Genomic DNA, 288358 nt, shown 5'->3' on the forward strand with positions numbered 1-288358 from the left:
GAATAATCTAAAATGCCAGTCCCCAACACAGAAACTATTGCTGGGACCAAACCATATGGATATCTCAGTTACATTCCCAACAATAAAGCGAGATGTCCCCCAGATTGCTGCTTTGGAGGGTGACAATGGTCACTTCAGGCTTCAATAGAAATCAGATCAGAAGCCTCTGAGGACCACAGCATGTAGTACCACCACTGTGTGTAGCTGGAGGACTGTCCCTGTAGCTGGCAGGTTGAACAGGCTCAGATATTTCTGCACACTGAGCCCAGAACGGGAGGTGTAAGGTGACCTGAACAGTCGGTTACACAAACTCTTTGGAAATGCAAACCCCTGTCTGACAGACATAAGGTCACAGCCGTCCCCCTCCCCAGGCCCTGGAATCACAGCTGAAATAGCATTGTAATGTGCTTATAATTTATTCATCAGCTGAATGAGAGCAGCAGCAGGCATTTTGATGGCACTCTTTTATCAAACCCCTGTGATGGACTTCATCCATTTTAAGAGAGCAAACTAGAGTAGAAAGGCAAAAAAAAACCCAAAACACAACTTTATTCCATTCAAATTTAAACAAGCAGGAAAAAGGGCAAATCAAAATAAGGTTAAAAAAAACCACTAAAGGTCTTTTTTTTTCTCTTCATTTTTCTTCTGCTTTGTTCTGAATCTTCCAAACTTTGCATTTCTCTGCTAGTGGCTACTTTGATGCAGGAGGCTCCCGTTAACCCAGATGCTGCCGACTGATGCTCAAAAGCATCTTTTCATCCCTGTGATGAGTTCTGCCTGAGGATCGGCTTGCCCATTTTTAGGTGAAAGAGAGCCAAAAGATGAATTTCGGACAGACCTTTATCCTCAAAGATTCACAGTTGCTTTCCTTGAGTAGTCGGATGCTCTGCCCCCCAAAGCTATATAGGTGCCAATGTGAAGGCGAGGACTCTTGTACGCCCATTCTCTTTTTTGGGAGGTGAGGATCGGCCCGTGCAGTAACGCTGCATTGCTCACTTGGAAAGCAGAGCAGAGAATTGCATTTTGATTTCCCTCGTTAAATGCTCAGGTAGTTTATTGGGGGAAATCTTTCCTTGGCAACAGGGCATTAGTGCCTGGGCTGAGATCCATCACTGCGGTGCTTGTCTGCCCTCTGGTCTGGGACTGAGGTATCTAGTGTAAATAAAAGAAGCAATCCCAGATTCCTCTGTCACCAGTTCCTCCGGGGCTGAGAAACCAGCCTGCAAAGCCCCAAGTGGTGTTTTCCCTCGGCCCACGGGCAGTGTGTGCTGCTGCAGTGGGAATGATGCACTGCCAACACCAGTATGGCCTTGGCTGGAGATTTGCATCCAGTCTGGGCAATGGCACTCCAGGAAGGAGATGGAGGAAATAATCCTGGCCCCTCTCTCTATCTTCCATATCCCCACAGTGGTCTGGACAAGAAGAAACGGGATGAGATTTGGGGGGGGGGACCTAACAGCTCTCTAACAGGGAGGTGAGCTGAGCCCAGAGCAAGCGAATCTCCACTTTGGGCCATTTGAAGGACAAATATTAAAGAACTGGTTGGGCACATGTCTTGGGCTGCTGATACTGCCTTGGGGCAGGAGGGTGATGAGGTGGACCTCCAGATGTCCTGCTCTGCTTCAGTACAGCCCAAGGAATAGCTGTCGGTGGTTTGAGTTACAAGGGGCTCTGGGGGGGGCTGTAAGCAGTTCGTAGGGGAGATGAGCAGAGCTCCTACCCCCTGCCTGATCTTTTCCATTACAGGAGCATCTATCTGATGTGCTGGGGGTGAGACGGTGTTAAAGTCCAGCCCAGAGTCACTGGGATCCCTGCTGATGCCTCAACAGAGCAGAGGAGCAGGGAGGAGGCAGCAGGAGAGGAGATAGTGTCATCTTTTAGCCCAGGCAAGTCCAGTTTCCTAGAGGAAGGAGCAGATGGCTCATCCTTTGAGCCACTCAGGAAAGAAATTGGATAAAGCGCCAAAGAATATCGCGTGACGTGATCCTGCCCCAAGAACGGAGTCACATAGACGGGACCTGCCCCATCTTTCCACCTCTTGTCCCCTCTCTCTGCCAGCTCACGGGGCAGTAACCCTCTAATGTGACACTGAGACAGCATTTGCATTTTCAAAGCTTCTGCTGTTGCTAAGCAGAGGAGTTAACTCTCAGTTTGTCATCCTTCATGAACGCAGCTTGCAGGAAGGAGGAAAGAGAAGAGGAAGAGAGATATTAAAAATAGATGATGAGAACAAAGCAGAAAGGACTTGAAGAGAAGTTTTCATCTCAGATTTACATAAGGCGCCGGTGGCATCTTGAGGTCCAGTTTACAGCGAAAAGTTCTGCTGCCGGGGGCTGGATTAATGGCACGTGTAGCCTTCTCCTCTCCTGGTGAGACTTCCCCTTCCTGGAGCCACGTGTTCCTACACCAGACCCTATTTCTTGTTCTCTGAGCCCAAAGAACAAACCGATTCCTTCAGGTGAAAAAAAAAATGGAGATGAAGAGAGAACAGCTCTACGGTTTGTGGCAGAGCACACCCCATGGAGAGCCCTGCTTGCAGGTGGGCAGTGACCATCTTCAGGAGAGCAGCTAAAGGAGGAGGAGGAGAAGGCTTCATCCTTTCATTGCGATATATCGGAGCTGATTATGGGGGAGAAATGCCATATGATAAGTCAAAAAGTTATGTCAGCCGCAGGGCGGCCTGGGCTAGGGGAAGGGGACACCAGGCAGAGCAGCTGAGCCTCCCCGGGAGCGCAGGTAGAAATGCAGGCAGGAGCCCTGGAGGGGGCTGCCCAGGCTTCAAAGTGCTCTGTTGCTTCAAGTTTCTATTTTCTGTGAGCAGTGGATGTTTTTGTAGGAGAGGGGAAAAAAAAAGTTGGGGGGAAAAAGACCAATCTTCTCTCTAAAAGCAGGCCTGAAGGAAAATTTTCAGCCTGCCCTATTGAATACACCAGGGCTTTCTTTACTTTCTGCCTTGCATGATTACCTCTTTCATTAACATTCGAGACAGGCAGCAGGTGGAGATAAGTCCTGAATAGCTCCAAACTTTGCTTCTCCCATCTCTCTCGGCGTTAGGCTGGTTCAGACAAAGCTTGCACTGGAGGTTGGCTGCAAGGAAAGGTGTTTCAATTACCATAGAAATAGGGGCAGCGCAATCCCCAAAGGGCTCGGCTCCCGCCCATTGAATCAACCCAACATTTTCCTCCGAGCCTGAGCAAAGCCATGTTTGACCGGTAAGCTGGGATGCTGCGTTAATGGAGCAGGTCCTTGCTGGCTGGCGTCAATTGGGGAAGGTCACAGCGTGGCCCTCTGGGTTGGATGCGTTATTAGACTCATTAGTAATGAAAATGGGGGATGTGGAGAGGCAGCTGGAAGTGGGTGCTGGGGTTGGGGCATTTGGGAACGATGGTGGCCGTGATGTTAAACTTGGGCATTTGGGAGATGGGGATGGAGGTGTGAATGGGGCTGATAGGGTTTGGGGAGCAGGGAGCAGTAATGAAGCATGGGCAGCTGGGACCAAGCTGTTGGGATTGGGAAGAATGGGGATGAAGCCAAAGACTCATTGCTAACCCTGTTGTGGGGCCGGGTGGGATGTGGCGGGCAGAGATGAAGCGCTTTTTCTCTCCTGGAGAGAGCACTGCTGAGAGCATCGTGTCTGCAGCCCTCCCAGATGTGGCCCAGATGAGATGGTTGGCCAAACCCAACGGTGATGGAAGTACCTGCTACCCAGGAAGCCTGGCACCAAAGTGAGAGCGCAGCTCCCAGCCCACGTGTCCTGCCAGTCAACCTGATCCCGTATTGACAAAACATTATGTCCATCAACCCAAGACAATTTAAGAAGGATGTTAACGTACTTGAATGCATCCAGAGGAGGGCAACAAAGGTGGTGAAAGGGCTGGAAGGCATGTCCTATGAGGAGCGGCTGAGGACTCTGGGTTTGTCTAGTTTGGAGAAAAGGAGGCTGAGGGGCGACTTCATTGCTCTCTACAGCTTCCTGAGGAGGGGAAGTGGAGAGGGAGGTGCTGAGCTCTTCTCCCAGGTATTCAGTGACAGGATGCATGGGAAGGGTTCAAAGCTGCGCCAGGGGAGGTTCAGACTTGACATTAGGAAGCATTTCTTTGCAGAGAGGGTAGACAGACATTGGAACAGGCTTCCTAGAGAGGTAGTCAATGCCCCAGTGTTTAAGAGGCATTTGGGCAACGGCCTTAATAACATGCTTGAACATGCTTCAGGTCAGCCCTGAAGTGGTCAGGCAGTTGGACTAGATGATCATTGTAGGTCCCTTCCAACTGAACTGTTCTGTTCTATTCTAAGACATAAATAAGAAGAACACGGGTCTGAGCTCCTACCAGAAAACACACCCAGCACGGTATAGCCCGGCTGCCGAGGAGCTCCTCCAACAAACAGCATTTCAGCCACGCAAGCGTTTGTGATCCAGCCCTCCAGCCCCCAGGCTGAGGATGTGAGAGCAGAATTAAGCAGCTTTCTGTAAATCTGAGCTCACTCCAGGGTGGTAAGGAGTGAGCGACGGCAGCTGACCTGTGCCTGCGGGGAGGCACACGTATGGGAACACGTGCTTTTTTGCAGCGTAGCCGGGCAAGCCAGGCATGGACAAGGGATGTTCCTCCAGATTACCCCCATGGCAGTGAATGAGAGCTCATCCCTGCTCATGAGAAAACCCATGCCAGTCCCCACAGGGACATTTTCCAGGGTGAGGTGGGATTTTGCAAGGGCCTGTGCCCCTGACACATCAAGCTGGAGTATTTTACAGCCTGAAGGCAGTCGCAAGCCCTGGACCGGGTACCAGTGCCGGTTCTGGAGCATCTTTGGAGGAGGTGATGGGGGCCTCCTTGGGGAGAACCCAAGAGGCAGGAGGAGGACAAGCAGAGCAGTCGCAGGGACGAGCAGGAGGATGCCATGCTCACCACCGGGCCAACAGCAAATTTGTCCTGGTAACAGCTGGTGCTTAGGGAAAACCGTCTGCCTCCTGCTCTCCCTGGGCAAAGGTCTGGAGAAGGAGCCATGGCTGCTAAGTATCAGGTAGAGACTTCAAGGTCCATCTGCAGTGCAGGCTGCCCCAGCCACATGATCCCCCACCAGTGCAGGGAGTCCTCTCTGTCAGTCCTGTGACTTCAGGAAAGTCTGTGGCTGTGGAAAAGGCAGAAGGCGGGTCTAATGGTCACCCATTCCCACAGGGCTGTCCTTGGGATGGGAAAACAGTGAGAGGTGATGGAGGCAAGGGAGAGGGTTAAAGCTACATAAGGATGTAGGGATGATGGGACACATCATCCAACCCATTTGTCCAAGGAGTAGGGGCCTCTGCGAGGTGGAATAAGCCCTGCCATGTGCAAAAGGATGAAAGAAATGCCAAGCAGAAATGGGTTAAGATATCTCAAACACCGGGTGTCCGATGAAACCCATTCCTTTCTACGTGGTAACTGTGGTACTCTTGTTACTGTCTAAATAAACGTCCTGCCTCTCTGAACGTCACTGAGTTGTTGGATGGAGTAAAATCCTGCAGCAGTGAGTCCCACAGTCTAATGAAATAAGTATTCCCCGTTATCAGTTCCTACTTTCTGGACAGTCCCTGTTGACTCTCCCCTTGTTCTTGCTGTCTTTGATCGCTTTGTTAATTTAATTAATCTCTAAAGTAAACACTCCTCAATCCCTCTCTATACAGCAGCATCTCAGGGTCTTTTACCATTTCATCCCTGGGCTCCATGTAATCCAATGCCACAGATTTATATTAAGGCATTATGCAATTTTCACTTTTATTCATCCCCAATTTTTATTTGGCTGCAAGTCCACAGACAGCAGAGATTTCCTTCAAATAACTCTGACATTTTGGGGGACATTACAATTAATTTAGAACTCATCACAGCTTATTAGTTATTTAAATTATTCCTGCTAGAACCACATTAATTCTTTATCAAGAAATAGGCATCAACTTTTCTCTGTCAGGGCTGTTACATCTTTATTACTTCTCCTGTCCTGGCTGAGATAAGATGTCCAGCTTGCAGCTACATCTCCATGCTGGATATTTCTCATGCAGCTGGGTGGTCTTGTGTGCTGACAGGCAGGTGCATGCATTAACATTTCCAGAAGTGAAACCCAGATTTGCACCATCTGGGGTTGTGCTATGCTATTTGTCCTCCTCCTGGGAGGAAGGATCGAAACTGCATTTGCTGCCTGTAGCACCTCGCACATCCGTGGAGCCACGCGAAAATAACACCCGTGTGCATGAGGAGTAACTGCCTGTTCCTCTCCTACTGCTGCTTGGGGGTTGCTGCAGGATTTTTAGGGGATGCTGGGTCAGGCAAGGTCGCTCCTCAAAAAACATCCTTTGTACAAAACCGGCTCGTTTTTGACCGTGGGTGTCTGCCAGTGCAGCAGCGTGGGCCGGCCGTGCCCCACCGTACCCACCCATGACACCCGCATGGCACCGCCCCCTCCGTCCCACTCCCACTCGCAGCCCAGCACGTAGCTTCTCCCACAGTCCCGGGCCTCGCCGGAGGGGAGATGCGGGCCTGGCCCATGAGGACTGAGGCAGCACCCACACACCCCACAAGCACTGTGGCTGGGAGTGCTGACCTCTTTAAGCGTGCCGGTAGGGGCGGGGCGTGCGGCGGGGTGTGGCTTGCCGTGCGGCGGGGCGCGGCGCGGCGCGCTGAGGTCAGCGGCGAGCGGGCGCCGTCACAAAAGGAAGTGGCGGCGGCGGCGGTGCCCGTCAGCGCGGGGAGGGGTGGGGGCCCGGGCCCGCGGGGCAGCGCGGCGGCGAGCAGCGGGAGTGCGGGGCGGCGGCCGCGCCGTGCCGTGCCGCGCCGCGCCGTGCCGTGCCGTGCCGTGCCGTGCCGCGCCGCGCCGCGCCACGCCACGCCATGGCCCAGCAGCAGATGAGCAGCTCGCAGAAGGCGCTGATGCTGGAGTTGAAGTCGTTGCAGGAGGAGCCGGTGGAGGGCTTCCGCATCACCCTGGTCGACGAGTCCGATCTCTACAACTGGGAGGTGGCGATCTTCGGGCCCCCCAACACCCTCTACGAGGGCGGGTACTTCAAGGTACGGCCTTCCCTCCCGCCCAGCCGACGGACCGGGCCTCCTGCCGCCGCGGTGGTCCTGGGGAGCTGCCGCCGAGGCCTGCACCTCGCCGCCTGCCGGGCCTCTTTGTCGGGCTCCGGTGGAACGGCCGGCCCACGGCCGCTGTCAGCCCCTTCGCCCCCCGCGGGAGGGGGTCGGGGCCTGAGGGAGAGCAGGGAGGCCCGGCGCCCGTAGGTGGTGTTCCGCGAGCTGCCCTTCCCTTCCCGCCGCCCGGCGGCGGGGGGACGGGGACGGTCTGCGGGGCAGGCTGGCTGGGGCCTGCGGGACCTCTCCTCCCCTCTCCCTCGGGATGCGCTCTGGGGAGAGGGGGCCGTGTCGCAGCCGTCTCTATTCTGTTATTCTCCTATCTTAACCCCAAAGAAAGGCAGGTGCCTCATGGCAGGGTGCAAATTCTTCCCTTCCACCCCCAAGTTGTCTGCTTGGCTCTGGTCTGTGTATATCTATTTCAAAGGGGCTTCCCAACCTTCCCTTGATCACTTTGCTAGTTGTGCAGGAGCATCCTGTGTAGGATGACTAATTCAGGAGAAAGGCTGTGTTTTCCTCAAAACTTCATGGGCTTCAGGACTGTTTTTCACGATTTCCCCCCCCCCCCCCCCCCCCCATTTTCCTTTTCTTTCTCCCCAAGCTTTTAGAGGGCAGCCTTCAAAGGGCTATGGCAACACTTAATTGGTGAAAGTAGATAAATGCTTTCAATTCCTCTCTCAATCTTCCTGTTAATCCAAAAAAACTTTTGTGGTTGTTATTTCCCCTCTTGTAAATACAGTAAGCAAGAAATCTGGCACTGCTGTCCCAGAAAGGGAGCAGACTTAAATTCTCAAAACAACTGGAGGAGGAATTGCACATTTTTCTTAAAAGAAGCAATTAAAAAACCTTGGTGCCTGCAGAAGATATGTTGCATTGGGCATACCCCTTTGCACTTGATGTCCCCTTGGTCTCTAGCAAAGTATTGTCCCCTTTAGCTTGCTTCTCCCAGGAGTTATCACTTTTAGTAGTGGCTCCTGTGTCTCCCATTTCATGCCCTTTGGTTTCTGTCAAACTGAAAAAATTTTTGGATGATCTCTTTGCTTGGCTAACGTGCATCTTTGGTGCCTCTTGGCCTCTCTGGGTCAAGATTTAAGAGCTTTGTTCCACAAAACCAAAATAACCTGTAGCTTGGGGAATAATAGATTTGAGTCACGTTCAGTTTGGCCTCATTGTTTTGAAGGAAGGGAAGGCTTTGGCACAAGGCTTGCCTTTTGTAATGAGTTGGCTGGCTTACTCATGTAGGTGTGATAGGTATATTCTTATTTAGTTCTTCTAAATTCTTCTGACTGATCCTGTGATACTTATTTTGAGAGTGGGAGACCAGGGTTTCATGATGCCTTCACCCCTCCACAGCAGAGGGATTCCCTTCAAGTGGCATGGCTGAAGCCTGTCATATGTTGTTTCTGCCTCATCTTTCTTTCTTGAGGAGCTGTGCATGGTGTTTTTTTGTTTTGGTAGCGTTTGATCTTTGGTTATGCATCCTAAGTTCTGAGCCACTGAAAAAGTGGTCTTAGACCCTCATTCTGCCCCTAGGGAGAAGGAGTCCTGTTGTCCTGAAGTGATGTTCTTGGCTTTCTTTGTATTGGGCCTTCAGGCAAACCTTTAGATGTATTAGACTTGGCTTCCTGAATTGTTTAGAGATAAGATTAATACTCTAAACTTTATTTGGTGGGGTGACTTCTATGATACATTCATAGTATATGCAAGGTGAGCACTAGTTCAGATCAGCATCTGATTTATTTTTCAGGTTTCTTGGCTTGATGAAATATCTAGCTTCATCTTGTTTTGTCTTTTTAGTTTCCTAAGATTAGGTAAGCAGGATTAGAAATATGCAGTTACAGGATGTAACTCTTTTAAACTTTGTGGTGATGAGAGTTTGGGAATTTTCTTCCACTTGAGGTGTGGTTTGAGGGTAGGAACTGGAAGGAAAGTACAAAGGCTTCTAGTTAAGCTCAAGTATAAATATTTTGAGGAAAACGTGTTTAATGTGACCTTAATAAAGAAAGTGTTAGTGATGGTTGATTGGGAATACAAATGCTTAATTTGTGCTCTTGGAGCTGGTAACATCAGCTTTTGGCACCTTGTTTATTCTTGGAGAAATACGACCTTTCTCTCTGGGCTGAATAAACTGAAATGAGGAAAGTGCTCTCTTTGCACCTTCTTGACAGGAGCTACTGCTGTTAAAAGCTGGTTCAACATTTCGAGGGATTCTGGTTTCAGTTGCTAATCCTGTAACTCTAACATTTGATAAATTGAAGCAGAAAACATGTCTCCCTGAATGTTTGTTTAAATGGTAGGTTATCAGTACCGTAGTGCTGGCTACAATAAAGTCAGGGACTTCTTAAATTCAAGCACAGCATCTAAGCATAGTTTATCAACTAATATAGCATGCTCAGATCTGCTGCAGTACTTGATAGGTTAGGACCTCCCAGCTAGATGGAAGGGCAGCAGCCTTCAGAAGCAACCACTTTGTGAAGAGCAGCTTGTATTGGTGAGGGATAGGAGCAGTCCTGAACTGCAAGCCCCCCTCCCCCCATGCAATCAGCTAAAGGTGCACATCTGCAGTGGAGGTTATCATGAGTCCAGGTATTTCTGCATGGCTGTCCTTATCCCTGTCAATCTTTGCCTTATCTAGTGACTTTATGTAGCTATGCAGCATGACCAGGAATAATGTTTTGGGCAACCCTTTGCTTAAGTTCCAGATTTACCACCTTCAAGGAAGGAGTTGAGCTATTTCATGCACTGGTTACCTCTCATTCCTTTCTGGCAAGGCAAAAGTAGCTCAGGGTCAGTGATGTTAAGTCCTCCAAAGAGGTCCAGTGATAAGAGCAAATGTCTGTCCCTCAGCTGCTGTCAGCAAGAAATTGCCAGTTTGACTAAAGTTTCTGGCAGAATCACTTGTGTTGGGCTACAGGTATTTGACTGCAATAGGTGAACTTGATTTTTGGTCCCTGGCTCATTCAGAGTTTGTTTAAGGGTGAAAGGTGGGTAGACCTTGTGTGTCTAAAATGTTGATTTGCTCACAGCTGATTCAGTTATTGAGGTTTTTTTGAGTGACAAAGGGAAGATTTTTCTCAGAATGAAATGCTTCATGTCCAGGTCATAGTGCCAGTTGCTTCTTTCTTAGGTCAGCTGGGAAGGACATGGTGTGATAAGACAGGTCTTTAGATCAGACTCCACTGGGCTATGTGGTAGTTGTGAATTGCTCTGGTTTTGCAGGCAGTGCCTGAGTAGTAGAGAACCAAATTGTGCTGTAATCTGCAGAACTGTGTGTGAGCAGTTCATCGATGCCACCTTTATGCCATAGGTATCTTCTGTTCAGCTGAGAGGGTTCTTTGCTACATGGCAGGAGAACTTCTTCACCTTTAATTTTGGCAGCTGATACTTAAATGGGGACCACCACAACAAAGGTTATTAAGCTGTAATCTGGTGATGATAGGTGCTAGTTGGGATAGATTTCAATGGCTGAGGGTTGTGCATGGTGAAACTTTAGCTATCTCAGTTGGCCGTTGATCGGTCTCTCTGTCTGCCTTGAAATCCAGTGTCTTTCTTTGATGCTTGGGCCTTCAGAGCCTGGAGGCTGATAAACCTCTACTCAGTGCTTTGATCAAGTGATGTTTTCAGGATACTTGCAGTACTATTAGAAGGTCCTTCCTGATGGCTTACTCAAAGCTCTGCGTGTTTGGTGCAATTGCACCTTAGTGTCACAGCTTTTGATTATTTTTAAAAAAGGGAATTCATTTTCATAGTTGAATGGTATTCTTGTGCTGGGAGCCAACCTTTTGGGGAAGGTGCAAGTGAGAAACTATACAAATAGAAACTTCATTATTAAACACATAGCGCTGCCCAGAAGCATGGTTTGACCAAGTATGCTGTGTCAAGAAGCATGTTTAATGTAGAGCAAGAGTCAGTATTAAAAGCTCCTTCAACTTAGGCTGGGTAGATGAAAATGAATACACCTAACATGAAAGGAAACAAGAAAAATTAACTGCATTGTTAGAGTTGCTATTTGATAGTTTTTAAGGCAATTTATTTCATAAGGTATTTTTGCTACTTGAAGGAGCAAGTCTTGATACAAATTGGAGGGGGGGGGAAAAAAACCCAGGCATTATGCTTAGTTTTCTCAAGTAATTTGGGGGCTAAATACTTGTCAAGGCATTGTTTTCCTTGCTTTTTGTAACTCATTAACTGTGTGCTGTTTAGAGTTCTGTATTGTTGGATCTCAGCTTCTTCCAAGTGATTTGTTTTGATTTCAAAGCAATTTGCAATATGTGGGAATAACTTTTTTCAGAGCAGGAAATCAATATGGAACTTGCTTATGGATAAACATGGTGCTCATTCCTGACATCAATTAAAAGTTTGGTATTGTAGGCTACTTCCCAGAAAGCTTAAAATTAAGCAAATAGAAGTTTCTTAAGCACTTAAATGTTCTACCAGTTACATAATTCTAACTCCACAAAAATATTTCTTGGTGCCAAGGAAAAAATGTGTGGTACTGTCAGCACAAAAGCTGCCTTCTGCAGGCCTCTGTGTTGCAAGGTGCTACAGAGCTTCTCTCTGTGTACTTAATCTTCTATTTTTGTTGCCTTTAGGTATCATTGGTGCTAATAAGCAGATGTTTGATGCAGCAAAAGGATATGGAACTGCAGGTGAATAGAGTCTGGAGTTGCTTGCTCCAGGTCTGAAGAGCTCCTGTTCAGAGCAGGCTATTTCCAAAGCAAAAGAGCTGCTAAGCTGTCTGCAGGCAGGGAGGCAAGAGACTTCTTCTGATGTTGGTTCACTGATCATAAGCACAGTTATGATCTCTAACTCAGGTCTGGGGAATACCTGATTGACCCTTACTCTGCTGTTGCATATAGTTTTTTTTGGATGGTTACGTCTGTGGGCCCCACAGAACCCCCCCAGACAACTCACCCAGCCTGTAGCCTGTTTTGGACAGCTGCCTAGCCTCAGGAGGCAATGGGCAAGGTAATGATGGTAGCCAGCTCCCAGGCCTTTCCCTAGGGCTCCTCTGATCCAGGTAGGGTTATTGTGTATGCGAAGAAGCACAGATAGTGATTTCAAGTTCTAATATTGCTTGAAAATACAAGATCATGTGCAATTAGGTCCTCTTGTATGGTAGGAGGAGAGCTATAGCACAGCCCACCTCTACCATTAGAATAAAAATGGAAAGCTTTCCATTTGGAAAAACTGAGCACTGTTGGTTTACATTTTTTTTTCCATTGTTTGGCTCTATTTCCATGAGTTTGCACAAGATGATCCTTGGATAAGGTAAAATACAACATGAATTTCTTTCTTGGATAACAATGCAAAGAACTATGCCTCTTGAAATTTCTTGCCAGTCTGTTCAAGAGATAGCTTTAGATCTGGTTTTTAGTTACTATCTGCATGCTCATATTATGGGAATTAGTGGAAGTTTTTGACTCTCTAGTGTTAGAAGGGTGTTCTTTTTAATTTTTTTGTTCACCTAGTAAATCCTTAAGATCTCCAGTATTGCAGTGATGTTATGCCAGTGTCTGAGTGTGGAACCACATCTGTAACTTCTCAAACTCAAACATGTTTTTACCTCGCTGTTTCTGAAGTCATGCTTCCACTGCCTGCTATTTTACATAGTGATATATTCACACTGAGTATCTTTTTTAATAGCACTTTAGGTCTACTGCATGATGCTCACTTTGCATCTAGAGGGTAGGAAATGCCAGAGGAAAAAAACGCTTGCAGAACCTTAACTCTGATCTTTGACATGCATTTTGGCTGTGTAGTTTATGGCCATCATTAGGTGTTCATAGTAATGAATAGTATGGACTAAATAGTGGAGATTTTATGTTGAACTTAAGTGTAACTGAGTTAAAGTTGGAAATGTAGCAGAGTTACAGATGGACTGCAGTGTGGATGGACTAGAGGTTATGTGACTCATAAGATAGCAGGTCCTCTTATAATTTGGGCTGCATGTGATCAGATGTGTGCATACACATATGCATGTACACAAAATTAGCTTGCTATTTCCAGAGTGCTACTTCATTTTTAAAGCCTTAGTGTTTTATCCAGCATTTTGAGTTAGAAGAATTGCAGTTAATCTTATTAAGCTTTTGTGGTAGTGACTTACTGAGAATGTCTCATCTCACCAGACCAGTTTAATAGTAAGACTTTGGCATTGTGTACCCTCCCCTGAAGCACTAGTAGCTAAGATGAGCCAAATTGATTGCCTATCTCCACATTTTCTGAAATATTTAAAATGCATAAATATTTGCCCAAAGTGGCCTACAAATAGGAGAAAAATGATAAAGTTACTGAATTGGGGTACATGTAGGGTACATGTAGGATATTTGGGAGTCTTGCTTGACTTGAAGAAATGTGACCTTAAGACTTCCTGGATGTTTGGTTTTTTTAATTGAGGCTATCACATGGAGAACAAGGGGAATGTAAAGGGGCTGTCTTAAGTGGGTGACACTTTCAGATATCATAGTATTTGTGATTAACAGAGAGGGCTGCCTGGCAGTCAGGCTGTGTCTTACTCCTTAAGGTTTTAGTATTAAAAGCATGACATGATGTGTTCCCATTGGTCTGTTTTGTTCTCTTAAAATTATACAAGTAATTTAGAAATGCAGGTAAAGGGCTTTTGCTTGGGAGATGAAGCTTAAGTTCATAGCAGTAGGGACATGTTTGCAATAGCTATGTGACTCTTCCCCAAGTTATGTATCCTGGCTAAAGTATTTAAAATGTGTTTTAATGTTCATTGTAGCAAAATATTTGGAGGGGTTAAGATGCAAAACCCTTTGTTAGGGTATTGGAACAGTATAAGGACCAATGTTTAGCCAGCTGTGTCACTTGAGTCAATTCTTGTGTGATAAACACTTGTCCATTGTGCAAAAATTCTTGTTTTTAAATTAATCCTTAGACTTCTTTGCAGCTAAAAATCTTTTACTGTCAGACCTAGGCAAAGGCTGAAATAATATTCTCTTTAGCCTTGTCAAAACAAAAGCCATGCAATGGAGTAGTTCTGACTTACAATACATTTTGTGAAGATGCGTTTGTTCTTGCATAAAGTCTACTCGTATAAGCCTCTAATTCATGGATGTAAACTATACTGGTGTGCAAGTGTTTGCTTATCTTGGCTAGAATAACTATCTCTAAAAGCACTCACCTTTATAAGAAGCCCATTCTTCTAATAATGTATTGAAGAAAACTGAATTTCATCTCGGTGCTTGCAGTTACTTCTCTTGCAGAATAGTAACTGTACCCACACTTAGTAGCTGAATGCCTTTCAGTGATGCATTAAGTAGTATAACTTGAGAGGTTAAGGTCTCCTTTGTACCTTTTAAGTGGCTTGCAGCTATTATCTAAATCCCTTCTACTTTGTCATTCATGTGGTAACAAAATGCCCATACCCAAATGTTTCAGATGGTGTGTGGCAATTTTCAGTTAAGGTGGAAAGAGAAGGTCTTGTTTGTTCTTAATGATATGCCACTTCAGTGGGATCTCTGCCTAACCTTTTTTGTTGTTGTGACCATAAGTTATTCAAAATGCTAAGCAAAAAAGACATTGAGGCTCAACTCTTGTTGAAAACTTAGTGTTCAAATTCAGTGGATGATAGTAATGTTTCTTCCCTTGTATAATTCTGTAAGTGTCAAGTGGCTGTTTCTTGAGACAACCAGAGTTATGTTTAAACAATTCTCTATAGAGGACCTGTTGTTCACTGGTCTTTCAAAAAAGTGACTTCTAAATGAAACTAGGCTTTTTATATTGCTGTATGATCTCCATTGGAGCATATAACAATGAAAGTTTTGAGACTAACATATGGAATGATTTCCATTTCTCAGTGTCTGCCAGAAACCTGAAGGCTTATGTGCTTTAAAACTTGACTAATATGCATTCTGTGAAATTTAACTGATTCCCCCCCTGTAGCAGTCTTTCATTTGCGTGGAAGAAGCTTGGCTGCCTTTTGGCCTGAAATACAGCAATTGCAGCACTACTAGGGGAAGCTGGATAGGTGGGGTAGGCTTTGCTGAGGCTGTGAACATTTGGGCTTTTACATTTTGGAATAGGCTGGATTATTTTTGAAAACTTTGTTAATACTGAAGTTTGTTTTGACCCACAGAAGATTATGGGCAGGCTCATCAGGAGCTAATGACCAGCCTCAGCAGGGTCATTGTGGCATGTCACTTTGGAGCTCTATTTTAAATGGCAATAATAGCACAGTTCACGGTCTTGAACCCGTATAATCTACGGCTATTCTCCAGTTGGAAAGAGATTGTAGTTGTATTGGCTGCTACTAAGGAGGGATGGGGTAAGGCGGCTGCTGGTCTTGGCTACTTTCTTCTGGATGTTATAGCACTAGAAGCCAGACTTATTCCATTAGAGGTGATACTCGGATTTCACTGATTTGAAGTAGCCTGCTTAATGTTCAACTTGGACAAATCATCATTAATTTTCATCCAAGTTGTAGGCTTATCCCATACTTGCTATATATTTAGTTCACTTTGGTTCATGTCTCTGGTGTGAGTGATATGCTTATGCTTGGGCTCTTCAACCAGGGACCATATTTTGCCTGCAAGGGACAATTAAGTAACATGCAGGCAATCAACAAAAGCTGTGAAAAGCCATGCTGCTTAATGGTAATGTCCATGGACACCACAGCTAGGCTGGCTGCTGTAGGTATGTGCTGCCTACCTTAGCCAGAGAGCTGCCTGCTGGGAGTTGTAGGCATGTTGCTAAGTGGTAGATCGGGTAAGGGTAGTGAGTAACCATCCCAAAGCATGGCATTGCCTGTTCCCATGCCTCATGGGGATATCTTCAGCAATCTTTGGCATGTGCACCATACTTGATATCTTGCCTGCTGTTCAAGTAGGTAATGCCACATACTGTGGGGTCATCTCTGCAATGGCAGAGGCATGGAGGATGGCTCTAGTATGCTTGGCCACAAAAGACCTGTCATCACGATGCTACCAGGCCTCTTCATCTGTCTTGGGGTCTCTGGGAATCCAAGCCCATCTCAGGTGTCTCCCTCTTCCTTCATCTCTCTTCCAATACTGGACTGACTGTACTTTGGGGCATGACTGAGGGCTGACATAAGGTCACCATGTGTAACCTGATTAGAGCTCCTGGTGTCTCAGCCTTGTTCTGTTTTATCTTCCCCTCTGCAGCTATCAGCTTTGAGCATGTGGATGACTTGCCTATTTCCAAGAGAATAGTGAAGTATTTTTGACCTGTCTACTCCTAACCAACACTTCTAATGGCTAGTTTCTGCTATTAAAACAAAAGTAAGCTTGCTGGTGATGCTAGGGAGAGCCTATGAGTAATACTTCAGCAAAGCTCTGGATGGAGGTTAGTGGACAGAAAGAAACTCGAGGTGCTGGAAGGCTGCATCAGTTCTGTATCTTTAACTCTTGTATGCACCAATTTATTTGTGATCTAGCTGTTTTGTTTAGCATGTATTAGTTCATAGCTGGGGGTATGAGTAAGTTTTGGGGTTTTTCTTCCCTTCTCTTAAGTATAGAGCAGTGACTTCTGTACTCTAGAAAGAAGAATAGATACAGTGTGTTTCCTGGAACAAACTCTGTATGAATAAGCGGGGTTGTTTTTTTTTTTTTGCACTGTTGTAATCTAAACTCTATTCTAAATCTTTTTATAAAAAAAAATATTATGAAGGTGTGTTATGGCAGAAGAACACGATGATGACACTGGGAAGGAGAGTCCCTATGCTCGGAAGGGACTTATGTATCACATAACAGTAGTCTAATGAAACAGAACTTGTGTGACTATAGTAATGCAGAAAAACTGAGGATGACAATTTAGGCTGAGCCTAAAGCCTAGTATTAACGCTTGGTTAGCGTGTTGAATTTGGATGTTAATTTGCAAATTAACAACTAGATGATGTCAACTTGAAATAAAAGGATTATGGGAAATCAGCTTCTTCCTTCCAAGAAAGGTTTGTGTCTGTTGCTAGATGCTCATATGGTCAACCAAATCTTGTCTTCTGTTAGGTGGCAGCCAACAAGCTTTGTTTGGTAAAGCTATTAAATATTGCTGTGTCACATTTACTCTGAATGTGAATTGCTATGATCTGATGTTAGACTGGGTGAAAGGGATGCACAATCCGGAATTCATCATCTGTTAGGCCCTTTGTGTGGGTGAAGCGTGGCACTTGTTTGTGTAGCATCCGCAGACTATTCTCAACAGGATGAGAGAGCCAATGCAATGCATTGTTCTAGATCTGTTGGTGACTGTAAGAGGTGCTTATCTGAAGGACACGGCTAGGATTGGAAGAGTCATGTAGAAGTATGGGGGCTTTGTACAGCTTTGAATGTAAGGTAGGGCCAAAATCTTCTTTGACAACAGTAAGAGGCAGTATAATTTAGTGAACAGGATAGGGACTAAGTCTTCTGTATGTAATGGATTCGTATGCATGACTCTGGATAAATTAAAATTTTATGTAAAATGGGTATATCTTATAATAGCATAGTTGATTAAATCTGTAGGTAGAAAGCAGTTTGCTTTTTATATATAGCACATGGGAAAGTTTTCTTCCAAAACAAATTCAATTTGTATGTTTACAATACAGTATTTAAATTTGGAATAGCTGAAGAAATTGTCAAGTGAATAGCTTTCAGGCTGCTTGAGCACAAAAGCAAAGAGATTTTTTTGGAATAAGAACTTCAGCTTTTTCCTGGTTTTTAAAAATAAGAAACCTGAGCAGTTTCCTGAAGCACCCCAGCACAGATTCTGATGTACTGACAAGTCATACTCCTCTGCACAGACTTTGTCTGCGAGGCAGCTGCAGCAATTCTTTAAGAGCAAAAAAGAAAGCTGGGGTTGTGTAACTTAACCTGGGGGAGGAGGGGGACATTCCTGGTGTTGAAGAGAAAGCCATCAAGTCAAGGCCTGGGTATGTAGGCTTGCTGGGGGAGATGTGAAGCCTGCATAGCATACAAATAATTCTCAGAAAGAGTATTGGGGAGAATCTGGGTAAACCTCTTGTTGGAGGAGGCGAAGCTATGCCTTGGCTGCCTAACCATTTGAAGTGTCAGAGGGATCTGCACTGATTTCGGAGTTACCCAGCTTTTTTACCTCCCACCTCTGGGATTTCTTTCTTGTACTGTTTTAATTGCTCCAGCTCCTGTGCTCTTCTATTACAGCCACCCCAGGTCTTCTCTCCTGTGCTTTGAAGATTATGTTCAAAATAAAGCCTCTCAGTGTAGTGAAACTGGCATATGGTAATTGATGTCAAATGTGGAAGTGTGAAATGGCTTGCAGCCCTTTGTGGAGCTGGTGCCTTCACAGAGTAAGATTTGGTTCTAGTAAGTTAAGATGAGGTTTAAAGTATATTGCTGACATGCTTCCAAGTTCTGTTGTGCTTGTCACCTGAAGTACAATTACCCAGGCTATGCCACAACACTGAGCTTAAAACACATGGGTAGAAAGCCAAATTCTACACTTAGCAAGCACTTTAAATAGAAAACTACAGCACAACTGACCTGCAGGTACCTTTCCTTTTATAAGGAAAGCTGGTGTTTCTAACTGCCAGAGGCTTCTTTGCTTTAATTATGAACGCATTGATAAATGCTGTTGTATAATGCTTATTTGCTAAAATAATGTTTGGTTGCAGCTTAATGTGATTGCCATATAGAGTTTGAGTTTCAGGCAGAATATAGTCTTTTCCTGCTCCAGTTTTGTTAACCTTGTATTAATACAGGTACAGTGAAAGAACTACTCGGGGCTTTCTCCACTGTCGACCATGGCAAACCACCAAGGTTCGCAGTACTAAACTGTTGAGATCATTTTATAGTGTTTAAGTATGTCTGCATTGCAGCAATGCTGCATTCAACCTGTCTCAAGCATAGTAGTGGTCTGGTAGTGACAGCATGATATTTAACGCTAGTTGTGAATTGACCAAGTTTACAAGTTGGTTTTGCAGCCCATGCTTAATCCCACATTGCTGTGGTTAGACCACTACCAGTATCTGTGCTAATGTATGCAAAGCTAGTACAGTTGTAGCTGTAAATCTTTGTGTAAGTCACAGCAGTAAGGGCCATGAAGACAAACTTGGGAAGCTGCTCTTGTATGGCTTCAAATGCTGATTGTACAAAGATGCTGGTAGCTGCTGTGGTGGTAGAACTTAACCAAACCTGGCTTAACTGTTTCTGTTGGCTTTTATCCCGTATTTTATAAGAGAGAAATTCTGATCAAAGCTCTGGTTGTGATTGAAGTTGTGATGCCTTCTCTTTTTGGGTCTAACATAGATGGATTGGGGGGAAGGGGAGTGCTATGCAGGGTCTTATTTCCCTACTTTTACTGCTGTGAAACTCCTAGAAACTGTATTGTATCTTCTGAGGACTTAGCTGCTTGCAGAACTCAGCTGAATTGGCCACCAGGTTCTTAGGACAGAAGATATCAAAGGCTACTAGAAGTTTGAAATCTGTTTTTCTTTTTTTAAAATGACTGTTTCTGGCAGCTGATTTCTTAGAAGTCATGGTGAACAGAAGGGAAGCCCAAGATAGACGAGCTGAGGTGCTGGTGTTGATGAAGCGGTTGTCTTGGCAACTGCAGTCACTTAAATATCTCTAGGAAAATAGCTAGTGAATGTTAAGATTGAGAAATGGTGATGGGTTGACAGAAGAACCTGGAGCAATGAGCAGCTTGAGGTTTATACAGGGAATTGATTTGACTGCAATAGGAAGTTGCTGTTTTCAGTGGTGGGATCCTTGAGTGATGCAACCCTGATAGTTCTCATCTTGTAATGATGGTGTGTCTGGCTGCCCTCTTCTTGCATGAAGCAAGATCCTTGGGGAGAAACATTGACCTCCCAGGGTATATTCATTCCCAAAAAAGTGGCAGATGAATGTGGTGTGAATTCTGGTACTACTGGAGTGCTTCGTTTTGCAGCCCCACTGTTTGATGTAGTCATACAAATATTGCAGCAAAACCCAGTGCAAAATAAACCCTGCATGCAAGCAGATATGTATGAGAATTGTATTCCATGTCAGAGCTAAATTGCAGAAACTGCAACTGTGTCAGGTCCTTGTAGTGCTTATTGTGGTGAGAAATTGAGACCATGTGTGTTTTGCTAATTGTGATTGCACATGCTGTTTTGTGGTTCTGGTAAGTTTTAATCTTTTCCTTTCCTTATGGAGCACTTAATTCTTTCACGTTGGCACAAAAAGCAAACTCAGAGAAAGCCTGACTGAATAAAACAAGCAGAGTTTGAGCCAATTGTTTCCTGCTGCCACAAGCATATTTGTAACTGCCAACTATGACAGGTATTTCTACAGGCACTGAATCTTAAGCAGAACACCAGGTGCTCAGAGGAGTTACAGAAGACTAAGTGTATACTTTCTGCCTCTCATCTAATAGCTGGTTTCTGAGCTTCTCTTTACGTAGTGACTTGTGAAAAGTCATGGTCAAAGGCTTTGTTCAAATGGAAGTGGAAAACTCATAAGTTACTACTTGCTGCAAAGGGCAGAAGTGGACAAAACTGGTGGTAGGATCAATTTCCTATCACTTTTTTTCTAGGAAAAATCTAGAAATAGGAACAGTACCTATATTTATCTCTTGCCTGCATGTTTAAAAGCTACCCGGCTCTATTAGTCTCAGTCAAGATACTAGGCAGGTTTGATGTTCCTGTAATGCAGATCCAGTTGGTGCTGTGGTTAATTCATTCAAAGCTTCTATCATTTGACCAGCTATTTCTACTTTGTCTGTGCTAAAAAATGTGGCTAAATCTCTTCTAACTTACTGGCTTACATTGCTAGCAGAGAGTTAGAATTAATAGTTGATTGGACTTCTGAAGCCTTGCCAAATTAGAGGGAAGTTTTCCTTGGTGAGTGACATCAGCTTCTGCAGTACTGAAATGTTAAACTAAAAGACCTCTAAGATTGAGTCCAACTGTCAACCCAACACCACCATGCCCACTAAACCATGTCCCTAAGGGCTGCATCTACACGTCTTTTCAATACTTCCAGGGATGGGGACTCAACCACTTCCCTGGGCAGCCTGTTCCAATGTTTAACCACTCTTTCAGTAAAGAAATTTTTCCTCACATCCAATCTAAACCTCCCCTGGCGCAACTTGAGGCCATTTCCTCTCGTCCTATCCCTAGTTACTTGGGAGAAGAGACTGACACCCACCTCGCTACAACCTCCTTTCAGGTAGTTGTAGAGAGCCATGAGGTCTCCCCTCAGCCTCCTTTTCTCCAGGCTAAACAACCCCAGTTCCCTCAGCCGCTCCTCATAAGACTTGTTCTCCAGACCCTTCACCAGCTTCGTTGCCCTTCTCTAGACATGCTCCAGCACCTCAACGTCCTTCTTGTAGTGAGGGGCCCAAAACTGAACACAGTATTCGAGGTGTGGCCTCACCAGTGCCGAGTACAGGGGCACGATCGCTTCCCTACTCCTGCTGGCCACACTATTTCTGATACAGGCCAGGATGCCATTGGCCTTCTTGGCCACCTGGGCACACTGCCAGCTCATGTTCAGCCAACTGTCAACCAGCACCCCCAGGTCCTTTTCCGACAGGCAGCTTTCCAGCCACTCTTCCCCAAGCCTGTAGCGCTGCATGGGGTTGTTGTGGCCGAAGTGCAGGACCCGGCGCTTGGCCTTGTTGAACCTCATACAATTGGTCTGGGCCCATCAATCCAGCCTGTCCAGGTCCCTCTGCAGACCCTTCCTACCCTCGAGCAGATCAACACTCCCGCCCAACTTGGTGTCGTCCGCACACTTCCTGAGGGTGCACTCGATCCCCTCGTCCAGATCATTGATAAAGATATTGAACAAGACCGGCCCCAAAACTGAGCCCTGGGGAACACCGCTCGTGACTGGCCGCCAACTGGATGTAACTCCATTCACCACAACTCTCTGGGCCCAACCGTCCAGCCAGCTTTTTACCCAGCGCAGAGTGCACCTGTCTAAGCCGTGAGCCGCCAGCTTCTCTAGGAGAATGCTGTGGGAGACGGTGTCAAAGGCCTTACTGAAGTCCAGGTAGACCACATCCACAGCCTTTCCCTCATCCACTAGGCGGGTCACCTGGTCATAGAAGGAGATCAGGTTGGTCAAGCAGGACCTGCCTTTCATGAACCCGTGCTGGCTGGGCCTGATCCCCTGGTTGTCCCGCTCATGCCTTGTGAGCGCCCTCAAGATGAACCGCTCCATAATCTTCCCCGGCACCGAGGTCAGGCTGACAGGCCTGTAGTTCCCCAGATCCTCCTTCCGGCCCTTCTTGTGGATGGGCGTCACATTGGCAAGCCTCCAGTCGTCCGGGACCTCCCCCGTTAACCAGGACTGCTGATAAATGATGGAGAGAGGTTTGGCGAGCACCTCCGCCAGCTCCCTCAGCACTCTCGGGTGGATCCCATCCGGCCCCATAGACTTGTGAGCATCCAGGTGGTGTAGCAGGTCGTTGACTGCTTCCTCTTGGATTATGGGGGGTTCATCCTGCTCGCCGTCCCTGTCTTCCAGCTCGGGGGGCCGAGTACCCTGAGGATAACTGGTCTGCCTGTTAAAGACTGAGGCAAAGAAGGCATTAAGTACCTCAGCCTTTTCCTCATCCTCGGTGACAATGTTCCCCCCTGCATCCAATAAGGGATGGAGATTCTCCTTGGCTCTCTTCTTGTCATTAATATATTTGTAAAAGCTTTTTTTGTTGTCTCTAACGACAGCGGCCAGATTGCGTTCTAGCTGGGCTTTTGCCTTTCTCATTTCCTCTCTGCACGACCAAATGAGATCCCTGTACTCTTCTTGAGTTGCCTGCCCCTTCTTCCACAAGTGGTAAACTCTCCTTTTTTTCCTGAGTCCCAGCAAGAGCTCCCTGTTCAGCCAGGCCGGTCGTCTTCCCCACCCATTCTTCTTATGGCACATGGGGACAGCCTGCTCCTGCGCCTTTAAGACTTCCTTCTTGGAGAATGTCCAGCCTTCCTGGACTAAAGAACTAAAATTGTGCAGAGGTGCCTGAAGTGTCAACAACTTCAGTACAGAAGAGTGATGTTAAGGGCCGCCCCACTTATTTTAAGTGCCCAGCTTTGTATTGGAACTTGGAGGGGTTCTGCCATCTCTTGTCTGGGGACAGCTGTGCTCTCCTCAGGGCTTCAGCTTGTGCAAGAAATTTAATATGTGGCGCTCAGCTAAAAGTACTGGCCAGCCTTGGCTTATTGCTTGGTGGTGAGTTCAGTTCTCTCTTAATCTTGAAGAGACTAAGCCCATATCTTCTGGTTTTTTTGGGGTAACATAGTTATCAGGCTGTGAGTTTATACTGGGGAATCCTTCCTTCCCCTTGTTGAAACTTTTGCCTCCTGGGCTCTTGGCTGCATAGTGGGGTAGGGCCAAAACCCAGCCAGCAGTGAGGGAATGTGGCTCTAGCCTAAGGTGCTCAGCTGGAAGGAGGGATTGCTCCTGTTTATCAGCTTACTTTCCAGTGTGAAATATTTATAATCCTGATACTTTTTTCAGGCTCTGTGCTCTGAGCAGTCAGGCTCCTTTTGTTTTCTGGCTTAGGCTTCTGTGTTCCTGTCTGGGTAGTGGCCTGATGCCAAGGGGAAAGCTGAAGAGAGCTGTGCTTAATGCCCTTTAGGGTAGGGCATCCACCCAGAAGGTGGAGGATGCAAGTTAAGGTGCCTTTGGGCCAAATGCCCCAGTGCCAGCTGACTAAGGTGTCCCAATTTAGCTTTTTTCTTTGAGGAAAATAGGACAATCATCTGAACCAAATGCATGGTAAAGGTGGTCATGTACAGGATTTCAGGCTCTGAGTCAGCCTCATACAGATACCTGCTTGTAAGCTTGAGTTCACTATTAAATTCAGAGTTCAGTGTTCAGGACATGTTAAGGCATTTCCTTCCTTGTCACTTCTGTTGGGCAGTTCACTAAGCATTATTGAGAAGGGATATATGGAGAATCCTGGGTTTAGACCTGGAGTTTCCCAGGGTGGGTCCGTAGTCAGCACTGGCTCCTGAGATGCACTTCACAAGCACCAGACTTGTAATGTTCACCCATGCAATGCTTATTGTGTCACTCCTGTTCGAGCAGTGTCCAGAAAACTAAAGGATGAGCTATTTGTAGATAACTATTAATTTTCTTCTGGAGAGTGCAGGATCCTTTTTACCTGGTTAAACTTCTGTGCTTATCTTTTTGGAGGACACTTCTGTTACATATGGGATAAGGAGGTAGCCTCAACCAATTCCTGTTCTGTGCTATATATGGGGGAAATATGGGAGAAAAACTTTCAGTGTAAAAGGATGATGACTTTAAAATCCATCCTTATAAACACTTTGTCATTGGCTGACTTTTTTGCATATTCTTTAGGTTTTTCTGGTGAAATTTTCTCAGTTTGCTGTAGTTGTCTCTTGGATGAAGCTGTGATTTTTAGACTTCACTTCACATTGGCAGCAACTTTAATGTCCTAGGATAACATGTACAAGAATGTCAGATCAGTGTTTAATTTGCAAATTAAAAATCTTGCTGTTGTGGCTTTTTGTGCTAAGCTACTCAACTGTAAGGATAATGAACTAGTGATGCTGACTTCCATGATTGTTAATCTGATATTGCACTAGCTGTGTTTAAAGCTAACTATTCACAGTAAAAAAGCAAATGAGCTATGTGTTATCTTAGATATAATTATGATATGCTGCCTTGTATGTTTGTTTTGGAGATTAGAGCAGAAGCATTAAAAAACAACCCTATGATATAGGCTGCAATGCCCAGCGCAGAAGTGATTTGTACAGTGGATGTAAGCTCTGCAGCACATATAGCTTAGTGCACAGTATGGGTTACCCTGCTTCAGATTTGCTTCGGAAAATTTTTTTTCCCTCCTGATAGGAGAATGACAGCATTTTAATCCTGATGGCTGCAGCCAGTAAAATGGCCCTACAGGAAATATGAAATCTGTTGTCCACAGACATAGTACCCTGAAAGGTTGGGCAGCACTGCAGCAAACATGAAGGAGCTTGTGCTGCATATGTCACTGCTTGGATACTCCTGAGGTCACTTCCCCAGCATCTGACTCCTCGGTTTTCCCCCTGAGGAAGATTGGGACTGTTGAGCCTGAAATGCTGTCCCACTTGCTGTTAATATGGGCTGTAAACAGCCACTATGTTCAACCTTTGTAACTCTGCAGGCTTTTTATCTTGAAAAGATGACATGACTTTGCTGAGCAACACTAAACGATAGTTAATTATGTAGATGTCTTCCAGACGTTTGTTTTGAGATAAACGCTTTGAAGCCATAAAATATACTAGATCTGCAGCAAAGCTGCCAGTATATTTGCTTTTAGCACAAGAGCCATCTTGCCAGCAGGAGAAAGTACTTTTTTCCTACGAACCCTAAATTGACTCAAAGGGTTTTGGTTGGTGTGTTTTGGTGGTGGTGGGGCTTTCTTGTTTGTGGTTTTTGTGTGGCTTTTTTTTAAAGCACCTGGAACTGACTTCAGTGCTCCTGTGTTAGTTTCGGCATCTGATTCTTTTTCTGTGATCACACATTGATACTTACTTTGAATGATGCCCTACTGGGAAGAGGCCAACTGAAAATATTGCAGAGTAACTTGAGCAGCAAACAATCTGGTACTCAAATAAGGCTAATCTCTGTATAATGAGAGTGAAGGAGCATATTTTGAAACTTGTCCCCTTTTGCAGGAGGCAGTCGGTGCTGTTGGTGTGTTTTAAGGGCAAGATATGTATTACTGCTTGCGTAATGTCACAGCCTCATCATACTGGACTTGCTAGGTGCTCACAAACCTGCAAAGTTAACCCAGCCCACAAATGCAATAAGGGGTTTGTGGCTACTAATGAGCTGCAAAAATGATGGTTACTGTATGTTGTGGTTTAACCCCAGCTGGCAACTAAGCACCACACAGCTGCTTGCTCACTCCCCCACAGTGGGATGGGGGAGAGAATCAGAAGGGTAAAAGTGAGAAAACTCGTGGGTTGAGATAAAGACAGCTTAATAGGTAAAGCAAAAGCTGTGCACACAAGCAAAGCAAAACAAGGAATTCATTCACTCCTTCCCACCAGCAGGCAGGTGTTCAGCCATCTCCAGGAAAGCAGGGCTCCATCATGCCTAATAGTTACTTGGGAAGACAAACACCATCACTCCGAACGTCCCCCCCTCCTCCTCCTTCCCCCAGCTTTATATGCTGAGCATGACGTCATATGGTATGGAATATCCCTTTGGCCGGTTTGGGTCAGCTGTCCCGACTGTGTCCCCTCCCAACTTCTTGTGCCTCCCCAGCCTACTTGCTGGTGGGGCAGTGTGAGAAGCAGAAAAGGCCTTGACTCTGTGTAAGCACTGCTCAGCAATAACAAAAACATCCCTGTATTATCAACACTGTTTTCAGCACAAATCCAAAATATAGTCCTATACTAGCTACTATGAAGAAAATTAACTCTATCCCAGCCAAAACTAGCATACTGTACAGCTTGCAGTATGCAAATATAAGTAAATTAGAGCTCTCTTGAAAGCCCAGCATATTCTGAAGGGTGGTGACGGTTGATTTTTCTGCTGTAACTAGGCTATGTAAGAGCTGGCTTCTAGCAAGTGCTTGCTTCTTCCACTCTCCCAAAAAGTTAAACACAGGATGTTAATGACATGCTCCATAGAGGTACATGTGCTGCTGAAGCTGTAATTTTAAAATCTACATTGTAAATCAGGTGATCACTAAGTCTGGTCAAAAATTTCTGGCTTGGCTATCTTTATCACTAAACAAGCAAGTAGGTCACTAATTTAACTTGCTTAGATTATTTTTCCCTGCTGCCATCCCCTTGTACTACAGCTGCCAAGATATTGCTCGGGTATTAGGATGGAAAAGGAAGGAAAACCTTGGCTATATTTTTTTTTTCTTCCCAGAGTAGAAAAGTACTGATAGAGTATATGTATGCATGCAGTTTTCAGATTATCAACAGATTATTAACACTTAAAACCACAATTGACAATACACAAAATTGTCCTGTCATGAGTTTTCTACTAGGAAAGGTATCAGGCATTTGTGCAGGATTTCAGTAGCAGCCAAAGGCTCCTGGTTGGGATTGCATACACAGGAAAAAAAATCCCACACTTATTGAAAGAACCAAGTAGCTGCTTGGTCTAAGTGTGTCCTGCCTAAACTGTTGACACTTAACTCCAGACATAAAGGTCTAAGTGGTCACTTCTTCCAAAATAAACCATTTAAGTTAAAAATTAGGGACTTTCTGTCTAGTTTGTTACCTGGCTGTACAAACAGTGGTGCCAGCTATGGTACCAGGAGGGGTAGGAGGAGGAACCTCTACTGTTGTCACCGAACATAAGGAATAAAACTCCTTAACACTGGGTGTATTAAAGAGCAGGCATTACTTTATTCGGCCAGGTGTGTGGGGGATATCTCCTCCTAGCATGCACACCGTAGGTTGCATCAACCATCCCTTATATGGCTCTTCAATATACATATTCATAATAATTTCTTGGAATAATCATACATATTCATTATATTTCTAAGAACTAATTATAATATCTGCATAGTCTTTCATGCATGTGTCTTGAGTCCTTAGGAGCATCTACAGGTGTCTCTGGTGGTCTTTGCAGGTGGTGAACTTTTCTTGAACCTTTGGGCCCTTCTCCTTATATGGTCACAAATTGGCTCATCACTGCTGTTTGCCATAGTTCTGGTTGTCCTTGTCTGGTTTCTGCTAGTATTTATCTCATGATGTGCCCGTTAGCTTTGGCCTTGTATGTTTGATGCATGCTTGATTAATCCAGCAGTTTATCTTAAAGCTATTTACAACAATTCCCCCTTTGAGGCTTCCAAGATCCTTTTCTTGGGAGTCTCATAACTCATGTTCATAGTAATACATGTTCTGTTCTGGAGCTGGTTTTATCTGAGTGAAATGTACCCATGAATTCATTTGGTCTACCTTTACTGCCGTATGGGTAGTCAGAAGAACTTGCAAAGGTCCTTTCCATTTCTCTTTGAGTGATTCATCGCCCCAGGTTCAGATGTATACCCAGTCTCCTGGATGATAGGGATGTACCTGGATGTCCAAGGTTATTGGAGAAGCTAAAACAATAAATCGATGTAAAGATGAAAGTATCCTCCCCAGAGATATTACATACTCCTTTAAATCATGATTTCCTTTTATTTGGCTTTCCCCAGGAATGATGGTAACTTGATAAGGTCTCCCATAGAGAATCTCATATGGGCTCACCTTTTCCTTGGAATTTGGCTGAATTCTGACTCTCAATAAATGGCCGCAGGCTCTTCCCCTGGCTTTAAGTGATGTTTCCTGACAAATTTTGCTCATTTGTCTTTTTAGACTCTGATTCATTCTTTCAACTTTCCCACTGGATTGTGGCCTCCATGGGGTATGTAAATCCCATCTGATCCCTAACATTTTAGACAAGTTCTGTACAATTTCTGCTATGAAATGTGGTCTTCTATCTGATGACATTCTGAAGGGAAACCCAAATTGGGGTATTATTTCTTAGTAACTTCCCTAGCTTTGTTGGTGTGACAGGGAAAGGCTTCAGGCCATCCAGAAAATGTATCAATTAGAACCAGCAAATACCAGTATCCTTCTTGTCGAGGTAACTCAGCAAAATCTATCTGCCAGTAGTCTCCAGGACTATTTCCTTTTTTTAATAATTCCTAAGGGGGGTCTTTTATAGTAATGTGGATTATTTTGTAAGCAAATTTCACACTTACCCACTATCTGAATGAGGTTTCTTTACTGGCAAAATAGGGGTATTATAGGCTGATTGACATTCTACTAGCAATCCATACTGTATGAAGTTATTAATCAGTTTTTCCAATCCCCTTCTTACTTCCAATTTTAAAGGATATTGTTTTTGTCTTACTGGTCTGGCGTTAGGTTTTAGTTGTATTCTTACTGGTTCTGCTGCTCGTGATTTCCCTGGGATTTCAGTGGCCCAAACCAGCGGAGTAACGGCACTCTCTACCTCTTCCGTGAATCCCTTCTTCCGCCTTGGGTTGCTGTAACATAAAAACCTGGGCTTCCAGGGCTTTACTTTCTGGAATATGGACTTGTACTCGCCCATTTTCAAAAGTTATTTGTGCATTCAGTTTACTCAGGATATCCCTTCCTAACAATGGCATTGGGCATTCAGGCATGTATAAGAACTGATGCGTCAGCCATCGCCTACCTATTTTAAATTTTAATGGCTGGAAAAACGGCCTGTTTTCCCCTTTCCCTGTGGCACCAACTACATTTACGGTATCTTGACTAAAACTCCCTTTACAAGTATTTAAAAAGGAATATGCTGCTCCAGTGTCTATTAAAAAATCTGTCCTCTCATTCCCCAGCGTCAGGGTAACCAGGGGCTCAGCTGGGGATGACTCCCCCGGTCCTCTTCATGCCTCATCTAGAGTCAACAGTTTTACAGCCTGATCAGAGGGGTAATCCTGTTAACTCTCCTCCCTCGCGGACACTCTCGTTTCCAATGTCCCTTTTCCCTACAAATAGCACATTGATCCCTATCCAGAGGTCGGTGCTGGAATCCGTTTCCTCCATCGCCTCCCCGATACCTTACTCCTCGCAATCCTTGTTCTGTTAGTGCAGCAATCAGCTTCCTTTCCCGATTCCTCTCAACGATCTCCCTGTTGTTATACACCTTCCAAGCAGCTTCTAACAATTTGTTAAGATTCCTGGAATCTTCTCCCTCTAATTTCTGAAGCTTCTTCCTGATATCTGGCGCAGACTGTCCTACAAACAAAGTTACCAATTGCAAAGCATCCCCTTCCTTTTCAGGATCTAAGTTTGTGTACTTCCGAGCTGCAGACATTAATCGCTCGTGAAAGTCAGAGGGAGATTCTTCCCTCCCTTGTATCACCTGGTACAATTTGGACAGATTAATAGCTTTTGGAATAGCGTGTTTTATACCAAACACTATCAATCTCTGGTATTTGGTCAATAATTTGCGTTGAGCTGGGTTGTTAGGATCCCATCCGGGATCCGCAGGTGGAAAATGGTCATTCACAGTTCCTGGTTGGGCACTCTGAGCATGTATTCTTTCTGCCTCTTCTTTAGCTTTAGCTAATACCATAGTTCTCTCATCTAGAGTTAACAAAATATCCAACGCCACCTGTATATCGATCCAATCTGGGTCCTGGGTTCGAACTATGGTCTCGAATATTTTTGTTACCTTCTCTGGATCTTCTCTATATTTCCCTGCCAATTCCTTCCAGGACCTTAAATCAATTACTGAAAATGGAACTTTAACAGTAACCAGCCCGTTATTCCCAACCGCTTGCTGGAGAGGTGCTTGAAGTGCCTCCCCCCTTCCTGCATCACGATGTTCCATTCCCCTCCTAGTTCTCCCGGCTATGGGGCTAAAATCCCCTTCATCTGTACTCGACTCATCTTCCTGCCTTGTCCCTGATCTGTCCTGCCTTTGCAACTCCCACCTCCTTTGCCCTGGGTCCATTAGTAAATCTATATCCTCTTCCTCCGAGTTTCTGGTAATTAACACAACGCTTTCCAATACTACAAGCAGAACAACATCTCCTTGGTTTCTTTCCCTGATCCTTCTCTAAGGCCAGAACCATAGGATTGTTTGGCACTAAGCAACAATCTTTCTGCCATTCCGGTTGATATTTGCAATGTAAAGAACAAATCAACGTCAGGCGCTTCATTCCATTTCCCTTCATGGTGGCAAAATAACATTAATTGTAATATAGTATTATACTCCAGAGTCCCATTCTTTGGCCATTTTTCTTGGTCTTCCAAAATATACAGTGGCCACCAATGATTACAATATTCAATCAATTGCTTCCTTGTGAGGGGGTCATTCCCAACATCCTTCCAGTGCTTTAATAAACATCCCAGAGGATGTTTACAACACTGACTTATGCTGGTTTGTTCTTTACTTCTTGCTTAGGGCTTATAGTGTTTGGATGCTAAGATATTTCTTAAGCTATAATACTGAGGATTTCAGACTCATAGTTGAGTATAAGAAGTAGGAAACAACAGTTTATGCACTTTTAGTTTTGGGGGGTTCAAATGCCAGTGACAATTAATGCTGCCCACACTATTATTCATCTGGTTCTTAGTAATCTATTTGACGTAGTAATTCTGATTGCTGCTTGTGTCCTAATGTGACAACACATTCACTGTGATGCTTGGTTGCTGGATTGGGACCCTGAGCTGTCCAGCTGGTTAGCTGCTCTTACAGTACCTGCTAGTCCTTACTTTTTTTTAAAGGCTATAAATCTAAACAAGCTCTGGGACTGTTTTGGCATTGAGCTTCTAGTGCTTTGCTGTTTCCCTTAGCAGTTTGTACACTGCAGCTGTTTGTGCAGAAGCAGAACTGTACTTGTGAGCATTGTAATAGCTGCTACTTCAAATGTTTGTAGTGGTGGAGAGAAGGCATGTCGGTAATGAGCAAGCTTGACACTGAGAAGATACTGGGGAAGGAGGGCATCTTCATTAATGGGAAAAATATAGACACAAGTTCAGGTTTCTAGAGATATTTTGAACTTAGTTCAGTAGAAATTTATCAGACGGTAGTGTGGAGACTTCCTATCATCATTTCTCCTGGACAACTATAACAATAAAGTTTACAAGGATGCTGCTTTCTCTTTGCAATACCTTCTTGGAATTGAAATCTCTCTCCTCAACTGAGAAGTCCAAGCCACATCTTTAATCTCCTTTTAAAACTAGTTTCTATCTGTGTTCACCATCTAGTACCCCTTGAGCTTCCTTAGTGCTTTAATGAGTTCACTGTAACACTAAAATGCCTCCTTGCTGTTGACAGGCTCTTTATGCTACAGCACAGTGAAGGTGACTGCATGGAAAATCAGCTTGAAAGAATCTCCAAATCTGGTTTTGGCACTAATGCAGTTATTTCCAAACAGTTGATATTTGAATCAAACTGTCATATTTTAATTTGTCCTTCCCAATACTGATTTATGCACTAAATCACAATTACTTATGTCTGCTCAGTCCACTGTTCTGTTCCTGATACTGCCTGGTATGTTTTAATAAAAAACTTACACAGTGCAAGTTCAGCTGCCTTATTTTGTTGCTTTCTTCCTCCCCACCAAAATAAAGGCTTTAAATATGGTTTGGTCACCCCTTGTAAATGATTGCAGGCATTTGTGTGAACAATTACTTTCAGCATCTCATCTGCACGTGCTGCTAATGTGGCAGCTTGTCCCCCAGAGATGGACACCAGAGGCTCACCTGGGGTCTCTGCAGAGTGTTTTGATTGGAGTAGCACAGTGCAACTTAGTACTCATGATCTTTCATGTTAGCAGGAAGATAATTCACTGAATTTCTCAGTTAACCTTGTAAATCTTAATTTCCCCCACAGCCTTTTTTATTTTGCATTATAACAGTTTGGTAAGTACCACTTGACCTGTGTAGCACACTGAAAAATAATATTGGACTAAATACGGCTTTCTGAAAGCATCCTCTGAGAAGAATCCAGGAGTCTAAATGCTGACTTCTGGAGTGTGGGTAGTTGGTTTGGTGTCTTCTCTGCATCTTTCCTGTACAGACAGATAAACGCTTCAAGGCTATGAAGTGGCAGACTAAAATGGCACACATAGTACCTGAAATAAATTTGAATTTTAGGCTATTCTAGAAGCTAATGACCTAATAGTTCAGTTGGAGGAGACCAGGGCTGTTAGGACACTGAAATTACAAACTAAATACTACCAGGTAGAAAACCTTCTACTATTCGCTTACATTTTGGGGAAGGGCTAAATGTGTTTAATGAAATTAAGGAAGCTTTCTTGAGTTAGATGACCAAGGGGGCACTGGAGTCAGTTCCAAGGAAGGGAACAGAGTGACCATCTAGCTTAGGATACCCTGGCATCATATGGTCCCTTACTTCATTATGCTACTCTGTACAAGTGAGCTAGGTCTTATACTGATGTCTCTGCGAATCTCATGTAGTAAGTGTCTGATGACCTAGCCAAAACATATCTGGGGAGTCAGGGCACTCCCATCTCAGAAATAACATGCTTTTGCATGTGCAGTTCAATGCTCCAGATTCTATAGAGGAGCTGCTGCTCTGCTTTATAAACACTATTTACCAGTTGAAGAAATGCTGGTTACTAGAGCTGGATTTCAGACATTTTTGCCATAGTGCACAACTTAAACCAAACAGCTGCAGCTGGTTTCCTGGAATACCAGAGCAGAAGCCATGAACAGATTAGATGTTCCCCTTTTGCTCTTGGACTTATTGACTAGGTTGTCAGTGTCTAATCAACTTACAGCACAGGTTTGTTTGAAGTATACAATATTTGGAAAGGATTAGCAAAATCAATATGATGTAACTTATTTTGTAGCACATGAAGCTGAAAACTGGTGATGCAGTCAAAGGCAGGCATCTTCATCATTTGCTCTGGTTTCTATAGTAGATGCAGGACATCTACTTGTGTAACTCCCAAGTATCCTGTTAGGAAGGTTAAGGATTCCTCACAACACTGTATATTAGTGTAAATGTTGTCTGTCTTAAAATGAGACACAGGGGATAACTTGTCAAGCACTCTGACTATTTTTTTTTTTGTTTGATACCCACATGAGTTGTATGCTGTTCTTTAATACTGATGTTGAAATTTAGCAAGCTTTGACCTGAGCACTTTAAATGTTGGGAATATCAAAAGGTCCCTTGAAGAAAAGGGATCTTTTTTTAGAGCTTCTTTTTTCACATAGTGAATACTGAAAAGTAACCTTCAGAACAAAGCTTGCATACTTTCTGTAACAGGAATTTGTAGGAAATCTCTTGCCATTTGTGGTGGTAATTGGGGGCTGGGATGGTGGAGGGGACAAGTTTTCCAAACTTCAAAGCATAGCATGCTAATTTGGAGCTGTGTTGAGTGTCTTGAATTGCAGACTGTTTAAGAGACAGATCCTTACCCTACTGCTAAAACCTAGTTTGGTTTGAATGTATATATATTTAATATTATGATCATAATAATGAACTAAAAGTTAATACACTTCAGCAGCAGTGTGGCCAAGAGATGAGGAGACTGAGCATCAAGAAATCTGTAGGGTACCCTGTTTGGGATGGGGAAATTCTTGTTGAGCAATGTTTTTTCACTTCCTCCGATTCTAAATCTGACTTGAAACAAAAGCCTATATAATTGATGTCTAGATACTATATGTAGTTTCCTATAAATAGATACTATATGTAGCTTCATGCTCTGCTATTTCCTGGGATAAGTAATGGCTTTGATTTTTTTTTTTTTTTTCCCTTCCTAAATTCACATGACAGTGGTAGGTGAGCTGTCTTACTCTCCAGCAGACTTCAGAAAGCACCAACTTCTGACCTAATTGATGCCAAAGGTGATAATTAAGCTTTCTAAAAAAGCTCTGAAGGCAGTCCCATTAGAGTAGGTATTCATGATTGTACTAATGGGTGGGTGCAAAGTGGGAGTTAAAAGGGATTCTCTTATCTTTGTGTGATTGCTTACTATTGCCATGCAGGGGAGGAGAGCTCCTCTGTTACTGCAAAGCATCTTTGTAGTAAGGAGATGTTCATATTAAAATACAATTTTAATTGCACCTGGGTGTGTTCAAGTGCACTAAAGTTTTAAAAAAAAAAAAGTGGGAGATTGTATTTTTTGTACTTCTGAGAAATTTGTCCATTTATAAGAGCAGTGTGAGGATTTTCTTTAAAATTAACAGGTTAAAGATGGTAGCACTTGTATAAACATTAAAATGAATGCTAGCAATGTTACTTGTCCATGGGTTTGGTGCATAGGAAAAAATGCTGCCATTTTGTTGAACCACTTTGTCCTTTAAAGTCTGATAGTTGTTGAGTTCAAGGTGTTTGGCATTAAAAAAAAGCAAGCTTGTTGGCCTTAAGCTTCAAGTAGCATAGTGTAAACTTCTGCTTCCAGTGGGACAGTTAAAGGCCAAGTAGTTTTGGACATCTGCAGGATAATTCTGTATTGCACCAGAACTAAAAATGTTGGATATAAATCAGTATAATGCTGAGCAGGCATGAGTAATTTTAAGGGTCAGATATGCAGAGGTCTTTAGAGGCAGTTGTGCTGCTTGGTTGAACTGTTCATGTGCCCAATGCAGAAAATGAGCGTGGTGGCATGGCTAAGGTCACTAGCTGTTGATCCTTCTTCGCAATGGGCATATAAGTATCTTGCACTAATCGCCCAAAATCCTGCCTTGGTGTACTTTTATAGGCATTGATGGGGTTGTTCCTAAGAGGTGATAACTTTTGTTTCACAGGGCCAGTTTAGGGTTGGGGGGGATGTGGAGGCAAATTGTACAGATCTGGGAAATGCAAACTCTCTTGGGTACAGCAAGGGAGGCTCTTAGTCTGGGAAGTTGAGTATCAGATCTGCCTTCAGTGCCAGTGAAGGTTACTGCTGTTGCAGTCTCTGATGGAGACCATTTTGCTTAGCTGAAAACACTTTTCCTTAGAGGCTATGAAAACTGGGACAAGGTGGGGTAGGAGGGACTGAGCAGTGGTTCTAGTGAATAATGCTGAATGTCCAAGAATGGGAACAAAGGGAATTTTGTGGGTTTTTTCTGGGAAGGTGCTTGGAATCAGTTCCTGCAGTTGTCCCCCATGCTACCACCCTTGCAGTACAGGTACTTCTTCCATGTGTTACTTGAAATTCTTTGCAATATGACAGGGTGCATAACCTGAGATGTTTTTTGTGAGCTGTTATGTTCCATTATTGCCCCTTGTATGGCTAGATACTTTTAAAACTGAAAACGTATAACATAAGGCTTTTCTTAGACTAAAATTTCTAGCATGTAGCTGCTCCTGTACAGAAACACAACTGAGAAATGCAGAATAAAGCAGCTAGAGGAAAACAGTTGACTCCTGCTGGTCACCTTGCAGTGTTCTCCCATCCTGGTCAATAGTGTGCTGATCTCCCCCAAAATCTGCCAAGACATACAGAGCTCTTAAATGCATGTTGTTGCATGCTTGCTCCACAACAGCATCTAGATAACTCTGTTGTGGTGTGGTTTGGTTTTTTTGGAAACGAATTTCATGCAGGAACATAATTGTAACTAGGTAAAACTAGCTTTGTAGGTTACATAGGGAGGGGAGAAATTGTATTTGACTTCCAGTCAATTTGCAGTGTAATTTTCATCCAGAGATCTAACACAGCAGCATGGTTTATTATATTTATAATTTAAATAATGTGATGATGCTTAGCTGCTTATATATTTATTAGGCAGAGAATACCTTGAGGGCTATACTTTATACCTTATTATATCCAGGTCTTCTAAAGCAAACCCTGACAAGTGGTAATTATTATAAATCTACTGATCATGTGTAGATGGCTGTTAAGTTAGTCTGTGAACAGCTGTATAATTTTTGGTAGTATTTGGAAAAAAATTCAACATAAATTCTGTTAATGATTTGATTTTTGGGAAATTTTACTCTGCATATCAGATGGAGTCATAAGGAAGATAGAGACCTATAGTTGTCAGACAAATCTTTCGGCTGCTAAAAAACAAACCTCAAGTACTTTGACAATGTCTAGTTTGCAATTGTAGTTGCAAAGTGCTGAAACAGCATTAACTTTTTCGGTGTCTGAACCTTTTAACTACCAACAAAAGTTGGCTGTTTCGTTCAGTACCTGATGCCAGATGAGCCTTTAAGTCCTCCAGTTCTTTAAGGGCTCTTACTGGAACTTAAATGGTATGTGAGTGGATGTAAGCAAATAACCAAATGTGTTTTTTCTTTTCTTTTGTGCTAGGCTAAAGAAAGCATTATATCATATTAATGCTTATCAAAAAGTGTAACATTTCAGGGCTTCCTGAAAGAGTGAAACTAGCTTTCCAGTTCTTACATGCCACATCAGCGTGGCTGCTTCATACACAGGTTGCAAGATTGGAGAAACTGCACAGTTAATGATACCTGCTCTGAGGCTTGCCAAATGGCATGCAAACAGAACTGCTTCCAGTTGATACTGTCAAACAAAGTTCATGCTCTGGAAAAGTCCTCTTCCAGCAGCAAAACATTCTCCAGTCTTGGTACCTATGGAAGATACTGCTCTAACATCTATGTAAAATTGCTCAAAGGATGTGTTTCTGCAGTGCAAATCTTAAACAGCCTTACTTTCTGTGTGCATAGACACAATTTATTTAAAAAGTGGTCTACCTGTGTCAGTATGTAACGGTGCATAAATCGGGTATGAACACTGCTCCCTGTTCTAGGAAGCTTTCAGAACTCTTTATTCTGTTTATGTACTAAATGTTATCTACAAGCTGAAGAGGACAAGAAGCAAGCTGGTTTGTTCTCTTATTTGAATCAAGGCAAGGTAAAACTTGTAGGTAGAGCACCATTTAAATCATCCTACTTGGTACTGTGTGTGTGGCTTTCAGATACTGATCGCTGGTAACCTGACTAGAAGTAATGCATCTGTAGGCTAGTGTGAATACCAGTAAGGCTGTTAGCTTATACTTGGGCATCTGTTAACTCATAATCACATCTACTTTATCACCACTAGAGGCTCCTCCAAGTCATGCTTTGGATGTGTTTCTGTGTCAGGAAGCAGCTCATGCTTTAAGTAGCATGCAGATGTCTGAATCTGTCAGAGTAACATCTCTTTACAAGCAATGATTTTTTTAATCAAAATAATCAGTCATCCTCTTGATGGTATGGCTGAACCTGAATCATCAATTTGAAATAGTTACTTATCACTAACCACTGATGAACTTTAAAGTTATGTTGAGTAGAAGCTTGTAGTGTTGCTTGCTAGTAACTGGAAAAAAAAGCATGAAAATATTTGTAATGTGTGGGTAAATAATTTTCTTTTAACATCAATGTATTTTATCCCAGCATAGATAAGGCTATAATTACCAACACAGATTATTTTAGGGTTCAGACACTTCCATGTGTGTCTGGGGTAGGTTTCCCATGACAGGGCTGTACTTACGCTTGTATTCTCAAAACACTGTCAACTTTTGCTGCAAACTGATTCTTACTGCATTGTAATTTGATAGGGTGTAAGCATCTTACATTAGGTGCAGTGTGTCTGAGATACAGGCTCTAATCAAACAGCCTAACAACATTAATTCTTGAAAACTTAGTCTTAATCTAATCTTATAAGACAAGAAAGAATATCATCATGGGATCGTGGCTAGCATACAAATAAGGATGAATTTTCTGTTCTCTGCCATTCCTGGGTTTTGGTAGCCTCAGCTTATTCCATATACAAGCAAGCAAGTCCTGTGCTCAGGTCTTAGGTTTTTGCAGATGTGTGGGTATCATTTTCCTCTGAATAGAGTAAGAGAATCCAATTCCCAAACTGACCATGTGGATGCTACAATTTGAGTGTGGCGGCATGCTGGAGCACTGTACTGAAGCTACTGGAGACACAGCATGCATTTTTGTAGATTAAGCATCAGTGATCTCTGTAGTCACAGATACTTACATGAGATGATCCTATTATTATTTAGAAAGTGGAGGAGCTTTTAGATGAGTCTTTGCAGGAAAGCAACATGACTTGTTTCTGTGGAGGCTTCAAAATAAGAAGGTGCTGTGTGGCTACTGGCATACACATGAGGACCTATTGGAAGGTTATTTTTTATTATCTGTTTCTCTAGCATTCAGTTAGTGTTAAACTTCAAGACCTTAAAAAGGAAGGGTGAAGCTTGAAAAATAAGTTTATCCAAAATTCACCAGAAGGTAGATACCAGAAGGGTCTAAGTAGAAAGTGATGTCTCGCAGTAGAAAAATTGCTCTGTTTTGAAGTTCTCTACTTTCTTTTTTTTCTTGAGGTATCTCCATCCACACTCCAGTTCTCACTAAAAGCAGACTGTTGATCTACCATAGATCTTGTCTTCTCTTCCCTGGTATGCCACTTATGGGCGGTTGCTTATCTGTCACAAATTTCTTCTAAAGTTAAGTCAGATCTGCCACTTCAAATCAAGAATAATATCTATGATGTGCTTAAGTACAGGAAGAAAAACTAAATGAGTTTTAATTTCCCCCCCAGTTCCTTTCTTGTTACTGGTAGGTAATACTGTATAGCGTTAGAGCTATTTAAGGGTTGCTTTTAGTTGCACAATTGTACAAGTTTCCTGTGACTTTCCTACAAGATCCAGCTTTCTCTGTCCAAATGATCAGATCCCTTGCCTGTATTCTCATCTTACATCTGTCTCATTAAATTTCTGTCTTGACCTTGAAATCCTTTTGACCTGTGGTACTCTGAAGTGGTTCTTCCTAACTGCTACCCTTACCCTGTATGCCTTCAAACTTAATGTAAATGTTACAATTAGACACAAGCTTGAATTTCAAGGATGTTCGTTCATGTACCAAGCTTAGTGTACATTAAATATCTATGCTGCACTGCAGATGAATCAACCTGCTTTGCACCCTTTTGCTGGCTCTTTCAGGGGAGATTTCAGCAAACTGAGGATTCTGGCTTTATCTAGATGTCATATTAGTCATTGATATGGCAACTAGTTGGAACATAGGTAGAAATATCAATACTGCTTTCACTTCAGTGTTGTACTTTCTTCTTGCATATCCATCGGGCCTGAAAGATGTCTTTTTAAGCATCTGTGTATTAACGATGATCAAGAACAATCATCTTGTATATGGTTCTTGTCTAGCCATGTGTAATTAGCTTTTTAAATGGAGCATGGTTGTTATAGCAGGGAGGTGACTTCCTGGTGATCTGCAGGAGATAAGGACTCTATGTGAAGGGACATGTTCTTCAGTACTGTTTCCTTAGGGCCACGTTGGGAGCATAAGGTCTATATGGTACCTAACACAAGGCAACTTGAGATGTGGTTCAAACAGTAGTACTTTGGAGCCACTGAAGGCCAAAGCAGTTGAATATCTTGTTCTTGTGACTACAGCAGTGGTGCTGTCTGATCTGCTTTTTTAAGCAGATGTTTAACATAAGAGCTAGTATTCTGCCTGGTGTAATGCAGCTGTTAAACATAATTTGCAGGAGCTGGTACTGTGGCAGATTTGGGCTGGCAGCTGCTACTTTTGCCCCCCAGCCCAGGCAAGAGTACTTTGTAGTGTGATAAGTAGCAGCTTAATACTCTGCAGGCCTCAGTGATCTGCCTCTGTTTTGATTTTTGACTTAAGGTGGGTGTCTGTGTTTTGAAGTCATTAAATGAATTCAACATATTTGAACTAGGCTCCCTTTCCTTAGCAGGCCAAAGCTCTAATTGAGACTCTAACAGTTCAATAATATTGTGCAATTTGGGTTTTTGCCTTGTTTTGAAAAAATAAATCTGAGATCTGAGCTAGGATTCAACTTTCTTTAATTCTCATCCCTTGCAGTGTAGTTTGGCAACCAAGTAATTGCTGCTCATGAGTAAAGCTACACTGATTGTAATGCTCTGAGCTCCAAATCATCTAAAGCACAAGGCAGGGGTGAAAAGAGGTAGAGAATGACAGAATGCTGAATGCCTCTTGAATTTGGCTCCTCACTAGCAAAAACCACCCAAAACCTGTTACTGTAGAACATAGCCTGAGGAGCAAGGATGGGTATGTATCAGCTAATGCGCTTATTTTAGCTTAAACTTGATCTGTTTGAAGCAGCCTATGATAATGGAGTTGACAGGTACATCATTATATAATGTGAAAATATGCTTTTGTGTCTCAAACATAAGCTTCTCGCTAGCGAATACCTTCTGACGGAGTGTTGGTTCCTGCAGTGAACTAGAGGATGCTGGGCAGGGAGGCAGCTTGCATAGGTGTATCAGACCTCACCGGCTCATACAGGACTATAGACACTTGCACACTGGGGCTATGCATAATACAGTTGTATCAGTAAGTGTTACCTGTGTCTCCCTAGATTTACTGCCTGTGACCAGCTCCAAACAGGAGGGTTCATGATTGGTAATGCAGTGGCTGAAAAATAAGTAGCAGGGCTGCATAGGTGCTTAGTTGGTTTGTGTGGCAGACAGCATAGATAAGTTTTCAACTTCAATTCCTAGGTGTTGCTATTCAGTTTCTAGAAACCTATATCCCTTGTTTAAATAAACGCTGGTATGCCAGCTTGAGAAGTCTTGTTAGAAGAACTGCTGCCTGCCATGCTGAGAAAGGCGAAGTTGTATAATACTGCAGCACAGTGCTATAGTTTACATGCTATAAATATTCCTTTCCCCTTGCTGCTTATGGAAGAGGTGACTGCATCAAGACCTGCCCAGTGTTTTTAGCAGAACATGTGACTGGCTGTCCCTTGAGGAGAGCTTTCCTCTTGCATCCAGCCTGGCTTGTATACAAAGAGAATCAAGGCAATTAGTCACTCACTGTCATGAATGGTACTTGTTTAAATAATTGTCTAAAAGTAGTTAAAACAGGCTGAAGGAAAGGGTGTTCATATATTGAGCTAGCTTGGACATCTCTTCACTCAGCAGATGCAAATGGTATGGCTTGCTCTATTGTTTGGTAAAGCAATCTGCTGTGTCTTGGCGAGTATGCAAATGGGGGAATGAATAGGTGAGTTCACTCTGTCAAACCTGATGCAAAATGCTGTGAAACTGGGATATGCTTTGGTTGTGATTACTTGAATTTGAGCAAACTAAACTAGAGAAATGACCAGGATAAGTCCGAAGTATATCATACTGTCTCATGTTCAACCATTCCATAGACATGCCTGTATATAAATCTGCTTCAAGAAAGTAAATTATTTACCCAGGTCATGAAAGTTCAAAATATAAGATTGAACAGGATGCTGAAGATGTCATAGGCTAATGCAGTTATTAATAAAAGAGACAATCTTCTGGACCCTGAAGCCTGGCAAGTGGAGGTAGGTGCCCAGGATATCAACCCCATACACATGTAACTAGAGGACTTCCACACATGCTGCCAGAGATGCCAGTAATGTAGCATGATACTTTGAATAAGCAGCCTCAAATATTCCTGCCACTGCTCCAGCAAAACTCTATTTTTGCAAATAAAAAGAGTTGGAAAATTGCTTTTTCTGAAGTGGACACAAACAGTTTCTAGAACAGCTGCACTAGTGTTAGAGCCTCACCAGTTCAGGTACCAGCATCCTCAGCTATACCTGCAGTAGGACTATTTCAAGTGTCAGCCTCTCCTCTAAAGCAGAGACCTAAGAGGAGATGTATGATTTGGAGTAAATTTTAGGTGCAGTATTGCCAAGTACCTTTGGCTCCTTCAGCAAGTATTAGACACTATAGGGAGACTTAAGTTTCACACATTTGGAGTTATTCTTCATATTTTGTCCAAATGGGGAAGTCTGTGTGTTTATACAGATATAAATAAGAACAGTCATCTGTTTCTGCCCAGAAAATAGTCATACAGACTAGCCTCTCTGCATAACACATACCCAGTGAGCCTGATTTCAAGCCATACAACTCATGTATAGTCTGCGGGCAACCAGAAGGCATCAGACCCAAGAGCACAGTCTCAACACAAGGTCTTCATAATGGCAGAAGTCTCCTTGCATCTGGCCTGCCACAATCTCTAATGTTACCGTAAGTCGGCAGATGAAAAACTCTAAGACTCAATTTGGAGTTTTAGAAAGCAGGCATTCTTTATTGCTGCGCCGGACGCACAGGGGATCACTCCACCTAATGTGCGCGCCGAGCTGCTTAACTATAGGAGTTAAGTACAGTCAAAATATACATATTCATTAGTTTTCCGAGGCATGATTAACATATTAATGTTAGTTCATTAACATATGTAAGTCTTTACACATGCGCTCTTATGTCCATTGGTGGTCTTTCAGGGTCCTCTGGTGGCCGTCAATAGTCTTCCTCACCATGACCGCTAGTTGAACTCAGTTCTTGCGCATGCACAGTTCGTTCTTTGGCTCGGTTTGCACACTTTTACCTTCACAAACTAGCTGTCTTCAGCATCACTTTATCTACAAAGTTTCAAGGTCTTCTGTCCTACTGAATGTTTAGCTTGTCTATTCAGAGAGTATACCCCTACTGCACAGAGTAAACCCCTACTGAATGTTTGGCTTATCTATTCAGAGAATATGTCAAGCTTGGCTACATTATGTCCAGTGAAGAGAACCAGATGTCTCTTCAATATTCCTTTGTACTCGGTATCACTAATATATTCAATCTTAATTTTTTCTTCTTAAAATCAGGCCTGATCCTGGAGTGAAGGTTGAATTGGGGGCAGTATCTAGTAATATTTCAGCATGGGAATTCTCAGGAAAATACAGAAACCTCAGTATGATGCTAGCTTTCTCGTGTGGGAATCTGAAATTGCTTTAGTGCTCGGCTCCTGTGGTCAAAGCTCAGCAAAGCTGTTGGGCTGGTAGCTTGCTGTATGGAAGAGGACCAAGTAGTTCTGTTTGGTGTTAGGTCTTATATAGCTGCTGGTAGTTGCCTTTTCTGTGATGAGGTTGTCACCGAACATTGGGAATAAAACTCCTTAACACTGGGTGTATTAAAGAGCAGGCATTACTTTATTCGGCCGGGTGCATGGGGGATCTCTCCTCCTAGCATGCACACCGTAGGTTGCATCAACCGTCTTTCATATGGTTCTGTGATATACGTATTCATAATAATATCTTGGGAAAATCATGCATATTCATTATATTTCTATGAACTAATTATAATATTTGCATAGTCTTTCATGCATGTGTTTTGAGTCCTTAGGAGCATCTACAGGTGTCTTAGGTGGTGTCTGGTCTCTGGTGGTCTTTGCAGGAGGTGAACTTTTCTTGAACCTTTGGGCCCTTCTCCTTATATGGTCACAAATTGGCTCATCACTGCCGTTTGCCACAGTTCTGGTTGTCCTTGTCTGGTTTCTGCTAGTACTTATCTGTCTCTCGTGATGTGCTCATTAGCTTTGGCCTTGTATGTTTGATGCATGCTTGATTAGTCCGGCATTTTATCTTACAACTATTTACAACAAGGTGGCAGATATGCAAAAACTGAGTGAAAATGGACAGGTTATAGAAGAAATAATTGGATGGCTCAGGATGCCACTGTTTCCAACTCAATATCTCTTGCTGGATGCTACATCTCCTGCAGCTGCTGCAATGATGGTGTTTTCTGTAGCATTGTGTGAAGTCAAACTGACAATAAAAGTAATGAAGTGAACCTGGCAGTTGTTAGCCTAATGTAGGTGAGTGCTCCTGTAATCTGCTTGTTTGCCTGAGCATTGAGGGCACTGACCTGCAGTTTTGGGAAAAAATTGTCAAAGTAACACAGCTGTGTCTTAAGGGTTTATACTAAGGAGTTCAGAAGCCTGGCCCTGTCTGGAAATGCTCTTGCTTTGCCATTATCAGCCTGGGATGTAGAACTGAGGCAGGAAAAATCTCTCTGTCAAATCATGGGTGCTGCAGTACTGACCTGTGCACAGCTGGAGGTGGGTACCTGCTGGCCCCATGCTGGTGGGGCTGTGCTCAGTTGTGCAACCAGGGAGGGGAACAGCTTCAGGAGTGTGCAGGTGGCCTCTGGCCAAGAGAAACAACTTCTTATTTGGCTTCCAGCCTGTCCCCAGCAAGCTCTCAACATGAGTGTTAACAGCTGCCCTGTCTGAAGCTGGATGCTCCCTGGCTCAAGAGCACTGACAATGAGTGTTTGTAGCCAGAGCCAAAGTGGTTGTCGCATGGTTCAGACTGAATGGCACAATTAGCTGGGCATTACCATGGGCTGTCCCTGCAGTAAAACCCACTGCAAGAAACAAATATCTTCTCTAACTGCTGAACTGCTTGAGATCCTAAACACACTGACTTGTGCAGGCTAACAGTCTAGATGAGTAGCAGCTGTCATGAGCAGTTATCATCATGAAGGCTAGAACCTCCAGACTGAACTTCTAGGTTATCAAAGGGAGACAATATTAAAAAAAAAAAAAAATCCTTTTGTTTCTTTTGAGTAATGTTAGAAGAAAATGGTTTGGTTTCCAGGTACTGCTTGTTCTAATGTCATTGTTCAGAGCGGTCTTATTTACTTGGTTCCCTTGAGAGATGGCCCAGGCAACAGGAATGTGAATGTCCAAGATCGCAGGAGCTTGGATGCAAACCAGCTTAACAGGGCTGTAGTGAATTCCCCCCATATCATTCAGCTCAACCCCAGTTTCATGTCTATTGTTAGTTCTGATTTCAGATCTAAGGAGCAAAAGACTAATATATGGATGAAAGCCCTTTTTTTAAAGGTATAATTGTAACTGACTTTCATATTGCAGGCTTGCTGCTTTGGTCCAGGTCGGGTGACTTAACAACAGTCCTAGCTTTATGAACATAGCTACATGGACAGAGAAATATTTAACAATTTACTGTTAAAAGAAGTTTTGGTACAAAGGAAGCCTAGTTTGTACCAGAGGAGTATTCCATTGGAAATAACAGCTTTTAGTAATGCCCCAGATAACTAAATTAGGAAGTGTATGCAAGATATGACTTAGTGTGAAACAAGAATGGGCTTCTGCCTGTCAAACCAGTCTCTGATTTAGTAAGTTAACCTCACTTCTTGACTCATCTTTGCCCTACTGACTTGTGGCTCTATTTCTTTCTTATTTAGAAGCTTCATGTCCTTTTTATGAGATCTAGTTCATTCTTCACATGCAGGTCTTTGATTTAAATTCCTTATGAAACAGCACAGGTAATACAGAATATAAGGGGTTTGCTGCTGTTAGTGTTCATATGGCCACTGCAGCAGCAAGGGAGTTTTTAGGACTCACAAGATTTAACTCACCTGGTCACTCGTCTTCTAACTTGGGTCAGAGATGTGGTCCTAATTCTAAAATTCTAAAAGCAATTCTAATTCTAAAAGCACAATGAATGTCAAATATTGTTATGGTGCTGCTGGGAATGAAATGAAGCCAGAACTGGGACTAAATTACCAGGCTAGTGCCCAGTTCTGACACAAGAAATGACTTTGGTCCTAAGTCATAATATCTGGAGCTGAAATAGCAATGTTGGTCCTATGTTCATTTTTTACCTTGTCAAATAGTTGACAACGCAGTGTGGCTAGCTTTAATGCTGCTTAACAGGTTCTGAAGCTGGATGATATCAAGGTGCTTTAAACATCTTTGATGTGCAAAATAGGCTACTAGTACTTACTGTTGACCTCTACTGAACATTTTTTTCCCCCGCACATAGTATTTAATACTGCATGCACTAATCCAGGCTTAATGTGGAAGAGGAGAATCCATTAGATGAATTGTATAAATGCTTGATGCGCTAGAAGCAGTAAAGGGCATTTTGTGGGATTAGATATTAACACTTAACCCAGTAGTGGTCTAATTCCTGTTCTTGTTGGCTTTCTTATATGTTAAATGTACAGTGTAGTTAGCAGCACACTGGCAGGAGGCATTCATTAGGCGTGCAGCTACAGGAAGTGATGATGTGCACAGTGAGGAGCCTGGTTATGCCTGTTACAAAGAAAAATGAGGAGGCCTTGTGCTGTCTGCAAGTGCTGTAACTCTTACTGGGGCAGGATGGGTGATCTGTAGGAGACCTTGGTGGTACCTGCACACGGAGTCGGTAGGAGCTGGTCTGTGGGCTGGCTGTAGTAGATAATTACAAAACAGTACAAAACTTAAACTCAAATGCTTCCTTTGTATCTGAACTTAAATACAGTTTTCAAAGGATGCTCAGATTCACTGATGCTGTGTTTTCATAGGGCTTGTGTTAAGCTTGTGATGTTTAAAAATAAAAATTATCTTAACTGGCACTTCCAGAAACACCGAGCAGCTGCAGTTTCTGTTGGCCACTGTAAAAGCTGCTGGTGCTCCTGATTTTTTCCCCAAATCAGGTCAGTTGTGATGCTGGTGGCTTTCCAGGAAATGTGTGCTCTTCCCCCCCATTACCTATCTGCAGTGGGCAGATAGGATGGATTCACCATTCCTACCCTTGCTGCCTAAAAATCAGGGATCTAGGTTTTCTCAGCTTGAGAGGAGTAGAAGAAATCAGTGTCAGACTATAGAAGTGTCATATACAGCTAGGCTGGAATAAATACTGAATTTCTAGACAGCTGAAGCTAGGAGGGAGTCCTGCCTGTGTTAGTGCTCCCTACTGAGAGGGAGATGACATTAATATGTAAGTGTCAAGTCAAGTGCATGGCAAGATCTCGGAAACAAAGTCACCGTAGTAGTTATTCATAGTGACTGAATCAGGACTTAATTCAGCAGTTGGTAGAAACATTAGGCTTGTATTTTCAGTCAAATACCATGTTATTTGACTGATACCATGTTATCTAGTAAGACTATTTTTCTGGCATACATAGACTTCACTATGGCTTTGCCCTATCCAAATAAAAGAAAAATAACAAACCTGAAGTGCAGTCATTAATGAGGATGCTAGGGAGCAAGGCAGTAAAACAGGAGACAAAGTGACCATGCTGGCAGCAATATTCTTAATGTGTCATGGTGTAACTTGGAGGTTGAAGTTCTTGTGCAGTAGCTGTAAATGCCTATAAAGGGCTGAATCTTCTGCCAGGCTGGTCTATTGAGTGTAATATCAGGGGAGTTTATTCTTTTTCTAGGAACTAAAGCATGACTAGTTATAAATTGGGGAAGGGGGGAATGGGTTGATGACTGTTGTCTTCCCATTCCTGGCTATTGAGTATGTTCAGTGGTGTCAAAGAGCCATGGTGAGCAGGTGGCTAAAATCAGGACACTGAAATAGGATTACTTCTGTTCAGTTTAATCTCAGCTAGAGGAGTCAAACACATGGTGAATGCAGTAACAGTTGGGTACTTGTAGGTGGGGGACTGAGTTGCATCTTTAGTCTGCCTAAATTAGTTTGGCTGTAACTGAGCTAACAACAAGCTGCTCTAAAACTCTGCCACTCTATAGCACCTAGCAGTGCCTGGCTGAATTTATCAGAAACAAGCTCAGATAGCTGATTTGCCTTACATCAGTGAAATTGTAGGGGGGAAACCTTTCTGTGAGTTACTGCTTTATTTAAAAAATAAGTTTACTGCCTAATTTGGTCTTTTTGTCTCAACATGTTTAGAATTGGGCTTTTAGTGAAAAAACTGATGTGTAATCATGGCTGTTGCATCTTTGCAAGCAGTTTTGCAGCTTGTCTTGGAAATTCTTGGCTTGCTTAACCCACTCAAACTCAAATAGCATTCAGTGAGAGCAGAGTGGGTTTATGTAACTTCTCATCTCTTCTGTAAGAGAAGTCATGAGGAGTAATTCTCTGGGGCCTGTTTGTAATGCCCTGGAAAAGCATTTGGTTTCACTTTTCAAATTCTGAATGATCTCAACATAGGGACCTGAAAGTGATGTTTTGGTTTTTTTGTTTGGAAAAAAAATTCCTGCCTGTAATGCAGGGTTTCCTAGTTCAGTGGCTTTTAGCTCTGAAATCAGGTTTGTAGAGAGGCTTCACTTGCTTTATGCTCCAGTACAGCATCTCAATGTGCTAAACACTTACAGGCTAGATAGAAATGGCTTATCAACAAGTAATGTGACTCTGATTTCTCTAAACATGCAACTAGTTACAGGCAAGCTTGGGTCTCAGCTGCCTCCACATGAGAAGAAAAGGCTTCTCTAATTTCTCTCCAGTTGCATTTTTCTGGCACCAGAGCTCAAGAAGCATCCTTCATGTAGCAAAACACTAGCTTTATTTAATTCCATAATGATTGTTATTGCAGGCAGGCAGATAGCCCTTTTCTGTTAGAGTTGTGGCTGCGAAACAGGATTTAGAAGTTTGAAATAGTCTTCCAGGATCTACAGCTTCTGCATGAGTCTGCATCACATATAGAGACCATAACTAGTGCTCTAGGCTCAGCTTTTGCAGTAGTCTTCTTGAGATGAAACCCTCAGAGTTAGACAATTTGAGAGCAGAGGGTTTTTACTGAGAGGAATGAGACCTGCTCCCTCAGCTCCTTGACCGTATATGTGGGATATAAACCTGGTAATGCTGGTACGCTATTGGCAGTATGCTTTTTTTGGTTGCCTAGAAACTATACCTGTGTAGAAGACATAGCTACAAGATTTCTTGGCAGAACCTAGCCCAACTGAGTTTTGTTGTCTCTTGCATTTTTTAATCTCAGTCCTTGGGCTGTTTTATGTCTTCAATCTTATGAAAATGCACGTAAGCACAGGAATGGGCTTTCTTGGGAAAACCCCAGTGGTCTGGAGGAGTCTGTGCAGCTACATGATGCAAGCACTTGAGCTGAAGTGAATCTGCTCTGTCCTGGGTAAATCTCTGCTCTGCTCCCAGTGCAGGGTGGCGTGTTGTAGAGCCAGGCATGACGTTGCTGCAGCAGACACTCTCTTCTGCGATGGTGTGGTGACGAGGCATTCGCTTGCTCTTCTTGGACCAATGCCATTTGTATAACTGACCTTAAACTGTGGGCTAGGATTGTTTAAGCAGATCATAAATCTTTTGGTTGTGAGTGTGCTGTGGCAAATGACTGAGGTGAGGACTTGGTGCTGCTGTAACATCCCCATATACAGTCAATATTACGAGAGGGCATGTGCAGAACATAAAGCCACGTGAGCTGCTGAATTTCTTTCATAAAGATGAACAGAAAACCTTCTTTTTCTGGCTACCTGGCACTCTGGTTTCATAAAACTTGGGTTACAAGGCAAAAGCATATGCCAATCTAAGTAAAACTGTAGCTAGGTACTTAATGGCTTGGTAATCCAATTTATTTGGTTGCCTGCTTATGTTTCTGGGAATAAAACTTTCCATAGCTTGTCCTGTTGAACAAGGTCAGCAGCCCACATCCAAGATGCTTAAGCGGAAGAGGGTGACCCAGGATTCTGCTCTTGCTGTATGTGACCTGCTTTTGGGGTCTCTTCTTGCATTCTCATTTGCATGTGAGCCTGGCTGTGGTGCAGGTGCCAGGAGATGCTTCTCTGGAGATGCTACACTAGACTGGTGGGACTTTCTTGGTGGGTTGAGCAGTGCCAAGGGAAGGGACTGTGCTCCACAGCACAGAAAGCGGTGTGCGAGTCCTCCTTTCAGAGGGGAGCGTTTCTGGTACTTAATCAGTCCAGATTCAGCCCTCTTTCCTACTGGTTGGCTTTTGACTGCTGTGAGTGGCAGGACAGCACAGAAAAGTTAATATTCAGTACTGGGATCTCTGCAGTCTTCCCACAACTGACTCAGCTCTGAGAGTCTTACCCCACAGCTGGCTGCTGACCTCAGAGGCACTGGAAGGTAATGTTTGCTGTCATTGCCCATCAATTTTTGGTTCATCAAGTTGCACTGATTTATTAAACAGACACAGATGGTATTCAGGCTTGGGAAATGCTTGTGGTGGCAAGAAATGTAGTATTAAGAACACAGGTAGATGGACCAGTTTAACACTCGCACAAGAAAGGCCAAAAAAAAAAAAAAACCCCTTTGGATCTCAGTTGAGCAAGTATTTAACAATTTTTTTTTTTTCCACACAGAAAGAATAATTAAAAACCTTTGCACTGGCAAATGTAAAACAGGTCTCTTCACCTTAGCAAATGTTCTTAGCCTGCATCTGACCTAGCAAGACAGCAATGATATCTTGAGTTCTAGATCTTCAAATCTATTTTACCCTGTTGAACAACAGCTGTTGGATAGTGCTGCTTGAATTAGGACTTGGTAAATGCCTTTTGGCCTGTTTTCTGAGTGTTACCAGCCCAGGTAAGGCCTGGTGTTTAGATATTTTTTTTTCTTGTTCAGTTAGTGTTTTGCTCATAAGAAATTGTGTAGAGTTATACTGTGGGTCCACATGGGCACTGATATATAAAATGAATTATTTAATGGACTTAATGGAAATTGTTTTTTCCAGGTTTTCACTGTAATGGTTGCTTGTTGATCTCAGTTCTGTTTTATAACTAAAATATTTTGCTTTTTTCCAGGCTCACATTAAATTTCCTATTGACTATCCATATTCACCACCTACCTTCAGATTCCTGACCAAAATGTGGCACCCCAACATTTATGAGGTAAGGTGTTTTTAAACTAATTTTTTTTTTTTTCTTGGGCACGTGAGGTTTTTCTATGTCCTTAAACTTCTGGAAGTATTGAAGGTACTAAATGTCTCTAGCGATAACTAAAGTGGTTAGCTGTTTGTTTAAATGTCAGCTTCATGGTTGCAGAGTTAAATCTAAATGTTGTAATCTAAATGCTGTTCCTGTAGGCAGGGATGGAGCCTTTCTCATATCTGCAAGTGCAGCAGGCAGCCCCAGCCAAAGTGCCATGCCATGAGTGTTGGCAATTTTAGGGGATTCTTGGATTAAGGCTGGTGTGTGGGGTCTTGCCCTACTGTGATACTTAAGTAACTAGTTGTTGTTTGTACACCTTTCAAGTACACTTTTAATTTGAGTATATCCTACAAAATTGTGTGCTGAGACAAGAAATAGTGGGAAACAGTCTTCTGCAGCAGTCAGCCTACGATGAAGGGGTTTGGGCTTGGGGTGCTCCGGCTGCAGAAAGAACCAGAGCTGGAGTCCAGCTTCAGGAGGAGTCACGCACAGCCTGGTCACCCTGGGACCAGAGTGAACAGATACCTTTGGGTTTAACGTCCACTAGCCAATTTGAAGTGGCCCCTTAGTTCAGTGCATGTATGGGTCACATTCAGAGCATAACACAGCTATCAAGTCCATGATTGGATCATGATACAACTATATAGCAGGTCCGGAAGGGGAATGATTTTATATAAATGCTTTTTTAGAAAGCAGCATTCCCTAGCTTGAATGCATTGTCTTCATGATGCTGAGCATAGGCTGCTTGGAGAGATTTAAGATAAAGTAGTCATGGACCAAAGCACTGGGGGAAGTGCTGTAATGAGGATATGTCTGGTGCATCTCAGCATGGCGTGGTGCTCTGCTGATGGACTAGCTCAGGGGCTGGTGGTGGCCCAGCTGTGTTAACGTGGCAGTGCTCAGGCTAACCTCTGCTGTTGCTGGGGCATAGTATACGTTGCCCTACATCTGGTATGAATGGACTATCCGGGGAACTACAGGCCTGTCAGTCTGGCCTCGGTGCCGGGGAAGATTATGGAGCGGTTCATCTTGAGGGCGCTCACAAGGCATGTGTGGGACAACCAGGGGATCAGGCCCAGCCAGCACGGGTTCATGAAAGGCAGGTCCTGCTTGACCATACTGATCTCCTTCTATGACCAGGTGACCCGCCTAGCGGATGAGGGAAAGGCTGTGGATGTGGTCTACCTGGACTTCAGTAAGGCCTTTGACGCCGTCTCCCACAGCATTCTCCTAGAGAAGCTGGCGGCTCACGGCTTAGACAGGTGTACTCTGCGCTGGGTAAAAAGCTGGCTGGACGGCCGGGCCCAGAGAGTTGTGGTGAATGGAGTTAAATCCAGTTGGCGGCCAGTCACGAGCGGTGTTCCCCAGGGCTCAGTTTTGGGGCCGGTCTTGTTCAATATCTTTATCAATGATCTGGACGAGGGGATCGAGTGCACCCTCAGGAAGTGTGCGGACGACACCAAGTTGGGTGGGAGTGTTGATCTGCTCGAGGGTAGGAAGGGTCTGCAGAGGTACCTGGACAGGCTGGATCGATGGGCCCAGGCCAACTGTATGAGATTCAACAAGGCCAAGTGCCGGGTCCTGCACTTCGGCCACAACAACCCCATGCAACGCTACAGGCTTGGGGAAGAGTGGCTGGAAAGCTGCCTGTCGGAAAAGGACCTGGGGGTGCTGGTTGACAGTTGGCTGAACATGAGCTGGCAGTGTGCCCAGGTGGCCAAGAAGGCCAATGGCATCCTGGCCTGTATCAGAAATAGTGTGGCCAGCAGGAGTAGGGAAGCGATCGTGCCCCTGTACTCGGCACTGGTGAGGCTGCACCTCGAATACTGTGTTCAGTTTTGGGCCCCTCACTACAAGAAGGACGTTGAGGTGCTGGAGCGTGTCCAGAGAAGGGCAACGAGGCTGGTGAGGGGTCTGGAGAACAAGTCTTCTGAGGAGCGGCTGAGGGAACTGGGGTTGTTTAGCCTGGAGAAGAGGAGGCTGAGGGGAGACCTCATGGCTCTCTACAACTACCTGAAAGGAGGTTGTAGCGAGGTGGGTGTCAGTCTCTTCTCCCAAGTAACTACCGATAGGACGAGAGGAAACAGCCTCAAGTTGCGCCAGGGGAGGTTTAGATTGGATGTGAGGAAAAATTTCTTTACTGAAAGAGTGGTGAAACATTGGAACAGGCTGCCCAGGGAAGTGGTTGAGTCCCCATCCCTGGAAGTATTGAAAAGACGTGTAGATGCAGCCCTTAAGGACATGGTTTAGTGGGCATGGTGGTGTTGGGTTGACGGTTGGACTCGATCTTAGAGGTCTTTTCCTGACTGACTCTGTGACTCGCAAGAGACCTTTAAGGCTTATCCTGGAGCCTGGTTGAGTTGAGCTGTTGTGTTAGAGCTCGTGGGAGCAGCAGCTTGAGACAGAGTTTAATAGTGCTGCTGTAAAGATTGTGAGAAGCAGCATTTCACTTCATACAATTGGTTCAAAACTACCAAATGAAACTGAATAAATCAGCAAAGGGTTTGAGGGTTTGTCGGGGGGGGGGGAGGGGGGAATCTTTCAGTGTAAGGAAGACGAAAGAAAGTAGCAGTTTACAGAATCTGCTGGTGGGACCAGATGGAGAGGTTGGGGCTGGCATTCCAGTTCTGAGCAATGAGACTTGAATAACTTGTGTGGTGAGGTTTTTTTCCCCCCATCTCCAGTTTACTTGGGTCGTCTAGTTGAATTTTGGTAAAACTGCGTTCAAGACTTGTTTTTTATTTTTGACGTAAGCGCTCAGTCCTAATAGAAGTATAGGCTACTTCCCACTGGCAGATGAATACCCCATTCTCCTTGTTAATATCTTTCAAAAATGTACATAAGGAAAGGCTCTGCCCTTGACTACACTGATCCCTAAAACCTTGTGCTGGTCTCATCAGGCCCCATGACAATTTTACCCTTCCAGACTCTGTAATGCATTGCTGCTCTGCTTGAATTCCCAAACATGTAACGCTGATTGTTGCAAGAGGGAAACTTCTCACATTCTTGCTTCCTTCTGTATTTTCATATTGCCAAATATCTACTTGTCTATATGCTGCTTACCTGATCACATGAGGAACTTCCCCTGAGTGCAGTGATGGCTTCTCCTGGCCACCAGCACTGCATTCTCCTAGGAGATGGTTAAAGGAGAAACTGGGTACACTCATGGAAATTATGAATAAAATCAGAATAGGCTGTGAACATAATCTAACATTAGTAAGGTTAACTTTACCTTAAAATGATATTAAATATTTTCTAGATTGCACAAGCCTGTTGGAGTCCTAAAAAGGAAACTGCCTTGTTATGGCAAACTGTTCCAGTAACATAAGTGGGTGCTTAGGTATTCAGCAGCTCCAGGTGCTACATTACTGGGTTTTTTTATTGTGTTCTTGACAAAAAAAACTGCTTCAAAATGACAAGGGCTTGCTAAATTAGCATACCTGGCAGGGTTAGTGAGCTGCTGAAATCTGGATACTGATCACAAGCCTCCAATGTTGAAGCAGAATCTTGTTTGGCTATAAAACAAATGTCATTATTAATCAAGGAGAGTTGAAGTGTTTGGGAGGCCCTTCAGGTGAGCTGTTGCTATCTGTAGCTGTGATCACTGGCTCAGGCATGGATGCTGTTGCTGTGAGCAGTGCTACTTTGTGCTTTGGCTCCTGTGCGTTGAGCAGTGTTGTAGGGTCCTTAAGATGTAGCTGAGACCAGGTGCATGGGGAACTGGCAGCCTGTGGTCTTGAACAGAACTGATCTGCAGCTTCTCTCTTGTTCCTATCATCAACCTTTACCTTGGATCAGGGTGACAAGGGACAGTGTGAGTGCTGCCTATCAGCTGAGGCTGTGCCACCTGAAGGTGTGGGGCTGCCTCTGGCAACTCATAAGTCATCCCAGCAGCTGGCTGCAAGAGGCAGCAAGCCAGCAGGGCCTGGAGAGGCCAACATCTGCTGGCCAGCCTCAGGCCCCATCTGCACCTTCACCCCATCCTGCAGTAAGGCATTGGGACCCCATGAGCCCCTGGAGTCAATTTCAGTGGAGAATATCAGCTGTGGTGAATACTGCTACAGCACTCCTACAAAGTAGTCATGTCAGAGTGCTGTTGCTGATGGAGAATTAGTTTTACAGGCTTCTTAAAGTGTTTATAAATGGTAGGCATTATGGAGCTTTAAATCTATATTCAGGCTATAACACTGGTGAGTAAAACACAGATTGAGGATTACATGGCTGTATGGCTTCCATATGCTGCCAAAATATTCCTCTTGCATGCTGGAAGGGACTTTCAGTGAAACCTTCAGAAAGCATCTCCTGCTTTTTCACCTGATATTTCAAACAGCTGTGTCCTAGGGGAGCAGTGTAAGCCTGCCCTGCACCATCTGTTCAACCTCCTTGTGTCCTGGGAGAAGCATTGTTTTGATACCTGAGCTAGTAGAGTGTGCTAAACCCTTCAATTCAAAAATTCCTGTAGCTCTCAGCTACCACTGGGAACAAAATTTTTTTTTTAACCCTACTTTGGGTCTCCTGTGACTAAAGCTCACTTCTATCACTGTGACAGTACTTGCTATCTGGAGACCAGTTTAGTTTTATATGACTATTTCTATTTTTGCTTGCTTTGCTACATTCTTAAACCTCTTGGCTTGAGATTGTTTTGTACCAATTTGCAGATTAATCCTGTTTAGCAAGGGAGACTTTTGAACATATACATACAGTAGATCCAGGAAGAATTGAGAAACGTTTCCAGTTCTTGCATGTATTTTTACTGGTACTTGGGGTGTCTGTACCAACAAGGTTAAACTGCTCAGAACATAGCCAGAGTGGTGGAGCTGAGTTGAGACCTCTACCTCTATTCTCAGCTTTTGTTTTTGTCTTGCAGAATGGAGATGTATGTATTTCAATTCTTCACCCACCTGTAGATGACCCACAAAGTGGAGAGCTGCCATCTGAGAGGTGGAACCCTACCCAAAATGTCAGGTAACAGTGTGAATCTGATGTACAGCGGTGACCTCAAAGGCCTGTTGTCTCTCTCCAAGACTAAGGCCTGTGTTGGGAAAGGTTTGGAAGGGAATTTAAGACTTTGGGGGCTTTAGGTCTTGAATTGGATGGGAACCAGACTTATCAAGCTGTCTGAAGTGCTGTGTGTCCTGATGCTGGGCTAACAATGTGGAGACTTCTGTCCTGTTCACAGGGTTTCATGCTCTTAAACCAAATTATCTCAAAAGTTCTAGCCTTTCCCAGTCCATGTTATCCTACGCTTAAGTTTTTCAGACTCTTCCAAGATACTAGTGGAAAAGAACACTTCTGAGTGTTCAGGCCCAGTAGGAGTAACTTTGTGCATAATCCTACCTACTGTTTTGCCTTCCAGTATTTGTCTGTCTCCTGTCCTGCAGCGTGGTATCTTGAGCAGTTAGCCAGGTAGTTTTCTTCCTGCCAAAAAAACCCAAAGAATCACTAAGTACCAGAGGCATTCCAAGGGGACCCTGTCCTTTTTTTTTTTTAACACTAGCTGAATTTCATTCTCATTACAAGACACTGCTAATAAAGAACTGATAAAACTCATCAAGTAGCAGCTCACTGACCTGTGCAGCTGGAGTAGTAAGTGATGTAGTAGAAAAACCTTGAAGTAAGGTACTTCCTGTTCTAACTTTTTAATCTGATTTATTATCCAAATAAGGTTAAAATAATTGCCTCTAGATTTTTAGCATATCCTATGAGAATTATGCTTGTTTTCAGAGTGATTTATTAGATGTTGGTTCTCCAACTTGAAATCTATTATTTATTGGTAAATCCAGCTAGGGATCTCAGCACACCTGAGGGAGTGCAGTGATTTGAAAAGGGTTGTCTGATAGTTTGACTCAGCTTTCATCTAACTTGGCTTCATGAAATTCATTTGAAAAGAGCCTTTGTCAAAGCAAAAATCTAGCAAGATCTATTAGATTCTTGATCCTTGGAATAGGATTGTAACACACATACGCTCTGCAAAGTGTTGAACTAGAGCTAATGTGGCAGGAGACCAGGAATTGTAGCAGTCAGCAAATTACAACAACTGATGTTCCTCCTAGAGCATGCTACTTCAAGGTTAAAAAGGTTCAAGAGAAATGGTGTGCCTTAGCTGTGAGAAGTCATGAAGGGTTGGGAATCTGACCTTCTGAGCTTGAGGTAAATGTTATCCAATCCATCTGTACCAATACAAGTGAGTATGAAGCAACCTCTCAAAGTTCTAGTTCAGATTTTTGAAAAATGAAAAAAGCTTAAATACTATTTTAAGCTATATATTGTTAAGTTATGTTCACCTGTCCCTCTGCTCACATGGCTATTAAACTGTTTTTTTATACATCTGATATGGTTAGGACTAGGTGACAAGCCTCAACTCAGGAAGCAGTTTTGGGTGTTAATTACTTATTGCACACACATTTTTGAGTATTTAATTATATACAACCCTAAAGATTGACATGAAACTTCTCATGGTGCTAGTTCTCTGATTTCTGCTCTCACTTACCATGGTGCAGCTTTTGGTGCTTACTCTCTTGGAACACATTGGGCTTAAGGATGACATTTGGGGAGAAAACATTTCTCAGCTGTATCAGCAAGTGGAAATAAAACTTGTCCTTAACTGCTAGCCTGCTGCCAGCATCACCTGTTGGGCTAAGTGCTGATAGAAATGTGTCCTTCTGGGGTCCCATCTGGCTTTGCAAGGCTCTAGTGTTAACAGGAGGCAGCAGGGCTGAAGGTATGGGAGGGGAGCATGCTTATTGTAATGAGCTGCATGTGTAACCTAGGGCTTCTCTTCAGCTGCTGAATTTTGTAAATCCTGCTGAGTATTGACTGTTTACTACAGATGACTGGTTGAAGTGTCTGGAGAGGGGAATGTCACTTTTCAACTTTGAGAGCACCTGTGCTTCCACTTCTAACAGTGTCAAGCATGCTCATTAATTTTTTTTAAACACAATCAGTATGGACTTTCCCATCACTCAGAGCTAGATGAGGCAGGCATAAGTAAATATGGCAAACATCCAGCAGGATGTAAAGGAATGCAGCTGTGATCTGTGTGGCAGAAAATACTGCTTTTCTTGTGTCCCATAAAGTTGAGGAAGTGGTGGCAGGGCTTAGGGGTTGAGGCTCTTTGATCATTTTAGTTGCACTTCTCTATCTCCCTTGGCCCCACTGTCCTTTGAGGTGCCAAAGGTATGCTGCCCCCAGGCTTATCTCTAGTGAGCCTGATTTTTCTCTCTTCCCCCTTCAAATCTAGTTTAAAGCTGAAAAATCAATAATGGATAATACTCTGAGGGCTGTACCAGGGTAGGAAGCTTTCTCTTCACATCTTTAACCTGGGCCCCAGGGAGGCAGCAGACTTCCCTAAGAAGTAGGTCTGGTCTGCATATTGGGCCTCCTGTTTCCCTCAGAAGGGAGTCTCCTATGACAATGACCTGTCTTTTTTTTTTCTTTATGGAAGTGGTTTTGACGCAGGGCATAGGCCGACTTAACCTCAGTGACACCTCCAAGCTAGATGAACCATCGTCCTCGTTATTGTTCAATTCTACTTGCAGAGCCTCGTACCTATTATGCAAGGGCACCTGGGAAGGTGGGGTAGAGTTGAGATGAAGTAGAAGATAGTCTCTCTTCTGCCCATCATTCCAGTCTGACCAGACAGTTTTTTCCAGAGCTGCTGTTCTTTCCTACTGAATTATATCATCTGGAAAGTAAATTGTATAAGACTCTCCTGATAGCTGTGCTGAACAGTCTGGCCAGACACAAGTGTTTAGTTTCAAAACCTTTCAAGAAACTCAGCATCCAAATGACCAAGCATTTCCTGGAATTGTGTCCCAGAGAGATGATCTAGTAGATGTGCTCAGGACATGCTGCTCTGAATGTGCCCCTAAATCAATGCAAGTACAGCTGGGACTGTAGTCTCCTTTAATCAAGTTCTGCAAAGCAGTTGCTATATACGGCTGTCTTTTAAGACTTATTCCTTGTCTCTTGTTCTTCCCTTCTATTTAAATCGGAAGCTGTTGCCAGCAGGACTATCTCAAACATGTGAAGCTATTGCGGTGGTAGCTACAGCCAGGTGGCTGGGTGTGTAGAGCTGCCTGATGTGACTTGCTGTTGAGTTTTCTGCTGGTTGTGGCACTGTGTGAGGAGTGAAGGGCTGAATCTCTGAAGTGCAAAGGGTTGTAGGAAATGCAGGAGAAGGGTCTGGGTGAGAGAGGTGGTGTTTGCCCCTGGTAAATGCCAGCAGAGCAGGACAGCTAGCAGCTCTGTGCTGCTGCTAGAAATCCAGGAAGGCTCTCTGTCTGCCAGGGGTTATGTGACTGGCTCATGCTGGCTTTGAGTACCAGCAGCTGAATCCTGCTGGGCCCTTGGTGGCTTGCCTGAATATTGAAAAACATCTGTGCTGTCTTCCCCTTGCTGTGCTCGAGTGCTGCTACAGCAGCCTCAGTGGTGCATGGGCTGAGAAGAGACCTGGCCACAGCTCCAACCTCTTAACATGCTGTGGGGCAGGGAAGGCAGTGCAGCCTTATCTGATGGCCTTGGGTCATAGTGGTCTTCCCTATGCAGGGTAGGCAAAGAGCCTGGCTTTCTGATGGGAGGCTGTCATGAGGAACAGGCTCACCAAGCAGGTTTCCAACCCTGCACCATCCATGGGTGGTGTGGACAAGCTGAATTCTGGTCTAATGCAAGCTTTGCTGCCCCATCACAAGCACATGCACAGATGTGATAGTCTGTCATCAGATTAGGTCCTTGAGGTTTGTATTGTGTTACTTTCCCTATGCCAATGGCCAGAGTCTGAAGTTCATAAATATCTGCTCTCATTCAACTATTATCCTTAGCTATCCTTAATTATCCTTAACTTAAGCTTTGACTTTAAACAAGTTTCTGATGCATCACGTAAAGAAGTCGTCAGCATCCAGGATCCATGAATGCGTTAGCTCTGACTCTGCTGTTGTGGTTACCTTTTTCAGGACTATCTTACTGAGTGTAATCTCTTTGCTTAATGAGCCCAACACATTCTCTCCTGCCAATGTGGATGCGTCAGTCATGTTCAGGAAATGGAGGGACAGTAAAGGAAAAGACAAGGAGTACGCTGAAATCATAAGGTAAGCTTTGCCATGTGTGATGCTGTGCTACCAGCCTCCTGCTTTGAATCCTATAAAACAGGCTGCTTGCAGAACTTGCTGAAACCAGCTTCTTGCTGTGGTTGTTCCTTTGGAAATGAATTTTATAGTCTTATTCCAAGTCCGTGCTTCTGGTCCCTCTAGGATTTTCAGCACACAGAAGTGGTGCAAACTTCTGGAGCAGGAGGACTGGGCTGATCTGTCTTTGAATTGGTTTTTTTTTTTTTTAGACTAATCTGGCATGATGCTCTGCAAAACCTATTGGCTGCTAGTAAATACCAGTCGAAGTCCCTGCTTGCCTTTGAGTGCTGCCTGCATTGCTTGGGATGTGATTCAAACTGACTGCATCCTACTAATTCTGTGCTTAACGCACTCATGAATCGTAATCTTGTCCCTCCAATTCAAAGGAATATCAGCAGGATTTGGCAAGCACTTGCAAAGCTGGGTTTGATTAGCTGGAAGCACTGTCCTTTGATAAGTTCATGGTTCATCAGGTGCTATAGGGAGATGATGTAAACTTGAGCCAGGATTGCTGTAGAGTGGCAGATGGGTAACCTGTACTGCAGTGGGACCGCTGTTGTGCTTACCTGGGGCAAGACCACATCTGCATTGACTCAGCTAGCTGGGCATACTGGCCTGAGCAGTGTTAAGAGTCTCACTGGGAGGTTATCTTAGTCCCCTCCAGCTCCCTTGGCTTCAGCGGAGCTGGATGTACTCCATAAGAGTGTGGCAGACTGACAAGCAGGTGGGTGGGGGTGAAGGGACAGGCTGCCATCTGCTCCTCTCCCTGCTGGGAGGCAGCACAGGCCAGCAACAGTTCACAGCCTGAGTGCTGCTGGGAGACAGCAGCCAGAGCCTGTCCTGGGGTGATGGGAAACACTTGTCTCCTGCCAGCCCCAGGCAGTGCCAGGGTTATGGCTGCATCTTGGGGTGCAGCCATGTGCTCAGACTGCTCTTACCCCCCAGTGGGAGCTCAGAGCTGCCAAATGCTTGTGGGAATCACAGTTTTGAGCATGCTGGGGTAGAGTCATCAGTGGTGGAAGGTGGCTGTGGATGGCATCCCTGAACCCACCTCAATAAGTCACCTTAGGAAATCCCTGACCATCTCTTCTGTAGCAAATGTAATGAAATTTTCTCTGAGCTCTGGCATGTCTCTAATGTGGAGTCCTGTAGAATAACTGATTTCATATGTCGCTGAGAGTATGCGTGCTGCAAACACTCTTGGAGTACTCCCAAGCCTGGGGCTGCGGTAACTAAATCTGTTTCTAGTGCTGCTTGTGGTGCTTCAGCCAAACATCAGCTCTCCTGACTCTGAGCTGCCAGGAGGGCTGGGCAGGGGCTGGGGCTGGCCGGGAGGTGGGGAGTTGAGCCATGCTGCCGCTGGCACACAGCCCTGCTCACGTTGCTGTGTCCTCCTCCCCACAGGAAACAGGTTTTGGCTACCAAAGCCGAGGCAGAGAAGGATGGCGTGAAGGTCCCCACTACGCTGGCAGAGTACTGCATCAAAACTAAAGTGCCTTCCAATGACAACAGTTCAGATTTGCTTTATGACGACTTGTATGATGACGACATTGATGATGAAGACGAGGAGGAGGAGGATGCCGACTGTTATGATGATGATGATTCTGGCAACGAGGAGTCGTGACCTGTTCCCTCTATGCCCCTGTACTGCCCTGCCGACTCAGGCCAGAAGGGAGCAGCAGTAACCTAGCAGCAGTCCAGCAAAAAAGTGTGTGTGGGGGGAGGGGAGATGAAAAAAACTGTCTCCTGCTGTCTCCTGTTGTATGGATCTGTTTGCTCCTTTTTTTATGGACCTCTTAGAGACCCTCCACAGAATGTCTGAATTCTTGCATTCTTAACCCTTTCATCACTGTATTATGATTTCTTTTTTAAAAAGAAACTCCCCTTCTCACTTCTACGAAAGGCTCACAGCAAAACAGGTTTGCTCATGTTTAGACTGTTGAATTAAATACAGTCTTGCATTGAGATGTTTAATGTATTTAAAGCTGGAGCAAACCCACTGGAAGCTGGGTTTTCAGGAGCTCCAAGTGCTGCATTTACTGGGAAGAAAAAATCCACACAAAGCAAATTGCCAAGGTTTAGCTGCTCCATTTACAATAATAGCGTGTGTATGTTCGTTTAGCCTTGTGGTGGTGGCTTTTCCTTTATAAGGTGTGGGGCGGAGAGTGTAAGCTATTGTGTGTTGAGTTTGATGGGATGTCACTGAAAGGTACAGTATTCCTTTTCGGCCTGTTCAAGTTAGGAAATAGCTGGCCCCTGGAGCCCCAGAGGGCACAATCAGCTTTGTCTCTGAAAAAGGCTTGTGATATGAACCCTAAAATAAACACTTAACACTTCATGTCTGTACAGCTGAGCCCTGGGTTGCTATTTTATTTTTTTCAGACTAGGTTGGGGTTGAAAAAGTTCAGTTTAGCTGTGCCACTGAGATTTGCTGCCAGCTGCCCCTCTCTGGAGGGAGGAGAACAGATGTGCATCCTGCTGCTGATGCGCATCCCGAACTTGTTTTTGGCAGTGGGAGAGACTGATAGCCTCCTGCCCTAGTGCTTGCTAGCAGCCCTTGCTTCCTGCAGCCCAAGTCTGGTGCTGGCCTGAGCCTTCTTTCTGTCGCTTATGTAGGTCATGCGTTGGTAAACGCAGCCCTGCTTGCAGCTCTGTGGGGTTGGCAGAAGTCAAAGCTGCCTTTGGTGTCTGCCTGGGGTGGCCAGGCTGTCTCTGTGGCTGCTGGGGCATGGGGCAGAGGGAATGCATGTGTGCTGGGCTCTCCCCTGCCTGGCTGGCTGGGGCATGGGTGAGTGTGTGCAGCCCCACAGGTGAGGGGGCTGCAGTGCTTTCAGGCTGGAAGAGAAGGCCAGGGGCAGGGTTTGACAGGCTATTTAGCAGCATGCTTCAGCTGGTGCACTGAGCTAGGCCTCCTGCATGTTTTTGGGAGCTCTTGGCAGAGCTTAGGGCCATCCCTTGTGGGTGGGGGAATCCTGCATGCTTGTCTCTGCAGAACCCTCTTCCTTGGTCCCTCAGCACCCTCACCCTGTTGCAGTGTGCTCTTGTTTGGCTGTGGTGCAGTGGCCTGAATTCACCTTTTGCATGATCCCTTGATCAGCAGCCAGCCTGCCCTCCTGTGCTGAGTCCTGGCACCTCCACCAGGAGCAGATCTGAGGTGCTGGCTCTGCTTGGGTGAGACCCTCCATTCCCACAGGTACAGAGGCAGTTACCCTGATAAGAGCTGCAGGCTTGGGCATTTGTTTATGCCTCCCTTTTGTATATCTCGGGGTTTTCAATGGTATGTCACCAGCTGTGGTCCCTCAAGGGGTACTTTGGTGGGAGTAAACTTTGTTCTGTGATCAGCTCAAGGAGCAAGATGAGAGTGAGCAAGCTCAAAGCATGCTGCCTGGAGGGAGAGGAGGGGAAGGCAGCCCTTGGGGAGGGGAGGAAAGCTGGTGGGGCTCTGTTTGAAGTGAGTAAGGCAAATATGTTTTCAAAATGTTGCTTGGCTGGGATTTGCTGCAGCAGGGACAGTCCCTGCTCTTCTGACCCAGGGTGTGCTGGTGGTGCATCCCTCTGCAGAATAAAGGCAGCCCAAGTGGTGATACCTTGTCCCCCAGTGCTCCCTGTGATGGCCTGCCCCCCTACTTGCATGTTACCTGGGGAGGCAGCTGGACCCCTCCTGAACTGCTTCAGCTTGTCCTTCCAGCAAGGAAGGACAAGGAAGCCCCTTCCAGCAAGGAAGGGGCCAAGACTTGGCCCCTGGTGGTTTTTTTGGAGCTGGCAGTAGGGCTCCCCTGCATCTAGTGATAGTGTGGGGCACCCCCCAGCTTCACTTGCAGCACTGGTGTTGGCAAATGGGCACCTGGCATTCCTGGCTGCAGGACCGGTCTCAGGGCTGGACAGGGACACCAACCTCCAGCTTTCAGGGGGCTGTTGGGGAATGAAGGAGCAGAGAGTATGGCAACGCTGGCTGTGCTGATGACTTGGTTTGAAATGAGGATACTGCATCTTTCAGGATTTCCCTTGTACTTCTGACCGTCTTCACTGTATACTCTCCAGTGACTTGTATTTTCAAGCTTGGTGTTGTAAGATGCATTATCATGACTCTTCTGTTACCCTTTTTTAAAGACAAAAAGCAACCTATTTTGAGAACTACATCAACCCAGACTAATTTTTCTTCCCCACCGTCCTGTGCAGTGTCATTGCTTGTTGACTTGCTGGTTTCCTTTTTTTGCGATACAAACTGCAGTATGAAGGTGTTTTGTGTGGTTTTTTTTTTTTTGAAACTATTTAAGAAATTGCAGAAAAATGTTTACCTGATCTGTGTATTCTGGTTTTTTTTTCTTAACCCTTTTCTCCTGTCTCAGCTAACATTAGCATTTACATTTGCAACTACAAGCCCCTTCAACTGCAGTTTTCAACCATTCTGAACCAGCAGGGTACACTAGATTTTCTTAGTAGTTTTCTTAGCTGAAATCCCAGATGTGTTCTGTTTTTGGGGTTTTTTTCTTCAGTATAACTTACCAGAAAGAATTAACTAAAACTGATGCATTTTTGTGTTGTCTTCCCCTTCAGTTATATTTTGTCTTTTCTGCACACCTGTCTACTAATAAAAATGTGAAATGAAAATATCCCTGTACTCTTACTTCCCTGTTAATTGAGCTGGTTTATTTGCGTGGGTTATTTAAAGCTTTGAATAACAGCTATTCACAAGTTCAGTGCCACTTCAGTATCAATGCCTATCCATAAATATCTACAAGGTATTGTAGATATTGACAGCTGCCTCCCTGAACCAAAGACTAAAGAATGAACTGATTTAGAGAAGTACTTGGCAAAAGGCCATGGGCTTTGCTGTTATATTTAGTCAGCAAAGGGGAGACCGGTGGGAAGATGGTTCATAGTCTCATATGGCTGCAGCAGGGACACAGGACTTCAGGCAAAGCTGCTGCTGCCAGGGGGCTGGTGGCAGGTTCCCTGGCAGGGCAGGAGCACAGTGCTCCCAAAATGGTGAGACAAGGCAGTGGGGGAGCTGTGCCCTTCAGGATGCCTGCCCTGCCTTGGCCCATTTTCTGCAAGCTCAAGAGTGGAGATGTTTTGTTTCTTGCAGTGCCTTGCTGCTGCAGTCAAGCTAAAATTAGCAGGACAAGTGTACAGAAGTTGTTTGCAGTGCAGCAACTGCTGACTCAAATGTGGTTGTGGCTTGAGTGCTTTGGTTTCACAGTTGTGCTGGAGGAATGGTGATGGCATTTCAGAGCTACATTCCCAGAGTCTCCATAGTGGGGAACGGGACTGAGAGGGATGCTGCTGTCTGGGCCTTCTGACTTGGATCAGGCTTGCTTGTATCTCCTGCCTGGCTCCTACAGCACTGGGCTGCCCAGAGCTGCCACTAGCTGCTTCATCCAGCAGAAGGTGTGATACCTCTCCTGCCTGCCCTGCACTGGGTAAACCCAGCTGCCATTTGCCCAGGTGTGTGGGGGTGTTTTGGGGGTTTTTTTTTTTCTTCTCCTTGATGGTCAAGTGCAGCTGAGCAACCTTGACTCTGACTCTACCATCAGACTGTGGAATAGGGGATTTGAGAAGAAACTGCTGCAAAAGAGCCCTGCTGGAACCAACAGCATAGGGAAATGGGAAAACATCCCGTTTAGTCTCACCTGGAGAGGAGGGGAGACTGTGTGGCTGACTGCACAGTGCTGCCTGCAGGCAGAACCCTAGAGCAATTGGGAAGGTGCTGACATTGCTTTTGCAGCTTTGGGTTGGGGAAGAGGAGCGTGCTGGAGGGCAACACAGCTCATTGCCTCCATGTGTGGAAGCACTGCCCTTATGTGCCCACAGCCATGGCTGAGGATGGAAGTTGTGCAGCTGGGGATGGCAGAGAAGCACTAGCTGAAGCCTTTGCAAGGGAGTTGCCCTTGCAGCTGCTCTGCAACAAACTGGTGCCATTGCACAGCCTTAATTCTCATGTGTTGCCTTTTGCCACTTCCAATTGAAGCAAGGACTGACCTATGCCTGTGGGGCAGCAGTGGCGTTCTATAAACAAGAAACTAAGTGTGTGAAGATGGATTTGGGGGAGTTTGTTTTTTCAAATAGCTCCTGTGATACAGCAGCTCTGACCGCAGGTAAATGTGCCATTGCTGTAAGCCTTGTGGGCTCAGATGCTAGTGCAGCCCCGGTACAGGCTGGCATAAGTTCCCCAGAAACATTTTGCTCTCCTTGAAATTCAGGCCCCAAAAGCTGGTGGCAGTGGGACAGCAGCTGCCAAGGGCTTGAAGTAGCTGCTGAAGTTTGACCATTATGAAAACTTGAGCTGGGGCAGAGCAGTTCATGTTGTGCTGCTCAGAGGTATGGGGAGGGCTGGGTGACACACTGACTTCTTCCAAGCCAACTGGGACCCACAGGACCTGAGAGGCAGTGAAAGTGTGACTCTAAGAAAGAAAAGTGGTTTGCATGGTAGAAAGATTTTTTTTTTTTTCTTTCTTGTCAGTCAGTCTTGAAACAGAATTGCTCAGGAGGAGGAGCCTGGGGCAGGAGCCATCCTTCAGGAGCCCCACCACTGACCTTCCTCCTGGTAGAGGCCATGAACCTCATTGGCAAAGCAAGGGAGGGCAGTGCTGCAGCTGTACTCCCTCCTTACCTATCCCAGCTGCTCTGCAGGGACTCATACAGAACACAATGCCAGAGGACACCAAAGGCAGAGACATGATGCTTATGGCAGGAGTCAAGGTGCTGCCTGCCCAGGATCCCATCCCTGCTGCAGGTGCCTGTGAGCTCTCAGCAGCAAGGTGCACCCACCTTGGTCATGGTAGACCCATCCACTGCTCTTACCCTCCCAGTTCAGCTTTTGTTGCAGGAGCAGGTGGAAAGGGACAGGCTGTAAAAGCAAAACTGCTCCTGGAGCCTTTGAAAATGCAGACAAACACCAGTGATACGTTGTTTAGATCTTTATTAGGTGGAGGAAGGGCTAAAAAGAAATGAAACTCCTAAAACATTCACCGCACTGGTGCAGGACAAGAAGGACCAGGAGTTGCCTCCAGGGTCTTTGTTTTAAAAAAAAAGTGGGGAGGGACAGGTGAAGTTTCCATCCAGTAGCTCTGGCTTTCCTGGGCAGGGTGGCTCAGGGCAAAAAGAGGTACAAGACACAGCTTATACTTTTATTTAAGAAACCGCTACATAGTTTTTGCCTCTAATGATGCAAAGGAGGTTCCAGGACACACTGAGCCATCTAAAGTCTCTTGCTAGAGAAACAAACAAAAAAATAATCCCACAAACAAAAAAGAAAACCCCGTCTTTTTTTTTTATTATTATTCAAAAATTGAAAAATAAAAAGGTGAGGCTGTAGCTCAGGGCCACAGTGACCAAACTGCCCACAAGAGTTCATCTTCCACAGCAAGAGGGAGGGGGGAGATGAAAGAAAGGGGAAGGCCCACAAAACATTTCTTTTCTTTCTTTTTTTTTTTTCCCTCTTTAAAGTAACAGCTATATTGGGGGCTGGGGGCAGAAATCAAACCAACAGGACACATTGATTTTTTTGGGGGGGGGGGCAGGCCTCCTTATTTGCCTGAATTTAGAACTGCATTAAATAAATGGGCTCCAGCTCCAAAAAAAATGGCGCAGTTTGTCTTTGACAGAGTTACAAAGCCCACAGAGCTCAAAAAAACCAAGGAAGGATGCCCTGGTGCAGATGGGAAATGAATAATTAGTTTTCCTACAAAGAAAATAAAACAGGCTGCAAGATGCAGAAAACCACATTTAGGCTCTATTACATTTACAAATACATACATAAATATATTACATATAACAGCAACTCAAAGAGGAAGCGGGCGAGTCACACAGAGAATGGCTGGCTGGCTGCAGTTCTCCCCGCACAGACATTTGGCTGAGCAGTTACTTCTCCTAATAATTCCAGGAATGGGCTTCGGCTTTTTTTGTTTTTCTCTTTTCTTCTGTTTTTTCTCCTCCTCTCCTTTCATTCTCTTCCCCCCTCCCCGGTTTCAGATTTAGTTTGTCCAGTATGGAGAAGTGCCATAGGCAGTTTTGGTTGCCTGAGACTTTTGCTGCATGGTGCTGGGTTGGTTGCGTTGGCCAGATCCACCCTAGAAATCGGAAAGGAAGACGACATGGGTATCAGCTGCCACAGCATCAGCACTCCCAGGAAGACAAGCCTGTCCATACATCAGCAGAAGAGCGGACAGCCCTGACACCTGCCAACGCAGCAATGCTCCCCCCAAATGGATCTGTTTCTGCTCTGCAACATCTCCGCATCTTGCAATCCAGGACGAATGGCCACAGAGACACCAAGCAGGAGCATGGGGACGCACCATCCCACCGCCCCCCACCCAAGACAGGTTCAAGCACAAGGAAGAAGAGGAGCAAGACTGGGGACAGCAAAGGAGCTCTCTCAAGGTGAACGGAGGTAGTGCACCAGCCAAGGATGTCACACATTCGGAGAGAGAAGACATTTCCTATTTCTGGACTCTAAGGCAGAACACTGTTTTTTCAGGGAACATTTATAGTGAGGAAAGGAAACACATGGGCTGGTGAAACCACATCAGAAATCAGAGCCAACATGCAACCTGCAAGGGGATGCTTGATTTTTCCCCCAGAGTTACAGTACAAGTGCTCTTGTCTTGCTCTCCTGTCGCAGCCAGAGGACAGCAGCACCTGCCTCGGCTTCACACCTCACAGCCCATCTCTCCACACCCCACATCAGGATGGCCTCTTCGCAGAATCACAGGCTGGTTGAGGCTGGCAGGGACCTCTTGAGGTATCTTGTCCGACCCCTCTGCTCAAGCAGGGTCACCTAGAGCCAGTTGCCCAGGATCATGTCCAGACAGCTCCAAGGATGGAGACTCCACAACCTCCCTGGGCAACCTGTGCCAGTGCTTGGTCACCATCCCAGTAAAAAAGTGTTTCCTGATGTTCAGACAGAACCTTCCTGTATTTCAGTTTGTGCCCGTTGCCTCTGGTCCTATCACTGGGCACCACTGACAAAAGCCTGGCTCCATCCCCTTTACACCCTCCCTTCAGGTATTTATAGACATTGATAAGATCCCCCTTTGAGCCTTCTCATCTCTAGGCTAAACAGTCCCAGCTCTCTCAGCCTTTCCTCATAGGAGAGATGATCCAGTCCCTTCATCATCCTTGTGGCCCTTTGTTGGACTCTCCAGTATGTCCATGTCTCTCTTGTACAGGGGAGCCCAGAACTGGACACAGGACTCCAGCTGTGGCCTCACCAGTGCTGAGCAGAGGGGAAGGATCACCTCCCTCGACGTGCTGGCAGTACTTTGCCTAATGCAGCCCAGGATACCGTTGGCCTTCTTTGCGGCAAGGGCACATTGCTGGCTCATGTTCAACTTGGTGTCCACCAGGACCCCCAGGGCCTTTTCTGCCAAGCTGCTTTGGCCCCCAGCATATACTGGTGCGTGGGGTTGTTCCTCCCCAGGGGCAGGACTTTGCACTTCCCCTTGCTGAACTTCATGAGGTTCCCTCCCCAAGCTGGTCAATGGCATCGAGTCTGTCAGTCTGCAATCATTGTCAAGGCCCTTTCCCAATGAGCAAAGCAAAAACCAGAAGGAAGCAAAAACCCCCAAGACCCTGCTGGGATGCGGGTGGGAGCAATCTGCCCTCAGGCACGCTATAGAGGCAGAAGGGGCCAACTCACCTGCCCATCTTGCTGAAGATGGTGATGCAGCATCTGGGAATGAGGCTGCTGATGCGCAGGCAGGATATGGAGAAATGGGGCTGGAGCATAACCCGGGGCAGCACCAGGGTTCAGGGGCCCAGTCGATCCGAGAGCAGAGGGCAGGCTGAAAGGAGGCGGCGTGCCAGCGTGGAATCCCTGCTTGTCAAACGTCTGCATGGGAGGCGAGGGAGACAGCATCAGAGACTGGTGTGAGAAGCCCCACAGTGACCAGACAAGAACAAGAGTGGCCCAAACACACATCACCTGTACCTTTCATCAACCCCGTGAGCAAGCCAAGCGACACCTGCAAGCACTTTAGCAGATGAGTGTCAGCTCCTGTTCTCACCCATACTTATGCACTAATGCCTCCAACATTTGATTTTATTTCCACAGCTACTGTGCTCCTTTTTTCCCCGACCTCTTTTTACTCAGTGGAACATGGGATGGCAGCAGCTGCCTGAAATCAGTCCTTCACACATTGCGGGGCCTCAGGCTGGAATTACTTGACCTACCCAGGGAGGCCCAACAAAAACACAAGAACAACTTGCAATAAGATTTTCCTCCCCCTGGCCAAAGCTTGACCCCTAACACTAAGCATGTAGCTGAGAGCTGGCTTCCTACCTGTAAGCATGGATCACAGCCAGACGACACCAATTCCCCCAGCTGAGGGTGCAAGGATGGGAAAACAAGAGCTGGACGTAAGCCCACTGCACACCACAGCTTGTCAAAGCGCTTTCTGCTTTCCCTGGGAAGCTGTACACTGAGCAATGGCCACAGGAGAGCATGGGACAGGGACCCTTGGGTGTTAGGGGTGAGCACTACTGACTGGTCTGTCTGGTGAAAAGCAAACGGCCTCTCGACTCACCTGCTTTGGGGGCTATTTTGACTAAAAACATTAATCCATCACACTTCATTTGCACCCAGGACACAGCATGTGTGGGGCAGCGTGCAGCAGCGTAGAGCACTGCGCCTATGCCAGCAGCTGCCGTCAGGAGCTGACATGGCAGAAGCGGTGGGACAGAGGGCAAGACTCCTCTCCAACAGCAAACAGAGCCAGCGTAAGAAATGCCATGGCCTGCTGACCCTGAGACCGACTGGCCTGGGAATGGCCCCAGCCACTAGTGCTCCACAGGGGGAGCCACTGACCTGGCCTCAGGCCTTGAGGGAGGAGGGTCCAGCATTGCTCACCTGAGTCTTGTTATAGACTGAGCCACTGATATCAGGCACACCTGTGTTACTTGAGGTCACAGAAACACCTGGAAAACAAAAAAAAAGCCACTGACAATGAGAAAGTCAACCACCACCCAGCATGAGCCCTGTGCTTTGCTCCCAGCACCTCTGGTGGCCTCGGTAGATGCACCTTTGTCTGCAGCCACTGCACCACATGCCCTGCTGCTGCTGCCAGCCAACCCAGTGGGGTTCTCCATGCTGTCAGACCCACAGCACCCCACATGGGAACAGAAGAAAGGTTTCGGTTCCTCGCTCCCACTGCAAAGCAGAAAACCAGCCCACATCCACGACCCAGCGGTTAACGCTTGGATTCAAATGCACTTCACCAGGCAGCAGCTGGCTGTACCGAACACTCATTTAAGTTCATGAAAAGCCAGCTTTCCCCTAGGATTAGGGACGCATTTGGCTCTACTGCAGCATTCAAGAGCTTTCCAGTAGTGCACTGAGTGATGAAACTCAGCATCTGCTACACATTTGAGCCCTTGTCCTTTTACATCCTGCAGAAGGGTGAGGTCTGCAATGCTCCTTTGCCCTGAGAGAATTAATATCGCTGATTCAGGCTGGCTTCCACCTGGACCAGCTGGTGCCACAACAGGCTCAGAAACACTCACTTACCAGCGAGGTGGCTCTCAAACCAGCCACTTATTCACAGTCTTATAAAGACTGGCTCTAATCATTTCACTTGGATCAGAATAAAACCAGCAGTTCCTTTGGCCAGTGAATCAGAGGACTGGACTCAGAGGGTGTGCACTGCTCTAAGGTTGTACCCTTCCTAGGACATTGCTCCTTTTTGGATTGCTCCTCCACAGAGGAGAGCGTGATCAGCTCTTGGCTGAAGACAGTCTAGTTGGTGTTTCAAATGCACAGCAAATGCTTGGTATTTGCTTAAGCCCAAGGATGAACTAGTTAGTGCTAAGCAGTTCAGTATACATTTCTCAGGCCTAACCAGCACGTGCAGAATAAAGCTTTCATATAAGCTGTAGAAATTCTTCAGCCTTTACAGTCACAAAGGAAACATTTCCAGGCATGAAACAACGTGATGAGTTACAGCCCAGAGATGTGTGAACTGCCCTGCTCACCCCTAACACATGGCTATCTCGGGTGCCTACCAAGAAACTCAAAATCTAGTCTTCATTTGGCAGAGGACCATTTCAGCAGCAGCATCCAACTGCTTAGGCTTCAAAAACACGGCACTGCTGCAGGACCACTATTCTTCAGCAAAGAAAACTTTGGCAGAGGAATCAGCTCACCATCTCTCCCATGTATAATTGTGGACAAAGCTGCGCATCAGCCACACAAATCCTTATGCAAAGTTCAGCCATGAGGTTTAGAAGGAACACTTGGGCCATTAAAAAAAGCATTTTGTATACAGGAGATGGAGAAACAGCTTGGATCGTGACCCTGTTTAGAGCTGGCTGCTGTGTTGACTGCACAGCACTAGCAATACTGGGAGTTTGCCCTACTAAATCCCACTCAAAAGCAACCTCAAGTCTCATGTGTTACCTTTCCCAGGTCCAGTGCCAGCAGATTTGTTTTGTGCTTGAGATGACCCACTGTAGCCTCCTTTGCTGTAATCTCCAGCTGCCGTTCCCTGCGTTAAGTCATCATAGCCTGCCGGTGTGTACAAGACAAGGTGTTACAGTGTGCAAGCAGCTCTGCAGACACTCACGTGAAAAGCGCAGTGGTAAGCATACCTGCTCCATAGCTGTGCTGCCCATAGCTACTCGCTTGCTGGAAAGGAGTCGACGCGGTGTTCAGATTGACCCCGTGCTGTTTAGCAGATGCTGGAGGTACCTGGACAAAGGAAGGGAACAAAAGGTGCTGTTAACTGGGCACACAAAACGCAAGCTCCCTCTGCCATCTAGTGGGGAAGGCACCTCCACCTCACGTGGGAAATTTAATCTGGAGCTGGGAGCACTGGGATGGCACGGGACATGGCACTCGCTTCCAGCAGTAACTCGCTGTAGTGGCTTTGTGCAAGCCCCAAGTTTTCTGCTAGAGCCGCCCCTCTGATTGCAGTGCAACCCTGTCTCAGAACAGGCTTGTATTTCTTTCATATACTGACTGTAAACAGCAAATTCTTACCCACAAACCCAAGAAAGAGCAACCACAGTGCTCTCCCTCCAGAATCAAATGAAACACCAACTCCTGTCTGAGGCTGTTTCATAAAACACAGTCCTACAGGGCCCTAAAATAGACTCATCTACCCTTCTGCCTGGAGCATCACCTCTTCCCAAATAACATTCTCCCTCCTGAGACTACCAGTGCTGCTCTCTGACTTAATGAGGTCTCCTCCATCCTTGAAAGGATTTCCTAGGCACTCTCGGCTCGCTGACTCAGCTTTGGGTCTCCCTTTGACTCTCCAGATGCTGCTATGGGCTTTCAGGAACACTGACTCCATGAGCTGTAGCTGTCTGCTATTTACAGTAACCTGCGCAGGAGTCCATGAGTTCTGGCCTTTTAAATTTCCTGTTTTCTTGGGGAAGAGACTGCAGCTATTTTCTCATGCTCGCACGTTTTTGGAGATCCCTTGAAGACTAGGGAAGATGAGACTACTCCACTGTCATGAGACCCCACCTGGAGTACCATATCCAGTTCTGGGGTCCCCAGCATAAGAAAGACATGGACCTGTTAGAGCAGGTCCAGAGGAGGGCCATGAAAATGATCAGAGGGCTGGAACACCTCTCCTATGAGGAAAGGCTGAGAGAGTTGGGGTTGTTCAGCCTGGAGAAGAGAAGGCTTCGGGGAGACCTTATTGCAGCCTATCAGTACTTAAAGGGGGCTTATAAGAAAGATGGAGAGAGACTTTTTACCAAGGCCTGTAGTGACAGGACAAGGAACAACAGTTTTAAACTGAAAGAGGGCAGATTTAGATTGGACATAAGGAAGAAATTCTTTACGATGAGGGTGGTGAGACACTGGAACAGGTTGCCCAGTGAAGTTGTGGACGCCCCATCATTGGAGGTGTTCAAGGTCAGGTTGCATGGGGCTCTGAGCAGCCTGATCTAGTGAAAGATGTCCCTGCCCATGACAGGGGGTTGGACTAGATGATCTTTCAAGGTCCCTTCCAACCCAAACCATCCTGTGATTCCAAGATGTAGAAGGTTTGGGCTGGAGAAAGCAAAACCAGAGAGGCACGAAGGGAGGGTTACAGTTTAGGCTGTCACACTTACAAACATGGTTGGCCCATACTGGAATGCACTGGGTACTCCGGGCACACCAGCATAATAAGGTAATCCAGTGTAGCTGTACCCCGGGGGCAGGGTCGGGTTGAGGAAGGGCTGCTGAGTTGTATGGTGAGTCTGCGTCTGGTTCTGCTGCGGCTGGGCGAGCGTGGTAGCAGGAGCAGGGGAGGCAGAATCCCCACGGCCAAATTTTGTTACGTCACCTGCGAAAGAAAGAACTGATCAGAAAAGCTATCAAAGCCACTCCAAGAGTGGAGAATTCAAAGGATTCAAATCCTCTGAATACAAATAGACAACTACAGAAGAGAGCACATCCTACACTTGAAAGGCTGCAGTTTTTCATGGGAAGAACTCTCCCGGTCTCTGTTCCTGACGGCCACAGGGACATTGCCTGTTCATGGCACAGAACTCTGTGCCACGGCTAATCCATTGATAAAATGGAGATACCAATACTTACCTATCTCACACGGTCTGAGCAGATTCATTACTATCAGATCACTGCAATAAAACATGCTAAAAGCAGAAGTATGGTAAATAGCCAAAGAGCAAATGGTTATTGGGTTAAAGTGTGACTCTCCTGGAGGTTAAACTGATTAGCTAAGCTTCATGAGCTGAAAGCAAGTTAGGATTTACAGGCAGCGATGGGCAAATTTTTGTCATTGTCTGTTTATTTGTCAGGCATGACTAGTTAGATGTCCGGTTCCTCACACCACCAAAGTTCTGGAGACAGTAGCTGAAGGCCAGGAAAGCAAGGCTTGCATCGCGGGCCACCTTATCGAAGAAGTAGGAAGGGAAATTCAGTTACTAACCCAAAAGCAGCCTCCCAAGAGAAGTGATTACGAAGCAGAAAACTCCCGAACACTTGCATTTACTGGCAGCCTACAGAGCAGCATGTTCACTTGTTTTTAGGGAGGTGACACACATCAATCACACCTCTCTCATTCCCAACTAGTATTCCTTTATGTTGGTTACCAAAAAGTATGACAATACTTAATACCAGCATTATAGGAATTATAACACCTATGGCTACAGTTTTAAGCTGTAATCAGATGGCAGTGGATGAAAACCACTGGCTGAAAATCCTTTATTAGGATTAATGTCATCTTTGCACAATGATAACTGAAGAGCAAGAGCAGGAATGAGGAAGGGCTTCTTAGACCACATGCTTTTGGGAATGAAGTCCATTAGATTTGGGGAGGGTGAGGGAGAGCCTGCTAGATGCAGCTCCTGCTGGGAACATACAAGTGCTAAAATAGCAGTAACAAAGTATGAGGAGCTACTGAGGGGGGTCTATTCCAGTGCCAAAAAAGGAAAGCAAGCCAGCTGAATTTTGAGAAGAATGATTAAGCTATGGAATATTTTTCAAGCACCTGTATGCACTTGGGAAGGGCACTAGATGACACTGCCATTTACATTTGTAACAATTTTGCGCTTATTCTCAAAGGCTATCCAACTTACTCCCAGAAGTAGTCACGTATGAATTGCTGACCAAAACCATGAAGAAAAAAAAAATTAAAAAAAAAAAAAAAAATTCGATGTCAGGGTTGAGAGGGAGATGCTTGCTTTTATTTGACTAGTTTGGACTGATGGGTTTAATTGCTTACAGAAGGGAAAAACAACTGCTCTTTCAGCAATGGCAGGATGACCTGCATTTAGAAACCAGCACATCTCACTTACCATCCTTGTCTTTAAATAGCACTCACCTGAGTACGGGTTGTTAGCAAGGCTCCCATCTCTGCCTGTCAAGGTTGCAGGAGCAGGGAATGTAATTCCGTAGTAATCCTTGGAAAGAGACAACATCGTTTATTAATAGTTGAAACCGTAACAGAGCTGGACAGCTCTTATGAACCCCATATGGTTAAAAGAAAATTTAAAAAGCAAGAACTAAAGGAAGCTTGGGCAGAAGCTGACCTTATCGCTTACAGCAGAGCTGAAGATTACCTGGATCCTCAACTTCAAAATAAACCTATTTTATAGACATTTTTAATATCATATACAAATACTTAATCTCTTAATGGTAAGTTAAAGGCAACGACTAAACGCTTTCCCGTCCCAACCCTCAGCTCTGAGCTGTCATATTCCAGAGAGACTGCGCCTGGAAGAGCAACAGACCATCAGGGGCCAAAGACCTGGGGTCAGGCCAGGACCGTAATCGCAACGTGGATGTAGTCTAAAGGTTTCACCCTTGTACCATGCTCTGTTTTCTAAAAGTAAAAACATCAGCTAGGAAAACAGCACAAACATTAAAAAAAAACTGGAGAAAAAGAGTTACCACCTGATGACTGGAAAATTTATTTAAACTACATTACAGGAGACCTCATATCAGTAGTCTCCAAAGTGGGGTGCATGAAGAAAATATTTTTGGTACCATTAATAAATAAAATTTTTAATTTTTTAAAAATAGTGTTTAACCTTTCTCTCATCCTTTTTTAATTTTTATTTTTGTGTATGTTTTATAACATACATATTAGTATAGTAGTATATGTATATAATTTATAAATAAAAATATATTGGGGGTGAGTGCTCACAAATTTTTTACTGATGGGGTGTGTGATCAAAAAAGGTGGAGACCACTGCCTTAGATCATTCTTCTAGGTCCTCTACAGGAATTTAAGACAGTCCTCACCCTAGAAAGCTCGCACTTCGAGATGACAGGACATGCCAGCAAAACCAAAGCAGCATTTTGTCTTCAGTTTGGGAGAAAAAGAGAAAAGTTTGCCCCACATGTGGAGTTCACCCAGAGAGGGAAGGGCTGGTACTCTATACTAAGCGGTTTTCCTCCTAATTCTCATGGTTTACTCCTCACTACCTCCAATCCATCAAGAGTTAATGTTTTAACCACTAACGTATCCATTTCCACACAGTCTTCAACACTGGAAAAGCATCCTCCCTTCTTCATATCTGCCTCTGCAAATTCCCCAGCATCTCAAATGCTTTCTCAGAGTTGACATCACCTTCCACCTTGCTGCATATTTCTGTGCATCACCCCTGTCTCCTACACCCAATCCTCCATCACTGAACATGAAACAATCCGGCAAAGATTTAGTATTGCAGGTGCTTTCTGTAACTTGAAACAGTGCCATATTTCATCATCCTTTCCTTCCCAGGTAATTCCACCTCATCAACTCCAACATGAATCACTTAACAAAACACAACCAAATTCCTATTAAAAGTCTTTGCAGGTTACTCAAAAGCAGTGCTCCCATCTCCTGAGGAAAATGACACAAAAAGCAGATTTGGAGAAGAAATCTGAACAGGACTCTGTGGATATGAACTGGAACTGATACACTAGCATTTTCCCCTATATAAACCAGACAAAATATAACCAAATCCACATGAGAGCAGGGTCTAAGGATTGCAATTATTCCCACTGCCCCTCAGGTGGGGGAAAACCACATCAGCACTGCATATCCCTATCCCACACACCTGTACATACACATATTCAAACCAAAAATCATTAGAAAATACGAGTGCAAGCCAGTTACCTTTGCACTTCGTGCCCACCCATAGGAAAACATCAGAAGAGACACTCTGCTCTTCAAACACCACGGGTATTTCCTGACCTACAGAAGGCATGCAGGAGAAGGTGCCTAAAGTCAAAACTGAAATATCAGGAATAGACTCAAAAAGTGAGACAGAAAAGGACTGAAAAATGATAAGTGATCTGACGTAATAGATTTAAGCTCCACCAAGCAGTTTGCTAGGTACCACGCACACCAGCTAAGACATTTGTAAGATCTCTACTACACAGGCAGCCTGCAACAGACTAACAGAAAAGATAGCATATCCCAATGTAATACACACAAAAATTTAAAAACAAAACAAAACAAAAACCCCCAAAAAACCCAACCCCCAAAAAAAAACCCCACAAAACAAAAAACCCCCAACACAGTGAGAATTTACAGCATCAACATACACATTAAGAAATTGAATTAAATTAAAAAAGAACACACACCCCCCCCAAACCTCAGGAGAAACCCCCATTCTCGCTGTATCAGCAGCCACCAGTATCTCTCACTGCTGGAAGCTTCCCAGGAAGCAGCGACAACTTGCACTTGGGACTCTGCCCACTTTTGCTTTCTAGATGTAAACAGACCAGCATGTCAAAGACAAATATTCCCATCTGCTCCCACCTCCCATACACCTAATGTTGCCTAATTTCTACAACAAATTCAAAACACAATAAAAAACCAAAAATCTAGAAATCACAATCATTGCATGAATAGTTGATGGAAATCCTTCGCGACATTTATGCATTTATTTATAACTCAGGGAGCGGGGGGGATGACAGACGACCCCAAAAATATTCTGCAAGATATTTGCAGAGAGAGGAAAAACTCTTCCACCAGCAAAGCTGCAGATGCTATGGAGAAAGGAGAAAAGAAAAGAAAAAAGGAAAAAAAAAAAAACACTGACAAACTAAAAATATTTGTCAATAATAAATAAAGGAAAACATACATTAACTCATATATACAAATAATATCACAGCACAAAATAAGAAAAATAGATGTTGGTAGGCAGAGAAACTTGAAAATAAAAAACAAGCAAGACAACTCACAAGAGAGACGAAAAGGAAACCCTGAAATGCATCCCCAGCACAGCTGCCCCAAAAGCCTCTGCCGCCACGCCTTCATCCCCCACTGAACCATAACAGCACAGGAGCTGGGCTTCCCCCCGCACCCCGACAGCAGCCTGGGAAAGAACCAGCTCCCATTCCCTACGGCCACCTTCTGCTTGCACTTTGACAAGCACAACAAAAGCCCTCAGGAGAATGTAAACGGAAAGCAAAACTGAAAATGGAAACAGGGAAATTCTGTCTAGATGATGATGATGAAAGGAAAGCTGTGGCACCACATAAAGCCGGCCATCTGGCAGCACCCCAAGCACAGCACCCACCTGCACCACCGCCAAGCCTGACCAGGCTCCTGCCCAGCACCACCCATGCAGCACCCACAGACACACTGTGGCTGCGCCCACAACCCCACAGCCCCGCCTACAGCACAGTGCCCTGGCACTCCTGCTGGCTCTCACCACCACCCTCACCTGCCACCACCTGCGTCCCCGCGATGCCACCTTCCCCTGGGATAGCCTCCAGCTCCTCCAGGCCATGGCTCCCAGCCCGCCACAGCCCTGCCATCACCAGCACGTGCCCTTCCCCTTCCCTGACACTCTCCTCCACACCAACCACCCACAGCAAGCTGCTGCTGCTACCCTCCGCATCCTCCAGCACCTCTTCACCACCCTCAGCAGCCCCAGGCACAGCACCACCTCCTCAACAACCTCCAGCATTACATCCACCACCTGGAGCGATGCATGCCAGCCAATGGCATGCTCTTTGAAGGCCAAGGGACCCGCAACCTGCTGCTCAGCATCAACAAATACTTCGGGCACATCCAGGACTTCCTCTGCACCCACAACCACAGCCCCTGCTCCTGGGACCACATCCACCTTGAAGCTCACGCCTGCTTCCAACGCGTGGACATGCTCATATGGCGGATGAAGGGCCAAGCCGCTCCTGCCCTCCACCAAACCCACCTGCGCCAAATGCCCATCCCCAGCCAACGCCAATGGCCACAGATTGAGTGGAGGCAGCAGCAGCCCGGGCTGGGATTGCTCAGCACTACTCACACCTTTTCCAGCCAGGAGCCCGTGCCGACAGGGAAACGGGCATGACTGCAGCAAGGCCAGCAGCACCACAGCGAGGCCAGGGCCAGGCTGCGGCACAGCCCGTGCACCCACACCACAGCCACACCTTCGCTGGAAAGGAAGGAGGAGGAAATTGCTGTGCTGCAAGCTCATGGATAGCCATGAGGCAATGGGGAGAGGGGTGATATTTATTACCCATAGCGTTATCTAGCACGTCCGGACTGCAACCTTCCCTGACGGAGGGGAAAGTCCCCATGGATGCTGTGGGACTCTCATGCCAATGACTATTTATCACAGAACTCTATTTATTTATTTATTTATCCGGCCATTAATCTATATATTTATATATTTTATTTATTTATCCACTTGTTGGAAATAAAGACTTTTTTCCAAAAACAAAAAAGAAGAAAAAAAGAAAAGATCATGCACGTACCTGACAGGCAAAGACAGGGTCTCTGCAGGCAGGCAGGGATGACCCTCCCTCCTGCAGCCCGTCCCACCGATGCCTCCCACCCCGGTCAAAGGCTTCAGACAGCAGGCCACTCTCGGGGACCCCACCACGGTCCTCCAAGCCCACAGGCATCTCCCGCTGATGCCGGACCCTCGGAGCACACACTCGCCCAGACATGATGCCTGCCCTGCACGCTCTTCCTCTCCCACCACCCACCCTCTCCCTTCCCAACCCTCTCCCACTGCCAAGACATGAAAGCCACCTCCAAACCATCACCCCATCATAAACAAACATTCAGCAATGCCACAGCACTGCTTGGGGCCAAGCAGGGTGGCATGGACAAGGTGCACCTCAAAGAGGCAAGGAGGGGACCCACCAAGGCCTGCGGAGATTTGGACAAGGAACAGCACCCCAGTGCTACCAACCCCACCCAAGAAACACCAAAAAGCCACAAAAAACATAGGAGATGCCCAGGACTGCTCATTGCTCTCCTACAACCACCACAGCTGGCCCAGGATGCTCCTGCCTGTGCTCACACACCAGTGGCCATGGGGACCTGCCTTACTGAATAGAATACATCAGCCAAGGCCTTCTTCACCCCAACACATCCTTAGCAAACAAAAAGATACATCCCCCAAACACAGGGGGACCCAACATGGTCCAAACCAACCAGCACAGCATTCCCCATGAAGGAAACTGCCCACTCACCACCAGGTGCTCCTTTGCCCTCCAACCACCACCCCAAAAATATCTGCCCTCCCCAGGTAAGCCCGAGTAAGACAACACAAAAGTTCAGCAGCTTTGGCCTCCTCCTGCACGGGACAAAGAGGTTGTTCTCCATGCTCAGTCACACCACGTCCACCACCACATCACTGCAAGGACACTGCTCCGTGCAAACACAAATGGGGACTTCCCATGCAGCTGGAGAGTGAGAAAACAAGTGGGACCAAATATATTCAGGTACACAGCAGGACCCCTCAAGATGCAACTTCCAGGTTGTACCACAGTCCTCCTGATATTCTTCTAACCAGAAATACCCTGCGATGCCAGGCAGGGGCAACCTCATTGGCTCTGTCTTCTCTGAAGTGGCTGAAGAAAGCAAACCCTCCTCAGATGTAAAAACAGAGAGGAGGAGAGATAACGACACAAGCTGGAACACAGGGAATTCAAACATGAAAGAATAAACACACTATTATCTTTACCATGAAGGTGATACAACACCAGAAGAGGGATCAGGGAGGTTGTGGGATGTCCATTCCTAGAGATATATCCAAAAGCATCACTGTACAAGGCCATCAGCAACCTCCTCTGACACCACCGACCCTCAGCACCAGACTGCACTCGGGACCTCCAAAGCAAAATAGACCATTGAAAAAGAATTTAAAAAATTGGAAAGAAATGATTTATCACTCACAGTGATAAAAAAAAAAGAAAGAGAAACTGAGAAGTTCCAGTAGTATGAGGGCATAACATAAGACACAAGCATTTCACAAAGCAAACACTGGAAATTGGAAAAATGGAATTGTAGAGGACCTTTTCCTCTGTGCAGCACAATGAGACAGTAGTCATGAAGAATTCCTCAACTGGCAAAAATAGCAAAAATCACCCTATACAAAAATATTTCTGGCTGCGTCTCCTTCATTCAATAAGGAACAGCTTAAAAAAGACAACTTATCCCCCATCACAATGAGGTTCAAACCGAGGAAAGGGAAGCAAAGAGATTGTAGAAGCTTCATCAATAAACATTCAGTGCTCAAGTGCTTAGACCCAGAGCTACCTCCTCAAACAACATCTGGACTTAGAGAGCTCCTGAGATTCCTGAGAAATACATCATTTTACAAATCTTCCAAAATGTAAAAAGAAATTATGTATTGATACGAAAACAAAGATGACAAATATACTGAAAGTAAAAAACCCACAACCAATACTGGCGCATTACATAAGGAAAAGAGACTTGTGCAGGAAGGGAAATTCAGCGGAAGAAAACAGGCATCAGAGCTTGCCCGAGAGGGAAAGGAGAAACCACAAAAAACACATCAGCAGCAAAACTGTCCCATGTCACTACCCCAACACTTTCACATCCCCCACTGAACCACTACAGCCAACCTTCCCCCAACACACCACCGCCCTCCCCAAGCACAGCCACCCCACCAATGCATTTCTCCAAGACCACCACAGCCACCAGCCAAAACTGAAAACCACAGCCAGAAACTCGCTGCAATCAGAAAGCAAGGAAGGGAAAGCCGCTGCACCACATAAAGCCGGCCACCCAGCAGCACCCCAAGCACAGCGCCCACCTGCACCACCGCCAAGCCTGACCAGGCTCCTGCCCAGCACCACCCATGCAGCACCCACAGACACACTGTGGCTGCGCCCACAACCCCACAGCCCCGCCTACAGCACAGTGCCCTGGCACTCATGCTCCTCCTGCTGGCTCTCACCACCACCCTCACCTGCCACCACCTGCGTCCCCGTGATGCCACCTTCCCCTAGGATAGCCTCCAGCTCCTCCAGGCCATGGCTCCCAGCCCGCCACAGCCCTGCCATCACCAGCACGTGCCCTTCCCCTTCCCTGACACTCTCCTCCACACCAACCACCCACAGCAAGCCACCGCCCTCCGCATCCTCCAGCACCTCTTCGCCACCCTCAGTAGCCCCAGCACCCCCCACCACTGGGACGCCCAGGCACAGCATGACCTCCTCAACAACCTCCAGCACCACACCCAGCAGCTCGAACAATATGTGCCAGCCAACGGCATGCTCTTCAAAGGCCAAGGGCCCCACAACCTGCTGCTCAGCATCAACAAGTACTTTGAGCGCATCCAGGACTTCCTCCACACCCACAACCACAGCCCCCTGTGCCTGGGACCACGTCCGCCTTGAAGCTCGTGCCTGCTTCCAACGCCTCCACAACCTCACCTGCACCATGTGCAATTAGCCCAATGACCCCGACCAACCCGCACGGCCCCACGCCGCCACCACCACTTCTGGACCACCTCCCCATCCCCACCTCTGTCCTCCCGCCTCCCCTGACCAATGGCAAGAGCTGCTGCAAGAACGGTCCTGGACCCTGAGCCTCCACTGACTGCTCATCTATTTATATAATTTATTCTATTTAATTTGACAAGGGTATTTATCTATTCATTCACCTATTTATTCGACAGAAAATAAAGACCTGTTGCAAAAAGCTTGCCAGTGCCTCTTGTCTCAGAAGCACAGGAATGAACCTTTGGGGTGGGGGAAGCGACCTCCACTCAACACCTACTCCAAGCCCTGCTCCCAACAGGCTCTGCAGATCCCGTGCCCACTCTTCTCTTTGGCACCTCCCCCAAGGATGCACTTTCTTCAACCTCTTTGGAAAATCTCTGCCAGGGTTTAGCCATCGTCATCAGAATCATCTCTTTGGCCCGTATTTCCTCAACATTTTCCATGCTCCATCCCAGTTTAGACCAACTGATGAAGGAGAGGCACGGCAGAGATCGCTTTGATTAGGCTGAGTTCGGCTACTCTTGCCACTTCAGGCATTTTTCATGACAACTCTCTTATTGTGCTGCTTGAAAACACCTTGCAGCACGAACTATTCCAGGGCAACACAGACAAGGTATGAATCCTTACATTTTCTCTTGTTCAGCCTTACACTTGGACTGAATGGACAGATTAATAATTTTTTTTCTCCATGTGCTTTACTGTATTTATTTTAGATTAAGTATTAGCCATTCATTTTTTCTCTCCATTTGCTGTCACTACATGTAAATAACATCAATAATTCTCAGCTCCTGGCCCCTCACAACCAAACATCCCCACCAAGAGGCATGCTCTGCTCCAGCCCCTGCATGGCCCTGTAGTACGGCTACATGGAAAAAGCACTCCTGCCCAGAGAGCAACAAAAAATTGAGCGAACAGATGGGAAGCGCAGGCTGATAAAAGTTGAACAGCACTCCTAGAAAACATTTTGTCTCCTACTAATGTAACCATGTCTCTCCTGGCCCCAGAGCTGCAAATATTTTGTCATTTTGCTGCTCTGAAAATAATCCCATTCATTTCAGTCGACAATTCTTCCAAGAATCATGCCTTCATTGGGTAGTTAAAACATTCATTAATGCACTCAACTTTATTTTTTTAATTCAGGATGTGCAGCTGGACAGGGTTTTGTCTGGGACATCCCTGTACTCACCTTTGACTATCTGACTCTGGCTGTCCCCAGACTCCACATGGAAGACCTGGTACTGACTTGGACCTTTAACTATGGCATTCATCCAGTGATACTTCTTTTCCAGACCACCGCTCATTGCTCCATTTCTGCCTCTACGGATACACTGCGTCACTTAATCCTGTGACTTTTCTCAGTTACATACTACCAAACTTTTTCTCCAAGTTCCTTATCCTAGTTTTCTGAAAACAAAATTCTTTACCTTTCCGCAATCTAGGCTAAGGCTCTTTGTGAATCTAACTCTCAGCTTCTCTCACACGCCGTTTATGTTCTAGATCCAGATAAGGAAGAAAACTTCGTATACTCTCCCTCCTGCATTTGTTGCCATGATGCACATGCAAAGATCTCCACCTATGAGTGCCTCCAAAACCTGTCAGATGCACCTACTGGCTGCCAATTTGTGTACTTGCTGTTCAACCATACCTCTTGGTAAAAGAAAACATTAATGTTCAGATTTCAACTAGACTTGACAAGATGTCATACTGTTGCTACAACAATTAAAAATTTCTCCACTCAGAAGCACAGAGCACACTTGCTTCTATTTACAGAATTTGCAGATGGACGAATGCACGATGCAACAGTTGCTCTATATCAATTTACACCACCTAGAGAAACTGTTTGTGGATATTTAAAAAACCAGAATATAGAACATAAGGATAAGCTCTTAATCACCAAATGAACCAATTTGTGTTGCACAAATGATCAACACTGAAGATAACTTGTTCAAAATTAAATAAACCAAGCCATTTACTTACCATTGGCAGCCTGGATTGAAGCATCTGGAGATCATCATAACCATAAATCTGCTTAAAGATAGATAAAAATAAAACATCATTATAACACTTTTCTCTGACGCTGACCAATTTGGGGCTTTAAACAGTTTGACCTAGGCCCGGTCTATTTTAAAGGTGTACAGCTATACGTCGCATTGTGCCATCACGGCACACTGTAGCATTTTAAGGCTAGTAGAGCTAAGCTTAAAATGGCTTGTCACTCTGATGTTGTTTCTTGGTGACAGCAGTCCTCTGAGGAGAGTATGACTGTCCCATCTTCAATACTGTTTTCACAGATGCATCATTCATCAACTCGTGAAAAATCTACAGGGCATTCAGATTTGGGAGTAAGAGCAACAGCCTTCTTTGCTGCAATCATTACTTCTGAGAATAGCAGGATTTAAGATTTAATGACTAGACCGCAAAACAACCTATGGTATCCCCTCGCATTGTTTGATACAGAAAAATGATTAGAATAAAGTTTCTGATTCAAAAAACAGATAACCAAAAATATGTTGATCCTACTCAGACATCAAAAAGCTATGTGCAATTTTTCAAAGTATGACAGACAGGACACATGGCACATTTCAACCATTACTATAGTAAATCTATTCCAGTAACACAAACCTGAACGAGTCTAATTTTACTCAAAGGGCCTAAAACCTGATACCACTGAAAACCACAGCAACACGCATGTTTAGCTTCAACAGCAGCCAAATCAGGTCTGTACCAACAGTTCTGCAGTTTACTATCAACAGTAAACCCTCAATGAATACATTTCACACATTCTTCAGCATTTGGAACAAGAATTCCAGGTGCAACATGTGCCAACAGAAATGCCTTGGCATAGACAGCAGCAGGTCTAGAGGGCCCACTTGCACCAAGGGTTTAAGCAGTCAAGGACAGGAACACTTAAATTGCTTACTGGGTAGGCAGGCAGAAGTCCTCCAGGTCCCACAATATACTGGTTATGCAACAAGGGCGGTACACCTTGGGGCAGGTTTGGGGGAGCTTTGCCTGTAGAATCAAAATACAGACACTTTAACAAGCCTTTAGAAAAGAAAAGGCTTCAGCATTGAGACAAGACAGCTCATGAGCCCTGGCAGCTGCACTGTCATAGCTTGTAAAGAGCAGAACTATGCAGAAGAATTTTGTGCTGGTTGATGAAAATGCTCAAAATAGCCTGAAGAGTTTAACCGTGCCTCAAGGAAGGAAAGCACAGGCTACTTAAGACTGAAAACAGTCCCATCAGAGAACAGTCTGATTTTGTCATTTACTTTGTCCAAGAGGACTACAAGAATTACAGGAACTTCTCCTTAGTCCTCTCCTGAAGGCAAAATTTAGGCATTGTTCTCAATCTAAGAGGCAAATTCTCTCCTTTCATTTTCTGCTCTGTCAACTAGCAATAGACTGGAAAGCACTAAATGTTGCCAGCATACTTTTTGTGGGTGACTTATTGCAGCTGGGAATAGCAAAGAGAAGATTGAAACAGTTTTAGTTGCCTCCATGAAGCAGTGCTAGGAAGCAGAAAAGTAAAAAAAATGCACTTTGGCCAGTCATCAGACACTTCATTTACAAGGTATGGGAATGAGAAATGAGAAACCCTTCTGTAAATAAGTTTGATCTTAATATTTAAATCATTCACTTCCCTCCATAGGATTTCCTTTTAGCAGTTCAGGTTGATTAGAGAAGCAAGAGAGAATTTAGCATTGCTTCCACTTCAGTGCAAGAAGCCTCCCCACCTTCTCTCTCTGTGGACCCTTTTTCTGAAATGCTATTTGCTGTGGAATGACCCAGACATCAGACACTTTTTTTCCTTTCTGTAGGTGTGGCAGTAGGGATGTGGCATATGATTATGAGGACACTGCAGTATATTTTTATATTGACAAATGAATTCAAGTCACAGAGAAGACTGAAATTAAAGCTAATGTGAACTCACAGCCAAGAGCTGATCACAACCTGGAATATAAACTGGGCGAATCTCCTAGCCCAAAACTTCCAAAGTCAGAACTGCTCTGGTGTCTATTTATAAAGCTCTTTGGGGATGGAATGTGCTATATAAATGCCACATAACACCCTAACAAATATTTCAAATACACAAAACCAGGCAACTTTATTTTATAAGCCAGCAAATAAAGCATGCTGAAAATGCTAGTGTGGATTTCTTAGTGTAGTTATGGCTGGTGAGATGCTCAACTGACAGCCCTGCTGACTGAAGTCCTCTGTCTATCCACGTGATATGTTAATATTGCAAACCTGAAGACACCAGGGGAGCTGCCCGTGTGGTAGCAGCTGGTATAGACACACTGGTAACACTCAGGCCAAGGCTGTTTGTAGTGTTCATACTGCTTGCCATGCTGACAACCGAAGAGGTGGTGCTAGTGGCTGAGGTTGAAACAGTTGAAAAGGTTGTTGAGGGCTGGAGCGAAGTTGTGTTCTCAACACTAGTGTGCTAGAAAGGAGACAAAAAGAATGAGGATCACAAGCAAATAAACCACAGTGGAAGATGCTGGGGGAAAAAAAAAACAAACCAAAACCAAACAAAACCAACAATCTTTTAAGTAACAGCAACGCACGCAAAAGAAAGAGAGATGCATTATCTATGTACCAAGCAAGCAACTAAGTTGCATGCTTGTGATTTTTAAGTATCCAAAGAAAATTATTACATGAGGGTTAAATTCAAACCACTATATCATCATAAAATTATACCACAGTAACTCAAATGTCACTCCATTGCATTATTTCTTGCCCTTTGCTTGTATACTCCTTTAAGCTAGTACTTGTTATGTTAAATAAACTCCTATATTCTTCCAAAAAACAGTATTTGTTTTCAAAATACAGGACACTGCTATCGTGATTTCCTCAATGCACTTGTGGAATTTAAAAGATTAAAACTGCAGTGCCCCACAACAGAGTCAATGTGGTAAACTGAAACGCAGACCAGATGTATTACAGGAACACGAGGATAAAGGAGTTCCTGGTTTGAATCCAGCACAATACAGTGCCTTAGCTGTAAGCTGATCACACTTGCAAAACAGTGTCATCAACACACAGAAGCCAAAACAACTGTGACAACAGAAAAGGAGGACATTTGGATAAGTGTGAATTTTTAAGTTACATATTCAGTAGAGATGGAGCATTACAAACCAAAATACAGGCATAAAGAAAAGCAGTAACCTATCTGCACACCCCAACTGGGATTGTACAGAAGTAACCCATCACAGAACAAGACAGTGTGTCTCTGACTTTCATTTGTGCAACCTCATCTAGAGCACTGTGTTCAATACCATTTGCCTTATCTCAAATGCATTAAATACACAGGTGACAACAATGCCACATGGTAAACTCTAAAATCATCTGTCATGAGGCATTTGTCATGACATGTATCATTCCATCACCCATATTTTGCCAGCTAACCTCTCCAGTGGAGACTGCTAACAGTCCACGTTTTGGAGCAGTTTCAGACAGCCACTTCTAAAGATATTTTTTAAAATACATTTGTTACAAGAAATTCTTTCTTTATTACATCCCCCCTTGCTGGCACGAAAATTTCCTCTACAGTTGTGTGACTGGCAAGTCTCTGTAATAGCTATTCCTGATCTAGTACAAATCACAAGTGGTAAAGACTTTTTTTTACCACTAGAGAGCTGGCAGTCCTTCTTCCCTGAGACAAGGCTCTTGTTTCAGTTCTTAGTGTACTGGGACACAATGAACTTTAAGAGAGGATCTTAATCATCAGATAAACTGACTATATGCCAAACATCTGTTGAAATGCAAATAGGACTTACTGCATGTGCTGTGCTTGAAGACAACACTGAGGCAGGGGAGAGGCTGCTCTGATGATTGGAAAGGGAGCTAGAAAGAAATTGCAAAGAATTAATAAAATTAATTTTTCCTAGAACATTTTTTAATATATATACACATATACACACAAACACAGAGTAGGTAGTAGAATATTAGATAAAGAATAAAAATTGTAGGTATGTGTATACACATACACACACAGAGTAGGATATTAAAGAAAAAATTGTCTGTAGGGGTGTGTGTAACGAATATCCTACTACTGTTTAATGAAAAAAATTGAAGTACAGAGACAACTGTTACTAACAAGAAACATCTAAAACACCATTCATTTGTATTTATTAATTTACTATATTTTTAGAAAAACAATAGCTGCTTCAGGAATTATGTAGCAATGACTCCAAGACATGTAAAGTCCAAAACCAGAAGAAGGTTCACACAACACACAGCTTGTTTTTCATTCTTTCCCTGAGCAACTGCTGCTGCCTGCCACGGGGCACAGGTATTAATTAGGTGAGGCAGTGCTTTGGTTTGACTCACTATGGTATTTCTCACATAACCTGCATAACATTAGTTCAACCAATTAGAACTGCAGGGTATTTGCCCCATAACTCTGCCAAAAGCCCCAACACACTCTCAAAAGACAGGGCTCAAAAAAAAACAACCAACAGCAAATGAAGAGCATCTGTAAAAGCCCCAAAATTAGCCATACTACTACAGAATCTGGCAATTTAATCAAGGCTGGTTCATACCACTACACCCCACCAAAAGCCATTTCCTCTTTGAAAAGATGAATCAGAACTATCAGTTCAGTTTTCTACATACACTGTAAAATATGAAAATAAAGAATTCCCTGATGAAAAACATCTGCAGATAACTTCGTTTTAGGAAGCAACTCTGCTTTAGCACCACCTTTTTTTCCCCTAGCTGACCAGGCCTGTGAACTTTTGGCAGTAACAGCAGCACCGACATTCATCTGTAATCCAAAGATCTTTAAATGTCTCCCTGAAAGGTGACTGAAACTGGTTCTTAAACATTTACACTGACAAAAGTTATACCTTACATTCAAGGTCAAGAACATAACTTACAGTACAGTATGGAATAAACAAAATGAACACTGAACAAAGACAAGCAAAACAAAGCCATAAAAAATATGTATGGTTTGGTGCTCAAAAAGCCCCTCCTCATGTGAAATCAGAAGCAAGAGAGATCCTAACCGTAACAAATATTTTAGTATTCTCTATGGAAACAGCCACAAGAAAATACAGCAGTTTTCATAAGAAAGCTGCAAGCTAAATTATATGCCCTAATTTAAGGGCAAACGCTTCTGGCAGCTCTTCGAGGTGTGGGACCAGAACAAATCTTGGCAGTTTCATAGATTAATTTTACTTTGACTCTTTAAAACTGTTCCCTGTCTGCAGGAATTACAATGACACCACTTCAGGCAGCAAGGAAAGAAATGGTTCAGTCCAACATATGGTTTTAAACCACTCCCTTGCCCACTCTCCCCAGCTCTTCTAATAAGCCTTAATTGACCATCTGACCTACGGTAGAGACGCAGACAAGAGCTGCCAGCACAACCAAGTCAGACGTGCTTGGAATTCAGGAATCATCTTTTCATGGTGCTTGGTATCTGTCCAACAGCATCAATCCTTCAACTAAAATTTCTACCAATGTACACATCTTTTCAACAAACAAATGTGGGGAGATGTTTCTAATGTGAATGGAGTAATTCTTGTTATTTGACGCATTTACCATTTTACGCAACAGAAAACACTAGTGTATTAAAAGAGAATCAACCATGTCTTGACTGTGAAACAGAAAAAACCCTGTGACAGCCCATCAAATTAGTTTCTTATATTAACAAATACAGTACAAAGTTGAGTATTAAAATATAACTCAACCAGTATAGCCTCAGGTGTCACCTGCCTGAGGACGAAGCTCAAGTAGCAGGCACTGAAAAATCAGACAGATAGTGCAAATGAGCTAAGCTGTGCTGAATGCACTTCCAGGAACACCAATCTGATATTTCAAAGTGTCTTAAGGAAATGTCTTAGAAAAAGAAAACACACACACTGTCCCTGTGGAATTATTTCCGTTTTTTAATTTTAAGAAATACAAATATAAATGAAACTACAATATTTCAAAATTAGCCAGGAAGTAAACTCTTAAGGAATGATTTCAAACATACGACACTAAAAAAACAGCAGGTACTGTGGACAAAGTAGGAAAAACAAACTGGGGGAATCAATTTAGCTGGCATGATTGAAGCAAGAGCCCCTTGAAACACAAAGTTGTTTATATACCATGAAAACTTGAAGGCAGCAGCTGCTCTGTCATTAAGAGGTCATACTTTGCAACCAGAAACATCCTGGTCTCTTCTGAATGTCTCTCCTAATTCTAGTTAATGTCAGAAAAGGGAACCCTGGTGTCTGACAGCCCCATACGCAATCACCCTCGTGTTTGCCCTTTCCCCAAAATTGAACCCCTTTCAGTTTATCACAACTCCTACTGTACCTGCTTAACTGGGAAAGTGAGCTGCTGGCCAAATCACTGGACTGAGGCAAGCTGGGCAATGTTGCCGCGTGCTGCGATGCTGAAGGCAGAAGTGAAGCAGTGGTGGATACAACGCTAGGCAGAGAACCAGCAGAAGGTAGTGAGGGAGAAGGCTCTGTCTTAGGCACTGGAACTGATGAAGTAGCTGCAACGAGTTAAAAAGAGACATTCAAAGACAAATTCCAGCATACCTGACATCCCAGCCTGGATCCAGGAACACAACAGTATTCTCCCCTTGGTTTACAAAAACCTGACCATTAAGAACCAGTAACAGTATCAAGCAATTTGGCTATTAATGAAAATTCAAACAGCAACAGAACTATAATTTTTTCCCTTTAAGCTCTTCACCTACAATAGATTTATAACTTTCACTGCTACATGTGTAGTAAACTACAGTCTTCTGCACTTCACCTCCCACTATCTGGATTACTAACTTTTGCTTGCAAGTCAATCCTCATTTTAAAATTCCTTGCATTTGGTTCCGCAAACAAAAGTAATTTGCACTTTTCTGTACAAATCTGCTTTTACCTACAGCTCTGCTTCTTCATTCTAACCTACACGGCACCTTTGATGTTTGAGACTTAGATCGCTGGAGTACAAGTGCACATACAACTTACCAGTTTGGAGAACTGAGTCAAATGTGTAATGCAGTAGAATAAAAGAAGCTACAATAAAAGGCCACAATTGAGCACAGCATTAAGCATTTTTAATGGCTAAAGAGTTGTCAAATATTGTCTTACTTTATTTGACCTAGATAACAAAAAGCATTTAGCATTAATATTACTTTTTAGGCTATACAGAGTAGAACTTGTTTACCACAGATGTGCCTTTCCAAAAGGATCACTATACTGTAATAAGACACTGAACAACTCTACTGCCCAACATAATTCCCAGCTGTTTCTACACTTATTTCTTGTCCTCCGAAGATAATACACAGAATTAGAGGCACTCACCCACCAATAAAACTCAGAAAGAGAGCTGAGCCCTGCCTTCTGCTGGGCCATGCTTCCATACCACACCAGAGACCACTACTCAGTGGATCATCACTAACTTGCAATGCATGTGAAGACAGTCTTAGAATGGTCACCAAACAAAAGTCAGATATATGCTTGGAAGTTACACATCACAGTTTGTTCACGTTATTGGTTTGGTTTCTTCGCTAAATGACCCAAGTCGGGTTGCTGGATTGGGTGCTATGCAAACAGAAATCAAGAAGTGTTGGCCTTAGCAATAAGTATGAGGGTAACTGACAACAGAGAAGGAAATTCAAATGACAAACAGAAACCTAGTTATGAAGGCGGCAACTATATCACCTGATACCTCCTGGCAAGATACATATAAAAATAAGTAAATAACATTTACAACTCTCAATACATTTAGAGCAGGATTCCCTTCTTGAAGTAAAAGTAGATGTCCTCAATACAAGGGACAGAATCACCATCTTCATTAAGACCCCTTACAAGATGCCTGAACACAATGTGCAAGACAAAGAAAACCAGGAGACAAGTAGGATGGTCAGAATTGTAACACACCAGCCATGCTTTGAACTAAGGGTTTAGGAAGCATGAGATCTGGATATTAAAGGACAACAGCAGCAAAGTTGAGAGATGAACAACTAAGAATATTATCAGCACATACAGAAGGGAAAAGGTCGGTACTTTCAAATGTTAAGAAGAGGAGAGAATTTCAAAATAGTTTGGATGCATGAAATAGATACATGGAAGAAGACTGATTCCAGTTTATGTACTTGAGATACAGAAAAAAACCCAAAAGTGTTCTCAAAAGAGAACTGGCATAGAAAAAGGGACTAATAAAGCCATTATAGAATAATTACAAAAACATTAGGAATTCTCAGATCTTTGTTTTCCATAGCAAAAAGACAAGTCCTGTAGTGAATTTCATAAATTGTTTATTAATTCTGTACACGAGAGTAAGAAAGTTTTCCACTTGAAAAGTTGTCTTTATATACAACAATCTTTTAAGTGGTAACTCTTTGGGCATATACACTCCTTCTGCTCATTTAAATTGAACTTGGCACTAACAAAACACTGTTTACAGGTCTGAATACTCAATTTCTTTCTACTCAGAAGTATAAAAAAAAAGGCTGCCCCACTAATGACCTACCTGAAGAGATGTTTAAGAGGAGGACAGACCTAAAACTGAAGTGTTGGAATTTCAAAAGACGTTAATTCGCACTGCTGCCCTTGAAACCTTCCACAGAGCAGCACATAAAGGTCAGAAGAGCGAATACTATAATTATTTTAACTCCAGGAAGAGAGCTGTAGGGGTGCTACAAGTAAAATACCACATTAGAAACAGGCCAAGATGAAGAGAACAGTAATGCCTGTATCAGAGCCAGTACTGTGTTATTGTTACTCCACTGCAAGGCAGCAAGCTACCTGGCAGAGGGAGCATGTTAGTCTCCTTATTCCCCACGGGCTTGTAACAGGTCATAAGTAGCACTATACCCAGTGAGAAGTGCGTTCAAAGAATGTGACTTTGTTTCATTACAGCTAAATGCTACTCGCAGCTTCCCAACTGAGAATTGGAAGAATTGCTAAGAAATTTTATATTAAATTTTAATTTTATGTTTTATTTTAATTTTATATTAATTTTTGGCAGATAAATTCAAAAGAAAAAGCAGCAGCAAAGCAGCTTCTCTAATTCTAAGACTGCTTAGGTTTGTAGATTTAATAGGGCTGCTTTCATACTTCAGTTTTAGTCAAGAAGTGAGCACTATATACTATGCAAGTACAAAATAAACTCAAATGGGTCAGCCAAAAATTAGCCAGTGAGAACAATATAAAACCTTAAACCAGATGTCACTGCTACAGTTGTGCGCACAGCAAATAGTAAGGAAAGATCAGAAAGTCCTGTGCACAACCAAGCTTTGTAAACTTACTGTCAAGAGTTGCCTGTGTTCTAACACCGCTGTCCCCATTCTGTAAACAAAGGAGAAATGACTGAATAAATCATCTTAGAGGTATATTACATTTTTCAGACTGAATCACACATTGAACATGCTTCATGCAAAATTCTATATTCATTCTAAATTGAAAGACAAAAAAGGCAGAAAATTAACTTTTTACTGCCTTTAACAAAACCACATAATAAAGTTGTCTCAAGTGCAAGGTGTCCTGAACATACAGAATCCCATACACTGCCCATACTACACCCATCAGCAGGAGACCTTCCCATGTACTGTATATAACAAACTTCAGGTTCACACCGATATGAAAGAAAGAATTGCATTAACATATATAGGAAATGGTTGTGCTTTTGATCTAATGCAACTCACAATTTTAACTATCCAAGTTATACAGAGACGCCAATTTTTTTCCATTGAAAGATAAGACTTGAGAAGCACCAGTTGTTTTTTTGATAACGCTGGAGTACAGAAGTGGATAGTCTATGCTTGATCCTCACCAGTACATACGAGCTAGTGCAGAAGACAAGTGTGACTGAGCCATTACATAACAAAGGCCAGAAGTAAATAAACTTACAAACTCTCACAAGTTCCTTAAACATTTAATAAATTAAGTTCTCTTAAAACAAACCTACATTTCATACACAAAAAGAGTAGGTGCTTTTGAATATCTCCTGAGAGAGATCCACTCTGTCCGAGATTAGACCTCTCCTTATACTTTTTAAAATAAAACATGAAACTAATTCCCACTGGTGTTTAAATCCAACAAAAGAGTAATGCCAGAGGGGCCACAAACAGTTTTGAATCCATTTGCTAGGTGCCATATAAATTTAATAAATAATATACCTTTGGATAAAAACTGTCAAGTTATGGCAAAATACCATGACTAATATTTACATACAGAGAGAGTTCCTTTTTTAAAAGCTAAGCTTCAGGGAAGGAAACTCAAGTAGAATGTTGTTACTAAGAAAAAAGGTCAAACAGCAATTTAAGATGTCAAACCCCATAAAATCAGAGGCTCTCATATCCCAAATACAGTATGGCCAAAAATGGCTACACAATAGGCAAAGCAAAAGCAAATAACAGGGTAGGCTTGGGAATCAAAAATACCACTTGGCTTGATTAAAAGTATTAACATAGCAGGGTAATACAAGTCTAACACGGATAAGAATATTTCACCTTTTTCAAGGTCTTATTTCTGAAATTCACTCACCGTAACTGGAACAGGGGTTGATTCAGACGGAGCCATGGAGCTTTGGTACGCTATCCTACTATGCACAGCAGTCTGGTCATAGGAGGAAGTTGTTGTTACTGGGCTAGTGCTATGGGATGAGCAGGTCAGACTGGAAGAGGTGATGGCAGAGGTTGTGTAGGTGGACTCCTGTACTGTATTGGATATTGGCAAAGAGGTATTCAAAGGATCACTGGAAAAAGTAAAAATTATTTATTATCTTGGTAAATGACATCTCAAACACCTTCATGAAAATATCAGCTCCTATACAGTTATCTAGAACTACCTTAAACATGTAGTCAAATCTACATTATTTATACTAGAAAATCTAATAATGAAAAAAAATATATAATTTTGCTTTGGTCCCCAGTAATCACTGCTTCAAAACCATCAGCTGCACTGAGCACCATTCACCTTCCTCCTGCCAGCCCAACCAAAACAAGAGTTTACACACAAGCACTTTTCAGTCATGTTATTTCCACCTTCTCAAAGGATAAATTAATGATCATAATCTCTCTTTTTTAAACAACTAGATCCAAAAAGTCTGGTATATGATGAGAAACACCCACTCTCTTTTTACAATAGAATTCTAACGTTACAGTAGCAATCTAACAGAATGAACTATGCAAAGAGGAAAAAATACTTTAAAACATGCAGGAGCGTGTTACTTTCTAAACAGCTTAAATCATTTATAGAACTAGAAATGAATGCGAAAGTTCATTTTTACTAGTATTTCTGAATTAACTTCAGGAAGCTTTTTACCAAAGCTAATTTTTGAATGAATAAGGAAGAAAAAAAATGGGTTACTGGTACGTTGGCATTTATCATTGGATATTTTAGCATTTCAGTAAGAGCTTCTGCATACTGAAAGCCTGGCTTCTTTTCTCATCTCATAGGAGCATCAGATCTGTAATCTGGTGCCAATCTACTGACACACAGATATGGTACAAGGGTCATCTCTCCTGGATCAAAAGCAGAAAAATTTGGGTTATGAGGAGCAAACCCTCAAACAAATTTGAAAATCAGGACAATTAAACATGAGAAAGCAATTCTATAAAGGGTAGCTTATTATAAGGTTATTTATATTCATGTCATCTCCAGCTTCACATCGACCCATCCAGGGAGATTTTGATTGTCATTAGAAAATAAATTTCTCCTTTAAGATGCCATCCACAGAAAACACTTAGCCTTACAAGTCATCATATTTCCCCCTCCCATTGCATGGTAACTGTGCCTTGATGTTTTTGGCACAAACTTGACCCCTTAAAGAAGACATGTAAGAATGCACAAGGGGAACTCACACGTACTTTACAGATTTTGAGTACAAGCTATTGTTGGTTGCCTGGCTGGTATTCTCACTGCTTGAAGTTGATCCAAACTCTGGGAGTGCAGGCTCTGATCCAAACTCCAGAGCTCCAAACTGAACATTTAACCCTGTCACATCTGCTGATCCAGGCATCTCCACTGCAGAGGCAGGAATCTTAAAGGAGGGAAAAAAAAAAAAAAAGCCATAATTCCTTTGCATGCACTATCTGTATTAAAGACCTCAGTAACTGACACCCTTTCCTTCCTTAACTACAGGCTTCTTCAGTTACTGCCTCAGCCTTCGCTGCTAACTAGATCTGCAACAACCCCCCAGTTTACATTACATAAATTAACTACATCCTTGTAACCTGAAATTAATCCATTGATTCTGTGCCCTGATCTGGAGCTGAAAGAGTAAGCCATACTATTCTACAATATCAAAGTGTCATCCGTGTCCATCCCCCTACAGTCAACATTCATCTTGTGGCTACTAAGTCAATCCAAAATCACTCAGCAACAGTCGTTTTCCACACAGAGCAATCAGATGTGTGCTTGGAAAAGACAACATCACTGTATTTTGGACCTAAAAACTATCCAGTTTAGAATTTCCTGCTTTATAAACAAGAAATATACCATGGTCTTTGCTCTCCTTCTCCCTAGCAACTTATATATAGAATAGAATCACAGAATCATTTCAGTTGGAAAAGACCCTTAAGATCAAGTCCAACCATTAACCTAACACTTCCAAGTCCACCACTAAACCATGTCCCTAAGCGCCACGTCTACACGTCTTTTCAATACTTCCAGGGATGGTGACTCAACCACTTCCCTGGGCAGCCTGTTCCAATGTTTAACCACTCTTTCAGTAAAGAAATTTTTCCTTACATCCAATCTAAACCTCCCCTGGCGCAACTTGAGGCCATTTCCTCTCGTCCTATCGGTAGTTACTTGGGAGAAGAGACCGACACCCACCTCGCTACAACCTCCTTTCAGGTAGTTGTAGAGAGCAATAAGGCCTCCCCTCAGCCTCCTTTTCTGCAGGCTAAACAACCCCAGCTCCCTCAGCCGCTCCTCATAAGACTTGTTCTCCAGACCCCTCACCAGCCTCGTTGCCCTTCTCTGGACACGCTCCAGCACCTCGACGTCCTTCTTGTAGTGAGGGGCCAAAACTGAACACAGTATTCGAGGTGCGGCTTCACCAGTGCCGAGTACAGGGGGACAATCACTTCCCTACTCCTGCTGGCCACACTATTTCTGATACAAGCTTTTGTATGTTTTTACATTTACTAAGGACAAGCCACCACTCAATTACTCACCTTGGATGCTGGAGTTATCCTCCGTTTTGGTGGTTTTATCTGTTTCTGCTGGGATTGATGGGCAGTGACTGCCTGGTTATCCATAGATATAGTGGGGAGCTGTAACATTTTGCTAACAGCTGTAGAGGTGTCTACTGGCGATGGCTCGCGGAGTTTTACCTGGGAGGAGAAGGACTCCAGCCCAGGAGGAGGAACAGGAACTGCCTGTGTTTGTTGTTGCTGTCGCTGGGTCAGCTGGCTCAGAACTGGGGATGGTTCAGGCTGGGATTTAAAGTCTGGTCAGCGTTGGGAAAAGAAATATCAAAATTAAAGCATTAAACTCTGCTCTTCATGCTTCTAACTCTTTATGAAAGAATCTGGGTGACTTGACACACTCGACAGCTATGATTTATAGTGTGCAAGTCTCTTCTGGACATCACATGAGTTTCACATTGAACATTACCACTGCAATAATAAGGCCAACATTTGATATTCTCTACTTTAAATAAACAGCTGTGGGCAAGCATTATTTAGCTTTCTTCAAAAATATGAAAACAAACCTATCTATACAATCACATATTATCATCACACATTAGGCCTCAAAAGCTGTTACGGATTATTTTAATCAAACATTGCAAGTTTCACTGCAATTAACTGTGCCGATAAATTGTGATTACTTCCACGGGGTCTGGAGTTGCAATTTAGAGGTATTACGAGTTAGGATTTCCTGCCCCTACAAAGGAGATGATTTTCAACACAAATAGGAAGTCATCTACCATCTCAATCTGGCTGAAAGTCAAGAGACGCTGGACACTGACAGTTTTTTTCCAAGTCTTCCCCTTTCATATTTTTCAGATGCTGAAAGCCAGGCAGTGGTTCAGAGCACTGGCCAACAACCGTAAGAGATCCACAGCATTTGCAATGTGAAGGTTTTTTTATTCAGTTGGTAAAGTGCATTAGAAAGCAACTTAAAATGTACATAAACATTTTTTCAGAATTGCTGTGTGCTACCAAATTGGCTGATTATCTATCTGGAAACATATACACATACACACAAGATAGATACAAGAGCTATCACTCTTCACAGCGAGAATACTGCTAGGAACTACACTGCAAAAAACAAGTTTGTGTCATTTTCACTGTTTCTACTAATTTTACTCAATTAAATGAAAAATCCATACAATTATGAATAGACAAAATGGGTAACCTGCATCATTCTCAGCATACGTAGACTTCACACTAGAGAAAGAACACTGAGATGTGATGCACATTATGAAGAAATTATATAGTACTCATTCAAAATTCATGTAATGGTTAGAAGAGAAAAAATTGGGGAAAAAAAGACAAAATATGGTACAACCTTATACTCAGCTAGAAGCAGCATAGGCACAATGAAAATAAGTATTTTCCAGGATTTGTTGAGAAACAAAGTCACATCAAAGTTCCACTTAGATATTCAAGCACATTAAATCAAAGATGTCATTATGTGAAGGCTCAACAACTTCTAAAGATGCAATGACATTTATGGATAGGCTTAAGCCTATCAAAACTTAGTTTGTGATATACTTGTAATGTCTATTACCAGCAAGTAAGTGTAACTCTTACAATGTTGTAACCAATAGTATTGTTAGGATTACATTTTTCAGAAAAAGCTTTTCGTTTAAGGCCATTTTAAACTGTCATTGGCATTAAGAAATCTTACAGGCTAACAGAGAGAGAAAGAGAGAGAAAACTATGTCAAAGCACTTACCAAACTGACTAAGGACTGAGGATTGAGTAATGGGCGGTTTTAGATCCCAAGATGATGTGGTAGTTGTGGTAGTGGTGGTAGAGCTACTGTTGTTTTGTTGAGAGGTAAACTGACCCAAACCTGGAGATTTCAATTGGTCCAAGATTTGGGATCCAGTAGAGTTTGCCAATTTAGAGGATCCAAGTTCTCCAAAGCCAGAACAAAGAACTGCAGACTACCAAAAGACAAAAAAAGAAGAGGGGAAGGAGTGAAGTATTTAATAAATAATTTGAACATAACCGTAGGGTCAATGCCTACAGCTGCTATTTGGCAGCAACCAAAACCTCTTCAGCCCTAGATTACTAACAAATGACCAATAAAAAAATTCAGCAGTTGTAGCATATGGCCAAATCCTCTCTGGTTATCACCAATACAACTTCCACCACTGATTGCAACAATACTGATTTACTCGAATCCATGCATCTCAAAATAGCATGTATTTACAAATAGTTGAACAGATTTTCAGAGAATAAATACAAGTGCCCAATTTCAAGCCCTCACAATTGACTCAGAAATAATCAGGTTTCCACAAAAAGCAGTCAGATATGTGCTTGGAAATAACACATCATAGTTTTCTGGCATAGAACTCTTCACTATAAACAAATGATTTCATCCTAAATCAGCATGGAGTAAACGCATCTGCTCTCTACTCAAAAATTAATACAAGTACTTCATCTAAACCGAGAAACAACTACTTAGCAAAACCAGAAAAAAAAGTAATCCTTTTTTTTTTGTGTGTGTGAATGGAAGGAATGGAATTCTTAATTCCCTTCCTTCAACATTTGCAACCTGAATTTTACAAATACTGAAACATCTCATGAAATGATCAGTACTGGAAAAGTTGTTTAACCTGAAATATTTACTCATGAAGAATATTTAGAAAGCATAAGATAATTTTACCAGACTTTGAGGAGAATAAGAGTTTACAGCGCTGGAGCTGCCAGTTCCTGATGCCATCTGGGTGCTGTGCTGAGAATTTGTGAAGACTAGGGCTTGGCCAAAGGTCTGCTGCTGGGGAGCCTCAAATGAGTTGCCTTCTGTCTCTTGGGTAGAAGTCACAGGCTTTTGAAGCAGTGTTACCAAATCAATACTGTAAGAAAAAGCAAAGTTTGGCTGGAATAAACATGATGATCAGGCTGTGCTGAAACTGAAGAAAGCACTAACAATACTAAAACTGCCATACCAGCAACAGAATTATTACTGATTAACAGTCTTTTCAAATATTGCTTGTCTGCCATACAAAAAGAGGTAGAATAGAGGGTTTTGCCAGAAAGTAATATTCTGTTAGCTGAAACCTTCCACTAATAAGTTATCTTTGCACTCTTTTCAAACATTATCAAATTTATAACATCATGTATCACATAAATAACCTATATGATTAATATAACCAAGTAACCGGAGACACGTCATAAAAGATACATTATATTTGAGTGGATCCTGCCTGCAAGCCCATTATATATATTGATAATCCACATTCTCTGTATATCACGCTATCCCTTTAAAAAGAGCAAGGGATCAAAGTCCTACCTCTGTATAGGGTGGGTATGAGGACAGTAAAGAATAAAGTCACACATGCAGCAATTGAGTGAATGTGTGATGACATGGAAGTCACAAGAGCAGCAGAAATAAAAGCTAAGTTTCTCAGATAGTAGGCACATATCCCAAATTACTCTACCACACATACCTGAGCAGGATGAGAAACATGAATTTTCTTATGTTTAGCATGGCTCACTAACCCCTACCACATGTTTAGCACAGGTTTATCCAAGGAAAAGCAAAGCATTCAGACAATAAAAGAAATCTACTCCAAAAATTCTGACTTAAGTTTATCCTAAATATACCGCAGGCTTGGGCTGAAGAGCTGCTTCCAGCACTTTCATTAGCATAGATTTCTTAATGCCCAAACCTTTCTTACGGCAAGTAAAAAAAAAAAACAAAACAAAACAAAAAAACACTCCCAAAAAACAAAACACCAGAGTTTGAGTTGATGAACTAAAATATTTTCTAACATAATTTGAGGGACATCCACTGGAAGAATATTTGCATTAGAACAATGAACATGTAAGCATATCACCTTTAAAAAGGAAAGGAATATAAACTGTAGACCAACTGACACCATGCCTCCTCCAGGTCACATCCATGTTATAAGGAAAATTTTGCGGCAGTCTGGAGTACAGCAGTACAGCTGTATCAGGATGTTTGGGACCATTAGGCCATCTAGTTTTCAGATCTCATGCTATCCGACTACCGAAGTCTTCATCACACAACTTTAACCTGTTCTCCTGGGACCTGAGGCTAGTGCAGGCAACTGATTCCACAACATCATCAGCCAGGCATTTGGTGAAGACAAAGGCAAGCAAAGGAAGGCAGCAACTGCCATATTTTTGGTTCTCTATCTGAACTCTATATCATCAGTTAAGGCAAGTAATCGTGATGCTTACGAGGAAATTCACCTTCTTGCCAATGCAAGCTTTTCTGTTAACACATTTGTCAAAGCATTACGTTCTGAACACTTTCTGCATCTACAGGGGCGGGCTTTCCATCTTCTGGACAGCAAAGCCAGTGCTTTCTTTTCAACAACAGCAAACTTTTCTTCCCAGCTACTTTTGTTCCTGCCGGTAAGCAGTCTTTGTGCAGAAGACAGGGTCTTTTCAGTATTATGCTCGTGGATTTGGTAAGTTTGGCTCCACTTCCGCAGTCAATAATAGGTAACACAGGAACCCACAAAACCAATGATTTGCAAGCAAGGCTTTTGCAATTTTGAAATTAGCTTGACCAATCTCTGACCAGGGCTGCCCTGTGTTTTATTCAACATTTTATATGTGCAAGCTAACATTGCTTCACTAAACAGGTTTTTAAGGTATAGGGAAACCATGGAAGAAGAGCTTACCTTTGCCCTGGAGTCACATGATTCTCAGCTGGAACAGAGGAAGCAGTGAAGACTTTTGTTTCAGAAAGCTGAAAAAGAGGTGGGGGGAGGTATTTTAATCATACACATGCTCACACTTCAGTGCTGCGACATCTGCAGAAATTCCATCTTGGTCATGTACTTTCAGATAAAAGTAAAGTCAAACTACCATTACAACCAGTTATGCTGCAGCTCTGCTTAAAAAGACAAAAACATGTAGTCAAACTTCAGCAAAGTCTTCTCCCAGAATCAAGTACCGATTTAATTAAAGTGTTAGGAAATTTGATCTACTGAACACACACGATGGTATACCAATGTAACTACATCAGTTTGGGCAACAGTTTAACTGAAAAATATACCAGTAGAAAGTAATTAACGTGACAGCTGGTATATCATCAGCGTAAAGATACTTTGTGCAGACATAATTTAGGACTCCATAGAGCAGCTCTGATAAATCTTGTTGCAGAAGTCTAACACATTGCACGGTTCCCACTCATTTTATGTATCCCTGTGTTTTACATTTCGGCTCACATCACCAGCGGAGGCAGGTTTGCACTTGGGTATGTACAGTGAACTAGCATTCGTGGTTCCTTCTTGGCGTTTCTGCTAGGGGCAGCAATAACATCTTAAACTGATTGCTCTGCGAGCATGAGTTCAAAAACAATGATAAAGGGAGAACCATGTAATTGCTTATACTAGTATAACCAGTCAGACCATCCACAGCAGAAAACCTTACTGCTTTCACCATGCTGTTACAATAAAGATAGATACTTGGCACAGGTAGCTGAGGAGGGGGAGCTGGTTGGTTGGGGTTTTTGGGGGAAAGGGGGTGATTTTGGTTTGTAGGGGGGTTGGTTGTTTGCTGTTTGGTGTTTTTTCTAATAGCTTTTCTTTTTTAAAAAATAGTAGTTAAACAGCTACAACTTCCTAGGGCTAATTCATTTCTATTGACAGGAATATTTGCAAACCAGAATAGGTCTTAAGCCAGTACAGGTTAGGTTTAACAAGATAGAGATATGCACATATAATGGTTATATTTTAAATTAAATTTGCACAAAATCACCCTTAACTACTTTGGTGTAACTTTGTATTTAGACTAAAGAATAACTGACCTATTCAAACACTCACAAAAGAATCACTTTAGAATGTGACATTTGAATACAGCTCTTCCAGGAAATTATGCATTTTTAATTGCATACATTGCTAGTAGCCCAGTTTAAAGGACATCACGGACATGAGCCAATTTCATCTGCCATCCCACGGGCAGCTCTACTGAAAGCACGTATATCCCTGAACACGGTCATCTGATTGGGATTCTCCTATGAAACACTGTTGATTTAAGCAGGATGCAGAAGGGCTGACCGGGAGCAAATCACTTACCACTCAGAGGCAAAGTTTAAATGTTTCATATACTCTCCTAGCACCCACTTATGTGCAACACACCGTGTCATGAAAAAATGAATACCACCACAGTTCCTCCCTCCATTTCCTTCCCTTCCTGCCAATACAACGTATTTTAATCTCATCTTTCTGGAACACAACTCTGTCCTGTGCATAATGCTGTCAGCCCGCAACTCTATGTACTGACCAAAATGAAGAAAGAAGATTCAGTTCAAGCATATTTGCAATTAAAAAGGCTGTTTCTCTATTGTTCAGCCCTTTCCCCACCATACATGTTATTTTAGAACAATGTGTACTGTACTTTTTGTAGTGTTATGAGACTCCTGCATTATATGGCACAAGGAGGTCAGCTAATGGCATGAGCAGCAGCCTATGGTCTGCAATCCCTTGGTTAAATATTAAATTCTTTGTAATGTCAACAGTTTCTTATGGTCACATAACCCAGGATAAGACTAACTGTGGCCAAAACACTGATGAATCCTGAAAACTAAGCAAATCAAGGAGCCTGAGGATGTTTGTGACAATGCAAAAGCATGCTTCACGTATGAGAGAGGAAATGTTCTCTTCAAGTGAATCAGCATGCAAAACAAAAGTCTCCAGCTACCAGCTTGGCTACATCGAAGTTTACACTACACCCTGTGGCAAACTCACTGCCACAAGCTCCAATCAAGCACCTAATTCAGAAGTCTGCTGGGATTACGGCATTTGTCAAAACACATACTTCGTGCAGCAGCAGCTGAAAAGTTTTATTACGCAGATGTATTTAGTATTTCTTAGTAGTAGTATTATTGGCTCCTAACAAAGTTATTTACGCTCACCGTACACTACACTTGCAAATCTTTCACTGAGGCTCTGGCATTTTCCCAGAACTGAATGAACAGTCGTGAACCATTTGCAAGCGTCGGCCTCACAAGGGTATTTCCTCCATCTGCAGTGAAATGCCTGTGCTTTTCAGCTCCTGTTCCCATGATAAAAATCATTCTCCAATCACCAAACAAACAATATATTTAACTAGTTACCAGCTCCTATGGCCAGTTGATAGGTGAGGAGAACAGGAAAATATACTCCAGCATCCTCATAAAAACTCAACATCAACAAATCAGAAATAACAAAACCTTATTACTATTTTGATATGATGTATTAAAGAAATTAAAACAAGTTCTCATGCTGCTTCCTGGTAAAGGAAACATTCCCACTAAAATACACTTTTTTCTTTTTTTTTTTTTTTAAAGTGTTGCTGTTGTTTCAAATAAAAACTAAGACTACCAATATTGTACAGAAAATGTTTGCCTTCATCTACTTTCCAGCAATTTGTATGTATTCTATTTCTCCCCTTCTGATAGTTTCTGTAGTTAAACTTTATTTTCTTTAGCCAGGAGAATATGATCACAATTTTAACAGGAAAACCCAGAGCCATCTACAGTACCTCAACATTTGTCTGGTCCTTCATTGTCTATGCCCTGAACATCCCTTTAACAAAATACAACCTCCTATTTTCACTACAAGTAGTTTCCACTCTATTTAAGAGCATGCTGACAATCTACTATACTTGCTCAATACTCACTACTAAAGATAAATACCAGACAGGACTATTAGATCACAAAAATCTAATCCTTCTCAGGTCAAACAACATTAAATTTCACTCACCTGCTCCTAACTTGTATCTGACTAGAACACCACCACATTTAAACAAAAATATTCTTCAGAAAAATACCTGGTCTTTATCTGCAGACAGCAAATACATCAGCTTCCTTGGTTGTTTTAATCATTAGCCGTGCTGCTAGAATTGTTTGTTTATTATACATTTAAATGCACAGCTCCATTTTCCAGCCACAGGTTCATATTATGCCTTTTTCTGCTAGACTAAAACCAGAGCCCATTACATGCTAATAAAGTAACCGTTTCAGATTCAGTAAACTAAAAAACTCACTCTCAAGCACCAATTCTACCAGTAAATAATTTTCAGCTATTTTCCACAACTTTTGTTTTGTAAAAGCAATGAATGATTGGATGCAGTACTTCGGAATCAAGTTCAAGAGAGTCCACGTACAGAAATATAAATCAAGAATGATTAAGAGTCAGGGAAGAGTGCCTACAGGCAAAAAGACTACAATAGCTTTTTTTTTTGCCACAGCATCAGCCCTTTAGATCATGCTGAGCTGTTCTTTTTTCATCATCCACTACAATCCTGAAAATTTTTCAGCTGCTGCTTTCCAGAAAACAGCTCCTTGTTCTGGAGGTGTGCCTTTATTCCTATAAAACAAATGGGCTTTTGGCTATATTAAAGCATTTTTCATTTGAAAAGGTTAAGTCTAGCAGAGGTCCAGATTTCTCTGCATGACTGGCTTACTTTTAATTGCCATTCCAATAATTTTTGGATTTCCCACACATTTTATTCAGCAGTGATTTTACTTCCAAATCATTGATAAAGACACTAGATGGCATCTGGCCTGGGACTGGATTCCTTTATAGCCCTCCTAGAAATGCCCACATTCAGTAAGGGTCCTCCTGCAAAAGATTTATTGGCCAAAATTTGCAAGGCAGATTTTAATCCACTTAATGTGTTTTGTGATAGCATGTAATTATTTTTAGAACAAAATATATAGATCAAATCTCTTACAAGGACATAATCTATCTTCACAGTTAACTTGTACTTTACTTAAAGACCAAGATCAGGTTTATTTGAAGTGGACCTATTTTCCATAAAACTACACCGAATGGCACAAGCTGTATTCTTACACTTCTATTTTTTTTAAAACCAGATGAATCAATTTTTCCTTTATTTTTCCCCAGGGATGTTTTGGCCTAATTTGTCTGCAGCTCGCCATTTCATTCACTCTTTCTGAACATCAGCACATGAACAACTTTCTCCTAGGTTACAGGGATTTTTCCAGCACTCTAAAATTAATAAAAATTAACAGGCTAGAGATTTCATCTACTGCTCTTTCAAGATTCATGTGCAAATTACTCAGGTTTAATAATTAATTAAAAAAAATTCTATCCCTAGTCAGCATTGCTCAACACCCCTCCCGTACTACAAATGCTGTATTGTACCAGCATCAAACAGGGGTGAGAACAAGGCCATAAATTTTCACTATCTTTAGCCCACCTCTAGCATATACTGGAGAAACAGAGGACAGGTTTAAAAAAGATGCCAGCTTTTGATGGCAGTAACTGATACAGAAAACCTAGGAATTTTAGAGTTTCTTTTAATTTTCTCGAAAGACACAGCCCTCTCATGAGGTAAGGACAGAGTTTTCATATCTGTTATATGACACATTCCCACATTTCTAGGGATAACACTGACATGCCACCCTATAGGAGGAGGCAAAAGGGATGACGTCCGAGACAATCTCTTTCTCTTCCGAAAATAAACTTGAAATAATGGATGTTCTATTGGAACACTGTCCTGGTTTCGGCAAGGACAGAGTTAATTTCCTTCCTAGTAGCTGGTACAATGCTGTGTTTTGGATTTAGGATGAGAATAATGTTGATAACACACTGATGTTTTAGTTGTTGCTAGGTAATGCTTACATTAGTCAAGGACTTTTCAGCTTCCCATGCTCTACTGACTGAGAAGGCTGGAGGTGCACAAGAAGCTGGGAGAGGGGCACAGCCAAACTGGCCAAAGAAACATTCCATACCATGTGACGTCATGCTCAGTACATAAACTGGGGAAAGCTGGCCGGGGGGGCCGCTGCTCGGGGACTGGCTGGGCATCAGTCGGCGGGTGGTGAGCAATTGCACTGTGCATCACTTATTGTTGTTGTTATTATTATTATTATTACATTATTATTATTGCTATTATTATTTTATTTCAATTATTAAACTGTTTTTATCTCAACCCATGAGTTTTTCTCACTTCTGCTCTTCCAATTCTCTCCCCCATCCCAACCGGGGGGGGGGGGAGGAGTGAGCGAGCAGCTGTGTGGTACTCAGTTGCCGACTGAGGTTAAACCACAACACAATACAATATGAAAAACTTCTTAAAAGCTAATTTTTCCTTTCCATATTTCTTACTACCTCGTTTGTTTTATGAACTGCTTAAGCTTTAATACAATAACTGAAAACTTAAAATCACAAATGCGATTTTCACACGTGATGATCACAAATGCCAAATATTTTGCAGACATGAAGACATCCCTTGCCTGATAAAGAACAAGAACCAAAATTGTTGTAGTACTTTAGACAACACATCATGATAAAACAACAGGAATGAAGCAATTAAGTGCTAACTTCAGCATACTACTAGCTCCTTTTTTTAATATTATGAACAAGAAGTGGACTAAGTGGAACAATTATGCAGATTTCAAACAAAAAGCATCAAATGATGAGTCTAAATTTGATAGTAAGCTTCAGCACTTAATTACGTAAAAGTCTTGTGATAATATGGCTTTAAATCCCTACGCAATAGTAGGGGGAAGTATGTGGTTAACACCCATCAGCATTGAGCAGTGGAGAACTATAATTCACAAATACTTAATTTGGGATAAAACTTAAAATTTTATTATCTATGTATTGTCCACCCAGCAAAATAAATTAATATTTCTTGATTCAATTTTATTTAAAAAATAAGCTTATCTAAATATATATATTTTAAACAGGAATTACAGCAAGAAACACAGTAAGAAATATCATTGCATGCATACAGCAAAGTATTATTTCGAACATTTAGTTTTTGAAGACAACACAGAAACTCTGAAAAGGGTAAATAATCAAATTAGTCTATCCAACAAGGTACACTTACATCTTCATTCCAGTCTTCTGCTGTCCATTCTTCTATTGAGTTTTTCCACGCTCCTATTGTAATTTGGGGAAGGAAAGAAAACAGTTATAAGCTAAAAGCACAATGTCATATTTCAACCCTTCTGCTTTATAAGCAATCCTGTTTTCATTATTAGTGGAACGCAAAGCAAGGAGATGGTGGTTGGAAACATGGGAAACTCTAGAAAATTGGTCTGCAGATTTAAAATTTTGGGAGGGTTTTTTTTTCCCCCTTTAGTTTCTGATTTCAGGAATTTCTTAGCCACTATGGTACAAGACATAATTTGCATGAATGCATGTCTGCAACTAGTGATTAACCCCAAACATTGGAAGAACTTCCTTCTGTGTCCCCAATGACAGTGAGAGGTTACTCAACCCTCCCATGGGATCTCCCAGTTTCATGCACAAATTCATACAGAGCCTGAACAAAACACAACCACAAACACCTGCTCCGACATCCATAATCCTAACTTTCAACATACTCAAATTCAAGACCTAAGCTATGCCTCTGGAGGCTCCTTTCCAACCTGTTAACTCTCTCCTCAGGGCAGAACAACCCCAATCCCTTCCCCTAATAGAGCAATTTTATTTTAAAACATATATAATGCATATAATGGCAGCAGAAGAGTCAATAAGCTTCCACTGTAGCTGCAAAACACTTCTTCCCATAACTTGTGGCAGATTTTATTTGGTGAACGCTGGAGCACAGCACGCAGTCCACAGCATGCGGCAATGGGAAAACTACAGGAAACGATCCTACAGATGCAAAAACCTGATCCCTTCCATAGGAAACAGCAGGCACAGACATGCAAGAGCAATAAATGGACTGAAAGCCTTGCCCACCAACGTAAGCATAGGGAAGGTTATCCCAGCAACAACCAGAGCTTTCATTTAAACTACATAACCACGAGCGAAGAAAACGCCAGCAGTAAAGTTCCTGCTACCACCACCTTTGATCAAGTACAAAAGCAGAAGAACTACTGCTTTAATCACCTCCTTTTACTTAACCAGGAACCCTCTGAGACACATTCATCCAGAAACAAGCCCCCTGAAGACAGCATCAAATCCAGTTTGTACTAATGACATCACTACATTAGCGCATTCTTTTGTACACCTTTACAAAGCAGTGTCTTGGGCAGAGGAGGGTCGAATGGCACTAATCCAGCGAGGCAAACAGGTCTACCACGAAGATAGACATGGTGGGGAGAAGAGAGGGGGTTTATACCTTGGAATCCAAAATTATTTGGCAGGTCCTGAGCAAGGTAACATCTGCTCTGTGTTGGCTCTGTGGAGCAATATAGAGTTGCCTGAAACATCTCGTGCTCACATTTTACCAAATAGCCCCTAACCAGGAGGTTTCTACATGCTGCAAAATATTGAGGCACTTGAAAAATAACTAATAATCATATCTGAGCACAGCAAAATTACTACAATGCCTCAAATTTCTAGACTAATCCACACATTTCCACAGAAATTTTGGAAAGGAGGAAAAGCCCAATGAGGAGCAGTTTTTAGAGAAACAGTTGATTTTCTTTCCCTTCTGACCAGCACAGGATCCCTTCCTCTGATATTTCTTCTTTAAAGAAATACATCCTGGTATTTGCCCTGCTTATATTTATCCTCCATCAGTCAGAGCAAGGGCTGCCTCTGTAGAAGACAAACCTCGTGTTGGTGTCAGAACTCTAACAACGGAGCTCAGAGTCTGCTAAAACAAACACAAAAAGAGCTCAGAAAAGTCAAGCCCAACTCTTGAGCATCCCCCACCACCTTTGGGAGACCAAACCTGTTTAGAATAATACTTGGGACATTTTCCTGACATTCAATTTAAACGTTTACCTTTTTATGTTTGCTCCTACTTATGACCATGGTTCTGTGCATTTACTCTTTTTAAATACTGAACACAACCCTTCACCCTTTTATTAGCTTATCCAAGCTGCTAAGTTTATTATTGTTGCTTATTAACACTCTACCTTCCCAACTCAATCCTTCCAGCCTCAGTTATTTCACTGCTCTTCTCTGCATTAAATCCAGTTTGCTAACGCCTTCCTCCTGTTCATGGGATTCTAAGTCTGATCTTGCCACAAGTGCATCAATTTCCTTTTAGTCCAAAATCCACCTTGGCATTATTGCAACTCCATATATCCTCTTCCCAGCCTTTACCCCCAAGCCTTGCAAAGCATCACAATTTAAGAGTTCTCTGGTTTCCACCGAAACTATGCTTTGTGTTTTCAAGGATCCTTGTCATAGCAACTTCAACCTAGATGGCTATCTGTGACTCTTTCCTGTTTCCCTTTGTAACAAGTTTAGATTTAGAAAGTTATAAAGCCAATAAAAAGTATACTATATGTTTTTGGTAAGTCTTCAGCTATTTTCCTCCAATTCCTCACTTCCTGTCACACTATTTGAGTTTTTTTGAATAATCAGCCATAGATATTAGCCCCAAAATAATTTTATTTTGGTCTATCCCAAACTTATGTACTAATCCTTTCCTTCTGGATTACATTCACATTCTAGAATGACCTGAAGGTTTCCTTAAAATGTTCCTTCCGACTTTTACAGCAGTCCTAAAAAAAAAACCTTCCTTGTAACTTCCAAGCTACACAACTCCCTTCTTCCCCCTTGACAGTTACACTATAATTTATTTTTTCTTTCTTGTCATTCTTCAGTTTCAGAGGCTGCTCATAACCAAGACAATAACAAATTAAGTTTTTCTGTGAAATTTATGAAACTCTATCAAAGTAGAGGCATCAGTAAATTACCAGAATACAATACCATTTTTATAACCTACTTTGAGAAGTGACCACCTCCAACATAATTTATTTATAAGAACTGCTGTGATTTGATGTTCAGGATCTCCCACTGACTTGTACATTACAAGAAAGGTAAGAGACTGAACACTCAGCATGCCTGTAAGAAAACATCAATCACACTATTCAAGTTTATTCCCTTTTGGATGAGGACTGGTTGTTTTGTTTCCTCCCACCTGTCCCTTCTCTTTGCCTTTCAGTTGTACATTACTTCTATAAAAATTAGGATGCAGGAAAACCAATGCTGAATTATTTGGAATACAATTACACTTAAATGTTATGAACCATTAAAGATTCACCTTTTACTCTCTTTTTATTTCAACCAACACCACTAAATTTTACCTCCACAGAACCAGCTAGCTTTTCTATAGGGTTACACGATGATGCACCTAGAAACACCTTTCATTCAGGCTACTGCGATTCCTCTGGCATCTGCAACAATTCAGGACAAGAGGTTCTAGAGCGCTTTCAGAGCACGTATGGGAGCAACTACATTTTGGAAACAAATAGTGTATTTCTTTTTAATTGAAAATGTTGATGTTGATCCTCTCCCAGCCCTGGCTTAAAGAGGAAATACTTAGTAAATACTCAGAACTCCACAGAGTTTCTATTTGCATGACATCTTCAGAAAACATTTTGATACACAAAACTGGCTTTGTTTCTCCAGGTAGTTGCCCAGTTATCTCCTTTTTAATGTAACTGCAGATGAAAGACACTAATTTTCCAAGTAGCTAGTATGAGCTAATTTTGTTTTCTTTTCTTTTTTTTTTTTTTTTTTTTTAGATTAAAGAAGAAATGGGACTGGGTAATGAGGAATAAAGAGAGGGATTTCCATCCTGCCCTTCCTCTGTGTATACTCTTACCTGACATCCTTCACTAGCCCACTGCAGGCTTTATGTATTTCCATACCTATACATCCCCCTCATTTACATCTTTAGTAACTCCACATTGGTAACATTTATTATTGGGACTGCTGATTTGTAACTAACATAACAGCACTGTAAATTAAGGGGGAAAAAAAACAACAATTGAATACTAATATTTGTGATTAACAAGCCAAATCAACAGCTCAACTTTGTACAACCTGCTTCCAGCCCCACACCTTGTCTGCCACTTCTTCCCCCTACCCCTGCTTCCATCTTCCTTCCCAGCACTCTCTTCTGCTTTAAAACTACTACCCCAGCTGCAGCCTCCTCTAATAACCCTCAAGATGCTTTCCATCACAAGGCTGAAAGTGCTTCCCATTTGGACAAAACTAAATGATTCAATTTTAAAGCCTACTCTTTTTAAAGAGATCTCTTCTTTTTGGCTCGGGGACTTATTTCAGACATTCCTACGGCTTGTCTAAAGAAGAAACACTGTAAAATAAAACACTCTTCCTATAGTCATATATAGAGAGACATTTTTGTTTTATCAGTTATGGTGCCTCTTCCATTTGCACTGAAAGTAAATTAAGATTAGCAGCAAAAAGGTACTTAGCACCCAAAAAGAACATTCACACTTAACTAGTTTACTTTAAATTTCCACCAACCAAATGAATTTGCAGAAACTCCCCACATTGACACTGACTCATTCATACCCCTAAGAACTATTAAACTGACGAGGCCAGGGAAAATTCCCAAATGCCTTCTCACACCTTCTTCTCCATACCATGCTCCCCAACTTTCCATACATGCCTTAAGTTGCGTTACTGAAGTTCAGTGCAGTTCTTGGTGATGTGTGCACAGCCTAACAGTAAAAACACACTTGGCATCCAAAAAGAAGTTCCACACATCAACTAGTACTCTTTGAATTTCCACCAATCTGTTTGCTCAGCAGCAAACCCCTCATGTAGACACATTTGTACTCTTTACAAGGATCTGTTTAGCCACACCAAGCTACTCTTATTCCTAGGCAGAATTCTTCCATTACTGAAGACTGAGGAGACGCCTACAAGAAGGAACAGAGGTTGCTGTAGGGGAGGCACATTAAGGCTACCCAGAGTTAGCAGGGAGGGTCACAAAACATTCGAGCTCACTTGGGAAGTGGAACACAAGTCAAAGTCATTTGTAAGCCACAGCCTTACAGTTGCATTCATTAATAACTAACCAGTGAATTTTCTACCTCTGGTCCAGTCTCCTCATGCCTTTCTTGTACGTCTTCTTTCTTTAGTTAGTTAACCTTATTGCTTCTGCAATACTTGTGACAACATATCCTGCCCTCGGCTACCATATAGCAAACAACAGTATCAGTATTCCTAGGGGAATTTTCAAGTCATTAGGTGTCCTTCTAATTCATTATCTGATAAACTTATTTGAAAAACTAACATGAGCGAAAGTAAAAGGTGCATTTCTGTTTGCGCTATAGCACCAAGTCATTTCAAAAGTAATTCCTTGGAAAGATGCCATAACTTGGCAAAAGAGCTCCCTTTCAACAACCATTAATATACTCAGTGCCACTCTCTCACACTGGACTAGAAGGCACTCAGAGTGACAAGACAGCTGCTTAATAAGCCCTCCTAAACTCTGAGCCTGTTATTGTCTTCTCTGGTTAAGTGGAAAATGGCTTGTATGAAGTTTAGAAAGCTGCATCTCAAGAGGCTCACAGCAGAGCTCAACAGAGCACACCCTGGCCTCCAGTATCAGTCTTTTCCTTCCACCCTTGACACAGGGGTTGATGAAATATCATCTGAGTAGGCTTCAGCAATGAAGAGATCAGAAAAGTTACCCTTTGCTGGGGTTAAAAAAACCCAATATCTCTCCTATCACTCGGTGGTTCCCAAGTGTGGACAATAATGTACATTAATTTCTCCATCCTGATACAGGGTTTCCTTTGTCTTCATCTCCTGTCACAGAATATGGGAAGCAGCAAGGTATCCTGTTTTCTCAATCACAGACAAGCAGGTCACATTCTTCATTTCTGAATCACCACGAGACCACTGTTAAGTGGTTCCTTTCCAAACTATGTCTGTCTCTTGCCTTTAGCCGGGAGTGCGTACTTCACAATTAAAACTTCATACAGAAACACACAACTGCCTCTCTCTTCAGACAGGCAGACTGCTCTTTTGGCTTCCATTCAAGTGCCTACTTGTGCTTTAGTTAATAATTCTTCTCTTCAAAGGTGGCAGATCTTGGAACTCTCTTCCATCCCAGAGACTCACATCCTTACATTCCTGTGTTGTACAGGTGGGGCTTCCAAAGCCATCCCAGTGTCACTGAGTGTATTCATATCTGTAAACGGTTTTTCTTTTCTTTTTCTTCTTCTACTTAGATATTCACACCCTATTGCCCAATGCCTGTGGACCAATCACTTTTAGTAGGACTTACACTCCTTAACTACATTAGGGGAGCTCTTAAGCAGTACTTAAGATATCTAAACAGTTCTTCACATACAAGGTTCCTCCAATAACTCTTCAAATCCCTTTGTCTCTCAAGGGATTGTTAGTACTAAAACAAAAAATTTGCAAATCGCCTTCCCTTCATTCTAACCAGAGAGTCACTCAGGCTACAGCATGTGCTCTGCACATTAGTAGCAGTTAAGCTATAAAAATGAACTCATATCTGTGTCATGTGAGATGTATTTACATTTTCAGAAGTTAACTGAACACTAACAGAATGGTTATTTTAACTGCAATTTGCTACAGGTCTTCATTCCAATCCTTCCACTTCTTAAAGAATCTTACCAGTTCCATCATCTGCATCATTCTGACCAGACTCCCAAATCTCTGTTTTTGTCCCAAAGCCATCAGTGGCAGAAGACTCCGTATAGTCTGCAGGGTTAAATGTCCTAGAGTTTTAAAAGTTAGGAAATGGAAGAGAACACATGGGTCATTCAATGAACACAAGTGTCATCATTTTTAGCTGAAGTTGTATTAGATTTAACATCTCAATTTCCACATAATTTATCTTGATAGTTTTGGTTTCAAAAGAATTTTTTCCTCTGTGGGTAGACACAGATAAAAAAGGGAGAAAACAGAAAAGAAGTAAGAGGAGAAAAAAGTGGAGACTGAAAAAAAAAAAAAATTACCGCAGAGAAATTGAACCAAAACAACAATTCCTGAAGAAGCAGTTAACAGCATACCTACTCCTCCCAGTCTTATAAAGCATTAGTTTATATGCACAATGATAAGCCCCTCTCAGCTGATAGTTTTCTCAGCAGGTGGCTGACTGATGAGAAACCAGTATCATGTCCTTTCAGAGCACCAGACCTGCGCAGGACAGGAGTCTGAACATCAGTAAGATGTTAATTCTGTAACATCAGAATGCACTCCTGACACCAATGCCAAAACACACAGATGCAGCTAAAAGGTGAAAAAGGATTATTTGAAGAAAAACCTCTTTTCAGTTTATCATCTACAAGTAAGAACAAGAAGGATTATTAGAGAAGTAGAATGAGCCTTCTGTTCATCATGACATCACTGATAATACATGAAATGTCATTAAAGGCAAACACTGAGTGAAAGTAGTGGAGGCTACACTTCTCTGAAGCAAGTTATTCCAACAAAACTGAGAACAAACTTCAGAGCTGCTGAGTAACTTCTTTTGATTCTGTTTTAGGGTCAGTGTATGTCCAAACAGCTAAAGCATGAAACCTCAAAAACAGGAGAAAGCTTATAATCGCTAGTCTTTCTGGTTTTATATAGAACTTGCACGTTCTACATTACACTGAAACAAATCTATTTTTAAATAGAACTTTCAGCCTCCAAGGCACTATGTGGCTGCTACTGATCAGTACAAATGGGTTCTCCAAGTTCGAGATATTAACATTGAGTGAACTTACATTAGGTTTGCATAGGTGTGTCTAGTTAGAAATACTGGTTTAAGACAAAAATAATCCATTAATCATCTAACAGATCTGTGAATTTTTGCATCCATATTGGTTTATCAAACATACAGCAATATTAAATACATACAGTGGCAATATTAATATTGTCAATATTGCCACTGAGTTTGATCCTTGCCAAAATCTGTGCTCTGCATGTTTCTTACCCCATGCCTTGGGCTGAAAACCTCCCCGCTCCTCTCCCTCTGCCACGTCCAAACCCTAGGAGAGAAAACACCATTTAACAGCAACAGCAGAGGAGCCGCCAATCGCTAGTCTGTCACATCAGAAAATACTATGGTTGAAGAAGAAAACTACCGTAGTTAAAATATCATTTACTTCCCAAATTTCCTCACAGGAGAATTTGTTTCCCTAACACATGCAAGTAAGCCACAGTTCATCTAAGACTACGTGTTTCAGTAGGACTTGCAATTCTTTGCTATCTTTTCTGTATGTAGTGAAGTAGCTCCAAATGACAAGAAAAGGACTTACCTAAAGACCCATCCCCCATGAGACTGCTATTGCCAAATCATTAGACATTGTTCAAAATTTTGCCTCCAATTTCTCACTCTTGCCTAAGATGCTCTAGAATCCCAGCCTCCCTGTGTACACTGATCTCTCAAGAAATTCCCTGTCACTCCTTGTCTGTGAGGAGAAAGTTTAAATACTCCATTTGTTTCCTTCTCTGACTCAGCCCACCTGTCCACCCTTACCTTCCTGTGCTTTCGCTGACCTGTGACCACACATTCCTTCTGCTTCCCCCTTAATCATAGTTACTGACATGAAAATTACCTAATTCAAATTACTCAACTTCCTTGTTATCACCCACAAGAATATTCATTTCTATTTTAACAACAACAAATATTTGTTGCCTCCAATTTTGGTTACCAGCCTCAGTTTACCAGTTTCTTCATACAGTGAATGGCTTTATTTTTACATGTTGCATAGTGCCAACAAGGCATGAAAATTTTTGTATTACTTAACCATCCATAAAGCACACATCTACGTAAGCTGTTAGAAACTATTTCTTACATGCGGCATATTTCTACATAGATTTTTTTTTTTCTTCCATTTTTTAGGACCTCAATATCTGAGGCTTTTCCAGTTTGTTGGTTTTTTTGAGGAAGACTATGAATATTATTTTGTATTACAAGAACAGGAGGAGGTCAAGAGCTGCAGACTGAGAACAAAGCAATGTGTATTTTAACGACAAAATTATGTGGTAATTATAAGTCACCAAGCAACTACAAGCTTACCAGAGCTCAAAAGTTATAATCCTAAGTCACCAATACACTGGTTGTCCAAACATCAGAATTACCCATGATAGGCTGTTTGAATTTGGATCAAAATTACCCCTTATTTTCAGGGGACCACCTAAACTGAATAAGAGCAGTAGCTCTAGGACATGGTAAAACCAGTTTAGGAAGTTCCTATTTTAATGACTTTCCTTTCCCTCCCCTCACCACTTGTTCTTCCCCTTGCCCTAGTTCACTGTCCAAGTTTTGAAAGACATTTCTGGACCTCTAAAATGTCTACTACCTACATTTTCAAGGACTTTAGAAGCATCAAAATAGCAGGATAGCTTTACCCACATTTTGATGAAAGAGTTTACCCATATCCTATACAAGATGACAACTGCTAGCTACAGAGGAACCATGGAAACCTGCAGAGGAAGGATTCCCATCCAGCAACACAGAAGAACAAGAACACAGAAGAACTGAAGTCTGACATTAGGCCAGGCCTGCTATCTCTACATTTTCCCCTCTTTGGTCTTTTTTCACAATCGGTTGGAGAGAAGACAGACAGAGGTTAGGAAAGAGGTAACAACAGCCGCAACCCAGCAATTGCCATCCCTCTTCACCGAGCCCACACATGGAGCTGTGCTCTTTGCTCTGCCATAAACAACAGTGCCCCAGACCCTGCTGTACCCAACTGTCACTCAGCCTCTGAACCTCCTTGCTCAGCCTACCTATTCTACTGCTCTTATCTCCTTTGCCCACCTAAAATCCCCAATCTGGGAAGCTGATCCCTGGCATAACAGGGTCACAGCTCTCAGATGCACAGAAGTCAGTGCACTTCGGATTATTTTTCTGCCCAGCAAATAATTTTTTTTAAGAGTAGAACCAGCTAAACGAGTTAACTTGGGGACACTGTAGGGGCCATCTATGTAATAAATTTACTTCCTACAGCTATCAATACAGCATTAAACACTATTTATTAATGATGCACAGAAAAGAGATCAACAGTTTTTTGACAAGCTCAGCTACAAGACCGATTGGGAGCTGTGAATCACAGAAACAGTCAAGCAGAAATTTTTTTGAGTGAGGTGGACATTAAGTACAGAGAAATTAGCTGGAATAGCTAGCATGAAAGTACTATGAAACATGAAAGAAATAGATTTTAGAAGAGGAGGTAAGTCTCCCCAGCCTCCCAAGTGCAAAAGTCTGAAAGAATAACCTTAGCATATTAAACAGAAGATGAAGTTTTAGCAAGCGAGGCATATGTAAGATGCCGAACCAGCACAGGCACAATAAACTACTGGCTAAAAACAGCAATAAGAACCTCTAACAATTTTAGAAATTGCTAGGAAGAAATCATGTTGTTCCTGAAGTTCCATGCACAGTTTTAGGCTACTAGCCAGAAAGGGGTTTTTTATACCAGATCACTTTGAAAGTTAATCCTGAACTTGAATTTCAAGTGGATTCCCTTAACTTCATAAAGCTGTGTCTATGTTTTCTGTCAAAACTGAAATTAAGTTTAATCAACAAATGCAACAAAAAGCATTCTAATGAAGACAAAAGGGAAGTACCAAACCAGTGGGGTTACAGAAAGCACTAAATTCAAAGCTACTTACACTTACAAAGAACTAATTCAAAATATGGGACAGTGAGTACTCACCACTGAAAGACCACCCTAACTCGGACATGGAATCTCATACATCATGGTCATTAATGCAAGATGCCAGTGGGAAGGGTTGATATTCTCTTTGACACAACCAGATCACTAATATATTCTTAAATTCTCATGCTAAGAAAGTTACTTCTCTCAGCTGCCAAAATTAAAACATGGCCTTAAAATAATTAAAAGGCACAGTTTTCTAACACAGAGAAGTTAGTCATGAAGCAACTATGAATGCCCATCAGATATCTGCAAACTTTTGATGCTTTTTAACAGTGATTAAAAGGTCAGTGAGCAAATGGGGCTTCACACTGCAATTCAGAGCAGGGACCCAAATTCTGAGCATGCAATCCCACAGTAGCTTAAACGCATTTAAATCAGAACTACTACAACCGAGGTCTTCCTCACCAGTGATCACAAGCTCTGCTCTTGTCGTGGTTTAATCTCAGTCGGCAACTAAGCACCACACAGCCGCTCGCTCACTCTCCCCACCCCCGGTGGGATGGGGGAGAGAATTGGAAGAGCACAAGTTAGAAAGACTTGTGGGTTGAGATAAAAACAGTTTAATAATTGAAATAAAATGATGATAATAATAATAATAATACACAAAGCAAGTGATGCACAGTACAATTGCTCACCACCTGCCGACCGATGCCCAGCCAGTCCCCGAGCAGCGGCCCCCCCCGGCCAGCTTTCCCCAGTTTATGTACTGAGCATGATGTCACATGGTATGGAATGTCCCTTCGGCCAGTTTGGGTCAGCTGTCCTGGCTGTGCCCCCTCCCAGCTTCTTGTGCACCTCCAGCCTTCTCAGTCAGTAGAGCATGGGAAGCTGAAAAGTCCTTGGCTAGTGTAAGCATTACCTAGCAACAACTAAAACATCGGTGTGTTATCACCTTTGTTCTCATCCTAAATCCAAAACACTGTACCAGCTACTAGAAAGGAAATTAACTCTATCCCTGCCGAAACCAGGACAGCTCTCTTTCCTGCACTGACAGTTTTGTACATACCAGTGAGTGAGCGCAAAATCACCATCAGAAAACAAGCAGTTCCCTGCTTGCTAAATGCCAAAAAAACAGTCACCTTTACACCAGGATAAGCCACCAAAAAAACCTGTTGTCCCCAGCTACCATGCTGCCTGCCCCCTTTTTTCTTTTTTGGCTTGGTTAGTTTTAAACTTAGATCAATCCTCTGATACAGTTCAAATGCACCAGGAGACAGACGGGACCAATTCCTCCCAGCAGTAATGCCAGTTTATGCTTGTAATGTAAAAAGTATAGCTTTAACACTACTCTAAAAGGATGCGTATATATGGTTTAGACAGCAACGGTCAATGTTTACAAAAACCAATTTTTTCCTGTGGTAATTCACAATCAGCAATTCTTCTATCAACATTTTCATCTACCCACAAAAAGAGAATAAGTGACTTGGCAGTAGCTCAATTAAATCTTCTAGTGAGTCTAAAGGAATAGATTTTCTTACAATCAATCAGCATATTGAGCACAAAAGCAAATGACAGACATCAGGCAAAGAACAAAATTATTGCCCTGCCTCATAACATTTCTTCACATTCCTTTACACTTGGATCTACAAACAACAGCCTAAAGTATCAAGGCAGCATTGCTTACTCATTTCTGTTCCAGGAAACCAGGACTGGGGAAACTATGTTTAAAGTCGATTCTGATCAACATCCCTGCCGCTACCCCTACCCAACATCATTTTAAACGATGAACTACTTAAAACATGTTTTTGTTTCCTTTAACATTGTAACTCTGTTCAACTGTGTATTGTTGGGGTTTTTTTCCTGCTCTCCAGCATATCTCCCTCAGTTGACTAGGTTCACATTAGCCGTCACTTATTCAATTTACATTTTTCTTTTCTGGAATGAATTCTAGAGAAGTCAACACCCAGGCAGGTGGTGAGATTTTCTGTTTCCACTAAAACCCATTGGGAGTTCAAAACACTCATAATCACACAATCAAGTCTTCACTCTGGTACCATCCATGCATGGAAAGAATAGTTCATCTCATTCAAAACGTTTCTTCCCCCAAAACAAACACACACTACATGGGAGCATGAGAAAAGTGTGTAGTACCACAACTCGGATCCCATTAACTTAATAGCCTATTCTGTAGAAAATCCAGTTAGCTGAGCTTGCAGACCTAAATCCTTCCACTGCAACACAGGTGCTTTATTTCAAAACTCAGATTTTCACACTGACAGGTTTAAATTAGATGAAGACACTTTAAGGTTAAGAAAGAGGCCTAAGAACAGCTGAAAGGAAAAGGAAATGCAGACTGGAAGGGCAGGCAACACCCTAGATTTGTGCTTATCTCTGACTACACAGTTAACTGAACAGCCCTGGTCTCTGCTCTGGAAATGCAGAGCCAGCCGTCTTCCCAGCATATGCCGAGGTGACGAAGGCTTAAGCCTTATGAAAAGATAAGGAGGCTAAGTATAGAAAGTTTGTATTCTAGGTATTCCATACTACCAAAACAAACACTGAAGTTTTATTAAATATTTCAAATCACTTTTGTCTTATTAGTCATCATAAAGCTAGAAGCATTGGATCAGTTTTATGTACTGCATGTACTCTAGTAACCATTTTTAGAAGCACGTGCGGAAAACTTTCAACTCTAAAGTTATGTTTAAAAGAAAATAAATAACTTATGTTAAAGCTAAGTTCTGGTTAATCTCAAAAAAAAAAAAAAAATTTACATGACACACACAGCTTCCTAACCAATGCAGAACCAACTACAGCAAAACTAAACGGACTTCAGATTGTGACCTCCAGAAAGTCTGCTCTACGTTCATGTTTTAGAAAAACCAACATCCTTACTAGTTCTGGCAAAGGAAATCCAAAATATATCCTGTGCCAACTGTGCTAAGCTTTTAAAACAAGAAAGTGTTTAGACATGCATTTCTGGTTACAGAAGCTAATTTTTTTCAAGGATAGCATACTTATCTAAAAAACATTTTAAAAAAAAAGATCAAGGATACAAGCTGGAATATAGTCATATATTTACAAAAAGGGTAAGCTGCTTTGCTTTCTTATACAGCCAGCAGAAAAACCAAGAGTTTGAAAGGCTCCTTGTCATGTTGATTAAGTCCAAAATTAAAACATAATGTTCTTCCCTTTCATTTTTATTTCTGTTTTGCTAGAAAAAAATTCCCTTGTCAGCATCCACATTTATGGCATGCTCACGTTGCTCTGGAAAAATGAAGAGGAAGGGAATCGCAGAACAGAAGTAAAAGCGACAAATCCATTTTCACTTTGCAAACCAGGAGAATTGCTACACATGAATCTGTAACAATTTCTATGCTGAATCAAGTCCAAAAGTTCATCTACCTGTTATCCCATTATCAGCTATGGTCAATTAGATATCTAGGGAAGAGTACACAAACTGAAACCACAGTGCAGTTTCTCTGGACACTCTCCTGGTCTTCAACCATTTGTGGCTCAGACTTCCTCAGCCAAAGATAATTTACATACATCAAAACCCTCCGTGGTTTTTCCTTTTCTTGCTGTGGTTCTTTTTTAGGATGAAATTGTCAAGTCTCTGCGTGTAAATTTTCAGCACCCACATCTTATTGAAAGGAATTCCTCAGGTTAACTACATGTATAAAGAACCACCTCAATAAGTTCATTTTGAACCTGTAACCTATTGATTTCATTTAATATCCCCTCATTTGCATACTTGCTTGGAGTAATCAATTCATTTCCCCACAGAACCTTCTCCGCAGAAATTTTACAGATCTCTACCATACGCCCACTCAGCCCTCTCTTTTGCAGGTGGAGAAGTCCTAGTCTGCTTGTTCCTCACACCCCATAAATGCAGTCTTCCCAGTACCTTCAAAAGCCTTTTCTAGCTCTACCACATCCTTTTCAACATGGAGTGGAGGACAGTGGAAGAACCAGACCTGCACTTAAAATTGAAGATCTGAGAACAGTATAAAACAGCAGCATAAAAAAAAAAATTGTGCCTGTAAAGTTTGTCAATTTGTATATAACACTGCAGCTTATTAAAACACAAATGAGGAAACGTTTCTAGAGCTGACAATCCTAAAGACATAACCATCTTCCTCCATAATCCCTTCACAAGATTCCATTCCTGACAGTTACAAATCCTTGCAATACTGACACATAAATATAATCACTTTGATGCAATTACTATCCATCACCATTATAGTATTTTTTACATCTAAATTAAGCTCATTCAAGAAATTCAGTTCTGAAAAGAAAGACAGATGGGAAGGCAATCTTAAAAAAAGAAATTCCTTGACTCCTTTCCAAGCCAAAGTTTACACCCTCAGTTTAGCAAGCAAAGATTAAGGGCAGAGCAATTTCACCTGGGATGCGTCCTGAAACACATCCTGTGATGCATTTTTGCTTTCTGTTAATCAGTCAATAACGTGTATCTACTTCAAATCCCTGACCTCCTGCATACCAGCAACCAGTGGTGTTTGTACACTGTATACCTACTACCCTATAAAGTTGCAAGGAATGTCACACAGTCATTAACGGAAGATCTACTGCACGGAAGCTAGTGCCTACAGCACCAAGGCTGAAATACTCAGTATAGGGGTTTTCCCCCCTCAGTAAACAGCACATTATCACCCCACTGTCAATCCCATTTCTGCTATTTTCAGTGCATATCATTTCTTAAAATTAGGTTGTTCTACAGTGAAGCAGTAATACGATGGCCCAGCAAATCTTCCTCTAGAAAGCAGCCAGTAAGAGAACTCCAGCCTGAGAAGGTAGCTTAAAATATGAGAGGCAGTGCATTGCTCAGATATTAGCTGACCCCTAATTTTGTATCCAATGCCTAGATTCCTACACACTCTGCATGAAACATTTCTAAAAAAGGGTTCTGTGATGATTACCAGCAATCTATTTACTTTCAGCTGAAGTACTTTATCCCACATTTGACTATTTTGTGCAACAGAAAAGAAAGACTACTGAATGAAATGGCAGGAAGCTTTTTTTTATTATTTCTACTAATATCTAAAGAAAGAAGATCACGCATCCCTGAAATACTGAGAAGTGAATTACACAGCTTTATACAACTCCCTGCAGATTTCAAGGGCTTGCATTATAAATTAGGTATTTCCTGCCACAGAATATACACACTTGTAATATAATGATCCTGAAGTCATTCAACGGGTTTATCATAGACAGTTGAGAACACTTCATTAAGATCCTTTGCTCACATGAATGTACAGTCTAAAATATTTGGTAGAGACATACAGTAATACTATGTACACTAAGCCAGTGAACAGAAATTAGTTGAAGTTGTTCCTATTTCTTCAGTCAGATACGTCAGTTTGATCTGATGATTAAGTGCTTTGGCTTGAGACATGATATTCATCTAGAAAGCTACAAGTGTTGACAACAAAAGCAGTGTATTGTTCATAAGGTTACAAAGCAAAAAATAGACTGCATTTGAAATTAACCTCTAAGTTTCACCCAACAATTTAAAAAAAATCCTACCTTTATATTTACAATTTGAGTATAAAGGATTATTTTATAAAACAAATAACCGAAAGACTTACATTCCATCTATTAACAGTGCTAACATACCAAAAACTGTAGCTGTGAACTATACCACACCCTCCCCTGCAAAGCTACCTCTCTGCACACACCATTGGTATTTGCCGATTCACAGGCACAACCAAGTCATTCTCACAACCCTCTGGAAGCTACATGTCTTTGCATCTTTCCACTCCTTCAAGATGCAGATCCGGAGACAATGAAGTTGGATGTGCCTGTCTTTGAATGCCTCATTACTGGATATTCCAAAGAGAAGGGAGTCCTTTGAAGGCAGAATTTTTCGCGAGTCAGACATTACTTATTAAGTACATTAGCTCTGCTGTGCACTTTATCGATTTAACTCATTTAATACCCGCTTCCCCACACAATCTGCACTGTACCTAGGTTACTCATTTTCATTCCTCCTGCTCTAAGAAAAAACAAGCCTCTTTCCACTCCAACCCATGAAAATCCAAACCAACTACACATCCCTTGATTCCACATCAAATCCATTATCAACATCTTTTGTATCTCTTCTACAGGATAGGATCGGAGCTGTACCTAAGACTCCGCAGTATTCTTTTTCCACAGTTCTCCTCATCAACTCTTCCATGCCAAATTCCTTTTCTTACCAAAAAGTCTCTAAGGTGACTTGCACTTTTTCTGATTGGCTACCGAAAACAGAAGGCAAGCCTGACAACCAGATCCACCCCAAAGAAACGGCACAAGTACACATCAAATCCCTCCCCGAGAGCCTTACAGATGGAATCTTGTACTCTCCTGCTGCCAAGGTACATCCTGAGGAGCCCAGTGCACTCCCACTCACAGGAGGCTGGCATGAGTCAATCTGGGAAAACAGCTCTCCATAGCCAGAGCACACCAGCCTGCTACACAGGAAATTACCATAAAGGTGATTTGTGTCTATTCTTTCAAGTTGTTCTGAGACCAAGACATGACAAGGGGTAAGGGAGGGGGACGTACCTAAATTAGAGGTGGCTGAAGTGCTTATGGAATCAAAGGATAACCAACAAACACTTAAAAAGAAGTCTTTAAAGAAATATATGGGAGAGTTCCATTTCAGGACATGAAATCAGTGCCAGTCCCACACCAATGCCACCATCTCACCTCTCCCACGGCCACGTTTCCCACGGTCTGAAGGCTTGTCTCCTTGATTGTTATCCACTCCATTCTCTTCAGCTCTAACTGTGGAGAGAGGACAGCTTAAAAGAAGCTTTAGAGACTCATACATGAGACAATATAGCCATCTGCTTAACCTGAACCCCAAAAGAAAAGGCAAGATTCTAAAGTGAGCTGGTCAACAGATCTCAGTCACCCCTCTTCTTTGGGGGCCTAGCTACAAGCAAGTTATGTTTACTTTGCACTGTACAATTAGGAAGCAAAATTATCTAATAAGAGTGAAATGTCCCTCAGAAGACACACTTCTGTTTTTTGGAGAGAAAAAAAAAGTGCAGTGTTTTGCAGCCTACACTTAAATTAATTATGGCCTCACCTCTTTAACGAGGTAGGAAATAAAGCTGCTTCATACCATGCTTCCTTGATAATACGCACTGGGTGGCAACAGTGAAAGAATAAGGGATAACCAAGAACACCAACTCTTCTCCTGTCTGCCCATACCACATCCCTGTACAAACAGGGAAACTTAAAAGAACTCTGCTCTGTATTTAAATCAGAGGGATGACGACTGAGTGAAGGTGAGGCATTAGAAAAGCACTGCAACTTAACTATTTTGTGGAAAACTCCTGAGGATGTACTCTGAAAGATGGCTGGCTCCTTGAAGAAAAAAAAAAAAAAAAAAAGACTGGCCACTTAAAACACTGCTGAGATTTTGTACTGCACAACTTTTCCTAATAGCAGCAACAAAATCATTAATGCTTGGACTGGGAAGCTGGGAAGAGAATATCAAGATTTAGTAGCCATCTGAAAAATCTTTAATTCCAGTTTACAAAAAGAGACAAGCAGCATCTGGCTCTGGCAAAAATTTTGCCCCTCACTTTCATTTTGATGGATCCGATTTCAATTTGTTCTAAGCACAGCTGCAAGTTTTATTAATATTTTTTCCTATCTTGACGTTACTCTATTCTACAAAGATTCACAATGTCTTCATTGGCACATTTGAATATATTCCAATAATGAATTAGAAGAGTTGGCTAATATTGTAAATATTTCCCCTGCTTTTAAGTGAAAAGCTAAACATATTTTTTTCATTCCAGTTTCTCTGCTCATCTATCAGTGTTGTGTATGGCCCTTACAGGCAATGTATACAGCTTTGATACTGCTGATAAAACTTAGAGAAAAAAGCAATGTGTATCCAATGGTGCTCTAATGTGATGCTACCTAACTTGGAAACATCAGTTTGCTTTTGTACAATGTATTATTGCACCTGTATAAACTGTAGCAAATTTTTAAATGTTTCAATTCACAAATAATTTTCTCTGTTGTAGAAACTCACCTTTGGTTGGCTTATGTGAGTAATATATGCTAGAGATTAATAATGATCCCAGTCTTTTCATTCCCCTTATGAGAAGATGAGAACATCTTCAGGTTCTCCCACTCATAAAAGGAGATGGAGTCAAAGCTGGATAATTTTTTCATTAAAAGAAACAAAAAAGTGTATCAGCTGTGCAGCAACATACTTGCTCTCAAGCAGTCTTACAAAGACTCAATTCTAAAACTTACATAAAGAACAGCAATTTGTACAAGAACAATTAATCAAAAAAGGACAGAAATTTACATTAAATTGAGTGTCTCTGAACAAGCACAGACCATCCCAAAACCAAGTCACGTAGACAGATCAAGCATACCTGTCGCACAAACAAGTTATGATCCCTTCAGCACTGAGCTATAGCTTGGATGGACTTTACTCCATTAAGCATTTGCTCTCAACTCAGCCAGTTTCAGCTGCAAGAAAAAAAGTGTCTGAATCTTTAAAAATGAACCCCTATACGTACACTCTCGGCCACGGCTGCCTCCTCTTCCCCGTCTGTTGGAACTTCCCCATCCGCGACTCACTTCTCTGTCCCCTCGTTTTTCTCTGTTCTCTTTGTTTTCTGAACTTTCCTTTCCAAGGCTTTTCTTCTTTCCCCCTACAGTCTCCCAGGAAGTCTATTTGGGTAGAATACAATTAGATACAAAAGTCAAAAAGGAAGAGACAGCTCTCAATGCATACTTCCACCGCACACCCCTCCAGTTCATGGAAAAAAACAGGTATTTGCATAACGTCACATATGTAATACCTTGCAAACTACACTGATACAAATGGAAACACAGGCTGTATTTTTGGGAAGAGATGAGAAAGAAACAAGTTTTAGAAGTTGGATTTTCTTATGGAATGTGAGAATCCCAAATATTTCTGGCTATAATGGACTTTTACCAGTTCAAGGAAGCCTAGATACGACCACAACGCAGAAAATCTGCAAAGCAAGCAATAGTTTCCCTCTCAACTACCTCCATAAATCTAGCAAGGGAGCATGCACAGAGCTATCTTTTTCTCCCAAGGAAATGAAAAAATGCTTATAAGCATCATCGAACAAGAGACTGCTGAGAATAAGTACGTGGCCGGGGGGGGGGGGGGGGGGGGGGGAAGAAAAAAGAAAAACCATTATCCAGATGTACTAGAATTCAAGCACCAAGAGACAGAATGGCAGAACAACTTGGGAAAACTGGGGCCATGATAAGCCAGACCATCCACTCTTAACAGCTACAGCTCATCACACACAACAAAATACAGGAAAAACTATATCTAAACAAGACAAGGGACCAAGGTCCAAACATCAGGCTTCAGCTTTAATATTAAACTCTATCTTTAAAATAAATTCAGGGATCATATCGGCTCCATAGGAGTATCTGTAGGAGTTAAAAATAAAATGACTAAAACAGTTGCTAAGAATAGCACAGCAACTCATATATTATGGAATTGCATGGTTAGTCTATTGAGCCATAGTTGCAAAGCAAAGAAGAAAGGTATTATTTGCAAACCATTAAGACGGCAGATAGGTTTATATGTATGTCCCCATCTCTAGGAGCTTACAGTATAGGTAAGGTATTTGAGTGGGCAATTTGCATATGCAAATAAGGTGCCATCAACTGTGAAGCACTACATAAAGCCATGACCTCTGACAGGCACCTGCATCAAACACAAAAGGTTGGCTATCAGTACTTTTAGGTCCTGTCCTATCTCTTCTGAATTCAGACAACAGCAACTCAGAAGCCCCCACGAGGTAGGCAATGACCAGCTAGTCCAAGCTGCCTAGAATTGAGAAAACTAATGCTATTGAGAAAGCAGGTAACAAAGCAGTTTACAAGTATAAACTCAATGTTTCAGTGTCTCCTTTGAGAGAATAAGTACTAAGAGAATGGTTAATCTCTCATTTTTTGACATGGTATAGGTAAGAAAGAAGGCTGAAATCAGTTTTCAATTTCATCTCCAGTATAGAAGACTACACCACCATAAGCCAACTTAGGTGAAGCGCAGACAGCATGGATTAGAAGTACAAAACTACACCTTTGAGCAACACCATGTTATTTGTGCAACAGAAAACTGTTTCCTCCAGTAACTATCATATGGCTTCACCTGCTGTAGCCTGTGTAACTGCATTACACACTAAAACACTCCTAGAGCTTTAGAGACACTTCACAGGAGAAAAAAAAAAATAACTGCACTGACAATCAAGTCTATATAGTTCAGAATGCACTACTATTTCACTGATGAGCATGGTGCCAAAAGATCTTAGACCATTTTAAGAAATACCCAAAACTGGATGATCCTGCAAAGCTTAAGAGGAAGCAGCCTCTCCTTAGGAAGGTTTTACATGACTTGGGAAGGATCAGTAAAAGGACGACTATGAAAGCATCAGATCCATGCTTTCCCACAATATAATTTTGAGGAAAGCCTTGAGAAGTTGGGCACGTCCTTTAAGATAGAGAATGATGCTACCTCTGGGCATAGGAATCCATCACAGACTATCAAAGCTGCCTGTTTTTGTAAAAGGGAGCTAACCGATTACAATTTCAGCTGAGGATGCCTGAGGCAATCCAAAAGACAGTTGTGAGCCTGACCTTCAAAAATATGTAACAGAAGCCTTCTTGCTGGCCTGATCTTAGATGAAAAGAAGAATAACCTGAAAGGTCCCCTTTGTTCTATCTTCAAAGGTTTAGGAAGTAAAACATGGTTGGGCATAAAATGGATCTTACAGCTGTAGGAAGTTAAATGAATAGAAGTCGTGGATAAAGAAACATGCCCTTCTCTACTCTCATCCACAAGCCTCTGTCTATCCAAAGCCAGACTGTCACAACTGTTGCAAGTGAAAAGTCTTCATAAAGACTAACAGTCACACAGCAAAAAAAAAACACCACCACCAAACTGGCAGAATGCCAAAGAAATTATAAATAGACATTCTAGCTATCACTCCTTGCTCTTCTAATTCCTCAAATTGGATAGACACATCTTTCAAATGAGGTAAAAAAAAAAACCAAAAACCAACAAACTTCTAGTGCATCAAAGCAGAGTGAAACTAGAAAAAGAGATTTGGGAATCTGCATTCAGAACTAGTAGTACCTCTGCTTCCAACTTTACATCAAATCCACGGTTAAACTGTTCCGGAGTATAATGGCCTTAAAACAAAGCCTTCAAGTTGGAGGCCCACAAACTTCCATAAAGAAGAAGAAATTTCTTCACGCTCTGATGAGGATCCCTTCTAATTAATACTCCTTCCTCCTTGAGCCCTTTAAGTTCTCTGTATTTGTTTCTGAGTTGCATTTTGTCTAGAGAGCAGTGGGTTCAGAGGGACTTGTCAAAAGAGCAGAACATATGGATATGATGCTTCTAATTGATGAGTTCAGAAAGTTTCTTCCATGTCATGATCACTTATAACAATCTGCTAAAATAAGAAAGCATTTAACATTCTCTATCAACCAGAAAACTATTTTCAACTAGAAAATGGCAAATACAACAAGTACAAGAGAACACAAAACCAGCACATTACCAAGATAGATTTAATCAAGGTGAAATGCTCTCTTCTACTCCCAACTTACCAGCTCGCTCAGTATTATATACTTCTGTGTTTTAGATGACCTCAACTCTTATAAATGAAAAGGGGATAGAAAAGAAAGTCCCCTCAGTCAGAACGGTATGTGTCCTAGATTTAGGGTGTGTGGGGGGTGAGTTTCCTCATTAACAATAAGCCAGACTACACATCCTGAGAAATCACAGGAAATACTGTATGTTCAGCATTAAGAAAGGAAGTCCAGGTTTCTTTCCCAATTTAGATGAGATGGAATCTAGTTTACTGCCTTGGATAAACTGTAAGAAGTCCCTCCAGCAAAAACTTCAACCGCAGCAAAACATATTTTCCTGATATCTCTTGGGATAAAAAAATTGCTCTGTGCAACATTATAAGTGACATTATTCGTTGTTATATACACATTGTTTAGTCTCCTCTTTCTGTTTTTCAATAAAGTCATGCAAATGAGCAACACAGTGAAAGGAGCAACTACTTGCTGTATCCTCTTCTGCCATTAGGAGCATTGTCAATGTAACTTTCAGATGTGGAAACCTCCTCCAACTTCAATACTGGCAATGCACACCTACAGAAGTTGCACGCCTTAAAATATCTGCCTGCCCTTTAGGTTTATAAAGATTGCCCTTCGTGGCAAACACTTAGACTCAGGTCTCAGGGTTGTGGAGGTGCTACAGAATAACTACAAACATTGCAGAAAAAAACAGGCCCATGTCTGACAGAGCACTGAGTTCTGCTGCAGAGTTAAAATTGCTGCATGTAAATGAAAGCCAGAGGACTCTGCAAGAGACCAGCTGAACACCCACAACATTTTCAAGGTTCAGCCTACTCCAAGGTATGCATGCAGTAGAGAAGCTGCCCTGGTCTCCATTTCCTTCAAAAGAATTTGAATGGAGACATGGAAATCGAAAGCTTCCGAAATATGACTTTCCCAATCACTTCTTAGAAGTAGAAAGGCACAGCAAACAGAAAGAGCGGTTTAATATGAAAGTAAAACCTTACCGTGTCTGAACTTCCTTCTAGCAGTATGTTGATTGCTCTGTTCACGTCCCCATTACAATCATGTAGTGCCACTATGCACTCATCCTGGTTTTTCCCCGTCACTTCCATAAGCTGGTAGTAAAAGTCAGACACGTTAAAATATCCAAATTATTATCATAAGAAAATAAGAGTTAGTACCACCACAGATTCCAATAAAGTGCATAGCTACTGTGTCAGAGCAAACTAAAATCCTAAATAAAGGTATCTGCATTTTACAGATCTGCTTGGGATTCAGACAAGAGACAGGATGAAACACAAATTAAATGGTAATCAAGAAAGCACTCTCACACTTTTTCTTTTCCTTTAACTTTATGCTTGCAGCAAATGTTGTCACCCCAGAGACAGCAGTATATGAGGGTAAAGATATAAAAGACCAGGACAGCTCCAGTATCATCCTCTCTCCCTCCCCACCAAACATCCCCTTCTTATCCCACTGTGTGAGAACAGACATAAGGTAAGCCATGGCAGAGAACAGATCCATCTGGAAAAACATCCAGACTAAGAAAAAGGTTATTTTTCAGCCAGATCAGCTCCCTCGATCCATTTCAGCATAAAGCCACACAAAAGGCATAAGTGATGGCTACTTAAGGAGACCTAGTACAGAATTATGCTCCATGGACCTGCGGTGCACATCCTGAGGAGCGTGAGATAGAAATAATCACAGTCTGTCACGGGACACAACCAGCAACTTCACCCAAAGAAAAAAAAACTGAGCTAGAAATATATATGCACAATGTAAAATATTGGAGATTTCCTATGGAGAACTTAATTCTTATCCTTCCCACCGGCAGAGCTACAGGCACTATTGACGAGGGTCCTTTGGCTTCAGGAAGTACAAGACTTCACTTCTGGCACAGCAACAGAACAAGTTTATAACAAGAACAACAAAAAGCACTTAACAATGCTTCAGAGGAGGTTTTACAAAGGAAAAGAAATCAAGAAATCTCCTCCTCTGCTGCATTAATGCATTCACACTAATTGTTCTCTCCTTCTGGGTGTACTCCTAGGTTCTTCATGAGTTGTGATGTGTTCACTAGGACAAAATCACCGATACCTGCAGCAGAACAGGGACCCGGATTCTCAGTACTGCTTGAATTAATGGTCTCAGCTCCAATTGGGTAATGGAAGCTCGAGCATCTACACCCGAAACTCAGCATGGTAGAGGAAATGGTGTGAGATTTCATTTTCACAGTGTAGTTCTATCATTTTAATGCATACACAGATCTGTGAGGTCAGATTTTTTTTTTTTTAAATAACACTTCAATTCACCTTTAAGCTATGACTAGATTTTTACTTTTCCTGAAAAACAGCCAAGATACTAGCAAACTCAGTTTACATATTTTTCCCACGTGCGTGTACATGTGGACAAGCTGAATGCACTCTTTATTCTGACAATCATTAAGCATCAGGACCATACTAGAGATACAGTCTGGAAGAGACATCAGCACAGATGAGTTTTGACTTAAAGGCTTGTCTTACAAAGGAAAACACACTGGTGTAACTATACAGCCAGAGCTACATTACCAAACAATTTCTTGTAAACAGACTTTACAATGCAATAAGAGCACCTTTTCCTAGTTAAACTCACGTCCTTCTGAAAAAGGTTTCATCTAAATCAGAAATAGATGCTCTAGCTCCAAAATGTAAGCCAGCTTTGGAGCACCTTAGTGCAGGGCATAAAAACTCTGTACCATAAGAAACATACTTGTTTCACTTTATCTTCAAAATCTGCATCGTTCTTATCGTCGATCATCTGAGCAAGGCGAATCTGTTCTGCTGTTGCCTGAAAAATGCAAACATCCAACAAAGTAACAAAAGGTAACAATATATTTTTTTTAAAGTATCTCCTAGTGTCACTATATTTTTTTCTCCAGATTCTCAAAAAGAACATACACAACAAGCACACTGATGCTATGGGGAAGGGATTAACATCTCCTCTATGCCCATTTTATACTTAAAAAGTTAGCTAGAACAGAAGCAATTTCAACATGTTCTAACGTGTTTGAACCACAGTTAAAGGTCACCACATAGACAAGACAACCATATAATAAAATAAAATTTACCACAGAAGCCTACGCTTTGATATTATTACTTTTATTTAGTATCTACCACTCCAGAGTTAGAGTTTTATCATAACAAACTGGCAACGGTATTTCTAAATTAACCACGTCTGACAATTCCTGCTCATATCACCTTCCACAACTCTCCCAACAACAACCCGACTCTGTAGTTTTATGAGCACTTAAAAAGAGACTGAGTCATAGAATCAAAGAATAGTTTGGGTTGGAAGGGACCTCTAAAGGTCATCTAGTCCAACCCCCCTGCTGTGGGCAGGGACATCTTCAACTAGATCAGGTTGCTCAGAGCCCCGTCCAACCTGACCTGGAATGTTTCCAGGGATGGGGCATCCACCACCTCTCTGGGAAACCTGTGCCAGTGCTTCACCACCCTCAGCGTAAAAAATTTCTTCCTTATATCTAGTCTAAATCCACCCCCCTTTAGTTTAAAGCCATTCCCCCTTGTCCTGTCGCAACAGGCCCTGCTAAAAAGTTTGCCACCATCTTTTTTATAAGCCCCCTTTAAGTACTGATAGGCTGCAATAAGGTCTCCCCGGAGCCTTCTCTTCTCTAGGCTGAACAACCCCAACTCTCTCAGCCTTTCTTCATAGGAGAGGTGTTCCAGCCCCCTGATCATTGTCGTGGCCCTCTTCTGGACCCACTCCAACAGGTCCATGTCTTTCTTATGCTGAGGGCTCCAGAGCTGGACACAGTACTCCAGGTGGGGTCTCACCAGAGCAGAGTAGAGGGGCAGAATCACCTCCCTCGACCTGCTGGCCACGCTTCTTTTGATGCAGCCCAGGATACGGTTGGCCTTCTGGGCTGCGAGCGCACATTGCTGGCTCATGTCCAGCTTTTCATCCACCAGTACCCCCAAGTCCTTCTCGGCAGGGCTGCTCTCAATCCCTTCATCCCCCAGCCTGTATTGATACCAGGGGTTGCCCCGACCCAGGTGCAGGACCTTGCACTTGGCCTTGTTGAACCTCATGAGGTTCACACGGGCCCACTTCTCGAGCTTGTCCAGGTCCCTCTGGATGGCATCCCGTCCCTCTGGCATGTCGACCGCACCACTCAGCTTGGTGTCATCTGCAAACTTGCTGAGGGTACACTTGATCCCACTGTCTATGGCATTGATGAAGATATTAAACAGTACCGGTCCCAATACGGACCCCTGCGGGATGCCACTCATCACCAACCTCCATCCGGACATTGAGCCGTTGACCACTACCCTCTGGATGTGACCATCTAACCAATTCCTCACCCACCGGACAGTCCACCCATCAAATCCATACCTCTCCAGTTTAGAGAGAAGGGTGTTGTGGGGGACTGCGTCAAAGGCCTTACAGAGGTCCAGAGAGACGACATCTGTAGCCCTTCCTGTGTCCACTGATGTAGTCACCCCATCAGAGAAGGCCACTAGGTTAGTCAGGCAGGACTTGCCCTTGGTGAAGCCATGCTGGCTGTCTCCAGTCACCTCCCTGTCCTCCATGTGCCTTAGCATAGCTTCCAGGAGGATCTGTTCCATGATCTTCCCAGGCACAGAGGTGAGACTGACTGGCCTGTAGTTCCCCGGGTCTTCCTTTCTTCCCTTTTTAAAAATGGGGGTTATGTTCCCCCTTTTCCAGTCAGTGGGAACTTCTCCGGACTGCCACGACTTCTCAAATACGATGGATAGTGGCTTAGCAACTTCATCCGCCAGTTCCTTCAGGACCCTCGGATGGATCTCATCGGGTCCCATGGACTCGTGCACCTTCAGGTGCCTTAGATGGTCTCGAACCTGATGTTCTCCCACAGTGGGTGGCTCTTCATTCTCCCAGTCCCCGCCTTTGCCTTCTGCGGCTTGGGCGGTGAGGCTCAGGTACTTGCCGGTGAAGACCGATGCAAAAAAGTCATTGAGTACCTCCGCCTTCTCCATGTCCCGGGTAACCAGGTCTCCCGTTTCATTCCGGAGAGGGCCCACATTTTCCCTCGTCTTCCTGTTATCCCCGACGTACCTATAGAATCTTTTCTTGTTGCCCTTGATGTCCCTGGCCAGATTTAATTCTATCAGGGCTTTAGCTTCCCTAACCTGATCCCTGGCTGCTCAGACAATTTCTCTGTATTCCTCCCAGGCTACCTGTCCTTGCTTCCACCCTCTGTAGGCTTCCTTTTTGTGTTTGAGTTTGTCCAGGAGCTCCTTGTTCATCCATGCAGGCCTCCTGGCGTTTTTGCCTGACTTCCTCTTTGTTGGGATGCATCGCTCCTGAGCTTGAAGGAGGTGATCCTTGAATATTACCCAGCTTTCTTGGGCCCCTCTTCCCTCCAAGGCTTTGTCCCATGGCGCTCTACCAAGCAGATCCCTGAAGAGGCCAAAGTCCGCTCTCCTGCAGTCCAGGGTAGTGAGCTTGCTGTGCGCCCTCCTCGGTGCCCTAAGGATCTTGAACTCCACCATTTCGTGGTCACTGCAGCCCAGGCTGCCCTTGAGCTTCACATTCCCCACCAGCCCCTCCTTGTTGGTGAGAACAAGGTCCAGCATAGCCCCTCTCCTCATTGGCTCCTCTACCACTTGGAGAAGGAAGTTATATCATCGACGCATTCCAGGAACCTCCCTGTCGTGGTTTAATTTCAGTCGGCAGCTAAGCACCACACAGCCGCTCGCTCACTCCCCCCCACCCGGTGGGACGGGGGAGAGAATTGGAAGAGCACAAGTTAGAAAAACTCGTGGGTTGAGATAAAAACAGTTTAATAATTGAAATAAAATGATAATAATAATATGATAATAATAATAATAATACACAAAACAAGTGATGCACAGTACAATTGCTCACCACCCGCCGACCGATGCCCAGCCAGTCCCTGAGCAGCGGCCTCCCCCGGCCAGCTTTCCCCAGTTTATGTACTGAGCGTGACGTCACATGGTATGGAATGTCCCTTTGGCCAGTTTGGCTGTGCCCCCTCCCAGCTTCTTGTGCACCTCCAGCCTTCTCAGTCGGTAGAGCATAGGAAGCTGAAAAGTCCTTGACTAGTGTAAGCATTACCTAGCAACAACTAAAACATCGGTGCGTTATCAACTTTGTTCTCATCCTAAATCCAAAACACTGTACCAGCTACTAGAAAGGAAATTAACTCTATCCCTGCTGAAACCAGGACACTCCCGGATTGCTTATGCCCTGCCATGTTGTCCCTCCAACAGATGTCGGGGTGGTTGAAGTCCCCCATGAGGACCAGGGCTTGTGAGCGTGAGGCTGCTCCTATCTGTCTATAGAGGGCCTCATCCGCTCGGTCTTCCTGGTCGGGTGGCCTGTAGCAGACCCCCACCGTAATGTCACCTGTCCCTGCCTTCCCTTTAATTCTGACCCATAAGCTCTCAGTTGGCTCCTCATCCATCCCCAGGCAGAGCTCCATGCACTCCAGCTGGTCATTGACATAGAGGGCGACACCCCCTCCTTGTCTCCCCTGCCTGTCCTTCCTAAAGGGCCTGTATCCCTCCATCCCAACACTCCAGTCATAGGAGCCATCCCACCACGTCTCCGTGATGCCAATAAGGTCGTAGCCCTGCAGGCGTGCGCATGTCTCTAACGCCTCTTGGTTATTCCCCATGCTACGTGCGTTTGCATAGAGGCATTTAAGTTGGGCCCCCGATGAAGCTGTCTTACTGGCTGGAGTTCCTTTGTGCTGCTCTTCAGGCGCTCTCCTGCTGACCTGTGTTCCTTCTCCAGGCTCTGGGCATCTATTGCTGGCCCTGGCATCAAACTAGTAGGAGTGGGATGGACTGAGGTTCCCCTCCCCCGGCATCTCTAGTTTAAAGCCCTCTTCACCAGCTTGGCAAGCCTATGACCAAAGATGCTCTTCCCCTCCTCTGACAGATGGACCCTGTCAGCCCCCAGTAGACCAGGTTTCTCAAAGCGAGTCCCATGGTCTAAGTAGCCAAACCCCTGGCTGTGGCACAAGTCCTGTAACCATTTGTTGACTCGCCAGATTCGACTGGCCCTTTCAAACCCCTTCCCTTTGACCGGCAGGATTGATGAAAAAAACTACCTGTGCTCCTGAGTCCCTTAGCCTGAGTCCCAGGGCTCTGTAGTCCTTCTTGATAGTCCTCAGACTGTTCCTGGTTGTGTCACTGGTGCCCACATGAAACAGCAGCGGCGGATAATAGTCAGTGGACTGTACGAGGCTTGGAAGCCTCTCAGTGACATCCCTGATGCAAGCCCCCAGTAAGCAGCACACCTCTCTAGAGAGTGCATCTGGTCGGCAAATGGGTGCCTCCGTACCTCTCAGAAGAGAGTCACCTACTACTATCACCCATCGCCTTTTCTTAGTTGCACTGGTTGTTATACAGGGGGCAGATTGGGCTGCATTACTCAGCTCCAGCGCTTCTCCTGGTGTGACAGGACTTTCCTCTTCAGCCTGCAGAGCGGTGAAGCGGTTCTGCAAGGGCACCTCAGGCTTTGGGGGAAGTCTCTTCCTCCTGCTGGTCCTTGCCTTTGCAACCGTCCATTCTTCTGCATTATTGCCCCCCCTGCTCCCTTCTGTGTGTGCCGGTGGGGGAGTTTTTGGCTGTTTGGCCGTGGGCTGCGGGTCCGCTGCAGACTGCACTTGGAACCAGCAATCTAGCTCCTTCTCCGCCTCCCTGATGTTATGCAGTCTTCTCACCGCCTCCTGCAGCTCAGCCACCTGCTGCAGGAGGTCCTCGACCCAGGCACACCTTTTGCAGGCAGGTCTGCTGCCTGTCCCTGCCCCAGGAGAGAGGTCTAGGCACTCCCTGCAGCCTGAGGTCTGCACTGCAGCCTCTCCCTTCAGCAGTTCCGTCTGTGTGGAGGCATCGGCTGCCGCTGGGGTAGATGGTGCAGACCCCCCAGCTGGAGCCACGGCCTTTACCCTCAGACGAGTGCCCACCATTCTGCCTTGAGGGTCAGGTAGGATGAATGCCCTCTACTATGCAAGTAGCAGAATAAGTGGACAAAATGCAGAAAAAGGTAAGACCTAATACTTAAAATCAATGAATCACAGGTTGGAAAGGTCCTCCAGTGATACTCAGTGCAACCTCCCACTGAGAGCATGTCCCATCAGAGTTGCTTGGGGCCAGACAGAGATCCTACAACCTCTCTAATCCATGACCATGACAAAAAATTTTTGTCCTTTTAACAGCTGGAATTTCCAGTGTTCCAACTTGTGCCATTGTCTCTCTGAGAAGAGTCTGGTTTCACCTTTTCTATACCCTTTCATGAGGTATCTGAATAGAAGATACGACCCTTGCCTTGCCGCCTTAGGGCTGAACAAATCCAGTTCCCTCAGCCATCACTCATTCATCCTATGCTCCAGCCTCTCAGCCATCTTTGCAGCTCTTCACTGGACTTGCTCCCATCTGCCAATGTCTGTCCTGTGCCAGGGAACCCAAAACTAGGCAGAGTACTCCACTGCTGTCTTGCAAATGGCAAAAAAGGGGAAACTACCACTTCTGTCAACCTGCTCGCTATATTCCTGCAGCCTTACTTGTTATAAAACAAAAACAAATTCAACTTCATCTATTAAAAGTTGCTTTCTAAATCCACACATTAGCATGAATCACCACTATGCAACGCAAGGAGATAAGGGCTTGAGCTCACATAATTAATAGAAAAGAGAACAGGAGCCCCTCCACGTTAAAGATCAGTCTAGAAAACAATAAGACACAATTTCCCAGGGGAGCACCTCTAGATTGATGCACTATTTGCCAGCAGAGAACTGAGGCAATTCTTGAATTGAGTCCAATTTTGAGAAGTACCTGACAAGAGAATAACGAGTTGCCAGGAACAGAGACATTTTACACTCTCTGTAACCCAGACAAGCACACAACTTAACTACTCTGCTGCTGAGAATCAAGACAATGGGGTAAGAGCTTAATTTCAATCTCGCAGATACTCAAAATAATTTTAGTCTGCTGGTGGACAACCATCTTCATTTCACTTTGTGAAGACACTGCACAAGAAGTTTAGGATTTTGCGACTTGTAGATATGCTGAATCATGCATCTAACGAAGCTTTTCCCACCCAAACAAATTCCTCTATCGACCAGAAATCTTCTAGCATCATGATGCTGGCATATGGAAGATCTGAGGACACTGAGGTCACAGGACAGAAATCCTGACACTGAATTCCTCACTCATGGGAAACGTTGCTGAAGAACACAAAGCTCCTTTAGAGGCAAGAATACAGGAACAACTTAATGCTGTGCTGGATTACTGAGCAATTAAAGCGAGATATCAAACATACTCTTCCAAAAAGGACTGTGATTTTCCTCTCGTCTTTTCTCAGTTTTTACTGACTTAGAGAAGAAATGCATACCATTACATGTTCACTTTCAACTCAAAGAAGATTATATAGTAGCACGTACCTGTACTACTTGTTTCTGTGGTTGTGTTGGCTGTGTGGTTGAAATTTGCGTTTTGTCCCGAGTGCCCCGGGTACGTTCACTGCCCACCGAAGTCATCATATACAGTATATACAAAACAATGTATGTACAAAATAGAAAATCTGAAAGAAAAACAAAAAGAAAAAAGAGCATGAGTTAAGGCAGGGTACTGATTCAATACCCAGATAATATACAAACGCAGTAGCTTGAACTCTTCCTGTCTTTACCACAAACTCTATACAGAGACTCTTAAGAATGCAGCTTTAATACACTATTATTGGATTTATCGCAGTCTTCACAGTAAAGGGGGAAATGCAGTGGATAAAAAGCATTTTTGTCAGCTGACTGGAATCTGTCTAGATCTGTACTTCCAGACGACATCTAAATCTCACAGCTTTTCACAGTTATTTAACATATAGACTTTTCTATCTGCTACTCTGCTGAAATTCCAGATCCAGCTGTATCACTCCTTAAATTCCTGTAATACCTGCTGTCTTGTTTTGATGCCTGGAATTTAACCACTCTCATACCCACTCAGAACGCTAACACAAAAATCACATTCACAAACCAGGCCGTTCCTTTCTTCCCTATCATCAGACTGATTTCCTGCACATATATGGAGGTCGTGGCCAACGCCCACTCCACTTCTCACCTCTCATTTCTAAGAGAAATGATGATCCTTGCTTTTAAATCCAGCCTCTGTAGCCAGTACTTTTGTTTTATGTTCTCCCTCATACTTACAGAAATGATTTACAAAACTACCTATTAGCCTGCTTTAAACATACATTTATTGTATGGCAACAAAGAAACCCAAAAGAAAACCCAAACCCCATGCACACATCAGTGCTATCCCGTTTGTGGCAGTCAGCTTTCATTCTCATCCATCCTCTACAACTAAAATTATTTTGAAACAAGAAATTTATTATTCCCCCTGTGTTTGTACAGCATCTAACACAAGACTAATTGATGAGTATGGTTTATAGTAGCTATGATAACTGGAAACAGATCTCTCAACTGGTCAGAACAGTCATGGGTCAACTGCCTGGTTTCTGTCCCCATGACACTGGGAAGTAAAACTGCAAATTTAGGGAACTAAGGACAACCTGCAAGTGGTGCACCTGGGCAGGAGATGTGTAAACAAGCAGCAAAGTGCTAAGTGTTAAGGCAAATTTGTTATAAGCATTCATCATATTGGTTTAATACTCGCTGGTCACAATGTGGATTAATTTACTATCAAAGTTGTCGTGCTTGCTCTCAAAATTGTGTTATGTAACACCTTACTTGCTGTATATGTTCCCTGTTGTGCTGTATATCACACCTCTGGGAGCTGGATCAAGGATATCGTTTTGCTGCACTGTGTAACACTACTGGTTTATGATGTGATAAAATTTTTGGTCGTGAGACTAACTTTTGTATTTGTACTCGGCAATGCCATCATCTCTGTACCTTGGGAGTCACTTTTTGGAAACTATTAATAATTACACCTTTTACCTTTTCTCCTCGGGGGACCAATCTATGGGGGAGACGGGGGAAAAAAAAAAAAAAACCCCAACTTTCCCCTGCTCCTTCACCTTCCCTTTCTCCTTCGGGCTAGTTACAACAGCTCTTGAGAATTTTGAATATCCTTGGGATGTTCAAACCACCATGGTCCTATTGCTTTGTCTCCTGAATGTGGTTCAGGTCACGTTTAAGGTTAAACAACTATTTAAGAATACCATCCAGAGATCAACACCCACGACAGGCACTGCGGCTACTCAAACCCTGGCAACAGCCACTACGGCTGAACCAGAGAACCAACCCATGCCGGTATCAGTTGCCCCTATACACAAGAAGAAATACACAAGAAAATCAACTCGTTTAGTAAGGGATGAAGATGAACCAGGGCCATCACGAGAACAGGAGCGGGAAGAGGCAGAACCCATAAATGAGATGGTAACCACCCGATCCCTATCCCTGAGTGAGCTGCGAGATATACGAAAAGATTTCAGCCATCGTCCAGGCGAGCATGTTGTCACCTGGCTGCTCCAATGCTGGGATAACAGGGCCAGTAGCCTGGAATTAGAGGGTAAAGAAGCCAAGCAGCTGGGATCCCTTTCCAGGGAAGGGGGCATTGACAAAGCAATTGGAAAAGGGACACGAGTCCTCAGCCTCTGGAGGCGACTCCTGTCAGGCGTGAAGGAAAGGTATCCCTTCAAGGAAGATGTTATATGTCACCCAGGCAAGTAGACCACCATCGAGAGGGGTATCCAGTACCTGAGGGAATTAGACATGCTGGAGATGATTTATAGTGACCTGGACAACAAGCAGTTATCCAAAGATCCAAATGAAATCAAGTGCACGCGACCCATGCAGCGGAAGTTTGTAAGGAGCGCACCACCATCATATGCCAACTCATTGGCAGTAACGACTTGGAAAGACGGAGAGGAACAAACGGTGGATGAATTGGCTGGCCAACTCGGGGAATACAAAGAAAGTCTCTCTTCCTCCCCACGGGCCTGCATCTCAGCTGTGGAAAAACAGTCCCAGGAATTCCAGCAATTCAAAGAGGATAGGTCCTACTTCCCACCTGTACGGACCAGTATCATCTCAGCCGTTAGGAGTCAGCGTCCCTCTGCTCAAGAGAGAGGATATAGTGGATACACACCACGGGACACCCTGTGGTTTTACCTGCGTGACCACGGAGAGGACATGAGGAAGTGGGATGGAAAAATCTACTGCAGCCCTAGAGGCACGGGTACGTGAGCTGCAAGGGAAAACAATCACAAAAGGGGGTTCTTCCAGGAAAATTGCTGCTCCAGTTTCCAGCCGGCAGTTCCCCAGACAGAGTAGAAGGGACAATCTTACTTCTGATCTTAATAAAGGGACTTTTGATTCGCACTTACAAGAAGTGAGTAATGAATACTATGACCAGGACTAGAGGGGCCCTGCCTCCAGCCAGGGGGAGGAAAGGGACAACCGGGTTTACTGGACTGTGTGGATTCGGTGGCCTGGCACATCGGACCCACAGGAGTATAAGGCTCCAGTAGCACAGTGCACAGCGTACCCTAATGCCATCAAGCTATATAGGGGCAGAACCCATCTGTATTTCTGGGGTGACGGGGGGATCCCAACAGCTAACTGTATTGGAGGCTGAAGTGAGTCTAACTGGGAATGGGTGGCAGAAGTACCCCACTGTGACTGGCCCAGAGGCTCCGTGCATCCTTGGCATAGACTACCTCAGGAGAGGGTATTTCAAGGACCCAAAAGGGTACGGGTGGGCTTTTGGTATAGCTGCCTTGGAGACGGAGGAAATTAAACAGCTGTCTACCTTGCCCAGTCTCTCAAAGCACCCTTCTATTATGGGGTTGATGAGGGTCGAAGAACAACAGGTGCCAATCGCCACCACAACGGTGCACCAGCAGCAATATCACACCAACCGAGACTCCTTGATTCCCATCCATAAGCTGATTCATCGACTGGAAAGCCAAGGAGTGATCAGCAAGACTCGTTCACCCTTTAACAGTCCCATATGGCCAGTGCGGAAGTCTGATGGAGAGTGGAGACTAACAGTAGACTATCGTGGCCTGAACGAAGTCACGCCGCCGCTGAGTGCTGCTGTGCCGGACATGCTAGAACTTCAATACGAATTGGAGTCAAAGGCAGCCAAGTGGTATGCCACAACTGATATTGCTAATGCGTTTTTCTCAATCCCTTTGGCAGCAGAGTGCAGGCCACAGTTTGCTTTCACTTGGAGGGGCGTTCAGTACACCTGGAACTGACTGCCCCAGGGGTGGAAACACAGTCCCACCATTTGCCATGGACTGATCCAGACTGCACTGGAACAGGGTGAGGCTCCAGAACACCTGCAATACATTGATGACATCATCGTGTGGGGCAACACAGCAGGAGAAGTTTTTGAGAAAGGGAAGGAAATAGTCCAAATCCTGCTGAAGGCCGGTTTTGCCATAAAACAAAGAAAGGTCAAGGGACCTGCACAGGAGATCCAGTTTTTAGGAATAAAATGGCAAGATGGACGTCGTCAGATCCCAATGGATGTGATCAACAAAATAACAGCCATGTCTCCACCAACTAGCAAAAAGGAAACACAAGCTTTCTTAGGCGTCGTGGGTTTTTGGAGAATGCACATTCCAAATTACAGTCTGATTGTAAACCCTCTATCAAGTAGACCTGGAAGAACGATTTCAAATGGGGCCCTGAGCAACGACAAGCTTTTGAACTAATTAAAGAGGAGATAGTTCATGCAGTAGCCCTGGGGCCAGTCCGGGCAGGACAAGATGTAAAAAATGTGCTCTACACCGCAGCCGGGGAGAATGGCCCTACCTGGAGCCTCTGGCAGAAAGCACCAGGGGAGACTCGAGGTCGACCCCTAGGGTTTTGGAGTCGGGGATACAGAGGATCCGAGGCCCGCTATACTCCAACTGAAAAAGAGATATTGGCAGCATATGAAGGGGTTCGAGCTGCTTCGGAAGTGATCGGCACTGAAGCACAGCTCCTCCTGGCACCCCGACTGCCGGTGCTGGGCTGGATGTTCAGAGGGAGGGTCCCCTGTACACATCATGCAACTGATGCTACGTGGAGTAAGTGGGTCGCACTGATCACACAACGGGCTCGAATAGGAAGCCCCAGTCGCCCAGGAATCCTGGAAGTGATCGTGGACTGGCCAGAAGGCAAAGATTTTGGAATATCGCCAGAGGAGGAAGTGACGCGTGCTGAGGAGGCCCCAATGTATAATGAACTGCCAGAAAATGAGAAGCAATATGCCCTGTTCACTGATGGGTCCTGTCGTCTTGTGGGAAAGCATCGGAGGTGAAAAGCTGCTGTGTGGAGTCCTATGCGACAAGTTGTAGAAACTGCTGAAGGAGAAGGTGGATCGAGCCAATTTGCAGAAGTAAAGGCCATCCAGCTGGCTTTAGACATTGCTGACCGAGAAAAGTGGCCAGTGCTCTATCTCTAGACTGACTCATGGATGGTGGCAAATGCCCTGTGGGGGTGGTTGCAGCAATGGAAGCAGAGCAACTGGCAGCGCAGAGGCAAACCCATCTGGGCTGCCGCATTGTGGCAAGATATTGCTGCCCGGGTGGAGAACCTGGTTTTAAAAGTCCGTCACGTAGATGCTCACGTACCCAAGAGTCGGGCCACTGAAGAACATCAAAACAACCAGCAGGTGGATCAGGCTGCTAAGGCTGAAGGGGCTCAGGTGGATCTGGACTGGCAACAGAAGGGTGAATTATTTCTAGCTCGGTGGGCCCATGACACCTCAGGTCACCAAGGAAGAGATGCAACATACAGATGGGCTCGTGATCGAGGAGTGGACTTGACCATGGACACTATTGCGCAGGTTATCCATGAATGCGAAACATGTGCTGCAATCAAGCAAGCCAAGCAGTTAAAGCCTTTTTGGTATGGAGGACGATGGTTGAAATATAAATATGGGGAGGCCTGGCAGATCGATTATATCACACTCCCACAAACCCGCCAAGCGCCATGTGCTCACCATGGTGGAAGCAACCACCGGATGGCTGGAAACATATCCCGTGCCCCATGCCACTGCCCGGAACGCTACCCTGGGCCTTGAAAAGCAAGTCCTATGGCGACATGGCACCCCAGAAAGAATTGAGTCAGACAACGGGACTCATTTCCGAAACAACCTCATAGACACCTGGGCCAAAGAGCACGGCATTGAGTGGGTGTATCACATCCCCTATCATGCACCAGCCTCCGGGAAAATTGAACGATACAATGGACTGTTAAAGACTACGCTGAGAGCAATGGGTGGCGGGACGTTCAAACATTGGGATACGCATTTAGCAAAGGCCACCTGGTTAGTCAACACGAGGGGATCTGCCAATCGAGCAGGCCCTGCCCAGTCAGAACTTTTACGTACTGTAGATGGGAATAAAGTCCTTGTAGTGCACATAAAAAATATGCTGGGGAAGACAGTCTGGGTTATTCCTGCCTTGGGCAAAGGCAAACCCATCCGTGGGATTGCTTTTGCTCAAGGACCTGGGTGCACTTGGTCGATAATGCATGCGGAAGGATGGGGAAGCCTGATGTGTACCTCAAGGGGATTCGATTTTGGGTGAGAATAGCCAAGGAATTAAATTGTATGATGTTAATTGCTATGTAATGCTGTATATCATCACTTCTGTGGTCGCTATATGCCATATCAACAGTATTACAGTAAGAATCACCCAGATTAATGAAGAATGAACTTTGATGAAACCGAGGAAAGTGCAGCGATGATAGAACCAGACAAGTACAGCAGTGATGGGACCAAAACTGGCTTCAGCATGCAACACCACACACCATCTCTCCTGCCCTGAAGGACTGTTATGACAGAGGGAGCCCAAAGTCATGGACTAAATGAACTCAACGGACATTTTAGAGGGATGGCCCATAGACTAAGGGAATGATATCGGTGTGTACATATCAAAAGACAGGAAAAGTGGTGGTGATTAATTGGGATGTATTGGAAAGCGTGGGGACCTGGGCATGACGTAGATGGTATAGAACAAGGGGTGGATACTGTCCTGGTTTCCGCTGAGATAGAGTTAATTTCCTTCCTAGTAGCTGGCACAGTGCTGTGTTTTGGATTTAGGATGAGAATAATGTTGATAGCAACAACTAAAACATCGGTGTGTTAAGTAGTGCTTACACTAGTCAAGGACTTTTCAGCTTCTCATGCCCTGCCAGCGAGAAACTGGGAGGGGGCACAGCCAGGACAGCTGACCCAAACTGGCCAAAGGGATATTCCGTACCATGTGATGTCATGCTTAGTGTATAAACTCAGGGGAGTTAGCTGGGGGGCAGTGACCGCTGCTCAGGAACCGGGCATTGGTCAGCGGGTGGTGGTGATGCATTGTGCATCACTTGCTTTGTATATAATTTTATTATTATTATTATTTTCCCTTCCTTTTCTGTCCTATTAAACTGTCTTTATCTCAACCCACGAATTTTACTACTTCCTCCCCCCCCCCCCCGATTCTCTCCCCCATCCCACTGTGGGGGTGGGGGGAGTGAGCGACCAGCTGTGTGGTATGCAGATGCCTGCCGGGTTAAACCACAAGCAGCCCCAATGTATGAACATGCCTCAGCATGCACCTTGTCAGGGCAGCAGCTTTGGTGCAAGCTGTCTATCACCAAGCTCGACACTGAATTTCTTTATGTGCTAGTTAATGCATTCAGTAAAGTCTGAGGAGAAAGTATATTTCCATGAACTCTTACATATTTAACAAGAAAAGGCCTGCCTTTACCAGGAACTGACTGTAGTATGAGCTGAACTGGAACACTGTGTGTTATGTCCAGCTTTATGAATATATTCACCAAAGCCAATCTGTCTCCCAGTCTCTTAAAGTAGTCTAAAACTTTGTTGTCTTCTAAGCCCCAGAACACACAGGCCTTCATAGCACTGCACTTGACACCCTAAAAGCCAGATACAGTCAGAACAGAGGTTATTCAAGCTCATGACAACATGTTCTATGGAAAGCAAAATATTAAGTAGATGTGGAGATGCTCTGAACAGCAAGTTCAACACTTATCACTGACTATCTGGTCATGGTTGTCCACTGATATTTTAAACACGTTATAGACAGTCTTCAGTTGAGTTTGCAGCAGAAATTACTTTGGCTCTTTGTGTTAAAATCTGCTTTATAAGTCTTGCTGACTGGACTGCCAACATCCAAAAACTAACTTAAGTTTATATACACTAATAATGACCTTTGGGGTTTTTTTGTTGGGGTTTTTTTTTGTTTGTTTGTTTAAGTATCAGTCAGCTCATCATGATTTGAACCTAGCACAATAAGCAATGAAAAAACCACCCTGAACAGAGAACATGATAGAGAGCACTAACCTCTCTGAAAGACAAGCTAACAGTTTCAAATATGATTTTCTGGAATTAGCCCACTGTGATTTAAGATATGTTGAGAAATTGTAACTCCACTGGGTCTCAATTTGTTCATCATTTCTGAATTAACATCATGTTTTCACAAATTCTGGTACCTAGAAATTCTGACATACATTTCAATGCTATTTTCTCTAATTTCACCAAAGCTACTCAAAATATTGCAATCCATGTTTTGGACATGATGGTGGTACACACACGTTAAAACAAAGAGTTTGTTTTTAAAGCACATGCTGAACTATAGCCTACACTTCTGATAGCCAGGCAACCTATGGTTCCTGAGGAGGATTGTGTCTTTTCTCCCTCTCCTAACATATATTTTACAGTGCCTCTGTGTCACAGCTATTTAAGCCATGTTTGTTTTTCAGGATGAAAGGATACTTGAAGGAAAAAGGCAGGCACACAAGCATTTGAAACATTCCTGGGGGATGAAGCGGCACAGCAAGATCAGCCTGCTGCTGGTGGGAACAGAGCCCAAACAACCTGAACAGTGTAACGGGATCTTTAAAGATCCTCATCTTGCTGACCATGCAGCCCATGAGCAGAACAATTTGGCAACAGGTCCAAAGCAGAAAACCAGCAAAGGTAAGAGCCTCTTCCTGGCAGCGGTGTGGACTTGCGCTTGCTTCAGACAAGTGTGGAAACACACCCTCAGTTTGTCATTCCCCATCAAGCCAACACGGACACGTTATAACCCATTTCAGACACAACCCAGTCTTCTTAAAAGCACAATTGACAGCTTGATATAAAGGGAGCTTTAAAAATAAAGCTATTTTATTTCCCCTTAGTTGGCTCCCACTAACTACAAGCAGTGTCCAGACACAGCAACCAGCCCAGCCCCAGCATGCATGAGGAGCAGCTGAAGGGCCCTGCTCCACTGCCAACAGTGCACTAACCAGGGAAACATCGCACCTCCCTGGCACAGGCATGTCTTCACCACGCCGGGCTGAGGCTTCACGCCCTATCACACCTATTCTTTAGAGTACCAAAGCAGCAGGCAGAAGGGAGGCAGTTAGCCACTGCCTTCAAGTTACCACAGTGACTATAATTTTGAGCATTAAGTGGGATATTACTAATTAATAAGATGGCACTAAACAAGAACATTTCCTTGCTTGCAAAGCAGCTTCTTATTCTCTCCAATTCCTCATATTAAAGTCTGTTTGGCAGGCTGTTGTCATAGCAGTGAGTAGGACATCACAAACCGATGAACTTAATTTTAACTGCAGATCAAATGAGGAAAGAAGATTTGAGACTGGGAGAATGACAACTCAAAATCTGTTTAATAAAGATCAAAAAGATATTCAGACAAGGAGATGTTTCAGTTTCCATGTCAGGGTCTGGTTCAGTGCAAAAGTCCCTCATCAGCAGTTAATATTTGACCTTGTAGACACATTGCAACTCTAGTAAGCAGCCAAAACAGCTGTATTTTGAAGAAATAGATACATGTTAAATAAAATGGACCCTCAGAGCACTAGCAGAAAAGGAGGAGAAAGCATTAAAGGAGGAGACTGGACTTCCCAAAACTGTTGTGTAAAGGTGGTGGTCATACTTTCTTTCATGACAAAAAAAAAAAAAAAAGCACAAGATTGCTGTAAACCTTTTTTTTGCTGATGTAATCTAGTACCTCCAGAGGAAGTTTGTCTTTGCTTCTACTTTAAAAACAAAAAAAACCCGAAACAAAAAAACCCTTGATCAGTAGTTAAGAAAATTGTTCACTTCAAGTATGTTTAGCTTCTCAAGTGCTAAGTAATTCAAATTTCAGCACTTCCGCATAAAGCAAATAACTAGACTTTGAAATGGAAAGCAACAGAGGCATTTAAGAGGAAAATCATCCCAAATCTCAAGATTTTGTTTGTTTTAGTGTTTCTGTCTGTACAGCAAGTTTACCCCAAGGACCCACACTACAACAGCAGATACAGTATTGTATAATAAGCCGTCACCAGACTGGTGATGGAATGGCAACAATTATTCTAGTTTCCAAAAGCAGTACCTAAGTATTGGTATCTCAACACCCAACTTTCCTAAAGAGACCAAATCCCACCCCTCCCAAAGTCTCCATACTGTAAGTCTTATTCAACACATTTAGTTGGGTTTTTGCTTTGGATTTTAGAAGGCAAAGAATCAGAGTAACTGAATGCATATCAACACAAAAAGTAGGTTTTTAAAGCTATCATAATGCTTTCTTTGATCTTTTGTTCAACTTTCCTTCAGCAAGAAATCTAGTCCTTTTAGACTCAAAGAAGTCAGAAAAGCTAGAGATATACAGAATACAAATTGACTTGACAGGGTGGCAAGCCCCACAAGACACAGTAAATCTATTGCTGAACTTCCAGGGACAGACCATGCACTGCAATACCACCTGACTTTCAAGAATCCTTCTGAAGTTAAATATTCACTTCCATCAGCTGAACAAAACATTTGCAGTTTCAATTCTTTTCCTGAGGCAGTCTCAAGAAAGTTATTTTCTTGACTCTCTGGACAAGGAGCTGTGATAAAGAACACTGTGCAGAAATCTCTGTGAACACCTTAAAAGTGTGATTGCTTTTTTATACTCTAATCACAAAGCTACTCAGTCAAAGATTTCTCACAATGACAGGGCTGGGAAAAGGCTGCAGGACACTGCCTCATGATGGCATGACTACTGTACATGTACAATGAGTCTAGATTTTACTGCTACGGCAGTAGTGCGACATGAGCATGAGGAAAAAGAGTGGAGGGGAAAAAAAACATGTCTGCAAAGCATCGATGCAATGCATTTCCCTCAAGCGCTGTTGTCTAAAGAATCTCATCGCCTTTATTACTGCTTGAAAGGGGAAAAGAGTTTGCAAGAGCCAGATGTTCCTCAGGAGCAGTGCTGATTACTCAGTGTCTGTACTGCCCCAAGCCAACAATACTGAACCTGAGCTTATGGATCCTGGGAGGATTCATGTCTTGTCTTATGGTCTTCCACAGTAAACAGGAAGATTATTGATGGCCAGGAGTAGACCTGCATCACTGGCAGAACACCACAGGAGAGAGAAATTGTACTATCTCTATGCTCTCATGTTTTACCAAGAAAAGAGGATTGCTGTAAGCGGCCAGAGTACCAGCACAAACATATAAACTAACATATACACTTCCAGTTGTGTTAGCAAAGTGTACTGAATAAACAAGTGAATACTCTTACCCACCTTTCTTAAAACCCACTGAGTTGTTAGTTGAAATTATTATTCTGCCAAGTCAATCTATAGTTAGCTAAGAACACACCCCAATCTACAGAAATCAATAATTCTCATTACCAGGAAAAAAAAAATGTTCATTTCAAGGATTGGTATTCCTAAGCAAATGTTATACAAAGGAAGACAAAAAAATATACAAATAGGTCTTACAAATAAAAGACAGCATTGTTTTGGAAGAGAAAGAAGTGCTCATCTTCAAAAGACTGGAGTTAGGCAAAGGCTGGTCACGTATCCAGAGCCCCTCTCAAAAGCATGATGTGGAAGGGGGACTGAACAGTGCATGTTTTCCACTAGCAGAGCAGGTTCCAATCATGAAAGTTAAGTAATATCATTAACATTATTTTAAAAAAATCTTCTAATCTCACAATATCTATCTTTGCTATTATCCCAGTGTCTCTGCCTAACAGACGTGTTTTACATTTTAGTATATACTGGTGATTATCCTAGCTTTAATCAAAATCTGCCAACTACACCCAATAAACATCCAGCAGACTTGCCCTCATCATTTCTTTATAAATATTCAAACTTCAGAGGCAACAAGTGCCCTTATTCATACAGAAATTTCTGAAGGAAGAATCTAAATTTCCCCAAATTCAACTTTCACTGTTTTTAAAAAAAAAAAAAAAAAAAAAAAAGACAATCGCACTAAAATCGGAGAAGCCTAACCAACTTCTACCTAGGGCTTTATCTTTCACACAACCAAGGCAATCATCTTCAGACTGCTAAAAACCTGGTTAGCAAAACCCACCCAGCTCTGCTGCTGTCAGATGACAACACCCCTGAGTGATTCTGGACAATCAAAAGGCAGTGAATGTCCTAGAAGATTCAGATGACTTGAGCTTACGTTTCAGACATCAATATCTACAAAGTCACTATTCTCATCTTTTGCTGTTGCCTTTCTGCAAGAACACCGTTTTAGATAGCAACCGGCTGGACTTCCACATGCAAAAAGAATAAAGTCCTGCTCCCTATCCTAACTAATTATAAGCCCCATTAATTATAAGCCCCATGTTTGCAAGGACCTGCAAGATGCACTAGTTACCAGCACCTTACCATTGACTGTAATGAAACTTTAAGTAACAGAGACCCAGTTAGAAAATAACATGCAGTTAGTCTATCTAAGCACCACTCTCAGAACTATCAGAACTACTATCAGAAAGACACGGACCTGTTGGAGCAGGTCCAGAGGAGGGTCACAAAAATGATCAGGGGGATGGAACACCTCTCCTATGAAGAAAGGCTGAGAGAGTTGGGGTTGTTCAGCCTGGAGAGGAGAAGGCTTCGGGGAGACCTTATTGCAGCCTATCAGTACTTAAAGGGGGCTTATAAAAAAGATGGTGGCAAACTTTTTAGCAGGGCCTGTTGCGACAGGACAAGGGGGAATGGCTTTAAACTGAAGGGGGGTGGATTTAGACTAGATATAAGGAAGAAATTTTTTACGCTGAGGGTGGTGAAACATTAGAACAGGTTGCCCAGAGAAGTGGTGGATGCCCCATCCCTGGAAACATTCCAGGTCAGGCTGGACGGGGCTCTGAGCAACCTGATCTAGTTGAAGATGTCCCTGCCCACGGCAGGGGGGTTGGACTAGATGACCTTTAAAGGTCCCTTCCAACCCAAACTATTCTATGATAACTAGAAGGATCTTACTAGACCATAACGCAGACCAGACCACAGTTGTTGCCATGAACTAGACCAAAAAAAAAAAAAAAGCCTGCACTGGTCCACACAGAAATATAATATATAGAAAACAGGAATTCTCTTTGAGAAGCAGCGATCATGGGGATCCTGTGAGGAAAGGGCAACAGCAAGTTCACTTTTGAAGTATGTTTCTCTGCTGAGGAATGTTTTAAGAAAAGTTCTGGCCTGTCCTGATATTCTAAGACCTGAAGGAAAAATTAAATACACGTTCCTGTCATCTTTGATGGAAGGACCTCATTTCTTGACCTCTGTCATAGAAAAGGCTCTTCTTATGCGAACCCTCTCTAAAAGCTACCAAAGTAAAAGAGATAATGCATTCCCATCACTGACCACACCATATGCTGTTCTGAACTGTCAACTGACTCAGTATCTCGGGTTAGGAAGCATAGAGAGACCACAGTGGCTCAGAGGTGGTTCCTGGTGCTTGCACAGCCATGCACACACTCTACTTCCTCTTGCTATGGGAAGAAAGGAACACCTCCATTTCAGAGTGCTCTGTTCTCTTATTTTCTAGCCTACGGAGACAAAAGAAAATACTAGCCAAGTCAATACACAGTATACTCACTGTTTATTCCATCACTGCTACATTCAGTGGTGAAGAACCATCAGTATTGCAAATCTCCTCTTCATACCTGTTTCTCTGGGTTTGTCCCCCCCCCCCAAAAATGGAACAATCAACGAAGAAAAACAGAAAAGGTAAAGCCCTCGGTGTTTTCCCTCCTAAGGTTTCCTGAGTAGCATCCAGTGAAAGGGCACTACAGTGTCTACAACTTCCAACAAAGCAGCAGCTAGCAGAACTACAGCCTAGTCACCCCCTGCAACAAATACTCAGACTGAATTATACACTGCATTAACTAGGAGGCTTGTAAAAACCATTAACTAGTACATCACAAAAGGAAAGCTTTATTATAGCTGAGAAGAAAAAAAAAAAAAAAAAAAAAAGAACTAGCAGGTTTTTCAGGGTTGAAAATCATTACCCTCTGCAGCCAGAACTAACACAGCCTTCCTGAAGTCACACACAAGTGGAGGACGGCTGAGCAGGGTTTGGGACAAAAAATCGTGACAAGTTTTAGTTCCCATTTGGGACCTGGTTGTATATTCATTCAAAGTTCAATCTGTAGTGCAGGTAGAACCCAAACAGTTCATTCCATTAAAATCAAGTTTCAGCTCATATCTAATTCCGTGCAACTGCGAGCTGTCACCAGAAATGGCATTCCTGCTCCCCTACTCCTTAACCACATAATATTGCTACTTCCCTTCAATCAGACTAACAATCCTGCAGCTGCAAAGGGAGTCGGTTCAGTGAGCTGACCCAAGAGCAAAGCAAACCCTCTAAAACAAAACAGTGAGTCAGTTGAATAAGCTTATCCAGTGGAAAACTATGTGGCTATACAACTGCTGAATCTGACACAAGGGATAGGGATCGAGTTCATGAGGAAAGAGGGAACTTGCATTTCAGCAGCCATGCACCATTATAAGATAGGTAAAATGCAAGGTTCCACATTTTGTTTTCCTGGGATCCAGTATAGCAAGACTTGATCCTGGCCCTCTGCACGCAACAACAACAACATTAAAAATGCCTTGTAGGCATTTTAAAAAATAAAAAACTCCCAGGAAGGGACTCTGCCAGCAGAGTGACCTTGAATATATCACTGTCTTATGGCGTATATATTCTTTTGATCACCAGTGGGAAAATAGAGACTTGTATCGCCTTTACTGAGGAATACTCCTTAATGCCCAGCCTCTTGGATACCTGTTAGCATTCAGTAACTTGCAGTGAAGAATACACTTATAAAAATTTGGAGGTGCTTCTATCCAAACAAGAGGAGGCTATAATCAATCAACATTAGGGCAGCCTGACTAACACAGTTATGGTAATCTAGAATACAGCCCTTTCCCCCAGCCACAGAAGTATCTGTCTACATTCAGTTTCAGGCATTAAACTAGAGTCAAACTACCCTAAAGCAATTTAGCCACCAAAAGCAATCTTTAATGATTTTGTACACACAACTAAATATTCGATGCTTTTGCCGGTCATCTTTGAATTTCACTTTCAGAAGAATAATACACTTACATGTCCACCCTTTCCCTATCAAAAGCCCCATCTTGAGAAGGCTTGCTCCCTCTGCCAGCTCATTAAAACTCACAGCAGCCCCTCCAAGGGGGAAAGGAGGAAATCCAGACAGACTCGTTTGGGAAAACAGGGCTGGGTGACTTGGAAGTTCTTCAGATGGTTCCCCCTCCACCCAAAAAAAAAAAAAAAAAAAAAAAAAAAAATCACAAGGCAAAGCCTCTGCAGACTGTAATAATTTGCACAGCTTTCCAGTCTATCAGAAATGAACTTGGGGGTCAGCTAGAAGCCCGGGTGAGCTCAGGGCATACACACACACATATATATATATGTAGGTGAGGAAACAGCTGCAGAGTACGAACTAAAGTTATAGATGTTCTCTTCAAAGAATACATGGAAGGACATATGATCTCAGGTCACACTCTTGTTAAGCTATCAATACCACAAGGAAAAAAAAATATTTAAGTAGCCAAAGCATCTCAGATAAGACTGAAGTACACCATTAAAGCTGCACAGGACTTATGACCTTCCTGTATTAACTGTGACTGACTTGTCTCAAAATCACTATTTCCCACGCCTATAGTGACAATGTCAGCAGGACACTTTCAAAACAATTTTAAGCTTGGGCTATGTCAGTACATACAACATGAGTTACAAGCATACATCAAGGACACTTCAGGCTTGCGGTTTGTCAATAGTACCAACCCTAAGACACAACAGTTAAAAAACAAAACAAAACAAAACAAAACTTTCAGTGGGTCAGCCCCCGATCAATCATTACCATTACAATCAACAGCTAGCTGTACCCACAAGATGAGCAATTCATGCAACAGCAAAAAAAAGAAAAAAAAAAGCTGTTAAATAACAAAAAAAACTTTTTAAAAAACTTTTAGGAAAGCTAATCCAGATTAAACTGGTACCAGAACAAAAAAAGATGCTGAATTATAACAGGAGCAGGGGAAAAAAACAAGTACTAGGAACTGTCAGCTTTGGCTATTAAACTACAGAAATGCATATTTCAGTTATTTGCTCTGATGTAACGCCCCATATCTAATAAACAGCCCCTAAAATTAATTACTGTTTACACAGAAAAACAAACCAAATAAGAAGATTCAAGTTAAAACCCGGGTACTCCAAATGACAGAAATAGCTAACAAGCTGGGAGCCACACAGCCAGGACAATATCCAGAAGGGGGAATTCGCTTTGACCAGGGTTCTTGTAAACAAGGTGGCACACAGGAAGCAGGCACTCGACATCGGACATCTCGCTGCCAGATCACAAATATGCTCGGTGCTTGTGCTCTCCCTATCCCCTTCAGCTCCCTCCCGCGTGCCGAACCATGCCCTCCTGGAACAGCTTCCAAAGGAATTCTTTGAATAGAAACAGATACAAACAACAGGACTAAAAATAGCTGAGCAAGAGCAGAGACATTTGTGATGTTCTCAAACTGGCAGAAACACATTCAACTGCATAAAAAAAAAATATAGAAAAAGAGGGGGGCACTTAGTTAATTCACACTAGAATTGACAACGAGGAACAAAGTAGAAAGTGCCACCATAAAAAAAAGTTTTGAAGGGGAGGATTAATTTAGACTTGTGACACCCATCAGATCATATTACAACACTCACAACAAAAAGCAATGGTTAAATTACAAGCCACAAGTGATACAAAAGCAAATGCACTAAGTAATCAGTACGGCTATATCTATAAAATGTGCTAAAAACCTCGCGATATCAGATTTTTTATTCTAGCTTCAGAGTTTTGGTAGCAACACCAAAGAGCTCAGGTATCATTCCTGCACCTGTACAGAGCCTACTCCTTGAACTAGATACTGAGGGAAGACCACCAGTACAGATCACTGCTTATGATACGCTCACATCTTCAGAAAACCAAAGAAAACCAGGAGTCTTGCTGAAAAAAACTCTTAAATAAAGCAAGATATTCTAGAACATCTTTCTAAAATTTTCCCCCAGATGATATTTCTCAAGGTTCATCTTAGGCAAGAGGAGAATCCACCAAAATAAAAACCTAATTTTTTCACAGCGACATATACGACTCTGAATATAAAGTTCCAGAAGGAGGAAAAGAAACAATAGTTTCTAAGGCAGTATTAAAGGTTTCCTTCCTTCACAATCTTATGCTTTTACTGCGCATAAAATCTTGATGAAAACTCACGGCCATTTGGTTCAGTTTAGCTTTCCAAAGTGAAACCTTGCAAGAAGCTGAGTCCTTTTTCAAACCTTTTGTCAGGTGCTCGGAGACGAGCAGCCACAGAAACAGCACCAAGAACTGAAAGCCATAAGAGATCATTTTTATTTCTCTGCCAACTCTGGATTGCTCCTTCTATGGTCACAACCAGTGTTAGCATTTTGTCTAGCTTTAAACAAGGTGGATTTTATTAGTTTCCTTTGATACTAATCCTCATCTTGACCTGCTTCAGTCAGAAAACTTGATTTTACCCCAGGTTTTCCTACTTTATTTTGAGCATTATTTTTCTCACGATCACAACTTCTCAACTTGGTGTCAGGTGTAAATTCACTTATTCTTGTTCCGTTGACCTAGAATTTTCCACAAGGCCAGGTCTATCCGATCTACACCAAAACGATACCAAGCTATCCAAAGAGATGAAGGATTAACAATCTTTACAACTTCAAACATACAACATGCTAGAAAGGAACAGGTAAATAAAGTGCCCTCCACACAATTCATCACAAAGTCATCCAGGCTGTTCTTGTGTGTTTAACATTAAAAAAGCAAAACAAAATTTATCTCCCACTTCCTAGTTAGTTTCTTAATCTTTTTAAAGAAGATACCAAAGAGACAAGTTACTCGCATATGATGTCAAACTGCCCAAATTTTTATTGCACTTAATTCAGTATTTATTTTCTCTCCAACATAAGCGGGGGGAACTACCCTTAGGCTTCTAGACCCACAGTCACTGTTCCAGCCCCCCACCTTTACCTTTTTCTGCAAGTCTAGACTGACTTAAATGTTGTTTGGCTGCCATGCATTTTCTGTCTCTGGTAGGAGGTTCTCACTCTCCTCCACCATTTCTTTCCAAGCCAGACTAGCTTATAATAAAATTGAAGAATGTGCAAAGAATCTTTTTTTTTTTTTTAAAGTTTGCAAAATCTGAATGAGCAAATAAAGTTTTTCTTCAAAACTTCCTTCCTACTGATAGACCATTAAGAAATTCCTCTTCACAGAAATTTATTCACTCATTTTCTTAAAGCTTACATTTCCTTTTAAATATATTTTTGTATTCTGCAGGGTCATTCATTACTACACTGTACTAACCTAACAGCCCCTGATTCTACAGACGTATGCTGGCTTTATATACTGTGCAAGGCAACATTAAAATGCCTAAGTAGAAAGCCTGTTTTCTAAAACATCCCAAGAAGATATTAGTTACCTGTCTATTTTACCATCAATCTAAAAGACCAAGCACTCTGCTGCAAGATGAAGTTACTCACTTCTGAAGGAAAAGGGACTTGCACTCTTCACGTCTTAGTTTCTGAAACAGCTTATATTAATTGCAGCACCCCACTTTTAGTACACATGTAAATTCTGAGATTGCGTCTGGAATACACATTTTGCTAACTGTGGTGTTCAACTCTAGCAACAGTATTAAAATATTACAGGTATCAACTTTAGAGATCATACTGCACCTATAAAAACTTCACTGAACGAATGGTTTGGCAATGATAATCTTTAAAACCATTTCAGCAGAAGATGTGTTGTAAACATCAATTTTCTCCTAGCAAACCAAAAAGCTGTATCTACACAGAAATCAAGCAAAGGATGAGCAAGGGATAGCCAAGATAAAATATTACAAGTTTTAAAAATTGCATTACAAACTTCAGTAACAGCTTTTTAATCACAATAATAATTATCAGTCATTTACAGAATGTTATGTAAAAATTCTAGCACAACAGGGGACTGTTAAACACACTTGCTGTAAAAGCCAAGATGACACTGTAAATAAACTGAGAAAGCAATGGTAGGCAAGTTTAAAATGCAGAACAGTACAATGATTTAAACGTGTTCTCAATTTAAACATACAAAGACTGTTTTTCAAGTTCAATGAGTACACTGCCCAAACCATGGCTTTTTGAAAACTAGTAAGAACAACCTGATTCACTAGAACAAAGTGAAAATAAAAAATCGTAAAAGGAAAAATGCAACTTGTCATTCTACATGCCTCCTCCGATAAGAGCAAAAAGTCCAAGACATACACGCTTAAGAGGGCAGCATTCACCCAAAGCTGTAATCAACAGAAAGTAAACTGCTAAAAGGCTGCTCACTGTCTCACCTTCAGGACACTGAAACTTGCAGTTCTGCAGGGGTTTTGAGTGTTTTTTTGAAAGCATACAAGCCTCTCATAAGTTGGTACTGCCCTTTTGGTCCCTCCATTTTCCCATGTCTAAAATTTGAAAAACAATACTTACCAACCCTGATGCTGTGCTCTAGAACTCTAAGGCAGAAGGTGTTAGCATGACCTTAGTTTTGATATCCCAAAAGAACCTTGCCATGAAGTCTGAGTTTTTGAGATTTGTTGTCGTGGAAGTTACTGCGAGATCACAGATGCATCTGTAAGGGACGAGGCCCAAGTGACTGTGCTGTAAGCACAGACAATGACCCAGGGAAAGCTCCAGAAGCCAGCCATGGGGAGGGGCCCGGTGTCACTCTCCTTGACTGACTAATGTCTCAACCACTCCTGGAGCTGGGGTGAGAGAAGATTCTAGAAACCTTGGGCTGGAGCCAATAAATAGGGGCACACGTGAGTCTCCTGAGAGCACTCTCCACACCGACACCCCCTTGTTGGCAGGTCCAACACTGGATCCAGGATTGGTGATGTCTCTCTCTCTCCCCCCCCTCCCCCTTCTTGCTCTCTGCTTTTGATGTTGTTAAGTAATACAAGGCCTACCTCAACTCCTCACAAAGCCGCTTAGCTTGTATTATATATTAAGACATAGAGGGTTGATGCTTATAGAAGTGTTCGTGCCATTAAAGTTGGAGTTCGTGTTTGGACCTTGAGTGTTATTTCACCTTAATCCACACCGAGGAGATTTGCGGATCTTAGTCACTCTCCCCTTCCTGCAGGTGGGATGTGACAGCATCACAGGAATTTCCTTACAAGATCAAATGCAAGAGACTGATAGCATGGGATGAAACAGCTCTCAATACACTGCATTTAAACATCACTGAGTATACGCACAACTGCTGAGAACAGCAACTTTAAGGAGTAGCGTTTTTACTTCCACTTATTCATGAAAGTCCATGTGAAGAGTTATGAACACATCCAAGAAAAACATTTTGTGCTCTTCTCAGAATTTTTTGCCCAAGGAAGAAGGGAAGGAAAAAGCATGTTTAAATAGATTATCGCATTCCCAAAGCCAGAGATATAACTTCCCTTAAAACCATTCTAAGTTCAAGTGTTATATACACAATGAATAAAACCCAGAAAATTACCAGAACACAAAGCACCAAGAGTAAGGCCTTCCATATCGCAGGAGATCAGTTAGACTTTAATGTATATTCTAATATGCAAGCACATTTGAGAACAAAAACCTTTGTTCAACCGAATTATCACAATTCCTATCAAATTAAAAAAAGGAATAAAACAGAGCCCAAGGAATGCAATAACATTAAGTGAGAAGAAAAACTAGGATTAAACCTGGTGAGTAAAAAAAAAAAAAAAAAAAAAAAAAAAAAAATCAACTTTATACGCTAGTGTGAATCCACAAAAGGCTGTAATTTTTATTTCAGAGGCAACTAAAAATAAATAAATGTTTATCTGGAACTCGCTTGTCAGCAGAGATTTTAACATGACTGAAATGCAAGTTGTTTAAGAGTTTGTCCTGGTTTCAGCTGGGACAGAGTTAATTTCCTTCCTAGTAGCTGGTACAGTGCTGTGTTTTGGATTTAGGATGAGAACAATGTTGATAACACACCAATGTTTTAGTTGTTGCTAAGTAGTGCTCACACTAGTCAAGGACTTTTCAGCTTCCCATGCCCTACTGACTGAGAAGGCTGCAGGTGCACAAGAAGCTGGGAGGGGGCACAGCCAGGACAGCTGACCCAAACTGCCTGAAGGGGTATTCCATACCATGTGACATCATGCTCAGTACATAAACTGGGGGAAAGCTGGCCAGGCATCGGTCAGCAGGTGGTGAGCAATTGCATTGTGCATCACTTGCTTTGTATATAATTTTATTATTATTTTATTTCAATTATTAAACTGTTTTTATCTCAACCCATGAGTTTTCTCACTTCTACTCTTCTAATTCTCTCCCCCATCCCACCGGGTGGGGGGGAGTGAGCGAACAGCTGTGTGGTGCTCAGTTGCTGACTGAGGTTAAACCACAACAGTCCTTTTTGGCGCCCAACGTGGGGCTCGAAGGGTTTGAGATAATAACATTAACCAGAGCACATTAAGGAATTTATATCTGTTAACAGTTGCGGGTCACAATGTTGGTTCATCTGTTCTCGATATTGGTTTGTCTAATCTGCATCAGGCTCTTTTTTTTCCTGTACATGTTAAAGATTGGTGTTGGTTTTTGCAGTTGGCTGTGGTCTGCAGTGATTAGTGATGTTATGCCTGGGAGGTTTGTTATTAAAACACTGACCATGAGCTTAATCTGGTATTTCAGCTTTGTACTGAAGCCATTACTGTACTTCGGGTACCACTTTGTGGAGACAATTAGCAATTACAGTCCTTCCTCTGAGAGGTTTTTTTTATGGAGGAAATACAGAATGGCAGCGTCGCTACCTTCTTCTATGATGTTTCCTCCTTCATTACAGTAACTTTCCAGTATTTTGAACATCCTTGGGCAGTTAAGATACTTCTATTGGTACTTCTTGGGAATATTGTTTCGGTTTTGTCTAAGGTTAATAAGCAATTTAAGAATATCATCCAGAGATCTGCCCCAAGGCTGGATAGTTAGGAGCGGCAGGGTGTGTGGGATAGGATGGGCAAGTACCCAGGCCAATGGGCACCCCCAGTGTTTTGGAACTTCACCCCTGAGCAAGTGCAGAATCCTGAAAAATTAGTAGAATATTTGGACAAAGTATGCTGTCACCCTGGCAACTCCAGAGAGATGCAGATCACTGCAATGTGCTGGGGCCTGGCCCATGCCTACCGAGCCCTGTTCAACACTATTCAGTACCCTCAAGGGGAAGAGAAGGTCTCTGGATCTGAAGACAAAATGACAGGCCCTGCAGCCACTCAGACCCTGGCAACAGGCCCTTTGGCTAAACCAAAGAAACAACCCATGCCGGTATCAGTCGCCCCTGTACACAAGAAGAAATCTTGGAAGCAGAAGTCGGCTCGTTTAGTAAGGAAGAAGCTTCTTCTAAAAGGGAGCCAGAGGAAGAAGTGGACGAGGCAGACTACCCCGAAGTAGGGCCATCACGAGAACAGGAGGAGGAGGGCCAGCAACTGCCCGGGGAGGAAGAAGAGGCAGAACCCATAAATGAGATGGTAACCACCCGATCCCTATCCCTGAGTGAGCTGCGAGATATACGAAAAGATTTCAGCCGTCGTCCAGGCGAGCATGTTGTCACCTGGCTGCTCCAATGCTGGGATAACAGGGCCAGTAGCCTGGAATTAGAGGGTAAAGAAGCCAAGCAGCTGGGATCCCTTTCCAGGGAAGGGGGCATTGACAAAGCAATTGGAAAAGGGACACGAGTCCTCAGCCTCTGGAGGCGACTCCTGTCAGGCGTGAAGGAAAGGCATCCCTTCAAGGAAGATGTTATATGTCACCCAGGCAAGTGGACCACCATGGAGAGGGGTATCCAGTACCTGAGGGAATTAGACATGCTGGAGGTGATTTATGGTGACCTGGACAACAAACAGTTATCCAAAGATCCAGATGAAGTCAGGTGCACACAACCCACGTGGCAGAAGTTTGTAAGGAGCGCACCACCATCATATGCCAACTCATTGGCAGTAACAACTTGGAAAGACGGAGAGGAACAAACGGTGGATGAACTGGCTGGCCAACTCCAGGAATACAAAGAAAGTCTCTCTTCCTCCCTACAGGCCTGCATCTCAGCTGCAGAGAATCTGTCCCGGAAGGTCCAAAGAGGATAGGTCCTACTCCCCACCTGTACGGACCAGTATCATCTCAGCCGTTAGGAGTCAGCGTCCCTCTGCTCAAGAGAGGGGATATAATGGATACACACCACAGGGTGCCCTGTGGTTTTACCTGCGTGACCACAGAGAGGACATGAGGAAGTGGGATGGAAAACCTACCTCAGCCCTAGAGGCACGGGTACGTGAATTGCAAGGGAAAACAATCACAGAAAGAGGTTCTTCCAGGAAAATTGCTGCTCCAGTTTCCAGCTGGCAGTTCCCCAGACAGAGTAGAAGGGCTGATCTTACTTCCTATCTTAATAAAGGGACTTTTGATTCGCATTTACAAGAAGTGAGGAATGAATACTATGACCAGGATTAGAGGGGCCCTGCCTCCAGCCAGGGGGAGGAAAGGGACAACCAGGTTTACTGGACTGTGTGGATTCAATGGCCTGGCACATCAGACCCACAGGAGTATAAGGCTCTAGTAGACTGATGTCAATCTAAAATTCTTATGCTGTAAACAAGTATTTCTTTGGCTGAACTCTTCCAGAGCTTTAGTTAGACATCCATTTGCTGTAAAAGTCTTGAAAGCCTAAGTTCCAGAAACATATGATAATGTTTTGGTTAACCTTCAGATTCTTGGAGCTGTGATGTTTTGAATTTAAATACAATTGGAAAATATTCACAGCATCTTCTTTAAGATGAGCTTTTGTGGAGGTTGTTTTTGTTTTTTAACTGGTCTGAAGCTTAATAAAATCTTCATTTTTTACAGTTTTTGGAAAAGTAAATTGAGGGCATCTTTCCACTTTTTTTTCTTCTTCTTTTAATTAGAAATTTGGGTCATTTTAAAAATACATACAACTTCTGAAAAAGAAGGGTGGAGGCTAAATACTGTAGGTCAGTATTTCAACAAGATTTGATACATCCCAGAAGCTGAACTGCTTGGAAGGTCAATTCACAAGTCCTGGAAGAGCTAAGCATACCACTTCTTCCAGGCTGGTCTTTAAGATTTCAAGAAAGCAGAGTTCCACACAGAGCCATAAATATCATACTAGTATAAAATACAATAGAACCATAATATAACATAAATTTGGATAAACCAACCTAATGTAAAGCTCTATTTTCAGTCTCATACATGTTGTCTTCAGCTGAATGCTTTTAGGCTTTATTACAATAAAATAGTTTAGATATACATTTTAGCAAAGTTTAGTACAGTGTTTGAGCTATGCTTATGTGAGGTCACTTCACCTGGCAGAGAAATTGAGAAGTCTGAAGTTGAGATTTTTCAGGAAGTGTAAGAGGTGGTAACCGTCTCATTTTATTCAACAGAAGGACTAAGTGAATCTCTAAACAGAGCTAACTTTCCCTACCATTAGAGTGCCAGAAGAGATAGCTTATCCCCTTCCCCTTCAACATTTCTCCCTTAAAAAAGAACAAAGAGATTATCTTAAAAAAAAAAAAAAAAAAAAGTATTTCACAGCATGTCTGTTCATATATAAACTTCGGGGGGAAAAAGGCAACTTGTCAATGCTGCACTACACATACCCATAAATGCAGAACAAAAATGCATTTATAGGAATACCAGGAGAAATAAGATGCAAAACAATCTCACAACTTTCCAGTTAGCATTACTGAAGCCCCAGCCACTACACACTAACAGAGCAACACCAGTTCAAAAGACTGAAACACAGTCACAGTGTCAAATAATTCACCATACAGATTTAATAGCCAAAAGAGATGCGGAGAACAGACCCCTTCCTCCTCCCCAAGTATTCCACCAGGACTCATCATTCCTGGCATTATTTCATTACTCACTTTCAGTGCAGTTCATCAAAGCAGGAATTTTGTTTGTAAAGACACACCTAAGGTTCCCTAGCATTAATGACTTGATTTCTGCTGCTATGAGCCAGACTCCAGATAATTTGAACAAACAAATCAAAGTAGCAACCCATCATATATCAGTGATCAATACCAAACTCTTCCCCCCTTTCCTCCCCCCCCCCCAAACCTGTCTTATAACTACCTCCAAGCCACAGCCTCCTCCTGCTCTTCCACAGGCAAGTCATTCTGTCCCTCTACATACTGCATTAGGACCTGTCTGTTGAGTCAAGGAGGGAACGTACCACCAAAAGAACACGCTAACAACCGATCCTAACTTTTCTCCAATACCATGGAGCAACTGGAAGAGGAGGAAGAGTTGCATGCCAGCTTTTCAATCAGGGTCTGTCGATAAAGGGGACCTACAACCATAAAACCAGTTCCTGGCCACCCACCACTCCTTAACAAAGTCCTGGTGAGGAAAACAATGTCAACTCCAGTTGCTAAACTCTTTCATTTGTTCTCTCCTACATTCAGCTCCAATCCCAAACAGCTACTTGTTTTTTGCTAGGTAGAAAAGGTTTTAGTTACCACAGTCTGACTCAATGTTCAAAACCTGCTTGTTCTGGCCTGCAAGGTAAGATGCGTCACTCAATATGTTTTTGTGCTCAATTTTTGCTTAGATATTAAAATCAGCTGAAACGGGATGGTTCTGCGATTTCTTGCCCTATGTTTTATCATATTTTATAATAGGTAGGTCATTTCATAACTAGAGAAACACTTAGGATGCCTTCTATTGATCGGTTATTTTAATGGATTTGTTTATTGAGAAGAAATATAAAAGTTATACATTTTTGCTTCCCTCTCTCCCATGGCTGAAGTACTCAAAAGCACTCCCTAGCAATCAACAGAATCAGGAAGGGAGATAAGTCATATAAATATTTGAGGTAGGTTTTCTAGCAGAAACTAAATCTCACTGATGTTTCATTTCAGAGGACTGTACTAAAAGAGCCATCCCAGCACTTCTCAGATTCAATATCCCTAACTACGAAGTAATTTTAACCATCTAACTTTATTTTAACCTTTGTCTACAGTTGTGGGGGTCCTGGGGGTTAGGGGGCTGGATTTGCAAGAATAGGAAAAATAGGCTGATCCAGTTCACTTCTAATTTACCAGGACTCGTGTAATTCTGCAAAGTTTTGGCTTTAGTCTCATTAAAAAGTACTTTAAAAAATATTTTTGATGCACATAGCTTCATAAAATGAACTGCTCAATATGCAGAAGTACAATAAGAACTCAGCCTAACCTCTCCTAAACGCTGTACGTACATTAAACCATCATTTACAATCCACACAATTCCTAGAAAGAACATACACAGGACTTGGGCAATTTTATCACTATCAGACAATCAAGTGTTTGACCTGTTTCTTCCCTCACAGAACTGCTAAATTATAGTCTTCAGTTCAGCTAGAGCCAAGACAGCCAATTACTCCTTATTTGCAAGCACAGAAATTATTTGGATTTGAAATATGCATCTTATTGCATTTTCACAGCACTTTCTCTAAACACATATCCCAAACCCACCCACCTCTCCACCTATCAAGAGTCACGAATTACTGTTACCACCACCCCTACACTAAATTCAATCCTTAATCCACCTCCTTCTCAAAGGCATGTAAGAACATATGGCCTTGAGTTTGCCTGAAGGACTACAGATTTGACTATGTCAAGTAGTTTAACCTAGAGAAGAAGAAAGCTTTGGGGAGGGTGTCTCATCAATGCATATAAATACCTGAAGGGAAGGTGCAAAGACAGAGCCAGGCTCTTTTCAGCAGTGCCCAGTGACAGGAGCAGAGTCAATGGGCACAAACTGAAACACAGGAGGCTCCATCTGAACATCAGGAAGTGCTTTTTTACTGTGAGGGTGACCGAGCACTAGCACAGGTTGTCCAGTGAGGTGGTGGAGTCCTTGGAGATATTCAAAAGATGTCCAGACACAGTCCTGGGCCCTGCTTGAGCAGGGGGAGACAAGATGACCTCCAGAGGTCCCTGCCAACCTCAGCCAGTCTGTGATTAAGTGAAGTAAAAAGGGAAGGAAGTCCTATAACAGAAAAGCTGTTATCAAAAATGCCCCACAAGCTTCATTAGGGACAACTCAAGCTCTAGTATTTCTGTCATGTCACATGACACACATATGACAGTCACATAAAGAAAATCAAGTGAATGTCTATCTTCAATTAAATCAGGTAGGGCAAAAGTCACTGGGACTTTAAATCCAGCAACATACACTACTACATCAAAAGATAAAATGGTAAACACTGAAAACCAGAGTACAGGTATAAAGTTGCAAGGAGTTTTATACTTGCAGTCATAACAGAGAACTATTCAAGAAAGATAATAAGCGTCTTTTCCTAAGACACAAAAAAAGGTTCCTGGGCATGGCTACTATCTGGACATCAAGCAGCAGCAAAAAAAACCCAACAGGTTAAGGATGCGTATCAGAAGCCACAAGGGTTTTTTCAAACACTGAAAAAAACTTTTGCATACTCATTAACTTGCCATCACCAATCTGATAACACTATTTCAATCTTTCTCTAAACTGAATTTCAGACAGCTACCCCTTAGCACTTACCCCATGTTCAAAACACTCAAATTCATTCAGCGGCTAATAAAAGAAAGTGAAGCACAAGACCGGGAAGTGCAGTACTGCTCCCCCTCATCACATTTAGTCACCCAAAGTTAACATCAGTAACTTAGGTCCCTCTTACGTCAGTCTCAAAATGGATCACAAGTCAGTGATCTGAAGAATGAACGTGTGACTGAAAGCTGAAATAAAAGCCCAGGAACAGAAGACATCTGTCCCTTGGGGTACAACCCATCAAAAGCATGGACCAGAATTTCTCAAATACAATATATTATGTACAGCCTGACAGCAGAGCAGGGTTCAGCACCAGGATTCCTTTCAGATTCATGTTGCTGAAACTGCATCTAAGACAACATGCAAGTTTGAAAATCAAGGAAGAATGTAAATGCAGAAAGAAAAAAAAGAAATCAGCAATAGCCTTCAAATACAGAGAAACACAGACAATGCAATAATACAAGATATTGGTCAAGTGTTTACCATAAAATAGCCATGATTCAGTTAACATTTAAAACCACATAGAAAGAGGAAACAAAAAAGCTTTCGGAAGCCATATGCTTCGTTCTATATTATTATATCCACCATCCTCAAAACACTTAAATACAGTAGAAAAAAAAAATTGTTTTCTTTGCTCAAAAGCAATCTCAATATGGTCTCTAAAGCATCATCCTACTTCCAGGAACAGTATTTTAGTCATAAGAAATACAACTGAAATGTTCTAGATGAAACCTACGCCACACACAGTAAAACTGCAAAAAGACTTCCTCTCTCTACAGCTAACCATTAAAAATATTTAGGAATATGATCATAGCTACTGAATTCAAATTTTACACCTTCAACCACAGGGCTGCCTAACAGGCTAAGACAGACTTTTTTTTCCCTACATTAAACCAGGTTTAAAAATGTGCAACCTGATGATTCAAATCTAGAGGTTAAGAAAGTATTTGCGTTTTCTTCATTTAACTTTGGATTCAAATACTAAATAATTCTGTAACACAAATTCCGTTGAACCTACATCTTCTGCAGATCTGGAATAAACTCTGTTTCCTGCATGATAAAGCAAAAAACCAAAACCATAAAGTTCACCATAGGAGTACTACTTCGGGCAAACCTTAAGTCTCAAGAAAGATCAAAGCTCTCTCAATATGGGAAACATTTCATTGTTTTTAATGCAAAATGCTACACTCAGCCAGGTTAAGGACTCCTCCAAGCTCATCTGTTGGAAGACTGAGTTAAGAAGCTAGGGAGGGAGAGGAAAAAAGTTTGACAAGTTTACCTTCAAAAGAAGCCACAGTATCTTGCAGCTTTCACAAAGACAGCTGGACAAAAAAAAAAAAAATTTCAAGAGAACTGACAGTAGAAACAACTCCATCCAAGGGAACTGCGCAAAGTGGTTCACATAACCTATCTTACAAGTTTTACAATCTAGAGAGAACATAAATAAAACAACATGCTCAGCAAAACAGTTATGATGTAGTCAAAGTAAGCTGAGCAAGCCATGAGACCTTAGGCATAAGACTGTGTCACCTCTAACCTATCTGTCTTTAGTCACTGTTTACTCTTTGCAGCATTGAGAAGTAGTGAGGGAAAAAGGGCTAAAGGTACCACACCTGTGAAACGGACTGCAGGAGCCCCAGGTGGATGGGGAGTTCCGACAAACTGCCAGTTTAGATGGCCAAAATTAAAGAGCTTGGACTTTCATGTTAGAGCAAAATGGAGAAACCCTTTGTACGATTTTTGTAAAATATAAACCTTAAGTAATTGCAAAGAAGCTACTTTCACAACCTTTCATCCCGGCTCTCACTTTAACGAACATAACCTGTTTAGGGAAGTTATATGAAAAACAGCACAAGTCCAAACTAGTTCTTCTCTGAAAAGCAAAGAGGATGCAATGGGCTACAAAATGAGCAGATTGTATCAGAAAACAACAAAATTCAACAAAAAGCTCCAGCAGAACAACAACACTGAAGTGGATATTACTTGTATTTCCTCTAGCACCTTCCATTCAATACTTCTGAAGTACACAAATACAACACTGAGTTTCTTTAATCTGTCATCTTATAAAGGGGACAAGTCACTTGGCTTCTCTTTTACCAAGATCATACGAGGCTGTTGCAAACCCGAGCGCAGAACACAGGTCTTCAGAGTCCTGCTCATGTGCTTTAATCAAATAAGAGACAAAGATAAATAAAAAGATTAATAAAAGATATAAATTTGTATTCCTATGCTTTCATGAAGAACTTATTCCAAGTACTGGTACTGAACATTACTGAAATTGCAAGTAAACATTACTATTAATAGTAATACTATCAATAATAATTATTAACAGAGTATTAACAGTCTATGATACATACATTTCTCAAGCACTGTTAATCAGCATACTATTCTGCTATGATCAGTATCACTAGGGGGACACCAGCAACAAATATAAAACATACCAAAAAATGGCATTCTATGAGGAAAGCATCACATAAAATAGAAGTCCATGGAAGAAGTATAGAAGCAGATTTTTGATGTTTTAAGTTCTAAAAGGGTAGCTTAAAAATTGGAAGAACTAAAAAAAAAGAAAAAATAGCTTCTGGTAACAGACGACTTTTTTGTTGGGTTTTCCCTTAGCTTCCTTAGATTTTAGTGATGAGTCTGTAACTCCAAAGTCCCCTCAAATGGTCAAATCCTTTTGCAAGTCATGGCACCAGGAGCTTTTCTGAGGACTGGCCAAAACAACACAAGTGAAACAGTCTAAATTTCTGAATTTCCATGCCTTTGTTTTTATTACTATAAACACTTTTTTTAATCAATACACTGATAAAAACTGCAACTAGAACAAAGCAGATTAGAGCTTGCCCAATTCCCACTCCCTCCTTTAAGTTACCAAGATTGTTGAGGTTATAAACACAAAAGCTGGCTCATTTTCCAGACTATGCATCAAAATTGGTTTACACCAGTTAATCCAGTTTCTCCATGTAAGCCTCTATGAGTCCCAAACATCATTAATGCTGCAAAGTGATTTAGCCTTGCTTGCTTTCAAGTTACCTAGTGTAAGGTTAAAAATAAATTCTTTAAACAAGTTAGGTCAAACCACCACAGACACATTGGGCTCAGGTATAAATACTGAGTCAGCCAGGTAGGAATCCAAACCCAGATTCCACTAGAGAACGCAATATAACCAAGGGAACTGCTAAAAGGGCCTGGTAAATATTAAAAAAGCAAAGCCTCAGAAGGCTGAGTCGCTGCTGTTTGAAGGGCTCCATTTCAATGGCAAGTGCTGCTCCTCCAGGCCGGCACATCCTCCCCCTCCTTTCCCTTCACACACATCTAGCTCCAATTTCTCTCCTTGAAAAAAACAGCTGCTCTCAGGCCAGGACAGCCCCTCCATTTCACCAGCCACCACTGCCCCAGAGGCTATCGCCTTGATCTGCTGCTGTATTATATGCATTCAGCATTTACTCAAATTGAGATGACTAGGGACCAATTGCTGCTTGGTAGCTAGAGACAAAGCGAGCTGGCCCTCATGAGCTTCCCCTTACATAGCTTCACACCAAACCCAAAGTTTCTGTTCCACAAGACTGTATGTTCCTTTGAACACAACCAAAAGGGTTCTGCATGTCCACGCTCCTGACGTTAACACGCCTACAAGAGAGAAGCTTCAAACTAGGTTCATCCTGAGCGACTCCCAGATGGCATTCAACAGCACTGCAGACATTTCAGCACATTTTTTAAATATATTTCACATCACAGAGTTCAGATCCTTGCCATCAGGCTCAAAGGTGCACCGGGTCCCTTTCTACATCCAGTTTCTTGCAGAAGGGTTTCTACCAGTTCACTTTCCTGCTGTAATTTTCTTCAGCAACAAGAGCAAACACAGAAGAGCTTTCTTTTTTGTTTTTAAATGCAATATAAGCCAATCCAATAGCAAAGCCCTGCCCTGACTTCCAATTCTCAGCAAGCACACATAATCAGGGGTGAGGAAGAACTAGGTAGAGAAGGTTAAGAGAGAGAATGATTCATTTGTCGCCATGTCCTCAAGTAACCTACTGTTGCTGCCGAGATGTTATTGTCAGTGAATTCTGTAGCTGTGACCATGACACGGCTGTCCTACCCCACCCCACCAGCGAGGGAGCATCTGGGAAGGAGATGGGGAAAGACAACATGGAAGTAAAGCCCTATGCAAGGCACAAATCAATAGTTATTCACCCACTTGTTCCCTTCCCGTGCTGCCAGCCCTCCTTTGGCCCGACTCGAGATTAGGAAGGGGCCCAAAGGCACGCCCCCCTCCACCAGCCCCACTTCTCCTCTGAGGGGTCCAGCTGCACCCCCTTTTTTCACACCCCCAAGCCCACGGAGCCAGGAGAAGCACGAACCCGTCAGGAGAGAAACTCCCAGCTGTAACGAGATGAGAAACAAGGGGGATGGGGTGCAGGACCCCTCCCCAGAACGGAAGAGGGCGGAAAGCTAACCCACCTCTCCCGGTACCCATCGGGGGTCGGGTCGGCTCCCCCTCCCCACACGAGCCCGGGCTGGCGCAGGGTGGGATCTGCCCGCAACCGCGGCCTACTCAGCGGCCCCTACCTGCGCCCCTGAGGGGGGGGGAGGCGACGGCAATCTAGGGCAGGGCAAAGCTTTCCCCGGGCGGCCGCCAGGAAAAGTAACGCAGAGCCGCCTCCCCTCACGCCGCCACCCCGCCTCCCCCGCGGCCGGGAAGGGGCGGCAGGCCCGACGGAGAGGGGCGGCCATAGCAGACACCCGCCGCCGGACAAAAGCTCCCACCAGGACGGGGAAGCGGGCCCGTCCCGAGGCGTCAGGCCGCTGAGGGAGCAACGGCCGCCCCCAGACCGTTGGGCGGGGGAGAGGCGCCGAGCCTCCCCCGGGCGCGCGGGTCCACCACCACCCCACCCGCCGCCGCGCGCGCGCGGGGCAGGCGGTGAGAGGGAAGGCGCGCGCCCCCCCCCCCCCCCGCGGGCAGACGCGGCCCCGGCCCCCGCGCGGTACCTGCCCACAAAGCAGCAGCAGCGGCGGCGCCCACCACCGTCACGTGACTGCCTCTCTCTCTCTGTCTCCCCCTCCCCCTCCACGCGCGCGCGAGGCCGCGAGGCCGCTCCCCCGCTACGTGACGCTACGTCACGTGACGTGGCGCGCTCGCCTACCGCACCACCCCCTCCCGCGCACCTCACCCCTCACACACCGCTAGCGCGCACCCATCCACCGACCCTTCCACCTACCCCGACACCATGTGAGCAGGGCAGGGGAAGCCGACCCCTTCCCCCTCACGTGACCGGGGCTCCGCTCCCCCCACGCACGCGCACGCGGCGGAAGGGGACGGTTGATCCCGCCCATGGCTGCGCTGAGGGGAGACCGTGCGGGGAGCGTCTCCGTGAGGGGCTGTGGGGTCTTCCCGCTCCCGGGGGGTGTCAGCGCTGGCTTGTTGCCGCCGGCTGCTCCGCGGGAGGCCCTGGGGGAAAGCTGCAGCCGCTCCTGGGCTCGCTCCATGGAGGGTTGACGAGCCGGCGGAGCCTGACCGGGAAGGGCATCTGCGGGGACAGGCGGCCCCGCTTCAGCGCTCTGTCAGGCCGCGGGGAGACAGAGGCCCAGCGCCCGCGGGCGCAGCCTGGGCCCTGGCGGGGTGGGTTTAGGAACAGGGTGAACGTTCAGAATCATGGCTCAGTTCCTCTCTCGCTGGCCGAAGGAGCGGTTTGAACCAGGAGCTCTGGGGTTTTTTTAGGTTTTACTTCTTATTTTAAGGTGGCTTTTATTTTCTGCCCTACGGAGTTTTGGCAGGACTGATTATGAGTGGTTTATGTCACAGATTAAAGCCTGTTCAGGTTGCCAGGTTATGTTCATTACATCTGGTGCCTCAGTCCCAGACAATGTTCAAGCTGAGCCGACACAGGTTCTGGGCTTTCTGGAGCTCCCTTGTTCCTTCTCTAGTTATTGTTCTCCTGGAGGCTTCATCCCAGACCTCTTTGATATCCCAAGCAATCTGCGTGACTAGAGAATCAAAAGGCTCCTTCACGTTCTCTCTCCACAGTTGCTGAGACCAATGCCTGAGCGGTCAGGAAATTGGAACCAATTCTGCGCTTACATTAACTTCTTATAAGTGTTACACTCTTTTGCCAGGCTGGACACAGGGAGGCACCCCATTGACATGGAGGACTCCCAGGACAAAGGATAGCTGCACTACAGGAGGAAAAGGGCAAGGAGAGTATGCTAGGGACTAATGGAGAATGGCAAGGGGGTGGCACAGCAGAAGTATGTCAGAGCATTTGGTGCAGCTTCTGGCAACCAAAACTGAACAGTGACAGGACAGATAGCAAGAAAGGAAGGTTGATTGACTCCCCAAGAAGAGGAGTTTCAGGTTGTGAGCCAGGAAAAAAAAGAACTTTTTCCTGCTGTGCATTTTTCCCATTCTGTACAGCACCTCTGGTTGCCCAAAATGTAGCAGTTCTACCCTTATGGCATCCCTTCTTTGTAAGGCCTGGCATTTTAAGGCAGGGCTTGCTTAGCCTATGTGGAAATTGGTCCCTGCTCAGTGCTCTGCTGAGCAGGCAGGGTTGGTGGAGGTGATGGGGGCACCAGATAGCAGACTGTTTGTTCAGCCGCTGGTGCCTCCAGTGATACTTCCCATAGTTTTTGACCTTTTCTGTGGTCTTATTTCCTTTATTGCTGTTTGCTCATCCTCTGTCCCTTGACCCCATACTCTCCATATAAGTAGAGAGGGCATCAAATCTCATTTTACCCTAAGCAATATATGAAAATTAATCAGTGTTGTTCATGCTTCTGCATTCTCTGCTAAGACAGAGTAGACAGATTTAAGTGGCCTGCATCCTGGACTGACCTTGATATGTATTACATAGATGGGCCGGAGCTACGACAGTTCCTACTGCTCAGAAGCAGCAAGACCTCCCTATTCCCATCTTTTCCCAATAAGATAGAGAGTCCTTTAGAGCTAAATTGAAATTCAGACCAAACAGTGCACAGGTAGTGTTGATTTTCTTGAGGCAGCTGTTGATATTTTGTTTTATTACTATTGGGGGGAGGGAATTAATTATAGTTCTAAACAAAGTTTCATAAGCTTTGTGACAAACGTCTGCGGCTCCATAATCTGTGCAGATTTAATCAGTATTATTAGCATTCTTTCATCATGACTTGGCAATCCTTTGCTAATCAAGATGGATATTTGATGTGCAGCATGCAACAACAAAGGCTGAGAGCTCTTGAGATGCTGTAGTCAGATGGTGTGGTACCAGCTGGAGTATGTCCGAATATCACACATAATCCAGCCCAGGAGCATTTGGAATAGGAGAAAATTAAACAAGGATACCAGGACAAAAGCATTGTAGACTCCTCTCTGCTGTACATGGAGTAAATATAAATGAGAAAATGGCATATTTCACTGCCAAAGCTTCCAGAGGACAGCTAAAGGAATAAACTGATGGAGGCTCGGGGACACAGACCCTTGCTCCAAATACTCAGTACATCAAGGCTTGGAGAGGAGACCCTGCACTAAACACAGCGAAGGTTTGACCAGGCCTGGCAGGCAAATTCTACCTACTGCCTGTGTCAGGATTTTATCTGCTGTTACAAGGATTTGCAGCCTTTTCAGTTTTCCAACTACTAAAGAATAATCCAGAGCAGGTGCAAATCCCGCCAGACTGTATGTTTACTTCAGGATTGCTTTTCTCAGTCACCTACTGCAGATTTCTTAAATAGCCTGCAGTCCACGTACCATGGGCTGGAAACCACTGTTCTGGTGCTTTGGCATTCTACTTGCCAGTCACATTTGGGAGTAGGGGGAAACCATTTGTGTCAAGAATATCACCATGTTCCTGTTTCAGAAGTCTGCTCTACTTCTGTGTTACAGACAAGAAATGAAAACCATCTATTCTTCACAGGCTTGGGCTGCAGTATATCTTCCCTCCTCTTGCTAACACTCTTTTCTACTTTCCAGACTACCAACCCTTGCCCCTCAGACTCATTGGACAATTAGTCCAACTGAGCTGAAGTTCAGAGCAGTTTTTCACTATTTAGTCTGAAGTTTGTATTTTCTTTCTGCCTGTTTTTTCCCCCAGTTACATCACTTGGTCTAATAAAAATACCGCTCTTCTCTGCAAACTGTTCTTACAGCCTTAGCCCATGACACCTCCATCAACAGCACTACCTTTTTCCAAAACGTACTCCAGTAGCCTCAGAGAGACAACGTAATCCAGTCATACCCAGACTCTGTAGGGGAGAGGCTCCGCACAAAGAAACCAAGCTTGACTTTCAGGTTTGAGTTGAGTTTGCAGGGAATTAGGAATTCTCTCTAGTTATAGTGGAACAACTGAAAATCTTGGATGCAAAGTGGGGTTGTCTCAAGAGATGTTACCCTTGGGCATACCAGGGATTGGTGCTGCATTTAGATGTGGGGTGAAACTCGTAAAGATGCTGTCTAGAAATGGGATCCAATGCGTTAGATTGTGTTAATATGCATGCAGAAGCAAGGCTTCAGCAACATTTGTACTTGAAAGGGTTGCCATTTCAGTTGTGGAAGCAAGCCCTTCTGGTACAGATGCCATTCATTGATTCATGGCGTTGAAGGCAGAAAGGGTAATGATATCATTGTGTCTAGCCTTCATATAGCCCAGGCCATTAAAATTCCTAACATCCATGGGCTGCATTAGTCTCTCGTGTCTCAGCATCATCCTGGCAATTCACGTTGGACTGCTCGATCATCCTTTAGAATCGGTGCGTGCCTGGAGACAGACCCTCTTCTGTAGGTGCCCCCTGCAGCCCTTAGTCCAAGTTTTCTCACCTTGTGTCCTGGTTTTGGCTGGGATAGAGTTAATTTTCTTCCTAGTAGCTGGTACAGTGCTGTGTTTTGGATTTAGGATGAGAACAATGTTGATAACACGCCGATGTTTTAGTTGTTGCTAGGTAGTGTTTACACTAGTCAAGGACTTTTCAGCTTCCCATGCTCTACTGACTGAGAAGGCTGGAGGTGCACAAGAAGCTGGGAGGGGGCACAGCCAGGACAGCTGACCCAAACTGGCCAAAGGGACATTCCATACCATGTGACGTCATGCTCAGTACATAAACTGGGGGAAAGCTGGCCGGGGGGGCTGCTGCTTGGGGACTGGCTGGGCATCGATCAGTGGGTGGTGAGCAATTGCATTGTGCATCACTTGCTTTGTGTATTCTTTTCATTATTATTATTATTACTATTTTATTTCAATTATTAAACTGTTCTTATCTCAACCCACGAGTTTTCTCACTTTTACTCTTCCGATTCTCTCCCCCATCCCACTGTGGGGTGGGGAGAGTGAGTGAGCGGCTGTGTGGTGCTCAGTTGCCGGCTGAGGTTAAACCATGACACCTTGTAATTTGGCTGTATGAAAAAGGTGATGCATTTTCATGTGACCAGAATCTGAAATTGCTCTGTACAGCTACCTTAACCCCATTGTTATTTTCCATTCCTTCAACCTTTTTCACAAAACATTTTATCTGTGGTGACTTTGTACTTATTTCCAGATTGCTGAGACAGTTCAACACATCTGAGCCTGATATTGATCCTGCAGAACCTTGCTATAAACACCTGTTTTGGGGAGGATGTTGGCAGTTGTTAATCTGTGTAGTGCGTGCTCTGCTAATGGTGAGTGCTGAGTTTGTTCTGTCATGCTCCCTGATTTAATTGTGTGATGTGCCCGCTGTTACCTTTATCAGCCAAACAATCTCTAAGAATTAAATAGGCTTTTGTTAAACAGACTTATTTTCTACACAACCCTGTTGCCTGGCATTAACTGTATATCTAGCCTTGAATTCCCTGTTAATAAAGTCCCTTATCGGTTTTCCATTATTTTGCCTGTGACCTCAAGGAAAGTAGTCCGCAGGTATCTGGTCACCCCTCTGTGCCCTGCTCAAACAGTGGCATGCTTCCAGCCTCTTAAAATTTCCGAAGATTAAAATTATTTCCATGAAGCTAGAAGTTTCCCTGGCCAGCTCTTAAAGAACTTGAGGGCGGGGGGGTTGGACTAGATGATTGTTAAAGGTCCCTTCCAACCCACAAGTCCCTTCCAACCCAAACCGTTCTATGCTTCTATGAACTCTTGGGTGTAGACACCTCAGGGCTGGTGATAGAAAACCATTTCCGACTGTCAAATGTTACTTCACACTAGTCAGTCCATAAGCTAACAACCAGCTATTTCTTCTGTCCCACTGTGACACTACTAGAGCATCCTGCTTCTTAGTGGAACAAGAAGCAGGTATTTTTGGAACACTTCTACTTTTATAATCATCTGTTAGTGCTTTTAAAACTGTCTACAAGTGGGCCAATACAATTGCTAGGAATTGTTCTTTAAGAGGTTGAAAGTTGTTAGAAGCAAAAAAATGCTGGTATAGTTTATATAGTTTATACCAGCTTATACCAGAATAAATGTAGAGGAATTTGTTTTATCTGTTCCTTTTCTAATTTAAGTTACAGGCAACTCAAAGTTTATCAAGCAGAGACACCAGTTGTTTACATGCAGAGCTAGTTCATTCTGGGATGGCCGATTAGCTCAGCTGCAGTGTCCCATAAATGCAAAGCTAATTCAGTTACTGGGCCACATCGAGATCCTCATGCCCTGCTAGAGACTTTTAAACAGCCTTGCGCCGTGTTGCACAGTGCCTCTTGCAGTGCTTACAGAGCATCTGCCTTTATCAGCTGGATTTTAATTGGCCTAGTGGAATCTCAACCCTCCCTTACTCCAGATAATGTAAATGTTCCTATAATTGATTGGTAATAAACTAATAGTGTTGTAAAGTGGAAGCTGGATGTTGCACCATTTGCTGTTTTCCCCCAAACCTCATCTTAGGATAAATTACAAGCATTTTTATCCTGTGATATATTTTAGGAGAATGTTTTGAATAGCATGTCCAAGGATATTTGCCAACTCTGGTTAAATGTCAGTCATCTGCTTTAAATTATAAAAGGGCCATTTGTAGATGCAGCAACTGCCAATGGCAGGAACAAATCGGTGAGCTTGAGAGACCTTGGGGAACTACAGGCTGGTCAGGCTCCCCTCAGTCTCTGCGAAGGTGATAGAGCAAATAGTACTGAAAGCCATTTCCAAACATATTGAGGACAAGAAGGTGATTGGGAGTAGTCAGCATGGATTTACACTGGGGAAGTCATGTCTGACCAACCTGATCACCTTCTACGATGAAATGACTGCCTTGGTAGATGAAGGAAGAGGAGGGGATGTTGTTCACTTTGACTTTAGCAAAGCTTTCAACAGTGTTTCCTATAACAGCCTCATCGACAAATTGATGAAGTACAGATGTGGTGGGTTGACCTTGGCTGGACGCCAGGTGCCCACCAAGCCGCTCTATCACTCCCCCTCTTCAGCTGGACAGGGGAGAGAAAATATAACAAAAGGCTCGTGGGTCGAGATAAGGACAGGGAGATCACTCAGCAATTACCATCATGGGCAAAACAGACTCGACTCGGGGAAATTAATTTAATTTATTACCAATCAAATCAGAGTAGGATAATGAGAAATAAAACCAAATCTTAAAAACACCTTCCCCCCACCCCTCCCTTCTTCCCAGGCTCAACTTCACTCCCAACTCTTCTACCTCCTCCCCCTGAGCGGCGCAGGGGGATGGGGAATGGGGGTTGCGGTCAGTTCATCACGCGTCATTTCTGCCGCTCCCTCCTCCTCGGGGGGAGGACTCCTCACACTCTTCCCCTGCTCCAGCATGGGGTCCCTCCCATGGGAGACAGTCCTCCATGAACTTCTCCAACGTGAGTCCTTCCCACGGGCTGCAGTTCTTCATGAATGCTCCAGCCTGGGTCCTTTCCACAGGGTGCAGTCCTTCAGGAACAGACTGCTCCAGCATGGGTCCCTCACAGGGTCACAAGTCCTGCCAGCAAACCTGCTCCAGTGTGGGCTCCTCTCTCCACGGGTCCACAGGTCCTGCCAGGAGCCTGCTCCAGCACAGGCTTCCCACGGGGTCACAGCCTCCTTCGGGCATCCACCTGCTCTGGCGTGGGGTCCTCCACGGGCTGCAGGGTGGATATCTGCTCCACCGTTAACCTCCATGGGCTGCAGGGGACAGCCTGCCTCACCATGGTCTTCACCACGGGCTGCAGGGGAATCTCTGCTCCGGTGCCTGGAGCACCTCCTCCCCTTCCTTCTTCACTGACCTTGGTGTCTGTATAGTTGTTTCTTTCACATATTCTCAACTCCTCTCTCTCTTCTGGCTGCTGTTGCACAGCAGGTTTTTTCCCTTCTTAAATATGTTATCACAAAGGCGCTTACCACCATTGCTGGCATTGGCTCTATTGGACATGGGGGAAGCTTCTAGCAGCTTCTCACAGAAGCTACCCCTGTAACCCCCCCCCACTACCAAAACTTTGCCACACAAACCCAATACAACAGACTAGGTATATGGACAGTGAGGTGGATTGAAAACTGGCTGAACTGCTAGGTTCAAGGGGTTGTGATCAGTGGCACAAAGTCTAGCTGGAGACCAGTCACTGGTGGTATACCCCAGGGTTTGGTCCTGGCGCCAGTGCTGTTGAATATCTTCATTAATGACTTGGACAGTGGGGCAGCGCTGCCTCAGAAAGTTCACAGATGACACAAAACCGGGAGGAGTGGCTGATGCACCAGATGGTTGTGGTGCCATTCATAGGGACCTCAACAGGCTGGAGAAATGGGCCAACAGGAATCTCATGAAGTTCAACAAAGGGAAATGTGAAGTTATGCACCTGGGAAGGAATAACCCCATATGCCAATGTGGGCTGGGGCCAACCATCTGGAAAGCGGCTTGGCAGAGAAGGACCTGGAAGTCCTGGTGGACAAGTGGAACACAAGCCAGCCATGTGCCCTTGTAGCAAAGGCCAACAACATCCTGGGCTGCATTAGGAAGAATGCTGCCAGCAGATTGAGGGAGGTGATCCTTCCCCTCCTCTTGCCAGTTTAGCACTGGTGAGACACATCTGGAGTGCTGTGTCCACTTCTGGGCTCCACAATAAAAGAAAGACATGGGCATACTGGAGGAGTCCAGTGAAGGGTCACAGAGATGATTAAGGGACTGAAGTACCTGACATACAGGTACAGGCTGAGAGAGCTGGGATTTAGCCTGGAGAAGAGAAGGCTCAGGGGGATCTTATCAGTCCCTTAACTCATGGGAGTGACTAAAGATGAAACCAGACTTCTCAGTGGTGCCCAGTGACAATGCACAAATTGAAAAACAAAAAATTCCATTTAAACAGAAAACTTTTTTTACCGTGAGGGTGGTCAAACACTGGAACGGGTTGCCCAGAGAGGTTGTGGAGTCTCTATCCTTGGAGATATTCAAAAACTGTCTGGACATGGTCCTGGGCAGCTTGCCCTAGTTGACCCTGCTTTGAGCAGGGCATTGGACTAGGTGATCTCCAAAGGTCCCTTTCAACCTCAACTATTCTGTCATTCGGAGAGTACAGGAACCCAGCATTCAGGGATATGACTTGACCTCTCTGACTATTTCTTATTCCAAGAGTGTGTTAGTAAGTTGAGAAAGAAAGGTGACAGGGAAATCCATGTCATATGAGCCAGACTTTTCCCTGTAGTCACTTTCTATTGCTCTGTGCAGAATGTTGAAGCTCTGGATGTTTCCCTTCCCCTAAGCAAAGTGGAGCAGCCCAGAGCACAGGACTAAAAGCTTTCCCCAAAACCAAATGCACTCAAAGTACAACAGCAGCAGCCTACTGTATATGCACCAAGATAACAGGGAAAATTTTTTTTTTGGAGTCAACTTCTGTTTTTACAGGTAAAAAGCTAAAGTTAGCTTTCTGCAATTAACAGGAAAGAGATGCTCCTATAAATACACATGGCAAGTCATCATTACTCCTAGAATTTCTTTCCTGGAAGAGAAAAAAGTCTCTTATGAAGTGGTTTCATCAGAGAGCAAGATCAGAAGTCGTTATAGCTTAATAGCTCTCTACTGGCATCCTCGCTGGCCTGGCTGCTGTGTGGTGTCCAGCAGCCCTCAGCAGCAGGAAGCAGGCTGCCACCACAGCAAGTGAGGAAATGGACCATGCTTTCCCAGGTGTGTTTCTTAGTGCTGACCAACCGTTCCTCACCCTCTTGGCTCTGAGACCTCTTTTAGGGCTCATATACATGGAGAAATTAGCCAGCATTGCTCCCTAGGTGAATACTTACCTAGAATACAGCAGCTATATGGGGAGGCATTTTACAGCAACAGTGCCAATCTGTGTCTCCCCAAAGGCAACCTTAAATCTAGTCACATCCTTTCCAGTTGTCCAGAATCTCTGAAATTTCTATTGTAGATGAGTCCGTGTGCCTAATGTTCAACACGCACCAGGCACTGCAGTGGGTCTGTGGAGAGAGGAAACCCCTGGAACAGGGAAACTTTTGACAACACAGGAAAAAAACACAGGCACCAATTACAGGGGCTGCAAATCTTTCTGCTGAGACTTCAGCATCCCTGGAACATGACCCTCACTCTGTTTATGTCTTTGGCACAAACAGTCCAAGCAGCTGCCTAGCTGACCTTCTGACTGCAGCTCTGCACTTAAGGCCTGTGGCTTCTCTCTTACCTCTCCCAGCTTGTGGTACACCTTAATGAAGAGGGAAAGGTAAGACCCTCCGTGCAGGGCGGTACTTTGGAGCAGCTGATCAGTAGCTCCCAAATGCCATGTTGGCCGCATGGTCCCTTGAGCCTTGCAGGGGGCTGAAGCCATCCTGACATTTGTTCTTCCAGATGAGGAGGCTTGGGGGGGACTGAGGAAGTTGGGAGACAAAGCACAGAGGTTCTTGTTTTCTAATACACTGTGAACTTGCTCACTTTCAATCTCTGACAGAATGGGCTGCCCTTGCCCAAAGAACAGTTCAAGCACTGCGTTCCTGGCATCTCTTCATTTATTAATCCATTTACTGGACCTTGAAAGCACCTTGCACTGGGAAGGACTATCCTGATCTTCCATTCAGAAGCAGACAGGATGAGTACAGCTATGGCTAGGAAGAACTAACAGAACCAGTATGAAACTATTCCCACAGTGCTGTCTTGGTTTGGCTTCCTTGTTCTGCAGCAGTGGTACCACCAGCTGGCAAGAGCTGAGATCCCAAGTCACAAAGATCAGAAACAAAATACACCCAAGAAGGGAAGTGATGACAGCCAAGCAAACCTGCAGCAGCTGGGCTGGGAGTTGGAGGCAGGCAGCAGACTGAGTGTTGAAAGGGGTAATGTGCACTACCACCATGTTTGTAGCATACAGTAAAAGCACAGTCAATAGCAGCGTAGACCTGCTGCAGGATCCAGGCCAAGGAGTGCAATGGATCTCGTCTTGGTTCCACAGCCAGAAATGACGATGGCCACACACACACACATGCCAAGCACAGCCACTAAGAAAGCACTGAGGGAACCTGGACTGTTCAGTATAAGGAGTGAAGACTGTGGCCATGAAACAGTTAAAAATCCCTTTCAACAAAAAGAGATGAGCTGCCCCACAGAAGGGAACAAACTGCTTCATCTGCACAGTGAATGGGACAGCAAGGGGACCTGCAAGACAGATGATGGGACAAAATAGGTGAATGCTAGAATTAGCTGCTGGGGGAGGATTTGGACTCTCTTGCTGAGATTTAAGCTGACACACATCTAGGAGGAGCTCAATGAGTACTGATTGTCTTGGTACTTCCTGAGGTCCTCAGCCATCCCCAATCCTTTTTGGTCCTGCACATGAGCTGACAGGTCCCACACCATCTGGATGCTGTACTCGATGGAGCATCCGATGCAGCTGGGGAGTTAGTAACCCTCATTGCCAGAGCCCTTTCTATAGCTTAAAGTAACTGTCCCTTCACCCTCCTCTCACTTTCTTACAAGGCTTAGGGGTAGAAACAAAAGCCTGGCAGGGGACCCATTCTGCGTTAAGGAGGAGTAGCAGCAAGCGTGACCATCTAGGAATAGAGCACAGCTCATGAGCAGTTCAGTTCCAGCTTCCACACTGAGGGGTTGGCACAAGCTCATCCAAATCCATGGCTGTGACAGGAGGCAAGCCAGGAGCCACAGGTTGTAGCGCTACTGATGCCTTCTAGCCTCATCCCACCACACATCTAACCCATCATCTCCTGCACGTCTCCAGGGCCAGGGATATTTTTTTTTGCATCTCTCAGCTCTCAAACAGTTTTGGTATAAGACTCAGTAGGATGACAGTATAGTACTCACATGCCTTTTAGACTCTCCTCTTCCAGCATCCACAAGCATCAGTAATGCCTACTGCAGTACTACAGGAAGCAGAGATAGTACAGCTGGAGGCATGGTCTCCCATAACTTGCATACAAAGCTACAGTTTGTCCATGACCATGGAAACTAGCACCGCAGGGTAAGGCCAGGCGTGAAGAAGATGGGGATGCAGGAGCTGCTTTTAGGCACGTGATTTTAACCTCCAACATAAAGCTTAGATCTCGTAAGGACATTCCTCCTCTCCAAAAAATAACCTTCCCAATTCTAGGCAGGGAAGAAGAGGCAGGGAAAAGGGACAGCTGGACAGAGGCCTCACTCTCCTGTGCAACGAAAATATGGTGGAAGATCTAGCACTACAGATGCAGTTTTGGTACATAAGGTCTTCCTGAAACCCTTGGTCCTATACCTAACTGTCTACCTATAGGTATCTGTGCTGTCCAACGCTTCTAAGAGGTTGGAAAAACAAAGTGGTTGAAAGGAAACTCTTGCCTCAGAACAAATGAGGTACCAGAAGAGGAGAACAGGAAGGAGATGCTTTGAAGAGTGTAACAGTCCCAACTCTACCATTAGATACATTTCCTATGGAAGCAAGGAGTGTTACTGCAGCTCTACAGAGAACAGGACTGATGTTTAAGCTACAAAAACCAGGAATAAGCTGAGAACCTGCCCTTGGGATATCAATCCAGTCACTGGTGAAGGAAAAACAACAGTTCACTCTCTTTCCTTTGAATCAGTCATGTCACCACAGAGGCTGGACTGTTACAGGGAGAAACCCAAGCCCACTTGTTCTCAAACTGCCCTGGATTTACTTGCAGTGGGATGATTAGCAAATAAAGGAAACCATTGGCCAAGCCAACACACTATACAAATACATTTTATTTAGAGATACCCATAGTAAGATGCACAAATACTTTTTGTTCACCAATTTTCAGATCACACAACTTCAAGTAGTAGAAAAAACAAACAGCGGTTAATTACAATTATCTATATAACAGGGCATTAGTAAAAGATCCATTTGTCAGACTACAGCATGGTTAACGATACTCAGGTGAGAACGTACAGATCTAGGTATTTAAGAAGTGCATGGGTCATTGCCACATACACTAACATGCTTCTTCAAAGAGCAACATCTTTCTGGCATGTGAACACAGTAACCTGGTTAACGCAAGATGGAAAATTAGACTCTTAATTTGATCTCAAAATGTATCTATTAAGTTTTCCTCCAAACAGCAAATTAAGAGTTATTTGTGACTGACACATAGAAAGCAATTTGTAAAAATCACTGTTACATTGTCCATGTAGTCAAGCAACACACAGATGACCTAAAATGATCAGTTGCAGCCTACACCTTCACAGCTCTTCTACCAGTCTTCTTCAGAAGAGTCCAGAGTACTGGATTGCATTTAGCAAGCTGGCAGAAGAGCTGTAATACGAGATCCAAGCTCTTGCACCCAAACTGAGTTCTTCCACAAGAGAAATATCAATCCTCACATTTCAAGAACCCCATGTTCCACCTGCAAGCACGTCAACTGGATCACGTATTGCTGGGTTTACTTTTAAATTCCCATCTAAATGGAGGGAAAGGTAGGAAGTGGTGCTGATCTGAGAGAGTAGCTGCATTGGTTTAAAGTTGTATTTAAAACACATGGAACCTGGACTCTTCTCCAGTGTCTCTCTCAAACCAAGGAAGTTCAGCAGGTTCCACCGCTCAATGCAATCCCCATTTTGCTTTTAAATAGGGATAATGCTGTGTGGTGCTTGGGAAAGACCAGCAAGGACTGTTGTGTGGATGATTACACTTAAGAACAAGAAACACATTAAATCAGTCTTCAGTTAAACTTCCTCCATCGCAAACAGAGAGAGACAGAGACTGACTTTTGCATTATAGTTGAGACACATTTTGCATTGATGAACAGAAAACCCCAGTTTACATTGCAACTTTCTGTGGATTAGAACACAGACAAACCTCCTGTTAAAGCAATTTTTAAAAAAGAAACCAAAAAACTCAGTTACTGTTCTTCTATTTAAAATTCTTAAACTGCTCCCTCACCTATTCTACCCAGAGATACCTTTCCACTTGTGTGTATGCAGCTGCTTTTCCTCCCTAAAACTTGTGTAAGGGATCCTTGTTTCTGTGCACCTTGGAAGTAGATAAATAATTCTGATGCCTCACAGGGTGGGCCCCTGTACCATGTTCAGGAGAGCTGAGAAAGTCAGTAGGATTTCGTACATATGCAGTGAACCCCAGAATAAATGAGAAAAATAAAAGCCACCGAATTGAAATAGCCAGCAGTACAGGCATCAACTCTTTCATGGAGCAGGAATGAGTTTGGAGCAAAACCTTTCAAACTGAAAGGGGGATACCAGTCCAGGGATATCCAGGGCTGAGTCTAATGAATAGGGAGACTGTGAGCAAGGCCCCAATTCAGCAAGCTGCTGCCTAAGCCAGTAAACTGCAGTAGGGCTTTAACAGGTGCCCCTGGGCTTTGCAGAACTGGTACCTGAATTAGTAAGCCATGAGCGAACAGGGAACTTGCTCGAGTCCTGAGGGGTAGAGGGTGGCAAGATGGGAGTGAGGCCAGGACAAGAGGCTGAGAATGGAGACACAGCATTTTGAACAAGAGTGACAGAGCCTGTTAGAAGTTACTTATCCAGACCTTTCTGTAATGGTCCCACAATCACACCTGCACTGCGAGAAGCCCAGAGCAGCCAACTGAAGCTGTAAATCCCAGCTGGCCTGTTACACCCCTGCACATACAGCTCCTGCTGATTCAACAACCAACCAGGTGGAGGGAGCTGCAGACAAGGCCCTTTGACTCCATCATCCCGGCAGGAAGCACGTGGAGGTGGCTGGTGGCAGCTGTAAAGCACACTAGTTGTAGTCAGTCAATCATGAAAACAAAGAGACAAGTGCATTGGTAACCTTGAGTGATGAGGGGGAGAGTGAGTGACCGCTGAGGAAACTGGTTCTTCCCCATGCCATCTTCACATCTCATCTGAAGACGGGTGACCAGCAGTTTCACAAGCTCTGAGAGCAACTAATCTGCAGTCGCATAAGCATAAGGCATGATGGAGCAAACCCTCACAGCTTCCATTGCTCAAACACTCCATTACCAGCTCATCTCTGAGCATAGCCAACCTTTGGCATTACTGCTGGCCAAAGCTCATTATAATAACTTTTGCCTTTTGAGCACACAGAGTTTAGCTCATAGCCCTACTATAGCACAGTTTTTTCATAATCCACCAAATATGCAAGAGAAAAAAAAAAGCCTGTGGAGAAAGCCTTTAAATGGGATCAAGTCAGCAGAAAGTCAGCGATGCACCCTCCAGTTTTTGCCCTCAATGTAATCTTTAGTTATGACATTGAGTAGCAGCCAAAGTCACCAGTTCTCTGGTTGAGTAAACCACCAGTGATCAGTTTATCACACTGGGTGCAGACGCAGGGCACCTCCATTTCCTGATCTGCTGACATCTACTGTACAATATGGATGCGAGAGAATTTCAGCTTCTGTAGACTGCACAGGAGTGGAGACTCCACTTCGAGGCAGCCAGCCAGCCACTGAAGTTTATGGTAAAAGCACAGAGTGATCTTTCTACAATGGGCTACGGGTTTTCTTTTTATTATGACTCGATATTTTTCAGACTAGGCAAGCAGCTTTGAACTGATTGTTAAAGGTGAACTAGGAAGAAATGGGAGAAGAGGAAGGTGCTAAAGATTACGAAACAAAGTTAAACCAATCTCTTCTACTCTGAAAAGTGACTGTGATAAAAACAGGACCTTACTGAATTTGAAGAAACTCTGAAGTTAGCAAGAACTAAAAAAAGAACTCCAGATTAAGTCTGCACTGGGGTACAGAGAGAACAGATAGAGTTAGCACAGGAAATACACATACATTAGAGCTCCTTGACCATGTATTAATGTCAATACACTGACGACTAATCATGCCGATTCTAAAAACAAAGGTAGCCTCATGGATCAACAGAATGTAGTACTGTACTTCAGTTAATTATGGATATGCATGCCCATTGAAGGTCACAGCAAGTGAAGAAGCGTTCCTGTTTCCATGCTCTTATGATCAAATTAACCTTATAGCTGGGAAGGGACACCTTCTATCAATCACACATCCTCTGCTATCTGCATAAGAGACAGAAACTCAGCCCAAATTCCAGATGTCAGTTTGAGTTTAAGAACAAAGATATCCTTTAGCCAATTCAGAAAACAAAGCCAAACGTGTAATGTCTTTGTATTGGGGGGAGGGAATCTCTTTTCAGAAAGGAGAAACAATTTACAAGGTAACTCTGAACCCCATGTGCAGACAGGCTGGTTTCATATACTATCTGCAATTTCCCACTGTTCCATTTGCAAGCGGCATCAATGATTTTGAACAGTTTTACTTTACAGATAAAAATGTGCCCTGTAACATTTGAAGAGAGCTGTTACTACTTCACTTGACAGCTTCTGTGATACTTCAGGATCCAGTGCTGTTTCTGACACAGCTCACGACAGAAACAGCAAGCTGAGAAAGGCTCTGTTAAATGGGTGGAATTGCAAGAGTTGTTAATGAACACAGACCCTGGATTCAGAACAAAAGCCAGCAAGTATCAGCAAGTCCCGATGGGTTTTTTTTGGTTGGTTTTGGTGGTTTTTTTTTTTTTCTTTAAGGCTTTGGATCTTATTAAATATATTTGGAAAAAACATTAAAAACAGTTCACTGTAGGACATCCTGCCCTCAGGCAACAAGTTGTGATCACTGCACATTTTAAGACACCTTGTGTAGTTTGTGCATCATATACATCATAGGCAACGGGGAAGATCCAGCATTTGTGTACACTTTAACATACAAGCAAGCACTGATAGATGTCACACGTAAGACTGATCCCAAGACAAACCAGCGCATTGATTTGTGTCTACACCACACCCTAAAACAAATGGAACAAGTCACAAGTAACAGTACAAACCTGTTGCAACTTCAACACGTACATCTTAGAAAGAGACAATGCACATACCCAGCCCTAAGACAGTGACAAGTTTGTGAGATAACTTTACAAAGATCAAGGTACCAGAAGAGGAAGGCACATTAACCTCTGGTTGGTCCGTTTCGGTATTATTTGGATGAGTCATAGTGATTTATATACCCTGAGACTGTAGGAGGCCTTGAAAAGGAAAGGGGACCAGGTGAATGGGCAAATAAAAAGTACAAGTTTAATGAGATTTTAAGATTCAGCACCTGAATTTTCCCTTTTAATAAGGGAATCTAGAAAAGCAGTTCCTAAGAAAACAATGTATTGACTCCTAGATTTTTGTTCTGAGGTCAAAGAATCAACATCAGGACTGGACCTGTTGGAGCGAGTCCAGAGGAGGGCCATGAAGATGATCAGAGGGCTGGAGCACCTTCCCTATGAAGACAGGCTGAGAGAGTTGGGGTTGTTCAGCCTGGAGAAGAGAAGGCTTTGGGGAGACCTTATAGCAGACTTCCAGTACCTGAAGGGGGCCTACAAAGAAAGCTGGAGAGGGACTTTTTACAAGGGCCTGTAGTGACAGGACAAGGGGCAATGGCTTTAAACTGAAAGAGGGTAGATTTAGATTAGATATTAGGAAGAAATTATTCACTATGAGGGTGGTGAGACACTGGCACAGGTTGCCCAGAGAAGTGGTGGATGCCCCATCCCTGGAAACATTCAAGGTCAGCTTGGACGGGGCTTTGAGCAACCTGGTCTAGCAGAAGGTATCCCTGCTCATGGCAGGAGGGTTGGAACTAGATGATCTTTAAGGTCCCTTCCAACCCAAACCATTCTATGATTTTATGACTATAGAGACATCGCACTATGTTGCAAGGGTTTTTACACACCCTCTCAGTTTCAGTCTAATGACCAGAATTTGTATACAATCAAGTGTTTTACTTGGTGTTTTTTGGGGTACAGAAATGGTCAGGCAGCCCATGTCTTCTCAACTCTGCCAACCCTGGCACCCTGTTTTAGATCTGTGTGCACTTTCTTAGACGATACCTCTCCCAGCAGGATACTAGAGAGAAAGGCTGTTAGAAAATGGCACTCAATTTTTAATTGGGAAGATTCCTTTCTGTCAAGAGCATTCTTCTAATTAGCCAAGTACCACATGGTTTTGATAAAGAAACCCAGCATCACAAGCAAAAAGATACTTCCTAATTTAAATCCTTGAAAATTAACATGGAGAAACAAGAATGACAGGGATATCTACTTGATTTCTCTGAAAATGTTTCTGATTAAGCCCTTTCACAAGTACCTCCTGAGCAATGAATAAGTATCCCCTCTATGTTTTTAAATTCCTCAGGAGTCCCGAGAGCAATACCAAACACTGTTGGGCTTTCACTTTTTCTCTTGTGCCCCCTTGCCCATCCTCACGACACAAAGTGCCTGCTTGCAGAGGCAAGGGAGAACATACACAGGAGATCACATCAGACAAGATGTGGCTCCTTTCCACTCTCCCTTGTCTGCAACGTGGACAAATTCCTGGTGTCTGTGCTTCAGAGACTTTAAATTAAGTTACTGAAGGCACTGCAACACTCAGAAATGCATTTTAAGTTGAGATCACATCATGGGCTCTGGCTGTGGGGTGGTCAGCGGTGCACACGGGGATTTTCACTTGGCTTTAAGCTAGAGAGCGTGTGCCTGGCTAGCATAGGAGTCCAGGGCTCAGCACGGGCTGGCCAGAGGATCAGCTCTGCAACAGTGTTCCTAGGAATGAGCTGTACCCCAGTTCAGTGATTTAGTCAAAGCAGCAATTGCGACAGAAGCTAATTAAGAACCTCTCAGACACCTTGGAAAAATGGGTTTATGGAAAATAAGGGTATCGGACCACTGCAAACAGATCTCAGAGCTCCCAGCTGGCTGCTGAAAGATGCTGCTGCTTTGCTGAGATGCAGCAACTGACAGCCCATCTGTTCTTGGTTTCTTGCAAACAAACAAAACAGGTGACCTCCATGAAGGGTCTAAGCAAGCCTGCTTTATTTCACATCTGCACCAGGTGAGGGACATTAGTTCACAAGGTCAGTAAGTGCCTCTCAGCTGAGGGGCAGAAATTAAGACACCAAACCACCACTCGACATAGCTGGATCATAACTTTAATCTGTTAACTCTGCAGCTGCAAGCTATATACAAAGCAAGTGCTCAGGTGAAGGAAGAGGATGGAATTCTGGAGAAGAATAACTGATAAGTATCTTAATCCTTAAGATACAAAAAGCTGCCAAAGACTTGAAATGGAGGCAGCAAATATATCCCCATAATGAAGTTCAGGAGTCCCCCTCATTAAGGGAGTCACAAGAGTCACCCACAGTGTGAATGTAACCTTTGTGGACAGACTAAGTCCAGTAAGATCACAGGGCACTCTTGCAATGAACCTTAAAAATGGATCTATGTGGAAAATGAACAACTGAGACTAGGAACAAACACCTATTAACTATTCTTTGGTAATGTACTCACCTTGGACTAACACCAGCAGCACTGATGAGGGAACCAAACAAATGGACTCACTTCTTTACAGCAATCCCAGAAAGCACCCGAGGAGAGCACTAGCAATTCTCCCTGGCTGACTTGACTGTACAAAGGAGAAAGCTGGAGGAATTACCAGGAATAAGGTGTTTGGTGAAGAGGGTGAGCACCACCCTCATTGCTATGCTCAAGCCAACACTGCAAAGTAGCTTCTGCTTCCTTAGGAATGTCCATCACATAACACCCAATTGTTACTGAGGGGTTGCTACCCAGTACTTACAAGCTGGGTATTACCGAACTCATAATTAAGTCACTAGTTTGATTACCTGTGATTTTGAATACTGAAAATGTAATACCCAAAGATACCCAAAATAACATAGTAGTCTACTGAAAAGAGCCAAGCGGTAAAATTAACTGCTTCCTACACTCACCAGCAGCACAAAAGATCCCACATGACTGAAAAGTCAATAGCAGGAAGAAAAGTCTGAAGGTCTGTTATGATTAAAGTTCTTTTCTCTCCTCCAAGTGCCTAATGCGAGATAAACCAGAGTCTGTCCCCCACCAGGAACAGACCGTTACTGTGTAATCCCATGAGTCAAACACGTACAAGGGCAACTGCCCAGTTCTACAGTCTGAGCCAGCCTCAAAGGTCTACCCAGTTTAAAATAAAGCAAATTGAAGGTCTCAAGCATGGCTTGACAAAATGCCAGCAAGCCCATTTCTGCCCGACAGAGGTCACCTCTGCAAGTACAATATAGCTACAGTAAAGACTGGGATGATTTGGGGTGGAGGCAGCAACCCCAAACAGACCATTCAGGAGGGCAGGAAAGAGCAAGGGAGGGAAATCATTAAGAAACATTGGAAAAGATAAGACAGCCTGAAAATGCAAATGCCACTGGGTCTCAGCAGAGCACAGTGAGCCGTTCAAGAAGCTACTGAAGCACAGTCACCAGACTGAATTCCATCCATCGCGGGGGTGTATCTGCCATTTGAACGACGGGGTGCACCCAACTCACCTCCATGTGGAGCCCGGAGATTCCCTGCTGTACAGCCACTCCTGCACTTCGATGGGAAACCCCTGCTTTTCTCCCCGTGATCCTGGATTTCAATTCTGATATATAAACCAGTAGGGCAACAAAATAAAATCAAGTAAGAAAATCTGGCTTTTTCTCCTATCACTTATATTTGGACAGTTGGCATATGATCACCTTTCTCTGCCTCAATTTCTAACACTGACTGGACCAAAGGTGACATATGACTAACCACAAAATATTCTGAAACTTAACATCTGTATCACTACAAGCATTTAAAACCACTGAAACAGGCTAGAAATTAAGTTCTCTCTGGCCCAATTTGTTTGCGTGCTTGCAGCACTATCTAGTTTGTTTCCAGTTTTTTGGGGGGCTTTTTATATAGCAACAAGGATGGCTCCCTCCCCACGATAAGCTATCTTTGCAAGAAAGCACCCTGAAAGCAGAATACACAGAATCACGTGAGACTTGAGGAGTTTTACTGTCCAGATTCTTCTGAGAATTGTCCAAAGCTTCCTATGCAGAAAAAAAGGGAGGAAAAGGGCACTCACACTACCAGGCTTTAGGACCACACATTGAGGTACTCAAGGAAATCAGAGTCAGCAGAGAGGGACACTTTCCAGGGGTGCCAAGGTGACCTCTTCAGTAATCTAGAGACTCTGCTGACTCTGCAGAAAGATCAGCCTCCGCGTTTAGAAGCTGAAGCTCAGTCCATACAAATACCCTTTTTGCCCCCTCACCCAGGGGGCTTCAATTAATAGATCAACATCAGGGCTAGGATTTCCAGACCAGGAGTTTTCCTTTGGCACTGGTGACACTAAGTGCCTAACTAGTAACTGTTGTTTCAGCAGAATTGGAGGACACTCAGACTCAAGTGTCTAGTTTCTTTAGGGGGGGGAAAGCAGCGCACCTCAAACCAAGCCCAAATAAAAAAAAAAAAAAAAAAAAAATACCAACCAGAACATGTTCCCTGTGACAGAGTGATCTTACACAGTAGCTGGAGGAGTAATCCTAGAAGTACACATCCTGCCATACTTCACCAAGATTTGTTTTTCTCTGTATACTTCCACTTTTCAAAACCCCTAAAATAACCAAAGCAGTATGTTGCCATCACATAACAACACAGGCACCATTACAACATCTTTAAAAAACAATGAACAACTCTAAATAAAATTTGAGAGCTCCTTTGCTACCCCATGGTATATCATTTGCCCCTTTTCAGAGAAAAGCCTGAACAGCCACACACGCAGCACCGTGAACTGATTCAGTTTAAGCAACCAACCCACAAGGGAAGAATTATAAAATGCCGCAAGAAGATCTGTTTGTGAAGCACCCGTGTCAGTGCTCAGTGTGAGTAAATTATACTTCTGGGACAGGTGCACATCTGGGAGAGCTCTTCTCTTCCCAGGATTTCCACCCGGATGGGAGGGAACTGCATTCCTTGCAGGATTTCCATCCAAGTCTCTACTACCACCTGGAAATTAAGCCTGAGGCTCACTGCTTGGCATCACTGCTGAAGATATTGAGTACAAAGACGAGAGGGACCGCAAGGACACATGCAGACTAGCTTTAGGCAGTCTGGCAGGAACTGCATAAGGGACTACTGCAGCTACTCTGCAGTGGTGGCTGTGATCTCCAGCAGAGACAGGAGAACAGAGCATGTCCCATCCTTGTCTGTCTTCTCAGCTTCAGCCAACTGCCCATTTGGCACCAAAGCAGTGAGGTACAGGCACACTCTGCTCCACCAGTGACAGGGGCAGGGGAAAGGCATTCATCCCAGCTGAGGACAGAGGCATCAGTAACAAGACGAGAGTTTGGTGCCTGCCAAAAGGCTAGGAGGAGCATCCTGGAGTCCTGCGTTTTAGCTGAGTATTAGGTAAGACCATCACCCTGGAATGCACATGCTTCACAGCTGGACCTGAAGGGCATTGGACCTATTCTCCCCACCCAGTCCCACATGAAGTTCGAGGGAGTTTGAATGCAGAAGGCAGCAGGGGATTTGGGGAAAGACTGAGCCTCTCCTATAGCAAGCAGGATGACAGCAGATGCTAGCACAACATGAGCTAACAGGAAGTTATCTTGCTACATGGAAAGCTTCTAGCTTGCATTAGACAAGTCCAAAATGCACCCTTTAACCTTGGAGGAAAAAAACAGTTTATTTATTCCATTGGCTTATTAAAGGAGATAGCCAACCAGAACAGCTAAAACAGGAAAAGTTTCCACAACCTGGGACAAAAAAGGTCCTGGGTTTCAGGCAGTTTATGAAAAGCCCATGAGCTACCGCAGCAGCATACTCAGGAACCTTGGCTCATCTGGAAAATGGATAGATTTAGTTCATTTTGAATGACAAGAACACTCATGTCCCTAGCCCCCATTTCCTCTCAGCACCTCTGCAGGCCCTCAGTGTAATGTCACCCTGCAATAGCCACGCTGCAGAACAGCCTACGCAAACTCCAGTTGTGCAAGCTGATACCTGGGACAGGCAGAGAAGGAACAGAAGATCAATTTTTGCTCCTGGCACTGCTGAAAACTACAATTCAAATACAAATGCACTTTTGAGAACTCCTACACATCCGCAGCTTGGGCTCGATGGGCAATACCCCTGGGGAATCTGTCCCTGGGCTCCAATGAGTACAGTTTAAAATTACCATGTTCCTCTACGTATAAACAAGTGTCATTAGACTTGTACTTTTAAAAAATAAGATCAACCCAGGCCAGTGCCAGGCTCTGCAGATAAAGTAGTAGCTTATCTCTTATAAATATTTTTAATATTTTTTTTAATTACAAGTAGTCCTCACTCCAGGTAATGTAACTGACACAAAGTACCTGCACACACGCAGCCCCTAGACTTTCACAGAAAGCCCAGGAGCAACCACTCTATAAGAAAGGAATCCTACCTCACAGCAAAGCAGGGGAGGGGGCACAATGGCCAAGATAGCCTAAATGTGGGGGAAAAGTCATTTGGAGTAAATACAATAAAAAAGGGATTTCAAAAACTTCATATAAAGGATCAAGGAGGTTAAAGCAAAAAAAATGGTTCAAAAAGATGTACAAAACTGTTGGAGACCAACAGAAAACTCTGCCAAAAAATAACCATGCATTTAAATCAGAAATCAATGGCATCACACAATTTTGTTGTTAAAAAAAAGGGAAAGAAAGGGAAATCTGTGTAAAGATCAGCATTTATAAAGAGTTATCATTAGCTCCAGAGACCAGCGTAATTCCCGTGAAGTCCTGATGGAAGGGGGCCTCCTGCCACAAAGAGTTTCATTCCAGACGAGTCGTAGCAGTGGGTGTAAACAGCATTTGGGAAGAAATTTATGTCAGAAAAATAATTCCTCCAGGTTTCGTCATGATTCTGTTAAAGGAAAGTTTAGACTGTTATTGTTGCCAAACAAACCCAAAACCTTGTTGCACAAAAGCAGAAGGTAGCTTCCAGAGCCTAAAAAGGGACCTTTTCTGGGATCTGCTTCTCCCTGAAACTTCAGCAGATAAACTTGAAGATACCAGAGTTGTCCTGAAGCTTTTTCTGGGGACATTTGGGCCAAACATTGGAAGGGGGAAGGTGAAGGGTAGGGAAGATATCAAGTTTCATTAGTTTTTAAAGTTACATCACAATGATATAAAAGATAATAGACAGAAGTTAGACAAAGCCATTAACTGCTTTATGATAACATACAAGAAATTGAACTCAAGTGCCTGCCATGGCATTACCTCAGGAAGCCACAGTTTCTAAAATTGCACACAATTTCATTTAATCTCTCTTACTTACTGCGTTAGAGTAGCATGTTTTTAAAGGAAGACAATGTATTTTATGTTTGAGGTTCTGAAAACTAGAAGTTAGATTACATTCAAAAATATAAAGATATAAAATCTAGTTCCTTTATGAGTCAGTGCATAAGAAAAGTAGTCAGTATACCTTATGCTCAAGCAACCAACCAACCATTCAATACCCTTTCATAAAGCTTTTGTAGAAAGCAATTCTGCAGTACTTCTTGCTTTTCATGATTACAGTTATCGGTTACATGATCACTGTTTTACTGGGACACACTTCATACAGTAGCTCCCATTACTACAAAAAGAACCGGTTCGAGCCCTACGGCACTCCTGTGTAAAGGGTCGCCTACAGCTACGAGCTACTCACCAGCCAGCCTTTCCCAGTAGTCAACTTCAAAATTTCACTTCCTCCTAATTTCTGCTTCTGTCTATAGCAGGCACGTGGGGGCTTTTCATCCAGGAACTTCTGGGCTCTGATATCGTAAAACAATAAGGAACCTTGCCCCGTTCCCACTGTGATGATGTGCTCGTAGAAGCTCACCGATCGAATACCTGTCAAACAGAGAAGGGACATACAACACAGTAAAGAAGACGGATGCTTTAGCTCTGCAGTGCTGCTGCTTGATGTCTAATATTTTCTTTAAGAGGAACTACCTACTAGTATTCTCCACAACATATAAGTTTCCGCACTGCTATGGAGCAGTGCAGATAAATCCCATTGATACTATTGAAACAGCAGCTTCAATTACATATACTACTTCCCTTCTCCTCTGAGGCCATCAGCTACACTGATGGTGCATAGTAAGAAGCTTCATTCTCAGCAGGCCCCAGCTCTGCCAGATAAGCAAAGATCATAAGCCATTTAGGATCAAGAGCAGCTTTGTTGTGTCTGCCACAAGCCTCTAAGTGAACACACCATGAGCAAGTACATGGCAGCAGACAGAGGAAAGAACATCACACTGGTTTCCTCCATGAGCTCACACTCTATCTAGTTACCTGCCAAGCTGCAATAAGTGACCATGTAAGAAAAATTACTGTCCCAGCTGCCACTGAGTGCATTTCGCTGATCAACAGGCTAGTTGTAGGCAAGTATAACCATAATAATCACTAGTCGCTTTGCTGCTAAGATAGATCAGGCTCTTAAATAATTTTGAAGCTATTGGAATATTTGAAGCTCAAATATTCTGACACAAGCACACCTTATTCTTTGTAGCTGGCACTGTTTTCATTGCTGAGTGAAGTGCTAAAAGACTAAGAATCCTACAACCCAAGCACCACCATATTACACCAGCACACGGGAAGCTACAAGAAGTTTCCAGTCCAAACAAAACATTCTAGCACAATTCAGTTATGCCATTAGATTGAGTAAAAGGAGTACATTTTGTTTTCACAAAATCTAAATCTGAAACCTCAGATAAACAAGGATCCCTTTGAAAGAGTCTTAGGGAGATTCTGTATGTAGGAATTTGCAATTTGCAAAATGCCCTATCATCTCACCTCTATTTATTGTGCAAAAGGTTTGTTCTGTGTAAGCACTCTACCCCAAACAACTCTTTATGCAGATTAAACCCTGCCCCATCTATGCTTTTCCTTCCTGCACAATATAACACCAAGTTATAAACTCTAGGGCTTTTTAAGCCACTGAATTACAGCCTAAACAAGCATTCAAACAGAAGGGGAAAAGAGCGAGTTATGCCAGCTACATCCACGTGCCAAATGCTGTCACCGTACCAAGTGGGACTGAACATCACAAAACTTGTAACATACTGGAATACACCCAGCAGGACACATGACAGCAGACATCGGAGAAATGTAGATGCAGCCAGAGAGTTTCCCCTTCCTCTTTGTACAGGGTCCTAACTAGAAACACATCCTCACCCTTCCACCTCTGCAACCTGATGCTACATCCACAGCCACCAGCATCTATGACACTGTCCTGGTTTCAGCTGGGATAGAGTTAATTTTCTTCCTAGTAGCTGGCACAGTGCTGTGTTTTGGAATTAGCATGAGAATAATGTTGATAATACACCGATGTTTTAGTTGTTGCTAAGTAGTGCTTACACTAAGTCAAGGACTTTTCAGCTTCTCATGCCCTGCCAGTGAGAAGCTGGGAGGGGGCACAGCCAGGACAGCTGACCCAAACTGGCCAAAGGGACATTCCATACCATATGGCATCATGCTCAGTATGTAAACTGGGGGGAGTTGGCCAGGGGAGGGGTGACCGCTGCTCAGGAACTGGCTGAGCATCGGTCAGCAAGTGGTGAGCAATTGCATTGTGCATCACTTATTTTGTATATTTTTATCATCATCATTATTATTATTATTATTTTCCCTTCCTTTTCTGTCCTAGCAAGCTGTCTTTATCTCAACCCACAAATTTTACTTTTTTATTCCGATTCTCTCCCCCATCCCACTGTGGGGGAGGGGGAGTGAGCGAAGGGCTGTGTGGTGTTTAGCGCCCAACGTGGGGCACGAAGGGTTGAGATTATGACAGATCTGACCAGAGCGTGTTAAGGCAAATCTGTTATAAGCATTCATCATATTGGTTTAATACTCGCTGGTCACAATGTGGATTAATTTACTATCAAAGTTGTCGTGCTTGCTCTCAAAATTGTGTTATGTAACACCTTACTTGCTGTATATGTTCCCTGTTGTGCTGTATATCACACCTCTGGGAGCTGGATCAAGGATATCGTTTTGCTGCACTGTGTAACACTACTGGTTTATGATGTGATAAAATTTTTGGTCGTGAGACTAACTTTTGTATTTGTACTCGGCAATGCCATCATCTCTGTACCTTGGGAGTCACTTTTTGGAAACTATTAATAATTACACCTTTTACCTTTTCTCCTCGGGGGACCAATCTATGGGGGAGACGGGGGAAAAAAAAAAAACCCAACTTTCCCCTGCTCCTTCACCTTCCCTTTCTCCTTCGGGCTAGTTACAACAGCTCTTGAGAATTTTGAATATCCTTGGGATGTTCAAACCACCATGGTCCTATTGCTTTGTCTCCTGAATGTGGTTCAGGTCACGTTTAAGGTTAAACAACTATTTAAGAATACCATCCAGAGATCAACACCCACGACAGGCACTGCGGCTACTCAAACCCTGGCAACAGGCACTACGGCTGAACCAGAGAACCAACCCATGCCGGTATCAGTTGCCCCTATACACAAGAAGAAATACACAAGAAAATCAACTCGTTTAGTAAGGGATGAAGATGAACCAGGGCCATCACGAGAAAAGGAGCGGGAAGAGGCAGAACCCATAAATGAGATGGTAACCACCCGATCCCTATCCCTGAGTGAGCTGCGAGATATACGAAAAGATTACAGCCATCGTCCAGGCGAGCATGTTGTCACCTGGCTGCTCCAATGCTGGGATAACAGGGCCAGTAGCCTGGAATTAGAGGGTAAAGAAGCCAAGCAGCTGGGATCCCTTTCCAGGGAAGGGGGCATTGACAAAGCAATTGGAAAAGGGACACGAGTCCTCAGCCTCTGGAGGCGACTCCTGTCAGGCGTGAAGGAAAGGCATCCCTTCAAGGAAGATGTTATATGTCACCCAGGCAAGTAGACCACCATCGAGAGGGGTATCCAGTACCTGAGGGAATTAGACATGCTGGAGATGATTTATAGTGACCTGGACAACAAGCAGTTATCCAAAGATCCAAATGAAATCAAGTGCACGCGACCCATGCAGCGGAAGTTTGTAAGGAGCGCACCACCATCATATGCCAACTCATTGGCAGTAACGACTTGGAAAGACGGAGAGGAACAAACGGTGGATGAATTGGCTGGCCAACTCTGGGAATACAAAGAAAGTCTCTCTTCCTCCCCACGGGCCTGCATCTCAGCTGTGGAAAAACAGTCCCGGGAATTCCAGCAATTCAAAGAGGATAGGTCCTACTCCCCACCTGTACGGACCAGTATCATCTCAGCCGTTAGGAGTCAGCGTCCCTCTGCTCAAGAGAGAGGATATAGTGGATACACACCACGGGACACCCTGTGGTTTTACCTGCGTGACCACGGAGAGGACACGAGGAAGTGGGATGGAAAACCTACCTCAGCCCTAGGGGCACGGGTACGTGAATTGCAAGGGAAAACAATCACAAAAGGGGGTTCTTCCAGGAAAATTGCTGCTCCAGTTTCCAGCCGGCAGTTCCCCAGACAGAGTAGAAGGGACGATCTTACTTCTGATCTTAATAAAGGGACTTTTGATTCGCACTTACAAGAAGTGAGTAATGAATACTATGACCAGGACTAGAGGGGCCCTGCCTCCAGCCAGGGGGAGGAAAGGGACAACCGGGTTTACTGGACTGTGTGGATTCGGTGGCCTGGCACATCGGACCCACAGGAGTATAAGGCTCCAGTAGACACCCGTGCACAGTGTACCCTAATGCCATCAAGCTATAAGGGGGCAGAACCCATCTGTCTTTCTGGGGTGACAGGGGGATCCCAACAGCTAACTGTATTGGAAGCCAAAGTAAGTCTAACTGGGAATGGGTGGCAGAAGTACCCCACTGTGACTGGCCCAGAGGCTCCGTGCATCCTTGGCATAGACTACCTCAGGAGAGGGTATTTCAAGGACCCAAAAGGGTACCGGTGGGCTTTTGGTACAGCTGCCTTGGAGACGGAAGAAATTAAACAGCTGTCTACCTTGCCCAGTCTCTCAAAGCACCCTTCTATTATGGGGTTGATGAGGGTCGAAGAACAACAGGTGCCAATCGCCACCACAACGGTGCACCGGCGGCAATATCACACCAACCGAGACTCCCTGATTCCCATCCATAAGCTGATTCATCGACTAGAGAGCCAAGGAGTGATCAGCAAGACTCGCTCACCCTTTAACAGTCCCATATGGCCCGTGCGGAAGTCTAATGGAAAGTGGAGACTAACAGTAGACTATCGTGGCCTGAATGAAGTCACGCCACCGCTGAGTGCTGCTGTGCCAGACATGCTAGAACTTGAGTACGAACTGGAGTCAAAGGCAGCCAAGTGGTATGCCACAACTGATATTGCTAATGCGTTTTTCTCAATCCCTTTGTCAGCAGAGTGCAGGCCACAGTTTGCTTTCACTTGGAGGGGCGTCCAGTACACCTGGAACCGACTGCCCCAGGGGTGGAAACACAGCCCTACCATTTGCCATGGACTGATCCAGACTGCACTGGAACAGGGTGAGGCTCCAGAACACCTGCAATACATTGATGACATCATCGTGTGGGGCAACACAGCAGGAGAAGTTTTTGAGAAAGGGAAGGAAATAGTCCAAATCCTGCTGAAGGCCGGTTTTGCCATAAAACAAAGTAAGGTCAAGGGACCTGCACAGGAGATCCAGTTTTTAGGAATAAAATGGCAAGATGGACGTCGTCAGATCCCAATGGATGTGATCAACAAAATAACAGCCATGTCTCCACCAACTAGCAAAAAGGAAACACAAGCTTTCTTAGGCGTCGTGGGTTTTTGGAGAATGCACATTCCAAATTACAGTCTGATTGTAAACCCTCTCTATCAAGTAGACCTGGAAGAACGATTTCAAATGGGGCCCTGAGCAACGACAAGCTTTTGAACAAATTAAACAGGAGATAGTTCATGCAGTAGCCCTGGGGCCAGTCCGGGCAGGACAAGATGTAAAAAATGTGCTCTACACCGCAGCCGGGGAGAATGGCCCTACCTGGAGCCTCTGGCAGAAAGCACCAGGGGAGACTCGAGGTCGACCCCTAGGGTTTTGGAGTCGGGGATACAGAGGATCCGAGGCCCGCTATACTCCAGCTGAAAAAGAGATATTGGCAGCATATGAAGGGGTTCGAGCTGCTTCGGAAGTGATCGGCACTGAAGCACAGCTCCTCCTGGCACCCCGACTGCCGGTGCTGGGCTGGATGTTCAGAGGGAGGGTCCCCTGTACACATCATGCAACTGATGCTACGTGGAGTAAGTGGGTCGCACTGATCACACAACGGGCTCGAATAGGAAACCCCAGTCGCCCAGGAATCCTCGAAGTGATCGTGGATTGGCCAGAGGGCAAAGACTTCGGAATATCACCAGAGGAGGAGGTGACGCGTGCTGAAGAGGCCCCAATGTATAATGAACTGCCAGAAAATGAGAAGCAATATGCCCTGTTCACTGATGGGTCCTGTTGTATTGTGGGAAAGTATTGGAGGTGGAGGGCTGCTGTATGGAGTCCTATGCGACAAGTTGTAGAAACTGCTGAAGGAGAAGGTGGATCGAGCCAATTTGCAGAAGTAAAGGCCATCCAGCTGGCTTTAGACATTGCTGACCTAGAAAAAACATTGGGACACACATTTAGCAAAGGCCACCTGGTTAGTCAACACTAGGGGATCTGCCAATCGAGCAGGCCCTGCCCAGTCAGAACTTTTACGTACTGTAGATGGGAATAAAGTCCTTGTAGTGCACATAAAAAATATGCTGGGGAAGACAGTCTGGGTTATTCCTGCCTTGGGCAAAGGCAAACCCATCCGTGGGATTGCTTTTGCTCAAGGACCTGGGTGCACTTGGTGGATAATGCATGCGGAAGGATGGGGAAGTCTGATGTGTACCTCAAGGGGATTCGATTTTGGGTGAGAATAGCCAAGGAATTAAATTGTATGATGTTAATTGCTATGTAATGCTGTATATCATCACTTCTGTGGTCGCTATATGCCATATCAACAGTATTACAGTAAGAATCACCCAGATTAATGAAGAATGAACTTTGATGAAACTGAGCAAAGTGCAGCGATGATAGAACCGGACAAGTACAGCAGTGATGGGACCAAAACTGGCTTCAGCATGCAACACCACACACCATCTCTCCTGCCCTGAAGGACTGTTATGACAGAGGGAGCCCAAAGTCATGGACTAAATGAACTCAACGGACATTTTAGAGGGATGGCCCATAGACTAAGGGAATGATATCGGTGTGTACATATCAAAAGACAGGAAAAGTGGTGGTGATTAATTGGGATGTATTGGAAAGCGTGGGGACCTGGGCATGACGTAGATGGTATAGAACAAGGGGTGGATACTGTCCTGGTTTCCGCTGAGATAGAGTTAATTTCCTTCCTAGTAGCTGGTACAGTGCTGTGTTTTGGATTTAGGATGAGAATAATGTTGATAACACACCGATGATTTTAGTTGTTGCTAGGTAGTGTTTACACTAGTCAAGGACTTTTCAGCTTCCCATGCTCTACCGACTGAGAAGGCTGCAGGTGCACAAGAAGCTGGGAGGGGGCACAGCCAGGACAGCTGACCCAAACTGGCCAAAGGGGTATCCCATACCATATGGCATCATGCTCAGTATGTAAATTGGGGGGAGTTGGCCAGGGGAGGGGTGACCGCTGCTCAGGAACTGGCTGGGCAGTGGTGAGCAATTGCATTGTGCATCACTTATTTCGTGTATTCTTTTATCATTATTATTATTTTCCCTTCCTTTTCTGTCCTATTAATCTGTCTTGATCTCAACCCATGAATTTTACTTTTTTTTTTTCTCCCCCATCCCACTGTGGGGTGGGGGGAGTTAGCAAACAGCTGTGTGGTGTTTAGCTGCCTGCCGGGTTAAACCACAACAGACACACTTAGAACAGGCAAGGCCACATTGTCATGCTCCATATGTGAGGTGAAGTCTTGGCTGCAGGCTTAATAGCTGGGAAACCACTGTGCAAGTCTCACACCTGCTGAAGTAGATTTACCAGATTTGTATAAGAATCTCCACTTTAATTCAGAGAACTACAAATGCATCTGAGCAAGTTGGAGATGTCTCCCCTCACCGCCCATTACAAGGGCCTGGCTCTGGCAAATACCTGCAGAAAGCTTTAAGCCCTCTGCAGTCAGCAAGAGCAGTCACTTGGCTAAGAGGAGAAAGGCACAAGAGGGGACCTCCTCTTATTTTTGCTCCAAAAGCGCTCTTGACAAGCAACCCAGCAGAACACTTAACAGAAACAGGTGGCATATACTTTTCAATGCAATTTATTAATAAAAAAGCTATAAAATGCAGAACGACTGTGGCTCTTTCTCTAATCAAAAAATTAACTGAAGGAATCTGTGATGTACCCACTACTAAGAGGATGTTTAGAACAGGCTTTCAGGAACAGCACTTCAAGTTGGCTTCTAAGGGGCTGAAGTACCTCAGATTTATCATTCCCATCAAACTAGAAGCACAACCTGTACCTAGAACTGATCGTTGTAAGCTCTCCTACATACCCAGCACTCTACCACCTGTGGACCTGGACTATTTGGGTCAGCAAATTGAGTCTCACTCCTGAGAGGCAGGGAGGCTCTACATATCCCAGAAGGAAATGAAGACGCAGTAGTGCGTCCTACACAAAGAGTAGACACAAAGAGTAGACACAGAGTCCGTGCTGCACAAGCTCTGTCCACTACATTATATCCTGAAGGCAGCAATGTTAAAGTCAAGGGCACACGACATTGCACTGCATGCCAGCCAAGCAGAAAGCAGTTGCTCTCGCAGATCAAGAACTAGAGTTCAGGGCCTGCACTTCCCTGTACAGCTGCAGGGAACACTGTACACTTTTCCTGTACAGAAAAGCAACACTTACAAGATGCAGTAAAAAGCATTAGCACCTTCTCATGTAGAGCAGACAGGGTTACACTAGGTAAAAACCAGCCCCAGTTCCAGTCTTACTAAGTGACAAAAGCAGGTCAGAGAAAGGTTGTATACAACACTAATGATCTGAAGTTAATGTGGACTTACCACGTTCAGCAGGTGCATTTGAAAGCTGAAAGCACATTCGGGTAACACTTCAAAGCACTTAAAAGTCAACCCATATTTTATTCCGCAAATCAATAAACAGCCTACTTTCTAGAGATGCTGCACCGCTCCAAATCCCATTGATCTCACAACAGAAAGTTGAAACACTCAGTTATCTTGGGAATTAATATTACTTAAGTGCCTCCACCACCATGCAAAAGAAAAAGATCCACCTACTGTGCAGAACAGAAAACAGCATTGAACAACGGCTTTCTCCAGACATGACCTAGTGCCCCAGAGATACTACCTACACATAGATCATCCCCCCAGCAGGGATGATCACATACTCAAGGCAGAAGCTTTCAGCCACCAGCCACCACTGGGCACCACGCTCAAGTGTCTTGGTATTTCTTCCCTATGATACTGAAGGGTGACAGCATTAGGACCTCCACAGAGCCCTCACTGACAGCAGGTCAGGACAAGGGCTGTTGCTGGTAAGATGTTCAGGTGGCAGCATGTGCTTCGCTCACTCCTTTTCTCATATTATAGAAACTTCTCCCGTATCTGCAAGAAGCAGACCCTGACATTTATCTAGACAGCACCGTTCAAACTTCAGTAACCACATAAATAAAACTTTCTAATCCTTGCCTACATGCATTCTCTTTTGATAACTTGCCCAATGAAGAGATGGATGCCTAGAGCCAAGCTAAATAAGGACTGCAACTTATTAGTCTGGGATTAATATGGTTTAAAATGGGCATCACAGCACAGTGCCTTCTCATGCTTGAAAATAAAGGGCATGGGAAGAAGCTTATGGGACCATGCACCCTGCAAGCCCTCACACTTGGCCCTGGTGTAAGGTTCAATTGGACATACTGCATCCACGTCAGAAAAGGAAAACAGCACTCAAATCTTAAAAAAAAAAGTTTGCAGAGTGAGCTTTTGTATATTTAAAGCAAATAAGTACACATTGAAAATTAAGAGTCTCACTCATGGCTTCAAAATTACAAAGCAAGCATTCACTCACAGCACAGACTCCCAATATGATAGCACAGAGCAAACAACGTGCTTTTTTTCCATTCCCAGAGAAAAATGCAAGAATAGACAGTATTAATAGCAGTACAAAGACTGGATTTGCTTTGAGATGAAGTAAAACAGAATAAGACACAGTAAAAAATAAGTAGAATTAAAACGCACACTTTTAAAAGTTCAGTAATATTTGGATGGTGTACAATTTAGTTGATCATAAAAGCACTAATGTTGTCTATCATTAGATTTCAGAGTTGCTTTTAAGTTTGTTTTGTTGGTTGCTCAAGGAATACTGTCATAAAAGCAAAACCTACATATACTATTAATGATTTAGTCTATCACATGAAAAACCCTTCCTATTTATTAAAAGCTTATCTTACTGCAGTCTTAATAGCTACTTCTGCAAGCAAACCATTTGAAGCACCCTTTGACAAGTTTCTTACCACTGCCTCGTTCTTTGGAACAGACGGATTTAACATTGTGAGAAGGCTGCCTGGGATCCAGAAAGGAGACATGTGCCTGTGATCCTACTGCATACACTGACCACTCCTGACCATAAGCCAAACACACGTTCTCCCTGCAGTATGGCAGCTTTGTGGAAAGTAACTGGAAACAGAGGAAAGACAAAACAATGCATTATGAGAAAAGAGCAAAATGTTAATAGGGCAATTCTGTAAGCTATGTCCAAGGAAGTTGCAGTGAAAAAAAAAACCCACAAACTGCAGCTAAAAAATAAGTTTGGCACAACAATAGAACTTTAAGAGAAAAGCAACAACCTGACCCAGAGAAAAAAAACCTGAAGGAGATTGGATGCCTTATCTGAACCAAACCGAGATGATAAAGGCTGAAGCCAAGTATTATTGCAAAGAACAACGGACATTTTGGTAAATTATTTTACATCTTTCTAAGCTGCTGTTATTTCTTCAGCAGGTGTACACAGATATCAGCTCTCAGCTGAAAAAGCTTACCTCATACACTAGCATAGATACATCTGCGTTTGATCTGCAATTACACTTAAACAAGTGCAACTTCCTTTATGAGCACTGCTAATCAAGTATCCATCACACTCTATGGAACAGTTCACTTCAGCTCACTCAGAACTGGCAGAAAGTTAAGAGCACCTCCCACCCTCCAAAATAAGGGGAGTTTCTCTCCCCAAGTTCTAATTTTTAGGACATTTCATTTTACATAAAGCTTTTAAGTGTTTTGCAAACACTGCTGCTCTTTCTTCAAGCATTTAAAGGAGACGAAGAATAGCGAACAGCCTTAACTGCCAGGCAATTTTTGAAGTTTTACACCAACAAACAGAAAAGCACCTTTGATAGTGTGTGCTCTGCTTTCCAAAGATGAAAATACCCATCTAGGGACACAGCTCCCAACTCCTATTAAAAAAAAAAAAAAAAAAAAAAAGAGAGAGAGTGAGTTAGTTTCTGTATTATACATGTCCTTACAAACTCTCACACTCTACTAGGCAGGCTGCATACTCCAGATTGAACTCATCCATAGTCCTGTACATGCTTATCAAGATAAATTTTCATTTTATATTGATCTTGATAAAATGCAATATAGCACAAAGGTGCCAGGTAGAATAAGAATTAATAAAACAGTAAATAACCAAAAATAACTTTCAAAAGTATAGATCTTGTTAGACAATCAAATAATGAATTATTAGACAGTACAAGCTGGGGTTGGCAATTCTCTACAGCAGCTCCCACACTGATTCTGACCCTGAAGTAAACATTTCTTTCCAGGCACTACTCTACTGAAAAAGCTACACGAAGTCTCTATCACAGAGGAGTAATTAACAGCTATAGTGAAAAATAAAGCCCACAGGAGCACCATGCTTCTGATAGCACACCCACCTTCGCTTCAGACCACCTCTGTTCTTTGAGGGCAGAAAGAAAAGTAGTGGGGAATGAATTGCTACTCCCACTTGCCCCAGTAGAATTCACCTCTAGTAATAACAAGAGATCAACACGGGGGAGATTAACATTTACTATTGTCAAACGCCAACAAAATAACACCAAAGCAAGCACTGGTGCCTGCCCTGTGTGTCAGTCACCTCACTTGCTGTTTTGATGGCTGAATTGTTACTGGATTTGCTCAGCAACTGACTGAATGTTAGCTGGTCTTCACAAAAGGTGAAGGAAAGCAGCAAGAGCACTCAAGAGTGGGATTCAAGCTGCAAAAGGTGTTTTGGTGCTTTATCTGCTTCTTGTAAACATTCCCTGTCTGCCCCCTTTAGGGTGCAAGTCTAAAAATCAAACCCACAGGAAAACTTTTCCTTCTAAAGACACATGATTTTTTTTTTTCTACTGGACTTCTCCAAGCACTTGGGGCAGAAGCAGACATAGCAGATAAAGATGACCATCTCATATGAGAAAGATGCAAAAGGATCAGGGGAAAAAAAAAAAATATTAGGTTGCTTCTCCAGTATATTTGATTTAAGATTACTTTTTTCTTTTTCTAATACATATGGACAGTTTTAGGACTTCTCAACTGTCTTGCTTATCTTACTGACCTTGTTCTTATTGTTGAAAGCCAATGCTCGGACTTTGCAGTTGTCAGGATTGGTGTTCTCCTTGGGGATATCCTTCAGAGCCCTGTGTGTTATGTGGGCATAGACAGGAACTTGAGAGAGATTATGCCTGGCATCGCTTTTGGACAACACATCCTCTGTGACTTCCCAGAGACCCATCGAACCATCCCGGGAACCTGAATAAACAGTCCGTAACAACATTTCACATATACATAATTCCCCTTTTTAAAAAAAGGAACTGCAATAAACAATAGGGTCTGAAAGAAAGAAAGGATACTATTACTATTAATTTAATCTAACTGAACACGCTGTTGGTGCCTATATATTAATTATTATTAACAAAAACATGATTTTACTGAGCTGTAAAGTTCATAACATTGTGAACTCATCAACTGGTTTGTCTACATGGTTTCCAAGCAGCTAGATCACCTCATCTGTTTTCAAACTGATTAGGATGCATCAAAAAAAACCACAATCCTGTACAACAATCACCATTAGAGAGTTACACACAGAATAAACTCAGAGGTGACTGAATAGCCTACACGTTCAGCCTGGCTTACCAAGGCTGAGACTGACAGTCTGGTAAGCCAATACAAAAACCTCCAAGAAAACTCAGTTGGGTTTACACCAATTTTGGATCATTTGATTTTTGCCAGTATGCTTATGGATATGTACACACACATTTGTGAACTGAACAGAAACAGTTATTTCAAACCACAATTTGTACCAATTTGTATCAAATCTATTTTTTAAATTATTTTTTTAAACTCATGCAACCTCTTGTTTAAAGAATGTAACACATGAACTGAGGCCAAACAAGCAAGAACTCGTTTTTCTACTGAATTTGAAGATATTAATCCAAAATATGAATCAATATGAGTAACAATACTGGATGAAGAAAGCTGAATGTCTTTGGTTCATAGATCAACACAGGCTTAATCCAAGGTCTTATACCCATCCCTTCTGGTGTTTAGGCAACTCACTTCCATTTAAGTCAGCTCAGACAGATTTGACATGTACTTCAATTTCTTCCCTACACAATGCGACTTGTTTTTAATGCAGATATTTGGATTGGAGAGTTGCAAGGATTAACTTTTATATTAAATTCAAAATCAAACTCCAGGATTAGCTTTTTGTTTTTTTGAAAACAAACAAAAAAAACCCCCAAAAAACCCAAACCAACAAACAAAAAACAAAAAAAACCCCAGAACACAAAACTTACTGAACTAACAATTCAAGTATTTGATTTTTATATGAGACTGTTACGATTTTGTCACCTGCAGTTTGACACCTTCCTGTACGGAATACTACACCCTGCCAGCACAGAAAGACAGTAAACTACTACATTAATGCAACAGCATATTAGTATTGCTGCCTTTACCTAAGTAATACTTTATGAAGTTACACTGATTATCCAACTAGTTACTAAGAAGTCAGTAACTGACCTTTTCTATTACAGCCTTCTGTATTAACTGCCATAGTATGCGTGCATATATATACATGCACACACACACACGACTTTACTGATAACTTGATAAAACAAACAGTTTTCATTAATCAGTCTTTCATAGGATTTCAGGAAACCAATACTGCTCTGCTGTATTCCAAAGTTATTAACTGATAACCAACACTCCTCTTGAAATTATTCTTCTTGTGTGGAATCCTTCCCTTTAACTCACTGTGTTTAGACACCCTCTCATGGCAACACCTACTGCAAAGACAGTAGTATTCCCTCTAACACTAAAAAAAAAAAAAACCAAAAACCACCCACCACACAAACCTAGACCAGGGCCCTACAAATAAAACAAAGCAAAGCACTATACTAAGACCAAGAATGGTTTAATTAGGCAAAGTAGTTCCAAGTGGTTTCAAATGCCTTGATAAAGGTGCTTCCCTAAGACCTATTAAGTGCTGTACATCAGTATAAAATTCTGGGAAAAATAAAAATAAAAAATTGACTTTACCAGAAACAGCCATAGTATCACTGATCCACGCAATTGAAAATATCCAATCCTTATGTCCATCCTAAAAGAAAAAAAAGACAGATTTTCTGTGCCATTATATTCTAGAGCGGTCTCAAAGCAGACAAGTATTCTTCACTTTGATATTATTTTTTTTTTTTTTTTTAAAGTACAAACTCAGAAGGACAGACCTATGTTAAAAACATACAGATAAGATTACAGTATCAAGCTGGAGCAGTTTAAGTACCTAACAGCAATTTTAACTTTTTTTTATTTTTGAAGTGTATAATTAATAGAGAGCAATTAGGTGATGGAAAAACAGGTCTCTGACCAAGGACAAATTGATTTCAATTCTAAGGACTTGGATTTTTCCATTTTGAAAGCAGCGTTCTTCACTTCTATAAAGTAGCTACATACTTTTATTTCCTCAAATGCATGTCCCTACTATAAAAAGTAACCAAAACCTTATGTTTACAATATATGACCTCCAGATTAATTTTTCAAGACTATTACTTCAAGAATCTTTTCTTTAGCAGGTGAGAAACCTGTGGGGGAAAAAAAGACCATAAGGCTCTAGTTCTGTTTGAAAAGCTGTAGAGTCACAGCAGCACACAAACAAATAACAAGTCATACAAATCTTCAGAGTCAACCAGCTGCAGAAAGGCTCATCTGCTACTGCAGAAACTCTGACCTGACCTCTGCTGTTGTAGTTAACATTTATGTGAAGTCCTGAATCAAAAAGGAGAAATGAGAGAGAAGTGCTTACAAGACACCACTATACTCAAAATTCAGCCTTTTTCTTTTTAAGACTGGCTATTTTAAAAAGGCCTCACGATGTTTCAGAAATATAAGCAGTACCAAAGTCTATCAAACTGCCATAAGCCACTGGGTTAGAACTAATCCTCAAAGCCAAGTTCCGCCTCTGGAATAACACATACATAAGCTGCAGCGGAGAAGGGGAAAATTTGAACAACTTGTATCATCTTTTCAATTTCTCAAAAGAGCTTTTTCACTAAAACTAGTTTCAGTGGTCATCACCACAATTAGACTTTAACGATTAAGATTGTTATATTTTCAATGCTTAAAAGTAATCTGAAGTAGACCTGAATGAGGGTGAGGAAGAAGAAATCTGACTCAGAACCCTGAGAATCATCTCACATGTTTGTGTACTCACTCATATTTAAGACATCTTGTCAAAAAAGACAACTTAATCAGGAATGTTTCCAAGCTTTCAGAAATTCACTCTCTACTACAAGACTCCCAAATCTTAACCTTGCTCTGACCTTACGCACTTCAAAGTAGTAATTCTTGTAAGTGACAGAATAAACTTCCCCCGAATACTCCCACTTACATCTCCCACACAGACAGGATCGAGCGTAGGCAGACGGTAAATTGCAAGACTGTTGGGGTTGTCTCCACCTGTGGCCAGAAGGGTCCTCGAGGGGTTGAGCTCAATGGCATGAATACCACATCCCTGCTGGTTCACCATGCCGGGTTCACGATCTTTCAGAATAGGAATCTTGGTGATTTGACCAGTCTGGACATCTACTACAAATAACTGGGGGGGGGGGGGGGGGGGGGAAACCAGGAGATGTTGTTACCGTAAGTCAGCAGATGAAAAACTCCCTAAGACTCAATTTGGAGTTTTAGAAAGCAGGCATTCTTTATTGCGGCGCCGGGCACACAGGGGATCATTCCAACCTAATGCGCGCACCGAGTTGTTCAACTCCAGAAGTTATATACAATCAGAATATACATATTCATTAGATTTCCTAGAAATTATTAACATATTCATGTTACTTCCTGGAACTCATTAACATATGCAAAAGTCTTTAACGCATGCGCTCTTATGTTCATTGGTGGTCTCTCAGGGTCCTCTGGTGGTTGTCGATAGTCTTCCTCACTGTGTCCTTTTGCTCACCTCTTCAATTTGGCGTCCTTCAGTCTGAGTCATTCTTGTCTTTCTTAAAGGTTAACTTTAAAGGTTAACTACTGATGTATGGTTTGCCCTTGTTCTTTCCTATTACTGTTACAGGGTGTTACATATACTTCTGAACACTGATGTTATCATTCCCTCCTATTCTTTTGAGGATCTGGAGCTATACTTCTGAGCACTGACGTTATCAATGTAAGTCATCATCGAACAAATAAGAAAAACAAGGTGGTCAAATATCCTCCCTATTTAGAACTGACATTCTTTTAAAGTTAGAATCCACAAATGCTGCAAGTATGGCTGAAAAATGCATAAATTCCTTCTTAAAAAAACTAAACTAACTTAATTACAGTGGGTTTTATTTCAATCATTCCATTTGGTTTTCACAGCAATGGAAGAGAGAAATTTGTCATGGGAGGTTTCCCATTTAACAAAACCCTCAAATCTAAAACTCTTTTCCCTGTTCAATACCATGACAAAACAATATTGTTTTCCAGTTTCCCTGTATAACAGCGAGAAAGAGACCCACCTCCAAAGAGCCAGTAAGCCCCAGGGGGCTTAGCACAAGTCTCCTGCCTCCCAGATAAGATACTTACCGTGAAGTTTTGGCTTTGACAAACTGACACTTTATAAATTTATATAATTGGAGTTTATTTTCTGGTGATACACAGAGAACAGTAACTAAATATAGCACTGCCAGTGCAAACATGTAAAAAAAAAAAAAAAGATACCTAGCTACATATCTCATCCTGCAAAAAGACTAGAAGTTGGAACTCTATGTCACCGTCCCCTTAGCAGAAAACTCCGTTATACAGCCTTACAACTCTTCAAACAGACATTGTTATACCCAGATTAATGTCAGTTCAAATATATACGACCATAAAGTTACAATCTAAACCAGAACAAAGGTTTACATCGCCTGCCAAAGTGCACTTTCATTTGGGAGGATCTTGTGCTGGATCACAGAATCATAGAATCATTAAGGTTGGAAAAGACCTCCAAGATCATCAAGTCCAACCGTCAACCCAACACCACCATGCCCACTAAACCACGTCCCTAAGCGCCTCATCTACACGTCTTCTCAATACTTCCAGGGATGGATGCCCACTTCCCTGGGCAGCCTGTTCCAATGTTTAACCACTCTTTCAGTAAAGAAATTTTTCCTCACATCCAATCTAAACCTCCCCTGGCGCAACTTGAGGCTGTTTCCTCTCGTCCTATCCCTAGTTACTTGGGAGAAGAGACTGACACCCACCTCGCTACAACCTCCTTTCAGGTAGTTGTAGAGAGCGATGAGGTCTCCCCTCAGCCTCCTTTTCTCCAGGCTAAACAGTCCCAGTTCCCTCAGCCGCTCCTCATAAAACTTGTTCTCCAGACCCCTCACCAGCCTCGTTGCCCTTCTCTGGACACGCTCCAGCACCTCAACGTCCTTCTTGTAGTGAGGGGCCCAAAACTGAACACAGTATTTGAGGTGCGGCCTCACCAGTGCCGAGTACAGGGGCACGATCGCTTCCCTGCTCCTGCTGGCCACACTGTTTCTGATACAGGCCAGGATGCCATTGGCCTTCTTGGCCGCCTGGGCACACTGCCAGCTCATGTTCAGCCGGCTGTCAACCAACACCCCCAGGTCCTTTTCCGACAGGCAGCTTTCCAGCCACTCTTCCCCAAGCCTGTAGCGTTGCATGGGGATGTTGTGGCCGAAGTGCAGGACCCGGCACTTGGCCTTGCTGAATCTCATACAGTTGGCCTGGGCCCATCGATCCAGCCTGTCCAGGTCCCTCTGCAGAGCCTTCCTACCCTCGAGCAGATCAACACTCCCGCCCAACTTGGTGTCGTCCGCACACTTCCTGAGGGTGCACTCGATCCCCTCGTCCAGATCATTGATAAAGATATTGAACAAGACCGGCCCCAAAACTGAGCCCTGGGGAACACCGCTCGTGACCGGCCACCAACTGGATTTAACTCCATTCACCACCACTCTCTGGGCCCGGCCGTCCAGCCAGTTTTTCACCCAGCGCAGAGTACACCTGTCTAAGCCGTGAGCCGCCAGCTTCTCTAGGAGAATGCTGTGGGAGACAGCGTCAAAGGCCTTACTGAAGTCCAGGTAGACCACATCCACAGCCTTTCCCTCATCCACCGCCTTTCCCTCATCCACCAGGCGGGTCACCTGGTCATAGAAGGAGATCAGGTTGGTCAAGCAGGACCTGCCTTTCATGAACCCGTGCTGGCTGGGCCTGATCCCCTGGTTGTCCCGCTCATGCCTTGTGAGCGCCTTCAAGATGAACCGCTCCATAATCTTCCCCGGCACCGAGGTCAGGCTGACAGGCCTGTAGTTCCCCAGATCCTCCTTCTGGCCCTTCTTGTGGATGGGCGTCACATTGGCAAGCCTCCAGTCGTCCGGGACCTCCCCCGTTAACCAGGACTGCTGATAAATGATGGAGAGAGGTTTGGCGAGCTCCTCCGCCAGCTCCCTCAGCACTCTCGGGTGGATCCCATCCGGCCCCATAGACTTGTGAGCATCCAGGTGGTGTAGCAGGTCGTTGACTGCTTCCTCTTGGATTATGGGGGGTTCATCCTGCTCACCATCCCTGTCTTCCAGCTCAGTGGGACGAGTACCCTGAGGATAACTGGTCTGCCTGTTAAAGACTGAGGCAAAGAAGGCATTAAGTACCTCAGCCTTTTCCTCATCCGCGGTGACAGTGTTCCCCTCCACATCCAATAAAGGATGGAGATTCTCCTTGGCTCTCTTCTTGTCATTAATATATTTGTAAAAACATTTTTTGTTGTCTCTAACGACAGCGGCCAGATTGCGTTCTAGCTGGGCTTTTGCCTTTCTCATTTCCTCTCTGCACGACCTAACAAGATCCCTGTACTCTTCTTGAGTCGCCTGCCCCTTCTTCCACAAGTGGTAAACTCTCCTTTTTTTCCTGAGTCCCAGCAAGAGCTCCCCGTTCAGCCAGGCCGGTCGTCTTCCCTGCCCGTTCTTCTTACGGCATATGGGGACAGCCTGCTCCTGCACCTTTAAGACTTCCTTCTTGAAGAACGTCCAGCCTTCCTGGACCCCTTTGCCCTTCAGGACTGTCTCCCAAGGGACTCTCTCAACCAGCGTCCTGAACAGGCCAAAGTCCGCCCTCCGGAAGTCCATAGTTGCGGTTTTGCTGGCCCCCCTCCTTACTTCACCAAGAAGCGAGAATTCTACCATTTCATGGTCGCTAAGCCCAAGACGGCCTCCGACCACCACATCTCCCACCAGTCCTTCTCTGTTTGTAAACAGCAGGTCGAGCGAGGCACCTCCCCTGGTAGGCTCACTTACCAGCTGCGTCAGGAAGTTGTCTTCCACACACTCCAGGAACCTCCTAGACTGCTTCCTCTCTGCCGTGTTGTATTTCCAGCAGACGTCCGGGAAGTTGAAGTCCCCCACGAGAACAAGGGCTAGCGATTGAGAGACTTGTGCCAGCCGCTTGTAGAATGCTTCATCCGCCTCTTCATCCTGGTTGGGTGGTCTATAACAGACTCCCAGCAGGATATCTGCCTTGTCGGCCTTCCCCCTCATCCTTACCCATAAACACTCATCCTTACCCATAAACACTCGACCGTATCATCATCACAATCATTGAGCTCTAGACAATCGAAACACTCCCTAACATACAGGGCCACCCCACCGCCTCTCCTTCCTCGCCTGTCCCTTCTGAAGAGTCTATAGCCATCCATTGCAGCACTCCAATCGTGAGAGTCACCCCACCATGTTTCTGTGATGGTGACTAAGTCATAGCTCTCCCGCTGCACAATGGCTTCCAGCTCCTCCTGTTTGCCACCCGTGCTGCGTGCACTGGTGTAGATGCACTTGAGCTGGGCTATCGATTTCGCCCCCAGCATCGGCACACCACCCCTAGGCTCATCTCTAGTGAGCCTGGTTTTATCCCCTTCCCCCTTCGAACCTAGTTTAAAGCCCTCTCGATGAGCCCCGCCAATTCAGGAGCGAGAATCTTTTTCCCCCTGTGAGACAGCTGAACTCCATCTGTCACCAGCAGGCCCAGCACTGTGTAAACCTCCCCATGATCAAAAAAGCCAAAATTCCTCTGATGGCACCAGCCCCTGAGCCACGTGTTGATCAGGTGTGTTCTCCTGTTCCTTTCAGTATCCTTCCCTGCCACTATAGGGATTGAGGAAAACACTACCTGTGCTCCTGATCATTTCACAGATGTTGTTCAGAGGGCAGCTGCACGAACAGTCAAATAGGTGTAACAGAGGGGACAAAGCCCTGTGAGGGAATGTGAGTGAAGCAAGGAAATGGAGGATCTGAAGCTGACTTGGCACTAAGGAAAGTGATGTAGAATCACAGCCCAGGATTATAATTAAATTCCATCCTCCCCTCTCCCCCCCCTTAAGTTTGTTCCTTCTATAACCAAAGAACATTGTCTCAAAGCCTCTGGAAGTAAACTGAAGATGGAAAAGACAACAACAAAAACCCACAAAAAACTCAATGCAATTTAAAAAATACACACCTCAAGGAAATTGTTCTGAAATCTTTTGTCAGGCATTTCTAGAAGGACAGAAGAGAAACCTAGAGGTTCTCAGAGAGGAGTTATACATACAAGTTGGTTTTGGTGAACTCTCAGACTGTAGATCTGTTCTTTAATAAGCGTCAAAAAGCTAAGAAAATTTAGCAGCATATCTATTATTCTTGATGTACTGAACCAGCAGAATATTAATGTCAAATCAAAACCTGATAAAGTATGGTATGTTAAACTCATTCTGCAAAGAAAGCTGAAATCCATTCATCACTATTTGTGTGTTACGTCTAGAACTATGCACCATCTTCAACCTGCAACTGATCTTCCTCTGTAGGCAGTCTTGCACAAACAGATGACTGTTCCTACAGGGACTGAATTTTCATGTTTAGTTCTTTATTTTGCATGCAGGTGTTGGGTCAGGCAACAGCTGAAGTGCAGCTGAGTAGGAGGGAGGCACTCCTCACTTCTCCCAAGCCTTACAATGTAGTTCACTGCCCAAGACAGCTGGTAAAAACAGGATGCACACAGCAGCCTCTCTGCCCTAACCACATCCCTGAAAATTAAAACCTGCACTATAGGATCGGGACCAGTAATTCCCTCTCCTCTCATCCTCCCTTGTCCTTCCCCTGTGAGTGCATACCCTCTTTTCCTCCTCAGTATTTCCTTCCAGCAGAAAGGCCCAATTCCCTCCCCTATCCTCCTTCAACTACTGGGGAAAAAAAAAAAAAACCACCACAAAACCCAAAATCAAGTTAAGTACCTAAGATTAAGGCTTGCAAGTGTCATCTGCAGGTCCCAAAGCTGGCACCAGAAGTGCTAATTAGGAAAACACATCCACACCTCAGGATGTCCAGACTCAGGAAAATTGTGCTTCAGCTGTAAGAGATTCACACTTTGAAGAACATCTCAACAGGTATGAGGACTGAAATTAAAAACCTTTCACATTCTCCAGTCTGACACCACTGTCATACATCTGTGTTTGATACCAGGTTAACAAAGACTTACTCTAATGCAAAATTCCTTTAACTAAACTCCAAACTAATTGGGCTGAAAAGGTAAAGAACTTGGAAGCACACAATTGCTGAAGCATCAGACCCTCACACTTCTGCCCTGGATCTTCAACCTCAACATCATTTTCCTATAAAAAGTTTCCAAATTAAGATATTCTCAGAAGCAGCAACAGGACATATTTCTTGCAATGCTTTCATCTGCTCATACCCCACTGTTGTGGTTTAACCTCAGCTGGCAACTGAGCACCACATAGCCGCTTGCTCACTCTCTCCCCCCCCAGTGGGATGGGGGAGAGAAGCAGAAGAGTAAAAGTGAGAAAACTCGTGGGTTGAGATAAGAACAGTTTAATAATTGAAATAAAGTAAAATAGTAATATAATAATGATAAAAGAATACACAAAATAAGTGATGCACAATGCAATTGCTCACCACCCACCGACCGATGCCCAGCCAGTCCCCGAGCAGTGGTCAGCTGCCCCCCCCGGCCAACTCCTCTCAGTTTATATACTGAGCATGATGTCATATGGTACGGGATATCCCTTTGGCCAGTTTGAGTCAGCTGTCCTGGCTATACTTCCTCCCAGCTTCTTGTGCATCTCTTCACTGGCAGAGTATTGGAAGCTGAAAAGTCCTTGACTTAGTATAAACACTGCTTAGCAACAACTAAAACATCAGTGTGTTATCAACATTATTCTCATGCTAATTCCATAACACAGCACTATGCCAGCTACTAGGAAGAAAATTAACTCTATCCCAGCCGAAACCAGGACACCCACTCTAATCCATCATCAGCCCTTGAATTGCTTTGTCATTTCCTCACTTTTCTCTTCCAGTTGCATAGTATTACCGTAGCCACAACGGCAACTACTCTTAGGGCAAGAAATTTCGCACAGTTAAGGGACTGGCTTTGTAGTTTCAGCTGTAAAGTTTTAAGCAGTAACTTCTCCCCTTGCTTGGTAAGGAACATGGCACACTGTGTGTAGTTTAAAAACAATCACCACCACCTTAGAATAAAATAAGCAAGCACTGTCTGCATATGCTAGGACTCCTGCATCACCTGGGGCCAGACAGGAAGCCAGAAGCTCACACTTGCAAGCTGCACCACAAGAAATCTTCCCTGTAAATCCAGCAAACAGAAGCCAAGAGAAGCCAAACAGTTGTTAGACACTTCTAAAGCCAAAAAGGGAGAAAAGTTAAGAAACAAGATAGGCACCCAGCTAAGAATGCAGAAAATTTAAATACCGTTTTAAGAGTTTTAAAGACACTACAGTAAATAAAGTACAAAATATCTGACTGCTTTTAAACAAGTGCAGTCAAAACCACAGCATACAATGACATAAATCCGAAGAAAAAACAGAAATTGGCCTACTTCCGAGCAAACTGGTACCTTTGCTACTCTTGAAATAAGTATATCTGCAAATAACTCCAAAGCTGCCTGGCCTCTAAGAGTCTTGACAAAGTCCTGATAGCTAAACTATACATTTATTTTTTTCTTTATCTCAAGCAGGAATAAGAACTTCTTTTCCAGCTACTCATTACATAGAAACTGAAAACCAGCCACAAAAACTTTTCCTGGATGCAGTAAACCCCCACCAACCTCCAAACAGTGAGCTGTGCATATTTGTCCCTTGATTTTAAGCTTTGCACATAATTCAGTTCTTCCTGCTAGTAAAACATATGCCTGTCAGCCATTAGCGTGCCAAATAACTTGACATCCAGGATTTACCAAGCCAGGATTGCTTTGGCCATCTGCCAGAAGCCCAAGGACCACACTTCATCTGTGAGAAATGGAGCAGACTCAGCTATCGTGTTCTCTGCAGGACAACCTTGTTCTAACAAGGAAACAGGCTGGATGACATGACAGAGAGAAATTAATCTTCCCTTTTTTTTTTTTCCTTAAACAATTCAGATGTACAGCTTGTAACAGTGCTATCACTCGAGGATCAAGGCAGACAGGCATGGCTAGGTACTACAGTTGTCATAGCCATGAATCTTTATGATCTTGCCCTACTTTTCACACCTCATGAGATTATTAGCTGTATGCTTATTTTCCTTTTGGTTTGCAGAAGTGGTGAGAAGTCATTCTGGCAAATGGCTCCCATACAATTACTATGCGGCTGTCCCCTTTCCAAACTGCTTACGATCAAGTTAATCAAGGAACTGCCCCACTTCATTAACTAAGGAACTTCATTAATCAACTTGCCAAAAGTAAAGATTGTAGCAGGGAATCGAGTATCTGAGGACCAGAGTCTGAACTACAAAATCCATCCTTCTCTTATATACAATACTGAGAGCAGAATGGTTTGCCAGGCTCTTCCATCAAGTCTACTTCCATTTTTTGACCTGCCTTTTGGAGACAACAGTTTGGAGGTGGGGGGGAACCAAACACCACAAAGTTACCAATTCATTAAATATAAGCCCTTCCCATGCATCTTTAACTGAAAGCATTGACTTTATACAGCAAGATTAAAAAACAGGCCTATGAAATGCCATTTCAAGGCAGCACGTAGACTCATGTCCTCCACTGCTGCCCCTGCACACAGAACAGCAGATGAACAGGCAGCCCTTTCTTTTAGTTGATCGTACAAATCAAATCGGAACAAAAACAAAGGGTGACACCCTGAGCTACAGCATGTTTTTATTACACAAGCAGGACAGATGTAGATTTACAAGGCACAAAGAATATGCATGAAAGAGACTGCTTATTCTTCACGCAAGAAGTGCTCACAATACGCTCTGCGCCCCAGCTCTTCACATACTGCTCTCAGAAATCACAGGCACATCTTGTCATTCATACTAACATTTGAAAGAAACCCAAGATAAGCACATTGCCTTGCTAAAATTAGAGTCACTAAGAGAGAATCAATTGCAATGAAGTTTCACAATTGGCTTAAGCCAATCTTTGAGAATCCACATGCTTCTTCCTCACCCACCCAAACAGTCTCACCACCCTTGTGACAGCAGCTAGTGCTCAGGTAGGCTGTGAGGTCAGCTGGATCATATCTCTGCCTTCAGTGAAAACTAACCCTACAAGAAAACTTGTCTGAACACAAAGCAGCAAGCTGATCCAGCTGACTCCCCAGCCACGCACAGATCGGTGCCAGCAAGAACGAGCAGGTGGGAACATCCTGTTCTGCAACAGCACAACTCCAGACCAGCTGAAGCTGGTCACAAAAATTTCACCCTCAGCCAAGCTGGAAAATGACATCATCATTCGCTTTCAAATTTTTTTTTTTTTTTGCGCTAACAACAAAAGCAAGACAATGCTTACAGTATCATTACACCAATAGCATTGCTGGTCACGCTGAGTAGCACTGTTTGATTTTTCCCAGTTCTCAGTCTTGCCTTTTATTCAAATTGTAAACATCTCCCTTTTCTATGTTCATAGAACACTTGGCATAAGGTTCTTCCGTTCTACAGCAATACAGATTTACTAATATATGCCAAGCCCCAAACATGGACTCTTTAAAGACTAAGCTATCAAACCGGTATGTCTCCTTTCCAGTGGAAATCAGAACATGCGCTAATCTTAGCACAAAACCTACTCACAGGTTGTGCAGTACAGGCGACACAAGTGGGTAATGGCCTTACACATCCTCCTTGAAAGGGTCCAAAGAGAAACAATCCAGGATATAAAAGAAACATCTGATAAGTGAGCAGCAGTAAAAGAATCCAGCAAGTTGACTGACTCTGAACTCACATTTCCAGAGACAAGACCACACAATCAGGCACTCTACCTTGCTGTGAAACTCTGAAGCACTACTAGCTAATGGGCACACACTTTGATATCATTGAATTTGTTCACTGCCAAAATCACATTTGTCAGTTTTTATTTGTGTCTTGCCCTCTGTGTTTAATTTCAGGAGGCTGGCAGACAGTTAACACATGTTGACAGATGGCAAAGGATGGAGAAGTGAGAGACTTCGCCTGCTAAAGGCTCTACCACCCACACCATACCTGGCACAGAAACTACCAGACTCTGAAGACAGACATGGGTATCACATGCAGTTGACAGAAAACCAAATACTCTTGAGACAAGAAACAACACCTGGCTATTTACTCACAAGCCACTGAAAGAACAGTGAATGGAAGTGTCAGTTACAGGCTTCAGAGGTTTATTTACACTGAGTTTTGGTCACTGTTCAGTGGACTTTGAGTAGAGTTACAAACTGTGGGAGCATGACTTCTCATTCCCTCCCTGGGATCAGAAATGAGCAGTCTTCTTGATTCTTCATTACATGTGCAAAGCCAGAAGATACGTTAACTTGCAAAGCAAGTGGAAATCATTTTCCCCATAGAGAGTCCGTATTCACGGATGGAAGAGTAACTGTGCACTGTATTCTCACCACTACAACCCCAGGACTACAAGACTAGGTTATAATGCACAGAACAGACATGGGATCTCTTGAACAAATTAAAAGCCTCTAAGAAGAAATAAGAGCTGGTGATTTACAGCAGGGCATCCAAGGCAGCATATGAATCTACGAAAGATAGAAAAGGTATCAGCTAGCATTCAGAAAGCAACCCATTCATGCCTTGGAAAAGCCACCTGAGAAACCAGAAGAGAGCATTCGGTAAGGAAGTTTTTAAACACAAGTATACCTATCAGGCCTGCCTGGAAAAAAAACAAGCAAACAAACAAAAATATTAGATTCCAGGCAATTATATTCTCAAGCAACTGGAAACTAATAAGCTTCTTGTATTTAGGGAATGATTTACAGCTCTTGGATTTTTTCATCCTTAATTATTTTGCTAATTGTGAAGTTATGTCCTGAACACATACACAGAACTAAGGGAACAAAAGAAGCTGCAAAATGATTATTGGAACTTCTTTTTAGAAGCTGCTTTATTCTTCATCATTTCCTGAAATAGTTAAAAAAAAAAAAAAGAAAACTTCAGCAATCTTGTGTTCAGTGTTTTCATTTTCCATAAGCTTGCCTCCTACATAAGTCTCAAAGTTTCTCTAAGAAGCTTGAACAGAAGACCCTGATTATAGACAGTATCTTCTTCTGAGACTTCATGGTATCAGCCTTTGGTAATTTAGATGCCGTGGTGACACACCCTAAATGTCTGCACCTCCCAGAGGTTTGCCTGCTCACTCATTTAAATTTGAAAAACAGCAAGAAGCCCACTGCATACAAGATCAAGGAGATTCTTGCAAACATGAATCCTGCCCCAGAGAAGCCCAGGTGATTGTGTTTGTATTTTTAGACACTTGAATGCTTGTATAGGTTCCATACTTCTAAATCTATCAGAAAAAGCATGCACCTTTAAGAAACCCAAATATTTGATTTACAGCTGGCCAACTGTGAGCACCAGGATCCACTGGAGAACAATAAAGTTACTTCATATACACAGTCATACCCAGGAATATTTTTAAGGATAAAAAGTTACCCCAAATAATTAAACAAGTTATAATCCTCATTAAAACTGAGCAATTGACAGAGCTCCATATTCTCTTCAGTGTTTATAGTGACTAGGACTGTCAAGTGACTAAAAGCAAACCTACTCCTCTGTGACAAGAGTGTATTTTTGTTTTGTTATTAAAAATAGTGAATCCTTCTGGCACAGCCTAGCCAAGGGCAATTTATAAGTTAAATGCTAAAAGCTCTCAGTGCCACATTCAAGCTTTGATTAAAATAACTGCTATGGTTTATGTTTTTCTGTTGCATTAACTTTAATTACATGCAACTCCAATGCAGCAAACACCATTAAAGTCAACCAAGTTGTTTTAGACTTACTCCCAACTTAAATGCCACAACTTCAGCGTATGAGAATCGGCAAAGGAATTCTTCTTTATTAGGTTGCTTACTCAGGAAATGACAGAGAAAAATCTCATGAGTGTAGAGTTTAACGCTCTACTTGTTCAAATGTGAACACAAAGCAACCAAGCTAAAGCTATTACAGTATTCATAATTCATATACAATCTTTCACAATGCTGAAGTGACTTTTGTAATCGTTGTGTTTTGCTTAATAAAAGACAAGGTCCATCTGTAAAGTTAAGTCTAGCTGTGGAAGCATACACTTCGTTGCAGCGTATGCAGTGGGAACAATATGGTTGAATTCCTCTTCAGTTCTGCAATTGTTTGGTCCCAAACAATTTTCTGCTAGGTTGCATTAACAACGCGTTTGCCCATTTATCTTCGCTGTAGCAGTGCTGGAACTACAGAAGTTACAGAACACAGCAAAATTGTTGCAGCTCTATAAAACACGCAGTCATCTTGCTAGAGTAAGCAAGATTTTCAAGAGCTTGTGTTTCAGCAGGAGTTTGTCTCCTGTAAGCTGTGTATCACAAAAAGTGCTGGCTGCTGACTGGCCAAGGCGATGAACACACGTGGAGAAAGAAGGCAGAGAGATTCTATTTCAGGCTTATTCCTGTTAAAAGACTGTTTTGTTTATACAGCTAGGCCTTGCTTCTTAAGAGCTACTGCATGAAAGCCTCCCGCTGTGTAACTATGAATAATAACAGAACATCTGAAATGAAAAAAATACCACTGTCCCTTGCAAGTCAGATCACTGAGCATGGCTTCTGCACAAAAAAAATTAAAATAATCTTAAGGCAAAAAAACAATCACACCAACTGATATACTCTGAGGTTTAAGAGCTGCTTGATCTATACATTCCTTACAACGCTTGATTCATTTCTGTGGCACTAACCAACTTGCAAAGAACAAATTTGGGATTTTGCACTAATTCAATCAGAACTTCATACACGAAATTGCAGCCTCAGCCAATGAAGCTGGGCTACTAACTCCGGCAGAGAGAACATTACCTAAGAAGTATGATCTCCTCCATTTATTAATCACATAGGACATTATTTTAATATTCCCTTATAAAGTGATGCTTTGGATCTGAAAGGTTAAGAGTCTGAAGAGGTTTCAATTTTTGCTGAAGTATATAAAGGTACATAAGCAAGGGAAGTTATTTGAACACTAAAAAAAAAATTTAGAGTGAAAAAAAACCCACAAAGTGAACAAGCAAAGGATAATCCTGAAGATCTGAAATTACTTTTTTAAGCTTGGAACATTTCTAGCTACTCTGACGAATATCTGGAGTTTAACCATAGTTTTTACTTGTGTAGCAACTTTTCAAAGTCAGCAGCACAGAACCATACATAAAACCAAATCATATAAGACTGAGCATAATGAAAAAAAAAAGAGTCTTACTAGCAACTTCTGCCAGGCAGTTAGCTACCATTTAGCAAAGCTAGCAGCATTCATTAACTTTGCATTTGCAGGACAAGAAGATCCCACCCCATTGCTGCTCTCCATCCCACAAACAGATGTAAATCGCTCTGTGCAGATTAGACAGATGCTGCATCGAGGTACAGGCCTCGCGTTCAGGTTTCCAGCCATCTGCACAGTGCCATATATTCAGATGAGAATGGGTGATCGTTAAGCATTACCTTCATTCAAAATTAATTGCGCACTATTTTGATTCTGCTCCTAATTACTTCCTAATATTTTCCTTGGCAGTCTACATACCTCAATTATGGTAAGCATCATTTGGGGGCGAGAGTGGAATAATTAACAGAAGGAAGAGAAAGAGAGGTGGCACTTACTGTGTTGCATTTTGTCCCACACACCACTTGTCGGTGGTTAAGCCACTGGGAGGCAAACACTTTATTAAGGGTTCCGAGGTGAAATTCTCTCTCCTTCAGGAGGCTGGGAAGCTGCTGGGCTGCATATCTGTGCAATAAGCGGTGATAGCTGGACTCGTTCTGCATCCTGACCTCTCTGCCTTTCAGGTAGTACACCAGAGACCTTTTCACCAGGGGGAGCCTTTTCCTTTTGTGAACTGAATGATCCCACCCATACTGTGGAAAAGCAGCATGGAAATTAGATAAAGTAACTAGAACAAACTTAAGACACGACCCTTCTAAAGTCAAAGATATTCTCAGCAAAATACTGAAGTCTTCCAAACTACCCATGGAATACCATACACCAAGATTAACTCGGAAATGCTGATACAGCCTTCAGCAACACAAAATTAAACATAAATATTTGCTAAAGAAGTAACTGCAACGACATTAAAAACAGCCCACACCGGTTCAGCACCGTTGAGACGCCAGATACTTACAACAGGAAACCAAGAAGCACTTTAAATAGAAGAGGGCAGCCCCAACAGCCCCCCACCGTGAGCTCGGCAGGTTTGGGGGTGACACCGCGGGGGCCACCCGATACCGATCGCGCCGTTCATTGGCCTCCTCCGGCCCGGGGTAGCCCCACAGCATCGCTCAGCCCAGGGGCGGCGGGGACCCGGCGGTTACGGGCCGAACGGCTGAACCCGGCGGAGGCAGCGCCGGGCGGGGCGGGGGGCGACAGGAACCCGGGAGAGCCCCCGGGGCAGGGAGCAGGGGGGGGAAAGCTGCCTGCTGTATCGCACCGGGACACCCCCCGCCACTGGAGCCGAAATTACTCCTCCCCATCCCCCCCAGGCACCGGAACCCCCCCACCCTCCTTCCCCGCCCCAACCGGGCACCGGGACACACGAACCCCCGGTCAGGGTCACCCCTCCCCCCAGGCACCGGCACATACCCCCAAGGGACAAGGGCTTCCCCCCCCCCCCCCCCATACGCCCGTTCCCGCCCCCCCGACCTACCTGCTCCCCCTGGAGCCCCCCGGGTCCAGCGGCGGCCGCCGCCGCTTTCCGCTTCCTGCTAACTGTTTTCCGGGCCATAGTAGAAGGAGAAGGAGGAAGAGGAGGAGAAGCCGAGAGCCCAGCCCGGGCCCCACATGGAGCAGGAGGGGGAAGCAGCCGCTACGGGACGAGGCATATAAGTGCGGGGAACCGGACTCAGTCACTGTCTCCGCCGCAGGCCCCACAAACCGCACTTCACGACATTTTCCCCCGGGATTTTTTTACGACAGTCGCGTCGCGCCTTTGCAGCGGCTCCCCCGCCCCGCCCGAGAGCCTCATTTCCTAGCAACTGGAGGAGGCAGGGTAGCGAGCTGGCCCGCCCCCTTTGCGGTTGCCAGGCAGCGTGGCCCCGTCGGGGGCGGGGCGGCGCCCCCTGGCGGCGGCGAGGCGGCGGGGCTCGGGGTGAAGCTTCCCGGCCTTGCCCTGTGTCCGTTCCCCGCTGCCCTGCACGGATCGACGGGGCTGGCTGGTGGCCTCCCCGGGCCCCGTCAATTTAAGCATAGGAGAGGCGCAGGCTAGCTGTTTTCTTTCTTCATTTATTTTTGAGCAACCGAAGCTTGCTGAGCTATGCCTGGAGGGCAGGGACGGGCGTTATTTTAGCAGCCCCACGCCTGTGCTGCTCATGTGAGACAAAAAGCAGTTATATCACAGTCCTGAGAGCGAGGAGGAGTGGGCTGATGCCACAGCGCTGGGGAAACGTGGGAAGGGTACTCCAGCAGCTCGAAGCAGCAGAATACATGGGTTTGGTATCATCCACTGAGCCAGCCCGTGAGAGTATTCCTGTTGATTGTAACATGCACAATTTATACTGAAGTTCTCCATCTCTCCTGTGGGAAAATCTGACCGCAAGCATAAAACACCTCCTCCTCCCCTTCCACTGCCAGCCCGGAGGGGCTAACACCTGGCACTGGCTTCGCTTTGCAAAACTTCATCCCAGGTTTCCCTTAGAGAGACCCTTTTAACTAGCAGACAGCTTGGCTTTATCACCTGGCTTCTCCAAGTGAATACGAAGGTCCAGTGCACATTGCTTGGTGCACAATGAGGCACTTAGTCAAACTTTGAGGTGCTCTATTCCACCAGGAAACTCCCTTAATGCAGGGGAATTAAAGGGCATATGAAATATTTGTATTTAATTATGCCGCTTTAAAACTGATGTGGATGGATGTGTGCTGTGCTTTTCCTTATGTCCACATGGCTTACATGTACTTTTTCCTATAAATTAGAAAATTAGAGTAACCCAAACCCAATGATCGCCATTTTGCAAGTGACATTGCAGAGAAAAGAAAAAGGAAGAGGAAAAGAGAGAAACATGTGGAGTGCAAGCAGACCACAAAAAAAGCCGGCTCCTGACCACTTGAAATGCTCTGATGCCTCAAGTCACATTAAATTAGTAAACATACTATTTTCCTGATAAAGGCGGTATTTCTTTTATGCCATTTTTCTGTGTTTTCATCTAACAAACCTCAAAGACAAGGGTGCTGTGAAAAGCCAAATTGAAAAAAAAAATAAAAGAACCTCACAGGCTTCCCAGCTTCCCTTGAGGATAAAAAGCCCAAGGGATAATTCTAGAATCCCCCTCTCCACATCCTCCCTCACACACACACAGCTGCCACCTGCATTTTGGACAAAACCTCTCCATTTCGGACCAAGGCCCTCTCAAAAGCCTGAACACCCGCTGCCAAAGCTGCTCTTGGGGGTAAGTGCCGTGCTCCGCTGCATCCCGGCGGGAGTGGCACCTCAGCTGCGCTGAGCGGGCGCGCAGCCCCTTGTGAGGGGACAAAGACAGGCGTCGAGGCGGCCGTGGCCGCTGAGGGAAGGGGCTGAGGCGTACGGGGCGAAATGTCCCCCTCTGGGCCCGGCTCGCCACCTTCACCCAGTCCTCGGGAGAGCCTGTCGCTGCGCCCGGCTGGGAGAGGGGCAGGGCCAGAGCCGGGGACAGGCCCGAGCGCCGCCACTCGCCACCTCCACCCCGCCCCTCGCGGAAAGAGGCGGGGCTCCCCTTGCCCTCGCCCCGCCCCTCTCGCCGCTGAGCTGACGTCACCGTGAGCACCTCCCGATTGGGCTGGCGGGGGCAGGTGATCTCGCGGCGTGACGCCAGCGCGTCGCTGGGGAGGTGAGGCGGAGGGTAGGTAGATAAGATGGCGTCGCTCGGTTGTGGGGCTGGTGATATGGCGCGGGTTTCGTAGGAGCGGGTGCTGACCGCGAGGACAGCCAGAAGCCGCTAGGCGCTGCGCAGGTAACGAGCGGGCCGGGAGGGGTAGGGGGTGGGGGTGCTCGTTCTGGTGCTGGTTCCGGTTCCCGTTCCCCTTGTAGCGGGGCCTGGGCAGAGGGGCGCAGCCGGCCGCTCCCCGGGCCCTCCGCCTCGCTGCCGGGCCAAACTTCGCCGCCGCTTCTCCTTATCCGGGGTGAGGGACTTTCTGCGCCCCCGCTGTGATTCAGCAGCTGTGAAGTGCCGGTGGGGCGGCTGTGGGGCCACTGGCCTCCTGGGGGGGGGCTCGCAGGTTGGGGGGCCGTTCCCCCGGCCGTGGAGGGGAACGAGCCTGTGGGCGCTGCCTTAGCGTGTAGCTTTGCTCTGCCTTGGCGGTGTCTCGCTATATTGCTTTTGAAGGTACCGTTTAATGGAGGTGAGAACCTGCACGGTCAGCTCAGAGGGACGGAGTCCTGGCGCTCTGTCTTGGGCTGGACCTGGGGAGCAGAGGGAGGTCAGGCAAGTAGGGTGACACTCCTTTCCCTACACTCCTGCTTTCTGGCAATTTCGGGGACTGCCTGAGTCAAGGAAATACCTTTCTGCTTAATAACCCTTGATGAATTTGCCTTCTAAGAGCTGATTGCTGTTGAAATCTGAGTAAATGGTTAGCGTCCGTGATATTTGGAAGTAAGTTCCTCCCCACGGTAATTAAATCTTCTGTGAAGAACTGAAACATCTGCTTTTGTTTTGGGGGGTGTGTGTGTGGTTTCTGTCAAGCCTGCCTTCAGGTAATTTGTTAATTTCTGGCTCTTGTGTTGTGAAAACCATAGTACTCATCTTTCCTATGCCATTTGTGACTTTAGATTTCTACTGTATTCACTCTTTGGTTGTGTCTTCTTGTAGGCTGAAGAGCCAAAATCTTGTTTACTTCATGGGTCATAGCCCTCCACATCTCTGTTTATGCTTATTACTATTACCTATTTCTGGATCTCTTCCAGTTAGCTGTTCTGCTTTTGAATGGGGAAGGGGATCATATCTTTCTCTGTATTTGAGATGTAGATGTGCCATGGATGTATACACTGGTGTAAGAATACTTCAGTTTTGTAGTTTCTAACTTCCTGATAATGCCTTGTGTTCTGTTTAGCTTAGTGCTTACTAGAAGTAAAACATTTAACACTTTTATGAAGCTATTTAGTATAATTCAAGAACTGTCTTCCTGAGTTTTGATGGTTCAAAATCTGTCACTTTAAAGGGAAAGTTAGGATTGCTTTGTTTTTTTAATTAGTAAAAGAAATTACAATAGATGGAAATGAGTAATCACCTTATCAAGTGTTTTTATTCCCCATGTCACTTAAAAATTCCAAACAAGCAAAAAAAAAAGTAGTCTTACAGAAATCTTATGATGTTGTTGATGCTGTTTCATTGGAATAGAGATAAGCAGGTGGACTCTGGCACTTGGCTGTGCAACTAATATAGCTGCCATCCTGGACTCAGTAAAAATGTATTTATATTGAATTTAAGCACTCTGAGGTGGATATTCCTAAATGACAAGTGAGTATTGCCAAATCAAGGAATAACTGAGTTGTGATTGGTGATGTAACTTCAGTGGCTGTGCTACTGATAGAAGATATACTGCATCTCACAGCCTGTTATGGGGTTAAGAGGCTTTTGTGGGAGCTTGGTGAGGGGAATGTTGCTCCAACTGTGATCTAGGGTGTTAAGGAAAAAGAGGAAGAGGCAGTACTGCAATTAGCCAGACCTCTTCATTGCCTTCCTTCCCTCATCATCCTCGGAGCATGGGACTTTCTGCCCCTGTGCAGGCACTCCTGCAACTGCTAGCTTCCTAGGGCTGATCCTGTGTACCTGGCATCTCTGCTCTGCAACAGCATTTTTCAGGGAAGGGGGGAAAAAACTGTTTTGGCCTCCTGCTCTCCTTTTCTCCATACAGATCAGAGCTATGTGTGTAGCACTGTACTAGCCACAGGGAAGGGAATGGGGCTGAGATGGTATGTGTGGTAGCAACATAGCAGAGTTGGACCGATTTATTCAAGGCCATGTGCAGGATGGTGTTAGGTTGCAGGACCACAGTAGTACTGCTACTTAATGACTTCAGTTTTCTGTACACACAGAGCTGTGATTCAAAAGTGGCAGTGATGCTTTAGATCACCATTGCAATTAGGTGGCTTAAACCTTTCAGGTAAAACCTTAATTCTAAGGATGGGGGGAGAGAAAACATGTAGTGTTTAAACTTAGCTTTTGCAAGCTTGTGGTTTTAGTCTCAGAAACAAAACTGAAAGTGATTGCACCTTTCTTGTCTCACCGGCTGGATCTGGCCTACAAGTTTGATACTTCTTTTTTTTTTTTTCCCCTGTGAGTGCACTGTGGAACAAAGGAATCAGGGAAGAAGTTGCTTCTACTAAGATCAGACACTGCGTAAGTCAAGTGTAAGCTGAAACAAAGGTACCTGAAACTTCAAAGGGAAAACCAAGGAAATCTCAGGTATAAGTTATGTGAATGAATAAATGTTAGTTTTTCTTTAATGAATTGAACTTCAATTTTCAGAATATTTTAAGAGTATGCTGATCAGTATAGAGAATATACTGATCAGCTGGGAGACTTCCTGTATAGTTTATGTTGATGGATAGAAAAATCATAATGATAAAAAATCATCAAAAACGCACGGAAGAGCTCCATCTCCATTGTTTACATGGTGTTTTGCGGTGCCCAGTACTTATCCTAGAGACAAAAATCTCTAACAGAATAGGAGTCAGGTTTTTGGACCAATCCAGCAGACCACCTCATCTAATTCTATCACACTGGCGGCCAGAGCTGTTTTGGCTGGTGCTGGTAGCAAAAGTGCTATAATGCCACAGAAGGCATCGCCTTACTCTCTTCCTCCTTTTTAATTGTATAAGCTTATGGTTTCGTGTTGCTTCCACAAACTTGAGGGATAATTCAGGACATTCAATATTGTTGTCAATGTCCAGTCTCTATATCATAAGTTTTTGACATCAGCCTGTTCCTGTATTTTACAGTTGGTGCTGGGTTGAATATTTTGATAAATTGATCTGTGAGAAATTTAGTTTTACTTATTAGACAGAACTTCTATCCGGCCTTCTCTGGCATTTTGTTTCTGACATAATCGTTCCCAGTCTTTTCAATCATAAATTCCAGAGCTTCAGCTGTCATTTTACAAGGATCACTACCTAAAGGCATTACTATCTATTTAAAATTGATCAGTGCAATTCAGGTCAATGTCAGTGTGAAGAAGGTCTAGTGAAGCTGTAATTGAAAAGCTCTGGAAGATGTTTTTGAAAACTATTGTTTGAAGAAAAGGCAAAGAAGGGTTGTTTAAATAGCTTTCTTTTTTGAAAAAGTAGGCCTTCTAGGGTGTATCAAAGGTTGGTTTCTCTTCCCTGTGTTGTGTCTGCTTGCTCTGATAACTAGGAAGGCAATGCTATTGATCTTACAGTGTGTACCACACTACAATTGATTATTGGGATTGCAGTTGATCGATACAAGCCTGAACTCACAGTTTTTCCTGTGTTAACTACCTAGGTAGGTAATCCTCTCTGGTATGCAAGTGTATTGCTTAATGCTTTGACCCTCTTGACTTGGTTTGAATAAGCTCATATTGTGTCCCTAATGACCTTTTGCAGTCAGTGTAGCCTTGTATTGAGGTCACCTAAGAGAAACTGAGCATTGGGGTTTCTTTCATTATTTCCCTCTCTTAAATGATGAGATTTACTCCAAATCCCTGCTTGCATGGGGAAGGCATTTTCTTAAATGTTAAGAAATACTGTCTTTCCTGTGGTTGGGAAATTTTGAAAGAACAGCTTGTATGTCCAAACTTGGTTGTGGGTTGTTTCCCCCCCCCCCCCCCCCCCCCCTTTGAAAGGCTATAAGGTCTTTTCAGAATCCTTTAAGCTTGCAGTACACTTGAAACACAGAAGTATATCAAAGGGGGAACAGAATATCATTGCTCTGACTTAGGTTTAAATCTTTTCTAGAAGGGAAAGCAGATTGGTTCAAGATACCATGTTGCATTAGTAGTATTACAGTTTCTAACTAACTGACCGAGTTCAAAACAAGTCCATGGGACCTGATGAGATCCATCCGTGGGTCCTGAAGGAACTGGTAGATGAAGTTGCTAAGCCACTATCCATCATATTTGAGAAGTCGTGGCAGTCCAGAGAAGCTCCCACTGACTGGAAAAGGGGAAACATAACCCCCATTTTTAAAAAGGGAAGAAAGGAAGACCCGGGGAACTACAGGCCAGTCAGTCTCAGCTCTGTGCCTGGGAAGATCATGGAACAGATCCTCCTGGAAGCTATGCTAAGGCACATGGAGGACAGGGAGGTGACTGGAGACAGCCAGCATGGCTTCACCAAGGGCAAGTCCTGCCTGACTAACCTAGTGGCCTTCTCTGATGGGGTGACTACATCAGTGGACACAGGAAGGGCTACAGATGTCATCTCTCTGGACCTCTGTAAGGCCTTTGACGCAGTCCCCCACAACACCCTTCTCTCTAAACTGGAGAGGTATGGATTTGATGGGTGGACTGTCCGGTGGGTGAGGAATTGGTTAGATGGTCACATCCAGAGGGTAGTGGTCAACGGCTCAATGTCCAGATGGAGACTGGTGATGAGTGGCATCCCGCAGGGGTCCGTATTGGGACCGGTACTGTTTAATATCTTCATCAATGCCATAGACAGTGGGATCGAGTGCACCCTCAGCAAGTTTGCAGATGACACCGAGCTGAGTGGTGCGGTCGACATGCCAGAGGGACGGGATGCCATCCAGAGGGACCTGGACAAGCTCGAGAAGTGGGCCCGTGTGAACCTCATGAGGTTCAACAAGGCCAAGTGCAAGGTCCTGCACCTGGGTCGGGGCAACCCCTGGTATCAATACAGGCTGGGGGATGAAGGGATTGAGAGCAGCCCTGCCGAGAAGGACTTGGGGGTACTGGTGGATGAAAAGCTGGACAAGAGCCAGCAATGTGCGCTCGCAGCCCAGAAGGCCAACCGTATCCTGGGCCGCATAAAAAGAAGCGTGGCCAGCAGGTCGAGGGAGGTGACTCTGCCCCTCTACTCTGCTCTGGTGAGACCCCACCTGGAGTACTGTGTCCAGCTCTGGAGCCCTCAGCATAAGAAAGACATGGACCTGTTGGAGTGGGTCCAGAGGAGGGCCACAAAAATGGTCAGGGGGATAGAACACTTCTCCTATGAAGAAAGGCTGAGAGAGTTGGGGTTGTTCAGCCTAGAGAAGAGAAGGCTCTGGGGAGACCTTATTGCAGCCTATCAGTACTTAAAGGGGGCTTATAAAAAAGATGGCAGCAGACTTTTTAATAGGGCCTGTTGCGATAGGACAAGGGGGAATGGCTTTAAACTAAAGGGGGGTAGATTCAGACTAGATATAAAGAAATTTTTTACGCTGAGGGTGGTGAAGCGCTGGCACAGGTTGCCCAGAGAGGTGGTGGATGCCCCATCCCTGGAAACATTCCAGGTCGGGTTGGACGGGGCTCTGAGCAACCTGGTCTAGTTGAAGATGTCCCTGCCCATGGCAGGGGGGGGTTGGACTAGATGACCTTTAGAGGTCCCTTCCAACCCAAACTATTCTATGATTCTAAATGGAAATTTTGAGCTTGTATTTTCTCAGCTGCATTTTGTGTCAGAAATTCTTACATCAGAGTAACATTTTAAGTGGGGAAATCAGAAGAACGTGAGTCCTACCCAAGAAGTAGTCAGTTCTTCAGCTGGAAGATCGTCTGAATATGAATATACTTAAGCTATTTAGCTATTGGTAGTTGGTATCATGGAAACTAGTAATAAAGAGTTGAGCTCCTAGTTAGCCTGGTCTGTGTTGCTGGAGATCAGCATTCATGATAACTATCTACTAGATTATGTGAAAGCTGTGATTTAAACCCTTTCCTAATGTATTTGTTTGTGCTTGCACCATTTGACATCTCTAGGCTAGCAGCAGATGAAGCCATGACTGAAATGACTGGTGAGATTTATTCCCTGAGTTTGGGAGGCTGGATTTCTAAGAGTATGCGTATTACTAGTTGTGCTATGTCAAGTGTTAGCACTGTGCTTAATCTAGACAGAGATGTGCTTATGTGTTCAACTTGATTTGCTTCATCGGTTCTGAACTCTAAAATAAAACTAGATTCCTAGTTTATAAACACTCTGCAAAGTAACTGTTAAAGCATATGTATTTCCTTTTCTGATACAGCAAAGCTGTACTGGGTTCCAACCTAATGACTAATACCATCATGTGATGTCCTTGCACAGTAATGTATAATAACTTGAAATAGAAATATAGGAGGTACATGTAGTGGGGAAAGGAATTTATATGAATAAAATCGCCATTAATCATCTGGAATAAAATTGTGTGTGGTGAAAAGCTTTTCTATCCTTTTATGCTGCATACCCTCTGAGAAAAGAATGTGTTCTTAATCTTTTAATTATTAGGTCACCACAAGCAGTTTGTTGCCAGTCTATTTGACTTCTTGGTAGAAAAAAGCTGAAAGATTATTGAGTTTTATTTTGCTTGCTGTGTTCATAACAGTATAAAAAGAAGGGTTTTCAGAAAGTACCTTTAGGCTCTTTATTAGGAAGAGAGGGAATGAGTAAATGATCCCCTAAATCAGGTGCGAGTTGGAGTTTTGCAAACAAAAATGGATGGAAAAAATATGGTAGTATAAAATAACTTTGCACTTGAGGGGGTAATGAACCATAAAGATTTTTGGGGGGCAGATTTCTATATTACATGTCAGACTTGTGAGCTCCTTATAGAATTACAGCTTGATTAACAAATCTAGGTTTATCAGTGGTCATTGGCTGGCAGGGCTCTGTACTGGCAATTACTTTTACAACTAAGCATATAACTATTTGAAGTATCATCTCCTAGATACTATTCTGAGGAATAATTTAAAGAAAATGTTTGGGTAAGAAAACTTGATAAAGTTTTAATTCTAAGTATTTGTGTTACCATTTTAATCTGAAGAATTGTCAGACTTTGAGTTGGGGGGGGGAGATGCATTTTGGGACTCCCATAGCTGATAAGGAGTCTCGTGCTTGCACAAATGCAAAATGCAGTTCCTTTAAGCCAATGAACTGTCTGTGGAAGAACAACTGCTAGATTCTGATTAGTGTCTTAGCAGAGGGCAATTTTCAAAATATCTGCAGTTACAGGCTTCCTTCTTGTTTGTAGAAGGGAGTTTAATACATGATTTCTGTTGACTTACCTGGAAATCTTTTGATAGCTGGTAAAAAGCTCGTAATGTATTCCTAGACCACTGAGTGCCTGTGCTTAGTAATGTAATTTCTTTGCAAAGAAAATGCAAGTAAAGATAGTAAAAAGCTTGTTGCTTTTAACGAACACTATTGATTTTTTTCTTAATTTGTATGCAAAGGGAAAGCTAGCAAATTCAAGTATGGACATAAATGTAATACTGTTATGTTCTGTAATCTCTTCTACATGAAGATCTTCAACTGGAAAAGCCTTAATAAATACAGCTTAAAGAATCCACCAGCATATTATGAGATGCAAGATAAATGGAGGTACACAAAGGTGAAGAAGTTGAATGTGGCATGAATGGCTAGGTGGTCTAAGCTCCTTTTGGAGCTGGGGGTAGACTCTAGAAATACACATTTGGTTGACAGAATGGCTGTGCCACATCTGTTTGTGTGACGTGATAAATATCCTTTTCATACCTGAGCTTCCATATTGCATATGCAAGTAGTATACAGCCTGTCTCTTGGGATATTCTGTATGTGTTATGATATTGGACTGATGAAGTAGTTCTGCCTTCTCTCCCTTCTCCCAAGGAGATGAATACTTAAAATACACCAGTATTTAGTGCAGGGATCTAGCTATACTCTGGATAAATTGATTCTACCGAGTAACGCAAGGGTCTTCTCTCCCAACTTGAAGGGAAAAAGAGAAGTTAAGTATCCATTTTACTACAAGCCTTCTTCAAGGCATAGTTCTCCTGTAACTTGATGTTACTGCAGAATTGTAAATGTGATGCTCCTGTTCTGTTGTTAGGCAGCACTGGATTTATTTGCTAAAGTAAGCTGGACTGAATCAGACATGGGTTATAAGAGAGGCAGGCTGGGACTGATTCTCAGGTTACAGGAGAAAATCTGATATCTCAGTTGAGGAATGGTCAACCCATAGTCTTTCCACTTTCCTTCTTTTAAAAAAAAAAAAAATCTTGCTGCTTTGTCACAGTCATGATGGTCCACTGAGATAGATCTCTGTACTGTTAGCAGTCCCATATTGTTGCCAGTCTGTTAGACATTTGGAGAGGAAAAGCTGTGGGTGTGGCTGTTGGATGGTCGTGGGGCAATCTCATCCAGCAACCTACTCTGGTCTAGTCATAAAATAGAAGTAAGGCTAGATTGTTGAAGCTGAGTCAGATCTGTCAAAATGTCCTGAGGAGATGAAGCTAATGTGTCTCTGAAGGCTGCTTTTGCACATAAAATGAGCAGTTTCTGTTTAGTTATTCATGGCTTTAAGTGTTTCAGGGGTTGTATTCATTACTGTAGCTGCTGAAGAAATTTCTAATATGCAGGAAAAAAGTTTATACCACTGAGCGAGACTGGATATATAATGTATAACAAAATTGCAGACTTAAATGAATTTGAAGTAGTAACTTAGAAATAAAGTTTGGACTAAATCCAATTTCTTATTATCAATCCAGAAGAACGTCTAAGGACCTTAAGAGTCTTTTATAGTAAGATGAAAAGCTGAATAGGAGTGATTTGATAGGGAAAATTGGGGGGACAAAGATATTGGTCCAAACTTGAGAGAATGCAATGAGATTCTTGGGGTAGCTGTGGATTTGGGATTCAGGAAATACAAGTTCTGTTCTGGCTCTATTGCTGGCTGAGCTGGATGACTGTGGGAAAACTGCTTCAGCTTTGTGCCCTGTTCCCCACACCTGCAAAAGAGGGATAGTTTTACTGCTGGTTAAGTGCCTTTGAAAACTGTTTTGAAGTCTCATATAAGAAATAGGCAGTGCTGAGGGTATAAGGGAATTTTAGCAAAACTACTTTCTGCTTAGGGGAAAGGTAATGAATGAAAAGTGTGCATGTGTGTAAGGGTATTCAGTTCCTGGCAGTATGAATATCCTGTAGCCTTCTAGATTTCATCTGAAAGCAGTGTCTTTCTGTGGCTATGGTTTCTTTTCCATTTTCCATTCCACTTGAGTATGAAACTCTAGTTCAGTCTTCATATGCTCTTATCATTGGGAGGCTTGTAATTGCATGTCTGTCACTCCCAGTACCTTGTGAGTTTCTGGATTTTTGCTCTGTACATTCGTGATAGAAAGATCATTCTGTGTTTTTAGTGAAGTGCAGGCTTCCAGTCTACACTAGTCCTTAAACTCATCTGCTCCAAACATTAACTACAAATGTAGGATTGCAGTGCTGGGAGGGCAAATTGAATTGTTGTCTTGCACAGAGAGAAAGCAGACCTTTTCAGTTTTTTTAAGTGAGGAAATGTAAATCTTGAAACTCATTTTATATGGAAACAATTGGAATCAAGGTAGGTGGGTGTAGAGGTTATTTTATGATGCTTAAGGATCTACTGAGTACCTTGTCTGAACGTAGCTGGTGACTGCTGCATAGCAGGGAGGGAGGAATGACACCTGTGATACGGAAAGGCTTTCTGAAGCAGTATGTAAAGGTGAGTGTAGCAACTGGAGCATCCTTGAAAGTTACATCTTGGGGATTGGGTAGTTGCTCTGCTTTCCTTCTCAGAGGGTGAGGATTGTCTGTGTGTTTGTGTATCTTCACTGCTAGTAACCTCAGCTGTGGCAGTTGCACACATAGAACGAACCTTGTTTAACAGATGTACTGACTCTCTCTTTGTTTTTTCTCTGTTGCTTGTGGCTTCCATTCCTGAACTTTTCAATCCATTGTTGGACTATAGGCTGAACCATATTTCAATTTAAGCAGCCCTAAATAGAGGGGCCTTTGCTGTTTGAGAACTCCAAAATCAAGAGATTGCAAGGAAGATGTTTCTGATCAGGACTGGAGTGTGCTGCCTTCAGGTAGTGTAGGTCACTGAAGTTTTCTAATATACAACACAGCAAGCAGCTCATTTACTTATATTCTGTTTTTGTAATATATCCACTATAGTTGAGGACAACCTCAGTTTGACTTCTCTGCACAAAGATACATTTCTACTTTTCTATGCTAGACAAACTCACTCAAGACAACTTAACTTCCTGTGTTCCCAATGAATTCAATTCCAGAAGTGTACTCAGTGTGGGTACCACCAGTTTGCCGAGTCTGTTCAGGTGTCTGCTGCTGTTTTCATATGTCAGAGTATTTTTTTTGATAGCCAGTAATGATACTTCTGTTCCTATGTGTTTTTAAAGAGCAGAACTTAATCTTTGCTACCAGCTCTGGTCTTCTCTAAAGTTAACAAGCCTTTTCAAGAAATAATTAAGGTGTAAGTATTCACTTTAAAACTGTTTCCTGCTCTTTATGCTCTGTTATGCACCAGTTCCACAATTAAAATGAGTGGAACTTGCTCATTTAAAATATGACTTCTGGTAGTGGAATTTAATTCAGTGTTGACTACTGATAGTATTTCCCATCTAGGTCATCTTTTTAATGCAGTCATTCAGTCCTGTTTGGACTGAGTGGAAAAACATGAAAGCAGGCTTAACTGGTACTATATCTGGAGATGAAACAAGATTGGTTCTTATTTAGGCATTACTGCAATGGAACCATATTTTTATTAGCTTGATTCACTTTTTTATATTTCAATTTGATTCCTTTGTTCTGTTGAGTTAGTCTGGGAAGGACTGTGTCCCTGCTGAGACCTCAGCTCAGTGAATGTATGAAAATAGCTGAAGTGAGTGTTTGCCTTGAACAGTGATGAGTGTTTTGGGGTTTTTGTTGGTTTTTTTTTTCCCCCCTTGTCTGTAAATTTTGTCCTTCAGTGCAGCAAAACCTGGGAACTTTTCAGACGTATTTCTGCATATGCTTTTTTTCTTGTCTTGGCCTTGATAAGAAGGGTTGGATGAAGACAGATACCTGTTAGCTTAGTAGGAGTGACACATGAGTTAAGGACAAAATGAGCTAGCATCGAAAGCTGAAACTGTATCAGTGACATGTTGATGGGTGGAAGAAGAGATATAAAAATCAAAAAAGTCAAGTAAGTGTGTGAAGAACGTCGCATCTGTAGCACCTAAGATGGAATTCACATTTCTCGCATTAGCGCTGTCAAGATAAGGCAAACCAAGCTTATGAGGTATGTTTTAAAAATCAGGAAGGTTTGACATGGTGTGAGTTTTATGTTGTCACTTTGCAGAAAAGTGTTTTGGTGAGCATGCTTTTCCCAGGTATGCTGTGATCAGCTCTTAGGTGCTTCAGTAGTAGAAAGTTTTTAGAACTTCTGCTTTCATGTATCTCAAAGTGTATATTTGGTGAAAGAGTAACTTATGGTGAATAGGGGTGTTACCTGGAAAACAGCAACACTTGAGAGATGAAATTGAAAGAGGGTAGACTTAGATTTGGACATAAGGAAGAAATCTTTTTTACAATGAGGGTGGTGAGACGCTGGAACAGGTTGCCCAGAGAAGCTGTGGATGCCCCATCATTGGAAGTGTTCAAAGCCAGGTTGGATGGGGCTTTGAGCAGCCTGATCCTAGTGAAAGATGTCCCTGCCTGTGGCAGAGAGGTTGGACTAGATGATCTTTCAAGGTCCCTTCCAACCCAAACCATTCCATGATTGGTGGCTTCTAAATTAAGTGAATTTGCAGGGAACTTGCATTCTCAGAATGTGGCTCTCTTAGTTGAGAGGAATGAGGTATGTTAGTGGAAAACAGGGATGTTAGATGGCTGAAAAAGTTCAGCAGTTTTAACCACATGATGGGAGAGATCCTGTAGGGAGTGGAGGAAGGCTGTTGGTGGTCTTATGTGTATTTAAACTGCTTGGACTGAGGGTGCAATCAGGATTTGAAGCAGTGGTTCCCATGCTGATTTCAAGGTTTTAGCCTGCTCACTGCAGGGCAGGCAGAGTTGTTTGTAGGTGGAATGGTTAATTTAACAGGCCGTATTTTCTGTCAGTATTGTACTGAGTTTTGCTGGGAAAATATTAAATGTGTGGTGAGGGTGGGTAATGCATGTGACCCTAGTATAAGAGGAAAAATTGATGAATCTATAGTAGTCTAACACTGGTCCCATTATTTTTGTACAGTGCAGTACATGTGTATTTTGGCTGAGTTCAAATATATGAAATGGCAAGTGATGTCTGACCTGCTAGCTGATTTTATTTTTCTGTTTTAAAACTTTTGTCTGACTTGATTTCTTGCTAGATGTCTCTTGTCTGCTTTGTTAAAGTAATTCCATAAGCATTTGTATTTCACCAAATTTCTAACCAAAAACATAAATATCAATAAATAGTACCATTTCTCTTCTGAGCTTTAACAGGGAAAAGGTGACAGTTGTATAGCTTGCTTTGGAATGGATTTTCTTAAGTGGAGTCATTGCTGTACTGTGTTTAAATGCATTAAAATCCAGTTAATATTTATCAAAAGAATACAAATTGCTTTCTGCAATAAAATAATTTGAGTTCTTGTGTCAGTATTGGGAGTAGATCCTGGTATTGTCAACAGAGTTGAACTTGTTTCTAGAGAATACAAGATCAGCTACCTGTATACCTCTCTCACAGTCAAAGAGCATAAGAAGAAAAAGCTTGAAACTGCACAGATTGTTATTTTTGGATTAAAAAGGGGATGTTCTGATTAATGGCAAAAGTTGGTTTACTCTGTTATGTTGGCAGCATTTTGGGAACGTTTGTCTAGCTCTCCTCATTCATAACTGGGACAAGTCTGAAGTATATATATTCAAGTACTTGAGTCAGCTTGTTACATATTGAAGTATGACTGCAACAAATAGAGCAGTGTTTTAATTACCTTATGCTGCTCTGGGTTCCAGACATACATCTTAAACGTGCAGGATATTCCACTGTTTTTCATACATCTTTACCAAACGAACAGAATAAATGGGCTATTTTGTTGAAGCTAGCAACTTTCTCTAGGTAGCAGTCTCTCTCATTTGAGAAGGGTTACATTGAAATATTAGCTTTCTTCTAAAGTGCTAGGTTTAACTAGAAAAGTTAATGCACATACCTGGCTCTGGTTAGTACTAAGATTGCTGTTAAAGATTTGACTTGTTCATAGTAGTATGAAGTCTTGTGCTAATTAAGCTGAAGCAGCTAAATTTGTTAATAGTTACTAGATGCTTTCCATCTGACTATTTAAGCACTCAGAAGTGGTAGGTATTTGCTATCCAAGATTTTAGATATAGGAAAGTAGTAGTTAAAAGCAGTTGCTCTGCTCATCAAATTTAGGACTTGTTTTGTTACTGCACTGTGAGATTATTATAGCTCTCACTGGTGGTATGAGTGCTGGATCATCTTTTCTCGCTTTTTTTCTAGCATGTAGGAGTTGCACAGCATATTTATATTTTCTGCTATGGTTTATCATGCAAATTTCTGTCCTGTTTCTGTTGTATCTCAAGGAGGGGGAGATGGTCCTTCTATTTCTAGCTTACCACCTTTGGTGGTGATGTAGCTTCTAGATTAGTGAAGCTGATCTCAAGAAGCAAAACAAGATGTAAACTTTTTTCTCCTGCTTTTCTGTTTAGATGATCTTTAAATAACTTAGTTCCTACTAGTGACTGTTACCTACACTCTAAAACCCCACGTCTGCTCTCAGAGTTGACAGAATCTGGGCTATCCCCTTATTTGCTGAGTTTGGAAGTCAGGCTGGCCTTAGATGTTAGTTGCAGATGCTTTTCTCTTGTGACAGGACTCTCTTTGGAAAGAGTCCATTTTAAAAAGGTCACCCGTTTTGTGGTCACTTCAAAGAGGGTCTGGTTTGTTCTTCTTGATCTTGAAATAGAACAAGAACCTTAATGTACCTTATCTCCTGGATTGCAGTAGCACTTGAAAGGAATTACTGTAGATATACTTCAAACTTTTTTTTTCTGTTAAGACTAGTGAAAGTGATGCCCCCCCCCCGCAGGGAATGTAGTTGCAACATGTCAAATCTAGTTTTACAACAGCTTTATCCAAAGAGCTGTTATCAGTGGCTCAACATCATCGTGCTTTATGAAAGTGGAGTACCTCCACGCAGCTGACTGTGCTCATTGTTTGCAGAACTGCTAGAGGTACAAAGCAGAAGCGGTTGCTGCTGATTTTGGGGTGATGTCATCTATTTGGAGACTGCAGTAAATGAAAACGGAATGTTTTGTACTGTAGTAAACTTCTGTGATCAGTTTTTTTTTACTGTCAGTCTACGTAAGAGATCTCAATTGCGTAGCAATAATTGAACGCTTGCATAGGTGGGAAGCTTTGATAACTCTTGTTTTATCTTAGCAACAGGCACTGTCTACTTCTATTTTTGTTGTATGAGGCTATATACAGAATCCTGATGTTGATTATAGCCTTTCACTTGCACTGAAACAAGTAGTTATAGTAAAAACTTAAACCACTGTTTAAATCTGGAATACCTGTGACACATTAGAAATCAATCACTTGAATCAAACTGCTTTTCACTGTTTCTTAGTGAACTACTACTGATTTTACACTAATGTCATATAGGCAGCAAAAAAAAAATCTCTTTCAAGTTTTTTTGTCTTTTAGTTTTCAGAGTGAATGGCTGCATCCTCAGTTCTGTGTACTTAAACTACACTGTGTATTAGCAGGCAAAATGGAAGTTGCAAGATCAGGTCTCTTCTCTGAAAATCATAGATGCGCTGAATTGATTATGGCTGATAACTTGAGGCATTTTGGTTTCCTCTGACCTATAATAAGTACATTTCTCACTTATCTGAATCTTAGGTGGGAGTTACTTCAGAGAATTCATGTGGTCTGGAATCTAGACATACTTGCACCGCAAAATGAGGGATATAGCAACAAGAGACCAGTTCTTCTTGACAGTTAAATTGGCTTGAGTTATCACTGAGAAAGCTGTTCCAGGTACCATTAGTGGTAGGATGATTCCAACTTGACCAGTCAGAGCCCTTTCAGAAGAAAAGGAATGTAGATATAAACTTCAGGGAAAACACCAATAGAAGGAACATGGAAATAACTATTAAACACCTCAACTTCCCAGCAGCTCCTCATGAGTAGCTCTTGGTAGTATTTTTTTTCTCATCTGTTGATGAGACTGTCCCTTTGGTATTGCTTGACTGCACCAAGTCATGCTTCTCTGTTCTCCTTGTTGTTTGGCAGCACAGCTAAGTAGTCGTTCAGGTTTAAGTGGTGATGTCTTGGTCATCTCTATGCGGTCCCTTCAAGCCTTTCCAGCTTGTCATCTATCTCTGCCAGTTGTTTCTGTCATCAGTTTTGTCTTGTCACTTCTGTTTCTGCATCTTTGTGTTGGTTTTTTGTTGTTGTGGTTGTTTCCCTGTCCCCCCATCCCCTTCTGTCATCACTCTGAGGTCCTCTGCCCTCATCCTGGGCTCTGCTATACTGTGTTCCTCTGGCTGGTTTTAAGAATGTTGCCCTGTTGCCTCAGTGTTACTAAGTGAAAAATGAACATAGACAGGAAGGGAAGAGCTCACATCGGGTTGCTTCAGTGGCTGCTGACATTAAAGTTGCTTATAACTTTTTAGCTACTTGTAGCCCTGATCCTCTCTTCAGAGGGTTAGCCAGAACCAAGAATGAGGGAATGGGGTTAAGGAGGTCTACATTTATAGAAGAGAGCTTGTAGGTGGCTGTAAGAAAACCTTGTAGTACTATGCAACTAACTTGTTTCCTTAGCCCAGGAAAGGTGCTGAAAAAGTTTACATGCAGTAGAGAGTATGTTTTTTTGTCAATTTAAAGTGCAGCAAAGCATCAGACCAAAACTTGTGCCCCTATGTGCCGTTCCCACAGATGCCCTTCAGCATCCTGTTGTGGAGTCTGGAGATCAAAGGCAACAGTGATAGGGCTGCAGTTGTCCATTAGCTGGTTTGGAGTAAGGCTTTGGGAGCAAGTCCTTTGTTACTGCTCTTTTAGAAATTTAAAGGTAAGCAAACCTTTTACTGCACAGTGTAATGGCTTTGACTAAGCAAATACAGTTCAGGTCCAGAAGCATAGTAGCAACATCAGTAACCTAACTGGCTGCAAATTTTTTTCTAACCAGCAGGACAGAGCAACAGCAAGATGCTTGTAACAGTGGTCCCTGAATAGCCTATCAAATCTGATTAGTCAGACACTATTTTAAAAATTAAACTCTCTTTGGACAGGAGGTTACGAAATGTGGCTGGCAGCCTGTTCTAGCATTACTGTGTGCAGTGCTTAACAATTCTATTTGCTGACAGTGCTTTCTGCAGTAATGGTATCTTAAGTGCATGCTTACAGTGCATCAGGAAGAGCTAGTGTACTATAAACTCAAATGCTGCCTGAATCTAAAGTGTGACTGTCTCTCTGGAAATGGTGCATTTCATGATTAGCTTGCTATTGATGTGCCTTAGCTAGTTCTGTAGTTAAAATAAGGTGTTGCATATGGCAGAAGAATCATTTTTCCCACTGCACCTTGAAGTTAACGCAGGTGCCTGATCTGCACTAGGATTTCACTACAGGATTGCCAACAAAAGCAAGATGCTTATTGCTTATGTGGGATATTTTGACACTGAGGACGCATCCAAGGCTTTATGCAGCTCTAGATTGATATACTACTGCAAAACTCCCTGGATGCTAGACATGCACATCTTTGCATACGAATCCTGCAGAACCATTGCTGCTAATGTCCCTGGAGCAAATTGATAGTGTCATGGTAGCTTAGTGTTCAGTTACCTAAGATCAGTGTGTGAGATGGTAAACTTAGTATGTCCTTGCAATGGCCTGCTGGAGAGGGGATATAAATTATCATTCTAAAAATGATCTCTCTGAATTTTCTTTTCAATGTCCTTTATGTAGGTACAGTCTGGAATAAGCTGCTTCTGGTAAATGAGGTAGACTGCATAAACTCTATTGCTTGTAGATAACTGGTGCTGCATTGAAAAAACTTCCTTGTCAGTTGAGTTGCCAAAGCGAGGAGGCTACTTCCTCTCATCAGGAGTTTTAAAATCCTTTAGAAAAGGAGCACTTGCTTTTCAGTCTGAGGTAGTAACTAGAAGAAAGACGAACTCGGAGAAATTAAAGGAAGTGTGTAGAGGCCTTGTCCCTAGTTCAGCTCCACTGTAATAGTGGATGATGGGCAGCCATAGTACATGCTTGCAGGTGGTGCCTCACAGTCTCTGGTGATATACAGAAGACTGGCGAGAGGTATGTGAAGGCTGTATGACTTCACATGTGACCTAACTTTTTCAGTAATAACAAATCAAGTTGACATCTTAATTGCTACTCTCATACAGAGGAGAACTAGCAACATAGCAGCTTGTCTGACAGTGTGATCCGGGTCTGAAAGGTGCAGCCTATTTTATGTGCTGTAGTCTGCAGTCTGGTCTTCTCCTCTGCGACACTGGGACTAATAAAGCCCATTCAGCTCTAGTAGTTGGTATGCAACTGTGCTGGCTGGTCTTGTGGCTTTGCCCTTGACAGCCTTCCTGAGATGGCAGGCTCGGCACTGTTTCACCTCCTTTTTATTCTGTCTTTGAACAAAACATTGCGGCTTCACTTCTGAGAAGCAGTTGCTGGCTAGTGACAAAACTAGTTCTCTGGCTTAATGGAGTGGTTTTGGATGTAATGTTAATGTTGAGAGAGATGGTGATGTGTGCTGAGAAGAACCTGACAAACATCGAGCAGAATGACACACGACCTTTACATACAAGGTATGCCTGGAGTTGCCCAGTGTGACTCACTTCCCTATAGCCTAGCATCTGCTCACTGTGTTTCATGAAGTCTGGTTGCACCTGGGTAATCTTCTTTGTGCAGCATTGACTTTAGCTGTGTGTTGAATTCCCATTAGCCAGTAGGGTTGGTTCGCCTATTGATTTCAACATAATGTTGAAAGGGACCTTTGCACAGCAAAAGGTACTTTCCTAAAGTACTTGAAACTGGCTCTTCCTGACCCCAGATGTGTCAGCAGCTGCAAGGAGGAATAGCTAAGCTGTCTGTGTAATCCTTACCTTATGACACCCTTCCTTTTAAGGTAACATTTGCAGTTGGAATCCACAATGGAAACAGTGAGGCTAAGAGCAAGATCTTGATTGGGGAATGATGGGTGTGAATGTTAGGTCTGCTCCAAGTTGTGCTTTGAGCACTGTCTGCTGTTGGGGGGGGGGGGTGTACCAGATAACCTCCTGTTTTAGAGGAATGGCTGTTGCTCACTTCAGTCTATGAGCTGGAGGACTTCAGAAACAAAGGGCAACTGATTCTTTGTCATGTATAATGTCAAAAGAGGACTTACAAATTCAGTTATTTGAAGAATTATGCTGTGGTGTCTTGAGAAAGATCTTGTGATGTACTTCTAATCTAGCAAAAGAACCAGTTATGTTATTGAACACACCATAAGCATCCTGGAGCAGGGTTTTAGCTGACAGCTAATTAGACAGCTAATTCTATCTTAAAAACAGTTCTTTTTTCAGGACAGGCCTGCTCTGTGTTAAAAGCTGGCTAGGCACTTCTGATTCACGAATTTGTCCAAGTAGTATATTCTTTATTTGCAGCGCTGGATGCACGGGGGATCTCTCCACCTATTGTGCATGCCCACAACAAAAGTTACATCTCATTTATACAATTGAGTAATGAATATTCTAATAACGCCTATACATATTCATTATCTAACCATGCCTGTCCTCGCTCCTCATGCTAATTAGTTGCGTCTGCGCAGATCTTCCAAATAATTCTGGCCTGGGGTCGTTCTGGTGAAGGCTGATAGTCTTCCTTGTCCCCTTTCACCTAGTTGGCGCCAGGTTTCGCTGATCTTTGAATATATTGCTGACAGCTTGAAGGTCCTTTACGTTTATCAGACTGTCTCATTATCCACTTTACAACAAACTGTTTTTATAGTTCCTGTGTCTTCTATCTTCAGAAGGTCAGGGTTCTTTATCTTTAGAGGGTCAGGACTAATTGGTATGCGCAAACATCTGTTCTTTATCAAACACATGACAGAATATAAATGTAACACAAATTATCTACATATACATGACAGAGTAATGATTTACGTAAACACCTGGTTCACAATAATTATCTAATTACTTGTCTAAATATACTTCTCTTGTCCTCCATCACTTCTGTGTTTAACATCTTGGCCATGTAGGATTTGCATCCAAATTTTAAAAGTTGTTAGTAAAATTCTGTGGGCAGTGGATGAGGACTACTGTTAGCATTGATTTTCTTGTGTGTATCTGAAAATATCTTCCTGATGGTACCATTTATTTTATACCTGTATTGTTATCTGTGCATTACCCAGTGTATCTAGACAGTGCTACGCTGGCTAATTGACTGCATACCCAATATGATAGTATCCCTTTTTAGAGCAACAGGGATTAAACTGAAGAGGATCAGTGTGTTATTTCCAGTAGGAAGGGCTATTAATGCCGGGGAGGCAGTGTGCTCCATGGGGCTGGGACAGAGCGGCCTCTGAGCACTGATCTGGAACTCTCTGCTTTCCTGATCAACCTGGTTGGTTCTCAGCTCTGGTTTTTTTTTTTCTTTGTGCTATTTAGATTGTCAGACCTTGGGCTAAGTTGTTTGTCTGCTTGGTCAATTCTCAGAGCTATAAAGTAAGTTTGCTTATCTATCTTGGGAACAGGATAAATAGCAAGTGTCTGCAACGTGTCCCATAATCTAGAGATAAGATGCTGTAGAACTGCATAGGCTTATGCTGTGCTACATGTATCAAGTTGTTAAAGCTGTTTTAAAATGTTTTTCAGGTTCTAAATGGCTTCTAAGAAGTTGGGATCCGACTCTCATGGTAAGTGAAATTTGGCATCCTTGTCCCTTCAATAGGATGAATCCTACTGTTGCTGCTGACTAATGTCCCAGCCTAGACAGTCCGTAGAGACTAATCTGTTTAGCCTCTGAGTAGTTTTTTGTTAGGAATGAAGCACCTTGGCTTCCTTCTTGCATAGTTGCTTGCTGATGCTGTGCCTGTTCTCTGGTTAAACTGAAATTCAGTCTGTGACTGTTCCCTGCTCCTTCATGGCGGAATAATACCTTCCCCTTCCCCCACTTCCCCCTTCAAAATCAAAGCTGAACTGCAGTTGTGATACTGATCTGATGTTTGCTGAAGTGGATGCTAGATCTGTAGCTCCTTTCTATGGAAGTCACATGAGAAGTTGGATTGAAAGTGAAGCTTTTAATATATCATTGAGCTATACTTGCTTTTTGCTCAGCAGTGAATTTCTTCCTAAATTGGACTAATCTGGTTCAGCAGGCAAGTGAAGAAGATAATATCTTCTACATTTGAGATGTGTAGTGTCATGCAGATGACTGGTATCATAAAAATTATTTGCCTCTATATGTGCTTATCTTCTAGAAAATGGGGTGTAATTTGGGAGGATTAATATTTCTGTGGAACATTAAAGTTTAGTTTGTTGTATGTAATGTAGCTTCTTCAAATCGGTAATCATTCAAGGCAGTACTGGGAGGTTCATGTGAAATTTCTAACACGATTTTTCATGCTATAGAAACTTCTGCTTTTAGAAACTCAGCCTTGATCTTCCTGGATAATCTTTCAGATAAGAGGGTCCTGGGGAATTCCATTTTTCCTTGAGCTTTTTATTCAAGTGTAAAATTGAAGTACAGAATAAGAAATGCCTCACTTAAATACATGGTTAAGGATTAATAAAAATGGCCTATCAAAACTTAATTTTTAGATGGTCGTCTTGCTGTAGCCCAGTGATCCTGCTGCAAGACAATTAATTTCTTTATTAGAGAGCTGCCAGCTCTTCAGCAGTTGTTCTCTTGTATCTATGAACACTCTGAACTGCTTGTCTTTTGAGTCTGTTTTTATTTCTTCTGAAACCAGACTAGCAAAGACACTGCTTGGTGCTAGAATTCAACTTGTCCTAAATATTTCTCAAAACAGTATGGTGTGGTGGAACATGCTCCTGGCTTCAAAATAACAAAATCAAAACAAATGGTACTGTAAGCTGGCTGGTTAACTTGTCTACCCTTTTGTGTATCCTCTGTTCCTAATGACACCAGTGACACTGTAGCGGTACTGTTTGAGGAGTAGTGGAGCAACTTCCTTGGCTTATTATGTCTTAAGAAATCAGCAGGGCAATTTTTCCAGTTTTTTTCCAGGGTTGTTAAGAATTAATCCCACTAAGTGATTTTTTGGCTTACTGTAAAGCATCTAGCCCAACAGCTACCTTCGGCAAAGTGTCTCTGGCAGGCTGATGAAATTGGTCAACATAGTTGATGTATCTCTTGTACTTATTGTTGAGCTGCTTATTGGAGGTTAGAGGACTGTTATTGAATCACAGAATGGTTGAGGTTGGAAGGGACCTCTAGAGATCATGTTCAAACCCCCTGCTCAAGCAGAGCCACCTAGAGCAGGTTGCTCAGGACCATGTTCAGATGGAGATGAAGATGGGAACATAAAGTATGGATGGAGAGGAAGGAACTCTTTTCCTGTCTTGAAGGGTATTCTTAGCATACACCTATAACTATGCTGAAGCATGTAACTTCAAATGCTCTCCTGTCATTTGAATAGTTGGAAGTTCAAGCTTAAGTTGTAGTAATTAGTGGCATCTAGAAATGCGGCTCTCATCTGTTGCACAAAAGGTGTGGGTTATACCAAGTGCAGTACATTAATATTGCTGTTGTATTGTCACTCACTATACAACTTGAAAGCTTTTAACTCCAATTTCTGAACAGTATGTAAGTGTGGTTCGTGTGACCACAAAAACTAAGTTCCACTTGGTTTCAAAACTGTTCCCCATTCATAACCAGTAACTATTTTATCTGAAATGTTTCCATTTTGCTACCAAACTGGAGGACACTTCTATGAGTTGGCCAGTGATTTCTGCGTTATGCTAAAGCGGAGAAAAAATCTTACTCTCATAGTAGATCCTTGGGCCAGGAATATCATATAGTACGTGTTGTGTCAGAGATCAGACTGACAGGTACAGTTTTGCCAGGGCTATTCTCAGAACTTCCTCAATATGCTTTTAACTGCTAAAAGGATGCAGTGGCTAACAGCCATATTAAATAACAGTTTAAAAAAAACCAAACCTTTAATTGCTTCACTTGAACACGTGACTATTGAAACAGTGGCTTGTGTAATACTTGCTATATGTAGGTTTTGCTTATTGCTTTAGAATTTGCCATTTAAAACAATTTGCACCCTTACCCATCAGTGTGTTCAGGCAGAAGGGTCATCTGTTTACAAAAAGAAAAGGATTCTTGGTGTTCTGGATCAGATTTTAACTTCACTAGACTAGTACTGTTCTGACTGGGCTGGAACAAAGTGAATACTATGTGCATCAATATTTTGCTTCAGAAAGACTTTTTACCATCAAATGTCTTAAAACACTTGGTGTGTTTCTTAACGTGCTTGTGGGTTTTGTAGCAGAGTTGTGTTCAAGATGAGGTTATAGCAGTGGTCATTATTAAAAAATCAGCATACTGGGAAGAAACTAGAAGGTTTTTATTTCTTAGTCTAGCTGCTGAGGTTAAACTGGCAGCTGTCAGTGCAGCCCATCTAGTCTAGGTGTGTTTAGGGTTTTTTTTTTACTGTACCAAAACAGTGTGTTGCTATGTAAATACCACAACGTGTGCTTGTACCCTCTGTGGCTAGTATCCCTTTCAGGCAAACAAGAAGGCTGTGCAAGGGGAGGTGTCTACCACTTACTGTGTCAATAAGTCTAAGTATTTGCACACTGAGCAATTTGGGCTGTGAGATTGGTGCAGAGTGGTAATCCTGCTTTGCTTGGATCATCCTGCTTAGAGTAGGACTTGTGCTAGTGGGACTAAGCAGGGCATAGTAGCAGCAGTCACGCCAGCCTCTGAACAGTCAGGAGATCTGGTTGTCTCTGACCTGGCCATGACTTACCACTCAGTGCAAAGGCTGCCACAGTTACTATTTCTGCATAAGCAAACACTTTGGCATATCCAGGTTCTCAAATTGCCAGCTCAAATGCTATTTGGATGCCGTGTTGGTGGCCAGTGAGGTGCCATCTGGATGCTGTGCTGCATAATGCTTGAATGCGTGCTTCTCAGTAAGGATCAGTGAAAATGCTATTATATTCTGCCTGGAGCACTTTTTCATCCTGGTGGTGCAGGTGGGATGTAGGTTATTCAGCCTGATGGTTTCAAAGCTGGAGGAAATACCACCTGTGTCCTAACAGGACTCTGGGACCAGCCAGTGTGGTGCATAGTATCAGCTCAAGTGATGACAGCACATAAACATTTAACTCCAAATTAACAGAATGTTCTTGTTTTCAAAAGCTGCTCATCCTTTTGGAGCCTGTGACTGCCTTGTTGTATATGAGTCAATAGTGAAGGAACACAGACAGTACTTAAACTGTCATCTGTGTATGAAAATGGGTCAGATAAAAATGGCAAGTCACAGCTTGCTGAGCAAGAGGTCAGTCACTGAACACCATCTTAATGTTGCCACTAATGTCTTTTTGGATCTGTAACACTCAAAGCAAAGTTACAAATGAGTGCTAGAGGAATGCTTCAGGTTGTTATATACAGCTAGAAACCTTGCCTGTAATTCCAAAAGCTTAGACCAGTGATCCAAGAGACACCTTTCAGTTAATTGAGAAACTGAGTGCAATTTATACTGTGGGTTTTCTAATACTTCTTCACAGCAGCTCAAGGAAAACAAACCTATAGTCTGGCTTCTGGGAGGTGGTTGAGCTCTAAGTGATTCTGCCTCATGAGTTTGTAGGATGCCTGAAGAAAGAGTTTTGTCCTAAAACACTTTTTAAATACCACGTGTAAGTGATAGATATAAAGGACAGATGGAGGACCATGAAATAAGTCTGAGGCCTCTCATTGGAGTGATCACAAATCAGACAGCTGATTAAGTTATATTGCCTTGTTTCAAAAATCAGAATTGCTATGCTAAATAGTCTTGAGCTATTTCACTGTGTTTTGGTTAAAGTGGAATGTCTAGACTTTGGGCCACTCTGCCCTTGTGACCACTTCTGTCCAAATGTTACTTCCTACTTGTATGCCAAAACCTGGATTTTAGTTTGTCTTAGCTGTTCTAAAGCTGGGTCATTTTAAAGCTTGTTTTGACTATGACAAAAATGATGGATCTTTTTATAGAGACGTAATAGAATACAGTGTTCAGGAAAGCTTCAGCTTCCAGTTGTGTAGGCATAGTCTTGTCACAAGGGAAGCTAAAATGATATCCTGGTTTCGGCTGGGATAGAGTTAATTTCCTTCCTTGTAGCTGGTACAGTGCTGTGTTTTGGATTTAGTATGAGAATAATGTTAATAACACACTGATGTTTTAGTTGTTGCTAAGCAGTGGTTACACTAAGGATTTCTCATACTGCCCTGCCAGTGAGAAGCTGGGAGGGGACACAACCAGGACAGCTGACCCAAACTGGCCAAAGGGGTATTCCATACTGTATGATGTCATGCTGAACAAAAAAACTGAGGGGAGTTGGCTGGGGGGGCGCAGCTGCTGCTCGGGGACTGGCTGGGCATCGGTTGGCAGGTGGCGAGCAATTGCATTGTGCATCACTTGTTTTGTATATTCTTTTATCATTATTATTTTCCCTTCCTTCTTTGTCCTATTAAATTGTCTTTATCTCAACTGACGAATTTTACTACTTTTTTCTTGATTCTTTCCCCCATCCCACTGTGGGGGAGTGAGTGAACGGCTGTGTGGTGTTTAGCTGCCTGCTGGGTTAAACCATGACAGTTGGGTATATTGACTTCAAAATCTGTTCGATTGTTGTGTTGTATGTTTTGTTTTTTGTTTTTTAAATAGTTATGAGCTAGAACATTTAAAAAAAAAAAAACCACCAAAAACAAAACTGAGGCAATGAAGTCCAAACAGATTCAATGTGTTTCTGATCAAGCAACTTCCTTTGTATTGAGTCACCTAGTGTAGTTGGGGCAGCAGAGATAAAATAGCTCCCAAATACAGAAATGTGAGTCTTAATTGAATGCATTAAACTTGTAAGAGTTTTTTGATACAATTTCTGCTTTTGATCTTAGGGCCTTTCAGTTACCTTGATGATGTCCCATTTAAGATAGGAGACAAATTCACAACCCCAGCGAAGGTTGGATTACCCATTGGTTTCTGCCTGCATGATTCTTCTCAGCTTGTCAGAGAAGCCCAGGTAAGTGATGTGTTTTGCCTTTCCACTCTCTTCCTACTCACCCCTGGCCCCCAACACATGGTGCTGTAAATCACAAGTAGTCACAGTTTGCACACGTGTTCAAATGTTAGTCTTGTTGGTCCCGTAGTGTCATTTCATATGCCAGGCAGTAGCTGCAGAAGATCTGTTAGAATATATAGAAAGATAAAAATGATAGGCTGTGCAAAAAGTTTCTATTTCTTATCACTTTAAAAAGCCTAATAGCATTTATTTTAGTGTATCTACTTCAAAAAAGCACCATGGTTTTGTGTAATAGTTATAGGTCTAAATGTTACCCTGACTAAATTTGAGTAGCGTTTTTAAGAGGAAAAATGGTAAGAACTGATACACCCCTGCTATGGCATACTTGCAGAATCTTGTTTGAGGGTAACAGGTGTTTCTATAACCATACTTTATGGGTTCTCACAATAGCAGGATGAAGAAATAAACTTCCAGTTCTTGTTTTCTGCGCAGTTCTGAGTGGGAATTCTTTTTCAGCTGTAGGGCAAACAGGTTACAGCTTGGCACGGATGACTTCCAGGTCTTTGAGGAGCATGTCTCTGTTACCATAAACTCTTGGTAGCATAAAATCAATTGCTTTAGCATAAATGTTGAAAATCTAATCTCCAAATCTAATCTACAAATGCAGGTTGTGATACAGGAAATCTAATGGAACTATGTTGTCTCATTTGGATCCATGATTTTCCTTGGTCAGTCCAAACTGATGATTGTTTTCACTTCAGCTGTGACAGATTGCTGTAGATGACTCTGCATTTTTTTTCCCTGCCCTGCAACTCATCCACTGGAGAGCTGAATATCTGAATTACCCTACATCATGGCTTTTTCATTATAACCATTAAATGATTACCTGATTGTCCTAATACACACATTTCCACCCAGCTAAGTTGGTGTGGGAGAGCTAAAGGAGACTCTAATGTCTTATTGCTGGCTTCATAGTGCTATGTCTCCATTTTCCTGCCAAGCTGAGGCTCCAAGTATAGTATGCCAAATTGGACTGCAACACCTTGCATAATATGATGTGACTATGTAGACTATGCATCTCGCAGTGCAATTTGACTTTTTTTACAGCTGTAGTGAGAGCTGTTTAAAAAAAAAAGTGCAGGGAAACAAAACTGCTTGAAGCCATATATTTTATATAAATATCCCCCATTTTTTTAATATTAAAAAAAATACGGCTTTAGTCCATCTTGGGGGGTATGTGTGTATATATAACCACACACACACACAACTAAGATAGCTCTGCTCAGATAGCAAAGAATGTATAATGAGTAGTGCCCAGCACTTCTGCCAGTGAGTTGTTTTTCAAAGTCACCTTGCTGATAAACAGTGTATCGCACCTCTTGGAGTCTTAGAGCTGAGGGAAGGGAAAACTGTTATACAGTTGAGACAACAGTCTCCAGGATCTCGCTGGAGTCTCCTGTAGGATAGGATGTGACGCAACACATAGTGAGTCCCAGAAAAGCCTAGTAGAGGCCTAGCAAGCCTTGCTGGTTTGTTGCTCTTTATAGCTAGGAATTTGTATGACCTACCAGTCCCATGGCAAGAGCACTCCTGTTTGGTTCTGTGCTGTTATACTGGCAAGGATATCTTATGACTTCTTGTGAGTCACAGGTAGGTTATACCCTGGACTTAGCTTGTAGGCTGTGTTCTCTGAACACTTTGTGGTTATTTAAAGAGCATTTGAAGCTGTTCATTATTCATAAGATATTACTGCTTTAAGTAATTTAGTCTGTTCAGAATTTTGTCCTCTCAACCAGGCCACTATGGTGGTCAGTAAACTGGTAGTGAGTAGCTTACAAATGCCTTCCTGTGCTAACCTGGCCCTGAAGGAGCTGATGTTAAATGAGAAAAGCTTGTGGGATCCTGTCATGCCAGTAACTGCAGCAAAATCTGCTATTGCAGGTAGTTATCATCGGTGTAGCCAGTATATCCCCTTTGGCTGGTGAGCCATTGGCACTGGAGTAAGAATACCAACCCCTCTTAAACCAGTGGGTATAAAACTCTAATATCAAGTTCCTTAAGAATCTTTTAGGGGGAACTGAGTAATACCGTACCGGTCTTTGGATGCAAAAATACTCTGCTGTAGTTTTGAATGACATGTGGAACTTGTGGACAGGGGGTAGTTCAGTGGTGCCAGATCTGGGTATGATTGTCCATCTAGTAATGCATTAGACTTCCCCTGCTACATCCATTGTCTTGGGGGGAGAGGGTGGGAGGGCTGTGAAACTGATGTTGGGATGATCAGTAGCTCTAAAGCAAAACTAAATGTAGGAAGGAGGCAAAATATGATATTCTAATCCAGACTATAGACAGGTTTTGCTGCTAGAGGCAAAATGAACTACTACTGGTGTCTTCTAGCTTTGCCAGTCTGTAGGTTACAAGAGATACTGGGAAAAAATTGATGCCTGTCCATGGTAACTCATATAGCTCTTATTCTGTTACTTATGTTGATGTTAGAAGTAGTGGTTATGATCCTTATAACTATCTTTTTTTTTTCCCCCCTCTCCTTTCCCTTCTGCCCTTGGTCAGTATGACTTCTCACTGGAAAAGAAAACAATCAAGTGGGCTGAAGATATCAAAAAAATTGAAGCTGCCCAGAGAGAAGCTGAATGCAAGGCAGAAGAAGTGCTAGCGAACTCAAAAGCAGCTCCAGAGGACAGCAACAAAATGGGGTTCTCAGAGGGACCTTGCCCTGAGGCCATGCCTCCTCCTATTAACCCCATCCTCGCTAGCCTGCAGCACAATAATATTCTTACTCCCACGCCAGTCAACAGCAGCGCTGTGAAGCAGAAGGTTCTCAGTTCACCTCATCCAAAAGCAGACTTCAACCCAGCTGATTTTGAATGTGAAGATGACCCATTTGACAAACTGGAATTAAAAACTATCGATGATAAGGAGGAATTAAAAAATATTCTTGAAATTCATGTTGGTACTGCTGGGCCAATTGTTGCCCAGCTGTTAGATAATACTTTGCCCAAAGGAGGGTCTGAGTCTGTGTTGCAAGATGAGGAAGTTCTGGCATCCATAGAAAGGGCCGCGTTGGACTTCAAGCCCCTTCACAAACCCAATGGCTTTATCACTTTACCGCAGTTGGGAAACTGTGAAAAGATGTCCTTGTCTTCCAAAGTGTCCCTGTCCCCTATCACTTCAGTGAGCAATATCAAATCCCTGTCCTTTCCTAAACTTGACTCTGATGAGAGTGATCAAAAATCATCAAAGCTCACGAGCACTTTCCACAGCACCTCCTGTCTTCGCAATGGCACTTTGCTCAGCTCTTTGCAGACCTGTGCTCAGAGTAAAGCTAGTGAACTGAATGGACACCATATGGTTGGTCTTTCTGCTCTAAATGAGGACAGTGGCATGGAGACATCAACATTATCCTCTTCATCCAGGCTGCCTTTCCTGGCTGTGTCAACAGTTTGTACAGAAGAATCATCATCTCGAAGCACAGTGACTACGGTAAACATGCAGTGGATTAGGATTGGGGTTGCTGGGGAGATGTGGAGGTGCGGAGGCAAATGTTGCTTCTGAAATGTCCTGTCATTTAATGGGAATGGTGTGTAGATCATGTGTGGTAGTTCCTCTTCATTTATGCAGCAAATTGATCAAACAGGTCTTTGCGCTGGCAGTTCTGAACCTCAGATTATTACTCTGCAGGCTTCCTCCAAATCTGATATTTCTAGATCAATTCTGGTGACTTTTCTTTCAGCTTTTCAGTTCTTGTTCGTAGTTGCACACTTTTGAGCTAAGCGTATAAGACATCTTCTTTGTACAGTCCTGCATTCTGTCTTATCCAACTGAGATATATCAGATTCTGAACTGCTCTTAGGTTTTGAGTTAAATCTCTGCTAGATTTGTTCCTTGGCTTGCTTATTTGCTGGGAATAATGGGAAATGCAGGCTTTTCAAGGAATAGAAGTGATAATAGATTAAAAACACATGTGCTGTGTCATTCAGGGAAGAAAAAAGTGCTGTGGTGAAAGGATTGTTGGGGGGGTTGTTTGGGGTTTTTGTTTGTGTTTTTTTTTTTTTTTAAATCTAACCTTTGAAAGGATGACAATGATGGTGGTCTGAAATCTGGTATTTACCCTCTTTCTTGTAAAGGAGGGTGGAAGGATTGCTTTGTGGATACCAAAAGCAGTCTTGAGGATCATCTCAGATCACTAATGTTACATTTGGTTGCTGTACAGCTCTGAGACAGGAGTTTGACGCTTCGTTTCCTCAAACTTGTAGCAAGTTCTCTAAAATTACTTTGGGGACACTTAATTTCACACCAGCTGTTGTCTTTGTCTCTTTGTGAATAAGAGCAGAGATTTGACTAAGCTTGTGGGCTTTTTTCCCCAAAGAACCTTAGATCTGGACACCAATACTCATGAAGCCTAGTGGAAACTGTGTAGTCAAATCTTCTAGCTGGCTCTAAAATAATCTGGTTTCTTCTGTCCAATATAAGCGGTGCTTCAATGGTTCTGTGGTCTTACTGGCATACTGTAGGCTTTTGTGTTGACACCACATGCTCTGAAACAAGTGACACTGCTTTTCTCCTGTTGTTCTTCTCTTTTCAGGCTTAGGTAAATGCATTATTAATTGCGAAATACAGCATTCTGGCAACTAGTGTATTCGTCAGAGCACAGCAGAACAGAGCAGAACAGCTGTTTATTGATCACTAGAACAAATTTAATACAGTAAACTTTGGTAAAAGCAGCAATGTGCTGAGCAACTGCTCACTGCTACAGATCACAGGTTTGAGAGGTGATTGTATGATCGTATGTAGCTCAGGTGAAACCTCGAAGTATGACACATCTCTAGGGATTAACATGAAAGATCACTTACAACTACATAGATGGGCATTCAGATAGCCAAATTTTTCACTCTAATTATTCAAATCTCTATGCTGGATTAAAACACATTAAAGACCAAGAGGGAAGGTGTATTCTTGAGAATGCTGTAAGGGAAGATACAAACTGATAAACAAACACAAAATAGTCTTACTAGGAGAAGTAATAAAGATCTTCATTTGAAACTATTTCTGCTTTGGAAGTAGCAAACCAAGAAATAGGTATGCCAACAGAACTAGTTCTTTCTGTTTCAGTTCCAAGACTTCAGAATATACTTGTTTCATATTTCCACAATATGGTCCCAGTGGCTGGAAAATGACAGCTGAGCTGCAAGAAATTGAAGTAAATGTAACAAAAATCCTCAGAGTATGAAAATGATAGAAGGAAGTCAGTCATCCCTGTGGCTGGGAGCAGAAGGGTTGTGTGTCCTTTTTCTTCAAGGTTACACAAGAATAAGCCTGTCCTTTTTAGAAAGCCTCAGGACAATTATATGTCCCAGTGTATTCCACAGTGATTTTATATATATATTTATTTTTTCTCACAAGACTAGAAATTGTAACTTTGGATTTGGAGTTACCACTGGAGTCTTTCCATCCAAAAAACCCTAAATCCAATTCACTGTTAAAGCATAAACTTGTGATTTCTGAGGCTGCACTGATTCTGTCCTGGGTGCCCCCCCCCCCCCCCCCCCCCCCCCGAGTATCTTTTTGAAGCTCACTAGTTTGCTTTTTGCAGCATTGGCAGAGGAAGAAATGACTAGTGAAGACAACAGGTTGGAATTAAACAAAGCTGGTCAGAGACCTGATTAGTATGATGTATTTTATTTACAGAAATCTCTGGTTACAGGATGGGGCACTCCTGGTGGACCATTCAGAATATATACTGCTGCAGTAGCATGATGTGTGTGGACACACCAGCTGCAGGCAGGGCTCCCGGCCTCTGTATGAAGTCCCTAAAAGTAAGCGCAGTGTGCAAGCACATACTGAAAGCACTGCATGTCTGCTTCTTGAAGGGCACTGAAATGCAAGTTTGAGATGTAAGGGAGCGTGGCTGCTGAGTGACCAGTCCTGGCTTTGTCCCCTGCAATTCCTTTAGGTGTTTCCCTCCTCTGCTGGAAGTCACTGACCACAAGCTGTCAAGCTCAAATAGAGCGAGGAGGAGTTGGTTTTCCTGGACTCCTGAATCTCTGGTGTCAGAAGCAGTTTTGGTTTTCCTGACTGCAGCATCAGTAACAAAGCATTATCCTTCAATTTGATAACCAGCTGATTTCAGGGCTACTCCAGACCCCTATTTCAGTGTATTCCATATTCTAGTGCTTTTTGCTCTAGCAAAAGTGCCTGGAGGAAGGGGGTTGTTGTGGTTTAACCTCAGCTGGCAACTGAGCACTACACAGCTGCTTGCTCACTCTCCCTCCCCCCCCCCCAGGTGGGATGGGGGAGAGAATTGGAAGAGTAAAAGTGAGAACTTGTGGGTTGAGATAAAAACAGTTTAATAATTGAAATAGAATAAAATAGAAATAATAATGATAAAAGAATATACAAAGCAAGTGATGCACAATGCAATTGCTCACCACCCACTGACTGATGCCCAGCCAGTCCCCGATGCCACTCGTCACCAGTCTCCATCTGGACATTGAGCCGTTGACCACTACCCTCTGGATGTGACCATCTAACCAATTCCTCACCCACCGGACAGTCCACCCATCAAATCCATACCTCTCCAGTTTAGAGAGAAGGGTGTTGTGGGGGACTGCGTCAAAGGCCTTACAGAGGTCCAGAGAGATGACATCTGTAGCCCTTCCTGTGTCCACTGATGTAGTCACCCCATCAGAGAAGGCCACTAGGTTAGTCAGGCAGGACTTGCCCTTGGTGAAGCCATGCTGGCTGTCTCCAGTCACCTCCCTGTCCTCCATGTGCCTTAGCATAGCTTCCAGGAGGATCTGTTCCATGATCTTCCCAGGCACAGAGCTGAGACTGACTGGCCTGTAGTTCCCCGGGTCTTCCTTTCTTCCCTTTTTAAAAATGGGGGTTATGTTCCCCCTTTTCCAGTCAGTGGGAACTTCTCCGGACTGCCACGACTTCTCAAATACGATGGATAGTGGCTTAGCAACTTCATCTACCAGTTCCTTCAGGACCCATGGATGGATCTCATCGGGTCCCATGGACTCGTGCACCTTCAGGTGCCTTAGATGGTCTCGAACCTGATGTTCTCCCACAGTGGGCGGCTCTTCATTCTCCCAGTCCCCGCCTTTGCCTTCTGCGGCTTGGGCGGTGAGGCTCGGGTACTTGCCAGTGAAGACCAAGGCAAAAAAGTCATTGAGTACCTCTGCCTTCCCCGTATCCTTCCCCGTATCCCGGGTAACCAGGTCTCCCGTTTCATTCCGGAGAGGGCCCACATTTTCCCTCGTCTTCCTTTTATCCCTGACATACCTATAGAATCTTTTCTTGTTGCCCTTGATGTCCCTGGCCAGATTTAATTCTATCAGGGCTTTAGCTTCCCTAACCTGATCCCTGGCTGCTCAGACAATTTCTCTGTATTCCTCCCAGGCTACCTGTCCTTGCTTCCACCCTCTGTAGGCTTCCTTTTTGTGTTTGAGTTTGTCCAGGAGCTCCTTGTTCATCCATGCAGGCCTCCTGGTGTTTTTGCCTGACTTCCTCTTTGTTGGCATGCATCGCTCCTGAGCTTGAAGGAGGTGATCCTTGAATATTACCCAGCTTTCTTGGGCCCCTCTTCCCTCTAGGGCTTTGTCCCATGGCGCTCTACCAAGCAGATCCCTGAAGAGGCCAAAGTCTGCTCTCCTGCAGTCCAGGGTAGTGAGCTTGCTGTGCGCCCTCCTCGGTGCCCTAAGGATCTTGAACTCCACCATTTCGTGGTCACTGCAGCCCAGGCTGCCCTTGAGCTTCACATTCCCCACCAGCCCCTCCTTGTTGGTGAGAACAAGGTCCAGCATAGCCCCTCTCCTCGCTGGCTCCTCTGCCACTTGGAGAAGGAAGTTATATCATCGATGCATTCCAGGAACCTCCCGGATTGCTTATGCCCTGCCATGTTGTCCCTCCAACAGATGTCGGGGTGGTTGAAGTCCCCCACGAGGACCAGGGCTTGTGAGCGTGAGGCTGCTCCTATCTGTCTATAGAGGGCCTCATCCGCTCGGTCTTCCTGGTCGGGTGGCCTGTAGCAGACCCCCACCGTAATGTCACCTGTCCCTGCCTTCCCTTTAATTCTGACCCATAAGCTCTCGGTTGGCTCCTCATCCATCCCCAGGCAGAGCTCCATGCACTCCAGCTGGTCATTGACATAGAGGGTGACACCCCCTCCTTGTCTCCCCTGCCTGTCCTTCCTAAAGGGCCTGTATCCCTCCATCCCAACACTCCAGTCATAGGAGCCATCCCACCACATCTCCGTGATGCCAATAAGGTCGTAGCCCTGCAGGCGTGCGCATGTCTCTAACGCCTCTTGGTTATTCCCCATGCTACGTGCGTTTGCATAGAGGCATTTAAGTTGGGCCCCCGATGAAGCTGTCTTACTGGCTGGAGTTCCTTTGTGCTGCTCTTCAGGCGCTCTCCTGCTGACCTGTGTTCCTTCTCCAGGCTCTGGGCATCTATTGCTGGCCCTGGCATCAAACTGGTAGGAGTGGGATGGACTGAGGTTCCCCTCCCCCGGCATCTCTAGTTTAAAGCCCTCTTCACCAGCTTGGCAAGCCTATGACCGAAGATCATAGGTCCTTGACTGGTGTAAGCACTACTCAGCAACAACTAAAACATCAGTGTGTTATTAACATTATTCTCATACTAAATCCAAAACACAGCACTGTACCAGCTACTAGGAAGAAAATTAACTCTATCCCAGCCGAAACCAGGACAGGGGTGTGTGAAGAGCTTTGAACCCCTCTACCACCATGAGGAGAAGTTCTTGGGTAAACCAGTCCATCAGACTGAACATGATTTCTCAGGCTTTGTCTCCTAGAAAAGATAAATTCTTATCCTGGAGATGAAAATGGGCAGAAATGCAGAACAAAGCCTCCTTTTTTTTTTTTTTCCTCCCAATAGATGGAATTTGCCAAAATCCTAATATATATTCTCAAAATTGCTTTTCTATAAAGAGTTTTTTGTTGTTGTGGTGTGGTTTGGGGGGTGGGGATGTTTTGGTTTTGTGGGGTTTGTTTTTGTTTGGGCCCAAAGAAGGCCTTTCTGAAAGAAGTGGACAAGCTTTCAAGTGATCTATGTTGGCTTAAAAAGGTATTAAGGAAAGGCAATAAATAGAGGCTCTTGGTCCAAAGTAATTTCTTGTAGTCTTTTCTAATTTGATTTAAAGTGCAGGAAGACTTTTAAATGGATTAATTGAAACGTGCAGATTTGATGGGGCAAAGTTCTGACTTTGCACTCCTGTTACCTTGGGCAAAGTAGTATAAAGTGATGGGTTGGTTCTGCCCTCTGGTAGCCTGGTTCTGCAGAAACGGTGCAGGTGTACAGCAGGGAACTTTACTCAGTCTTGTTGGTGTACTGGGAATGGGATCAAGCATTGGGTGTTAGTAGAAAAATCACATGCTCTTTTTAGCCAGTGTGCCATATTGCTCATATATGGTGTATGAAATACAGTGCTTTGAGAGTAGAAAAGGGGTATATGTTTCTCTTACCCCTTCTCATGGTCAAAAAAAATCAAGGGAAGTCTCTAGGCAATGACTGAAGTTACCACTGTCATTCAGGCAGCGTAGCACTGGGTCAAGAGCTGAACAGGAGCCAATGTGTTACACTGAGCTGTATGAACATGTAGCAGTCATGGTGACAGAATAAACAAGCTTACAATTATGAGGGGGGACACATCCTTCTTGGAGTATAATCTGTTTTTGTAGAGTGGTGAGAGAAGAAACAATCTTTATGATGGCTATTCTATAACTATACACAACTGCGTAACATCTGCATCTCAATGTGGAAGCCTGATCAGACCACAAGTCTCCCTAGTATGGTAGACTTATCCCCAGATCTCTCCATAAAACCCTTCTCCCCCAGCTGTAGCAAATTCTGTTCACTGGTGCATAATGTTCATAGTCATCTTATTCGTGTGTTGTCCAACAGGTACACCCAGACTACAAGGAAACAGAAATCCCTGTGGTAAGTTCCCAAATACCTGTGTGCTTGCACTGGATTGTGTTTCTGAAAGTCTCCTGAAGTAGTGTTCCTTTGAGTACAGAAAATCATAGGTGATGAGTAAACTTGGGGTGAAGGAAGCAATCTCCATGCTTCCTCTAAGGCACAGGGTTTGGCTGTGTCATAAGGACCTTCACTGTTGCAAAGGTTTGGTATTGAAAGGTTTTGGTCCCACCGGTAGGAGAGGGTATATTGCAAAGCATCTGGGTTGTTGATTGTTTTGAGGGTAAAAAGAGTATGGTGGGAGTCAGACTATGTGCACTGCTTGGTTTCATCCTAACAGTGAGTAACTTCCCAAGGGCAGTCTAGAAAGCCTCTTGGATTAATTACATGTGATATCCTGGTTCTGCGCTAGCCAGAAACAGGATGTGGGGATGCAGATGACGACCATCACCTCAGCCTCTGGGTTTTCCCCTTTAGGTAATGCACCAAAACTTCCCAGTGTCTAAAGTGCCCAATAACACCAACTGCACAAAGCAGTTGGGTGGCCCCGCTCCTGAACTACAGCAGGTCCTCTCCGTTAGCGAGAGGCAGTGCATAGAGACGGTTGTCAACATGGGGTACTCGCCTGAGAATGTTCTGAAAGCTATGAAGAAGAAGGGACAGAACATAGACCAGGTAAGAGCTTGTGCAACGGGAAAGAAATCCTTGATTGGATGCTGACTCTGCTGAGAAACAACCTTGGGTTTGCAAAATGGATGGGGGGGAATACTTTTATTCTAACAAGGGGTTGTAGCCTGTAGCTGCTGCAATATTAACTGCTAGAGAACTTGTCATCTGGCAGTAAAGGCTCCCAAAACCAAGGAAAAGTGTCTGCATGTTTCTTATGAGAGACTGCTTGAGTCAGCCACACCTGTGGGTGCTGGGTCAGAGCTGCACTGAGCTTGGGATGGGCCCTTAGCTCTACATGAAGCTGGGAGAGGTACTGGATCTTCCCAGGAGCCACAAAACCATCTGAAGGAAGCTTAGCGTGGCTCTATGCCATGCTTAGTGCTGTGTGACAAAAAACCAGCCAGTTTCCCTTGTTCTGAGCACGGGTTATGATGCTGATCTCTCTCCTTGTAGAGAGATTGGCCCCTGTAGGCTTATGACAGCCCTGAAAGGCTCTCACAAGGCACCACTGACTGACTCTTTTTGTGTGCTCTGGTTGTGGTGCTTCCTGCTTCATGTGTTGCCTCAAACGCTTGCTAAAACCAGGTCACATAGCATAGAGCGCTGCAGGGTGAAGTGTGGCTCTGGGTCTTGGATCTGCTTCAAACAAACACTTTAAAGCAGGGAGAGTGTGGCCAAACTTTCCGTGCTGACCCTAAGCAGGCTGTGTGCGCTGCACAGAGCATCGCCTGGCGGGACTGTGCCTGTCACCTGGGGAGGAGGAGTGTCCCAGTGACTTCTGCTTGTGGAGCTGATCTGCTTGCCCACTACCTATGCATTGAGAGCCGTTTAAGCTGTGCACTGGAGTGAACTGTAGTATCAAATGGAAAAAAAAAAAAAAGGCCCTTAAGAGGGCAGTTTTAAATCCTGCTGTATTTGCAGGCTGTGTTCTTTTGCCTTCCTAGAATTACCTATCTGACCTTTCCCTGTACCTCTCAAAGCTGAGGACAGATGAGAAATTTGGTAGCGATTTCTGGGTGTGTGAGCTGGGATTTGCAGCTCACTCACCAGTATGCTGAGTTGATCTTAAAAGGCTGACTGCTTTCAGATTGCATCAGCTCTTGCGGCTGTCTGAAAGGAAGCTAAAAGCTGACACATCTTGACTGCTGGACCTACAGTTTCATTTTAAAAACTTGTAGTATAAAAAGCACAGTTAAACTTCTGCCTTCTGCTCAGTGATCAGGCACGGAAGGCTAAAGATAGGTTTCTGAGACTTTTGACTAGAGTGGAAGGTGACATTCAGAGCTGGTGGGAGAGCGCAGGAGGACAGAAGGGCTCATTTTTTTTTCTCTGAACAAGCTCTTGCATAAAGAGCGTCTCAACTCTACTAGGAAGGACTTTATCTCGGTCCCTGGTGAAGCCTGGGGTAGAGCTGTGCTTAGCCCTTCTGTGTGTACAGGGATGGTATTCAACCGCGCGCTGCGAATGCCATTCTGCAAACTTAGCTTCTTTTCTTCATTCCCCACAGGTCTTGGATTACCTGTTTGCACATGGACAGCTTTGTGAGAAGGGCTTTGATCCACTTCTTGTTGAAGCAGCTTTGGAAATGCACCAGTGTTCAGAGGAGAAGGTGAGGGCACAATGTGCTAAGTAATAGAGAGAATGTGCTGTGATGGGGAATTCCAGCAGCAGTTCTTCTGGCTGATGTAATTCTGGCTTTCGTGGTAATGCTGCCTTATTTCCAAAACTGACTGCTGAAGGACATCCTTGCAGTGATAAAGTGAATATGTGTTAAAATATTAGAGTTCTTCTGCATTGCTTTATCACTCACTTGAATGCATTTTTATGGGGACAGGATTTATTAAAGACCCTGCTTATTCTCATTATAATGTTCTGAACCCAGAGTTCTCTTGTGGGCGAGGTGTTTGGTACAGACAGTTAATTTCAGAAGCAGCAAATTATCTTTCAAACCCTGCCAGCCTGCCCTGGCTGTGCATTTTCTCCCTTGTACAAATGCATCTGCCTGGCTGCTCAGCAAATTGGATTAGGGCTCGCTCTGGAAGAAGCTAGAAAATAGTTTTTTGGGGTCTGGTTCACTGTCTGGCTGCTTTACCAGCACCAAAGGTACAGAGGCAGGAGCAGGTAGCCAGGGCAGAGGACAGCAGGATCTTTTGAAGTTTGGCCAGCCTGTTGTGTGCCAATATGAAATCTTTAGAGGTGCAACCCAACCCCCCCCAGACATATATATGCCTTTCTTGAACTTAGTGATGAGCTTGCAAACAGAAGTGGGAGAAGTGACTGAGTTCAGGAAACACATTTGCTACTGGCTTAACTCCAAAATTGGAAATCGCTAATCTCTGATTGTCCATTTCAACCTGGGTTTTTTTTTGTTTGGTTGTTTTTTTGGTGGTTGTTGTGTGTCCCCCCTGGAGTGGAGTAGAGACCCTGTAAATGGCAGAAGGTTCATAAAAGTCTGATCAGTTGATTCACTTGTTACTTTATTTTTTCAAAGCTCAGGAAGGATTCGTGGTTGATGTTGGTAGTATTGGACACAGTGTGTCCAATAGGATTTGTGCTAATCTTCCAAGTTTGCCCTAGATCTGAAGAGCCATTTGATAGCAAGGACTACTGTACTGTTCCCAAAGTCAAAGTAACTTTAAAAAAAATTCAGATGTAGCAGTAGCTGCTAGATGGGGGAGCAGGGTGACATTAATCAGAGTCTGAATTAGGCCAGGCTGATAAGTTTCCTACTGGGAGAGACACCCCAACAGACTGAACTTTGCCCTTGCTGAAGAGGATTTTGGAAATGCAGGACTGCAAACACAGGGGACTGAAAGTGAGGCTCTGTGGGCTACTGCACCCAGAGCTCTGCCAGCTCTCATGTGAGTGGACTTTCTCCCAACGGAGCTGGACCAGGCTGTACTTGGGGAGTAGGAATCTACCCCATGAGGTGCTCAGTTGCTGAAGACTGGCTCTGTGCTAAACCTCCACCAAGCACTGATCCTCTTCTTTTGCAAATAATGGACTGTCTGTGTCTTTCAGATCACAGAACTTCTCCAACTAATGAGTCAATTTAAAGAAATGGGCTTTGAACTAAAAGACATTAAGGAGGTCTTATTATTACATAACAACGACCAACACAATGCTTTGGAAGATCTAATGGCCCGTGCAGGAGCCAGCTGAAAACACATTCCTGGATTCTTAGCATGCAATGGAGCAGGACCAACCCCGCCACCTTCGCATCCAGTGTGACTTGCTCTCTGCAGGAAGGAGTCTGGCTTTTCACATACATGGGAGAGTGACTGAGCAAGCCCACCCGCGTGCATCACTCCAGCGTTTCTCTTTCAACTGAGAGCCAACTTTCTTTCTTAAATTAAATTTTTAAAGTGTCCTTTCCTAAGTTTTTCCTTTTTCCAGCTTGGCCACGGAGAGTTTAGACTGCTCAACCTCTACTGGAATTGTACATAGGTAGAGACAGGAGTGTTTTCTCCCCCTCACTGTTGCACTGGAGTTGGACAGAAGAATACTAAGTTGTTTCTGAAACTAGGATGATTTGGTTCTTTGAAGCTGCTTTCATGGTGTCTGCTTGTACTGAATTACTTGACTGTGTCACAGTCCAGATTAACTGGTTAAATTTGACCTTTAGTGCAATGGAGTTTTACTTCTTGGTTGAAAGTTAATCTGTAACTTAGTAAAACACTGGTTCAGAAACTGTCGCTATGCATAAAGAGAGAAGCTGTTCCTCTTGTTTTGGTTTTTTTTGGGTTTTTTTAACCCATGCATCCAACACTTCTGCCAGACGTGAGCATCCAATGCGGAGTGGTGTGTAAGTTCTCTTCAAACAGGTAAGCTGTGAACTCTACCTGGACCTGCAACTTGTGTTGGTTCTTGAACCTGAAGGCCGAGAGCTTGGGGCTCAGTATTCTTAATCCCCCCAGGTTTGTAGGATATTTAAGACAATGCCCTGCTAGGAAATCAGTTATCTTTTTGTTTTAAATAATACTCACTCAGCGTGATGCAGGAAGTTTCTTTCAAGCACTTTCTTTAAAACAAATATACTCACTGCATTAGTTCCATTTCTCACACTGCTATAGAATTACATAATAACATCTAGTACTAGAAATCAGGTTTTGGGTTGGTTTTGATAGTTCAAAGTATTACGTTGTACATTGTTCAAGTTCTAAATACATAAAATATCAGCAGTCTTGAGGAATCCTTAAAGTAACTTGCTAAATATTTTGATTCTGCAGAAGAACAACTAACAAAACCCTCAAATATAACTCCCAGTGTCATGATTCCCATCTCTCATGCTCTTTGGCTTCAGCAGATGAAGAATGTGCTGGATCCTGCCTGCCCAGGTGCTGCCTGCTCCTGTAGGCACATGTGAACACTGTCTGTTGGGCAGAACAACCAGAGGTCTCCAGGCAGACGGCTGCAGTGGTGGAACAGGCTGCTCTTTTTCTGTGGCTTATTCTTGTTTTGTTGCAAAAACCAAGCCTAGGGATCCAAACTCATGTTAAAGCATGGAGCTGGGAGTATTGGACTTTGGGAGGGGAAAACGGCTCAGCTCATTGCCTCAGTTTAAGCTTTTCAGTAGGAGGTTTTAGCTCATCAGGACCCTGAAGAAGAGGGCATTTGTCTCCATTATGTTGTTAACTATATGACCAAAACATCTAATTTGGGTCCAGTGTTAACTCCTAGAATTCGGTGAGATGCTCAACTATCTTAATTACATGCCTTTACTTAAAACAAAACAATGCTGAGGAGAGATGTAGCTGGCAAGTATCTAGGAGATGTGGAGATAGATGATGAGTAGGACCAGGGCAGATTGCCTGGCATCGTATCCCGTAGCATTGAGCTTCACCAGCTTCTAGTGGTGGGGTTGAAATTAAAACTTGTCTAAGAAGGACATTCAGCAGCTGGTGAGTCAGCAGCTGCTGCCTCTGTGGGTGCAGGTAAAGCAGTTGCCCAGCTTTTCTTCCCAGGTGAGAAACGTGACATTTTGAAACAAGGAAATGGGGTTCCTGATTAGTCAGAAAAGCTGGAAAACAAAACTTAAACTGCTTTACTGTCACTGCTGAGAGCATTTGTTTGTGTTGCTTGTTTCAGTTTTCTCAAATGAATATCCAAACAAATCCCTGTCTGGTACTAGACAGTCCTTAAGGGGCAAGAAGTCTTGCCAGTGAAGAAACAACTATTCAGACCAAATCTCTGAATAAAATCATCTCTTTGGTTGTGTTTAATGTGTGTTAAGTTTTTTTTTCAATCCCCCCACTACAGTAACTACTCTGCTGATGGAGACTGTTGTAGAGGTGAGAGCAGAGGTGAAGATGGGAAGCGATACCTGTAAAGCTGGTTTCCTCCTTCCAAAGAGATGTACCTGTCTGTCTTCCCTGGTGGTGCTGCTCTTGCTTCGTCAGTGAGGTTTCTGGATTTACATCTGTATTGGGTTTGCGTGGCAAGGTTTTGGTAGCAGAGGGGCTACAGGCGTGGCTTCTGTGAGAAGATGCCAGAAGCTGCCCCCATGTCTGATAGAGCCAATGCCAGCTGGCTCCAAGATGGACCCACTGCTGGCCAAAGCTGAGCAGTGATAGTGGTAGCGCCTCTGTGATAACATATTTAAGAAGGGGGGAAAAAACTGCTGCACAACAGCAGCTGGAAGAGAGGAGTGAGAATATGTGAGAGAAACAACTATACAGACACCAAGGTCAGTGAAGGAGGGGGAGGAGGTGTACTAGGGGCTGGAGCAGAGATTTCCCTGCAGCCCGTGGTGAAGACCATGGTGACGCAGGTTGTTCCCCTGCAGCCCATGGAGGTCCATGGTGGAGCAGATATCCACCCTGCAGCCCATGGAGGACCCCATGCCAGAGCAGGTGGATGTGCCCCGAAGGAAGCTGTGACCCCATGGAGAGCCTGTGCTGGAGCAGGCTCCTGGCAGGAACTGTGACCCTGTGGAGAGGAGCCCATGCTGGAGCAGGTTTTCTGGCAGGACTTGTGACCCCGTGGGGAACCCACGCTGGAGCAGTCTGTTCCTGAAGGACTGCACCCTGTGGAAAGGACCCATGCTGGAACAGTTCATGGAGGACTGTCTCCCATGGGTGGGACCCCATGCTGGAGCAGGGGAAGGGAGTGAGGAGGAAGGAGCAGCAGAGACGATGTGTGATGAACTGACTGCAACCCCCATTCCCCATCCCCCTGTGCCGCTTGGGGGGAGGAGGTAGAGAAATTGGGAGTGAAGTTGAGCCTGGGAAGAAGGGAGGGGTGGGGGGAAGGTGTTTTTAAGATCTGGTTTTATTTCTCACTACCCTACTCTGGTAATAAATTAAATTAGTTTCCCCGAGTCGAGTCTGTTTTGCCCATGATGGTAATTGCTGAGTGATCTCCCTGTCCTTATCTCAACCCACGAGCCTTTTGTTATATTTTTCTCTCCCCTGTCCAGTTGAGGAGGGGGAGTGATAGAGTGGCTTGGAGGGGATTAACCTGGTGGCTTAGGGGAGAGGCACTTCTGAAGAAATGTGTAATAAGTGATACAATGTGATGAGACTTGAATGTTGTTTTAGGTGCCATGCATTGCTATTACTCTGGTATTGTCATTCCCTCCTGTCAAGTTACGAACAAAGCTCAGCCTGGATGTGGGGAGGTCCTGCTGATGGCTGGTGCGAGGCTGGGCTCTGCCCTGCTGCTAGCTGGTGAGATGACGACTGCATCCCTGGTCACACTTGAGACCTTAGGGCTTTTCCTTAGGTTCTCACATCAGATTGATTTATGTACCTGGCACTTGGCACTGTTTTAACTTTGTCAGAGGTTGTTCTGCCTTCTTGCATTAGCTGCTGCCAGATACTGAGGTCTGGATGCCTTGGTGGAAAGGCTTGTGAGGAGAAGTGTAGAGGCAGAGCCAAAATTGGTGGTTGTGCTTTGAGCTAGAGACCACCTGAGCTGCCTCCTGATGGCTCCTGGACAGCAGCAGCCTGTTAAGGGCTCTGACACTGAAGAGCCATCAATCATCCACATGGTGACTGAGGCCTCCCACTCTGCCTGCATGTGGCTGGAGACCTGGTGGGATGAGAGGTGCTGCTGTAGTCATTGCCTTGTTTTGAGGGTGACTTCTTTCTGGGATCCTACAGTCTGTCAGGCAGCGGGAGCTGCAGATGCCCCCATGCCCTAGGGCTGCAGCATGCCCTGAGGCTTTCTTTGGCCGGCCTTGTGGCTCCTGCAGTGGCTTGGCTCTGCCGGAGCACCCCTGGGCAGTGCGGGTTGCTGACCCCAGAGCCTGTGTCAGCAGCTCTTCTGCACAGCATGTGGCTGGGCAGCTCCCCATGCTGGGGAGACCGCCGGCTTCTGCCAGCGGTGCAGCAAAACCTGGTACAAGGGTCATTTTGCTGCTGTCCCTGGCTGTTTGGGTCGGCCGCGCATGGTTGGAGGACAGCTCCTGAAACACTAGCTATGTCAACAGGCCAGGTATGAAGGGGATCTTGGACTGATTCCCAGCCCCAGTTAATCTTTTGCAATCAAACATTTTTACAGGTGTTTTGATCATATCTACTTTAAAACAAATTTTACCGGAGTTCTATAGTAAATTTAATTTTATTTTAATGTCAGTTATTCAAATAAAATATCAAGCATCTGTCATGAGCATTAATAGTCTTTGTTGCACCTGAATACAAAAGTGAACCTATTTTAGTTCTGTATTTATCTGATTGTATGTGGCCAGGCTCTCTTAATCTCTTAGACTGCTGTAACGACAAACAATTTCACGTATGTTCCTCAAGTTGAAATGAAAACCATTCATATCAAGTGTCAGTGCAATATCAAACAGCAGGAAGGGGATGACACTTTTAAAATGCTCATTTAGCACATTTTCACATGAGAATTAAGGCAGCATCTAGGTAACAACCTTAAGAGTGGAGAGAAAAACGTTACTGTTTTTGACAACAGCTTTGGTAGTTTCTGTTGTGTACTAGGAGCCCAGTTTTGGTATCTCTTGGGCATGCAGCACTTCAAGCATGTCCATAGTCCTTTTATTACCAAGGATGGGTGGATTTTCACAGCCAGGGCTGCTTTATTTTTTTTATTTTAGTCAAGTCTCATATTCAGTAGGGAAAAATAAAATTCTGAGAACAGGCTGATAAAATATCACATTTAACAAGGTATAGTCTTGTGGATCGGCTGGATGGCTCCAGTTTAAAAAAAGATTATCAGACCGTGGAAAACTGCTTTTTTTTTTGTTGTTTTGTTTATTTGGGTTTTTTTGTTTTGTAGTATTCCTGGCTATTCCTTCAGGAAGCGAATAGTTCCTGCTCTGGGAACTTGCACTGGGGCTCAGATCTGCCAGACAGACTTGCCTTTTTCACAGTAGACCAGACAGATTCACAGGTGGCTCAAATGTGGTAGCTGACTCAACTCCCATCTCCTCTGTGCATGGAAATTTTTTGTCACTCATCTGTCTTGTTACAACTACCTCTGAAAATACTGAGGCTGTTACTGTAAGTCGGCAGATGATGAACTCTCTAAGACTCAATTTGGAGTTTTAGAAAGCAGGCATTCTTTATTGCGGTGCCGGGTGCAAGGTGGAATTTCCACAAATCAAGCACACCTATGGCTAGATCACTGTTACATTTATACACAAAAGTTATAAGGTAGTACACTCCCAGTTACAATGATTGGTTAGTGATTTACATATAGAATCATAGAGGTTGGAAAAGACCTCCAAGATCATCGAGTCCAACTGTTGACCCAACACCACCATGCCCACTAAACCATGTCCCCAAGTGCCTCATCTACATGTCTTTTAAATATGTCCAGGGATGGTGACTCAACCACTTCCCTGGGCAGCCTGTTCCAATTATAATATTGGTTATGTCATTCTCTTCTGTTACTATGCTTGCACGGGGGAAGGGTCTTCACCTGGGCAAGGGTCTTCTTGACCTGTGGGTGTGTTTTTTAGTATTATAATGAAGGCAGTTCACTTCAGGACACCCTAAAAGTAGGTTTTGTTGCCAAGTTGGCCAGCTAGATATTTACCTTGCCAGGTTGTCAAATAACTTATCCCATATACAATAGAACCTAGGGGCTCTGTTTGTGGTCTAGAGAGTCCAGGGAATAGGGACTTCAAGCAACACAGCCTCAAATAATAAATAACACAGCAACCTGTACATAACGCTACCATAGGGGCTAACTTATTGGAATCAAAATGTTCTTATAGTTGATTATTTCACAACCTAAAGATTCAGTAAAACTTAAGATGAAGTTCAACATTTCCCCCCTTTGAAAGTTTTGAAAATCATTTCAATACTTTCATTTTAATATCTATTTTAGTGATGTGCTAATCACTACATTTCAGTGATCTTAGTGGGAATCTTTGAAACTGTATTTGGTTCATCTTGTTGTCTGGCCACTGCTTGGATGATCATTCGATTAAATGCTGTCTTACTGTTTGCCTTTTTAAACAATAGTAAATCAAAATAATTGTTAAAAGATTATCAACAAGACTAATGCACTGCTAATCAGTGATTTTATCCATGAACTCAAATTCCATCCTAGTCCCTTGAAGATTTTCATCTCCTCAGGATTAAGGTTTGGAATTTGAGTAGAATTACATCCCAATTTTAATTTCCATGTTTTTCTAATTTTCCAGCTGGTTCAAATTTTGCTAGAAAATTGGTTCCCACTAACATCCAAATCAATATCCATTCCCATGTCTAATTTTGTATATTCTTTTCAGAAATATTTTAGAGTCAATTTTGAGGTCTTATCTTCCTTATTGACAATTTTCCACGGTGGTGGGGCTTTCTTCACCATGGTGTAGTGTATCCACGCTTCTAATTCAGCTATCTTGATGGCAGTGAAGGTAGTCAACAGTACTTGGAAAGGTCCTTTCCAACATTCCTGAAGGGGTTCAGAAGTCCATGTTTTCATGTAAACATAATCTGGTTGGAAATCATGTACTGGATTCTCCAAAGACAGAGGCCTGTTCCAAACAACTACACTCCGAAGCGCAGTCAAAGTTTTTCCTAGGGGAAGTAGATAGTTAAGATGAGATATATATATATAGATATATATATCTTGTTTTCCTTTTATATGTACATTCAAATTTGGTTCTGGAGACTCATACAGTTTTCTGCATAACAACTCATATGGACTAATTAAAGTTCCACTCTTAGGTTGAACCCGAATTTGCAAAAGAGCCAATGGGAGTGCCTGAGGCCATTTCAAATTAGTTTCCTGACATATTTTACTAATCTGTCTTTTCAATGTTTGATTCATTCTTTCTACTTTACCACTGGATTGTGGCCTCCAAGGTGTATGTAAATTCCAAGTAATTCCCAGTATTTTACTAATGCCCTGCACCACTTTTGCAATAAAATGTGGGCCTCTATCTGAAGATATTCTGATCCAAATCTCAGAATAATTTCCTGCAATAGCCACTTAACTTTTTTTGATTGGTCCGACAGGGAAAGGCTTCTGGCCATCCTGTAAAAGTGTCAACCCCTACCAAAATGTACCGATACCCATTTGAACCTTTTTCTTTACAACTGGGTTGTTTTTCCAAACATCTCACATTTTCAGTTATTATTTTAGCCATTTCTAGCATTTTTACTGATACTACTTGTTTCCTTAAGAGTGCCACCAATGCTTCTACTCCCCAATGACATTCCTTATGTTTTGTCTGTATTATTTCTCTCATTAGTGGTGGGACCACTATTTGGCCTTGTGATGTTATCCACCATCCTGCCAGATTCTTTTTTTGCATGTAACAACTTACCTAATTTCTCGTCTTTCTCTGAATATTTAGGTTTCTCTCTTGGTAGAGCAATGGTTTTAGTAGGGATCAATGCCATTTGAAAGGTATCTCTTTTTGCAATTCTCCTAGCTGTCCTGTTTGCCAATTTGTTTCCTATAATTTCTTTTTTATTTCCTAATTGATGTGCTTTACAGTGCATGATTGCCACCTTAATTGGTTTTTGGACTGCTTGTATTAATTTTAAGATTTCTTCTTTGTATTTAATATTTGTCCTCTGTGAGGATAATAATCCCCTTTCCTTCCACAGGACTCCATAAACGTGCACCATGCCAAAAGCATATTTTGAATCAGTCCAGATGTTCACTTTCTTCCCTTCACTTAACTCTAATGCCCTTGTCAAGGCTATCAATTCTGCCTTTTGGGCTGATGTTGTGCAGGGTAAAGAATTTGCTTCTACAACAGAATTCTCAGTAGTCACCGCATATCCTGCATACCGGATCCTATCCTCCACAAAACTGCTACCGTCCGTGTATAATTCCCAATCAGGATCTTCCAACGGGCTATCCTTTAAGTCTTCTCGACTGGAATAGACATGTTCAATGGTCACCAAACAGTCATGTTCTATTTGTCCTTCTTCCTGCACGGAGTTCAAAAAGACTGCGGGGTTAAGTAAGTTGTTAGTTTTCAAAATGACATCATCCTGTTCTGTCAAAATCATTTGATATTTCATCATTCTGCTAGGAGATAACCAGTGATCCCCCCTTTTGTTCTAGAACAGTGATTACCATGTGTGGTACATATACTGTTATTGTCCTTCCCAAAGTTAATTTCCGGGCTTCTTGTATTAACATCACTGTAGTGGCGACTGCTCGGAGACATGTAGGCCAACCTTTACTTACAGTGTCCAGTTGTTTGGAGAAATACCCAACCGGTCTCTTCCAGCTTCCCATTTTCTGAGTCAGCACCCCGAGGGCAAGATGTTGCCTTTCATAAACAAATAACTGAAAATCTTTAGTTAGATCTGGAAGTCCTAATGCTGGTGCAGTCATTAAAGCCTGTTTTAGGTTCAGGAAGGCTTTTTGCTGATCTGGGCCCCACACAAACAGTACAACCTTCGGGCTTCATAAAGCGGCTTTGCTATCAGACCGTAATTCATTATCCAAAGGTGACACCATCCAGCCATTCCCAGAAATGCTCTTAATTCATGAACATTTCTTGGTTCAGGAATACTACAAATTGCTTCCTTACGGTCTGTTCCCAACTGTCGTTGCCCTTTCGAAATCTCAAAGCCCAGATATATTACAGTTTGGCTTGCTATTTGAGCCTTATTCCTGGAAACTTTGTACCCATTCAGTCCAAGAAAATTTAGAAGATCTATTGTTACCTTGATGCAGGTCAGTCTGTCTTCTGTAGCAATCAAGATGTCATCTACGTATTGTAGAAGCAAATGTGCAGGCTTAGGTTCTGTATCACTTTGTTTCCACTGTTCTAGATCTTTCGCCAGCTGATTACCGAAGATCGTTGGACTATTCTTGAATCCTTGCGGCAGTCTTGTCCATGTTAATTGTGTCTTTCGTCCTGTTTGTGGATTTTCCCCACTCAAAAGCAAATAACTTTCAAATATGTTGCACCCGTATCCACTAAAAATTCAACTTTATCATCTCCCAGCTTAATTATAACCAGAGGCTCAGCTGGGTTCCCCTCTGGTCCTCTTCAGTTATCTAAGATCATCATCCTTGCAGCTTCCTGCCGACCTGTCTTCAATTTAGGACAGTCCATCTTCCCTACAATATGTACGTTGGTTTACCCCTAGAGGTGTATTAAATTCTTGGTTACCAAAATTTCTAACACCTCTTCCTCTGGCCCGTCCTCTTCCCTTTAACTTTTGGAGTTTCCTTTTTATATCGGGTGCTGATTGTCCCATAAAAATCAAAGTCAATTGTTGTCGTTCTGCCTCTGTTTCCATTTTTAAATCAGTATATTTTCTAGCAGTCTCCTTTAATTTCTCTAGGAACACAGAGGGAGATTCATTTTTATCTTGTTTTACTTCATATAATTTAGACCAATTTAGGGCTCTTGGGATTGCATGCTTTACTCCATACAGCACCCATTTTTGATATCAATTTAGCCGCCTTCTGTGTTCTATATTTATCGGTTCTGTTTTAACACTTCTTTCCCTCACACGTGAGGGAGGGAAATTCCGTCCCTCCTATGGGGTGCTATTCCTAGTTCCAACTCCATTTCATCCTCTTTTGGTACTGTACACCTAATGCACCTCTTTCCAATATCACAAGCCATATCACAAGCCGAACAACAACTCTTTTGTTTTCTTATTCTCCGAAGTTAACGCCATTACCAAAGTATCTCGACTAATTAACTTACATTCATTCTGCCAATCCACTCGCTGCCTCAAATAAAAGCATTCCATTTGCCTTCTCTTCTACAGAACAACATTAACTGCAAAACAGTATTATAACTCAAAGTTCCGTTCTTTGGCCACTTTTCCTGATCCTCCAAAACATACAAAGGCCACCAATGGTTGCAATACTTAATCATCTGGCTCTTGCGCAAATCATCACGTAAATCACTCCAGTGCGCTAACAAACACCCTAACGGCGAGGTCTTTAGTATCTTTTCATCCATTGCCAAATTCCCAGCACTCTTACTCAAACAATTTTACAAATCCTGTTGCCATCCCAACAGAATATTTAAAGATAATAGGTAAAGTTCAAAGGTGACAGTGGTTTAACAAGTTTTGATGGCAAAGTACTTTACTGCGTAGAGGACAGGGTCAGACAAAACTGTCAGGGAGACCCTCCCCTTGAGTCATGAGGTTCAGAAAGGATCCCCTTGCTTTCTAAACTCCATCTCGGAGAGGAGTCTAGGTGCGGCTGGATCCAATCCTAGTCCCAGACTTGGTCCAACGGCTTATGTCTAAAGGATTATAGATAACGAATAGAGTTTAGAGGTAACGAATAGAGTTTAGAGGTAACGAATAGAGTTTAGAGGTAACGAATAGAGTTTAGAGGTAACGAATAGAGTTTAGAGGTAACGAATAGAGTTTAGAGGTAACGAATAGAGTTCAACCAAATGTCCAACCCAGCAATAGCTTTTGCTTATGACTTACGGGCAGACGCCTAGGCTTCCAAATGCAAATGGGTATCCTTCTTAGCCCCACCCCTGCGTAGCTTTCGCTGCGCCTTACAGGCAGGCTTTCCAAACGGGGATGTTTAACCCCTACCAAATGGGGGCTAGCCCACCCCAACCCTGACGGGCAGGTATCCAAATTTCCGAAAGAATGCCTTAATGCTCACAAAACAGCGTTCTTGGCTCGGGCTTTTTGGTCTGGGGATCAGAAGATCCGCTCCGAGAATCCCTCGGTGCCGGCTGAGGTTCCACGATCCCAGGATCCGTCAAGGCTCAAGAGCAGTGTCCCATCTGGGGTGTCAAAATCTGTTACTGTAAGTCGGCAGATGATGAACTCTCTAAGACTCAATTTGGAGTTTTAGAAAGCAGGCATTCTTTATTGTGGTGCCAGGTGCAAGGTGGAATTTCCACAACTCAAGCGTACCTATGCCGAGTTCACCGTTACATTTATACACAAGAATTACAAGGTAGTACGCTCCCAGTTACAATGATTGGTTAGTGATTTACATACACTTATAATATCTGCTGTGTCATTCTCTTCTGTTACTACGCTTGCGCAGGGGAAGGGTCTTCACCTGGGCAAGGGTCGTCTTGACCTGTGGGTGTGTTTTTTAGTATTATAATGAGAGCAGTTCACTTCAGGTTACCTTAAAAGTAAGTTTCATTGCCAAGTTAGCTAGATATTCATTCATCTACCTTGTCAAGTTGTCAAATAAGTCATCCCATATACAATAAAGCATAAGTGGTCTGGTCACGCTCTAGAGAATTAAGAATAAGGTTAACATGGTCCAGTGAACAACACAGCAACCCCTACATAACGCTAACATAAAGATTAATCAAAATGTTCTTATAGTCGCTTATTCACTATCAAACACAAAATATAGAAGGATTCAATAATGATAATCTTCAACAAATGCCTCTAAATACCGAGGTTAACTTACTCTGGTAGTTTTAGCTGTAATTTCACCAACAGATAATACAATGGTATAAAAATGTATAAAGCACCTGTTATCACCCTTCTACACAGGTTAGCTTTTCAAAGGTTTGGTATAGGGATTGGTCATCTGACATGCAATTTTACAATGTACTGAACTCTGTTCCTGACACCTCTTGTGCTGGATCTAGCAATCATGAAAATAAATGGTGAGTTGGGCCACTCATTGATCAGACATAATAGCCCATTCTTGGGAGACAGAAGGGATTATTTCACATCAGGTCACCGGGCCAGTCCAACTCCAGCATGGCTACACGTCTGCTAGATCTGACATGAGAAATATCAGCAGTGTATATAGCCTCAGCCGAGGGGGAACTCTACCTTCCATAGCAACCTGCCACACAGATAAAAAGTGATATTGTCACCGAAAATCGGGAATAAAACTCCTTAACACTGGGTGTATTAAAGAGCAGGCATTACTTTATTCGGCCCGGTGCATGGGGGATCTCTTCTCCTAGCATGCACACCGTATGTTGCATCAACTGTCCCTTATATGGCTCTTCGATATACATATTCATAATAATTTCTTGGAATAATCATACATATTCATTATATTTCTAAGAACTAATTATAATATCTGCATAGTCTTTCATGCATGTGTTTTGAGTCCTTAGGAGCATCTACAGGTGTCTCTGGTGGTCTCTGCAGGAGGTGAACTTTTCTTGAACCTTTGGGCCCTTCTCCTTATATGGTCACAAATTGGCTCATCACTGCCGTTTGCCACAGTTCTGGTTGTCCTTGTCTGGTTTCTGCTAGTACTTATCTATCTCATGATGTGCTCATTAGCTTTGGCCTTGTATGTTTGATGCATGCTTGATTAATCCAGCAGTTTATCTTACAACTATTTACAACAATATGAAACTGTGATTAAAACTGAAATGGAGACAGTTATTTTTAACTAGGGCTTATATTAATAAGGGAGCACTCGGACTTGCTCTGCTCTCCAGTTGAGAGCAGAGTTTGGTGCCTCTCTTCACAGGTCAGCGTCTAAGAAGCTGGGAGGCGTCAGCATCCTCAGGGCTAAGGACTTCAACTGCCACCACATGAAAATCAATCATTCAAAAGCTTATTTGGCAGGACTCCAGTTATCTCGTGCACTGTATCTTTGTCTTGCAGGGACATCAGGACTGCAATGAAGACCAGCCCAGCTGCCATGGCATATTTTTCTTCAGCACTTTAAATACTGCTTGGTTCAGTATGTGGCCGGTTTTGGCAGGAGTTGCTCCTGCGGCCAAATTTTCAAGGCTGGAAGTTGCAACCATCTGAAAGTGGAAGGAGAAAAACTGATATGGGAAGTCCAAGTGAATTTCATTGCCCAAAGAAAGGTCATGCTGTGAAATAACACCACAGGATATAAGTTATTCACACGCTGCTGGGAGGCCTGGTGTGATGGTGTGCTCCCCCGCCCAACCCGACCTTTATCTCCTGTAACCTCCTCAAGCGATAACTACCAAGGGCGGTCGTTAACAGATGCTGATAGTGATAGCTGCCTCCATTCAAAGTGGATTTGGGAGCCAGATAACAACACAATAACCAAGGGCTATTGTGAGAAATACGCCCACCTAACCACAGTTATCAGTATGCAAATATGACTGTGAGTCAATCATCTTACCCCTATAAATAGTGAGCAGCCCAAGAGCCTTTTGAGCTCTCCTGCATGGCAGCAGGTTGCACGCCAGGATCTCCCCTTGAGTAGGGACGCCTCTCAAGGTTACTCCTCGAGGTTGACAGTTTCCTTGCCGCAACAGATACTCAGCAAGTGACTAATAGCATGCTAAACTTTGAAATCTTAGCTAAGTGATATAAAGGATTGATTGTGCATATATAATCCTGTAGACATAAACTGTTGACCAAGTCTGGGACTAGGATTAGATCCAGCCTCACATAGACTCCTCTCTGAGAAGGAGTTTAGAAAGCAAGGGGGTCCTTTCTGAACCTCACGGCTCAACGGGAGGGTCTCCCTGACAGTTTTGTCTGACCCTGTCCTCTATGCAGTAAACAATCAAGTGTACCTTGCCATTGAATCTTGTTAAACCACTGTCCCATTTACCATTGAACTTTGTTAACTCACTCTTTTCTATCAATAAAGTGTATTGTTGCTTCTCCCTTACAAGTGAAGTGCAGTCTCGCTTCCTCCGTGACAAATTGGCGTAGTTGGCAGGATGGCAAGTAGAATCACGGATTATTTACGGAGGCATGGAGTGAATCCCAGTCCCAAATTCTCAGAAGAATGGGCTCGTGACAATTGGCATAAGTGGGAAGCCATTGAAGAGCACCTAAAAGTAACTAGGGGCCATGGAAAGGGGAAAGGAGTTATCTGCAAGATGTTAGGTACCTGTTTAGAAGCTGCATATCAAGAAAGGGAGAATAGAAATAGGAAGGAGCACGACCTAGAAAAAGAACTAGAAGGTAGGAAAGCAACAGAGTTGTTACTGTCTTTACAAATTGAACAGCTGCAGAAACAGTTACAGGAAGAAAAGGAGAAAAGACAAAAGTTGGAGAAAGGGTCGAGATGATGCTTAGGCAGGCTCCCCGCCCCCCTGACGTCATACAGATTAAGAAACTAATAGTATCCCCTGAACACTGGGATAGAGATATCTGAGGTGATCCCGATGATAGCGAGCCAGAAGAAGACAATCCTTTGTTCTCCACAAATCCTGCTGAATATGAAACCAGACTCATTGTTAAAACAGAAAGAACTGTGGGACCTTGGGGTGGTCATCCACGACATACTAAGTGAACCATTCCCTGGGATCCTGTCACGGTTTAACCTCAGTAGGCAACTGAGCACCACACAGCCGCTCACTCACTCCCCCCACCCCACAGTAGGATGGGGGAGAGAATCAGAAGAGTAGAAGTGAGAAAACTCGTGGGTTGAGATAAAAACAGTTTAATAACTGAAACAGAATAAAATACTACTAATAATAATAATAGTAGTAATAATAATAAGAAGAATATACAAAGCAAGTGATGCAGTTGCTCACCACCCACCGACCGATGCCCAGCCAGTCCCTGAGCAGCGGCCCCCCCAGCCAGCTTTCCCCCAGTTTATGTACTGAGCATGACGTCACATGGTATGGAATGTCCCTTTGGCCAGTTTGGCTGTGCCCCCTCCCAGCTTCTTGTGCACCTGCAGCCTTCTCAGTTGGTAGAGCATGGGAAACTGAAAAGTCCTTGGCTAGTGTAAGCATTACCTAGGGACAACTAAAACATCAGTGTGTTATCAACATTGTTCTCATCCTAAATCCAAAACACAGCACTATACCAGCTACTAGGAAGGAAATTAACTCTATCCCTGCCGAAACCAGGACAATATCCACCCCTTATTCTATACCATCTACATCATGCCCAGGTCCCCCACTTTCCAATACATTCCCATTAATCATCACCACTTTTCCTCTTTTTTTGATATATATACACACAGATATCATTCCCTTAGTCTACGGGCCATCCCTCTAAAATGTTCGTTGAGTTCATTTAGTCCATGACTTTGGGTTCCATCTGTCATAATAATCTTTCAGGGCAGGAAAGATGGGGATGGTATGCGGTGTTGGATTGTTTTGTGTTGAAGTCAGTTCTGGTTCCATCATCACTGTGCTTTGCCTGGTTTCATCAAAGTTCATTCTTCATTAATCTGGGTGATTCTTATTGTAATATCACTAGTATGGCATATAATCTTATGTAGCAATTAACATCATATAGTTCAAATCATTGGCTATTCTCACCCATACTTACTCCACGTAGCATCAGTTGCATGATGTGTACAGGGGATCCTCCCTTTGAACATCCAGCCCAGCACCGGCAGTCGGGGTGCCAGGAAGAGCTGTGCTTCAGTGCCGATCACTTCCGAAGCAGCTCGAACCCCTTCATATGCTGCCAATATCTCTTTTTCAGTTGGAGTATAGCGGGCCTCGGATCCTCTGTATCCCCGACTCCAAAACCCTAGGGGTCGACCTCGAGTCTCCCCTGGTGCTTTCTGCCAGAGGCTCCAGGTAGGGCCATTCTCCCTGGCTGCGGTAGAGAGCACATTTTTTACATCTTGTCCTGCCCGGACTGGCCCAAGGGCTACTGCATGAACTATCTCCTCTTTAATTTGTTCAAAAGCTTGTCGTTGCTCAGGGCCCCATTTGAAATCGTTCTTCTTTTGGGTCACTTGATAGAGAGGGTTTACAATCAGGCTGTAATTTGGAATATGCATTCTCCAGAAACCCACGACGCCTAAGAAAGCTTGTGTTTCCTTTTTGCTAGTTGGTGGAGACATGGCTGTTATTTTGTTGATCACATCCATTGGGATCTGACGACGTCCATCTTGCCATTTTATTCCTAAAAACTGGATCTCCTGTGCAGGTCCCTTGACCTTACTTTGTTTTATGGCAAAACCGGCCTTCAGCAGGATTTGGACTATTTCCTTCCCTTTCTCAAAAACTTCTCCTGCTGTGTTGCCCCACACGATGATGTCATCAATGTATTGCAGGTGTTCTGGAGCCTCACCCTGTTCCAGTGCAGTCTGGATCAGTCCATGGCAAATGGTGGGACTGTGTTTCCACCCCTGGGGCAGTCAGTTCCAGGTGTACTGAACGCCCCTCCAAGTGAAAGCAAACTGTGGCCTGCACTCTGCTGCCAAAGGGATTGAGAAAAACGCATTAGCAATATCAGTTGTGGCATACCACTTGGCTGCCTTTGACTCCAATTCGTATTGAAGTTCTAGCATGTCCGGCACAGCAGCACTCAGCGGTGGCGTGACTTCATTCAGGCCACGATAGTCTACTGTTAGTCTCCACTCTCCATTAGACTTCCGCACGGGCCATATGGGACTGTTAAAGGGTGAGCGAGTCTTGCTGATCACTCCTTGGCTCTCCAGTCGATGAATCAGCTCATGAATGGGAATCAGGGAGTCTCGGTTGGTGTGATATTGCTGCTGGTGCACCGTTGTGGTGGTGATTGGCACCTGTTGTTCTTCGACCCTCATCAACCCCATAATAGAAGGGTGCTTTGAGAGACCGGGCAAGGTAGACAGCTGTTTAATTTCTTCCATCTCCAAGGCAGCTATACCAAAAGCCCACCCGTACCCTTTTGGGTCCTTGAAATACCCTCTCCTGAGGTAGTCTATGCCAAGGATGCACGGAGCATCTGGGCCAGTCACAATGGGGTGCTTCTGCCACCCATTCCCAGTTAGACTTACTTCGGCTTCCAATACAGTTAGCTGTTGGGATCCCCCCGTCACCCCAGAAATACAGATGGGTTCTGCCCCTATATAGCTTGATGGCATTAGGGTACACTGTGCACCGGTGTCTACTGGAGCCTTATACTCCTGTGGGTCCGATGTGCCAGGCCACCGAATCCACACAGTCCAGTAAACCCGGTTGTCCCTTTCCTCCCCCTGGCTGGAGGCAGGGCCCCTCTAGTCCTTGTCATAGTATTCGTTTCTCATTTCCTGCAAATATGAGTCAGAAGTTTCTTCATTAAGATCAGAAGTAAGATCGTCCCTTCTACTCTGTCTGGGGAACTGCCGGCTGGAAACTGGAGCAGCAATTTTCCTGGAAGAACCCCCTTTTGTGATTGTTTTCCCTTGCAGCTCACGTACCCGTGCCCCTAGGGCTGAGGAAGGTTTTCCATCCCACTTCCTCATGTCCTCTCTGTGGTCACGCAGGTAAAACCACAGGGTGCCCCATGGTGTGTACCCTTTATATCCTCTCTCTTGAGCAAAAGAACGCTTACTTCTAATAGCCGAGATACTGGTCCGTACAGGTGGGGAGTAGGACCTATCCTCTTTGAGTTGCTGGACCTTCTGGGACAGTTTCTCCACAGCCGAGACGAGGGAGGAAGAGAGACTTTCTTTGTATTGCCGGAGTTGGCCAGCCAGTTCATCCACCGTTTGTTCCTCTCCGTCTTTCCAGGTCATTACTGCGAATGAGTTGGCATATGACGATGGTGCGCTCCTTACAAACTTCTGCCACATGGGTCATGTGCACTTGACTTCATCTGGATCTTTGGATAACTGCTTGTTGTCCAGGTCACCATAAATCACCTCCAGCATGTCTAATTCCCTCAGGTACTGGATACCCTTCTCCATGGTGGTCCACTTGCCTGGGTGACATATAACATCTTCCTTGAAGGGATACCTTTCCTTCACGCTTGACAGGAGTCGCCTCCAGAGGCTGAGGACTCGTGTCCCTTTTCCAATTGCTTTGTCAATGCCCCCTTCCCTGGAAAGGGATCCCAGCTGCTTGGCTTCTTTACCCTCTAATTCCAGGCTACTGGCCCCATTATCCCAGCATCGGAGCAGCCAGGTGACAACATGCTCGCCTGGACGACGACTGAAATCTTTTCGTATATCTCGCAGCTCACTCAGGGATAGAGATCGGGTGGTCACTGCCTCGTTTATGAGTTCTTCCTCTTCTTCCTCCCCGGGCAGCGGCCGGCCCTCCTCCTCCTGTTCTCGTGATAGCCCTGCTCCGGGGTAGTCTGCCTCGTCCACTTCTTCCTCTGGCTCCCTTTTAGAAGAAGCTTCTTCCTCCCTTACTAAACGAGCCGACTTCTGCTTCCAAGATTTCTTCTTTTATATGGGGGCGACCGATACCGGCATGGGTTGTTTCTTTGGTTCAGCTGCAGGGCCTGTCGCTGGGGTCGGAGTGGCCGCAGGGCCTGTTGCCAGAGTTGGAGTGGCCGCAGGGCCTGTCGTTTTATCTTCAGATCCAGAGACCTTCTCTTCCCCTTGAGGGTACTGAATAGTGTTGAACAGGGCTCGGTAGGCATGGGCCAGGCCCCAGCACGTTGCAGTGATCTGCATCTCTCTGGAGTTGCCAGGGTGACAGCATACTTTGTCCAAATGTTCTTCTAACTTTTCAGGATTCTGCACTTGCTCAGGGGTGAAGTTCCAAAACACTGGGGGTGCCCATTGGCCTGGGTACTTGCCCATCTTGTCCCACACACCCTGCCGCTCATAACTATCCAGCCTTGGGGCAGATCTCTGGATGATATTCTTAAATTGCTTATTAACCTTAGACAAAACCGAAACAATATTCCCAAGAAGTACCAATAGAAGTATCTTAACTACCCAAGGATGTTCAAAATACTGAAAAGTTACTGTAATGAAGGAGGAAACATCATAGAAGAAGGTAGTGACGCTGCCATTCTGTATTTCCTCCATAAAAAACCTCTCAGAGGAAGGACTGTAATTGCTAATTGTCTCCACAAAGTGGTACCCGAAGTACAGTAATGGCTTCAGTACAAAGCTGAAATACCAGATTAAGCTCATGGTCAGTGTTTTAATAACAAACCTCCCAGGCAAAACATCACTAATCACTGCAGACCACAGCCAACTGCAAAAAACAACACCAATCTCTAACATGTACAGGAAAAAAAAGAGCCTGATGCAGATTAGACAAACCAATATCGAGAACAGATGAACCAACATTGTGACCCGCAACTGTTAACAGATATAAATTCCTTAATGTGCTCTGGTTAATGTTATTATCTCAAACCCTTCGAGCCCCACGTTGGGCGCCAAAAAGGACTGTCGTGGTTTAACCCCAGCCGGCAACTGAGCACCACACAGCTGCTCGCTCACTCTTCCCACCCCCAGTGGGATGGGGGAGAGAATTGGAAGAGTAGAAGTGAGAAAAACTCGTGGGTTGAGATAAAAACAGTTTAATAATTGAAATAGAATAAAATACTACTACTACTACTAATAGTAGTAATAATAAGAAGAAGAATACACAAAGCAAGTGATGCACAATGCAATTGCTCACTACCAGCCAACTGATGCCCAGCCAGTCCCCGAGCAGCGGCCCCCCCGGCCAGCTTTCCCCCAGTTTATGTACTGAGCATGACGTCACATGGTATGGAATGTCCCTTTGGCCAGTTTGGGTCAGCTGTCCTGGCTGTGCCCCCTCCCAGCTTCTCGCTGGCAGGGCATGAGAAGCTGAAAAGTCCTTGCTAGTGTAAGCACTACTTAGCAACAACTAAAACATCGGTGTTATCAACATTGTTCTCATCCTAAATCCAAACCACAGCACTGTACCAGCTACTAGGAAGAAAATTAACTCTATCCCTGCCGAAACCAGGACAGATCCATTGCAATTAACAAATTTGCAAAAGAGATATAGCAGGAAACCAGGCGAAACTGAAACTGAATACTTGTGGCGAGTATGCCTAAGTGGCGGTGACCGAATAATGTTGAGTGAAGACGAAGGAAACGGCTATTGGGGTCCGGGAGTTTTCTTAAATTTAGGACCCGACCCGACAAATACACCCCATTCTATCACCAGCCGAGTAGCTTATTGGGCTGGAGGAATAGACACCATGGAGCGAGGTGAACCCTCCATAATTCCCATCAAATATTTAAGTGAGCTCTCTACAGCAGTCACAAAAGCCGCTTGCATACAAGCCATGCTTGAACGAGGACCCCATGATGTTCCACTATCTGCTACAGTAGATTTCGCAATGGTAAAACCACTGATTAGAGGAGCCCCGGCAATTCTTAAACCCCATCTAGTTGCAAAACGAGATGAGATCAAGAAAGACCCAGAATACAATGAGGGACTAGGTGATAATGCTCAAAATGCCC

General features: G+C 43.5%; 4 protein-coding genes, 2 non-coding genes and 2 pseudogenes across 12 annotated transcripts; 4 read left to right on the plus strand and 4 right to left on the minus strand.

Annotated features, from left to right (window-relative positions):
• The first annotated feature begins 6844 nt into the window (after positions 1-6844).
• Positions 6845-64618, plus strand: LOC143172039 (ubiquitin-conjugating enzyme E2 R2). Its single transcript, XM_076361255.1, has 5 exons — positions 6845-7034; positions 50741-50827; positions 55734-55831; positions 59818-59952; positions 61396-64618. Exons 1-5 carry the CDS (start codon positions 6858-6860, stop codon positions 61613-61615), a joined length of 717 nt encoding a protein of 238 aa, XP_076217370.1. The 5' UTR covers positions 6845-6857; the 3' UTR covers positions 61616-64618.
• A 3276-nt stretch (positions 64619-67894) lies between these two features.
• Positions 67895-173115, minus strand: LOC143171859 (ubiquitin-associated protein 2-like). Of its 3 annotated transcripts, none has more exons than XM_076360966.1 (28): positions 173076-173115; positions 140642-140781; positions 133939-134016; positions 132195-132305; positions 128127-128280; positions 126283-126360; positions 116898-116952; positions 115592-115695; positions 109107-109159; positions 102941-103008; positions 100951-101140; positions 100012-100225; positions 98283-98557; positions 96969-97141; positions 95644-95854; positions 94407-94446; positions 91466-91649; positions 88936-89002; positions 87404-87599; positions 86073-86164; positions 85130-85180; positions 75771-75849; positions 74056-74270; positions 72577-72676; positions 72386-72493; positions 70841-70908; positions 69632-69823; positions 67895-68063 (listed from the first exon to the last, which is right to left on the minus strand). In XM_076360966.1, exons 2-28 carry the CDS (start codon positions 140738-140740, stop codon positions 67968-67970), a joined length of 3351 nt encoding a protein of 1116 aa, XP_076217081.1. In that variant the 5' UTR covers positions 140741-140781; positions 173076-173115; the 3' UTR covers positions 67895-67967. The 3 variants fall into 3 exon arrangements, with proteins under 3 accessions (XP_076217081.1, XP_076217080.1, XP_076217079.1); XM_076360965.1 differs by lacking the exon at positions 173076-173115 and adding an exon at positions 172656-172725 and having other exon boundaries at positions 85130-85177; XM_076360964.1 differs by lacking the exon at positions 173076-173115 and adding an exon at positions 172656-172725.
• LOC143171973 (interferon-like) lies at positions 77642-79740 on the plus strand (annotated as a pseudogene).
• Positions 80851-84659, plus strand: LOC143172150 (interferon-like; annotated as a pseudogene).
• Positions 97465-97549, minus strand: LOC143172294 (small nucleolar RNA SNORD121A). The gene has a single exon (XR_012997317.1). It is a non-coding gene; the product is annotated as a small nucleolar RNA SNORD121A (small nucleolar RNA).
• On the minus strand, positions 100548-100631 carry LOC143172295 (small nucleolar RNA SNORD121A). Its single transcript, XR_012997318.1, has one exon. It is a non-coding gene; the product is annotated as a small nucleolar RNA SNORD121A (small nucleolar RNA).
• Positions 173116-195950: 22835 nt separating the features above from the next.
• On the minus strand, positions 195951-227098 carry LOC143171888 (DDB1- and CUL4-associated factor 12-like). Of its 2 annotated transcripts, XM_076361052.1 has the most exons (9): positions 226856-227098; positions 225816-226070; positions 212148-212354; positions 210800-210860; positions 208818-209011; positions 207613-207678; positions 206740-206902; positions 196932-197116; positions 195951-196145 (listed from the first exon to the last, which is right to left on the minus strand). In XM_076361052.1, the coding sequence occupies exons 1-9, from the start codon at positions 226931-226933 to the stop codon at positions 195987-195989; spliced, it is 1368 nt and encodes a 455-aa protein (XP_076217167.1). In that variant the 5' UTR covers positions 226934-227098; the 3' UTR covers positions 195951-195986. The 2 variants fall into 2 exon arrangements, with proteins under 2 accessions (XP_076217167.1, XP_076217168.1); XM_076361053.1 differs by lacking the exon at positions 225816-226070.
• Positions 227099-229049: 1951 nt separating this feature from the next.
• On the plus strand, positions 229050-281893 carry LOC143172002 (ubiquitin-associated protein 1-like). 4 transcript variants are annotated; one of them, XR_012997263.1, is made up of 9 exons: positions 229050-229130; positions 248918-248958; positions 254175-254299; positions 256868-257797; positions 264245-264280; positions 264737-264934; positions 266436-266537; positions 267950-268752; positions 280906-281893. XR_012997263.1 is itself a non-coding variant. In XM_076361212.1 (8 exons), the coding sequence occupies exons 2-8, from the start codon at positions 248925-248927 to the stop codon at positions 268088-268090; spliced, it is 1566 nt and encodes a 521-aa protein (XP_076217327.1). In that variant the 5' UTR covers positions 231330-231581; positions 248918-248924; the 3' UTR covers positions 268091-270427. The 4 variants fall into 4 exon arrangements, 1 of the variants encoding a protein (XP_076217327.1); XR_012997261.1 differs by lacking the exon at positions 229050-229130 and adding an exon at positions 231330-231581; XR_012997262.1 differs by lacking the exon at positions 229050-229130 and adding an exon at positions 246848-246871.
• The last annotated feature ends 6465 nt before the right edge of the window (positions 281894-288358 follow it).

This window comes from Aptenodytes patagonicus, chromosome W (assembly GCF_965638725.1).
Source record: "Aptenodytes patagonicus chromosome W, bAptPat1.pri.cur, whole genome shotgun sequence".
NCBI classification, from domain to species: domain Eukaryota; kingdom Metazoa; phylum Chordata; class Aves; order Sphenisciformes; family Spheniscidae; genus Aptenodytes; species Aptenodytes patagonicus.

What these genes read in the sequence shown, in the direction of transcription:
- LOC143172039 (XM_076361255.1), top strand. Translation starts at nt 6,858, where the DNA reads ATGGCCCAGCAGCAGATGAGCAGCTCGCAGAAGGCGCTGATGCTGGAG. An exon ending in GGCACCCCAACATTTATGAG is followed by an intron (nt 50,828 to 55,733) that starts GTAAGGTGTTTT and finishes TTTGTCTTGCAG; the next exon opens with AATGGAGATGTATGTATTTC. An exon ending in GAGTACGCTGAAATCATAAG is followed by an intron (nt 59,953 to 61,395) that starts GTAAGCTTTGCC and finishes TCCTCCCCACAG; the next exon opens with GAAACAGGTTTTGGCTACCA.
- LOC143171859 (XM_076360966.1), bottom strand. Translation starts at nt 140,740, where the DNA reads ATGATGACTTCGGTGGGCAGTGAACGTACCCGGGGCACTCGGGACAAA. An exon ending in TCACTTTCCCAGTTAAGCAG is followed by an intron (nt 89,003 to 91,465) that starts GTACAGTAGGAG and finishes ATTTCTTTCTAG; the next exon opens with CTCCCTTTCCAATCATCAGA. An exon ending in GACTTCTGCCTGCCTACCCA is followed by an intron (nt 85,181 to 86,072) that starts GTAAGCAATTTA and finishes TCTATCTTTAAG; the next exon opens with CAGATTTATGGTTATGATGA.
- LOC143171888 (XM_076361052.1), bottom strand. Translation starts at nt 226,933, where the DNA reads ATGGCCCGGAAAACAGTTAGCAGGAAGCGGAAAGCGGCGGCGGCCGCC. An exon ending in GTGGGACAAAATGCAACACA is followed by an intron (nt 212,355 to 225,815) that starts GTAAGTGCCACC and finishes CCCCCCCCCCAG; the next exon opens with TTATTTGTAGTAGATGTCCA. An exon ending in CTACTGGGAAAGGCTGGCTG is followed by an intron (nt 196,146 to 196,931) that starts GTGAGTAGCTCG and finishes TTCCTTTAACAG; the next exon opens with AATCATGACGAAACCTGGAG.
- LOC143172002 (XM_076361212.1), top strand. Translation starts at nt 248,925, where the DNA reads ATGGCTTCTAAGAAGTTGGGATCCGACTCTCATG. An exon ending in CTCGAAGCACAGTGACTACG is followed by an intron (nt 257,798 to 264,244) that starts GTAAACATGCAG and finishes GTTGTCCAACAG; the next exon opens with GTACACCCAGACTACAAGGA. An exon ending in AGGGACAGAACATAGACCAG is followed by an intron (nt 264,935 to 266,435) that starts GTAAGAGCTTGT and finishes CATTCCCCACAG; the next exon opens with GTCTTGGATTACCTGTTTGC.